The 256,058-nt window shown below is 39.4% G+C and overlaps 1 protein-coding gene and 1 long non-coding RNA gene across 9 annotated transcripts; both read right to left on the reverse strand.

Moving 5' to 3' along the window:
- Positions 1 to 39,917: 39,917 nt before the first annotated feature.
- On the reverse strand, positions 39,918 to 60,894 carry LOC135445724 (uncharacterized). The gene is made up of 6 exons (XR_010439585.1): positions 60,791 to 60,894; positions 54,278 to 54,336; positions 53,986 to 54,048; positions 52,254 to 52,446; positions 45,812 to 45,909; positions 39,918 to 45,037 (listed from the first exon to the last, which is right to left on the reverse strand). It is a non-coding gene; the product is annotated as an uncharacterized LOC135445724 (long non-coding RNA).
- Positions 60,895 to 89,314: 28,420 nt separating this feature from the next.
- On the reverse strand, positions 89,315 to 243,400 carry QKI (QKI, KH domain containing RNA binding). Of its 8 annotated transcripts, none has more exons than XM_064708663.1 (8): positions 242,630 to 243,399; positions 206,408 to 206,550; positions 180,635 to 180,751; positions 140,557 to 140,700; positions 108,565 to 108,652; positions 105,938 to 106,234; positions 103,175 to 103,249; positions 89,315 to 89,340 (listed from the first exon to the last, which is right to left on the reverse strand). In XM_064708663.1, exons 1-8 carry the CDS (start codon positions 242,769 to 242,771, stop codon positions 89,330 to 89,332), a joined length of 1,017 nt encoding a protein of 338 aa, XP_064564733.1. In that variant the 5' UTR covers positions 242,772 to 243,399; the 3' UTR covers positions 89,315 to 89,329. The 8 variants fall into 8 exon arrangements, 7 of the variants coding, with proteins under 7 accessions (XP_064564733.1, XP_064564732.1, XP_064564734.1 ...); XR_010439586.1 differs by lacking the exon at positions 89,315 to 89,340 and adding an exon at positions 92,312 to 98,452 and having other exon boundaries at positions 103,175 to 104,019; positions 242,630 to 243,397; XM_064708662.1 differs by lacking the exon at positions 89,315 to 89,340 and adding an exon at positions 92,312 to 98,452 and having other exon boundaries at positions 105,938 to 106,231; positions 242,630 to 243,400.
- Between the last annotated feature and the right edge of the window lie 12,658 nt (positions 243,401 to 256,058).

Here is a 256,058-nt window from a genome sequence, read left to right on the forward strand (position 1 = left end):
CACACAGAGAATTTCCTTGATGACTGAGGACTATTAAGCACACTGTAACATTCAAATACCATTTACATTTATTATCTTTCCTAATTTAAGGGCACATAACTATATTTAAATATTTTTACACATGACTGTATAATTAATTACAAAAAGCAGCAATGCTGATATCAAGGATACCTATGTACCTTCTCAGATGAGTTTGCACTGCCCACTCCCCTAACAGCCATTTGCAGTAGCTGGCTACTCTCTCTGGCTGCTAAGTATGCTCCTTGTCATTTCCCTGCACCAGTTTTGGAATAAACAGTGTCTCCAATCCTTACAAAAGAATTCTAGAGAAATTGCGTAGTTAATTTAACCAGCCAACTTGCATATACTAACAGAGGAAACATAAACACCTCTCCTCAAAATTCTGTGGTCTAGGTTTTCTTGAAAGAATGGCAGCATTTACTGAGCTGCCCCTAACTTTTCACAAGACAGATCTGTACCTTTGTTCTGAACATTAGACCTCTTCCATTTTTTTCATTTGACCACCAACATTTTCTAGTCACTTTTTACTACCTTGGCTCAAAAGCACCATAAAAGAAGCCACCTTGCTAGCTCAAATCAGGAAAGATTATTTTATTTAGTCCTGCTCCTGACACTGCAAATACAACTAAGTAGAAATCAGTACTCCATTTATAAAATGTCCTCTACAACCAAATTATACTTATTTTAATTTGCTTTTCACAGAACCTCTTAGCACCAGGGGACTGCTAGTAACATGACCCAAACCACGAAGCAGCGACGCTTTTTCACATCTCTGTGCACACCCTGTCTCATAGCATTTTAGCACTGAATAAAAACAGAGGTGGCAAAATGCTATGCCACAGGAGAAGAACAAACATGGATAACAGGGTTTGCCATGCACTACTAAACTTGCCCAGCTGCTAACACTTGCTGTTGTGGCTGCCAGCACGCTGACCTTGGCTTGGGCCAAGCTGAAGAGGTGGGTACATGGCAGCACGTTGATCCTTGGAGGCCAGTATGTCCACACAGAATCAATGTGACACAAGGAAAAGATCTAAATGAGAACATCCACAGCTACACTGAGAGCTGCACTGCAGAGTAGAGTGGTGTTTGTGACTCTTATCTGCCTTCTTTCTTCCTCACACATTCAGTACAGGTAGAAAAACACTGGAACTCTTCCAGGATTTTTGACCAAAACAACTATATACTTGGATCAGCAAAGGGAGGAGTTGAGCTGTGCAGCAGCAATATCTTCCTAAACATGACTTTTTTTCATTATTAACTCAACTGCTTTGAATTACCTTCAAAACAGGAATATATTAAAAATCCTCCCATGGAGAACATTTGCAAACTTCCTTGCAATTTTCAAAAGCCTTGGGAATTTTCTCCAAGTTTCCACCTATGTCAGCAGCTTTAAAAATTAGTCTCTCTCAGTTGGTAGGCAAATTTAACAATTGAAGCTTCCCTATTTATATTCGGAATTAAATAAGCAAAAGTTACAGTTGCTCAGACTTTTGGGTTGAAAGACTCAAACAATCTCAGATAATTCACTTTTATTTCAGATTTGGAGTCATCACAGTTTAGAGATGTGCATTCCACTTCATGTGTCAAGGTCAGGGGCTCACAAAGATGGTTTGCCCTTATCAGCAGGCTGAGCCAGTAGGAACAAGCCAACTAAGGTCTCTAATCATGGGAAAACCTAAAAATCGTAAGCCCTAGAGGTAACTCATTCACACAAGAAGCAATTTCTCTGAGAGAAAGAAATTTTACTTCTTTCTCACTTTCCTGGGACATAGTCTTGGAGCAATTTTTTATATTTACAGAATAAAGTATTAAGTATATCTTTCTCATGGGCTTGCAATGGGTCATTTAAAATAAATGTAACATTTACGGTACCTCAAATTTTGTCTATACTGCAATACTTCTTGTTCCCACTGTAGGAGATACTACAAATACCACAGTAAAGCTCAAATATCAGAGGGCACTAAAGTGCTGTCTTTTTAATGGCAGTCTCAAAATAAGAAGCTCATAGGTTCCAGCAGTAAATCCACTAAAGTCAGTGGGGTAAGAGCTAGGAATTATCTTGACCTTTGGAGAAAAAAATGTTAGCGTGAAGGTTGAAAGTGGACAGGAGTTCAGGACAGGGATTTTTGACTAAGCAAGAAAACCTGGAGAAATTGTGGGCTTCCTGAATGGATCCCTGAAAGTATCAGCTGGGATGCTCAAAAGCTGTTTTCAGCAAATGGTTCGTTTTGCATTGCCTACAGGGTCAGAGGAAGAAGGACAAGGAGTTCTGGGGGGATTGCTAAGAGAAGTGGAAATCATAGCTCAAGTGGCAGAAGTGAAAACTTCAAGAGTGCAATCTGAATGTCTTTTTCACCACCAGAAAAGACCTAAAAGCAGATGAGAAGTTTCTTCAAAAAGTTGTAAGATTTCAGAGAAAGAAGACCCAGGGAAATGACTGTAACACAGTAGAGTGTTGTAAGTGTAAACCCCAGTTTACCTGGTTTGTGCTTGCTTTTGCTATCACTTAAACCAAATTAAACTGCTCACAACTGAATGATCACTGCATTGCTGTTCTGGAGAGACCATGAAAAGAAAAGGAATGAAGTCTAGTCCCCGGACAATCTGACCAAAGAACTACATTAAAAATATGTATAAATCCACTGTGCCTGAGGGAGTTCAGCTCCTATCCTTATGATTTATAATTATGTCTTCCTAAACAACAATCTTCATCAAGCAATGGCAGCATCCTAGTCACCCTTCTATATTTATAAATTATATCAGTTTGGGAAAAGGCCTTCATCTTCATTTAACACTGCCCAAAATATCTTTTGTAACTAGATTGGACAAACCAGCAATTAAAAATCAGAAAAAATCAGCTTGCAAGGTGCCCCAGAAAGTCTCTGGTCCAACCATCTGCTCAAAGCAGGGCCAGACACAAGACTGAGACCAGCGTGTTCTCAATCTGCACGTCGAAAACCTTCAGGATGGAGAATGCACAGCCTCTTTGAACAACCTGCTCCATTGTTTGACTATGTGCCAACTTGAACATCTCATTTCAACTAATGTCTATTATTCCTTACTCACCCAGTATGAAATACTGTAAGGACTTGGCTTCATCTTGTTGCTAACCTCCCTGTGGTTACTAGAAAATGAAAGGTAAGGAGTATGCTTACGTATACAAAGCATTATATGTCCATGTTTAATATTATGATAGATCCAAATCAATGAATATCAAGTCTTAAAGATCATCACGTTTTAGAAATCATAATTCCAATATAAGTTTCACAAATGCATTGTGCTGCAGTATGCGATCAAGAACAAGGTAGAAAATGCACTTTCACTTCTCTTGTTGTGCGGAATTAAGAACTTGATATAGATCTATGGTTTCCACAATAAACATCTTTGATATCACAGACAAGGTCTATCATTCACATGGGAGTAAACCAGGAAGAGTCCTATTTAAAACTTGCCAAGTCACATGATTTCCGGCAAAAATGACACAGGAGTTGATAGCGAACTCTCAAATTAGAGCACCAAAAATCATTTCCAGGGGGAAGAAAAAATCAGCTCAAAAAGCTTGCTTCTTCATGAAGGTTTAATTTGTTTATTTTATCTGGAATAATCTACTCTTTCCCTTGTCCACGTTCCTCTAATCAGTCTATATGGTACCACTTTTCTGCTGGCAAAACAGGAAGGCAGCTATGATGCCAGTATGCCTGAAGCTTGCCTCAGGCATACCCCTGCTAGTTTAAAACTTTTGCCACCTTCCTGACTAGCTCAGCAGCGTACTGATTCAAAAATCACAACTTATGGACTTGTGCCCTTGACAAGAAAGAACTGCTTCAAAGCTTGAAATTCCCAAGTCTTGTCTTCAAGAAAAAAAAATTGTACATATACATATATATATAAAACACATTTTAAAAAATATATTTAAAAATCTAAATTAAATTTGCTATACACTTTAGTCAGGAATTTAAGGTCTTCCACACACTATTTTCAAACTAGCTTCCCAATAAATGTTTCAAACAATTTGTCCCCTAAAATCCACTTTTCTTCACTGAAGAAGTCATTCAATGTCATCAAGAGATTTGTATAACAAACACATAGCAATTCAAATGATGGAACAACATTTAATAATCAGATCATATTTGACATGTCCAGAATATATCTGAGTCCAAGAACTGTGAAATATTTCCAGCCATATAATTTATGCTGCAGCAGCAGAGAAGCAGAAGAGAATCAGGCAGATGCTGGCAGCACACTAATTTCTTGTCAAGTGTAACTTAGGCATGTTAGAGTGAATCCAATGGCATTGGCACCTTGGTTGATGGGTTTTCCATCAACAAAAAGACAAGGCCCACTATTAAATGCCACTCTCATGAGTGAAAGGCAAAGTCTGGTGCTCTTGACTGTGAGAAAGGAGTAACCAAGTAAATCCAGACCTGGGATGTCCAGAAAAAAATTATTCCAATCCTCATCTTGAAAGACAGTCATGAACATCTCCTTCCTCACTAGGTAGTGTCCCTCATGGCAATCAAAACCAAGTGGACCCCACCTACCCTCCCTAGATCTGAGTTAGCAGCCCAGAAGACACCACAGAGGATGTATTACACAGGATGAACTTCCCCTGTGTGCAGAGAAACTCCAGGCACATTCCCTGCACTGCTAGATGCATGTTCATCAAGCTTTGCAGAGGTAACATCACCCTGCGCCTGCCAAAGTGTGAATCCATCCCCTTTTTTTTACTATTTATTCCAGCAGCTGCCTCTCCATGGGCTTGGACCTGAGGCTGGAAGCAGCAGGAGGAAGACTTTCAGTCCCCATCCCAATGCCCTCTATTTTTCAAACTTTCCAACCTTGAATTGACAGATAACATGCTCATGTAGCCAAATGCAGTTGTCTCTAGCACTTGCTCAAAGAATAGACAAAGTAGGGGAACTAACTAACTGCCAGGTGGTACCTGATTTACAAGGTCCTGGCAAGGAAGTGCTGGCGCTGAGTGACTGCTGAAGAGTCTCCTAGAGCTTACAAAAATTTACAACACTTTTTATGCAAGACTTAATCACCCCCATGGACATTTTTGTAAAAGGAGCACATTTAGGCCAAATCAATATGGAAAACTCTAAAGGAATAAATAAGACATCTCACTAGCTCAAACCACTGATAACATGGAGCCTCTTAGGAGTTGGTAGGCAAGAACTCCCTCTATAAGTTTATTGTATACTCACTTCTACCACTCCATGTCCTACTCTCCTAAAATTTTTCATGCTGACATCAGAGGCAAGAGGAAAAAATGTGTTATCATACCTAAGCTATTTCAAGGCACTCTTCTTGCTTTAAGAAACTTAAGCCAATGGTTTAAATCAAAATTTTGTCTTGCTTCCAAGCATCTTAAGAGTCCGTGGAAGATGTAATAGGGTTTTCATTTCCACTGCAATGTGATAAATACTGCTACAATTACAGGCACCATTCTCGGCAGCCTCAGATGCACCGACCTTGCCTGTCAGGACTGCCTTTGAACTTGCCATTCTAAATTCTTTCCTCTATATGAAAACATGATCTAGGGGAAGGAAGTTTGTGCTGGCTTGCACCTGCCCTACATGCAGTCAGAGCACAAGAAGCTGCCTCATTTTAATTTGGCTAGTTTGAGCAAAAGCTAAAGGTTTTACCCTGCTTCTGTACTTTTGGCACCTGAGACACTCTGATGGAAGCCAGCTCATCTCTCACTGAAATCACTCCTCAACTCTACCATCCTCCAACCCCACCCAACATCTGCTGAGGTCTTGTGTAGCCATTAAAAATCCTTGAAACTCATTTTGACAGAAAAATACCTCCTTTCCAGAAGGTTCTGTCTAAGAAACACACATCCACCCTCCAAAAAAGTTGAGGCCTACCCAATACAGGGGAATTTCTGTCTTCCCCCTCTGCCCTGTGAGGGAGCTGCGTCTCCTCAGTTTCAGAGAGTCCTTATCAGGGTGGAAACAGAACTAAAATAACTAGAGAAATTTTCATACAATATATCAGATTGTATCCTTTGCACAAGACTTTTCCATGGATGGCCCTAAGCACCCCCTGTAAACACACGACACCTAAAGAATAATGTCTGGCTCAGCAGCAGCTTGCCTGTGCTCTGTCAGCCTTTTCTGAGCCTTTTTCTATCGCTGTGCGAGCCTCAATATTTATCCACTTCCTCTTTTCAGCCTTAATAAAATTGTTTTATTTGCACTTATCATCTACAAGCAGTTTAAGAACTATTCAGTGTTCCCAGCACCCAGAATACCAAAGGAGCCAGCAGCCTTGACATATAAGAACAGATATCTAGTGTCTGAAAGAAGTAAAGCACAGATCCACATACCAGCTCAGGAAATAAATTTGCTATCAGGGAGAATTTATTCCCACTTTTAGTTGGACTATACTAAATTGTACCAGCTCAGTGATAAAGTGATTAGTCCATCCTCTGCTACACCTCCCCATTTAGTCCACGTGGAACATAATTAATGTGCAGTTTATACTTCTCTTGGAAAAATTAATAAACACCATTAAAAAAAAATCTACATTACACTGTCCAGCACCACATCACTTGGGCACCTCCAGGATTCAGTATTTTGCTGCAAATCACCACCATTTATTTAGAATCTTTCCATGTGTGAGACAATGCTTATACCCAAATAGCTAGGAAAAAATTGTTCAGGTTGCAGATATTTTGTCAAATTCTCTAATAATATTGAGAAATACCTGAATTTCAGTCATGCCATGGTTACCATTGGCTATAAATTCAGTAATGTTAAACAATATCTATCAATTTACTATGTCAGAGATTATTTAATGTATGTATAAAGGTGTTATTGTTCATCAGCTCTCATTCCTTAATATTTGCTTCACTACTTTATTAATGAAAACGAACTCAGCACATGCAGTTCCCATTACAGCTCCCCATGCTCTCCCATTCATACGTTTCATAATTTTCAAAAATTACAAAAATATCACATCATCTTTTCAGTTTCCCATTTGGATTTCTACAGTCACAGCAGTCATTTTTATCTATTTGAAAGAAGATTACAAATTCATGGACTAATTTCAGGAACATTGCAGAAAATCTATTAGAGCAACTTATCACATACTGCAGTTTCAAACACTAATGACTCAGCACTGAACTCTTACAGTAAAAGCTTTAATAATCAAATCTAGGAAGTCCTATATATAATATATCATCTATTTAGTGTCAATGTGAAATCTAATTTGCATTAAAAGAACTATTGTTAAAAAAAATTAATAATGATGAAAATAAATGTGTCTTAAAGTACAGCCTTAAAAGGGTGAACTTAGTGTTTCAAGTTCAGCCTTACATTTCATTTTGATTTTTCAGACCTAGAATTGTATTAAAATTTAAAAGTCAAGCACACAGGCAGCTGTTTTGGGCTTATTGGGAATTAATTTCTTTTGAGAAATATGGTGTTGCGCCTACTACCCCCTTGTTGTAAGGAGCAATCAATAGTCTGCAGAAGTCTCAGCTGCTGAGGCTTCAGTACTCACCACTGGAAAATCTAGTTCATTAGCTCTTAGCTATATTTGCTGCTTAGCTATGTAGCCTCTGCAAGGCTAATGAGTAAAAAGCAGTCAAGACTTATTTTAGCCATAAAGATCTGACTGAATGCACACAGTGCCATGCTGAGGAAGAAGACACCATCATTACCCAGCCACTTTTCTGAGTAGAGCCCCACTGTAAAATACATCTATCCATCTATTAATTTGAAGTTTAAGAGTTTAGTTAAAAGTCTGAGCTTGTTTTTCTTTGCCTTCTGTTAAGGAAGAAAACAGTTCGTGTTTAAGGTTTAATATTTGTTTAAAAAAAGAAGAAAATCACAAAAAGCACCCTAAAAACTAGGACACTTATTCCAGTTTTCCCAAACATAGAACAACAAAATTTCTCAGTCAACTCAGCCAAAATATCAAGCAGCCTGAAACAAACCAACTCAAACCAATTCTTTTGCCATATTAGTAACTGTACTTGCAAGTACTTGTAGCACTTGACAAGGCCATGAAGAGGAACCAGACCAAAAAGCAGCAATGACACCTTTTCAATTGCAGCAGCCCTTGATTTGTCACCATCATGAAGATTATTTTGTGACCCATTGCTACCAGTGAGAAGAGGTGATTGTTTCCCTTGAGGAAGCCAACAGGCACAGAGCAGCTCTCTCTCACTGCCCTGCTGTAGGGTCTCTTCCAGCCTTCCCTTCCACAGAGGGAACACCAAGAGAAGACACCAGGACACAGAGTTCAATATGAACTGGTTGAAAGCTCCAGAAGTTCAGCATGGTAAATATTTTTTCTCCCACTTCCCTTAGTGGCAGAAATCAATACAGTTGACTAATAGTAAGTCTCTCCTTCTTCAAATGTTCTAATGCAGGACTTTCACAGAATTAACCTTCAAAATGTTTCTTCTTTGTGCTTTCTTTATCTTTACAAGAAATTAACACAGTTCATGTCACTGTTCTTGTTTTTGTAAGTGATTGACAAGTGCTCCTTTTCTGCCTGCAGGCCAGGAGAAAACGTAATCTGCAGCTATTTTAAGATCATTAGTAAATGTTTGCAATTTAGAAGAGCAACTCCCAAAATAAATGCAGATATGCACATTCAAAATTAAGAGGCTTGAAAGGCCAAAAGTTCCCACAAAGCTGATCAAAGTTACTGAAGGTGGGCAAGTCTCAAAACACGCAGATTTTGACATTTAAATGCTACTCCTCATAAAAGTTGCAGATCAAATACAAAGTTCTGATTTTCTTAGAAAAAGGGTGTTTTTTTCTAAACAGACACAGGCTTAGCTTTAGTTGCTTGCTTTCTGAAACTTCTGTTAGCGCAAAAAATTGAGAGTGCTCTACATATCTACATAATCCTTTTTGCTGAAATGAAAAGAAAAACTTTCCCGATTGGTGGTTGAAGTTAATGGGAATTCATAAATTACTTTACATCCCAATGGACATGAAATCTCCAAAGTTTTAGATTCCAGTTGAACAAGAAATTACTTATGCAACCCAGTCAGCAGGATCAAATATACCTGTGGGGTTTTTTTTAATCTTATCAGAATGTGACAAAAATCAGAAAATTCACAGCTTTGTGACTGCAAGTTGTGAATGCACAGGTCATAAGCATTCTGTTTAGAGAATCATAATTTATGAATGCTGCCTTTACTTGCACAATGCTAATTTTAAATTTAGGAATCCTTGGGATGCTGGTGAACAGCTCCCCAGTGCTGACAGCAGCAGCATCTGGAGGGCACAGAGGAACAGATAATGTCAAAAGACCTCCTTCAGCTAGACAAGCCCTATTTTCACACTTCCCCAAGGCACACCTTGCTCTCAAAGGTACTCCAAGCTCTCAGACAGTTAGTTAATATACCATGCTAAGCACAAATCCACTGGCTAAAGCTAAGACTTCTTTCCTTTTTATGCCTCTCTATTTGGCAACTTCATTAACAAACACCTCCAAACAGACATTGAGAGGAACTTGTAGCTGATGTGTTTCCTCTACCCCAGGAGGTGGGGTGGAGGACCACTGAGCCGATGTTTGTTCCAGCACTGCTGTGCTTTGGCCCAAGCCCCAGTTTTAGCAGACTGATAGAAATGAGTTTTCATTAGAAAATAAAACAGTTTCTGAGTAGCACCTGAAAGCTCTCACAGAGAAACCACCCTCTGTCCTGGAGGCATTTGCCCTTCAAACACCTAGAGGGAGGACAGGGGCTGTGAGTGCTATCACACTTTATCTCCCCCAGCTATAAACAGCAGCCACAGCTCATGAGATGTGCCCTCAGCCAGCCAAGAGATTGCACCCGTCCCTGCTGGCTGGGGCCAGCACTGCCATTCTCCAGGTTTTTAGGTTTTTCTCACCTCCCGTCTGCGCACTGCACCACACCTCTGGTGGGCGAGGTGACACAAGGCAATGCTGACAAAAAGGCTAGCATTGGTGGAAAAAAGATTGGCATTGGTTGAAAAAAGATTGAACTGCACACCTTCACCAGTGCTGTGCCTCTCTCCCCTCTTCCTACTTTCTGCCCCTCTCCTCTGAAAGGTCTTGGTGCTCCCCCCCAAATCCCATGTGGCCCCACAGATGGAACTGTACCCTGCGGGAGCCTCTCCCAGCACAGCCACAGCATGGCCTGGCTGGCTTTCTCCTGGATGAGGCTTGCATGGCGAATGATCTAATTTAGGAATGTGGCACAGAGTTTAGATAGTCATCCGGAAGCAAATGAACTTTTTATTCTGCCAAATTTGCGTAGATCTTGCAGTACTTAGGAAATTCACCTCCAGCATTTGGCTTTAAACAGAGTTTTGTCTTAGGAGGCAAAAAAAAAACCCAAACACCTTAACCCCAAGATGCAAAAACTATTTTTCCTTTGGAATTCTCGTGAGATCTCTGGTTGGTTTGGTCCAAACTACAAGAACTATTTCAATGTGGATTTACCCTTCCTCCAGTCACAACCTGGAGCCTCAAAAGTTGAGCTAAGTGTCAATGAAAAATATCTGAGAAAAACTGAAGAGATAGAGAAAACAGAAAAAGATCTCAATCACTGGGCAAACATGACAAAAACCTCATTTTATTCCTGGATTTTTTAAAGAACAAAACCATGCTCTCTCATCCTTCTGTAAGAAATGCATGTTTTAAATGTGTATGTTACGTAAGCAAGAAAAGCATGTGCAACACCACATGCACAAAAAGCTCTCTCTTTTGGCCATATTAAGAGCCTTTTTGGTTTGAAATGCCTACAACCAGCAAGTGCTGCTAGTGGTGAACATCTACCTGTGCACCACAGAGAGGGTGCTGCTGCAGTGCACGTGTTCTTTGTTACATGTGGAGGCTCTTAAGAGAAAGCCAGCAGCAACAACCTCAGCAGCCATCTAAATGTGTAAGTAAATGCCTGCTTCCCACCACAGCCAAGAGATACCAGTTTATTTCTGGCTCATCTAGCTCTTCAGTTTGTTGTGTCCCTGAGGATAATTAGTCCTGAACTCAGGAAAACTATTTATCTTACACTGGGGTACTCTATCAAATACTTCTTCACACAAAAACTCATTTAAAAGGATAAAAAACACTCCCTGAGGAGCTGAATATATTTTTCAGTCTCCTAGTCATTTCCAGCAGGTGACATATCTGAAATCACAGAGCCTCCCTTGGTAACTAGGTGAGAGCAAATTAGCATCATTTTGAACTGGGGAAGCTGCACCCCAGCAGCCTCCAAGGAGGAAGTTCTATTTGTTGCAAACCAATCTGATTTGCTCAGTTTTGCCTCCCCACAAATATGACTGCAGTGTATACACAGGAAGGTGTTTTACAGGGCAAGCCACCATCATCACTGGAAACAGGCATGGTATTTATCTCCCCAGGAGAGGAAAAATAAACATGACAGTTTGCAGGTACCACAGGTAGTAGCTGCAAGGTAAACATTCTCACAAGAAGTTCCCCTCAAGGCTCCGTGAAATATTCCAAAATTAGCTACATCCAAATGCTTCTCCCAAAGGATCAAAGTACAATTTTCTTTCACTTCATAGAAGGCACTGAGTGGTTGCTAAGAGGTTGCAGTTATAGTCCTTTTGCTCCCACTACTTGCAGAAAGAAATGCTCTTCAAGGTTTTTCCTGATGCAGTGATTGTCCATGCCACCAGAGCTTTATTTTGGCCAGAGAGGCCCACAGTGTTTTTCTGTGAAGACAAACATCTTGTTCAGACACCATTAGAAGAGGGAGCTCAGCTCTTGCAGCAATTTGGCAAATCTCTGACCATACAGCTAGAGGTGTGCTGGTCCAGCAAAAAGGACTAAGGCTAAAAAGAGGATGAATCCACCTAGAGGTAAGTTCTAGGTATAAACTACAGGCATGTCCTGATTTCCATACTTGGAAAAATAAAGTACCTCTGACATATTTTAAAATTAAAGGAGTTAAATGACTGGCACAGCTACATCTGCCTGCATGCAGACACAGTCCCTGCACACTAAATTCTTCTAAATGAGAAATTAGAGCAACACCCTTCACAGATATTGGTGGAAGACTGTGTCCTCTGGAGTGTGCAGAAGAAGCACTTGCTCCTTACAAATAACACAAGGTAAATCTGAAAGCCTTGCATGGTTTTCAGCACTTACTATGGAAAAATCCCTAATTAAGGACTGAATAATGGTGTGGAGCTAGGACTTCCTACAATGGTGTTCCTACCAATCCATCAGCCTAACTGGCCATGATATTCTGTCTGGATAATAAATGTCACTTAGTGCTCATTAACATGTCCTTTATTAAAACCTATGTAGAAAGGGCAGAAATAAAAATTATGCAAAACAGTGCATAAAGCTGACACCACCCTGGACTCTACGGTGCAGGCAGGTGACATGTTGGCTCCATGGGAGTTTGTCCTTGCCTTCCTGTGGACACAGGGATTTCCACTCTTAAACAGCAAATCATTTGAGCTCATTTCCAGCCTGGTAAATTGTGACCACTGGAGAACACAGAGGTTTTAGTATTCATGTTGACCTACTATAGACAGATATGCACACACAATACCTCTAGTTTTTCTGTATTAAACTCCCATTAATCTCCATGAAAATTATGCCAAAATATGAATTCTTTATTGGCAAAGCTCTTGCCCTCCCTCTGATTGTAGGAACTAATCCCTGCTCCTCCCTGTTGGCTGTTCGTGAATTCATGGATTAAGGAGGTCATTTAAAAAATGCAGACTGGAGGGAAAAAAAGGCAAACAAACAAACAAAACACAGAGAAATTAGAAAAGGGCTGATTACATGGTTTACATGACATTTCTTCACCTTAGGTAGCGTGAGAATTTGTCTTCCTCTTGTATGCACAGCAAGGAGAAAATGCTTCTTTTGAAAGGGACTGCCACCATGAGAAAAACCCGAATCCTAGTTTGGTTTTGTTTCCATCTTCATAATGAAAAATTTCCATTGGTATCCATCCTCATTAAGGGCTGGATAAGAAGATGGGGCCAGAATGTCCTCTTTGCATCATGATGACCAGCCTTTCAGAACTCTCACCAACACAGAACCACTTTGGCTGAGGGGAAAGACAAACTTCAGGTGGAACCATAGCGAAGAACAGAAAAATTTTCTAAATGGCTTTTCCACTGGAGAGACCCTAACGCAAAACCCGGACACCTCAGAAGATGTAAGTTTATAGTTTCTGTCCCTGAATTTCACTATTTTTCCTGTACTGCAAAAGGCCTTTCCCTCCCAAAGCCATAATGACAGGGCCTCATGAACTGAGGTCTGCTGAAGGGCTTTAATGAAGATAAACATGTTAAGTTGGCAATCATTATACTTACAAGCATATTAAGCGATTAACAACAAAGACAGGAGCTAGGAAGATCTGGTATAAGCATGTTGAACTTACCATGCTTTCCAGATCTCACAGTGAAGTCAACACACTCAGCAAGGCATGTCTCCATAGCAGCAAGAATAGGCTTGCATTAAATGTCACATTTATCTAGACTTCACCATGAACTTAATCATAATGAGGGAAAAACAGCCCCACAAGAAAACATCAAAGGCTTAAACAATTACAATATATAAGACTCCTTAACAATATTGAAACCTCTGATGCTAAAGTTTTTCTACATTTTATTTAATTCCCTTTAACCTCCTGGGAATTTGAGATCAGGAAAACAAAAGGATGAAGCATCTGCCTTCTGCAGTGTGCACATGAATACAAGGACAAATGTTGTCAGATGCACTTGATAGCTGTAAAAGAAACAGATTCTTTCCAGTCAGCTCCTAGATAAGGGAAAGAAAACAGCTGCCCTTGGGTCATAGGCAAGGAAGAAGTGATGCTCTCAGAAAGTCGTCTAGGCTGAATTCCAGCAAATATCTCTTTCACGTGTGAGGTGATATTTTCCATTTTCCAGCAGAAATTGAAAGTAAAGAAAACAGATAGGACCTCTTAAAGCAAAATGTGCAAGCACAGGCATTAGCACCCTGCTTTTGAAAGTGGACAGATGTAGAAGAGGGCTAGATGAAGTCTGGGACTCGGTTTTGCAAAACTAAGGTGAGTGTTTGGAGGCTGTCAAAGGTATGTAACATGGCCTCAGGAGGAAGTAAAGAGTGGTAAAGTTTGCATATTTTGGTTTAAAGTACTCCAGAGTGCTCCTCTGAGGCCCTGCATAATCTAAGACCATCCATTTCCTGGAGACAGGTCATGTACATTTACATTAAAAAAATTACATAGCACACTAAATACCTGAGAACTTCCTTTTCAACATACACATAATAGCCATCCCGCTGCTAAAATCCTTATACTGACCTATCCTGGCCCTTGTATGTTGTCATCTTATTGCAAAAGTTCCATACCTTCTTGGTGATTTCTCATGGTCAGCTCCTCACAGCACTGACTCCTTCACAGCACAGCAAACAAACTCCTGCTAACACACTCTTTTATAGCACTCATCCTCTTTGGACACAGCTGTGGCCTGTTAAGAGCAGGCCTCTCCTAATCTTTGGTAATTAGTGCAGCTGCAACTCCTCAGAGGTGAGATTACCTTTTTCACGATCTTTATTTTCTTACATTCTATCCCCCACACTTGTACATGCATTTCATGAAACATCTGTCACTTGCTTTAGATCACAGCAATTTTTAAAATTCTTACCACAATTCCTCCATGCTTACATGTCATTACCAGCAATAAAGATTTGCAAAGATGAACAAGGTGAAATCTCTGCACACAGAGATAAAGAATTTGTAATATATTTAATAATTGTTTTAAAAAGCAAACAAATGCATTACAGTATCTTTGAGTGCATGTGCCTAAAGCAAAGTGCATTCAAGGAAAAGCTGTTGAATAAGAAAATTATGCTCTTCAATTTTTTTTTCTAACTTAATTAAGGCTTACATTTTTTTCCGTTTTCTTTCAGTTTTCACAAGAAGAATATATTTTTAATTACTGTATATGACCTTTTTATATTTTAGCCTGAGAATGAAAGAGTCTGAGCTATCTGGATCAGTGGAAAGTAATTTAAAGCAACCTGAATAAATACATGCTCATCTGAAGGAGAAAGAACATGAAATTTGCAGTCAAACTTCAGGAGTTCTTGAAACTACCATCTCACATGGATGGTCCACAGCACTCAGGAGGCAGAGGAGAGGGAGCTGCACTTGCATGAAGAACAGAACTCTGCCCTCTAATTGGCAGCATGGAGGGTCACACACATACATTTTCCTGAAGGTAAATGTACCCCTTCCCATAAATTAAGTTAGAGTTTTTTCGTGGTTCTGGGGAGCCAAAGCCAGAGCATGTAGAAATTCAAAGATTTGTACACCACAAAACCTTCTCTACTACAGGAATTTCCACCAGTTTTTCCTCTGAGTTTTTAATCTCCCTGCCTAATCTGTACTTGCTGAAAAATAAATAAATAAGCAAATAAGCAAGACTGTTCAGCCCCTTAGTAAGGTTTGCTGTGGATTCTGAGAGCAGCTGCTGAGATAAGGTTGCATTTAACAAAAGCAAGAGCACAAAAATTTGAAAATCTCCAGGTATCTTGGTTCAACCAAACACACAAATGCCCTGTAGGTTATCAGAAGTGCACCTCACCATCCAGTCACAGCACACCCTTTCTCCTCCTTTCATTCTGCCATGAAGGGTAACTGCCTGGTCAGAATTACTTCAGGTACCGAAAGTTTAAGATAAAAGGGAAAAGCATGTCTTAGATAACTGTTGAAAATATATTCTTCTACTGAAGAACAGCACATTTTAATTGTAAAACAGAGCAGGGTGAACATTCCCCATCATGAGCAGAAAATAAAGAACTGCTGAATGACAACTGAATAAACAACGTATAAGGATCCAGGGTAAATTGCAGTCAAAAAAAATCTTCTACTTTAAAGAATTAGTCCTTAAAAATCATTTAGCATCTGTTACAAGAATAATGCAGTTTGCATGGCATGATGGAGCAGAGAGTGCAAAAGGACATGACCACTCTGCACCAGGCAATCTTGATTTTCTAGGTACTGCAGAATTTCTCAGAATTGACTCATTAGAAAAATTAACTCTTTGTAATCAATATTGCACTGTGAATTTAGGCCTTTTTTGCATATTTAAAATTTAGTTAGAATTTCATTTGAAAAAAGAAGAGTGCTTCTGCCACACTCAACTTGTTAGTCTTATCCAGGTCTTTAATTGTAATCTATAAATGATAAAGGCTGAGTCACATAATCCATATGGAAGCATAAATGTTACTTAAAAAACAAAGAAAAAAAGCTATTGCCCAGATCTTCCTAAAGAAATCTCATTAATAGGAGGTAAAAATACATAATCCTAGATCAGAAACTATTTAATTAGAGACAAACATGTCTATGTTTTCTGTTGGACTGTGAAGTGTTGTTGAAGACACACAGCTTCTTTAAGTGGCATCTGTATATACACACATGTACATACACACTTACATGCATGTTTCTATCAGGTAGTATTAAGGAATCCTTTAATAAGTACTTAAATTAAAGAATGCTGACCCATGCTGTGTTAGCTTACACAACAGAAGTGCCCCAGAGGCCCCTCAGGCTACATTGCCTGCCCATGACTGATGCCACCCAAGGTATCCAGTGCCTGCATCACTTGAATATTGAAACAAAATGAGATGCAACTGCTCTAGTGTTCGCAAAGTGACAGAATGGGGAATCTTTCACCATCCTTAAAAGTGTGGAAATCCCTTCCCTGTCTCCCTCTCCCACTCTCCTGCAGCGCCGACTCAGTGTTGCTTGCCCAGCTGATTTTGTGAGGACATGTGCCAATGCAGCACATATCATCATCACTGTGCTAGATAAACAGCATAACACAAGTAAACTGATTTTAGCCTTAGTAATCCCAAGGGTAGCACTGGATAGCACCCACACAAAGGTGTGGAGAAAGATACTTAACACAATACTCCCATTAAGATCGATGCCTGTAAAACAATGCTGTTACACACACAAGAATGGGACTTCAAAGGCTGTAGCAACCCACAGCTGCACGTAGATGAGAGCCAATTTTGTATCAAGGCAATTAGACATGTGAGGCCTCAGAGCTTATTGATAACTTTTCGCCATAATTAATTTAGAAAGTTAAAAATTAAATCCCTATGTTGCCATCAGAAATTGTCAAACCACTCACAGTACACAAACACCTTGATTGTCTGTAACAAGATCTGCTGGTCTGCCATGGGTTTAACACACAAAACTCATCTCCCAGAAAAACTGAACCCCATGGGAAATGATGCTCCCTAAAATAACCTTAAGCTTCAAAAAACCTGCTGGTGGGGAAAGGCTTCTACTGCATTCTGCACCAAGGACAGAAAGGATCATTACTCTCACTCTGAATAATTTTCTTCTTGACTCTGAAGAAGAGGTCCAGGTCTGGTAACATAATACACATCTTCTTCTTGCCATACTTACAAACAAGATGCAATTCTGCTGTATTAAAAGGTTTTGACAATTAACACATGGTCCATACATTCAGAAATGTGGTAATTGAGGTGTACTGGCAGAGGGAGGTATAAATAGAGTGGAATGTTTGGAATTATATGCCAATATTCCTAATAAGACTGAATCTGAAAATCCAATGTGATGGGTTTAGAGAAGCTGAGATTTTTTTTTTATTTTTAGTGAATAAATCTTGTTATTGGGATTCAGGTGATTGATCCTAATCCTAGCTCTAACACTTCTTCAAAATGGGAGTTTGGGCAAGTCACTTGACTAATTTTATTTTGCATCAGAAATGACAAGTACTTCTCCTTTCAGCAGAACACTTAATGATGTCCCCAAGGAAACACACCAATGTTTTCACTTACTTGATTTAATTCTGTGATGTAGACTGTGTCACAATGCAAGACCAAAGGGATTTGCCAAAGTTGCCTTTATGGATCAGAGGTAGCTCTGTGGGAAGGGGACAAGCAATTTCAGAAAAGGTCTGTTCTAGGTGGCCTCACAAGGGTATTAGTCACACTGATGACTCAGAAAAGGTAACTCTGATTAAAGCTATTGGCAGCCAAACAAAATATGAGTAAGGCCAGTTTCTGAGCACTTTACCATATAGCATTGCTAATGGCTTCTATTTTATATTAGAAGTTGCTACTCAGAGGGAAGTGATACACTGGAGGCGATGCCAGAAAGTTTTTTAGTGGCTGGCAACCCAACAGCGATGTTATGTTACTTACAAATAATTTGATGTAGTTTTAACCATCTTTTCTAATGGCTGAGATGGCTCTCTAGACATCAAGCTAATAAAAATGACATGGTGTAATTTGACAAGCCTGAGCAATTGACAGGCTTGCAGAATACGACTGTCGATGAGATGGTTTTAATTCAAGGTAATCCAGCTGCTGTCTCAGCCAGTTCAGTCTCAATCTCTGTACAAAATGATGAAACTTGTAACCTTTATGCTCCAGACAGCCCTATCTAATCCCAAATACCTCCTCCACCCTCCATTCTCCTCCCTGTTACCTGTGCACCAGATCTTCAATCTTCCTGGCAATCATCAAAATAAACAAACTGAACAAATAAACAATTAATCATAAAAAGCAGCACATAGATGGGTCTCATTAATGCTCCTTCCATGAGAGACAGGTTTATCTGCTTAACTGAATAAAGTTTATCAGGTGCCTTTCAAAGAGACATTTCAATCTCTTGGCCAGATCTTCCTCATCTCTGCCCTGCCCTCTTTGAAGGAGTGGGAGGAGGATGAAGAGAGAGGGCTGTAGGGAGTAACAAGAAGAAAATGGCAAGACTAGCACATGAATTTTCCAGGATTTCCTTTAATCCTTGGCATTATGTTACAGGCTCTGTACTTGGGTAGGAATAAGATCGTGTCAGTTTGATGATGTCCTGGCAATGGACAGTAATAACAGGTCCCCACTTAATTCCTTCAGATTTGTCAGAAACTCTGAATATCATTCTACTGGGAGGCTCTGCTGACATCTGGGAGCCGCAGGAGCAGGGAGAAGCAGTACCAAAGTGACTCATCAACTGCCCAGGGAGATCTGCATCGTACCGTAGTAGCAAGGAGTGCCAAGTACAGCGTGTGCTCCACAGTGTGAGGCAAGCACAGAGAGGTTACTGATGAAAGCTGGTCAGACAGAGGTGAAAACCACTGACTGCCAAAACCAGCTTACCTCATTTAAAGGAGAGGTGAGCAAATCTTTTTAGTGCCTTGCTTTTGTAAGCAGCAAAGTATGTCAGACGTTAGTGGACTGGGCAGATTTGACCAGTGCAGGAAAGAAGGAATGATAGGTTTATGATGTTGCCAACACCATCACCAAGATAATAAAAATGCTGCTTCAACACATTTTTAAGGCCACTGTGCATGAGGCAAAAAAATTACAAACATACTGAATTATTGTGAAGAGTGCAATATGTTGGAACTCATCAGCGAACTCCAGCTCTAATGGTATATTGAACCCATGTCCAGGACATGCAAGAACTGTGATTATAGTGCACTCCAGGCAGGCTGGACCACAAAAAATGCCAGGGCACATTGGAGGATTATCCCTAAAAGGTGGTAACACCAGTCCAAAGACATCAAATTCAGCGCTCTTAACTATCAGCTGAGTCCCTGTGGACTCAGCTGAGGTGGAGCAAACTTGGCTGAAATGTGAGCTGTATCCTCAAGACACAGCCAAAGAGACAGAGTCTCAGGTACAGGTAGTTTAAGAAAAACAAGTTACTGGACATTATTTGAAATCATGTCTCATGGGAGAGAAGCAATACATTTTATCCTGTAGCACTGACCAGGTGCAAGAAATATAAGGTACAGGGAGAAGTCAAGGCCTCCAGTATTTTTCAAGTGCTTTTAGTAATAAAGTGATTATGTCTAGACAGATCCCTGCAACACCTGTCTTCTGTATTGTGTCATCCCCAGGGGTCACGTTGAAGTCCAGAGGTGTGAGACAGCTCTGTGCCCAGATGTGGGGCCTTGGTCCACACAAAGGCATCAGCTGGAGTGAGGAGAAGTGCAAAATGCTGCCCTTAGGTGGGAGAATGTGGGAGGGACTGGCTGGGAGGACAGCAATGCACAAAGGGATGGGTAAACAGGATAAAGAGGCCTCGGGCACAGCTCAGACATGGGATGGGGTTCTGCAGTGGCTGTGTTAGTAGAATATGAGAAATGTTGCATCTCCTCCCTGCAGCACTGCCCCAGGCTTGATGTCCTCCCCAAAGAAACAGCTGGGTCCACTTTCATGCCTCAATGTGCCAAAACAAGGGAACTGAAATGTGATAAGGCGAACAGTCTAGAAACAGCAGCCTGTGAGAAGAAAGAGGTCAATGGAAGTTGTTTCACAAAGAGAACAGATGACCTAGGAAGGACATGATAATGCTTTTTTAAAGCCTGCTGCTAAGAACCAGCAAATAAATGTTTTTCATCTCTGTGGAGAGTGGAATAAGAAATAATGAGCTTAGGCTGCCGAAAGAGCGACTTAGTTTAGACATCAAGAAAACTTTCTGGCAATAGGATAGTTAAGCACTAGGATAGGTGCAAGCCTGCAATCTCTTTGTCCCAGAAGAAAATTCAAGTCTAGCTTGGACAAACAAAGGCACAGAAATCCTATCTTAGAAAGGGGGATGAGCCAAATGATATTAACAGGCCCTTTCCAGACCTACTTTTCCCTGATTCTCTTTCCTAAACACAGTATCCAGCTGTGACTCTCTGAAGCAGCCTAAATACACCATGGTTTAGATGTTTCCTGAATGAGTTTTCTGAAAAGAAAACACCTACAACACTGTAAATATCCTAATGCTGCAAGCTCTTATGGCTTTTTCTTCAGTTTTACTGTACTTGACCCATTTCTTAAAACTCTGCCTCCTGGAGTCAAGCAGACTCATAAAAGCTAAGCTTAAATAAGCAAAAAGCTGTCTAAATTTATGTTGCAGGGGAAAAAAAATACATTAAAAGCATGACAGAGAAGTATTTCCAGCAGCTATAAATCCACAAGAGAAGTGAAATACATTATTTAGCTTAAAAATCAAAAATCAGTTGATTAAAAAAATCTTATGATTGGGATTGACTCCATCATTAGTGCTCATTAATACTTAATGTTTTCCATGGCCATCCTCTAAGTCAAGTCTAGGCATGAAGCTAGCAAAAAAGGAAGTCCTGTTGTTTAAGGAAAGATTCAGAAACCAAATGGCCCTCCCAGAGAGTGACGCAGACCTAGGGATATGGAAACCCCCTTTTCAGTACAGAACTGGGAATTACTCAAAGAAAAAACAAACCAAATTAAAGCCAACAAAAAAACCCAACCAATGAACCAAAAAGACCCAAACAGACAACAACAACCAAAAAAAAAAAAAAAAGCCAAAAATATTTTGTTGTCACAAAAAATGCAACTAAGAATCTGGAACATCTTGCCACAGGATACTCTGTATTCTTCATGTGACCGTGTGAGACTCCAGCACGGGAAATCTCTGAGGCACAAATTCTTGGTGACTGTGAAAATTTTGGGGAGAAAATATTACCCTGCATTTCCCTTTCTTTCATGGTAGTCCCCAGGACTTATGGGTCACTGTAGAAGACAAGATATCAAGCTACACTTTTAATCTGACCACAGAAAGATGGCCTTGTGTTCTTTTACTTTTTTGTTGTGGTCCTGATGAGCTGCAGCACACAGGCAGAGCTGCATGAGGAAATTTTATATCTGTTCTCTGAATAGCACACTGCCTTTTCCAAGGCTGTCAATCACACCCAGGCAATAAATTCTCAAAATAAAAACTTTTAATAAAAATGAAATGCACAAATAAAACTGATAGTGGAGCATTAGTTGAGTGCAGGAATGTAATGATACTTATCATAAAAATCGGTGCAGTGTGAGTTTTCATCTGACCTGTCATCACTCCGCAATCTTTTTCATTATCATAAATCAAAAAGCATTGTTTGGTTTAAATCACTTGCTGCTTAAAGATGAATCACCTTCGATTTCCTGAGCTTTGCTTACGGCAAAAAGGGGAAAAAAAAGCTTTCAAAACTGCACAACAGTAAAAATTTCTGGTCTCACTTTGCATACAAAAAAAAAAACCTGAGAGAGCTCTAAAACTTAATCTAGCAAGCAACATAAAATGAAGCAGAACTGCGATTTAGGAAGAAAAAAATATTTCTCCATCTGCAGAGCTATTAATCTATAGTTTGGTCCAGAGAGTTCAAACACAGCAGTCTGTGAAGAGGGACCCCAGGCTCTAATGGCTTGAAGAAGGTAGGCCCTCAAATGTTTAATCTAGCTACAGGTGCATATCTAAGCTTCTCTGTAACATCTGTCCCTGTGGATAAGAAAGAGCATCCTACACTGGGTTGTGCAGACACCAGCTCCAGGGCTTAAAGTGAATCCTGTGTGCTGATGACTGGCTCACCCAAGCCACCTCAGTGGGTTTGGCCAGTGACCTTTTCTCCTTCTGAGTAGCAGAGTCCTCCTCTTCCTTCATCCCACCACCTTGGCATTACATCCCATGCCCAGAAGTGCAATTAGATTCCTGCCACTTTTTCCAAAGTCAGGAAGAATAGGGTCATTCAAAAAGTCAGTTGACTAAACTGATGAGCCCAATGGGCTGGAACAGCAAAACTGATCACAGCTTGGTGTAAGTCATGCCCAGGGGGACAACACAGGAGAAATATGCTGCACACAGTCATATCTAGGTTTGTTCTGTGAAGAAAACCCTCATAAGAAAAGAAACAAGCAAAAATAAAACAGGCTTCATTTTTTATGTCTCCCATTAGCTAGAACCCTCATGGCAATTCCCATCAATTTTGGATGTCTGGATACTAGCCAGGGAGCACTCAGCTTCCATATGCTTGGCAAAAAGAGCAACAGCAACAATGCAATGCTGTTGTCAGGCAAGGCAGGTAAATCACTGCATAATTCTTCACAAAACCAATTTTCTGAAAATTTCACCCTACTTTAGGAAACTGAAATTGGCCAAGTTTGGTAATAAGCCCCATAAGTCCAACAAGAAATTCTAAATCTCAAGACCTGCCTGATGGAGCTGGCTGTGTTCATCTACTCATAATTTTTGACCCTTCTTTATGTGCATGAAGTGGAAATTATTTCCTTTACAGAGAGTAGTTATTTGCTGTCCTTGGGAGGCAGTGTAAGCTTAAAAGGCAGAAGGGCAGAGGAAGAAGGGTGGGGGCTATGCTCAGATGCAGCTGTGTTTGCTCCTCAGTTGTGTTGCTATCTGTCTTTTGGGGAAGTCAGTTCACCTCAGCCTCACATTCCTCTCTCTGTGTAAAACAGAGACCCTATACACAATTGTGGGGAAAGTGGGCAATTTGTTAAACATATAAAGTAGTAAAAGAGCAATTCATCTTACTAATTTGATCTGTCTGTAAGTTACTATCTGGTCTAACTAGGTTCCTTCCACAGCTCAGGCACAGAGAGAGCTTGGATAAATCACCTCCATTTTCTCCACTGATGGTGGAAGGAGGCCAGACACCTGGCCACATTTAGGCAAAATTAATCCCATTTTCATGTCCAGAATTATAGTTAAGGCCAGAAAACTTCTGTGCTGGCACATCCCAGTCTCCTCCGTTAGAAAGCTGAAGGGTATGTTCATATTGAGCAGGCTTCTGGATTTTTCTTTCCAGAAACTAAATTCACAATTTCAGAAGCTCTCTTTTTCTTTACTTAGCACTTGGTAATTTATTTGAGACATTAGGATAACATCACTCACTGGCTTTGATCTATCACTGCTACTAGGTTGCCAGCTCCCTTCTGGCAGCACGTCAGCCCCTATGTAGTACACAGGTAGGATTTTTGATATGTGAGCATCCGTTGCCTCAAATTCAAATAAGATTATTGTGGTTACATGGTCACATGTTTTAATGCATATTCCTGACACTGAATAGACAAGCAGCACAGACCTCACCCTTCACAATCTTTAACCAAACTTTAGGTGTGTCTTTTGAAAAAGGAATGAAGGGAAAGAATACAACAGGCTGGACAAGCCCAGAGTCTCTCCTTGAGGTAACAGACCTCTAAAATCCTTTTCATCTACAGAAATATTGCAGAACATCCTCAGATTTAATATAAGCTGAACAGACATCAAAGAAGAATGGCTTGTGGTCATTACTGCCTGACATTGAATTCACATGTGAGTCACAAGGAACTTATACTGAGTTTTGAAGTCTGACCCATGCAGTCACAGGATTGTATTCTTTGCTTTACTCTTGGGTGGTATTTTTTTCCTCAAAGCTAAAAGTTCTCTTCATCATACACCATGATAGCTGGTACTTCAAAATCCAGCTACTGGTGAATCTATAGTGCCCTTTGCCCTCAAAGTCCCTTGACTGAGCTAAAATATTGCGATGTCTTATATTGCTTCCATTAACAGTAATAAACAAGAATTTCCATAATCAAACTTTTCCACTCCTCTGGAACTATCAGCTGACTTTGCAGGGAGGAAACCAAGGCAAAAGAATTATGCAAAATCCTCAAAATCACAAAGTGAGTCAGACTCCAAGGCAAAAAAAAAAAAAAACCAACCAAGGGGGATGAAGGAGGGGAAAACAAACCCTTTAGTTCTCCTATCTGTTCTTCTGCCCCAAGGCAATCCCTGTCTTTCACAGCTAGGGACCAATTCAGATACCATTTACACACAGATAATTCCACTGACACTTTCAGAGTTAGCCTTGATTTACGGCACCATCTGTGAGATCAGCATGCGGCACAAGACACTCTTATGACTGGAAAATACTTTACTGACAAGGAGAAAATATATATGTATTCCTCCCTGCTCTCTGTGGCTAATCTTTGATGGCTACCTTTCTTTGAATGCTTTCAGTCAAATCTTGACTGAACCAGGATTTTTTTCACATTTAAATCACCTTGTTAATTGGGTTAGGTGTGATACATCTTCCTGGTCATGCAGCTCCTTTGGCATGCACTGTGACCTCGTCAAGATTTCTCCTAGTGATTTGCTTTTCCATTTGATTGTTTTCTGTTTCTTGGTAATATAGCCATCATTTAGATTTTGTCATTTGCATTATATGTCCCATCATCTCAGCAATAATAACAGCCTGCCTGTAGAAAACAAACAAACAAACAAAACCCAACTGAAAACACAACCCTCTATCCTCTACCTACTCATCTGATTACAGGAAAGTCAACAATTATACCTGCAGAATTTTAACAAAGCACTGACATCTTGCCAAATCATCAAGCACTCCTCCTCTCCGGAAGATATGGATGAACATCACTGCCTGGCATCTGTGTTCATGTAGCTATAATGCATCAAGACTGAAATAAATTGTTTATGAACATACAAATAAAAAGAAGAGGGTTATATGTAGAGTATTTTAAACACTTCTTCACCTCTATCCTGCCTTTCTTAAGGTATACTTGCAAAGTCACTGAAAGAAAGACTAACTTATTAAAAAGTGTGAAATGAAACATTAAATCACTCCAGTGGCCCTGTGAAAGATTTGGTTACACAGGGTAGCCTACTCGCTAAGTCACGGTTTGAATGAATTCCCCTGTTGCCAAAACATTGGAGCTATTGCCATTTCCTCCCCACTTTGGCACAGGTGCCTGACTGGGATGTCCTCATCTCTGCCCCTTCCTATGTTGCACCTTCTGATGTGACTAGAGAAAAAACCCCACTTGCTTTGTTCTAAGCAACAACAAACTATGTCTTTCTTCCCTCTGCTCTTCAGAGAACAAAGGAAGTAAAACATTAACAGCTTCACTCATGCTTTCCCCTCAGCTTCTGAGGTAACTTTGCAATGAAGATAAACTTCTGCATCATGCTCAGGCTGCTGCCCAGGGCTCTGCCATGAGAGGACCAGGCTTGTTTGCTCCTCTGAGGACTGTGCAGCAGCAGCAGCAGTTGTGTTGGGGCCGCTTGTGCTGCCAACAGTGTCAGCACAGGTGTTGTCACAGCGACCAAAACATCTGGGTCTGAGACCCAAAGCATCTGTGTTGTCTCTCTGGTTACTGACATCAGTATCTGAGTTAAATTAAAAATACATGGCCATGGGTATTTGTAGGTACAACACGTGTAATTTGTCCTCAGGAGCATGTAGCATATGAAGCATTTGAAAAATACTAATTCTCATTTCAGATCTTACAGGGAAAGGACAGTGCTCAAAAATAATTAATTTGGATATAATTTTAGGGCAGTTGCTTAGATTTCTGTGCTGTTGAATTGGTAGGGAAAACAGTGGTCTTCTAAAAAACACAAGACATCATACTATACTAAGGTAGACATTTTTAGAGGAATATTCTGTTCCATTTCACATTGCACCTCCTCCAATCTTGAATGAGGCTTCTGTGGATTGGAAAACAAAATTTTTCTCTCTGTCTGTTCAGGCAATTTATTAGTTCTTGGTAGTACCCGAATTTTTTACTAACTGTGGAATTATCATCAGTGATATAGCTGGTGTATAAGAAAAGATTAAACAGCACAGGACTCCTTAGCTTGAAAAAGAAGATCTGTGATTGAGGAAAATCATGCAGAATGTCAAGAATGATTATCAGAAGTGCTTCTAAAAACTCAGCAGGGAATATTACTCACTAATCTTTGCAATGCAAAAGGTGGGAGTTGTCATAGAAATCATCAGGCTGCAAGATAAAAAGGAACCAAAGAAGTGCATTTTCTCACAGGACCAAGTTAAACTGTGGAATTCATTGCCAATGGATAGTGCAAAGACCAAAAGTACAAGCAGATTCGGGTGCTAATTGTAAAAATTCATAGGAAAGAGACAGAAATTGAGGCTAAATGCAAAGATGTGGACCTAACCTGAAGTTCAGGAAATTCATAAGCTTACCCAGGGATAAGCTTATGAAGAAAGGACAGATACAGCCATTGAGCAGATATTCACCTACATCTGCCACCAATGTATGCATCCATCTCACAGGACACAGATGGTGTGAAGTAGGTGGGTCAGAGAAGGATAGCAAAAGAAAAACAGGGCCCTGGCTGGGCCCTGATTTCAGCTCTGGGTGTGCTAATGCTTTTTCAGGTAAGGAACTGGTAGTCTGAGCAAATGATTAATTGGCATAAACATCCAAATCTAAAGCTAAATTCTGCTTTAGCTATCCTAGCTAATCTCCCTGCCAGGAAAACAGGAACTAGAAAAACTTTCCTCTCAGACCACACCAAGACCCTGAAGTGTTTCTAATTCTAGCCGGTATCAGCAAGTCACTTAACATGCCTGTGCCACCTTTGGCCTGTGCCTTTAGAACAGCAGCTATTAATAGTGACTTCATAGGTGCCACTCTTGGCCATGGGCCCAAAACACTTCCTCTTTATCAGCTCACAGATATAAGAGGTGGCAATTTCCATCAGTGATGTTCCATTTATCTGTGAATGGAGAAAGCCAGATTTTGCTGTGGAACTGGAGCACAGAGGGAGGTGGGGCACGCAGGGCAGAAAGACAAAAAAGAAAACATGAAGAAAAATTCAACAAATTCTCACCACACATATGACAGGCTGCTGTAGGTAAGAAAATAGATAAGCTCCCCAGGGTTAATTATAAAGGAAATAGGAAACTCTCAGCAAAGTATTATCTCCAATTACTGCCATTAGTTGAATCAAGCTGTGTCTTCATGGGATAGAATACAAGAAAGTCGCAGTGCTCCTCTTCCACTTCTGTCTCCTCTCTGTGCTGCCCACAACCCTGCTGTGGTCACACACACAGCAGAAAGCAGCTGAAATCATCTACCAGCATTCACAGCTCTGACAACTCTCCTGCATCACGGTCTGTGGGTATACTAGCTCTAACAAAAATATACATTTGCCCATATATATCCCTCTGAACACACATAGTCCTTAGGTGGGTGTCAGAGCTACTGGGGAAGTCTGCAGCAGACCTCCCTGTCACTGCTTGGGAAGAAGCCAGGAGCAGCAGGGCAGAGCCATTTTTCTCAGGAGCACTAACCCCAATGTGCCCTTATGCCCCAGACCCCATGTGAGCATGATCTACCTACCCCTGGGGCACAGGATGGGAAAATACCTCCAACCTGCCCCAGCCCCATCCCATTCAATTATATAAGTTACTCAGCACCTGCAAACACCCAACACCTGCTGTCCCCTGAGCCTTGCCCTGGGGGAAGAAAGGGAAAGCCAAAGATCTTCAAAATCTCCCGTGACTCCCAGGCACCATGCTGGTACAGATACAGGGAAGAATTGGGGTACCTCCATCCACTACCAATGCAACTGTGGCACATCTTTTCCATTGCTGTTTAGCTGCTAGTTTGGTTTTTGAGATCATACTCATTATTACTAGGATCTGAGTATTGATCCTGAAGGCTCCTCCATAAAAGAGCAGTGGCTGAAAACCAGGTCCTTTATTTTTTGCCTAACTCCACCAAACACAAGATGCAGGTGTCCAAGGCCATACAATTAGTAAAATTATATCCGGGAGCATTTTATGTAAAATGTCCTCTTTATGCTAGAATTTTCACAGAAGGTGGTTAATCTCTTCTGAATAAGGATGGTCTCATCAGTTAGAACAGGATTATTTTTTGTGGTGTAACTTTACCCCAACTCTATCAGACTTATTGCACTTCAGGACAATGTAGTTTCTCCACTTACAAGTGAGTTTCTTCCTCTGTGGACATGTAGTTAAAAGGCCAGATTAACCTTAAATAGAGTGGCTTATTCAAGAAGTATGTTATGGTTTTCTTTCTACCTGTGTCAAAATACTCTGGCATGCCACATACAAGCTGACATTTACTTTCAATGTTCAAGTGGCTGGGACTGTGTAATACTCCCAAATATTTTCTAATTGGACCAGCACCCTGCATCCTGCCCACCTACAGATCTGATCTCTTTGGAAATGAGATCTGAGCATTCTCTTTTTCTTTTTCACTCAGCACAAGACAGAGGTAAAGTGCTCAGTATAGTCTCATTGCCCAAAACTATAAAGGAAGCAAGTTGCCACATACATCTCACAACTCTATCTTCCAATCTCCATTCTTCCCCTTGTTCAGCCATCCCATTGGGTTTACAGCCAGAGCTGGCATGAAAACCAAACTCCCCACTGGCAAACACAGTAGTGTGTGTTATGTTGTGTTTCAACATCTGAAGTTGGGAGCGTTTTCCATTCTTTACTAAGAGGTGCAAGGGATGGGAAATCCAGCAGCAGAACATGCATGCTCCCCTTAGCCCAGAGATTCTCCAAGTGACATTTGCTGGGAGGGAAGGAGGGAAGGAGGGAGGGAAGGAGGGAAGGAGGGAAGGAGGGAAGGAGGGAGGAGGAGGGAGGGAAGGAGGGAGGAAGGAAGGAAGGAAGGAAGGAAGGAAGGAAGGAAGGAAGGAAGAAGGAGGAAGAAGGAAGAAGGAAGGAAGGAAGGAAGAAGGAAGGAAGGAAGGAAGGAAGGAAGGAAGGAAGGAAGGAAGGAAGGAAGGAAGGAAGGAAGAAGGAAGGAAGGAAGGAAGGAAGGAAGGAAGGAAGGAAGGAAGGAAGGAAGGAAGGAAGGAAGGAGGAAGGAAGGAAGGAAGGAAGGAAGGAGGAAGGAAGGAAGAAGGAAGGGAAAGGGAAGGAAGGAAGTGGCGGAAGGAAGGAAGTGGCGGAAGGAAGTGGCGGAAGGAAGGAAGTGGCGGAAGGAAGTGGCGAGAAGGAAGGAAGTGGCGGAAGAAGAAGGAAGAAGGAAGGAAGTGGCGGAAGGAAGGAAGGAAGTGGCGGAAGGAAGGAGAGGAAGTGGCGAAGGAAGGAAGAAGAAGTGGCGGAAGGAAGGAAGGAAGTGCGGAAGGAAGGAAGTGGAGTGAATGAAGTGGGCGCAAGAAGAGGTGCAAGGATGGGAAACAGCAGGACATGATGCCCTAGCCAGAGGATGTCGAGAGGAATTGCGGAGGGAACTCAAGTGGAATGCTGGAGGAAGGAAGGGAAGGAGAGGAGGAAGGAAGGAAGGAAGGAAGGAAGGAAGAAGGAAGGAAGGAAGGAAGGAAGGAAGGAAGGAAGGAAGGAAGGAAGGAAGGAAGGAAGGAAGGAAGGAAGGAAGGAAGAAGGAGGAAGGAAGGAAGGAAGGAAGGAAGGAAGGAAGGAAGAAGGAAGGAAGGAAGGAAGGAAGGAAGGGGAAGGAAGGAAGAAGGAGAAGGAAGGAAGGAAGGAAGGAAGGAAGGAAGGAAGGAAGGAAGGAAGGAAGGAAGGAAGGAAGGAAGGAAGGAAGGAAGGAAGGAAGGAAGGAAGGAAGGAACTTGCCTTTCCAATCCAATGACTGCAAATAAAGTTTTGATACTTTTAGAAGTCTCTCAAGCACACCATCCAGAGGGTTTTGAGAATCTGGGAGCTCCTGGGGAAGGTGGTTTTATATTATGCTTAGTGCCATAGCCAGCTAGGGATTGTGTTTTGATCCTCTGAGAACAGGAAGCTCGTCTCCATGTCTAATTGTGCTGCTCCTTGAGGCTCTCAGAGGCAACTTCACTGCACAGAATCACTGGGCATTTACAAAGAGGGAAGCAAGAGGACTGTTGGTGCCTAAAAAATGAGTTTCCATAATCTTCTGGATGATCCATCCATGCCTTATGTAAAGTCTTAAACAGCACACATCCTATCTTTTCAGTGAGAAATAAAGCTATTTAAACTGTGAACTGTTGAACTGTTATTTAACTGTAAAACCTTTTTTTTTTGTTTTTGTATAACACTGTGAAAAGAGGCATATAGCAGAAGCCTGCTGCTAGCATGACATACAGTAATGAATCAGTTAGCAAGGTGATTTAGGTGGAAGCATTGATTCATGACCCGAAAGCAGGAACTGAGCTTTTTACAGCACCTCCCTGATGTAGCACCACACCTGTCCCTTACCAGCTCCTTTCAAAGATGTTCCCACAGCACCACTCTTCCACCTCTTGCTTCTGCAGTTGGTTGAACACGGCATAATTTTGCAGAATTCAGGGGAATGGCACCATGCAGGTGGCTTTGGCTGCTGGAAACCCTCTGAAATTTAAGGACTTGGGCTCAGGAAGTTTGTTCCACATTTCTTCCTTTCCACTGAAGTTTCAATGTGCAAATCCATCACTTCTCCACTTGACTCTGCTCTGCTGGAGACACACACTGTGACACAGAGGGATTTTGGCAGTAGAAAAGAAAAGCTTCAAAAACACTGAGTTCTTAAGCACACCAATATATACCAGGCACTGAAGACAGAAACCTGTCAGGTAGAGGCATTTCTCTGTGAGAGGAAGGCTGATCTCCCCAAGAGGGAGAGGTGCTCTCCCCATCCTCCCTCCTACCCCTCTCCAAAGCATGTCACGAGCACTCAGCAGATGTCAGTCACAGCAGAGCTGCAGGATTCACAGTCCCTTGTCCCTTCCACATCACCCACTGTTTTCCTGAGTGGCAGCAGAGGACCTGATCTGGGGTGGCCTGCCATGGCTCAGAGCACGCAGAGCATTGCTGGAGCTCCAGCTCTGAACGGAGCTGAAGGGCATCCAGCAGTATGTATGGCAGAAAACAGTGCATATTTTCTGTGATAATCCACACTGGTGGCAGGCTTCCTACCACACTCCCCAATCTCTATAGCTGGTTTTCATTATTTCTCCATGTGGTGTCCCATGTGTGCCCTCATCTATTCAGCTAGGCACACAGGAAGCATGGAAGATTTTCCCTGTATGCCTGATTTTGTCTGTATGATGGTATGCCAGAGCTGGCAGCAGCAGATGTTGTAAATATGGTCCACTGAGGGTACGAAGCCACCAGGGAGGACTTCTGAGGAGGTGGCAGGCAGGACAACAGCAGCCACAGCTCCCCTGTTGAGAAGGGCAGGGGAGAAGGGAGGCCTCGACCCAGCTTGAGGGGTTTGTGAGCAGCACCCTGACGCACAAAGCCACCACCATTCTCCCAGCCACCCCAGAGCCTCAGGTACCACAGCGCCTAAAGCAACAGTTTTACTGGCAAAACTCCCAGTGCTGCACCTTAATCTGTGAGCTGTAAGTGTAATTTAGATTAAGCAGTCTTCATGGATTAATTAAATACCAAGGGTTAAACCATGCCTCACCAGATATGTTTTGATATGGGTGGTGTGGTCGACACATTGGAGGGAAGGGATGCCATCCAGAGGGCCCTTGGTAGGTCTGAGAGATGGACTTGTGCAAATCTTGTAAAGTGAAACAAACCCCTGCACCTGGGTCAGAGCAATCCCAAGAACAAGCAGATGCTGAGCAGGGAATTGGTTGAGAGCAGCCCTGAGGAGAAGGACTTGAGGCTGTCTGTTGACAAGAAGCTCAACAAGACTTGGCAGAGAGCACTTGTAGCCAAGAAAGCCAACTGTGTCTGCACGGTCAGCAGGGCAAGGGAGAGGATACCGACCCTCTGCTCTGCCCCTGTGACACCCCACCTGATGTTCTGCATCTAGCTCTGGGGCCCCAAAACAAGAAGGATGTAACCTGCTGGAGCAAGCCCAGGGAGACATGAAGATGATCAAAGGAGCTCTTCTCCTATGAAGACAGGCTCAGCAAGCTGGGATTGTTCAGCCTGGGGAAGACAAAGCTCCAAGGTGACCTTACAGCAGCCTTCCAGTACTTAAGGCGAGGCTACAAGAGAGCTGGAGAGTGATTTTTTACAAGGGTGTGTGGTGACAGGGCAAGGGGGAATGGCTTTAAACTAAAAGAGGGTAGAGTTAGATTAGATATCAGGAAGAAATTCTTCACTGTGAGGGTGGTGGGACACAGGAAGAGCTTGCCCATAGCTGTGGATGCCCCATCCGTGGAAATGTTCAAGGCCAGCTTGGATGGGGCTTTGAGCAACCTGGTCTGGTGGAAGGTGTCCCTGCCCATGGCACAGGGCTTGGAACTAGATGGTTTTTAAGATCCCTTTTGACCCAAACTGTTCTGTGATTCTATGATTCTCTGAGTGTATAATTCTATGATTGTATGATATGGGCTTACTGCAAAACTGTTAAACATGATGTTTAGCATATTACTTCCTTATTAGAGAGATTAAATATCTACTTGAGAGACTTCATTTTTTAAATGTCACCTTTTCAGCTTACTAGGTTTCTTGCTGTGCCTAACACAAACAGGTATTTAAAGTAATGACAAATGAGGTGCCAGCTGGGAGCGCTCAGCAGCAGGCAGGACCTGCCCCAGGACAGCCTTTGCCAGCACTGCCAGGGATGGGTCACAGGCTCCTGTCCTGAGTACCACTCCTCCCACCTTGCTCTGAATCTGCAGGCTGATGAGGAGAAACATCAACATCTCTTTTGAAAACCAAATTTCCCCATTCCAGCAGGATCAGCCTAATTCTCCCCAAAAATCCTTGGCTATACCTTCTTGCTGGCAGTGTTTTACTGAAGACATGGTGAAATGAGATCAACTGACAGGCATCAACATGTGATGCATGTGGGCTACATAGTCACCTCAGCTCTTGGGGGCCACTGGCACTGGCCTCCATGGGTCAAATACACACACAACGCTCTGTGCACAAAAACAATCTCTGACTGTTCTTGAATGAGACATCTGGAAAAATTAGCTGGAGGGAGGTGGGGATTGGCATTGCCACTGCCCAATATCTGCTTTCATAATTCTGGTGCTAGCATGTCAGAAAAAACAAAACAGCAACTTCTCCAAATAATGGTTTGGATGGAGGAGAAAACCATGCAAATAAGTCTGACTGGAATCAGAGGAGAGGATCTCAGTGGAAATGTGCAAGTGGATGCTCACCAGTGTAGCAAGCACTGGCTGTGCAGCTGACCTCCCTCTAACAGAGATGGTGAAGCAGTGACACATCAGAGGATGACTTCATATGAAAGCTGGGTTTGAGACACAAAACCCTGATCCAGGTATTGGCTCTGAGGCCAGCTTCTCTGGAAATTAACCTTTTCAGAGCTAGACGATATCACCTGCTGATCTGGAAGCTGACACCTACAGGAGGAGAAGCCCTGGTACCAGGGTGTTGCAACCATGCAGCCTTATGGCCAAGCTAAGTATCTCTTCATTGAATTTTTTGTAAAAGTGCCTTTATCACTCTCAGAAACAAGAATCTCCAGTTTATCCAGCAAGCCTCAAGGAGAAACCAGGAGACCTTGTGCTGGCCATCACCTTGGCAAAAATGGATTTGTGCCTTCAGCAAGAACTGGCAGTGAAGAGGTTAAGAATTTATGGGCCTAAAAGGCTGCTTTTTGAGGGGTGGGTTTGGGGCAACCTGAGTTAAGGAAGCAGCCTTAACAATATAAGAAAAGGAAGTGATGGTCGTTGGTTTGTTTGTTTATTGTTTCAGCAGTTTGTACTGTGTGTGTCTTATGTGCTATCTTCATTCCTCAGTCTCCCAGCCGGTTAATTATCCAGGGGAAGCAGCACTTCCTGCCAGCGACCTCCTGGGTTCCCTCCCATTGTTCCCCGGGCTGACACACAGCGCTGGAGACAGCAGAAAGGGCTGCTCATGTCTCAGCCAGTGAGAAACACTCCAGAGACTGCGGTTAGTTAATAAAACAGATGGGTTTATTGGCATCGGCAAATTTCAGTGCTAGTGATGCGTTTAATAGGGTTAATCCAAAGAAAATCCCAATAAAAATAAAACAAGGAGTTTGGAGAAAAGGAGATAAAGATAGGAGAGACAAGAGGATGATCTGTATCTCTGGCATCTCCGCCAACTCTGGTGTATCTCCACAGCCCTCAGGACTAAGCAACAGGGTTGCTCAACAATTCTTTGTCAGCTAGGACTTGCTAGAACAGGAAGGGATCCTCTAAAATCCAGGCTCAGGTGGTCTAAATCTCTTCCAATCCCTGCACCCAGTGAGTTCTTAAAGTTCGCTTACATAGGACATATAAATTCTCCTCAAAGGTTTCATGATCTTCCTTCACTTGGTACAGGGGCTTACATGGAAATGAGGATGACTCCTAGACCCTAACAGCTTGAAAACATTTATCCCCAAAGCCTCAGCACCCTGCATGCTCCCAGTATTTCTCTTCTGTACTTCTGCAATGATCAGATGGCAGCACCTTACAAAAGGAGTGTGTTTCTCTCAAATGCTGTACGGACACTCTAATATTTATTTTTTTTAAAAGAACATTTTGTACAATCCCTAAGTGGGCCCTGAAGTAATGCAAACAATAACAAACAGCAGCAGGCCTGAGCTGTAGAGCAGGGATACAGATGGAATCTCAACTAGAGGAAAGTTTGAGGGTGCTTAAGCCAAGCATGGGTTCACCTCCCTGGAAAAAATCTATGTTTGACAATTCCAGTTTTTTGAAAGATACCACCCCACTGCGATTTGCCAAGAATAAAAGGATTTTTGCTCACTGACATCATTAAAGGTAAAGCAAGCTCCTTCAAAAGCATATACTGCCAGTTTTATTTATGCATATCTTAGGGAAAAGTGGGCTTTGCTCTACGTCACATAGGTTTGTTCATTTTCTCCATGCATTTTTACTTTAGCAAGAGCACTGTCCTATATAATTCCAATGTCCAAACGCATCTTAAAAATTGCACCACCTTGACGTCATTCATGATCAAAATCCACTTGCCTAAAGCCTTAGAGGAAAAACAAAACCCAGATCCTGGGGATTCTTTTCAGAGGGAGACGCCATTTCTATGGATGAGTTGATTTCTCCCCTTTGGGAGAGGATACGCCACAACAGCGCTGTCATTGCTGGAAGTTTTCTTTCATGAGGAAATATTATTTGCACATGCCACATCCAAATGACAACAGCAGCAAAGAGGACTGGCAATTGATCCTTTATGCTTTAAATAGCTGCTTTCCTAATTCAGGGAGGAGCATTTTTGTGGCTATTTCCGTAACAAGATGTTCTACTCACTTCTGGCCTTGCGGCACAGCATCTTGATCTGGCTTTGCCTTGCCTTGCCTTCCCTGCCCATCTTCTGTCAACAAACAAGCAGGAAAAGAATTTCAACATGTCAGGAATTTTGGGCTTTTCAAACAGCTCGCACACTTGACCCTACCCAGATTCACGACAGAGTTGAGCTGTTGCCCAGATGTAAGGTCATTTGTGATTTTTTGAATCAAAGATTCACAGATGTTTTGAATCAAATCATAGTGCTTAAAAGGAAAAAAAAAATCTCCAAACAATTCAGAGCCATGTTAAATAATTTAGAGAGTGGTTAGACAAATCCTGCAAAAGAGCTCTAAGATTGGATCTTTTAGCACCCTGATGGGGATAGATATAAATTAAACAGCTGGTAAATAACAAACCAAAGACCATCATGCCACTAAATAACAAAAACAGTTAAAGAGCTGGATTGATGAGTGAATATTGAGTGCCTGCCATCATTTCCCTCTTCAGTTTTTTGGTGATGACAAAGAAAACTTATTTTGAGTAACGAATGAGCAGGGTCCTGGCATTGTCCATCTCCTCTTTCCTGATGAAGGTGAAGAAACAGGAGGAAGGCAGAAATTATTCATTTCCCCCTCCCCCAGGAGAAAAGGGAAGTAAAACAGTCACAAAGACAGGATAAAAGTTTCTACCTTAGGGAATGCAAAGCTGGCCTGTCAGAGTAAAACCTGCAACAGCAGAGAGAGAGCAGAGGAATTCCTTCCCTCCCCAATTATTTTCCTTTGTTTCTGTTTGTTTGCATTACTCAATATTTCAAATAATTACAAAAAGCTCTGACACTAGCTCTCTATTGTGGCCACAGAACAACCTAAAGAGCTGTTTCTCCTGCAAAGCTCCGCTGGGGCAGAAATTAATGTACTGCCACTTTTCAAATATTCCATAGTCCAGACTGGAGGGAGAAGCAGCTATTCATTTTCAAGATGATGAAGGAAAGGAGTGCACTAATTTATGCAGAGTGAATTAAAAGCTGAAAGCACCCTGGATTTAATGGATGGCAAAGCTAATCGACAAGCACTGTGGATTCAATAGTATCTAGCTTGACAAAATCCCTAATATTGTTGTTTAAATTTAGGGACTGCGTATCATAACCCTTACGCTTCTAATGACGCACGGGCAGACAGCTGGCAGAGCAATGCACTCCCCGCCCTCCTTCAGAGAGGACAGAAGACAGACCACTTCTCGAGGAACCCGTTTCAACTATGCACTGTAAAACAATTCTCCTGCTAAAATCAGCAGGAACTGTGCATGATTAGGAGCACTGTATCAGCCTCCACATATGAGAAGTTTCCTGCTGCTGCTGCAAAGGCAAAGAGTAGGTGATGCTCAATCACCAGGAAAAACTCCATCCTCATAACTGTATAAAAGCTACCCAACGAGGGCTGAGCGCAAGGTCTCATGCTTGGGACACCAGCTGCTTCCTGGTGACTGCAGCTAATTTTGGCAGTGGGGCAGAAGTGTGGTGCCGATACAATTTGAAGCAGGATACAGATTATAAACATTGCTTCCCTGAGATCTTGCTGTGCACTGCTCAAATTTGTTTTCAAAGGCAGCTCAAATTAACCCTCCCCCTCCCCCGAGGTTAGATCCAGCAATGTTTAAGACAACAAACAGCCTTTGGAGCGGAGACCAGACTCCTTCTCTCCCTTCCTCCAAGACTGTTTCCTTAACAATACAACTGCACCATGGCTTTTCCCAAGCCAAAGTGCAATAACTACGCGTTCACAGTGCCCATTGGCAGTGCCTATGTGTTGCCCAGAACAGAGCCCAAGTAATTAAGAAATTCTCTTGGAGTGCCTGTTGCACCAGGTAAGGAGGCAACAAATAAAGAAAAGCAATGACCATTCAACCCCTGTCAGCTTGTGTGCTCCCAACTTTGATTGCTCGTGATTGCTTTGGGGCGAGGAAGGTAACATGTCAGATCGCTGCTGATGGCAGGTCTCATGTACTTGCAGACAGAAAGCTGCGCTGTTTCTCCTCCAATAACCACTAGTGACACGAGCATCCATGGAAGCAGCCACACCTAGTCTCCTCAGTGGTGACCCCAGCTGAGCTCCTCTGTGGGGTCTCTAGCCAAGGGTGAACTTGCAGCCCAGCCTCCCCCACACTCGCTCATAAGAAGCCAGGGCTGCATTCAGACAATCTTCGTGACAAGATCAATCTCAAGACTGAAGGATTGAAGCCACGGACTTCAGCAAGAGGCAGAGAGGGCAGAAAACCTCAGCACCATTCAGTGTTTCATTAGCAGCTGTCCTCCTGCTGGCACTTTACTTTAGAGAATTGCACTCAGGTTACAGACAGCAAAACTGAGGCCTGCCTTTTAAAAAAGACTCGTCAAACATCAATCACAATCGAAAATAAAACCACTGCAAGCAGGCTGCTGCTCTGGGCGTGAGGCACAATTTACCAGCAGGGTGAAGCTCTCCCCAGCCAGCCGTCAGACCGTGGAATGTGATGACGATGGCACAGGGCACTGGTGCACAGGGACAGTCCGTGGGAAGCCTTCTGCCTGCACAACCTCCCTCCTCTGCCCAGAGGAGCCATGTGGCCTGTGTGAGCACTGAAACAATTGTTTTTACAGTGCCAGAGTTAGTTATGTCTGAAAGGCTGCCCACAAGCACGGTGAGCAGTGTCATTAGGCTGCTGGCTGGGCACTGGAAGATGGATGTGTTGTTCACTTTCGTGCAGGCAGTTAACAGCACAGCTATTTGGTTACATGAATTTACAAGCTCAGCTGCCGAATAGAGGAGACCACAGGTTAACAGCAAGGGGTGAAGGTGCTTGTAAAGGTGCAAGCTGAGCCCTGAACCAAGGTGATTACAGCTCACTGGGAGCTCTTGAAACCCATTAGTGCCAGAGCAAGGAGCTGTCAAGATCCACAGATGAGAAGCCAAGTTTGCAAGCTCAGGGGTGACCGGCCACGTACAGGGAAGGGAATTTGCTTTGCTCTCACATAGTATCTCCCTCTTCTCTCTGCCTCACCAAACAGCCACCTGCAAACCAACCCCAAGCCTCCCCTGGAAAGGAGAAGGGACTCCCAGACCATTCTGTCCTTGAAAGCCACACTCCTACACCCATCCCTGCCCATCCCCAGATCTGTGGGCAGCATCCCCACACTTGTCAGCTCCTCTCAAGAACCACCAGAAGGTACTCCTGATCCCTGACCTGGATCAAGCCCTTAGGTGTGCCAATCTGCTATACACTTTGGAAAGCCACAGAAAATAATTTTCCCTAATAGGCGTCTTATTTCCCCATGCTGTCCTCTCCCCCGAAATAAATAAAGGTACTTCAAGGTGTCCGACAAGTCATCACACTTTAATTTCTCCCTTTGGCAAGCCTAGCCACTAATTCAGTCTTGTTATAGTTTTCCCAGTAGGGACAAAATATATACTGAGCTTTGAAAACCCATTGTGTAGCAGCAATTGTTGCTGTAAGCCAGTGGCTCTTTTGCTTTGTTCAGCACCGTGTGCTTGTGTCTCCTGTGAGATATTGTTTTGTTAAGGCCTGCTATTGATTAAAAGGGAGAGGAATTGAATTCCAAATGGGAGCAGCTGAAACGTTCTAAAATACTGCATAAAAAATGAGAACATTCAAAATAATCTTAAAGACAGGTAGCTTTCCTAAACCAGATTCATTTTTCCCTCAATCCTTGCTCATCACTGCATCTCACCTCAGGGCTGACTTGCAGTCCAGGCCCAGGGTAAGGGCCACATCCTCATCCAGATCTTTGGGGCTGATGGATGCTGCAGAGCAATCTGGGAGCTGCTCCTGGGGTGACATCAAGCTCCAAGGCACAGTAGAGGGAAGCAGCCCTGGAAATTTGTCCTCTGTCCTAATGCAGCACCACAGTTCCCAGTGTGGATACAGTAATAAGCAAGTAGGCATAAAGGTACCCCAGGCTTCTTCAGCTGCATCTTCCACCCGATACAAAGGGATCGATGATTCCCTGGTTGAGCAGCAAATACTCTGTCTACAACACAGGATTTTTACCTCAGTAACTACACCAGAGTAGCAGGATAGGGGATGCTCTGAAACAGCAGAGCAGCACCCCCTCCTGTCCCATAGCAGGGGCTGAGCTCACCTGGCTACAGCTTCCCTGTGAGCAGTGGACAGGAGGGGCAGGAGTCCCACGGGTCCCCAAGTCAGACCTGCTTTTCTGCATCACCATCACACAACATGCCCACTACTCATGCCCAAGCCCTGGGCAATTGCCCCTACACATCCTGATCCCTCTTTGTGACTCCACATGGACTCTGAGCTGCACAACTGGCAGGCTCATGGCAGTTTCACAGTCTCATGCTCCATGCAATTGCCTGTGTATTGGTTTGGTCCTGTTGTGCTGAAATGTGGAGGAATGAGGAGACGCCACAACAAGGTTTCTCCTCTGTCTGAGCAAAACTGCATTTCATTGACCTTTGAAGTGATTTGGGGGGAGGGGAGAGCTGAAGAGAGACGAGCTAGATTTCCCAATATTCTTCAACCAGTTTCAGCATTTGCACTAGAAAAGTAATTGCAGGGTTGCAACATCCTTAGTGTGACCTTCTAGGAGCAGTGGATCTACCATCTGGGAAAAACTGGTGTCACATTACAAGAGGGCCATACATACTGCAGGAATTAGCCAGAGATCTTGCTAGGGAATGGTTCAATTCCTTTAGGGTCCTCTGGCCATCCCAAAATAAATAGGAAATAATGCAGAGGAGTGGAATCCATATCTGTTTTGTGGTAGGTTTTAATAGAAAACAGAGTTTATTTTAAAATCTGGCATGCCACATGTTGCTGGTGCTCTTCAAACACCTAAAGTCTACTTGTACCACTGTGCTGAAGGCAACTTACCCAAAGACACAGTGGCAGAGCCAGACAGGAGAAACCAGGTCCCTCTTTCCACTTTCTGATGGTGAATGGCCACAAACAAATACAACTGAAAAGCACAGGGGACCACAGCTTGCATCTCCATCACTGATTCCCATCCACTCTACCTTAGAGACAATTAGCCTTTTTCTTCAAGAGCTTCAGCTCATTTTGCAGGTTACTATGTCAACATTTAAGCATGAATGATAATGGTAGCACATCTGTAAGAACTTATCTTGGACTCAAGAGTTCTTAATTGCCACTGAGCGCAGTACTAAAATCCTTATTAGAGCAATATGGAGCTAAAATACTGCCCTAAAGCAGGTGGTCTGGAGAATGTACTTCCAGAGGAAAGATTCTGGCAGTGCTCTCTTCATGAGCAGCACCTTCCCAAGGTAGCCATGCTCGCCTGTGCAGCTCTCCCAGAGCAGCCACTTCTGAAAGACACGAACTCTGTGTGCTGAATAGCACTACTGTACTCACAGCGTTGTATTTCAGTCTCAAATACAAATGTGCTTGGCAAAAATAGAGTCATGGTTACAAAACACAAGCGCACTTTTCAAATTGTTGCTATCAGAGAGATTTCTGGAAAAGGGAGCTGTGCTTGGCAGGGGCAGTCCCGTGTTTTAGCTGAAGGAGCACAGGCAGTGATGCACCCCACTGTGATACGCGACAGTGTTTGTGGAAATAAGGGTACAGGGTGGATCAAGGGCATGTGAAGATTACAGCAGCCTCCACCCATGTATACATTGCTGGCCCCAGCCCAGGCTGCCACACAACCCCGTGCTGGACAGTGATCAAAGGGTTCGGCGTGAGCTGAGAAAGTCACACGGGGGAGGGGGAGCAGAGATCCCCAGCCTCCAGCCCACCCTTTGTTCAACTTGCTCACAAGTTTCCCAGCTATGTTTGAGCTCCCTTCTCACACTCACCGGCACTCAGTCACTGCTGGTGGTTTCAGGGGGATGAGCAATCAACCTTGACTTCACATTAACTTCATCCAAACCACATTTGAATCCTTTCTAAAAAAAGAGTTTTAAAGCTTTTTGTTCAAGAGAGGGTGTAGACAGAAGGGAAAAAAAAAGAAAAAAACCCCTGAAAACGTGGGGGAAGAACTAGGTTTAGAAGAGCCCTTTGGAGTTATTTCAGTTAGTCTGGGTGCCAGAGACCTCTGGAGAAAGGCTCCTCTTAGAGCTACTGAAGTAGAACAGAGCATTTCAGGGTTCCACTTTCCCATTGAAATAGCAGCAGCACAGCAGACGCCTCTTCCTCTGGATTCATTTATCTTCTCAAATGCACAGGGCTGCACTCAGTGCTGTGTAGCTCTCAGCAGCAGCTTACCTCTGACAGGTTTTGCAGAAGCATGTGCCCATGCCCTGGCAGGGGGCATGCAAGCAGGCACAGCAGTGTTTTGAACCCTCAGACACAGTGGTTTGAGAAGTGGAAACAAATGTTTAATCCTGGTACTAGAGAAATCTAGGGGCCTGCTGGCTGTTGATGTTAGGGTGGTCAATGCTTTGAGGCACAGAGTATGAAACAGCCCTTGAGCTGGAGGATTGATCTATTTGTACTAGGCAGAGCTTTGGTAAGGTGCTTTCTTGGCAAAGCAAGCCTTCTTAGAGTTTGCTTTCAGTATTTCCAAATATCAGGCAAACCCCACAACCAAAAAACTAAAAAGTTACACCAGGGAAAATCCCTCCTGAAAGGTCTCACACTGGCAGGACTAAGAGAATCTGACATAGGCTACCGGGCAACTGCAAATTCCTAGGCTTTCTTCAATCTCCACAATGTCATGAATATCCCTCCAAACCATCAGGCCAAGACAGAGAAGGTCACTGACTGGTTTTCTTGAGAAGGCTCCTGCTATTCCTGCCTCAGGTAGTTCAGCTGCTTTAGTGAGAAGCCAAGTGTCTGAGTCTATCGGCCTGAGCACATGCAGCACTGTTGATTCACAGGAGCAACATGAAGAGCAGCAGGAGGAGGAACAAGGCTGGCTGGGCTGCACAGTCTCACAGGGGAGCTTTGTGCAGGCAATGTGCCTGGTCCTATCTATTTTTACTGCAAGCTAACAGGCCAGATTCTCAAGCACAAGTCCCTCATTGACAAAAGTCCTGAAAGTTGGAAAGAGATTGGTGGCTGACACTGAATAAAAGTGTATTTACCTTTGGCTCCTGGGGGTTTGGCTCTGTTGCTGATACCAAAATGTCTGAGCCCAGTATCAGTGTGTACGTAGCAGAGTGAATATTTGTTGTAAAAACAGCCTGCATTATTCATTAATTCCTGAATCCTTTAATTCCTTGATGTCCATTGTACAAAAGAAAACACCTATCTTCCCTACTTACAGATTTTGTAAAGCAGAACTGGCTGGCAAAGCGTGACAGTTGAAAGAAAACAAAAAATATTAATTGTTAAGCATCAGCTACTGTACCTCCCCTGCTGAAATTAACAGAGCCACTGCTTGAAACAAAAGCTGACAGAGCTCTCTGGGAAGCAGTGGGCAGGTGTGTTTGCAGTTTAGTTGCAATCATCCATTGCAGCAGTATTTGCTTCTTCCTCCAAATACTCAGTGCAGTTACAGACAGGACTTAATGATTGCTGGGCTACAGGTTGGGGCCAGGTACCTAGCAATTCCCATCAATGCACATTTGTTTTCCACATGTTCCTTCCAGAGAAGGAAATCTGAGATAAATATTTGTTGTCACATAAAAAAGGAAAGGAGATCTGAATTCTGCAAACTGCTATTCAGACTCCAAGTTTAATATCAAAGCACTTTATAATTACTAGTCAATTCCAGGTCCTGCGGCCCATGACTTTTCAGCAGGAGCTCACAGATATCATTAAATTTTAGAAGAAGCTTTCTTGTAGACAGGAAAATTAATAGAGGGGTTGCTGGAGTCATCCTTCATCTTCTCAAAGGGTGCTGTAGGAGCTTTCAGCTGGGCAATATCTCTCTACACTAAGCAGAGAAATCTCACTTGGACAGAAAAGCCTTCCACCTGTAAATCTGTGTCTTATCTTCCTTCAGAAGGCAGCGGGCTACACGAGGAAAGTCCTTCCTCAAGGGCACTGTCCAAATCTTTCAACCAGGGCTGCATCATACCACCAATTTTCACACATTATTCTGTATGAAAATCCTCTCTTGCTCTCAAAGGACAGCTGGCTGCCTGCTACAGGAGGGCCACCAAAATGCACTACATGCAAAGCTGCCCAGTACACAGAAGAAACAAAGGGGAGAAGGAAAATTTTCTTCACTGACAAGCAATCTTACACGTTACTTGTAACAACAGGGAGTAAACACTATTCAGGCAGAAAGATATTTTTCAAGCTGACAGAATGGCCTCCAAGCAAGCATAGTACCTAGCAGAGCCTGGTCCAAGCACACAGCGAGCACTCGCGAGGCTCTTTTCACTTACAGTAGAATAGATGGGGCCAGACAGTCTGGCAGCCTCACAAAGGCACAATGAGCAGGAGCCTGCTTTCCCTGTATGCCTATAAACACAAGCACTCTACAATCTTTCACAGCAACATGCCAAAGCAAACACCAAATCGACTGTAGTGTTTCAGAGAGATGGCCAAAGCTCACAGATATTTTCCATGTGATCCCCTAGAACAATCCAGCACTTTCATTAGCACAAATGTGAAAATATGTGCAGTGGAGAAAAAAGAGATTAGTTTTAGAAAGTTTTAGAAAGGAACATAAACAGAAACGGGTCTTAGCTTGGCCAGGAATTATTCTGATCCTGGTGTAAGCAATGCCAAGGCTGAGTGTTGGGGTGCAAGATCAGCCCCACCCCACTCAAAGCATCACACTTGGTTTCCAGGTGATGTTAACTGACAGTTGCAGTGTCTAAAAATCCTGTCCTCCTTGGCACAAACTGATTTTCTCAAAGGCAAGCGATGCACTCACATCCTTCTGCTCAGACACAATCTCTGGTCATAAAATAGCAATGAGGCTGAGGCAGTCAGGTGGAGGATGGCAGCTGGGATACCCAGTCTCAGGGCACTTGATGTAAACAGCAGCAGGACCTGAAAAGCAGAGAGGCCCCGTCCTGAGCAGCTCAGGAGACACCAATCATCCTGTAGGCCTGCAATGAATCTCAGCACCCTGCAGCAATGTGCCATGGGGCCAATTAACAGATGGTGAGATTGCAGCCCAAAAAAATGGCAGAACAGCATTAGTGTAGTATTGTGCAGCAGTGCTGAGCTGTGATTCATTGTTTTTGCAGTCTATTTTTGCCACAGACTTGGCTTGAAGTCCAGTTTCACAAGCGGTCATCTTCAGCTGGCAATGTGTGGAGCCATGGGATTGGGAGATATTTCCAGGAGGCTCTTAAAAACTGACTGTAAAGCCACAGTCTGAAAAATGCCTCTTTGGAACTCAGTGCCAGGTGAAGCATTCCCTGAAGGCTGTTCCTACTGTTGCCCTGTGCCTCAGTGGCACAAAGATGAATTTTCATGGAGCTGTGGGAGGAATCAATTTTAAAACTGGTTAAAACAACTGAACAAAAAAGAAGGATTATCTTTAACTTGAACTGGTTCCCTGTTGATTTGCCATGTAGCTGTACCACGCTGGCACCACTAAATTAACACAGGAGAGCAAAGGAAATGCTCCTCAAATTTAATCCTGAGGAAAGGAGGGCTACTGCCAATAGATTGCTATGGCCCACTTTCCAGTGGGATACCTCTGACAGCTCAGTCTGTAGTTCCAGCTGTCCAACCCATTCATCACACTGGAACTGGTCCTAGCCAAGCTAAGCCAAGGACCTGAGCTGCTCTTAGGCTCACCTGCAGCTCTCTCTTCCCCCAGCTGAACAGGCCCAGCACCCAACACCTCCTCTCACAGGGCAAACAATCCATCCACAGAGGGCCTCAAGATCTCCCAATTAAAATTTTATTTACTGGTCTAAACTCTCACCTAAAAACCTACATTCACAAGACTCACAAGACTCTCATACCACTATAAAGTGAAACTCAGGAGAAGTTTCCCAGAAGACTTGTGACTCTCATGTGAAACCACCATAAAGAAGGTTTAACAGTTGTTGCAATAAAAATCTTATGCAACAAAGATAACTGCACCAGGCTCAGCCTCCAGCACACCAGGACCATGCATAAGGTTTCACATGAAGGTCATGAGTGGCTTCAAATGTTTCAAAGTTTCAAAAGAGATATCATAATAAAGAAACAGAAGAAGAGACATCTTGTGTCTGCCTGCTAAGCCAAGGGGGTCTGGCTTGCCTGTATGGGGTGCTTTCAGCAAAAGCAGAGGCTCCCAACAACAAATCTTCACAGGTCCCTTCAGACAGCATGGCCTTCCTGGTTTTGAGACAATTTGACTGGTTTTGGTGGAGAAAGATTAAAGAACGCAGTGAGAGGACTGACACAAGACACCCTCTGGAGAAGTTAGCCTTTGTAAATGCTATCCTTTCCAGGCTAAAGTACTATGATTTCTTTGTTGCAATTACAGCAAGGACAAAGTTTAATAAATTTACCTATTAATTTGTCTATTTATTTATTAATCTTAATAAACTTATCTATTTATTTGTTTTCATATTATATTTTCTATGGGGAAGAGTCCTATTCTGTTCATATACTATCCATTTTTACATTCTAAAGGCAACATAAGATGGATCTTAAACCTAAGATTATTTCACGTTGCACGTTAGTTTTCAGAAATCTTATATCCACGTCCTCAATATTGCATGACGCGTATGTTTTATGTAATAAGTACAGATCACAGAGCACCTGAAAAAGAAAGAAGTAATAACCTTAGAAAAACCCACAACTTAAAGTAACATATGAAATCCTGGTTACACCCTTTTGAAGAGCATGCAGCAAAATGAGAAGAGCAGCAGATACAGACGTGAGAGGAATAAGTCACCTTCCAATAAAAGGAGACTATGTCAGCCTTGGAAAAGAGGGAGACAACAGAACCGGATAAGACAGAGCTCTGTGTCTATGAAATAGAAAAGGTTAACAGATAACTACTATCCATTGCTTTTCTTAACACAAGAGTAAGAAGGCACTAACAGAAAACATCAGGCTGAAAGCTGAAAAAGAGAAAAAAGTACCATTTTACAAAACCACGTCAGAGCACTGTGTGATGCACCACCGTGGGATGGTGTGAAGCCTAAGGCTGTCCAAAGAAAGGCTCAAGAAGTGATTAAAAAAAGCAATAAAGGAAAGATGCCTTCAGGACTTTTAGACAGGCACAAACATATCCCACAGTCCAGAAGATCCCAAGCCAAGCAGGATGCAGGATCAGAGGCAGTTACAATGTGGCCAGCAGTACTGTACACTTGCCTTCTTTCTTGTTTTTCTTCCCCAAGCACTTGCTGTCCGCCACAGATAGACACAGGGAAGAGAAGGCTCTGGGGAGCTGAAAGGCCCTGCTCTTGTATTTTACCTTCAAGATTAGTCTGCTTGAGTGGCATGCTCTGTCACTTAGCCAAGCTTCAGAGGTGACAGCATGAGGCAGGCTGAGAAGAGGCACCACAACACCTCTAAATGCTTCCAAGAAAAATGATCCCTCTTTCTTTATTATGATATAGCTTGTCATATAATAGCAATAATCACAATTGCTTTGTAATATACTTGGAGCAGCTTTGGAGATTGATTAAATGCTTCAGCTTCCCTTCAGCTTTAATCAACCTGAGCAGCTGTTTATCACTCAGAATACTTTAGATCAATAGAGCTTATGCCTTTAAAATAGTATTGTCCACACCAGCTCCCTTAAGCTGCAAGCAGTAATTACAGAGAGATTGTACTCTGTAGAGTTGAAAGTAAAACTCTGTAGAGTTAAAAGTAGGTAAAATTGATAAAATCACCACAGCCACTAGCATAAGACACTTTTGAAAGATCTTTCAAATTTGTCCCAAATTCTTTGATAAAGGACAAGGGACAATATTGTGAGCAAAATTCTGCTCAGACCCTGCCACCAGCTTGAACAGAAGAGCCAGGAGACAGAGCAGGACATCCCATCAGCTGCAGATCTGTTCTCCAGCTGTCCAGCAGCAGAGGAAAGACCAAGGGTAAGCCCTAAGCACAAATGGGAATGCCTCAACTTAGATGGCAGTGCAGGAGCTAAAACCATCAGTTTTAATGATTCTGTGGAACACACCTGTGTCTTGTGACTGGGTCAGCAAGCAATTTCCAAGGCATTACAGCAATAAAGCTTTAAGCATATTTTGGTTGCATAGAAATTAGCAAAATCATACCAAAGACACTGTGAAAACAACTTCTGACTTCCACGGTTCAGGACCTCACTCTCTGTTTAATCCTGGTGCATTAAGTGAATGAAAGTTGAACTCCAGGCATAAAATCATCAAATCCAGACAAAACACACTGGAAAAGTTCATTTCATCATACTGCCAGACAAGACAAGACAAACTCTTGGCTGGTGCCTTGAAAAGACAAATATTTGGATAGGAAAAGAAAAAGCAGTTCAAGTCACTGCTTCTAAAATGATATGTTATGGAAAATCATTGCATCACTTTTACTAGCAGTTCACAGCTACTCATTAATTTTGCAAAATTGCAGTAGCTGCTGCTTTCTGAGGTCTGCTGGGGCAGCAAGGCATCTTACCTGCTCACAGGGGAACAAAAAGTGACACCCAAGAGAACAGCCACATGAAAAATAGTGTTTACATGGAAGGTGACAAGATTTGATTCATTCTATACACATCTAGGACCTGTGTTTAAAAGAGACAACACTGGGACTGTTTTTTCCACCTGCACACCCACAACCACACAGGTCCCTTTCCACAGCAGGGAAGACATCGTAAAGCTGTATTAATGTCACGTTGTGTCAACAAATGTGTAGCACATTAGGACTCGGGACCCTTTTAGGTGGTCTAGCCCTCTAACTCTCATCTGATCCCAGCACTAAACAGAGAAATGAGAAAATGGTCAGGGGGGCAAAATATGCCACATACTATGTTGGCTTTGTTAGACACTGAGGCATACTAAGTTAATGATCGTTAAAATCCAATTAAGAGCACAGTGAAAAACACTCTGGGTGTTTAGAAGGCCCCAGCCTTCCAGTCGATCAGGCAAGGGAAGAAGTGGATAAAACAAGATAAACACAGCCTCTCATTACTGTTGCCATTCAGAAGAGGAGGAATGCTGGATAATCTAGGGCTTTTCCACTTTATTATATTTTGCTGTTTTTCTCAGATGCATCTGGAATTTCAGCTGTTAAGAAAAGGAGGGAGATGAGGGAAGATGGGGTCTTCAAGTTATTTTATAGACCCAGCAAACATTTCACACGTTTCAATTTCTACCACTCCGTGTTCCTTTTCACACTGCTAAGCACTTAAAAGCCTCTTGCAGGGAAGAAGCTACCAGAGAAAATAGTTTTGGATGCTCCTTGTTTATTGTATGCAGATTAAGCAGTTCTTATTAACTCAGTCTTCATTCTTCCTTCATAGGTAGCAGTGCTGTGATATTATTTGCAAGCAGCCAAGGTAATTACCATCCAGCAGGGTCCAATTGTTTTCAATTAAAAGCTTGACTGAAGTCTTTAGTTTTTAATACCATTGTGACCATCTGCTTTCACTGAAGTTCATCAGCAAAGGCACAGGCCTCATTCTAATGCTGCTTAATTATATGGAGGACCTTTTTTTTTTTGGTCAGAGGTTCATTTTTTCCTGCTAAAGAAATGGGCAGCAACAGGGCTGCCTGGCTTCTCTAATAGCCTGCAGCAAGATGGAGTACGCAGGAAGATCATTACCTTCCTGGGAGATCCAGCTGTTATTGCAATGACAAAAAGATCCAGGGGACCAACAGGGGAAAGCAGTTAACCTCAGCTGCCCTCCTCCCCATTCACTCACTTGCCTCCTCCTTCAAGCAGCAAATCTGAAAAGGCCACAAGGAAGGGGGTTTAATCTAAAACAGGGAGTAGATCCTCCCCTGCTGATTAGATTTTCAGGCTTGGTTCCAGGCCAGGAGTGCAGGCAGGCTCTCCCGCCTGGGCACACATCCCCTCCTCCTTGCACATGCAGTGAATCTTTTGCAGTCCTGTATCATCTCAGATCTGAGGATCTTCGAATACCTCAGGGGCATTCATTAAGCCCCGTGCAATCCCCAGGAGAGGTAAGTAAATATAATTTTCCAGATGGGGAAATTAGGGCGGCAAGAGGTTAAGTGACTAGCCCGAGGCCGAACAACAAATAAGTGGCAGAATCAGCATGAGGATCTGCCAAGTCCCAGGTTTAATGAAAGTCTCTCGAGTGCTCAGCTCCAGAAAAGGAAAAGCAACACCCCAGTCCTCAAGTCCTCAGGACGCTTAACTCATTTACTGCAGCTCTGCCTTATATGTGCCAGTGCTAATAAGCGTGACTCTTAACATTTCCAGCTGCACTGTGCACAGAAAGGCATTCTGTAGATTTAATGCCGGAGCTGCTGTCTCAAGGCAGGGAAGCACGCTTGATGCTGTTCCATATCATCGGCCCAGGCAGGCACACAGCTTCTTCACGGGTGCCTGCTGCCATTCCTGTTCCACATGGCTATTTCCAAGGATTGGCCCCCTGAGAGGCAGGTACTTTGCCAAGCACCAGTTAAAGAGGAAAAATAAGTGGTACAGCACTGTCAAAGATGGGGAGATGCACTGTCTTGCTCTAGTGGCAGTTCAAAACCCTGAAATAAGCCAGAGGGTTCCCCATCCTCAAGGCTGGCCACAAAAGTAAATTCATCACTCCACTTAATCACAGAATTGTTCAACCAAGACTTAAATCTCTGCTTCTCACTGAACTTTGGGGAGACAGGAAGCTGGGGTTCACCCTTGCCCCAGGGGTGGCTCTCTGCTTGGCACATGTCTCCACTCTCAGCATGGAGTGTTCAAGCCCAGGTAGCGTTCCCTCCGGAGGGCCAGCAGTCCTGCTCTGCCATGGTACATCAGCAGAAGCACTAAATCTATATCAAGATTTAGTGTTAGACTAACTTGGCTGTTAGACAGCCAAGACCAGGTCTTTTATGCTATACTGAGACCTCTGCAGCTCCTCTGCAGCAAAGGCATTGAAGCAACAGGAATCTGATGCTAGGGAGATAATTACTTTAGAAAATGGTGTAAATTACTTCAGTATTTTGAAAGGCTTGAGGTGTTGCTGCTCAACTACCTTCAGCTATTTGCAAATGTAATGCAATTTGTTTCCATACAGATTTCTTTTAAAGTTGTGTGTAGTATGTGTCCTAAATACATAATTACACACCAGAGTATAATGGCTCATTCGGGTTTATTTTGTAACCAATATGCATTTCAAAAGCAAGTTCTGAAGGAATATGCAGCAACAAACATGCAGCAGGCATTCTGGTTTCTTACACTTGCACTCCTAAGATGCTCCCAAAGGCCTACTCCTGCCAGAGACACAGACATGAAAAAGTGAGGAGAAGTAAACCCTTTCTTTAAGAATTACCTTGAAGGAGACATAATGACCCTGTTAAGAAAATATTCCAGTAAAAACATTTTTAGTATAGATGCCTGTGAATTGGATGGCCTAGGAAATTAGTAATAAGATTTTGCGTTTATTCTTTCTATGTTTGAAACTAATCTGTGCTTGTAGCAATTTGGCATAGCTACTCCAAAGATTTTTTCAGTGACCTATGTAAAATCATTTGGCAGTGTCCAATTGGGCAGCTCTTACAGAGCTATGTGTCCACTGCACAAATTACAGAGAAATTTCAATTCTTTTCCAATATACTCCTTATAACCCTCCCAGAAGATGGCTTCTGGTGAAAAGTCCTTCCTGCCATGAGCAATAATGCATCAATCAATACATGCAAGGGAAAGGTTTAAACAGTAGTCAGACTGATGGGAGTATCCTGGGGTTCATCTTTAGGAGACTTCAGACAACCACTCTCACTTAAGTTATTAGTTAGAATAAGCTGTCTTATTCACTAGCTAAAGCCAAAAATATTTGGACTTCTTTCCTCTTTTGTAATTCCCTGAGTTGCCCTAAGACAAGGAACTGCCTTTGACAGGAGTGCATGGCCAGCAATGCTTTTCCTCACACGTCCCCAGCAAGTTTCCAGCAGCATGAAGAGCTCTAGATCCATCCTGCTTAATTAGAAGCACTTAAAATTGAGATGCTGAAATCACGTACCATCTGCATCAAGGACCAGGTGCTTCCAAAGGACAATTAAGATCTGAACCTCCCATCAGAAGCATCTTTTTCCATCAACTACAGAAGCAGCTCCCAGTTCTGGCAGCTGAGTTAATTGCTCCAAGAAAAAAAAAAAATTGCCAGTTTAAAACTACCTGTTAACTATATTTAAGCAGAGGAGCTACTGGGATTGAGAAGTTTCCTGCATTAAAGATGAAAAGGAGAGAAAGACCTTGCTTTCTACCTTATGGTCATTGTGCATGTAGATCAGTGAGGCAAAACAAGACTTGAGATATCATGAGTCTGAAGCCAATGAGCAGACAAGGCCTGCACATAAACATCCATGAAGTATAGCTATAGGCTTCTCAGTTTATTTCTGAAAGTGCAAAAAAGTCTGACATTGAAAGAGACAACAGCTTTTCAATGAAGAGTAATAATACCAAGTGAGATAATCCCATTTTTTCTACTAGTTTCAATCTGTTCTAAGTAAAAATCATTTTTTTCCTTTATCCTTGCTATTTTCATTAAATCAATTAAAATACCTGAGAATTTAAAAATGAAACTATGTGGAAGATTACTCACAGCACTGGGATTTTCCCAGGTGATCTGCAGAACCTCTCTGCTTGAGCTCCAGAGCAAGGAAGGCTTCATTCATTTGCCTTCTTTCAAGTCACACATTTCCTGGGTCCAGATGGGATCTGAATTTTCAGCTGTACACATGTGAGGTCAAAGGGCTGCAATATTGGCGTTCAGATTTTACCACGCTTTTTCAGACCTAAGGAAAAAATGAGATTTCCAAATGCATCTGTATTATAACAACTCCATTATATCTCATACTCTGTTCTTTTTAGATCTAAAAACATTGCAATTCAAGTCAGAGGCAGCTGAGCCTAATGAGATGAATCAGTGGAAAAAGACCCTTTGGCCTCAAGACATGAGAGGTGTGCCACTCCAGTCAGTCAGCTGAGGGGAAGGCTGACTGCTCATCTAGGTCTGTATGGGTGATCTTTCTATATTTGTTTCTCGAATTCTTCTAACTCTTCCCCCAAAGTCAGCTACCTACAAACCTTTTTAGAAACAATGTGGCAAAATGCTTCAGATTCAGCTGCTGACGAGGAGAAAGAAAGCCAGTATCTCACGCTTTGTATATTTTTCCCTCTGAACAAAAGGAAAAGCTCCCTGTATTTTTTTTTCTCCTGTACTTATCCCTTCTTAAAGCACCCAGACAGCTTAAAGACATAGATGTAGAGTCTGAGTATCCAGAATCTATGTGAAAAACAATATTATCAGAGGATCAATCTGAAAACCTGTATTTCAGTCAGCTTTGTGCCGTTTCCTGAATAACAACTTCAGATCTCATGTACTGTCTTATAATTACGAAAAATATAACTTGGTATAGAATGCACTGTGTCAGCTTTGATTATGCCAGCAGAGAAAGACATGGGATACAGAGAGAGAATAAAGGAAGAATGATGGCTGTCTACTGGCTTATCAATTTACATCTCTCTGCAGTAAATCTAAGTCCTTTGTGCTGTCAGTCATGCACTCCTACGGCAGCGATTGCCGGAATATGGAAATCACAGCTTTGAGATCCATTTGTACATTCACGTATTTGCACAGCCCTCGTGGGTTTATTGCTCCAGTGGCTGCAGCATTCCCCATCAGCATGGCTCCTGCCATTTGGGGCTTGGTGTTTGCCCCCACTCTGCAGCTTGTGTGCAACAATCTGTACCAACACTGTGAATCGCCCCCTTTTCCGTTCAAATTATGAAGGAAAATGGAAAAAACCCTCAGGAAACTGTAAAGGTAACAAACGATCATGTGTTAGATGCCCATTTTAGGCCGATAAATTTCAATAATATGTTGTGATTGTGGCTAAAAATAACACAGCTCCTCATCAAATATTTACTGTGACATAAATAACCACCTAGCCAACACCATGTTTTTTGTTGAACATTAAGAGCAACTGCATATTTTCAGCTGAAATGACACACTGGAAATTAATAAAGACAAGAAGACATGAACAAAAGCCACCTCACTGCTGCCATCAGCCCTATAGCAACTGTCAGCAGCAAAGAGCAGCTCCTGGAAATTTCAGAGCATGGAGTTCAGAAAACAAAAATTCATGCTTGCTGCAGACACAACCCATGGTTGGTTATGCACACACACACTCCAGTTTTCTGTGAGCTGAGCAGTAACTTAGGGCCTCACTTTCCCCAGCTCTCTCCCATCAGGACCCACAGCCAGGAGAAGGTCAGCAATGTTTCGTGCTGTTGAAAAATACACATGGTCATAGAAAAGTGTTTTTACAAACCTTTTATGTCCCCTGTGAGGGCAAACACTCCACCATGTAAATTTCCCACCGGGCCACAAGTAACTAGCAAAGAGGAAGAAAAGAATTAGAAACTATCCTTGCTCTAAGAACTGCTCTCAGCTATTTACCTTACCATGGAGTTAGCATTAAAATTTGTGGCAGAATATTAGTTCTCATCCAAATACTTGAACACTATTTGTCTCCAATGGGATAAGAATTGTGATGCAAGAAAAACAAAAGCCACTGGAAAATATGGAAGGACAACAAATTGTTGCTGATTTCCTGAACTTACGTAAGTTGATCAGAATCCCTTGGAAAACTCTTCAGGCAATGTTTCTGTCTTAAAACTCTCTGCATTAAAAAAGAGAAAACTGTCATATTCATGTGCTCGGCTTTTGAGCTGCATTCTGTAAGGCAAGAACAATTCTTCCAGATCAGCAAATCTGTACAATATGGCAGTGTTTGGTTCCCACACTGAATAAAACATGGTCTGTCCTATCTGATCATTTATTAGACTTGGCATTATTTTCCCACTATAAACATTTCTAATAGCATTGGACCATTTTCATCACAAAGAACCAGAACATGAAATCACTCCTTGTCTTTAAAGTAAACGCATACATTGTGTTTTGGGGTTTTCCCTTGGTGAGACTGAAGCATCTTAGTGTTTGGCACTCCTTGGGGCAACTAACACAGAAGGTTGTTTCCTTCTTGACATCTCATAAAATCCCAAAATTCCTGTGTCTGGGAAGAAGGGGTATTACAAACAAGTAAAAGACAATAGAGAGAGAGAAGTCTGATAACATTTTCACAGTTTACCCTTAATTTTAGCCAAAAAAAGGTACTTGAGTCCTGAAGCTTGATTTGAACTAGTAAGGGGAACAGCATTTGTTATTGGAAATAAATAACTCTAAACAGTGTTTGCTCTTTTTGCAGCTCCTTGGACATCTGCATTACCTCCACCCAAAGCCAGTCTCCCTTAAAGCAAGACAATCACCCCCTGCACCATCACAAAGAGCAATACTGGGGTTAAACCTAGGGCCGCTGGAGTCAGTAGCCTGTTAATGACAATGGCCAACTGAGGATCTTCAGGAAGCAATAAAAGAGAAAAGAAAGGGCACAGTGAGCTACAGTTATTTGCCTTGCATTTCTCTTTCATGGTTGTGTATCATTTGAATGAGACTGAATTTTTATTTTGAGCTGCTGCCTGCTAAAAGTGCCCTGGTGAGTCAAAGGTAGAACCCAGAATATAGTGCAGTGAATTTTGGTATTGAGTTTTGACTACCAGGTTTTGACAATGTTGCCAAAACCCTGAAGATCTATCTGTGCCCATAACACAATTAAGTCCATTAGAACACTCCTCTATCTCCTACTCCATGTTCTTTCACCTCTGAGACATGTTTTTGCATAAGAAGCACTTGAATGACAGCCCTAGCAGCAGCCTATCACACCACAGTAATAAAGGATTAATTACCTCCATCATCAGCACTCTATTATTATTTGTAGCACCAAGTGCCTGCTCTATTTTTGTGAGCTACAAATGCCTGGGAACACCAAAAAGAAGACACTGCATTAATTCAACAAGTCTGCTAGCCTGCACCTGTGTTTAATTAGTTACTCTCAAATCAGACCTGCAGAGCCAGGAGCTGCGAGCGAGAGCACTGCTGACTGCTGGCCTGGCTGGGCTGCCAGTGTAATTAATTGCATTCTTACTGTGGCTCTCTCCTCTGTGCAAACAAAAGTTAATCATTTACTGGGAAAGTCTGAGCTGATGCTTCTCCACCATTTGAGCCAGTGTGTAGAAGATTTCAACAAGAGCATCCCCCTCTTCACATTTACTGCTTGCCTCCCAAAATGACGTGCTGACAACTTTTATGCTGCTGGAGACCTACATGGAGGCAGGGGTTAAGAAGGTAAAAAAAGAAAAGGAAAAAAAAGGAAGTGAAAATCTGAGCTAGAGAAGTGCTCACCACAAAAAAAGCACCACTCAGCATCTGTTCCAAACCAAAGGCTTCTTTGAGCAGAGGTTTGGCAAAACATGATGGCTAATAACCTGGCTGTATTTTCTTTTTCTTCTTGCTTTCAACTTTAGTGTTCATGTAAGCTTCAAGCTATTTGTACACAACTCTGGTGGTATCCTCCAAGCACACTTTCAGAAAAAAATAAGCACAATTGTTGCTATTAAATGCATGACAAAGAGACTAGCAAAGGATCTTCTCCATAAAGAAACCAGCAGAAAAGCAAGGTGCACTGCACCTTTGCATGGCTGCTTTTTTCATCACAAGAACACTCCTCTTTGCCAGGATCTCAGGTGACCATGAGCACCAGAAGGCTGGCAAGAAGCCACAGCAGAAACAGAGGCTTAGGCATGGAAATGATACTTTCAAACCAAGCAGTAGCTGAGGATCATGCCTGGACAGAGAGAACGGGGTACAGGTCTGAACAGGAGCCTTGCACTTCTCTCATTGCAACAGAGCAGGTTGGTTGTTGCTCACAGCTCTGCCTTCTGCTCCTTCATCCAGAGACAGCCAGCACCATTTCCAAGTGGCATAATGGAGCTGGAGCAAGGACAAGAGGGAGAGGGATGGCAGAGCTAGTCTGGGAACAAGGAGAGAATTCTTTTCTCTGCTTGCTGGAATAACCTTCAGGGGCGACGTGAACTTTTTTCCATACAATTAGACTGCAAATGGACTGTTATGCAAAGCGGGGAGAAGGACTCAACCAACAACAACCTTTGAAATTTTCTAAACACGCTATTTAGAAATGATGGGCTTTCTTTTTAATTTTATATTTTTTAATTCTGCTTTTTGAGAGCAGCCTGGTACATCTCTTTTTTAAATTAATGGCATATACTTGATCAAAAATGCTAAAATGCTGGTTCCAGCAAATTACACAGATAATTAGGTCTAATTTCAATAATGCTCTGAAACACTACTAATAAATCTTTAGGCTCATACATTCCTTGAATATATACAAGCTACTTCACGAGCACCAAATTCCACCCTTGCAGCTCCTTTTCTGTCAAGTTTGGCAACCCCAAGCTAAATTCTGCTGTCAGTTATATCCTGTAAGTCTGGAGCAATTGCTTGTCCTCAGTGGCATAACTCAAGATTACAGCTGTGTAAATGAGCACAGAATGTAGCTTGAGATGTTGTAAATCTGACCTTCAGCTTGCTTCCATGAAAGGGGAAAACCCAGGAACTTGTTTTCACATTCACTAAGCTTCTTGAAAAACTACCCTGCATAAATATTATGATTTCAGTCATAGGCATAGCAGATTTAAAATGGAGTTAAACCTGCCTAGTATCTAGGTCTACCAGGAGGGGGAAAGACGACAAGTATAATATTTATGAGCTACCACAAACAATGCTTGCTTTTAAACAATGACACGTGCTTTGGCCTCCTACCATGGCACATCCCGACCTCCAGCTTATTCCAGCTTCATTCTAGGTCAGTGCTTGACCTCAGGATACTGCAGCATTTTTTCACCAGCAGTGCTTGCATGTTGGTCACCCAAAATCCATGGATGCTGATCACCAGCCTCCTAACCTACTTAGCTGGGTCTCTTGTTTAGGGGGTCAGGGTGGGGAGTGACAGAATTTGTGCCTACAGACCACACCTGGACAGTGTGACACTGCTATGGACCATTGCTCCTGCTGAGCTGTTAGCTCCCTGCCCCCCTGAAAAGCTGACCCAAGGCATTTGGGGCCATGTTTTACATGGGATGGATGGGTTCAGTCCTAGTGCCCCACAGGACTTTGCACTGCCTCAGTGGCACTTCTGCCTGTGCTTTCAGAATATCTATAAGCAGACAAGAACCAGGGAAGTAAATAGTGAAATCTCCCTTTTTGTCCTGGCACCTGACTAGCAGGCCCAGCAAATAAGAGAAACACACTCTTTCCCAGACTCCTTTATCCACCATTTCTCTGAATGGTGTATTATAGATGACTTGTCAGGTAGAGGATATGGTAATATACTTACAAATACAGTTAGAAGAATGAATATCACAACAAACAGGCCTGCAAACAAAACATCAGAGAAGACAAGGGAAAATAATAATTGAATTGCCCTTTGTTCATGGAAGCACAAGTTAATTAATTAATGATTTTTCTAAACAACTGGTTTTGGAGAAAACATCATTTGCAAGGTGCAGTACAGTCCTTGCAGGGTTTCCATTTGCAGTTATGTAAGCATATCTCTGTTATTACCAATATACATGTATGAAGGATTAGCTAGTTTCAGGCTAGGAAAATACTGCATGGTAAGTACTCCTATACATGTTGATTTTGATTATCACATTATCTCTTTGCTCTGGTATGTCCACATAACATTAAGAAATCTCTATCAGGCCACTAAGTATAACAAATTGCTGGCCAATACAATTCAGAATTTTGGCTGTCTAAAGAATAAAATGATGGCTCTGTACTACAGTACACAGCTGGACAAAGATGCATATATCAGTGGCAGCAAAGATATTTATCTACAGATGAAAAGCTTGCGGAGGATGTCAGCATTTTATTTTCTTCTAGACCGCATTATCAATCTTTGGCATTACCCAAACTTAAAAGTCATTGCATTATGCAAAATACTTTCAAACAAGCAGCATCTCTTGTCTTCATTTCTAACTTTCTTAAAGCATAATTTGATGCATTACCATAAATGAATGGAAGAACCACAAAATCTCATCAAAATGAGAAGGGAGAGTGGAACTGAGTCGGATGACCTGTAATTTGCCTGTTATTGGGGGGCTGCTTTTAAAAAATGGACCAAACTCACTTGTGCTGATTGCTAATTTAACCACTTTAAATATTTTAATATATAATCCCCATTTTCCTTTCTATATTAAGGAGTGAATGCACTTTCCATTTTAACTCCCAAACTGAAAAAGCAATGGAACAGTGTTTGAAGAAGCCATTTCAGAAACATGTCAGTTCAGGCACGTACCTGGAGACTGCAGAATACTCTTGACTAGCACCATCAACAGACTACTAGGAAAGCCAGCAGGTCAGCTAGGGACCCGTATTAATGATAAGAAATAAGGGAGAATTTCTCTTTATTCAACAGTGAGCACAGTTTCTGTGATAAAACCTTCCAAGTGCATGGTTTCTTCTGGAAACTGTGGGATCTGAAATTTCTTTTGCAAAGAGGGATTTTTTTCTGTGGAATTGGAACAAAATTATCCACAGGTATTTAGACTAAAAAAATCAATAATAAAATCACCTAGATTTAATTTTTTTTCTGCCTCTTCTGATTTCCATTATCTTATCACTTCTTCAGGCTTTGTCTTGAGCAAAACATCACTGTAAACGGATGTGTTTGGTGTAGGTTAATAAATTTCATCCAAGACCTTTTGAGTTACAAGTCATTTAATACAGTAACTGTGGGCAAGGCGAGCCCCCATTGTGCTCCCACTGATGTCAATGAGTATTTGCTGCCCATGAGATCAGACATGAGTACCAGCTCTGGCTGTGAAAGATCACTCCTAATCTAAATTTGTCATACACTGCCACTGCCTGTACCTCATTTTCTGGGTGCCCATCTTCAAGCTCCCAGAGATTAATTTGCAGGATAGACAGGTGCTATTAGGAACAGGGAAGATTATCTCTGTTTCATGTGCAGAGAGTCTTGCTGTTCAGATGCAGTTGCTGTCCTACCCTCACAGCCCTTGTGAAGGGCTCTTCACTGCTTCCATCCTAAATGCAGGCGAGTAAATGCAGGTGCAAAGGGGAAAGCTTATCTGGTTGTGGCCTTGTCTGCAGCAGAAGGGCAATACTCCAGGGAAGCAGAGAATGCAAAAAAAAGGAAACAAGAACTGGGAATTTATGCCCAGGACAGGAGAAAAAGGAAAACAAATGTCACCACTGTTATTTGGTTCTGGCTCTGGTCAGGATTTGTACTAAAAGAAACAAAACACAAACCAAAACAAGCCCCAAGAAAACTCTTCTATCATTTCAGTAAAAGCTAACCATGACCTCTTGTATCTGGCTAACTTACCAGGTGGAGCTCCAAACAATTTCAACAAAAGCAAGGTCCTTGAGCTCCCTACAGGGACCTGCCCAGTTAGTTGCCCTCTTTTTTGATTTTTCTCTCTACAACTAAGATTTTAGGAAACAAAAAGAATAAGAACACTTCAGTGCACCCAGTCAGCTGTGAATAGACAAAGGATGAAGATGCGCTGCTGAGAATGCCACTGGGAGAAAATGACTGATCCTCTGCAGAGTCCAAGGAACCCAAAACCCCCTACCGAATAGTGAGAGTGAAAAATAAAGAGATAAAATAAGCCAAAGCCAACCACAAAGGATGTTTATTTACTCAGGAAACAGCATCCATCCATAACCCAATGTTTCACTTCACAATTCTGATATGTTTCAATGGATTTTTGTCTCAGCTACATAATATGACATTCCTTAAATGCATACATATATAGTTAGTTCTAAAAGCCTGGACAGCTTCCCTTGCTAGCTTTATTGTGTCAGATTTTCCCATGTTTATAAGGTCTTTCTCTGTTGCTGTGAGATAGACCTGGGCAAATGAAAATCTATCCCTGCCTGACTGCACAGGAAAACACTGACCCTGAGTAACAGCCACACACAAACAGCATGGACAGCCCAGATTTCTCTCCTTTAACCAGTTTTGGTCTTGGAATATGAGAAGCAGGTCAGCATTTTTGCAAAAAAACTCTCAAGACTAAGGTCTTCACTGGAGTCACTTGTAATTGTTAAACACAAGAAGAGCCTGTGGCACATATATGGCCAATAAAATGAGGACTCTGCAATGTTGTCAACTTATTTCAAAAGTCCCATACCTTCTCAGTGATTTCTCATGTGCAGCTCCTCACAGCACTGACTCCACCATCTTCACAGCCCGACCAACAAACTCCATCACCTCCTCCCCCAGCTAACCCACTCTTTTGTAGCACTCATCTCCTTATTGGACACAGCTGTATCCTGTTAAGGGCAGGCCTGTTCCTAATCTTTGGTGAGTAGTACAGCTGCAGCTCCTCAGGGGTGAGACTACCTTCTCACTATATTTTCTTACATTCTATCCCTCCACACTGTGAACAGTTAGGTGGGTGTTTAAGAGTATCCCTGTCCCCAGGGATATCCATGGCATTTGTAATGTCAAAATTAATGGGGAAAAGATTTTATTTGATGGGTTTAATTTATAATTTAGTGTAAAGAGCCAGACCTCAAATTGTTCTTTACTCATCTGAAATGAGTAATACTGAGCTTGAAGTAGCACTAGATAATCAAATTACACATGCAAATATAAACATTATGATGGACTGCAGCAATGTAAGGGAAAAATATTATTCACCTTCCAAGGGAAAAGAAATAATTTTTAAATGAACCTTGAATTTAATCTATCCCTTTAGACTATTAGCTTAAGAGAAAAACTTATTGCCTCTATGAAGATACACCCATAACGGAGACTTCTCTGGTATCTCTCACAAAAACATTCGAAGTAGATGTGAACATACACATAGTTTTTCCATAAACATCAACATTTACTTCTGGTAAATATTGTCCCTTGCTTTATCTCTGCCACTTGGCATCACCTCAGACCAATAAATCTATGCAGGCATCCATAACTATTTACTACTCTCATTGGATTAGCAATGATTACAAGTGACTGCTCTATAGACAGACTGGATGGATTCCAAATTCTTCCCTCACGGCATATATGCCTCCCACCATTGCAGAACCCCCAAGAGATATTTTCCTGCTTGCAGGCAGTACGGGTGTTCCTGGTAAAGCAGGGAAGCACAAGGTTTATCCCAGCTCTCAAGTCAAAGTGACCACCAAGCACTTGTTAACAATTTGTCCCATTTTTAGATGGTCCATCTTATATCCTACATTGCCTGTCTACATGGCTACCTGGTTACCTGAATAATCACATATACTAATCATACAGACCAGAGGCTAGGGTAATTCAACACAGCTTCTTCAGAATGTCCCTAGGAGAGACAGAATTGCCATGCCCGTTTCCCAAATGGGAAGCAGTCAGAATGTACCAATACCAAGGAGGTCTTTGACTGTAAGTGTGATGAATGGCAACCACAGCCAAAGAAGCAGTGTCATATGAAGAAAACACTTTGCTAAAAGGGAAAACACTAATTTCACCCTGGGACTGCACTAAGCAGACAGGGTCCTGCAAAGAAGACAGTTCAAGCAGAGGGAAGCAGGGGGTAATACAAAGGAATTCACTTCCCAAAGGAGACAATATTGGCAGTGTTGGGCTGGAGGCCAAAACAAACATGTTGATTTTACATCTGCCCACAGGCTTATTTTGTTGTGGGATGAGAGAGCCTTAGAAACCTTGAGCTATTTTCCATTGCAGGAAGCCCCTGGTGATGATGAGAATGCACAAACTGCCCATTGTTTTCCTGGGAGTGAATTGTCCCTAGGTTGCACCAAGTGTGCATTAGCCTGCTGGCACAAGGACCCTTTGAACCAAGACAGAAGATCTGAGAGGAAGGAGCAGGCTACAAAGATGAAAGCAAGAACACTTTCATGTGAATGTGGAGAAGGACAAAAAAAAGGAACAAAACCCACTTGACATGAACTGCAGTGACCCTAAGTGAAAACCTACCCCTACCCCAGGAGGATAGAAAAGTAGCTATGACAACACACAACAATCAGATTCACAAACATCTCTTCAATTGATCATAAGCAAGGAACATTCAAGGGAATCCCAGGAAAATACTCCTTGTGCTACTGGTGAAAAACAAATATTTTTTCTGTTGCAAAGGAGTAACCTCGAAAGAAAAAAGAGAGTGGGAAGCCACAGTGGTAACTGAGCCCAAATAGCAATTGCATTGTAATGTCTGGGAATCCTGCCTCTCTGAAAGTAACAATGTGTTCGGTGATCCTGAAGCTGTCCTCTAAATATGCTCTAGCAGTGATGCATTTGCATTGTTAAATTTGTGCTGAAGGCAGTTAATTCATATAGATGGAAAAAGTCAGATGGATGGATTGACCTTGGAACTTGGCCTGGAAGTTATTCTTAGTCTCCAAGAAAAGCACAGTTTATTTTGCATAGCAAAGCCTGAGAAGTGAGCACCAGAAACCCAGGGATATGTTGGTGACTTGCTTGGGAGTTCTGTTCTCTTAAAGCCACATCAAGATTCAAATTGAGTAATTTTGCCCTTTGCTACAAACATTCCCCAAGCCCCACAGGGGCATGAAATCGGATCCAGTACTTTTCCCAACAAGTTGCTGAGTGGACTAAGAAGTCAGGAAAGTTTGGAGAACAAGCTCCACTTAAAATCTTCACAGATTCAAGGCCTGGTCTTGTCGTGCCTTCAACTTGGAAGTGGCTCTCCTGCCCTAAGACTTTCAGTGAAGGACAAATACAGCAAGGAGAACTTGCCCTTGCAGCCAGCAAAACCCATTCACTTCTCTCCACAGGATTAAGTGTTTCTGATGCAATCCTGTGTCCCCAAAACCAGTGGCCAGCTTGTCATCTGAAGGGTGGGAAGCAGCCATCACCTAGACTGCTGTTACTGCAATTATCCTGACACGGATGTTGCCATGAGTATGAAAGATACCAATGAGCAATGATCCCTCTCACCTTTCAATCCCTGTGGTGGCTTATTCGGTTGAATAAAATGCTTCACTCTATGGACTCAAGCCTGAACTGAGTCAATAAGTATCTTCACTACAGTTGGGTCCATGTAGATGCTGCCTTGAAACCCTTCTTAAGCCCATTTAAAGACCTCAGGCCTGAACTTCGTGGGCACCATGTTTATAATTGGTGTTTTAAGTGCTGTACTCTGTGCCCTGGGTGGGCAGCCCACCTGCTTTCCAGCAAGGATTCAGGGAAAATCCCTGGTATATCTGCACCTGGATTCCAGAGGGGCAGGTGGGCTCCAGAGGGCTCGCAGGGTGGGGATGCACCAGTGGCTGTGAAGTAACAGCTCTCACCAGCTAATCCATCCTTGCTCCCCATGGCCCTGCAACTAAGAGCCACCCTTTCCAAAAGGGATGCTGACTGCTGGATCTCCTTCCCAGGCTTCTTCTGCATCTGCTGTCCCCCGGGCAGCTGACCCAACACCTGGGTGACCCACCCGAGGACACACACCTGCACCACAGTGGGTGGTCAGGACAAAAACCCCTGCAGTGGGTGAGCAGCCAAGCTCATGTCCATCCCAAGAAAGAGTCCTGTTACCTGCTGACAAGTGACACACTAGAATATGCAGAAACCAATCCAGCATAAATTATAAATCAAAAGGCAGAAGAGGTGAAAGCCAGTTAGCTTTTCCTCTTTGCTCACTCACCTGTCCGCTGACCATGTTTCCCTTGCCAGAATGGAAAGCATGGGTTCCAAAGGCCCAGGGAGTTGTCTCTCATGTGGTCCAGCTCAGCTGGCAGCAGAAGGGCCTCATGCAGGTGGTGTGAAACCTAGTCTGGTGAGAGCCCGTCTGGAAACTGTGGAGTTCAAGACATCATTTGGATTTGGCAGCTCCTTTCTAAGCTGCCCACCATTTCCTTGGAGCAGGAGAGAATTTGGAACAAGCCCCAGATGGAATCTGGGATCCACTCTCCCCTGTGTGAGGTTCCAAAAAAAAAAAAAAAAAGGACAGAGCCTGTAAGCTGTAGAAGGCCTCCTCATAAAGTCACCAAGAGAAGAAAAAAAATAAAAATCAGTTCATTGAAATACAAGACAAAATATATTTCTTACCATTCCCATGCACAGTGCTGTGCAATATGCCTTCTGCAAGTACATTTTAACCATGCTTCTGTTGATGCTGCCCTGTGCCCCCTCTGGCTTGTATTTAACTTTCCACAACAGATCATACTCATCTTCGGACACAATAAAACAAATCAGTTTCTTCCTTTTTATTTGGGCATGTCATTAACATTAAACACACGCTGCAATGACAGTGGAATTGATGGCTGAATGGGATGTATTTTAATTTAAGTAATATTTCCATTAACCTAAAAGCTCTCCCTTAAAAGTCTGTACAATTTATTTATTGGAAAAAATCCAGAATAATTGTACTGAAAATTCTTCTCTGAATGATAATATGTCAGACTTTTAAAGCTCTCTTCTGGCAGCTTTTCTTTTCGCCTTTGAACATTACTGACATAAGAATACATTTCTCACAAGTCTGATGTGTATTGAAAAAAAAGAGAAAAGAAAGAGAGACTGCTGCAGAAATCACAGTAGGTGTAAAATGCCACAGCCCCAGATCTGTCCCCTTGGCTGGAGAAGTGCATCCCAGATTTGTTACTCGTTTTTGTTAGGTTATGGAAAATGCAGAGGATTAAAAAGGCAGAGAGAAGCAGATGCCATGCAGGCCGAGACAGTCACAAGCCAATCTCCATCCTAGAGCACAGAGGCACTGCACCCAGCAAAAGAATGTGTTTGGAGGCAGAGCTAAGCTGTGGCAGCTGGGGCTGGGACCCAGAGGTGCAGCTGCACTAGAGGGGGCGGAGGAGCAGGCGGCATTCCTGAGCTCAGAAAACACCAAAATCCACCGTGCAAAACAAATAAAAGCTGGACTGTCCTCCCACCCCCGTGTTTGTGCTCACTGGCTTTAGAGCACAGGGGAACAGGATGGGGTCAGAGCTGCCTCAGAGCTGGAGCTCAGCCTGCAGAGAGAGGCTGCTGCAGGTTTACCCCTTTTCCTGCTGCCCACAGAGGGCACAGACTGTGTCTCCTCTAAGGAGGTGCCACCAAGGGCACACAAACACACAGCTATGTGTGCTTTTCTGTGGGCCAGCAAACACATGTAGTCTTCTGTCCAGACTTCTTTCAGGGAGGAGAGGAAAAATCAGAGACACATGACAGCATTGTCATGTCACTTTGTGCTCCGCTGATCGACGTATGCAGTCCCTAGCAACTCCAATTAAGCAATATAAAGTGCCTAAATAGGACAGCATGGAGCTTCTTTCCAGGGAGCACAGCCCTCGAATTGAGATGCCACAGGTCAGTCCAGGCACATCTGTCCAGCCTTTGCTCTTCCCCAGCCTGGGGAAGAGATGGTTTGGCAAATATGGAGGAATTGTGGGTGTGTGAGGATGACAACTTCTCTCCTAAACAACAGCAAGCTTCTGACAGACATCAGCACAGAGCCCTGTGAGCCAGCACAGGTGAGAGAGACCCAGAGGCAGACACCCTGGTCTTCTCTCATCCCTGTGGTACCCACCTACCAGAGCCAGCCAAGGCTGTGTGAAAATCAGGCAACCCAGCACTCAGCACCACCCCAGGGCCAGACCAGTACAGCCAAACCGTCCACCGCGATGCAGCTCCTTGGAGGAGTTTAGATCCACTCTGAGCACCTTGAGAAGCCACCTTGCCTGCTCTGGCCAGCACGGGTGGATGTCCCACACCATGGCAGTCCTCTCCTCTGGCCAGCACGGGTGGATGTCCCACACCATGGCAAGTCCTCTCCTGGGCTGCGTAGGAGCTGGGTAGAGGGAAGGACTGCATTGAGACCCTGGAACCTGGGCCTGGTGGGCAGCGCTGCTCTCCTCTCTCCCTGCTACAGACCCAGGTTAAGCAGCAGCAGTGAGGTCTGGATCAGAATGCAGCAGCTCTCTCCCTTCCTCCCTCTGCCAAAACACCCTTGGCTGCACCTCACACCCCTGCACTGCAGCCAGCTGACTATTCATTTTGATTTAGGGTAATTGTCAACAAGAGATCAGAAATTAATTGCACAATGCAGCAAAACCCCAGGAAAGCAGAAGTCACTTAGGATTTGGATATACTTTCTCCTGTCTCCACCCACGGGTTGTACCTCCAAGGCAGGCTGGTTTCTCAGGCAGTGGAGGTGGAGCTACTCCAGCAGCAGGTGTCCAGCAGCTGGAAGACTTTCCACCCAACTGCCCAGCTCAGTTGTGAGAACAGCACTCCCATCAACTCTGTATGGGGCAAAACAAAACCCATTTCTCTTCCTTGCCAATAGGGGATTCCTTCTGGAAGATGACACTGACCCCACAGTTTTCCGGTGCTCGCACGCGGATGTGAGGGACAAGAGCTCTCCCTTCCAGCCACAGGCCTGCCTTTCTCCACGGTTAGGGAGGGTCAGGAAGGGCAGCCAGCCCTTCGTGTGTGGCCTGAGCCTGGTTAGCATCTTTCACTCTTCATCACTCAGCCCTGCCTCCCATCTGCACTGGCTCTGGATGTCTCTCCCTCCCCTCTCCTCCCTGGCTGCTCCCTGCATTGACTGATTTTGTGATGCATCCAAGGGAAGACAGTGAAAAATACATTAATATTAACTCCTGCCTGGACAATGAAAAATGCTCCCAGTTCTTTGCCACGCATAGAGCTAAGCAAATCCACCTGCTTTCTGGTACATGCAGCATACTGATGCTGACCATCTCCTCACAGTCTTGTGCGGGGGAACACACTGCTGAGACACAGCCGTGCTAAATACCTGATATAGAATGCATGGAAGGAAGTTGCTCTTATCACCAGCTATTCAGTCCATAAGGCCTCTGCAGACAGATGAGGATTTTGCCTTTATATGTCTCATTTTTCTCATTCATGTATCATCCTCTCTCTTTTTCCTTTGTCTCCCCCTCCACTCCCAGCACCTCCTCATGCCGACTCCGGGTTTCAGCCATGATACAGTGGATTAGGTACAAGGCTGACTGGCAGCTCTTACAGCTGGGGAGCTAATTCACATTTCTGCAGCTGGCTCAGCCCATATCTCTGAAGCCCTCTGTGGCTCTTTTTTCTCCACCTGGGAAGCAGTTGTGCTTATCCACTTTGGAAAAAGTGTTATTTCCACCTAATATACCAAAGAATAGCATGGGGTGTTGTTAAATAGGAAAGTTAATGTGAGAGAACATGTGTATGGACTGCTTCACTTGGCCACTCACAGCTCAAGGAGAGCCATAGCAGGTCTGCATCCCCTGGGACTGATCTAAAAGAAGCAGCAGCAGGACAGCATCTGGAGGAGCCCATCCATCTCCCTGCCAGCAGGGCGCTAAGCAGCTACACTAACAGCAGCTGACAGTGGGAAAGCTAATGGGTGTGTGCATTAGCCTACATAAGCATGTTTAAGCTAGGAGGGCTCTGCAGAAATCAAAGAAGTTAAGTTTCCAAGCCTCCTGTTCCAGAGATTGTGGAAATTGTGGCTCAGGCTCTTGGGGTGGTCACAAAGGGACTTCACATCATCACATTTTTTTTACCTCACTCATCAGTGCAAGCTCTAATGTGTATGTGCATATGTGGGTGTCTCTGTGTTACTCTGTGTTATGCTGCTCAAACACGTATTTTAAATTTCTCCCCACTTACCCCAGAAATACAGATCTATTACATGCACAGTAAAGGAGAGGGTTATTTCTTTAAACTCAGAAATTTTCAAGTTCAAACTCACCCTTAATCTGTCCACTGGTCCAGGACAGAGTCAGCAAGCAATTCACCATGAAACCAGAGGTCCAACACCAGCCACCACAGATAGATCTGGGACATAGCACTGAAAAGTTATGGTGATATTTTTTCCCTTGGCATAAGTAATAGACACTGCTACAACAGATGCAGAGCCTTGAAGCAAATATTTCATGATAAACAAGAAACCTGTGTAAACAGTGAGTATAGATATATAATTGATGATGGATGCACTTGGGACCAGAGCAAGATCTAAAGAACTTAGTTTTAGGCACAGTATCCAGAGGGCATACCTCTCCCCCCTGGTCTGACCTCTGACATGTCCTCCAGGCCAGGTTCATTCAGCTCAGCTGTATCTAGGAGCTTAAACTGCCCTAGAAAGCTTGAACCACGTGGGTTGGGAATAGGGAGAGGGAACGGGAGTGAAGCCAGACTGGGTGAGCGGAAAATCTCTCCTGTAAAAGCTTGCAAGACCTTTACAGATCATCATAATGGCTTTTTGTTGTTGTAGTTGCAGGGATCATTTTTTAAAACAAAGAGATAACGTTTGGTTCATTTCTTTCATTTTGGAAAAGGGCAGCTCCTAAGCCCTTATCGTTAAGAAATAAGAGCAGTGTTACATGTTCAAACAATTTATGTGAAGATCCTGCCATTTGTTATGGGAACAGCAAGTACAACTGCAAGTCCATTATCATCCCTCCCTGCCTCTGCATGCACAGCATGAGCAAGTGAGGAAGATTAGGGGTAAAAGCAATGGAGCCTGCAAAGTCAGTGACAAATATTCAGTACTTAAAACTCTCTTTGATGCTTCCCAGTCTGAAGTGAGGCTTTGATTTGGTCAGTGGTCAGACATGGACCCACTGATTTTTCTCCAATTTATTCTCAGTCTCAAAAAATAGCAACCTCTTTTTGTGATCTGATGGCTGAGAAGCAAGTGACCCAGCACCACCACAGTACTCTCCTGATGGCCCCATGAGTAGTGCTGACAGGAGGTGGGCTGCAGAACTGATACAGATAAGTTAATAGTGTTGGAAGGAGTTTCTGGACACTTGCCAGTGATTTCTGCCTTTTACTTAAAAAAAAATAAAAATCACAAGGCAATTGGCATTACATTCTGGTCTTGTTTCGAAACCCACACTTCCTGTGACCTCCACTCCCATATCTTCACCCTCCCACTCACAGCTAATCTCTCTCTGTCTCTCCCCACTCCTCTGTGTTTCTGCAGACAACACATTTATGGTGCTGTGAGCCTGCAGAGCCGACAGACCATTTCTCATAATAAACCACTCCTGGCTGCACAGCCAGCCTGGGCCCCTCCTTGTGCGCAGTCGGCAATTCGTGGGTTTCCTAAAGAAGCTTTGCACTCCAGAAAATAATCCCTAGGTCTCCTGCAAGAAGAGCCCATACCAGGGCAAGCACAGAGGGCTGGAAGAGGCGGACAGCAGGGACAGGGGGTCTGGTACAGCCCTCCATGAGGTCCTGCACAGTGAGTGTTCAGCAGCCAGCCCATCGTGAGCAGAGAGAAGAAAAGCCACTTGCTGATGGGCAGCAAGGAAGGGCAAGGCACCTGCTGCAATTACTTAATGGCCTTTAAACAAAGAGAAGGTTTCTGGGGAAAGACTGTGACCAAAACAGCAATTTAAGGAGCCTCCTGAGAGCATGCTCTAGCTGTGCCAGCACATCCCTCTGTTCACTGCAGGGGCATCTCATCCCTCATGAGGTGCAGGGGCAAGCAGGGCAGTGGGAAGGCAGGAAGAAAAGGGCTTGTCTGCTATGCCCTGGTGCCTTCCCACACAGAGCTGTGTTGTTCCCACCTCAATGGCCTGTCAGAGCAGCAGCAGGTTTCAGAGGCAGCTTCCATGGGCAGGTGTCCTAAAGCAGGTGATGTTTTCCTGCACAGAAGCCAGCAGCAGCAGGAGAGCCGATCCTGCTGCCCCACTGCTCCTGGCACCTCACAGATGTGGTGGGGCTCCCAGCACAGGGGCTGGGGTCCAGACAGTCTCCAGAGGGAGCACCAGCTGTCTGCAGCATGCAGGTGTGGCAGCAATGTCCCCTTCAACCATCGCAGCTGAAGCTGATGGTGGGGCGAGCAACACCATGGCATCACTCCTGCCAAGGAGGCTTTAGTATAGCAAAACTGGCAAAGGGGGAGAAGGAACCTCACCTGGGCAGACAATGAAATAAAGCAATGCAGCAATGAGACCCTGGACTGATGAGGTGCCAGGGGACTGATGGGGACCCTCAAGGTATGGGTCACCTCATTATGGGCTCAACTGCTTTTGGAAAGAGCAGAGTGTGGAAGGAAAGCTCATTTGGGAGTAGAAATCCTGTGAGGGCAGCAGAGCAGCGCCTTGCTGAGGGAGGAAAAGGAAATAGAGGGAAGTTGCTGTGCTTGTTCAGCCTCATTGCAACTCTGTCTTCCTCAGCCCCTCCTGTGGCATTCCTGTGCCTACTGTATCTTCCTCCCTCTTCAATGGGAAACATTTACAAGCTCAGTTGATGTTACTCATTTCACTGGAAATTTAAGAGGGAACCACTTGTAAAAGTGTTAAAACAACAAAAGAAAAATGGCAGAGGGACAGGGCTGCTAGATATTGACAGTTACAGATGTCTTTATCTGCTTGAAACAGAACTGCACAGCGTGCTCCAGCCACCTGCACCAGCAACAAGGAAAGAAAGAAAAGGAAAAAAAAAGGGCATAATTAAAGGATGAACAAACCTCTTGGCTTGGAGAAATCCATGTCTCTCCACACCTGAGCTCAACTGCTTGCTGCAGGTCCCTACAGCAGCCCTGTGCCAAAACAGACCTGTCCTGAGGGGCCAACGCAGCTACAATGCCAAACCTAAGTACAGTGTGGTGAATTTTAAAGACATTGAGATGTGGTAGAAACTAGCAAAGCTGTGGGAACAGAAACTTTTATCTCTTCTAGCTCTTCTGTTGGAGTCTCAGATGCTTTGGACAGTGATCAATGAGAGGAAAACAAGAGCATTTTCCATCTGTACTTGCTAAACAGGAACACTGGGACAAGCAGCTGCTGAACCAGGGCACCCCACTGGCATCATCTTCCCACGAACACATGGCTGGAGCAAGATGAGTCCTACTACAGAGGTTTCCCTGCTACAGGGAAAATGCACCACTTTATAGAATAAGAAATTTTGTACTAGTGAGAGAAGGACCAAAGTGGTGCTTTCAGGAAATACCACTTTTAGTATCAAAACTGTGGTGTCAAGGCACCAAGTGAAGGCTGCCAGAGGGCACAGCCAAAAGTGCTGGAGCAGTGAGACACTGGGGCATGGATGGCAGCAGCCTCCAGAGCAGCACTGGTACCCCCAACATGTGACAGGATTCAAGGCCAGATGCCTGGAGGGCCTGAAAGCCCTGTCTCTGCAGATGAAAAAGAGACATCTCAAATTGAAGCTACCAAAGTCCTTTGGAACAAAAAAGCCAGTGCAGAAGAAGGAAAAGCATCACCTTATAGGAGTGAGCAACAAATGAAGACAACATAAAGTCAAAATAGACATGAGCCCTTGGGAACAGAGGCATCATGAGGTATGGGAGCTCAAAAGAGGGCACACAATTAGACTTCCTTGCCTGAATGGGTCCAGCAGAACCAAAACTCAACAATGTGGCTATTGGCTACCCCACAGCTTAAAAAATGGCCTGATTTGAAGCAGTCCTGAGTATGCAGCTGGTTCTCACTGAAAATTTAATCCATATTTCAGACCTACGGAGTGCCTAATATCCTCACCTTAGGCTGCTCTCTGAAATCACTTCCTCTGGAGTCAGCTCAAGGTTCATGTGCACGCATGTACCTGAGCACATCCTCATGTTCAGGCTCTCCTTGTGCTAGAGAAGGACAATCCCTGCACTCAGCTGTCCCTGCTACATCCCTCTCAACCCCTCCTGCTTCAACACCACAGGAAGCACAGGGACACCACTGCAGATAGTGAGAGGCCATGCTCAGAGAATGGCTCCTGAGCCCCTCTAGACCTGCTGCCTTATCTCACCTCCCTGCTGCTGCTGGTGCCTCACTCACACCAGGGCTACCAGAGGCTGGATGAAAGCATGACTGTAAAATCAGACACACACCCCCTGCACGTTGCTGTGCAATCATTCCTCTCAAAAACACCAAGCCTGATCACCTGAGTGCTGGGACTGCTGCAGAAGACTTTAATGTGTAATGGTTAGTGCTGGTGCCTAAAGCCATTGTGCAAGCAGTGCTTGCAGCACTGAGATGTGCCTAAGCCCCTGCTCCACTGCTCAACAGCACAGTGCACCTGCTGGTGCCATTGCCCTGTGCTAAAATCTGGCCTTTTCACCAGAAAACCCACTAACCCACTCACTCACTCACTCTTTTTGTGGGTCTTTCTCATGCATTACCAAAACAATCCTGTAAATACTACCTCAGCCTTTCCATTGGAGTGGTCCATTCCTACAGAGTACACTCTTTCTTCCCAGATGCAAAAAAGAATGGGGAGCCCCTTCATGGCTCATTATCTTGTCTCTCCACCAACCCAGACCTCGTCTTCCTCTCTACCCCACAGTTCTGGGTAGGGGATCTCTGACAACAGGGACTTACACCTGTGAAGTGGTTCAGGATCCTGATAGCAGTGAGCAGGAAAATCAGAAGCTTTAGCACTATCCCTGTGGATGTGAGTCCAGTTCTCTGTATCTCCTAACACATTTTGCAGAATTTAATTCATACAGCACATGTTGGCAGAGATTTGCAACAGACAGTTCACCACAAAGGTGCCTCTCTTAGAGAGTTCACCATAATTCCCCAGTGTCTGTAACTTAGTCCTGTAATTGAATGAATCAGCAGAATTTTCTATCACTTATAGAGAACAAAAGACTTAAAATTTAACCTGAGTGACCTCTGAGGGCTCAAATCCATAGACTCCATAAAATTCATGGCAGAGAAGGGCATCAACACATTTATTTGGTGCTTTCATTAACATTTGTTTCATCTAGTCTTCTAATTTATGAGACAGGAAGGTCTGACTCATGCCTTTGGAACATTTGGGGTTGGCAGGAAAAGATGCCCCATACGTGTTTGTACCTTGCTGTCTCTGAAGAGGTCGATGCCACTCATTAAGTGAGTGTCAGTGCTCTCAGGGATAAAGCACCCACACAGCTGGCCCTGAGGGGCACAGTGTGTGCTGTGTCTTATGGAGTAGTGGGATGCTATTTCACTGAGGAGGGGCTGGCCTGAATATGTACCTTGGTCTCCTTCTGTCTTTGTTATTTTCTGGAATCCTGTGATGCAAGGCTTACACAAAGAAAATGTTCTAATAAAAAACGTAACAATAAAATATCCAGCATATACATGTATTCTCTGTACAGCAGAGGTAAGAATATGGATTTTTTTTCTGCAAAATTCACCTTTATCTCTCTATTCTAGTCAATAGCTCCCTTTTATACCACTCAGGCGAATTCCCATGCTAAGCTAAAGAATTCACATAATGAACAGATTACAATTTGCTTTCGAGATTAAAATCCCTACTCACTGCTCGTCTGTTTCCAAACAGTCATGGAACCTGTAAATGGGCAAACCTGAAAAAGAAAAACACAAAAACCCTCATCCATTTATATGTTAAAATATCAGAACTGTCTATAAAATGAAAGCTTTCTCCTTGCTCTTCTTAGAAAAACAAGCAAACAAACCAACCAACCAAATGCACTTGAAATCATGAGCGTATAAAGAAGGATTTTTTTCCTATTATCATAGCAAGCAGGATGCAATGCATGCTACCAAAAGGTTCTCAGCTAAGCAGCTCTAAAGGGGTTTCTGTCAGAAACACTGCAAAAACAAACACGGCATGGAGCTGTACAAATCCAGGGTAGTTTGCTGTGGCTCAGTCCTATTATCCAAGTTAATGATGCTGCGGTGTCACAGCTGCACACCCCCGCAGGGTGGGTTTCCAGCAGTGCTGTCCTGTATCCATGGAGCTGATCAGCCTCCAGAGGAGCTGCTCCTGGTCGTGGGACCACTGTCCTTCCGTGCCTGGGGAGGGGGGAGTGGGGCAAAACACAGGGAGTGCAGGGAAAAGGCAACTCTCGGTCACAGCTGTCGAGGTGGAACAGAAAGGAAGGCTTAAGTGTGAGGAGCACTGAGTAGAGAAACTCCTGCCTCTTCCCTTTCCCAGCAGGAGCCACTTCCCTGCATCCCCTCAGCCTCCCTCCACAGCTCTACACAGACGAGTTTCTCATGGCTGGAGGATGGGCAAAGCAAATGCTGACTGTGGCAGCCGGTTTTCTGCCAGAGATTTGCATTGCCTGTGTCGGTCATCAGCCCTGAGAGCTGCGCTTTGTGTCTGGTTAGAGTTTTGTGATTTTGTTTCAAGCAGATATCCCAGCAGTTGAAGTTCCCTGCATGGACCAGAGGTGGCTAAGAGAAAAAAGTGCTAATTTGGTAATTATGACCCTTATTATCCAGAAATCAATAAAAGTTGTGCCTATTAACATGCATTTGATGTTTACATGAATCATACATCCAAAACCTGTTTAAGCCAGAGACACCTCAGTCATTATTATGCTGGCTTTACCAAGTACAATTTTTGGAAATCCTTTCTTTTCTTTTTTTGGATCCACATCGTCCATGTTCCTGCTTCCTCCCTGGCAATCATGCCCAAGAGCAGAGGAGACAAGGAGCTGCAGTCGGAGCTCAAGATGCTGCTACAGTAGGCAAAACCTCAGGATTCACCCCACAGCACTGGGCTTCCCACTGCTTTCAGTCTGTGTCAGTGCATTGCACCAGCTACAAGCTCAACAAAATCAGGGCAGCCTGAGGCTGGTGTCACGCTGCAATGAACCAGACCACCGACACCCAGGTGAAAGATTTCAGAGAATCAAATACGTATTTCTTCTCCTCTAAGGGCTGCAGCTAAGAAAGATTCTTCTGCATTAGTTTTGGAGAGGCTCTCTCCTCTAATTCCCTGAAGAAAATCTGAAAGCAGAAAGCGAGACCAACATTGCACTGCTATATTGGCTGATGGGTACAAAACCTCCTGACAAGTCGTTTGCTTGGCCCTGATTGGAAAATATCTTTAATTAAAACACCACATCAGAATCCTGAACCAATTTCATCCCAGCTCTGCTAAGTGCTTTGTACAAAACATTAACTCTAAAATCTCATTACACATTAGCAATCCCTGTGACAAACATAAATGATAATTTAGCTCTAATGCATTCTGGAGCAAGCCACTTTTAAGACAGGCACATGATATCAGCTTGCTAGGAGAAAGGGAAGAGTTGAATTTATCTGTCTCTTTATTTTTTAAACAAATGTCTCTATCTGGCTCAGCAATGGGCTGCACAAATCATTGTCATGTGCAGACCTGACAGTACATAGCAGCTGTTTAGCCCAAATCTGGCTCTTGAGCCTGGGCTGGGTTTTGAAATCCCACCAGCAGTGCTGGTCTTTAAGCAAGTCTTTAAGCATTCAGAGTAAGGGGGCTGGGAGGGGGAAGGTGGGGATGTCTGGTGATATTACAGGACAGCAAGGAGGGAGATGTATCCAGAGACTGCAGGTAATGTAAGCTTGCTCAAAAACACAGGGAGGAGGAGGTGGATCCAGTGCCTGCAGTCACTCCAGCTGGCTCCCCAGGAAAGAAGCACAAGTGCAAAAAAGGCAGCCCTTGCAATGGAGATGTGATCCCTAGCACTAGTGGGAATGAATTTTGCACCACTAAACACTGCACAGTCCAGCCAGGACAACAGAGGACACTGTAGTGGATAATATTTATATTAAAGTAAAAGAACTGTCTTAACAGCACTTCTAGGCCAGAGGGACGGTAGTGGAACTAATGTTATTTGCATTTCTTGTCAAAAAGATATTAAATATCCCTTCTTTGATTAGCAGCAACATTTTCAATCTCTCTCTAGTCTTGAAAATGACCTTTCCAAACTCCTCAGGCTGCACCTTGATCAATTTCTCTGTGTGCAAGAAAGCACATGGACTGTTAACTTTGTGAAATGGGGAATTTACGGTTATTTACTATGGGATTATGAAGCATGTACATAATAAATATTATACAGGGATTTTAAAAACAGGCAAATCCCAACATTTCCTCCAAATACCACTTACCAGATTTGGTCATTTCCTGGAAATCTAGAACTGGAATCACTCTTTTTTTACTGGCTGAATAGAAGTGGGTGAAGTTTTCAGTGAAGGGAAAGCTCATCTGATCTTTTCTGGCTACACTAGAAATCAGACAGATAATTTCTGATTAGATTTTTGTTTGCAGGGGGAAGGGAGAAGATCACCTGCATCCACTCCTTTGTCAGAGATGAGAGATATCCATGGGGCCTCATGATTGGCTGATGTTTCCTCTGTTGCATCTGTAGAGAAAAAGTGCAAATCAAAATAAACTTGACTGACAATGCACAGATCTCTCCTGTAAAAATACTTGAAAACCTGTGTTTGGGCTACAAAGGAAAAAAATCTCCCTAAAACTTACTGCAGGATGAGTGCAATCTTCAACCAGCTCTTCTTTCAAGCAACAGTTGTGCTTTACTTTGCACTACAAAAGTAAAGAAATTATTAATACCAGTTTAATGGGTGCCCAGACATGTTAGTGCCATGTGCTTTTGAAATCTTTCTTGTGTGGCAGAAGAAGGAAACTAACCACATTAGATTTGAAAAAAAGGACTTCATTTTTACTTGCAACTGAAATGTCATTCTATGATTTTCCCTATTTCCAGTCCTGGAGGAGCTGCGTGCCCCTCTGTACTGGGGTTGCTCCTTCCCTTTCCCAGAGCTCTGCAAGAGGTGTCAAGTCCAGCTATCTCCATAGAGAGATCTGCTAAACACTTGGAATTTTATTTACCTCTGTTCCAGAACAGCTGAAACCCACCACACAGATCAGACAACCAAGCTTCACTTGAGAGCCAGGAAAAAATGAGAAGCCCCAGAGGAGGATTTTTGTGAAAAGGCATTGATCTTGCAGGGAGGGAAGCTGACAGCAGTTAGGTGGTAGGTGGTTGTCTGGGTATTGCAAGGCCAATAGTTCCCTGATTTCTGCTGCTTAAGAATCATGGCTTGGGGTTGCAGCTCTACCTGTGTGTTAGTCTGCTGTTAGACCAATGTCCCAAAATAATTCAGGTTCTTTGGAAGATTATTCCTTGAATCACAGAATGTCCTGAGTTTGAAGTTTCTCACAAGGATCATCAAATAAATTTGATGGCCCTGCACTAGACAACTCCAAGAATTGCACAACATATCTGAGTGTTGTCCAAGTACTTCTTGAACTCTGCCAGGCTGGTGCTGTGACCACTTCCATGGGGAACCTGTTCCAATGCCAAATCACCCTTCTGGGTGAAGAACCTTTGTCAATATCCAACCTAAACCTCCCTAACACAACTTCAGGCCATTCCCTTGGGTCCTGTCACTGGGCACCACAGAGCAGAGATCAGTGCCTGCCCCTCCTGTTCCCCTCACAAGGAAGCTGTAACTGCAGTGAGGGCTCCCCTCAGTCTCCCCCATGCTGAACAGACTAGAGGAGACTGTTCAAGTCTGGAGACTGTTCCCTCAGCTGCCTGTCAAGCCCTTCACCATCTTCCTGGCCCTTGTTTAGACACTCTTTAAGAGCTTTATGTCCTTCTTACATTGTGCCACCCAACACTGGAGGTGAGGCTGCCCCAGCTCAGAGCAGAGCAGCACAATCCCCTCCCTTGCCCTGCTGGTGATGCTGTGCCTGATGCCCCCAGGACAGGGCTGGCCCTCCTGGCTGCCAGGGCTCTGCTGGCTCAGGTTCAACTGGCCAGTGACCAGGACCTCGAAGTCTCTTTCCACAGCACTGCTCTCCAGACTCTCATTTCTCATTCTGTGCATACATCATCCAAGTTTGCCCCATCCCAGATGCAGAATCCATCACTTATCTTTGTTAAACTTCATACAGGTGATAACCCAGCCCTCTAATTTGTCTTGGACACTTTCTGGCTAGCCCACAGTTTTTCATTTCTTCATTTACAGTAACACTTTCTTGAATTGTTCATTCTTTAGAGGATTTGTCTTCAAAACCACCGTGCTGTGCTGGGTTTCCACGTAATTTTCCTTCCTCTTGCCTCAGATACTGGACACTTCCATCGTAGACTAAAATGTCATATTTAGTAGAACTTTCAGTAACAAGCAGCATGGTGTCAAGGCAGCTCTACTGCTGTAGCTGCACATGTAGCTGTACTCTTTCTCCTTTCTCTTCTCTGGGTTGAAGTCAGTACACTGGGTTTCAAACAGAGTTCAGTCAAAAATCATTGCATGTTGTCCCCAGAAGGGGTGGGGAGTAATTTGAGGTGATAGCTTCTTTTGTCCTCAGCATAGCCCTTGGCTAATCATTAAATCATGTCTGCAGGCTCTGCAGAAGTGCAGAGTGCATTTTGAAGGGGACCAGTGTGATAAACATGGCAGGGTGGAAACAGGAGCTGTGCTTAAATTTGTGTTTGGCAGTGACAATCAGCATTATGAAGTGATGCTTCATTAGTCATGTGAAGAACAGAACAACGCTGTTGCTTTATTTGCAGCCTTCTGCCTCAGTTACGTGCTGACCTTGGTCCATGTAACTCCAGTCATAACATTCTCCTTCTGTGGCATATCTTAACCAAAATTCATCAAGGCCTTTGACTCTTCATGACAGCTCTGCCTACATACCTGTGTCTCACACCTACCCAGCACCTAACCACCCTTGTTCAAAGGCAGAAACTCAGCCAAAGTAGCTTCAGAAAAAAAAGAAAAACAAACCAACTTTTTCTACTCCTTAGTTCAGTTAATCTTTGTAGGAAGTAACTGCCTGTGTACTTTGTGCCAATCCCACGTTCAAAAACCACATTTGGTTCACATCAAGAGGAATTTTCTTCTCAACACTGCTCCAGCAGAAAGCATAAGCTTCACTCGCTGTGGAACACATGACATTACTCCAAAAATAGTCCACTACTTCTTCAGCTTAAGAGTAATGAAGTTACCTGTTGGAGACAAAACCCACAGCTACGGGCAGGGAGCATTCTGGAGCAAGGCAGAGGACAAACAGGATCCTGAAAAGCAACATGGTGCAAAGCAGCAGCAAAAGGGGGCAGGGGAAGTAAATTGGGATGGGAAGTCTCAGGAATGCCAGAAAACAGATGCAGTGACAGATGAGAGAGAAGCATGGACAGCCCTTTTGTGAGGGCCCTCAAATCCACATGGACCAGATATACCTGGAGGTGAATTTGACCTGGGCAGGTCACAAATAAGCCCTCAATTGTGAGAGGTGAGGCAAATCTCACCTGGCAATGGCTCCACAGTGAGTAAGCAATGACTGCTGCAGAGCTGCACACCATCGCTCACCTGCAGCCTGCTTGTGGTGGCAGGAAGGCTCCTCAGTGCTCTCATTGCCTTCTCCCAACTCAGCTTCCCTGGACTTTTTCCCTGGGGGTGCCCATGCCATGTCCTGCCCCTTTAGGCTGCAGCTTCTCCACTTGGCTGGCACCTAGGGAAGGGAAGCATGAGGCAGGGGCACATCACAGCCAGCTGGAGCAGGGGCAGCCCCAGGGGACCAGCCTGGACCTGCCACTGCCCAGCAGCCCCTTCCCTCCCACTGAGTGAAGACAAGAATGCATCAGTCTTCACAGAATAACCATTACCCAGGTGGAAAAACAGGTAAGTCACTTTAACCTTGGGAATTCTGCTCGGTGGTCTTCTCTCTCCCCCTTTGCTTGCCCAGATGCTGTTCTCTGGCAGCCCCATTTCAGGAAGGAGTGCATGATAGAGCACCATGAGCACTGCTGGAAGCAGCTGGGAAGTGAGGTGTGGGAAAGCGGGAGGCCTGTACCTACTCACAGAGATCTGTGCTCCTCTTCAGGAGCAGCTTGTGGGGATCATATTCCAGCTCTGCAGCTCTTGTCATTTCCATGGCATTCCCTGCATAGCCCTCTGTGTTTGGATGTGCTACATGGAAGAAATTCCCCACCCAAGCCCACTGGCTGTGCCTGTTCCAAGGATAGGCTGCCCCAGCTCGGGTGGTTGTGCTGTCCTTTTCAGTGACCTGTGATTTGTGCCTGCCTATAAATCTGCCACCTGTGCCTGGTGCCATCAGAGCTCTTCCAGGAAATCCCTGTGCTGTGGCCTCGCTGCCTGATCCTGTAAAGGGAGGCTGGGCCAAACCAAAGTGAGTGTGCACTGTGCTGCAGGCAGGGCATCCCAGGGCTCAGAGGGCAGCCATCCCTGTGGATCATCCAGGCTGGCCCATGGGGAGCAGATGGGGTGCCCACTGGCCAATAAAGTCCTGAAATGGGTTTTGCTCTGGTGTCATCCAACAGGGCAGAGTAAGGGCACAGCCACGGCCACCCAGACAAACGCAAATTGACTGCATCAGCTGGGGGAAGGCAAACACGAGGAAGAGGAATGGGGTGTGCAGCAGCTCCTGGCGGGATCAGAAGCAGCACTGCTTTCACACACGTTTTGCTAAGCATAAAGGCTCCTCTGATGTTTCATGACTATCAAAGGCTTTGAAATTCACAGGAATTTCAAGGAAGGCAGAAGTTCATCTGAAATGAGTGAAAGATTATATTTTCCCTCCCACCATATTTCCAGCTTCCCAAGAATTTTCCTTTGAAGACTCCACTGCTCCCAGAAATGTCTTTATGATGTTTTTAAAGTCATTTCCCATACAGGATCATCACTGCACAGCACAAGCAAATGACAGAGGCTCAGAAAGCAACGTATGGGGGTGAGAACTGAGGAGGTGGGTGAGCTTCAGCTTCTCAACAAAACCAAATCATCCATCATTGGTTAGAGGCAATGTTTGTTCCACAACCAGATGTCCCTTACTGGTGGGAGAGCAGGGGCTTCCTGAGTGCCTGTGTGACCCAGCAGTGCCTTGCTGCTTCCATGCTGCCCAATCCAAGAATACAGATTCGAGCTGTGGGAGAAATTGCACTTTCCTAAACTTTTTCTCTCAAGTACAAGCTACTCCCATCTGGAAAAGAAAGCACCTGCCAACTGCCTGCAGCAAGGGAGAAGGTCTCACAGCAAGGCATTTTAATTTCCAGCCCCCAGAAGGGGACTCCTCTCACTGGTCCTCTCTGATATCTGGCCACCAGGGAATAGATAAGCATGGGCCAGACTGCAGAAACTGAGATGAAGCTGCTCCTTTCCCTCTGATAAGAGGGAGCTGATATTGAACCTATTAGTCAGATTATGGTGGATCTGAATTTGTTTCCCCTTGAGCAGTAGCTACAGAGACAGAGTAGCTGGATAAAGTTTCACTTTCCTATGTAAAATGACTTAACAGAGTAGATAAAACTCAGTATTTGTGAAGACTCATGTGTTTCCCCGAGACCTGATCTCAATAATGTCTTATGAATGCCTTACTGATTGATTAATGAATTATTTTTCTTCCTCTCAGACTGTTAATAATAAATTATAAGTAGAAGGCATGTACAGACTGCTTGAAATATTTCTGTGAATATGAGCTCAGCTGTGGAACTCACTCTGTTTTGCCTTCCCCTACCTCTGAGCAAGTGCTTTTTGATGAAGATTTTGGGGCAGAGGAGCTGCCCCTGTTCTTGCAAGAGAGGAAGGCCCCAGGGATCTGAGGGGCAATGAGTAGGCTACACTGGGGAAGCTCAGCCCATCTATGAAATACATGAGGTTTCAGTGCAAACCAGCTGTGTGTGTGCATTGTTGGACACCTCCAGATGGACTTTCCCGTGGCAAAGCAGAGGCAGGAGGGACAGAGAAGCTTCAGAGGCAGAGGAGGAGGGATGGTCCCATTTCAAGGCTATGGAAAAGGACTCAGGATCTCACCATCTCCTCACCTGCCATGGGCTTTAAGAGGTGTTCAGCGTGAGTCACATTCAGCTCACACAGGTTTTGCTGTCTGAAGGGTTCACATTCAACCAAGCCACCTACATGGAGAGCCCAGGCAGATAACAGAGGAGGAGAAAAGTTCTTGTTTGTATCAGACTTTTCTTATGATCTAGGCTGACTGCCCTTACTGCTGCCCACGTCCTGCAGCTGACGAGGAGCAGGAGCCTAGCTGAGAAGCCCAGATCAGAACTGAAGTCAGTCATCCCACTCTGGTGCCAACAGCCACCACCCACATAGGAATGTTATGTGGATGGGTCTCTACTAGAAGCTATTATAAGAGGGGTTTCCATATTAGTCATGACCTATAAATATGTACTCTATAATACATATATATTGTAGAGTATAATCCATGGATTATAAAAGTCTGCCCCTTAGCATGGTTCACCCTGGAGGTTTCATGGATCATTTCACACATTTCAGTGTTAAATAACAGCTCCCTCTATATCCATAGGCACATAAATGGATCAAACTGAGCTACCCCAGTTACTCTCAGCAGCACTTTGCTCACAGGGGGAAAAACAACAGAGCATTGAAAGGGGAGAGAGCACCAGGAGAGTAAATGAAGGACAGCATGAAAGGCACAGGCTGCTAAGGTGGCAGCTGCATTTATAAACTTCCATTATTAGCCTTCACCTTCATCCTTGCCTCTTCCAAATCAAAGTACTTTCACTTTAAATAGTGCCACGCACCCAGGGGAAGCTGCTGAAAACACCCAATAGTGCAGTTTTTGCATGCAGCCAAGTCAGCCCATGCCTTGCATTCAGACCAGAGGCAAACAGCTTTCATCATCCCAACATGCCAGTACCACATGTGGAGTTTAAAGCCAAGTGAGGACATCAAGGACTTTGCACTCAAAGGAGCAGCCTTTTGAAGAGGAACAATGGGCACCATCCCACCCTGCAATGTGGGCACAGTGCAGAGCAGGGAGGACAGGAGAGGCTGTTCATGCTGTCCCAGGAACACAGAGACATGGACTAAGCCAGCAATAATCCCACGTGCTCCTCTGCCCTGTCACTGCACACTGGTCCAGCCAGCTACAGCTGCTGCCCACATTGGTGTGCACAGGAGAGAGTGCGGGGCAGCTGAAACCTTCATGGCAACAGGTAAGAAAATGTTCTTTAAATCAAAACCAATTCTGCAGTTTTAGCAGGGATGCCACATACAGAAATCCCACTGAAGGCTTCCTAGTTACTTACACTGACTGTTTTGGCACACATACATCCTACAACAGCATTTATTCCACTGGTAAAGTTTTCAGTAAAACCGGTATCCCAGATTCCCATCTGCCCAAAAGGCAGCCCCAAGGAACACCAAGGCTGCAGGTTGGCTTGGAGTCTCAAATGAGGAAGCATGAGATGGGCAGGTCAGCACTTTTGGTGTTGCTCATTAGAATGACTCACAGCTTGGGTACAGAGCCAGGTAGATGAGGATTACTCACTGCTCCTTTCAGCTGATCAGAGCTCACCTCCTTCCAAAACCTGAGTTAGCAATTGTCACCTTTGCAGACTACAGACTAGCCAGACTTGCAGCAGGGCTCATTACCAACATTTAGGCTCCTATAAATCACCCTGTGGTGGGACACCACGGTGCTGCAGATGGGCCAGGATGGGTACTCTGCTTCTCCGCTCTGTCTGCTTTCTCTGTGACTGCCACAGCACCCACCAGCTGCTGGCACATCAGCTTTCCACCATCCTGTGCAGGAACTGCTGCTCCCTGCACAGGGAACAGTCCCTGTGTGGGTGGCTCCCAGACTGCCAGGCTTTAAGCCACCAAATAACTTTGCTGCACAGCAGCCACTTGTGGGAGCCAAGCTGTGGGTCTGCCCTTCTCACAGGGCCCAGACGTCACTGAGGTAATTTCAGGGAAAAAAAGCTCCAAGGAAAATGTGAAAGAAACACATCTACATCCTCAAAGACTCATAGGCACCTGCTGCTGCAGGAAATCAAGGGTGAAGCGGGTGTATTTGCACCTTTTAAAAGCCAGGGTGTGGATTCCTCCCAGGCTGGCCCGTGATCCTCAGAAACGGCACACACCGAGGCCTGAACAGCAGAGCCCCAGAAAGGTTCTTAAGTGTCATCCCAGGTTTTGCAAAGTGGCCCTTTACAAACACCTGAGGTATCCCAGCTCCTTTATCTCTGCTCTGGTAATGAATGTTTTGACCTTAGCTAGTCTCCCCCACCTCCTGATCTGTATGAACCCTCCATTTCAGAAGCGGTGTTTTTGGTGCTGCATTGCTGACTCCTGCAACTTGGGCACAATTGCTCCAGAAACTTGTAGGTCAACATTTACTAACCTTGTATTCAACTGTGTGGTCATTATTGCCCCTGTGTTACAGCATGCACCTGGCAGTCACTGTGAGCTCATTTGTACAAATGCCTGCTCATTTCTGTACTCTCATCACACTGGTTCACTAAAATAGCTCCCATATGGGAAATGCATTTTCATGGTTAGTTTTCTCGTTCCCCAGCCATATTGCTTGTACATCTCCTTCTCCTTTGGCTGTCAGACCTGCAGGCACCAAACCAACCTCTCCTATGTCTGGCAGGGAGATAAGGACCATTTCCATATCTCCCCACATTGGAAATGTCCTTATTCTTAGCATTTGAGATGTTAGAAAACAGGTGGGGAAAGAAAAGGAGATTTCTGCCAAAAATACATGCCGTTGTTCCTAAAAAAACCAAAAAATCATGTTTCAGGCATTAATGCAGCCTCCAATTATTAGGGAGATGGTGAAGATAACCCTATAAATAACAGGCACTACAGCAGCTCATTGAAAGATCATTCCTGTAACAAGCCACAAAAACACAGCGCATTTATAAGGATGCCTTCAGAAAAAATCAGTAGGGGAGAAAACATCTGACCAAAAATTGTAATTAATCTGTGGAGGAGCAGGTGACAACTTAGGAGATCCAAGAATGTTGCTTTTATAGTTATGAAAATAGGACTGCAGGTCTGCATTCAGGCCACCAAAAGAGAAATCTTGTGAAGCAAGCAGGTGGGGCTGATTTTAATGCAAGGAGGAAGTGCCTCTGAAGTTATCAATTTTCTTTTCAAAAAGATTCTTGCAGCAGGCAAGGATCAAGTAATTACTTTGCCCCTGTTCACAAGATATCTCAGAATAGTAACAGACCACACACCCAGGAGATGATTAAAGGAAGCCAGGGGTCAGGAACACAGAAAAGCTTGTGATACAGAAGAGATTTGCATGGCCATTAATATTTCATGACTTACAAGCCATGTGGTTCAGAACAAATATCTGCACAATAAAGCAGAACTCTGCCATCAGGTTGCATATTTCAAGACATACCTGAGTCATAAAGGTATTATTTACATGTCTTTACCCACAAAAAGAATGCAAAACTGTCTGAATCCTTACACCTACCGTAGGGGAACATGGAAAGCCTTTCTGAAGGCTCAGCAGGATTTAAGTGAGGCCTCTGCCCTCTGCTAGACCTCTGCACAGAGTGAGTTTCAGCCTAAAAGCAAAGCATAGGCAGCATGTTTCATACTGAAGGCCTATTAGATCCACTACAAAGGAAAAGAGCTGCTGCACTGTCAGTATGTCTCTTCAGCCTCTACTCCAGCCCATGAAACAAAAGTGCTATTTATATGCAAGTGTATAGGTAGCAGTGCAGACAGGAGATATTGTATTCTCTGCCATTATTCCCATTTTAGACACATCAAAGCTGGTAATTGAATTTAAAAAAAATCCCAACAAAACAAAACACCAAACCATGAGCGAGTACTTTTCTCCCAGCAAAAAGAACAAGACGTGTCAGGGGTTAAGCAGAAGTATTTCGTCCCAGGATTTTGGCAATTACGCCTGGCGAGATTTCATTCTGGGAAAACAGAGTTTATTGTGGTGGCATAAGCAGGCCCTTTCCTCACAATCAAGGCTAGGAATTTCCCCTGCCTGCACTTGCCCGTGTGTGGCTGGAATGAGCAAGTGGAGCGAGCTGCTGGGCTGACTCACCGGCACAACCAGACTCTCCTGTTGCTGCCAGCCACGGACACAACTATTTTCCTGCCTTTGCACCTGAGCTCTCCCTTTCCCAAGCTGCTCTAAGCACTGGGGCTCCCGACTTGAAAGAAATCCTGAGAGCCAGAGTGACATTGCTAAATCGCCCAAAGGAATTGCTCAGAGCAGGGAGGCAGGTTAGCACTGCTTGTCAAAGCTGCTGCTTCTCTGAGTCTCTTAGTGCTCTGTGTGTATGTGTGAAGGAAAAGGTGAGAAGAAATGAGAAGTTGTGGAGAGGAAAAAAAAAATAAAAAAAAAGCACTGCTCCAGAACTGCATCCACTGTTTTACAGACAAAAATAAAAGTCCTTGCTTGGGGAATTTATAGCCAAAATGACTCTAATACCACAGGGCTTGACTGCCCTGATTGAGTGCTTTGCAAATTACTCACATGAGCAGCCCCACTGACTCCGTCTGAAGGATTCTTCCACGTGCACAGTCTGGCTCACAGTGATTAGTGGCAGCAAACTGCAAGGGGAAAGGCGTGACAAGGGAGAAATTGCTCTAAGGCAACATTATTTACTGCTTCCCTCCCTCCTACCTAAAAGGAGTCAGGTGTTTTGACTATTTCATTCATTGGCTTCACCTTTGTTTGAAACCAGGTGGTTGCCAGAGTGGAAATAATTTATTTCAAGGTTCCTTCACACAGGGAAGTCTGAGGACAAATCCGCAGCAGGTGAAAGTCCTACTTCATAAATATTATTTATTATTATCATTGTGAGGCACATGACAACTAGTAAAATGCTGTTGTTTACTTCACCAAGGTAAAATTTTGGAAGAGTCTTGACTGAGGAGGAAAATTCTCCACCTGAGGTAAATTCTCCCACCTTCCATTGCACAGCTGTTGGCCCAAAGTGTTCGGCTGCTAGCTGTCTTGTGGTTGAGTGTGACCAGGGATAAACTGGTTAATGTTGGATTTTGCTGAGGTTAGTGATGTGGCTGAGGGGTGATTTTATTTTATATCTACCTGCTAACCCTGGTTCTTTCTTGAGAAACCCAAAATTGTCACTCACAAATGGTATTTGTCTCTCTCCTTCCAAAGCAAATTGAAAGCTCACTGAAAAATTTCCATCCTGAATGTAACCATTCACAACTACAGGCCTGAAGCAGCAAAAACTCTTGTTCTTGCTTCAAAGTTAATTATTTTAAGGCATTTCACTTTCAAAAGTTGTATGTTATGCTGGGGGTTGAACAATGTGAACCTCACATGATTGCAGAGCAGCTCTCACTCCTGCCAACCAGGTTTTCAATATAATCCCATTTTTCTTCTCAGTCCTCCCAGGTCTCAAGCGCTGTCAGTGCTGCCCAATTCCACCTTTCACTGGTGATGAGACAAGGCAGCGCTGTTTCCTGCAACTGCACCTCTCTCCCTTTGTCTTGGACTCTCCCTTGGACTTGCCAACTGGGAAAAACGGGAATGCAGCTCCATCCATCCCCAGTGAGCCTGTGGGACTCAGATTGTTATGAACACAATAATACGAGTACCAGGTTGAAAGGGATTGCAAAGACCATCTAGTCCAACCTTTCTTGGTAAAAACAAGGTCTAGCCATGGGCTAGTATGCTATCCAGCTGAACCTTAGTGTCCAAAACTGGAGAATCCCCCATTTCTCTGGGGAGGTTATTCCAATGGCTGCTGTCCTCTTTGTAAAAAATGTCCTCTTGTGCCCAACCGGAATCTTCCCAGAAGTAACTTATGCCCATTGTTTCTTGAGATGACCATCCCTCGAGACAGCACTACTGGTAGATACCCTCTGGGGTGGTCTGGTCTGAGACCAGGCTCAGCTGGCCTACGAGATTCTGGAAACGACATCATGGGTTTGACTAAGTAAGAAATCAAAGGTATTTTGTTTTGCTCTCATGCTTTATTCTCAAGTACATTCAAGATGGCGAGACACTTGGACATTGTGATGATACCGGAGTGCACTCAGCATTGTGTTGCTCGAGCACTCTACAAACTCAAATGTAGCCATCCACAGCTTGCACTCTACTGAGGCTCTCCTGTTAACCTCATTTCTCTGACAGGAAACTGAGGGACAAAGATTCAGAAGAAGAGCACCACAGGTACTTGAGTAAAAGAGTAGCTTCCATCATGGGTGGCTGGGGAATGCAAAAGGCAAAGTCACAGCCACATGTGTGCTATGCATGTGAAGCCAGGGAGAAACACGCCTGAGAGAGATGGAGCTGACCAGCTGGTTCCTGTGGCTGTGGTGGAAGGATGGGGATTTACTGACCAGTGCTTTCTCCTCTGCACTCAGGTAGCTATATTGTCTCTGGGTACCAGGGACTTTCTTTCTGGATGATGTTGTTGCTTGAAATGTGAAAAAAAAAAATGAAGATAAGGCAGTGATGTGTTCTTTTCTGGGAGACCATGAAAAAGATTCTTTTTAGGAAAACCTTGGTGACCACTCTCCATATCTTGAACATCACTTAAGGTGATGGTGGTATTTTGGATTTGGCTGCACGGGTCTTGCCCAAAACTGCACAAATCATCAGAAACGAAGGAAGCATCTGAAACCCAGGCGTTCCAAACATTACATTTGTGCCCTCAGTATCAAAATAGTTCTCTTTCATCTGCTTGGACTCATGTGTAGGTGAAACAGACTTTCTAAATAATGTCACATTTGATCACCCTGATCTAGACCTTAAGTCTTGCTTCTTGCCTTTCTATACCAAGAATGACCTGTGCAACCTCACCATCCTAATGAAGGGAGAAAAGGGAGAAGTTGTCTGTTAAATGAAAGACAGCAGAGAACGGGGCAGGGCAGAACCTTAGAATAAAAGAACAAGAAATTCAAATTAGGCTGAAGAAGGGAAAAATTTCCAACAAAGAAATTAACAAGCTTGCTTAAGATAACAGGGAGATATGGTAAACCAGTTCTTCAAGGACTGAAATAATTACAATTTTCTTCACTTAAAATTGCAGCCTACAGTCTCTGATGAACTTCTTGTCAACACAGTATGGGCTTGACAGTGCTGCTCTAGTTTAGGGTTGTCTCCTCTTCTTGGCTCATATAAATCCAGAGGAATTTGCAGTTCAGTACAGGGTTCAAAGCTCTGACATTATTGTTATTCTTTATCTTCTTTCAGTCCACACTGGTATACATTTCCTATTTTCTCTCAGAAACAAAGCTGAAGATCTGCTTCATTCATTGCCTTTCAGAGAAAGAATCAAAATTGTCTCATCACTAAGGTTATATGGAAAAAGTCACACAAGGGCATGCAAGTAATGGCCTTGTGGCCCCCTCAGTCAGCAGTGCTGGACCCACTCTTCATGAAAGATCATGAAAATGATCCAGAGATTAACTAGAGTATTACGCATGTGAAGGTCTCCAGACTGCACCCATGTTAAAAACAGGACACGGAATTTGCCACAGCAATTGACATGCAGTAACATTTCTGAATTGGTAGCAACGTTTGAACTTTCAATGGTTAGCAAATAGACTAACAAACTGTGCTCCCTGCTTCACAAATTTACAATGTTTTACCCAGTATCTGAGGTCAAGATCCTAAAAAGGCTGTGCTCTATGAAAAATCACATACCTAGGAGTCATCTGCAGTTATCATTTCACAACCTCTGAACTGCACAAAGTAGTCTCAGGCTCATGAAAATCTTGTCAGGAAATCTTAATTGGAAAGGTGTAGACAACTATCAAGATAAATATTACACTTACATTTTATTGTAGGTTTCTAATACACATAACACAGTGAGACTCTAAAACAGTGATCCCAGTATCTTTATCATATATTAACACATTTCCCATAGTACTCCTGCTCACTCAACCTGCCTCTCTACTGAAGTAACTTCAATTAAAAACAAATCCCTTTGAACCACTACTCTAGGAGGTACAGACTGATATATCTGTCATGATATTAAGAAGATCTGGATACAAAAGATAGGGCTTCATTTTCACATGAGTATGAAAGCAAACCAGAACCAACACTGAACACTTGTTTGCTCAATGACTGACCTATGGCAGAGGACCTGGGCACTTCCTACCTTCTGGAAGTTAATAAACCATCTCCTAAAGAAAGGCCACCCTCAGTGAATGGAAAATCTGCAGAATTCATTCTGAAAAGGTCCCACAAACAAAAATATTTTTTCTGCTAAGCCTCTTGTCTGTATAAGGTGCTTAAAAATACATGAACTTTAGAGAAAACACCTTCATTGACTGGTAAGTTGCTGAAATGATGCAGTCTTGAGGTGTGACATTATTCGATTTTTTTTCCTTGAACCTCCCCTCTGAGTTTATTCAGTTTACTCTTCAAAGTAGTAACCTTATTTATTGCTGAAAATGAAAACACAGATAATACTGTGACAGAAATTAAGGACAAATATATGCTATGCTACTTAGTGAAAAAAAACCCACAAACACACCTTCCTTGGGAGTTCCTAATTATTTGTGATTGTTAATTTTTAGAGTTCAACTTAACAGGAACTGGCTGTCAGTTGTCTACTTTTAATTATTTGAGAACTTCACAGGGTCATCAAGAAAACAGCGGAGTAAGTCTCTTTTTACTTTTGCTGGTAGACCTGAATGCTAACATGAAAGAGCAATTTCTGACACTTTTCAATCAATGTTTCTTATTATTTTGACACTGATAATGGTTAAGTTTGTACTGCCTCAAGGCAACTACAACAAGGAGCCATCCAGTAGTGTCAGGCCATCCTCGATAAACATACCAATACACACAGACAGTGCTGGTAGAATGGTGATAAAGTCTGTTGGAAAAAAAAAAAATCTAAACTCCACATGCAGCTTTAACTTGCAGACGTATAAATGCAATTCCTAACATGAACGTGACCATAAACAATTATTACTGACTTGGTGCAAGAGGTAAGAAAGGTCAAGACAGTTGTGCTCTCTATGGATCCAGATGGAGGAAGGAGGGGGTTGGCACAGCGCAGCCAGAGACAGCACAGAAGGTGAGGCTGTGTCCCCACTCCAGGCCAGGAGCTCAGGGCACAGGCACTCAGAGTAACAGCAAAGATGACAAAGGCTGCTTCACCTGCTCGAGTAGCACATGCCAAACAGCATCCCTTCATTCTGTGGACTTCTATGACTACTAGCTCAGATACAACTATACGCCACTGCTTTGGTGAAACTCATCATAGAAGGTGTCTTCAAAGACAAATTATGCCAAATTTTTCATCCTTGATAAGTGCAGAAGTGTACCTGAACACTGGCATTTAGCCTCCTCTCCCCTAATCTGCCAGACTTCTAAAGATGCCATGCTTAACCTCATCTACTTCACTTACTTCTGAAGCAAACATTTTTTTAAGCAGTGTAAAACAGAGGGAATTTTTAGCAAAGAATACCTTGGTAAAGGAATTGTCCTTAACTAACACTAAGCATCATCACATAAATATTAAGGAAAATATAGAACACCATAATCTAGTTATTCTACAAGGTGTGTTTCTCGCTAGGTTCACACTGGGTGGGGTGGCAGTCATCTTAATTTTCTACAGTAATCAGAAACTATGCCCCAAACCAGTGTGTTAAAGTTACGGTAAAGTAGTACTTCTCTTTCTTATTTGCTCTGAACATAACAATTGTAACAGCTATGCTACAAAAGTACAATATCCCCAAAATCATGTGGTTATCTTTGCAAAATTTATAGAACTGATACATCCACAAACCCATATGTAAAAAGTGTATTGCATGTTTATGATATATAATGCATACTTCCTTCATTTACAGTTACAAACAACAGCATATGCAACAAGAAACTGTTAAGCAAAATATACCCTGAAATCAGATGACCATGAAAGTTTAAGCCTCTTCAACAATTAACATCTTTCATAACACTGCTAGAAGCATTGATGAAAATTTAAGTGTGAAAAATGTACATTCTTTATTCTGCGGTTTAGATACAGAATAAAACTTAACTTTTCAGAAAATAAAACTATAGCTACAGCTTTGAGAGCTGTCAGTTTTCTTTTGAGGATAAAGTACATGCACTTTTTCCAGTTACTTTATTGCACATAATGTACAGTCATAAATGGTGGTTATTTACATGTGTTTTGGCAACACCCATGTTTGCCTTTCCCCTCAGAATACATTATTTTGCACAAACAAAACCTTAAATGTTTCACACAAACTGCCATAATACAAGTCAAAGCATATATGTATATATGTCGCTTTATTGTTGCTGTATTTTCAGTTAATTCTACTAAGAGTTTCAGATCTCGGTTAATCTTTGCCTTGGGAGGCAGACTCCTCCCAGTTAGTCTGCTGTCAAAGACGGACACCCCAAGTGCAGGCACCAAGAAATCAGGACTGCAGCCTGCTGTGCCTAAGCCCCAGCCCCTATGCAGCACCTGCAATTAGTGCGCAGGCACAGAGAAGGAAGAGCGCTGGCTGTACTTGCGTTAACCAGTTTGATTCAACATTGATTACCACGTGTTAATGCTATGGGCCATGTGTTACTTGGACAGTATTCCATTAACAGTGTTTTAGAAAAAAAATGGATCAAACATATTAAAACAAAACAGAAATTCCGGGAACAGTTATGTACTTCCAGCCCTAGGAATGTGTTACTCAGATTCCATTCTGTACAATGTGCCATTTCTGGTATTTTTATCCAGACACAAAGAACTCAGTTTCATACTCTTAAGTATGTTTCCCCCAAGTTAATTTCTTAATGGATGGTAACACACTTCAATGCTTCCCTGCATTTTCAGGGCAGAAAACCTTTTAGTGGTCCCCCTCATGGAGCACAATCTGGCAATAAACCTTTTGCTACATGTAGATTTTGGAAACACTATCAAAAGATACATTCAAATAAAAGATCAGAATCGTCAGAATACTGAACATATGCTCATTAAAAATATCTTAAAAGATGTTCTTGAAGGCACTTTATAATATTCACAAAAATATACTTGAAGAAACTAAGTTGGTTGTACTTTGGTACAACATTTAAGATATGAACACCATTGCTCAGATTTTACTTTGAAAGTCTAGATTACATTTTTGTTTATATTCTCACCAACAAAAAAAATATTTCCTCTAAGATAAATCCCACTTTATTGGATCAAAGACCAATGATCTAATTGTCTTGAATGTATGATCTTTCAAACGTTAACACAATTTAATCTCAGAATGGTAAGAAAGAAAAAGAAGCTAACTTCAGTGATTTAGCAATATTGAAGTCATCCTCAAATTTGGTGATGAAAACAGTTCGTACCTTTCCTATAAGCAGGTAAAGTATAAAATAGTTAAATTTTCAGACAGGCACTCAGGTAAACTGAGAAATACCTTTGGCAGGCAACAATAATGCATATATTATTTTGATTTTAGCGTTTTCCTATTTTTGTTTTCCTTCAGCTTTAAAGTACTACAAAATTTACAGCAACTTCGACTACTGTATATACTGAAGAATGAGATGAAAATGCACTGTGGACAAAGTATAACAGCAGTTAACATCTATTGATAAAAACCCAAAATAATAAAAATATTATAGAAAAGCAGTAGTTCTGGAAATAGAAGTATTCTTCAATATAGAAAATTAAAATTTTGTTCCATTTGAATAGTTTCACCTATATTGGACACAGTACTTCACCAAACTACATGTGCGCCTCTGATAAAATTCTTTAAGAATGTAAATTATTTGCTCTGTAATGACACTTGTTCCATTATCCAGTCAAAAGGTCCTGATATTATCTGTTATCAATATCTAATATTCCTATTATCTGCCTGTGGCTGAGTTTTAGGATAGCAACAACGTCTGTTAAATTAAAAAAAAAATTCTGCACAAGTGAAACTATTCAAAATGAATTAGTATTTCATCTCTACCTAAAACTTTTGTAAAACAAAGAACTACATGCCATTAGAAAACTAACAAATGTTATCAAAGCTAGACTATTTTTCTCCATAAAGATGCATAAAATTTTAATTACTAGCAATACTGTGAGAACTCTATTTATAGTTTTATATTGCATGTATTTCAAGATAAATAGCTTGAAAAGTCATAAATTAAAGGAGGAATTTGAACAGATTCAGATTCCTCATCTGAAATTTTACTATCTACAGGAAAAAATGGACTTTCAGGAAGAAAACTGTTGACATCTGAGAAGTTATCTGCATTGAGGATCTCTCTCAACATTAGTGATAATTACTGCCCACTCAAGGTTACAAATCTAGAACTACCTGGGAGATATAAAGGAGCCTCAGACAGTGTAGTTCTAAGAAAGGGGAAGCATATCTGTAAAAATATTTGCATAGCTGAACATTCAAAACAGCATTTTCACCATTTCAATTCCCTGCATTCATGTTGCTCCAGTCATCCACAAGGATAAAGATCACATAAAGGCAGCTCTGGAATTTGAAATGGATGCTGCTTGGTAATTTAGTGAAAGGTGTATTTTTGTACTTTCTGCAGTCACTAGGAAAAAATCCAGTCTGACCTTTGGCTTACAGAAGTTGTACTCCCCTGAGCTAGGCAATACTGATAGACTTCAGCAGAAGTACCAAAAATAAAGTTACTTGAAACAGCATGGTATAAATAAGGCACTTTTGCCAATGGAAACCCCCAGGTTTTGCGTTTCAATGTACAGCAATTCTACCCAGAAATGTTTTGTGCTTAGAAACATCACGTGATGCAACAGTGAATCAGGTGCCAAAACCAACAAATCACAAATTACTGTGCGATTAACTGCAACCTCTGAATGGTTCAACAAAGAATCAAACTGGTTTCTGTACACCATCAAAATTTACCAATACACTGGCATCTTTTGCTCTTTTGCTGTGAGCCAACAACAATTATTTTAGAGAAAGAAAAAGAAAGTGTGGAATTAGTAATGCAGATGCTGAAAGGCAAGTGGCAAGACTCTACAAGAAGAATGCCTCAAAAATGCTACTTTGTTCCCATTTCTACTGGCACCTATTCCCCAAGGTAAAAGGCCAGAATGACCAAAGCCAACTTAATAGTAGTGTGCAGAATGTCAGCTGACAAACAACATAAAAACAAGTCACGTTGTGTTATCTGTGGTCACGTTCTTCAGGGTTAGTCCAGTAACTCGACTTCACATTCTTCCGTCTTTATTTGTTTATTTTAATTAAACATGTAATGGTTAATAAACAGACATAATCCAGAGTTAGTAGGTTGGTATTATAACATTTATTAAAATAATGCTATGGGTTAATAGAAACAGCAAAGAACCAAAGAATTAAAATGCAAGCTATGTAAAAACCCAACTAAAACCCAAATATGTCTAATGTATTCATCCAGTAGCTAACTAAAAGCCCAAGAAAGACAACACTCCCAATATAATAAAGTACTGCAAAACAATTGGCAATTTTTCAGTTATCAAAATTGTGGGTTTTGCATTTTGTATCCTTTTTTCTCAATCAGGAAAAAAATTCTTTTGAATGTTATATAACATACATATAAAACAAGATAGAAAAATACATTATAAACTTGTAACAATGGCTGTAAATACATTATCTTACATGTTTCTCATAGGCAATAGGTTGGTTATGGTACATACATAGCATGAAACTACTAAGATAATAAAGAATAGACAAATACATGTCATCTGTACGGTTACATACAAGCGACACTCCCATCTACCCACTCTAAAAAAATTACATAATACTGTCAGAAAGAAGTCTTAAAACTACTTATTTTAATAAAGAAAAAGTCATTAAAGAATGATAATACTGAGAACCAAGGCATTCAGAGATTTCAAAAGTCATGCTTTTTTTTTAAGCTGATCCAAAATTTTGTCAACTAAGTTTTCAGAAGTTTGTTCAGAGCAAACATTACTTTCACATGTCACACATCTATTCCATACACTTCCCCTCCCCCCCAAAAAAAGACCTTTGATAAATGTCTAAAATGTCCAGGTTTTATCATAGTTGAGATGAAACTGGATCAAATACTGGTATTGTTTTAGCAAATCTCTCTTCAAATGTTCGAGTGTCGCAAGTTTATTCAACCAACCAACCAAAATAAAATCAAAATGGCACAGCATATACTGTAAATAAAATCAACACAACTGTATGTGTAACAGGAAGACAAAGCTGGTGGCACAATAAACAAAAATCTAGCTGAATACGAAAGGATGAATGTCTATTGCATAGTAAATAAACTGATAATTATTTCCAGGTGAGACAAGATGTTAGATGAGGTCACCATGCAGGTGCTTAAAAATGTAAGCCCTCTTAGCTTAATATTGACCTTTCATTTGGAAGCTGTGAAGATTTGCAGGAGGAGAATAAGTTGACAAGAGGGGAGTAAAATTATCACCTGATATTTGCCAAGTTTAGTACTGAGCCCCACAATGTAACACTTAATGTTTTCAGAATTAAACACTGTGCGTTCAACAGCTTCAGCTCTTGCAATTGCCCAGCTATTCGAACCTCATGTGGAAACAAGGGTTAAAAATAAGGTATAGCTGGACTTCAAATGGCTGAAGTCCCTCTCCTGCTTATCTTTTCAAGAAAAGCCAATGGGCCAGATTTAACAATAGTCAAAGATGAGCTGAAAAGTAAAGCAACTTCCATGCTGTTTGCCACTGTAGAAGCTGTTCCTGGAAACTGGGGATGTGCTCAGTCACTGACTGAAAACTCGCTAAGCACTTTCAGTTTCATTATCTGCAGAACATCAATTTTCTGGGTGATGCCGAAGCCTACTACAGTTGATGTAATATTTATTTCAACCAGAATCGAGAAAACTCCTCTCTATCCCTGAACAAAAATGACGTAACTTCTAGCTCTACAAACATTTGTCAGCTAATAATCTCCTTTAGCATGAGACAGTCTGTATCACAGAACCCTTTGGTTTAAGTTGCACAAGTACGGCATTTGCTATGATTTAAAAAGTAGAGTGGCTGAAATAATAATGGGCTGGTTTGATGAAAACTTAGCAAATACTTCACTTAATGAGATTTTGGCAAAGTCACATCACACTAGTATGGCAAAAATCAGGTAATTAATATGGTCAACTCATCATTTGTCTTCCCTCACAGCTTCTTTCACATACTGGGCGACTGAGTGGCATGCAGTAACTTGTCTGAGGGAGAAGCTGATTATACAAGACATTTGACTAAATGACCATGAAGAAAATAAGGCACTTCCTTTTCTTTAGACTTATTCCAATACTTAAAAAATAAAAAAGAAAGACTAAAAGGCTCTTTTGGTCTTTTGTTTCTTGACAACCACCAGAAAAAATCATTTAATGAAATAAAGGGTTTCTTTGTTCTTTTTTTCTTTTTTTATAACACTTGAAAGTATAAAATGCTACATTTCCAAAAATATATTTTTTTTCTGCACCAGCACCCTTGTATAGTAAAAGTATCTACTTTTTTGTTCATTTTGTTTCAATGCACTACACTTTATCTACATTTCATTACATGTATACAGCAAATAGGCAAGCATGGCTTTTACATCCTTAATGAAATTTTTTCTATACAGGGAGGTTTAAAAAAAATATTTGAACAGTTTGCCCAGTAATGTGACACATAATGCATGTACCTTGTTCTCATGTAATCTTCCAAGGAGATTGAAATATGGTTAAAACAATTTAAACTTGTATTTTGCTTTAATAGTGTTGCTGTTTTGTTCTCTGCATTAATGTACTTCTGAAAAGTCATTGTAATCTGTATTTCATGGCACACTTTCCTTTAAAACGTCCAATTTGGCAGGCAATAGAAAAAAGGCTGCAACATCTGCCCTTTGAGGGCACTGGTAGTGACTAAACAGCATATCAAATTTTGAATACTTTTTGGAATCCCTTCCCCAATGACATCCCTGACCAAAGGTTCATGCATGATGCATCATCACACAGTACATTCAGAGAGAGCTTTGACTTTTTTTTCTTTTTTTTCTTTTTTTTTTTTTTTTTCTGAGAAGAAAAATATTCCTAGAAGTCTCTCACAGTAACTGCCTCTGTCATCGGGTAGTTAAGGGACATCTGTCTCCATCTCGTGCGAGGCCTCCTTACCGTTCGCTTGGGGCGGGACACTAGAGGATGATCAGTGCGGAGGGATGAGTTGGACCTTATTGCTTTACTACTATTCAGTGCAGGTTCTAGAACCACTTTCACCCAAACAGGAGAACAACAAAAAGCGGAGTTGGAGGACAACAATTTCTTTGTCTGTTTTGTTAGATGGTAAGACGAACGGACAAGTGCCCCAGCTCGCTGCACTGAAGACAGGCAAGCAAAGGCGTTTACCAGTTAACTGATCAGCAGGCAGGCATGGTCAGGTCATCATTGGGTGAAGAGTTCAGAGGTCAGAAGGTCATAGGTTAGTTGCCGGTGGCGGCTGGGTGGTTAGAAACAAAAATAATAAAAAAAATAAAAAAATAAAAAAAAACAAAAAAAAAGAAAGAAAAGATAGAGAAGAGATTAGTTCCAGCTAGTGACGGCTTAATGACAACATGAAAACTAATCACAACTAATAAAAAAAACAAGCATGTTTAATTCTGACATACTGATCGACACCATCTACAGAATGCAATAAAATCATGACAGCCCTCCATCATGATTTGGACACGTGAAGGAGAAGCCCACTCCCACAAAACCGGTTAACAGGAGAAATAGAGATAAAATATGACTAACGACTAATGGTTAGTAGCAGTCGATGAAGGAAAATTGGAAAACAAAAAACGATGAACAGTTTCTGAATTGGGTAGAAGATTTCTGGAACAACAGTCAGTGCACAGCATCAGTATCTGACTGCTATTAAGCATTAGTACCTCCCCAGGTGCAAGCATTAAAGCAACTATTAATGATGGATGTGATTATTAATAACTGGTTGTTAAAAGAATGGAGTCATCTAAGGAATTCTGGACTTAGAGAAACAATTTGGTTCAACAAACTATGGGCCAAACAAAGGGTTTTTGTTCAATAAATTTTTTATTGCCTTTCATTTATTCTATTTACAAACAACATGGAATTTCTTGGCCTCATGGTACAAAGCAGTACTATAAACTGTAGTCTAGCAACGTAGGCATCATCGTGGAAACCAGGAAAACGCTCAGCCTGCTACTATAGCTAGCATTTTCCCGTTCGAAATACTATTTTACACATATAGGACACTTATAAAATGCACTTGCATGTAAACACTGTAGAAGTCCTGCCATTTTAAAGTCTATACTTAAAAAGCTCTAAGTACATGAAAAAATAGAGAAAATATCTAATTGATACTAATAAGGCATTTTAAAACTACAAACAGCTCTCTTTATTCATTTTCAAAGCTAATATTCTGCAAATACAATAAAATCTGACATTTCATATACATTCCTGCTTTATATTTTTATATTTTAAAAGAAGCCACCTGTAAATACTATTTTCTTTTGCAAAAAAAAAGGAAAAAAGAAAAAAAACCAACAAAACAAACAAAAAAATAAAACCCAAAACCACAAACAAATTACAGTAAAACATAAAAAAGTTCTCAAGTGGAAAGTTATCATTCCCAATGTTCTTGAGCTATTCCTTCTTTAATCATTCTCTCGCATTCTCCTTCACCAAACTTGGTCCACTTAACAGTAGTATAATTTTTTTTTTTATTTTTTTTTAAGACTCATTTAACAGCTTAATTAGAGCTAATAAATTCTGAGGTTGATAAAAGTTTCTGTACTGTTGCCATTTTGACTAAGGCAGAGGAGATGAAAGTGAGAAAGGTATTCAGTGCAAAGTCAGATTTGTGCCATTCCATAAATGAAGTCCAGTAGGTGTAATATTCACAGATACCATTGATTTAACAATCTTTCTTGTGGGTTCATTTACTTTCACATAATAAAAGTGGCCTATCATTTAGGATACAGTTCATAACACTACAAAAAATTACTACTGTAACATAAATGAGACCAAACGCTCCCTGAATTTTTTTTCAGAATCACGCTAAGTGGGATTTGTTTAAATTATAACAGCTGTTTCAAAAAGAAGAAAAAATAAAAATAAATATTTTATGTGGCACAATCTTACCACTTTATAGGTATACTAGAAACAGACTCTTAAAGCATTTTGATACTCATTACAAATTTGATTAAAAGGTATTAAAATTTATATATAAATTATGTGAAAATTGGTTTGGATAAAACATTTGAGAAAATTCTCAGCATTAATATTTCTTGTGGAGTATAAAATCAAAGCAAGCTACCTTCAAAAAAATACCAGGACACCTGTGATACATCCTCTGCCAAGTCTCTGGCCTTCTACAGTACACACAGGTTTGTCAACTGTGCAACACCATTTACAGTTTATTACAATTAAATCAGTCAGTCTCTCTGTTATATGAATCAAATTCAATTTTGTATTATTTATAAACTGGGGGTTTATTCTGAGTTAAAATGAGCTATATTTTCCAACCCTTCACCAATTCTACATGCTTAGTTGTAAAACATTTACACATTTGGGGATTCTTGCTTTAAATGCAGTGCTTATCTCTGGAAAAACAACCCAAAACCAACAAAAAAATCAAAATTATGCAAAGAATAAAAACTACTTAAAAAGTGAATGCAGTAGTACTACAAAATCATCTGAGAGTCAATTTAGAATTAAAAAAAAAAAAAAACAAACCAAAAATCACCAACTTCAGACCCGATGAATGCAAAGATAGATTTAGTGACACTTAACTATGTAAGAAAAACTTCCACATTGAAAAAAAAAGTATTTCGGTTTGCTGACATTGGTTTTTGTGGCCATGGCTACAGAAATATCCTGGTGACAGAACAGCCAAATAGGTGAATGTGGCAAATACTGACAGTATTTTAATTCTACAATATAATTTTAGTACATTAAAAAAAAAATTAATGCTGAACAAAGTTGTCAGCAAAACCTTTTGTGTGAGACTTTTAAATACATGCAGGGATAACCGAGGATTTAAAATTCAAAATACAGTGGAGTTCAGTTGTAAAATTAACTGGGATTATTTAGATAAGACTTTAAGATGATAATGTTTTCCTGAAATATCAGTATGGTTTTCCTAAGAGAGAGGTATGCATGATTTATTCCGCAGGAAAAAGACGTGTATTTATTTATCTGCTTAAGACGGTGGGTTTCCAAAATTGTTAGAAATGAATGCTGGTTTATCACAAAATGGCTGCATTTTAAAAGAGGGTGAAATTATGCCAATAATTAATTTAAATAACTTTAAAGTGACCCAGATGAAACATCTAGGCCCTTCCAAAAATATTTAAAATCCATGTTGAGCAAATATTATAATGATAAACTAAAAAATGGCATTTTCTCCATGAAAACACCCCTATCCCCTCTTTATCAGTGTATTTACTAGTTGTCTCAGGTAAATATCTAGTTGCTAAAAAGGTTGCCATATCTGTCACCTTAAACTATCATTGCAGATCATGAAGCATCATTAGCAAAAAACTGGTTTTTGCAACATCGGGTCAAATTTTCAAAGACAACCAAATCCTTATCACCAATTTCTCCTGAATGAGATAGAAAAATAAAAAAAAAGGAAATATTAAAACCTATTTTCCTTTTTACTCTTTTTTTTTTTTTGAAACATGGGCTGTGACATTTAACTGATTATATTCTGTTGCCCCATTGAAGAGTTCTCAAGAAATGAGAACAAGCCAATGGGTTGGAAGTAGTGGGCAGTGATATAAAACAATCTTACAGAAAACTAAAATAGAGTCCTCTATCAGCTTTATGCTTTCTGTAAAGCCTACAATTATATCAAAGATAAAAATGTTGCATAAATATACCAAATATCCAGGAAGGCCCCATTTACTGCCTTGGCCAGAATCTGTATTCTCTCTTGTAGTTAATTTATGGAAGGTTGTGAGAAGTGTGGTCAATGTTAAGAGATGTCAGATCTGTCACTGGAATTTGGCTTTTGAATATTACAATATAATGAAATCTGCACAAGACTGATTTGGGTGAGAGCAGAATAATAATACTTGGCACAAAATGCTTTGCATCCTCAAAGCCCTGTACAAAACAAGAACCCCCACAACACCCCTGTGAGGTAGGGAAGTATTATTATCCTTATTTGACCAATGGGAAACCATACACAGAGAGATTAAATGACTTGCTGAAAACCACAGTGAATCAGCAGCAGGGATGGGATAAGAATTCATCCCCCACACTGCTTCCTAGCCAATGTCAATAAACCGAAAATATCAGTTTTCTCAATTAGCTTAAACACTTCATTCAGGGGTCCAAAGGCATGACACTTGAGTAACAGGAGAAAAATGAAGATTTACTTTCCATTCAAGGGATAAAGAGAGATGCCCAAATAATGGATGTCATCTCACCAACAGGTCTTCAAAAGTTGTTTCTCCTTCAGGTTACACATTTTAGCAGCAAAAGGCAAATACCAAGAAATAGATTTTGGAAAAAAACCCCAAAACCAAACAAAAAACAAAACAATCAAAGCACCCTCCCTTCCCCTATCCATAATAATTCAAACTCAAACAACTTTTGAAGTTATCTTCACAGCCCTTACCTTTCTGAATTCAGTTAGGTATCTGAGAACATGCATCCTCCTCATAATATACAGTACAGTGGCTCAAAAGTTTATTGGAAAAAAAAGGAATCTAAATCTTCAGATTTCTCCAAACACAGACAGGAGGCATTTATTCCTTTACTTCTTTCTCATTAAGCAACCATCCATTCATTTTGTTTTGCAACACCAATCTGATATTTCCACGCCAATTAAAAGAATGAACCGGGGGCAGGGGGGGAAGAGGGGAACACAACCAAATTAATTATTGCAGCACTGATTTCATAGCGTTTCCTGATGCAGATAGATGTTTCATTTTTAAAACTCAATCAATTATAGAATTTCTGTTAAATGTATCAAATTACATATATTTAATTGAGCTGGGAAGGCCAAGTTTAGAAATTTTTTTTAAAAACCGCAAGCATTCCCAAAGCTTTAAAATATTAACTGTCCAGGTTTTTGAGAAAAATCATGAATGGGTCAAGACCGGGTATTTGGTTAACCAGCTGTGGTGTTGCAAATCTCATGTACACTCAAAGCACTTCTTACAAACAAGAACTGCAGAACTAAACTAACCTCGGTCTGCGGTCACAATCCTTTGGTAAGGATGGACACGCATATCGTGCCTTCGAACTTTAGTAGCCACCGCACCTAGTTAAATTGCAATTACCAAGACAAAGTTAGAAAACATTCACAGAAAACATTAACAGCAGGTTTATCAAAATGGATTTAAATGATCATTAACTACAAAAGTTCATTTTAAGAAAAGCAACAAGTTAAGGCACAGTAGTTTCAAATCTTAATCTTAAAAAGAAGTTTATCTGTGCAGATTAATATTGCATTTATTTTAAACATCCTGGCCTTAACCTGTTTAATCCATTCATTTACAATCCCAAAATTACAGTATTTCATGAAATCTATTAGACCCAAGCACATTTAAGCTTTACTAGTCACATATTCACTGAAGTGCCTTTCTTGCAGCAGGACTATTTTAAATAATGCCATCTTTAATACTGACAATTATTTGCTAACCTTAAGATCACTTCCAGTTCTACCACAAAAAAAAGTTTTAAAGCAATTCTTCAAGCCTACAGATTGTGATTTTAAACTTTAAGTCAATAAGTATGAACTGCAATGAATTAGGTGATTAGTAAAGCAAACACTATATAGAACACTTAGCAGTCAGTATACTACTATACACTCATAAATTACAGCTACTCTGTAACAATAGGACCTAATCCAAATTAATAGCACTATTTTATTTTAAATCTATGTGCAAAAAAGTGCAAGTAAGTCACTGACTGCTAGGCCAAGCTTTTTTCAAGGCTGCTGAAAACTAAGCATTTGTTAAAATTCAGATCTGATGAAGGATCAGTTAAGACCGTTCTTGAATTCTTAGCCTTTCGTTGGGAAAGCCATACCTGAAGATAAAAGGAAGGGAATTGAAAGTTAGTCACCAACTAAAATTTGATCTCAACACCAACATCCCCAAAAATACTGACAGGGATGCATTTCTCTGCCATTTTTAACAGAATTATTTTAAAACATCTTAAAGGTCCACCTCACAAATGGACAAAATACTATTAATGAGAGAATTGGCATATAACAAAATAAAACTCAACAAAATCCAAATTTAATGCAATTAACTCTATACAATTGCTCAGATAATAGAGCTGATGTATTAAGAGTTATAGATTCTAGGCAGCTGAAGGGGAGTGTGGGGTTTTTTCCCCTACTCCCTTTTCCTTCTTTAAATAACATTTTCTGATGAGGTCTGTTTTGGGCAGTACGCCTCACATAGTTGGGCCTGAGTGTAAACAGTAGTTTTGGATGCCAGTTCAGAAGTAATTTTAATTTTTCCCTCATATCTCTTTACAGAAAATCCTGCGAGAAATCCAAGTTCCCTGCATTGTAATAAACTTCACTCTGGAATGCTGTATTTCTTTACTTGCTATTAACTGAATTCAGGAGAGGGGCTTGCACTAACCACTAACAGCTACTTTGATAAACTCTTTGTGACTTGACCCCACATGTACCACAACTGGAATCTACTGGGGGTAGAGGAGCTAGGAAGAATATTTACATGTTTGTGGGAAATTAATAAACGATAATGCTATCCTATGCTTGCAGAATTTTGGCAATGGGTCAACTGACAAGCACCAGAAGCTGACAGACATACTGCATACTTTTGTCCTACTAGAATTTTTGTTATTGATTCACTAATCCTGTAAGACAGAAGTCTGAAATACATTTTCTTTTTTACTGCAGATAATGTGGAAACATGCACACATACAGATAACTCACCAAGTATTTGTCATGTGAAACACTGATTTTTTGCAATACTTTCAACAAAATATTGACTTTGAACCTTATTGTCCAGTGCTCATTAGAGATGTTTAGAATTTGTGTAAATCAATAACTGCCACTGAACAAACTAAGATCAAAGTCCTATAAAATCAACATTATGCAGGACCAAGGTCATATGCAATTCAGAACAAACTGAAGAGAAAGATAATTTAGATTCTGGAGAGGGTAGGGAAGGAAAAAACTATTGGAACTGCTTGTTCCATATTGGCCAGTTAACTGAATTGTCACGGCTGCTTTATCATTCTTGCCTTCACACACCAAGTCAGCGGTCTGAAATATTAGGAATGATGGACACTTCAATGCAACGTATATAAAAGAAGCCATCAGTAAAGTTGCTAATTTTACTTTATTTTGGTGAGAACTTGGTTTGCTTTATATTCATTCACTGAAATAATTTTCTGCTCACAATATAATTTAGCGTTTTCTGACACTGAGGAGAGATTTATCAGCTGCATACTAAATAAACAAAAACTCCAACCGAACAAAGACTTCTCCACTCCCTCCAGTTTTGCTAACTAATACGATATAGCAAAATGAGAAGCCCTCTCTTCCAAAAATTGCTGGATGTTAATTTATGTTAAAGAGAATACAAACTGATCTGTTATTCACGGGAGCCCAGATGACATATAATAGACCTCAACTTGTATTTAGCTTCTTTCCCCGTTGCCTATGTATGGGCAACTTGTATTTAGGTTTTTTCCCCCTTGCCATCTAATATCATACAAACACGAAGACATTTATTTTTGGTAAATTTATGAATATAAACTAAGCACACACATTCAGGAATTCTAAACACATTTAAAATGTTTAAGAGCTGCACCATTTGAGCAGCTCACCTGGGCGGCTTGGATATACCTGAAATAAGTTCGTCACTTCAGATTTTTTTCTTTGAGCTCCATGAACCTCAACCTTGCAAACACAAGAGAAGCACAAGCAACACATTCTGCAGCCATCCACGCAGAAAGGTCTTACCTAATACACCACTAGGTTCAATAGGGTACTCAAGGATTGATGTAGCTGGTGCCAGCGTGTAGGGGTACTCGTATGGTGTGTAAATTAAACCGGCCTCGGGTCCGGGAGGAACTATTGCAGCGGTGGGATGAGGAGTTCCGTTTGGCATGACAGCGGTTTGTATTTGTCTGATCAAAGGCATTATGGTAGGGCCAGCTGGCGTAGGAGTACGCAGGGCAGCTGGTGGGAGAACAGGCGCAGGCCCAGTAATAATCCTTGGAGCCTGGGCTGTTGCTGCAAGAGAAAAGGCAAGGGCTGCTACAGTAAGCAAAGAAATTCAGAGGAAAGTATGGAGATAGCAGTACAAAACGTGGAAAGAATGGGAAAAAAGGGAAAAAGTAGGAAAGAAGAAAAATAAAAGGAAATCATTAGTACATGCGCTGATCACACAGTGCCAAAGCACACCATTCAATGCAAACAGCTTTCCATTTTCCAGTGTGATTAAGTATGAACATGCAAAATAAAAAAGCCATTGTAAAACAGTGAGGTAGATTTCTCAAACAGGTTACACAGCACAAAAGCTCCATTTAGACCACATTTCTTCATTTATGCTATCAAGACTGCATGAGACTGAGATGCATGCAGGAAATACAAGGAAAATACTATCACAATCAAATACAGAGTACAAAATTTAGTGCATCTATAGAGTCCACAGACACTCAGTTATGCAGAGTTGCTGTATGAGTCTAGAGATTTTACGTGTCTTAAAATTGTATTTAAACATATACACAATTCCCATTTCCAGGATCAGTGAAGCTGAAGGTGACCTAGAAACATGAATTGGTCCTGTCCTACCATAACATGATTAAAATAGGCTCAAATTTTATTTTCATATAAAATTTCACCAAATAACATACTTCCTTTGTATTAGAAGTTCACCATTGCCTTGCTTAAGTTAAAGAAAATAGGTGGTTTTTATGTATTGGTTTGGTTTTTTGTTTGTTTGTGGTGGTCTTGTTTGTTTTCTGAAGTGGTGCTAGCACATTCAATTAAGTGTTATTTGAAGCCTGTTGGCACACCAGATGAACAACTTAAGCACTACATATCTGCTGGTAACAGTCAGTCTTAAAGGGTTATAATTTATGCATTTCTATGCACTACTGTCGATCTACATAGATTTAATTGACTTAGAGGGGGCCTGAAAAGAGAAATGTGGCAAAGTTTCTCAGATTTGACACTGGTGAATATCTAAAATGATTTTTATTTTTTAAACAAAAATGCTCAGATAATATAAAACTAGTACTCAAATATTTATACTTCCGTTCTTAAACAGAAATAAACCAGTACAGCTTCTACATCTCCAACTTTTCAGTAAAATGCAAACACAAAGACTGAAACTGTCTTATCAAATAATGAGTATTAGTGTGGCAATCTCCAGTCAAAAAATAAATAAAAAATTCCATCTTCCCACTTACACTGATACAATAGACCAATGGGAACAGACCAGAAAAAGAAATTGCTCAAATTATTAAAAACATTTCTGTGCAAAAGTTTGCATAAATTTAAGCTATTCTGAAAGCCATTTTAATCATAAAGTTGCAATAATTAAGAGACTACCATATATTTAGAACTGATCTAGCTTTAAATATCATAGTGTTCATTAGGGCTGAAAGACTTACCATTACCATTGTAGTTGTAAAAGCCTTTGCTTATGTCCCTTTTCAAATCAGAATAATTACACTGGTGTAAGCACTCTCAAATTGACCTAACTGCATTCCAAACTTTAAACATAATCAACACTGAAATGGGGACTGTGTGGAGAAATAAATTTGCAAATATCAGTAGGTCCTTAGTGAAAAGACTGATTTAACTGTGCTTACATTTGACATCTGTATCACAGCTACAGCAAAAATGTACTTTTGAACAGAGTCAGCAACTATATTTTCAGGAGGAGAAATTAGATTTTCAACTGAAGAAAATAAATTGTATCACACATAATAGGTGTATGCTTTCATTAGTAGGTGCGTGTAATTAATTTTCAAGTGTAAACTTGTGCACACATGCGTTGGCAAAAGCATTTTCACACAAATGTAATGGAAGTAATCGTAAAAACGGCTCATTACATCACTGATCCGTGTGAACTCAGCTGTGAAATCAGTTGATGAATTGTTGGTAAAACATAACATTGGGGGTACACATGCAAGCAAGATGAAAGGAAGGAATATAATACAGAAAAATGTATTTAGAGCATCCTGAACATCTGTAACATTTTCAAATTAAATCCCTAAATATAAAAATGCAATGGAGTCTACTGTCCTTTATATGCTTTAAGGAAAAAATTACTGTAAAACAGAAAAATCCATCTTAAGGGTTGAGGTTTTTTACACTGTATATATTAGTAAATATTTCAACCCATACATACTGTTAAAAAAATAATGGGGACAAGAAACAAGATAAAAAACCCCGCGAATGGACATAACTTATCCCCCAAAAATCTCTTGCAACAGCTACCTACAGCTTTGTTGGGTTCTTACTGCCTTCCGTTCTCCAACATAAGTTGCCACCGAACATTTTCCAAAGGTAGCTTTAACATTCAAAGCCTGCAAACAGTTCTATGGCATTGACCCTTGAGCTCGTGACATGCTTACGTGATTTGATGTTGGCATCTCTGTAGGTGCCATTCAGAATTGCAAGCTCCATCAGCTGCATCTTTTTAAGGCTGTCTTCTCCTTCTGCCTGTGTATGAAAAAACAGGAAGGAAGTCAGGATTATGAACTCGCTAGTGCACAAGATCTAAGTGACCTAGAATAAAATTGCTCAAGTTCTAACCAAGCAAAATACCTGTTTACCATTAGTCACAAAAGCAGCAAGCTTTGTCAACTTTTCCATATAATTAAGTGGAAGTTGCCAGTTGACTATCTTCAAGCCTTGTTAAGAAATATCTTCAAAGAGTTTTGGAAAAGGTTCATAACATAAATTCTAAAAATTAAGGATTAAAGTTAAATTGCATTTGGTAGAAATCATTTAAGGAATATTTTTCTCAAATACATTTTCATGTACTCCTAAAAGTATCTTTAAAAAAATTGTACTATTGGGCCATAGATGAATAGCCATCACAAATTTTAAGCACTGCAGTTTATTGTAATTTGCTCCATTACAGTCAATACTGACTACTGGAGGATGTGGGGCAAACAAAAAAATAAACAACAATCTTTGAGTAGCTTTCCAGACAGGACATTGACAACTGCCCTGAGGCTGAATTCCTAATTCTGGCACACGTAGATGTATTCTGATGAGAATATTACTATTATTTATACAGCACACATTACTCTTGGTTTTGCTTCAATTAAAACTACTTCCCTGAAGTTACCTACTCCATTGATATCGTGCAGGTTGCATAAATATTACGTAGCGTTCAGTAGAACAATGCTCACTTTTTCAGTTAGTAATAAAAACACTTCTAACATATATTACAATGTATAATAGTATAATTTCATTTTCAAGACCAGAGATTTTCTGATCTGTCTTTCCAAAAACACTACTATTTGTTTAGTCTACACTCTATCGAGCAGAAAATGTGATTATGATAGAGAAAACCCATGAGGGATGGTCAACGTCTACTTTAATGTCAGGTTACCACCTTGCCTCCTGGATGGAATGCCACTGCTGAAATTCTTATGTCAGATGCATAGAAGGGCAGCTTTCCTGTGAACTGCAATGCATTCTTCCTTTGCTAAACTGGATTTCTTACATTTTTACTTCCTGAATCACACAATATTTTCCAGGTATTTGGAACAGTATTTTCCAAGTTAATGAGCTTGTTATACATACTTTACTCCCAAACTGTGGATTAGTAATTTAAGTCCAAGACAAAAACAGTTTTCAAATTTTATCTAAGCAAATCTAGTACTTATTGTGAGGTACACTCAAGGGTCATGACCCCTTGCGAAGGGAACTTTTAGCAGCTGATTTTTATCAACAACTCAAAATCAACATGGTAAGATGAGTCAACACTGAATTCCTTTCAAATGTCAGAAATTGAAAGTCCCAACTGTAATACTGGGGACTTGCATAAACACCATGATTATCACACAGTAAACATTCAGAATATACTGGAAGTTAGACATTTTCTTTGTATGTTAAATATTGTATGACAGGGCAAGCTGACACTAATACTAAAAAAGGAAATACACATTGAATTACCATCTTAACTAGAAATTAATTGTACATTTAAGTACCATACCATGAAGAAATGTCAGACCCTATAGTCCCATAACCCCTTTGGAATACAAAATGTGCTAAGATTCTAGCAATCTTAATATGACACAGAACAGATTTATAATTTACATGCAAAATAATATTATCTTCTTTTTAAAATAAACTATTTTTCCACTGCATCTTTGCTGGTAAATTACCTAGGCAATCATGACACAATAAAACCAATTCCAAATCCATTTCCCTATCCAGAGCTCACAAATTCTCATCATTCTGGATATACCTTATCGAGGTTCTTCTAGCAATAAAGATTTTTTTAACATATTGATTAATCTTTTCCCCTCCCCTGTAAATTGTACTTTCTTACTTGCTTTTTGTTACATTCATGTATTTATTTATTTGAAAGTGTGTAACAAGAAAACCTCTTCACAATGTCAGCTGCATCTCTCATATAGTTCCAGTACTGTTACTAAAATTGCACACTTCCTCCGAATAAGACCTTCAGGAGATTGATCTACGCCATTAATGACTTTCAGTAAATGCTGAATATTACACTCCACTTGCTAGGATAATTTTAGTAACCCTAATCCCAGATTTTGCACCACAGTGAATATTTCCCAATATAACTATTTATAGGAAAATAATTTTAAGACAGAAAATATTTTTATCCTTTTGATATGGTCAGAAGAAGGAGATATAAGTCCAAGTAATCATTCTGACTAACATTTTCCTATAGGTCACTAATGTTCTCTATTAGAAGAGATGTTGCAATTACTAGGCTTTATGAAGTTTGTTTATGGAACTTACAGTGGACTTAAACAAAGCAGACCAAGTCCTTAATTTTATCCTTGAGATTTACTTTTCTAGACTATGCTCAGCAGTTGATAAACTTTTCTTCTTTTAAACAAAACCCAAAATACAGCTTAAAATGTTCCTTTAACAACTGTATCAGTACAAAAAGTCAGAGATGGAAGAAGTGGACTTGCATTACCAGACGCTAACACTGACTTCCGCTGCTTTAATTTTTGAAGCATTTATTAGATACAAAAAAAACCCCAACTCCGACAAAAAACCCATTCCACCCCTTGGAAAAACACGTGTAACGCTGACCACAAGGTCACGGTTCCGGCTCCTCCCAGAAGATGGCACTGTTTGTTGCACAATGCCACCTCTGCAGGACACGGGTGCGCAGCACTGCTGGCACCACCCACCCACCCTACCCTACCAGTGCTGCCCAAAATCCTGCCAGCCCCTGGCACCCTGCCCTTGGAACAGTCACTTGTCACCTCTCCTCATGGCGAAGCCACAGAAGCGCCCATGACCCTTTGGACACACTTCTGTGTCCCTCACTCTCTGGTACCAAGCCCTCCACTTGCACATCCTTCACCAACAGCCAGCCCCTCAAACTTCCAAGAGCTGCGTCAGAGCAAGGGGCACATGTTTTTCCCTGCTCTATCCTCTCGCTTCTTTGCTGACAGATGATCAAATGAGGCACACGAGATCTATCTTAGCTCCAGGCATTCCTGCAGGCACTCTCTGTTCAAGCAAAGAGAGGTTGCATCAGGGATACAAAGGCAATCTCTAAAGGGACACTACATTACCTGTACAATAGCTGCAACAAAGCTCAGTCATTTGTACCAAAAGGAAGCTACTTTGAGCAAACATCAATAAGGTCACTTAAAACCAGATTTGCATTACTAAGTTGAAGCTCAAGTGATTGACTCAAACCTCTCATCCTCTTAAACCTCCAGTGCTTTTCTTGTATTTATCATCTACAATATAACATGCAGATTAAAAAAAAAGCCTTAAATGGTATCTTGAAGCATAATTCTTTAAATGTAAGCAACTACTTGCAAAAGCTCACTGAATACAAATATGGAAGAGATGGGAGCAGTAAATCCTAACAAAGCCAACTGTGCACAGACACCACTGGCTGCTGTTCTGTGAACACAAAGCCTTCAACTCCTCACAGTAGCTCAACTCTACCTGGGCTAGCAATAAACAGACCTAAAGGAGACCAAGTGCCAGTGAGGACTATCATTTTAAGTAACTTGCTTTCTAATCTTTCTCAGAGTAGGATTAGAGTTGCAGGGCTCAAAACACAAAAAGTGCCACCTAGGAAGTCTCTGGGAAACACTTCCTAAAAACGCAATTTCAAACTAAAGACAGCGCTGACCATACAAACGCCCAGTTAAAACTGCAATTGTCTTCCCTATTTTGGGCAATACTGACAGTTTCACAAAAAAAGAATGCAGTTTATTATACAACTGCTATTAGTAAGAGCATGTTTCATGTCATGAAATGGGGAGCTTAGATAAAACACTCCAATGAATTCTTTTCATTATCTTTGTCCAAGCTATACTTCAACCTCAGGTATCCCAAGACCTCCAGAAAATCCTTTCTTTTTAGGTACTGAAATGCCTCTGATTCTCATGTGCATGCAGCACCCTGAGGAGTATCATACACTTTATCTTCTTATTTATACACAAAACATACATACACTAGATACATTTGTTATCCAGGTGGAAGACACAGACAGGCATGCAGACTCCAAAGGTAAATGCCTTCATTGTGCAATGTCAATGAAGGACTTCAGCAGATGACAACAGTTTTCAGAGGTGAAAGGTGGACTGTTAGATTCTGTCAACTCTGAGACGCCTGTAACAAATTATAGCAGAGAAGGAAACAAAGATAGTATTTAAAAGAAGGATCAAGTAGCAGTGTTTAGGACAGAGCAGAGATCCATAAATTAGACCTACAGGGACAGCCAGCGGCCACACTGCCCTGCCATACTGCTGCCAGGTCAAAAGGAGTATCACTGCAGCTCAGGTAATTCAGAAACCAAACAATCCACTCACTTGTGTCATGGCTGGGATACCTCATTCTGACAGAGCTTCTTGAGCCTCACAGTCTCACACACAAGTCTCAAAATGCTCTCTGATTTTCATTATTACCAGGGCTGGAAGGGAAGGCTTTCAACACATCTCAACAAACATAGGTGCTTTCCCCATATAATGCTCCATTTTCTTTTAAAATAACTGCTTTGGAAAATGTAACAGATACACTTTTCTCCCTACATTCACAACAATGAGATCTTCATATTTAAGTGATGCCAGTGACTTTCACTGACAGCCTAGCTTCCAGATGTCACGCATTTTGGATCACACTTTTGCAATCCTGTCACATCCCGGTACTTCAGCTGAATTCTCATGAACTGAAGTGAGTCCAGCCCTAGGAAAGGCAGCAGACAGGTTTATTATTTGGATGAAATGCAGCGAAGTCTGGCTTTGGGGACCAGTTCTATATAAGCTTTTCCAGAGCTGTCCTTTCAGGCTCAGAGCAGGAGCAGCAAGTGGGAAGAGAAAATGGTGGCGAAGCAAAAGGACGGCCAGATCAGCCAGGAACACAAGGGCCAAAAACCAGTGTCCATCTTCCCCTGCCAACTGCAGCAGGCCTGTCCCACCAGGCTCATGGAAAGAAGGACCAGGGGCCTCAGCAGCATGACAGCACCAAAGAGCCTCTGCCTGCCAAGCACCTCAGCAGCCCCTCCTGCAGAGCTGCCTCCCTGCCTGCTCCCCATCGCTGCTGGGTATATATACAGCAGCTCCCACCGGCAGCTTTCCTGACACCTTGGAGAGAACTCTTCCAGCTACCAAACATTTCATCCAAGTCCATGCACTGTTCCACACATTTGCCTCAAGCTTCTAAGAACACAGTGTATTTTTCAGAATGCAGGTAAAGGCAATAAATAATTTTTCATGCACTCCAAGCAGAAGGGCAGAGGACTTAGCAGTTATGGAAGAACACTATACTAATGAACAAGAATAAATACTTAAAACTCTTCCTCAAATAGAAAAGTAATTTAAAATTGCCACATAAAATAAACATAACTTTTGTACCACCTGGAAATACACACATTAAATATGAAGACTTTAATTATTCTTTGGACCGCATAGTGTATCTGCATAGTATAAGCCACCTCCTATTTACTAATTATATAGGAAATTTGGTAAAATGCACCATGGAAATATTTTAGTACCATTGATCTTATCCTACTTATCCAGGAGGCAGTGCTGCTCCTCAGGGGTTTGTCACCCTGCCTTCCCAGCTGCTCCACAGCCCAACAGCTGCAGCTTGGAGGCTTGCACTGTGACACAGGCTGGATTCTCAGGCTCTAGAATGCTTTTATCTCCCTGACAAAGAAAAATCTTCCACTGCAATTCACTTGTAGATCAGTAAGTATTCCTAACATACCATGCTCCAGTCAAACAGTCTTTACACATGAATGTCTCCATTCAGGGACAAAAACCTTCCATTCATAATTTATAAACAAAAAACCTTACAAACATTATACTAAAAATTCGTAGACATACATGTATTAAATAAAAAAACAGATCTCAGACATCAGAATATATTGTAAAATATACTACAAAGGCTAAAACACATTGGAATTTTTGAAGTGTATACGCTTAAAATCCATGTTTGGAAGATCTTTTATTTCATATCTAAGTTGTTGAAAGTGATGTATCTATAGCAACAATATCCTAGACAAGATTACAGGTAACTGGATGTAAAAGACAAAGAAAAGAGCTTTTTTGTAAGACTCTGAAGGGGAGTACCTGAACTATTAATCAATTACCTAGTGCAAGAGATTAGATTTTACTTTTGTAAAGGCTTTTGGTTCTGGTAAATTACTCTATTACTCAGTATTAAAGAAAACATCTCATCCTCCCTTTCCCTCAAAAAAATCTGGCAGAGACCTTCAAGTTTCCCATGCCCACAATGTAAATATTGATAGTTAGAAGTTGCTAGTAAACATATGCAACAGACTTTCTCATCCTTCATTATACACTTCTGACGGCGACGGAGCAGAAATCCTAAACCACAGCTTTGTTTGTTTTGAGGGGAATTGGTCAAAGAGGTCTGTTCTGTCACAGTTTGGCACCCATTCTTATATTGGAGGAAGCTTTCCCAAATGCTTTAATGACAAAGACTTCCAGACCAGCCATATTTCTCAGAGTCCTGTACATCAACAGTCCTATGGCACTGAACAGGTGGTGACACTATAGCTCAGTTATTTCTCTATTTCCTTTTCAACACTGACACACACTGCTGTGGCTAGGAGGACAGGCAAAGATAAATTAGCATCATTATTTCTTCTGGGCAACACAGTCTGCTTATCTTCTTCAAAGCAAGCTCTCAGTTCAAATGATATGCAAAGAAGACTTGTGCTGTTTCACTTGACAAATTCATTGGTCATAATGTTAAAGATACACCAGGGGAAAGAGACAGCCTATCTTTTTACACTCCCCATCACCTTATCTGACATATCCCTGTTTAATCATGATACCTGGCTTACCAGTAATACTTTTGAGAGTCCTATGCCCTCCCTCCCCCACTTTCCATTTCTGCACAAAGAAAATACAGATAAGGTACAGAAAATTGGCAGATAGTGTGTTTTACAAGCCAGACTGAAATACAGCATCAGTGGAACTTACAAGTTTGCTTCACCATATATTCCCCTAGATACTGGCTGGTAGCATAATGGGGTGGGGGGAGTTTTGCTTGACCTTAACAGGTCAACATTTCTTTAGGACAGATGTGACAGGCTCACGTTTAAATCACAGGGTTTTGAGCTTTGAAGGAAAAAAACCAAACAGGTCACCTGGATAGGTTAAATCAAACCCTCAACAATACTTAATTTCAGAACTTGCTTTTTGCTTTGCATTTTTCCTTTTTTTTAATATTTTCATTCCTATTTTCCTTGCACGTCTGTTTTACTGTTTTTAATAAAATCTGTGATAAGAATCTCTATACAACACACTGGAGAGCTTCAGCAATTCATAAAGCTCCATTACAGGAATGCATCTTTCATGACACACATATACACGCTAAACCCCAAAAAATTCGAAATGAAAAAAAAAAAATTTACAGTACATTCTAAAATATTTTTAAAAGGTAGAATAATACTGAGATGTCTTCAGATTTATTTGCTAGCACAGACATCTGCTGATATTTGTATTAAGGTTCAAATGAAATACCTATCAATCTAAAGGCATCTATGCAATCTAAAGTATTAGACCTATTTTTAGCAACGTGCAAGCCCAGCTTAAAAATGTTCAGAGCTGAACACTTCACTGTTGGTATATCTAGTTCTGGAATGCTAGACATTCAAAATTGCTCCTCACTGGTTAGTTCAGTTCTGAAAACAGCAGTTAACTATAAGCACAGCAAATGAGATAGTAGCAGGCAAGCCTCTCACACAAATTTCCCACATATGGCTCTACCAGCAACATCCTGAGCTCCATCAGCATCCTAGGAATCTGAAGAGAGCAGAATGCAAACACGACCTATATTATGCAGGCCTTTATTCCAGCTGTAGCCTTTGGAACAGACTGAATAGTGCCAGAACACTCAGACAGTGTTGACACATTCCACTTTTATCAGGACAAATTCATTAACCCATCTTGAGTTTTCAGTAAATTGTAAAAACAATTTAACTAATATATGCTACAAAACGACCTATGATCAAGGTGGTTGTTCTAACAGGTACAAATTAGAGGCGGTTGTTAGAAGTATATAAATGGAATGATTAATTTAAAAATATTTACAGTTAAGTGTGGCCTGACCTGTAACATTTATTTTCCCTCTGTCATCCTAGGAGGTCTCTATTCAAAGTCTGAGTTTATACACTCAAAATAGCCGTGAATTCCCCTGAACTGCAAAGACACCTAACTCAAATATTGATGTGGGTGGGTACACAGGGGGCAAGATGGGACTGGAGACCGCCATTTAAGGGTTTCAAAACTAGTTTTTTGTTGCAAGCTCCAGAGATCCCAATGCTACATAGTTTTCTTTCCAGCTATGCTAATGGTTTACTACCTAAACAAAGCCTCTCATTTTCAAAACGGCATTGAGATATAACGGCATGTTTTCATATGGAAACATGTCCAGTATGTTTCAAATCTCTTCCCACCCAGAAATAATAAAAAAAAAAAAAGAAAAAATGAAAAATGACATTTCATATCAAATTTAGTAACCAAGAAAGAATGTGAGGAGTCTCTCTCTTTAGAGGAACAGAAGAAAACTAACTGCTGGTGACAGGGAGCACAAAGACTGCTGCTGCAAATTAGCACATGTCGAAATTTCAAGGGTATCTTCTCTCACGTGTTTCATTAAACACAGGATTCAGGGCTGCACACTACCACATGGGAATTCAAGCTGCAGTAGTAACTTCTAAGACATTTTTATCTTCAGCAGGAGATGTCCTGAAAATGTAATACTGACTAATTAAAATAAACTACTTTATTACAATATGGACTAAACCCATGAATGTTTAGGCTTTTCCAGTTGTGAAATGTTAGTATTCAGGGAGCAGAGGTCTTCAAGAGCTTCTTCAACTGCTCTTATTTTCAACAGAAATCATGACAGCTAAATGTGATATAAAAAATTGTTTCTGCATTTCACCAACACTACCCTTTTGTAAAATACTTGCATTAATGGTTTTATTTTCAAAATGACTATTTTCTGCACATGCACAACCTCTCAGGTTGAGGCATGTAATGACTGTCTCATTCAGAAATTTACATAAAGCTACCATCTAGAGAAACAGTATTGTTTTAAACCTAAGATGCCCAAAAATCCAAACAAGTTTAATCTAACAAACAAAACAGAATATTGGAAGTTTAAAAGGAGATATGCTCTGAGCGTGTACTTGCAGTAATTTTCAACAGCTGCTAAGAAGTGAATGAGTACTAAAAGGTCACAATTATTTCCAACTGCTTACATGCCTACAAGCAGCCCATAGCTGTTTTGAATCTAACACCACATGTGTGTCTCATGTGCACTTTACTGGTACTCCAATACCAATGTTTAAATACTGTTTAAAAATCGAAGTTAGCTCTCCATCAACACCACAGATGCCTCTCCAGTTCTTGAGCTCTGAGAGCTCATGAAGTCCAGAAGAAGGGAGTGGTGGTATTCCAATTGGCCAGCCTCCTCTTCTATGGCTGGTAAAACTCTCACACAGCTTAAAAACACAGAGAAGAGAAAAAACTAATTGTGTGCATTCTCTTTAGGGGACAAATATGTCAATCACAGGACCGAAGGCTCGGGCTGCTCGAGGCCGTGTGTTGCTAGGGAAAGGCTTTCCCTGCTATTTACTGAGCTCCTTTTCAGCTCCCAGAGCCCGGCCAACCCTTGTTTTCCACAGACAGCAGCGAGAACCGGCAGGGAGCGGCACAAAGGGCCTTTGAATAGCTCCTGTTCCCCAGCACCGCTCTCCTCCTCCTTCAGACACCGCCCTGACCTGTGCCTACCGCGGGGCAGGGACGGGCAGCACCTTCCCTGCCTGAGGAGGAAAGGCAGAGCCATTCTGGCTGCCGGAGAGCCTGAGCTGCACACAGCAGCCACAGGTGTGTGTGTGTGTGTGTGTGCTGGGAGGCGTCCATCACTTCACAGCAGCAGGCAGCAAGGCACGGGTTTGATCCCAAACTGACAAAAGGCAGCTTTTTGACTCCTGACACACCTGAAAATTTATTCGTGCTGTCACTTAGGAGCTGAGCACAGAAGTTCCCCGCCTATCAGTTTGCATCATTTTGTTTCTACGTAACGAATTTAGCATTAAAAACATTTTTAAAAGCCTTTTAAGACAGTCTCAATTTGCAAAAATACTTCTGACATCTGCAAATATTGCGTAAAAATATACATCCAACAGATTTTAATTTTTTAATCAATTCCTTTAGCCATAGCAACTTCAGTTACAAAAGATTAGTGGATTCTCAGTAAATTATGAAAATCATGCAACACACTGCAGTTTCTTTTACCTACTCTAGAATAACAGAAGTGATGATAATTTGACTTTTTTTTTTAAATGTGGTCACATAATTTTCCAGTGCAATCACCCAGAACAATTCAAACATACAAAAGTCTTGTTTTAATTATTCATCATAGTTGGGGGGAAAAAAATGGAACCTGAAGCTGAAGTGCCAAAGAAAATTAAACCAACTTCATTTTTGAAGATATTCACCTTTTGGGCTTTGGGAATTAATCACATACCTACGTTAAGATCAGTATTTCTCATCCAGATTTTGACAAATAAGAACCACCTATTTTTTGTAACATATTAATATGAACTCTGTTTCTTATGATATTCCACTGTATATGAGATTTTACTCTGCTAGGTTTTAAGACCAGATTACAAATACTTATTATTGAAAATTGAGTACATCAGTAGTAAAAAAAAAATAGCAAAAAGAAAATTTAGTATTGAAAGTATTCCTAGTGCTTGAAAAAAAAAATCCTTTACATTTTGATAAAAGATGCCAAATTGCAAGAAAAATGCCATCCTGTTATCCACCAATTTGCAAATTATGTTTATAACATAGAGAACTTTCCTAAAACTTGTTAAATTAAAAAAACCCAACCAAACAAAAAACCCCAAAGAACAACTAAAAAATCACCCCAAACTGATTGCTTCGCCCCCCGCTTTAATAAAACCATGGCTTTTATAAGAAGTGTTTTCTGGAATGTGCAGTAAAGCCGGCACATTTACCCCCGCACCGAAGACTATTCAGATGCCATGCACATATAACAAACTCTAGAAATTTTGTATATATGTGGGCCATGTTTCAGAACTCTCTCACAAGCAAGTACAGTTTATGACAGCTCACATACAGAAATGAGACCGTGGTACAGCAAACATCATTCTCTGCTCAGAAGGTACTGGGATCATGAGGTATCTGACTAGAGACTTGCCAAAATAAAGGATTGGTTAACCTGTCTGGAAAATCCCCAAATAAAATACTGACCAGAATTTTTTCATCTTTTTTTTCCTAAAATCCTACATTACTAAAACAAACTATTATAATTTTTTTCTATATAATATTTGAGCCTCTATGACAAGACAATTAAGTTCTTTAAGTGTAATCTTCTGTCCTAGAATGAGAGAAGTATGTATCAGGCCTATCTTAAATAATTGATTTGACCATTCTTCCCTGCTGTTCTACACACTAATTTAAAAATCTGCCTCCTCAGCAGACACAGACACTAAAGTAACCATTTAGCAGGACTCACAGTATAAATTTGATCAAGTTTCACTGCAAGTTAAAGCCTATACTGGGACAGAAATATTCAAGACCTCTGTGCTTCTCTTTGTTGCTGATCATTGCATGTTTTATAGTGTTGCCCCTGAACAGCTTGCTACAGACTCTGGATATTAGACCAAAACTTCATTTAATGGTTTTCCTTTTTCATTTTTTAAGCAGCTGGGTACCTGAACTGTGCTGAAACAAGCTGCAGCCACTGAGCCATCCTAGATCAATGCTGTCATGTCATGCTCAGGAAACCATTCTTGACAGGATACTCCTGCAATATTTCTATGAAGCATCTCCCTGTAGCTTCTAACTAACCTTAAATGCCAGATGCATATTGTAGGACCTTTGCAGAGAACAAGTAATGTTGGTATTAAAAATATCAATCCACCCTAAAAACACCAACATGTTCCTGGGGTAACTTCACTTCTTCCTATATATTCCCTACCAGTTCCTTGCCCTTCATTTTCACTCCATTGCATTGATACAAGATTCCCACCTGCTTTCTGAATGATCCTTGAGTCCCATTAAACAAGTAACACTGTCCCATTTTCAGATTTCTGACTCAATTCTGCACATCATGCTGTTTGAATATTGTTCAGACACTCTGGTCCTCTGAACATTTATTAGTCTAATCCAATTTTTAGGAGAAACAAATTTAGACTTAGATGTTAGAAATATGTAGAATTAAGTTGTCTTTCAGAGACTGCAGAATTATACTTTTGTATTGTAGTAGACAAGGTGCACAACCACAAGCAAAAGCAGCTTAAAATACATTTTTTACTACAAGACAAATCACCTTAGTGCCTCTTAATCTCCTGAGCCTCAGAATCTCATGAATATTTCAAAATAATACCTAATTCACACAGTCTCTAATTTTATGGACTATATTCTTATACACAGCACTTTGCAATAAAAACCTCCCTTAATGTGTGTAAAAACTTATACGTAGGGAAAAAAAATCTAAAACCAGAAAAAGTTACATGATGTGGCTGAAAAATTAACAAGCAAACCTAAAAATGATGAAAATTTTTGAACACTCGTAGTAACTGAAGAATTTTCATTCACTCAGCATTAATGGGAAGAGACAAATGAAGTTGTTTTCCTTAAGCCAAGGGGAATAAGGACAACAAAGGTACAAAAGGTATGAAAAGCAAGGCATATAATTCTGAAGCAATTCAAATGAATGGACAAATTAATGGAATTTTGTTTCCAGAATGTGCAAAAGGAAGTTGCTGTGCATCTGTGCATGACTGAGTTCAGAAAGCCAAGACTTTGAAAAACAGAGGATGGAATGGGAATCAATCAGACAGACAACTTAGGGAAAATAATTTCAGAGGAAACAAGTTCAGACAAGTTTACCTAGCAAATAAACCAGTCGATTCCAGAATGCAAAAAATTAAAATGCCATCCTTAAGACTTTTTCCCAGGCTACAAATTAGTTCAGGTTGATTAGGCTGAGGTTTTACATTGCTGTCAAAGGAGTCAAAAGTTATTTTTCAAGATGTAAAAAGCCTCTCAACTGGCATTCCTGTGGTACTTTAAGCCAATTTAGACAGTGGTGGTCACAGTCCTACTCTTTCCTTACTGCTGCTCTCCTGTACCCATCACTGGATCCAGGACTGAACCATGCCAACCTGCTCATCTGGCAACACTTCGTTTTTTCTCAACCCATATATTTTTCTGCCAGGTTACAAAACTGAAAGAGCTCACTGCAGAGTCACCAGTAAGGGAGGAGAGACTGATGGGAGCTGACACCTCAGTGTGCCAACTGACTCAATTCCATATGGAATGGGGAGTCTCAGTCTTGCTAATTCTGAAGCCCAGCCGTTTAATCTTCTTTTCTAATTGGAAACCCCCACCTGACAACTAAAAGATATTTTTTTCATATTAAAATATTCCATTAATATTTTTCTTATTCCTCATTCTCCTATACATTTTTTATAGTTTTTGCCCATTTTTTCACGTATAATCATTCTCCTTTCTGTCTTTCTTCTCTCTTGATGCCAGCCTTCAGTGAGAAATACTATTACAGCTTCTCTTGGGCAACTGTGCTGATCAGTCTCCTCTAGGTTAGCCTGAAACTATGAGAAGTGTGTTCCTCCATTTGTAGATTTGTTAACTCAGAGAAATGGCCACAATCTCAACCATCTACCTACTATTTTAAGTACACACATTCGTATTTTGCAGAGATCTTTGAACCTTGGTATTTGCAATCCATCTTCTAAAAGCACTGAAAAAACGCATTTCAAGCCTCTAAAAATGTCATCATCCTAAATGGGCAATTCTAACACCTTACACCAGCATCTTTAAATCCGTAGCTGTTAAATAGTGCATCCAGTACTTACAAAGCTCCATGCTAAGAAACTTAAAGTAATGCTTGGTTTGATAGTGTGAGGACTCCACAAAAATCAATTTCCTCATTGATATTTTTCCCTTTTTGTGTATTACAACCTTCTATAGAACCACCCCAAGTGAGAGTTGCTGATTTTCTTTAGCCAAGAATTGTATTACTTAGATTATGCATTTTGTTTTCATGTCTCTGCATGCAATGTTAATTTTAGCATAACAGTATATAAACACTTCTGACCTGGAGTTCAGTTACCTACAATACACATGCAAAGAACCTGCTGTCAGAAGTTTACAAGTTAGTAAGTGAAAAAATTGCAGAAGGAAACAAACTGCTGGAATCTGAAGATCAAAGGCAAAAGTAACAATGCCCCAGCAGAAGCAGAATTAAATGGAGACTGGATAAAAATACTTGCAAGAGAGGTTATTAGAAAAGAGGGAGTGCCCAGAGAAGAAACAGCTGCTATCCCTACTGGTCTAGCAGCATGCACATTTCTTTGATTCTCTGGATTCCTGGACCAGCAGGAGCCAAGAACCCTCAAAATATAACAAATTAAACACAGAGATCAAGTACTTTGCATAGCTTCCCCCTTCTTCCCCACTACGGTATTCCCACCTTTCCTGTGTGCATATCCCTGACACTTCCTCTGTGGTCTCTGGTGCTGGGTGAGACATTCAACAAGGTGATACACCTCTCCAAAAGCCCCAGAAAATTTTTGAGTTCCTTTTCTAGCGCTTAGAAAAATAAAGTCATTGCACAGAATAGTCTGGTAAGTGCTTTTTTATGATATCCATCCACAAATTAATTAGCCTGCAGCTTCATCATTCAGGATTGAAGCAGAAGGGGACTTCTGCTTCCATTATGACACAACAGGCTCATCACAAGTCATGAGAACACACTTTAAAATTAAAATTAGATTCAGATCTAAGCAGGCTCATCTCAGTTTTACCAGACTTTTTTTCTGTATGCCATACTTTTAGATGATAAAATGATAAGGTTTTTCCTACACTGCTCACAAGGTAAAGGACAGACTATCTCTCAAATGAAATATCCATGTTCCATCAGGTAACTTGCCTGATGTATATTTTCCTGAACTCTGGAGAGGGATGTTTGTCATGTGACCAATCAATAAGTTTTACGTTGTGAAAATCCTTCATTTAAAAAAAAAAAAAGAGTGAAATACTAGGCAGACATTCCCGCCTTCCTCTTTCACAGGCACTGCAAAACTAAATTCCAACTGTGTAGCCCAGATTCAGTTATCAGTAATCTTTAAATATCCCTATCTCAACATCTGACCCAGCCAAAAAATCCCACCAGTTTAAGCTTCTCCTGCACTCCCACTGCCACTTATTTTCACCTCAGTTTTGCAAGTCAAGCAGAGAGAAGAGGGAGAACACGCAAAATGTGATAAAATATAGGTTCCAATCAAGCACCATAACCCATGGAACTACAATTTTAAAATGCAGAAAAAAATCCCAGAGTGTGAGATCTGAAAACTCTAATACCAATATATAGCTTTTTATTTTTTCAGAATTTTTTACTACCTGATTTCTGTAAATAGCATCAATTTGCAGAGGTGTTGTAAGGTACTGGAACTAAGGACCTAAGTGATGTACTCAGTTCAACCCAGTATTCCAAAGGGTCCCCTCTGTAACATTGCCTTTCTACATATTTTTTAATGCTGATAATGTCCTTTAATCATTTAGCAAACCTCTTATGTACCCTCAGAGTGTAGAAGTTTTTGTAGTTTCAGTTTCTCAAGCCGCTTCACAAACACTTCGATAATATTTTGATTGTAAATATTTATAAATATTATATTATAAAATTTTGCATTCCAGTAACTCATCTAAGAAGTAAGAACGTATGGGGGTGGGGATCAGGTCTGATGGAATCAATTCCCTGACAGTATTTCTCAAAGTAACTTTAAATGAACAGTTAAAATTTTGATATTAGTAAGAGTAAATGCTGCTCTTGTTCTCTTCTAATTTCTTGGGAGATATTTCTAAAGTTTCACAGAAACAGTGCCCCGAGGCTACCAAACAGCTTCAGCTGGATCATTAGTAACAGTTCAGGAATTTGTTAGAACTTAGCAGCTGTTCAACCACTGAATCACCAGCACGAATTTACTATTTTCCTTTGCTAATTTACAGGATTCCTGCTAGTGATGTAAGATTATATCAAGGAGCTCTAACCGTATTTTTATGGCTTTAAACGAAAGTTAAAATTACTGCCATTACGGCAGTACTGCTCTCTTTTTAATTAGTTCCACCTCCACATCCTAATACTTATGATGGGTAAAGATTTGAGATATGTACTAGAAAGGATCACAAGGCGACACTTAAGCCTTAAGCTATATAACCAATATCAATTATTTTGGAGAAAAATACTGCATACTGTTTCAAGTATGACATGTCCTTGAATATACACTTTTAAAGCTAGCATCAAAGTATCCAGGCACGTCTCATCTTCCGTGTTTCTTTAAGATACCCGATCTAGGCGGCCGGGAGAACACGAACACATGCTTGCAAAACACGGCCATCAGTTCTTCCCAGCCTACTACAGCTGACTTCTGGAGCACAGCTGAAGGTTAAACAAGCATAAGTGATGTTCATCACTTGAGGCACTTGTGAAAGCACCAAGTCCATCTTCTCACATTTCAATAGCATCGGTGCTGACAAAGGAGTCAGCGGGTCAAAGCCCAGCTCCCTTTAGAGACAAGGCAGGCAGGCCTGAGCTGGGAAAACATTTACATGTGACCCGAGAAAAAAAACAGTTTGAAGGGCCACAGGACCTTATTTGTTTTCCGAAGAAACCTCAATGCCCTCCCTCCCCTTTCAGAAGCAGATCTGACAAGTGTTGTAATAAATATTACATTCACAGAGGAAAGTTGAAATCAATAGCAGGTTAATGTTTATTGAAACAATACAGAGAACCATTTTTAATAGCATTACTTGAAAATAGATCTAATCTAGCAAAGGAAATTCAATTTATGTTTAGAGCAATCAGATGTTGCTTTTTACTTCGGGGATTTGTTGCAAACTATGTCTCTCAAAATGTGCTTACTGTACTGTATTTAGCAGAAACAGTTTAGCCTTAATAAGCTGATAGTCTGCAAGGGAGCATGGATCAACTTATTCTCATTAAGAACGTAAGCAGCTTTCTAACAGCCTTCTTTGCTGTTCAGCCCAAGCCAGAGAAAGCAGGGATCTCTCCTCTAAACCCCGTAATTTATGAGTTTATTCAAACTCGCCAAATTGCTTTAAGTAAACGCCTCTTATATTTGAAAATTCCCATGGCAACTCATTTAGTTTGGCAGGAAGGCAGACCCAAATTCAATCCTTTTATCCTCCTGCTAAACCATTACAATGGTAATTCTGCTCTGACACTCTGAAGAGACTGCTAATTACTGCACTGGGTCCCCAGACAGATTCGCCATTCAGATTAAAATGGTGAGCGCGGCAGAGAGCGGCAGCAACACCTTTGTGCGCAGGAAGGGATGTGCTCTCACATTTCGGCTCGGTACCAGAGAGGCTCCAAGACTGCGAAGACAAAGCATCTCCTATCCACTAAGTCATGCAGAACAAACACCGAGGAAGGCAGAAAGCCAGCGGAATGACAGCGAAGGAGACAGCCGAACCACGAACTTCAGCGTGTTGACTACTGAACATATTTAGTCACCTCTCAAATGAAATTAATAAATCTTGTTATTGCTATTATATACCGCATGTAGTAGCCTAAACTACAGCTCAAGGACCTATATAAAATGCTACTGAGTATTGTGTCATTATATTCCATGTGCAAGACTCCAATGCCTGCCTGCTATGACAATGTCCCAATTTTTAAAAAGCCACCCAGGCCCTTTTACAGCGTTTTTTTTTTGAGAAGGGGACGTGCCGATTTTGTAGCAAAGCTTTTTTCGCCCTCGTCATTTTTAATCGAGAAAAGTGAAGGAAACTTATGACTGCACCCTTGCTCTTTTGCCCTAGCTGCTCCCTCTGTCACTGAAATGAAAACAGCAGCTCAGTGCTGAAGAGAATAAACATTTGCTGTCTCTGGACTAACAGTGTATTGGAAAAGCCTAAACACTGGTTTAACTCATCCTACAGCAAATGAAAATGGTGGTCTGTCCTCCAAAAAATTAATTTTAGCCTGTTTTGGTCATACCACCATTTCTTTTAGAGCAAGAACACTCATAGAAGACATTACAACAACTTTTCTTCCTTTTTCCAAATGAAAAATTAACAAAACTAGTTAAAAAACTGAATGTGCAAAAGTAAGACACATTCTTAGAAAGTCACTCAAAAGGGAAGGAAGTCAACTTTTAAAATGTCAGAGATCAAACAATGCACTTAATTTCAACATGTATCACCTGATTTCTCTTTTAACCTGAAGCAAACAGCTAACATCTCATACTTGTTTTTTCAAAGAATGACTTTAAATTGTGCAGTAGCTTGATTCATTAACATTTGAGAAGTTAAGCTTTCACTTAAAAAATTACTGAGATATTCTAAACCAACTGCATATTTGTTTTAAGAACAGATTTAGTTCTAAAATCCTATATGCAATGGCAAACTAGAAGCCCAAAGACAATTTCATCATAGAACATTTCTAATGAAATGCAGCCGTACTGTTAAAAACATCATTAAAAAGTAGGCTGACTCATCTAACAAAGCAGTTAGATCCATCTGGCCCAATTAGTGAAGCAGACTACAACTTCTACCAACACAAAAAACAACCCAAACCAAAAACCAAACCTAAAAAACCGAAACAAAAAAAAACCCACAACAGAACAACAACAACAACAACCAACACCATCACAAAAAAAAAAACAAACCCCAAACCAAAACACAACAAAAAAAGCCCAAATAAAACAATCCAAAAAACTCCCTCATATATTGCTTCATCTGGCCTCTACATGCAATTCATTCAGTGGTTTATAAGGATGCTGGTTTGCACCAAACAACAGGTACAAACAATCTAACGATGTACTTTCATCTGAGATGTAAGGAGCATTTGAGACAAAACCATACTGATGCATTAATTATGCCTGCCCATATATTATACTTGCCAGGTCTATTAATTTTTTCATTAAGTGCCTATTGGTGTCCTAGGTAAGGTTTTCACATACCTGTTGAACATTCAATGCATCTCATACTGCACATACAGTGTGAATCTATTTGTATATTACATGTGAGACACTACCTATGCATATTAAATGCAGTATGGCCCCAATGCTTGATACAAATTCTACAGAGAAATGAGTGCTACTCCTATCCTACCCAAGAACAGTTCAATATCAAATTTCAACTACAGAAATATCGCTCATCTCCACTTAAATAAGAGTTATTGCCTGGTGTTATTACTTATACTTTAATAAGGATAAAATAGTAACTTTCATTTTGGGGTTTCTGGTAATTTTTTTCAGGTTTAAGCCTGTACCATCCACTTGTATTTGGCAGTTTACAAATAGAAAGAAGCTCCTTTGCCCTACTGTGATGGTAAAAACACAGGCTACCATCCAGGCTGCTTTATCTTGCTTTGCCATTTGAAAACATTTCATCAGCCCATCTGGACAGCACAAGAAATCTCTGTATGGCTTCATAGTTTGGATTGTAATAAGTTTGTTCCTTTGCTTTTTTGGCTACCCCATGAGCCACCAGAAAACAACAAAAAATTTGGTTTTGCTTTGGTTTTGATAATGAAATTATTCAGTAAAAAGGTTCAAGTCACCCTTACTATCAACTGTACCCCCAGTTTTACGCCTTCTGGAAGCTCCTATTTCAATTCCTAAGACACAGCATACTGTCAGTCTTACTGGGGAGAGGAAGGGGTGTCTCAAGAATAAGGAAATCCAACTGGTTTATCTGAAGATAACCAGCAACTAACACAGCAGAAGGTTTTGTGCAAGTCAATACATAAAACTGTTGAGTGTGAGGTCTGGATGTTAACTACAGAGTGACAGACTAGCTCATACAGGATTTTACAAATTCTTCTCCTAAAACATCTTCCAGAAAAGGCTTCAGGACTCAGCAAGGATTCAGAAGTACCAGCTGCTATGCTTTGCTGCAAGCAGTGTATTTTAAACAAGGCAAAACAGAACAAATATTGTGGAAAGGTGATGGGGAGTTTACAGAAGCAATTTTGGAAGTAGCTTCCTATACTTCCAAAAAGCAAGTGTGGATAGATTAATGAAACAACAGTTCTGGAGTAAGGTCATCACTACTGAGATGAGAAGCAATTTCACTTGCATCAGATCCTTCAGGATTTGAAGAGTCTCTCAAAGCAGAATGATACTCGGGGTTTAATACATTTTTCTCCCTTTTGCAGAACTTGCATCTACAAAAAAAAAAGACAGGAGAACCATGCTCTGACTAGCACTCCTAAGATGCTGAACCTTGGGTATCAAGAGAAAAGAAGAGCTCTGCACTGCACTAAGTACTTCACATAGGAAGCAGAACTGAGACTTAAATCATCATCAGATCTATTTATACTTCTGAATCAACGAACACTGACACAAGTGAAGGCACTGGCACAGGTACCAATCTCCCTTTTCCAAGAAACTATGTGGAAAAACTCTTAAACCCTGCAGGCTTTCTAGATGGTGCCTTTTTTGGTCTCTCTTAAATCTGGGTTATGCAGCACTCAGGACAGACACTGTTCTCTGCCATAAATGTAACACATCCACGTGCTTTTGAGAAAAAGAAACTTTAAGCACCAGAAACACAAAAAGACTCTTGATAAAGTTAAGGGAGTATAGATATAAGCCTAGGGTCAAAGAAAGAAAAAGAATTGGTCTAATTAGTCAGACATCTAAAGGATGCCACAACAGTAAAGTGCAAAGGTAACTGTACAGAAAATCACTTAAAAGACAACTTGGGAAAAAAAATTCTCCCAGAATCCACACTAAACCCTTATTTCTATGCTTTTAACTGTAATATTTACTTGTTTGGATATGTAACATATGCTATTAATACTAATCTTTTAGAGCAATATGGACATGTTTAATTTCTATAAACACAACTCTCAAACTAATTCTTTTTCTGAAATTACTTTTTTTTTTTAATCATAAGTAACAGGATGACATTATGAAGAAAAAACTGATTTTTTCTACTCTCTACATAAGCTTGCCTAGAAATACAAGCTGTTTGGAGAAGCCAAAACGTCACAAGTTTACTGTTCTTATGCCAGTTAAGGTTCCCTGCTAATAAACTGTTTTAATTAAACAGGATTCTACTTGGACATTTCAGTGGAAAAAATTAAAGTAAAAGCAAAGCTTGTTAAAAAAACCACCAAACCCGAAGTGATTGATACGGAAACACTAAAAGAAGTAATTTTATTTTTCCCCTCATGATTCTACTGCACACACTTCCATCAGAAAGAGTCTGCTGAAGCTAGCAAGAGAAGCCATGCCTTAAATTTCAGGTGCTTTACACTAAGTGACATGGAATCATATAGTCTCCTAAGTTCCCCTGAACCTTAACATTCTACTGAAAGCCTATGTGTGATTCACATTTGAAGAAAATTGACTAAATGGAAATAAATAAAACGAGCACTGAAGTATGTTGGGGATTATGTCTCAACTACATCATCACAGATGTTGCCTTAGCAAAGATTTCTGAAGTTTCCAAGCCAATTTGAGACTTTTAGTAAAAGTCACTTCCCAGATTTCAAACATAAACCACAGATGCAAAAAAATTCTGCATCTTTCAAGTTCTTAGAGGTAACCTGGAGTAAGATTTTTAGAAGAGTCTGTACACTTCAGATGTACAAAGCACTACTAATCTTAATGGGATCTTGTTACTGAAGCCACATAGGATCTTTTAAAAAAAATCCTACAGATAGTAGTGAAAAAAAGTATTATTTAAAAATTACTAACATCTGTATGTTGAAATGCTACAAACAGATTACTTTTTAACACTGTAAATATACTGAATATAAAGCATGACATAATAAGAATATATTGTGCTATTTGTCAGCTTTAGTGTCTTACATGCTTCATTTTCCAAGCACTGCAGAATGATTTACATGGAAACAAGGGATGACATTTTCTCTTATGACACTGGCAGAGTTCCTTTAAGGCTGTCCAGTTGAGCAGAACTTCTATTTCATTTTGCACAACTGCTAATCTTCCCAATTAATTTGTAAGGAAGGCAAGACATATAATTTAATGTCTAGTTTACCTGCAGCACAAAGGCAACATAGCTGAAGATACATATATAATGTTAACAAGTTCCTTCACAAAAAATATTTTGGCAATACAGAGAATTTAGGTTTATGCAACACACACAAGAAAATTATTTTGAACGGATTCTAAATTGAAATCAATGAAGCCACTTATTAGCACAACTTTTAATGAACACCAAGAACCTTCAGAGTCTCCCCTGCAATCTCCAATACTACAGGAAAATAAACACTTTGCTCATTCTTCTGTCTCCAAGAACCACCTCTAAAACTGCAGATAGCTACAAAAGAAAGCGCATTCCAGTAATGACCTCTCACATATTGACTGTTAAGCAAACATTTACCTCTCAGAGCATTTAAAAAACCAGTATGGTGCTCTCACCACATTTTACAGATGAAAAAGTTAAAGTTTATTTAATGTACCCTTGCAATCGTAGGAGAAAACAAGTGTTTCTATGACCTGATGTATTTTAAAAGCCTGATTTTTTAATTTTTATCTTTCTTGAATCTGATTGACCTTTGGATCATTAAAAGTAAGAGATTTCCCTAAAGCTGTCCTTGCTGCTGAGTAATAAAGTATCTCTTTGAAGAGTTCTCCACCATCCTCTAGGAGAGAAGGTGAAATATCAAGTATGACTAAGGGAGCCCCATCCACAGCCCAACCACCTTCTTTGGAAATTAACCAGTAACTTCAGAAATTACTACTGAAAGGCAAATATAAGCTTTGCTCTTGCAGGCAGTGAGAAAAAAACAGTGTTCTTCTCAACACTGTATCAATAGTCCATCTGTTCCAAATGCCAGGATACCATTAACTGACAAATCAGATTAGCACAGGATCACCATATATACTATAGTGGGTTCAAACCAGGAGAAATCCAGACTCACCTCTTAGCTCCCATGGTCTTTCAGAACTTATCTTCCAAGGTAGAACAAGTTATTCTATTCCTGCAAACTACTTTTCTGCACAATATATGAAGATTTTATTATTTATTTATATTCTTCATATTATTTATATGAAGATTATTCAAAACATCTGATGTCTGTTGGTAGTAATGATTTTGACTGTTAATTCTAACAAACTAAATAAGCAAGCCTTATTTTAAAACTTCCCTTTTAAGACCCCAGAAGCTACAGATCTGCTTATTAAAAACTGAAACCTCAGCATAGCAGACAAAAAAATAAGGCCACCTGCTACCTAATATCGCCAAAAGGCTGAACAAGAAGTGGAATTGCCCACTTCCATCATCACAGCACCCAAGTACCCATGTGAATATTTGACAAATCCCCACTCCACCTTCCAGTTCCATTTCACCTGATGTGTCATTTGCTTGCTTTACTACAACTGTATCAGTATAGTTACTAGAGCTGCCAAGACAGTCAGGGTAGTCTAAGTTAAAATTCCGTTTTCAAACTAGGACACAAGCCAGAGAATGAAAGAATCCTAAAGATTCTAAGATGAGGGCACAACAATGCATGCAATTACATGACTGAAAATTACTACTCATGAAAACTGCTTCAAATGATCATAAGACAGCCAGCTCCCAATAGTGGTTTTGGGGCTTTGATTTTTTCAGTCTCATGAAAAAGGATTTGTAATGCAATGTACCATTTTGGAGGCTGTAGCAAAGTACCTATCAAAGGCTAGAATTATTTATTTATAAATAAGGCAGCTGAAATTCTTCGTATCTACAACTGTGTTTGGTCACATAGAAAACCTCACATATTCCAATCCATTTATACAAAGCTGCAATATCAAAGGACTGGACATAATACTAGAGACCTCTGATTTCGTTAGATTTGCTGGTGTTGATCCAGTACTTCCAAATGACTTGGAATAGAAAACACATTTCACTTTACAATAAAAGTTCAAACTGATGAACATAATTTACTACATAAACAGATGTTGTGAAAACATTAAAAATTAGCTAATAATAGTAATGCAGAAAATATAGAAGGCAGTGCTGTTTTCATTAAGCTATCTCTATTAAAAAGTAAGCTTGATAGAAAGGTAGGGCTTTTAAAATACTTATTTAAATATAGAAGATATAAGATGAAAAAATTATAAACCCTATACCATTTCCAACAACACACAAGAAATATAATATACCACTTGATGGAATCTTAAATGCTTTTCCTTATTAACTATTTTCCAAGCAAAGCAACTTTCCAGTAAGATGTCATCTAATCACTTTCCAGGATGGTTTACCCCTCTCCAATTTAATGTAAAGTGTGTTACAAATGGCCAAAATCATATAAGCTATTTAACATAATCGGCTTCAATCTCTTATATCATGCCCACCTATGTTTATCCTGCTAACAATATCTATAACATCCCTGTATTAAAGTCTTAGCCTATAAACTATTTATGAAAGAAAAAAGAAACCATATTACTCCTCCCACTGAAAGCTCAGGTATTTCTGTACTGTTTAAAAATAGAAACACTTAAGTTTTCTATTGAATAGTAGGCGAAAAACTCTTGGCACTCTTCCAGAGGTTAGAATTTTCTGTCTGATGTCAAGATAGAACAATGTAGAGCAACTGTATGACTGTAAATCAGCAGTCAGCATTAAACCACAGATGTCTATATGACAAGCTGAACTTTTGCATAATTAGAAATCTAGATTTCAGAACTAACACTAGCAACAAAGAATGCTTTAAATGGCTGGAAAAGGGAAATGTTTACTGGTACTTTACTATTGTTTCACACACAAAAATCTTTGCAATCTCTAAGATTGTTCCAGAATCCACTCCAAGGTGACTCATGCATGAAGTGATCTGATCTCCTTAATATGGTCTGGTTAGTGATAAGCGTTAAAATGTGTTAAAATTGTGGGATAACAAATTCCTACTCTTTATGCTACATCTCCTCAGGAATCACAATTCTACAATTACAATTTCTTTCACTTAGGTATAAAGTTGAGACTTCAAAAAGAAAAATCAATCAGCCAAAACCCAACTGTAACTAGAAATGAAGGATTTGTCATCATCTTCATTAACATGGCCAAACAAGGAGAACTGTAGCTTGATCATCTGTTTTTTGAGTAAGTGGAGAAATGCTTTAACAAGACTTTATATAAATATCTCAACTTACATGTTCTGTTCCAGGACCATCCACAGAAAAACAACAAAAAATATGGAAGAAGATACAAAAAGAAAAAACTACTAGAGGAAGCCCTGGGAAAATAGCCAAGACTAAAGGGCAAATTATAAAAATGGGATGAAAAATTTAAAAAGTTACAGGTACAACAAAAATTACCAGAATAGATCAATACCCTTTTTTCTTCTACAACTATGTCTACCAAAAAACCTAATAGATTAGGCACATTTCTGAAAGACACACAAAACCCATGCAGAACCCAATCAGAGCTCCTAATCAATCCATGCATAATCCCACTTTGGAAGAGAATGTCCCTACTGAGTTTCAGGCAACAGTGTGTCTTTGTTACTATTTGAGAAGAGACTACTTTCTACGTTTCCCAAGGTCTTTTCCAAAAACTTGATCTACCATTTCTCAAGTTAGACATTTGTAACACCTTAAATAAAAAAAGGCAGACTGGTGGAGAAGAAAAAAAAAGAGATGGCATTCAACAGTAACTGTACATAGGCACAGCTAACTAATTTCCTTGGGTTCTAGAAGTCATTAAAGATGTCCTGAAGAAGATTTAGAGAAAACACCTGGATTAAGATGTTTAGAAGTAACTGCTGGAGAAGCTTCTTTCTCCCATTAGTATAAGAAAAGTTAGATGGAGAAGAATCCCTATGAACTGCAACCTAAGTTATAAGCTATAAAACTAGACATATTTACATAGTTATATTTGATCATGACTTTGTGCCCAAATTTGTTAAACAATCAACTGAAACGTGAGGGCACAGATCATCATAACTTTGTAGTTACCATTTAATTATTTGTCAACTTTCTGAAAATGGAAAGCTGAAAACAAATTTATAATCATTATATAAACAGCACATTTTACATGTCTTTTCAAAATTATTCTCATCATAGAATAACAGAATGATTGACCTCGGAAGGAACCTCATGGGACAATCTAATCCTCATCCCAGAGCAGGTTCCAGGTGGGTTCTGAATGCCTCCAGAGAAGGAGACCACACAACCGCTCTGGGCAGCCTGTTCCAGTGCTCTGTCACCCTGAACAATATTCTGATGAACAATTCTAATTTTCTCCTTTGTACTAAGACAATAATTTCGGAAGAGTGGACAAATGTAGCAAAATTTAAACTAGATTTACCTCAATTCAGTTGAAAATCATCAAGACATGTTGTAGTAAATATGGTCTCAACAAAACATTTCCATTCAACAGATATTATTTTGGTGGCAACAAATCACTAGTCTACAGAGTTTACATCACAGTAGACAATGATGGACAGAGCTACTTTTCACTTGCAGCTGGCCCAAAATAATTTTGTTAATATCAATGCAAACACTAAAGTTGAACACTGCAGTGACATATCAATTACAATATGTGAACATTTCCCATGTGAATTGGTGTAAGAAGTTCTTGTTCTCATTTTTAAAACTCAGACTTGCATGACAGACTAGACATCCTGGACAGTGGAAGACACAAAAAGGAACCTTAACAGTCCTCTATTGTTTTGCACTGCCATAATCAGAAATTCACTGTAGCACGATATTTTACTCTCACACTATTTGCTGGTGAACACATCCACTTGCAGTTCTACATAAATTTATTTAAGGGTGATCTGCTGCACTACCATTTGTCCCTATCTGCCTGTTCTCATGCCATCCATTCTGTCAGTGCTAAACCAGGCCTGACTCTGTAGCAAATCCTTCAGGGAGGTTCAGCTCTCCACCAAATGGACTCCCCGCACCCTCAGAGGAAGGCCAGGGCTTTCTGATGCAAAACAGGAGCAGGAACAGCAAATCATGAAGGAATGGCAGGAGTGCAGCAGCCCTCAGCTCATAGAGCCACGGAAACATTAAGCCTGCTTCATGCTACTAAAAATAAGGTGCTATCACCTCTCCCCCACATCAAAAAGTTTACCGTGTTATCCAGTAATCGCTGCCAAGCCATTTGGCTGCTGCGCTGCCCTTCGCGCACAGCTTCCTGTCTGATCATTCACCCTGAGAGACTTGTATGGGAACTGACAAAACAGGCATCACGTAGGAATTTCCTAAAATGCTCCTAAGGACAGCAGCATCCTTCTTCTGCTACTGTATCACTTATTAATTTCATTACTTGAACTGAATAAGCAGCAAACAATGGATTGCACAGCATGACCAACGTTTCAACAGGGAAACTGTGCAAGGCAGCACAATATTCTCATTTGTAAAAGCAAAAATGTAAAACCAACACGCCATGCAGGAATGAATTAGAAAGAGCTATTCAAGACAGTCAAACTTGCATGCAGAATTTATTGTGGCTTATTAGATGGCTAATAAAAAAATGAAATCTTCTCCTAATATCTTTCCAATCTCAAGCTTTTGCTAGTCTTAATTACACAGCAACAAATTATGTACAGTATTACATTATTATTATGTTCTTTTTTTAAACTAAGTCTAAAGCATGGTTAAACATTCTTAAATTTTTTTTTCTCTCTATTTTGCAATGGAATTCACAGCACACAAAGTTCCCAGGGTAAAACTTAAGACAACCTTCAGTTTACCCTAAGTAGCTGAAAATAAACCACAAGGAAAATTTACAACCACACCTATAAGGAAAATACTAGAAATTCACTTAATTAATAAACAAGCTCCACTTCATCACACGTGCTGAAAGCAGTCTTTTAGAAGGAAATGCTTTTAGCTTATTTAACTGAAAAACAAACCACTCTACCAATACTATTGCCCCTTCACAATATTCTCTCCTGTTATATAAAGAAAATGTGTCGTATATAGGAGAGACTAAAACCAGAAATACCATCAAGATAACATCTCTGGTAACAGGGACTAAACATGAGGACAGTTAGTGAATGAGTACATACCAAGCACCACTAGAAAAAATGTTCCAATTTGTAAAAATCATGTCATATACATCACATTTACTTTCCCATACAACCAAACTTGAAGACATTCAAGACTGAAAAGTCTAAAATCACTATTACAGGCAAGATCCAAATGTAGGAGCAAAATGAAACAAGCTTCTACTGAAACATTATCTCCTACCCATCACAACCGTAAAATTCTACATTGTAGTCACAAATGATATACAGAATTTGACTGGGAGCATCACTTAATAATTCTGTGTTGTAGTTGTCTTCCAAGAAGATGGAGGCAACAACCAAGTAAAACTACAGCTGCCCCAGCATAAGAAAAGCAATAGAAAAATCTGAACAACACAGATTCCAGACCAACTTAGAATAGCTAAGTAGGAACCAGAAATACAATCTTTTCCTCAGAAAGGAAATGTGTGGAATCAAAAGAAAATGGGGTATAAAGGATCTGTCTGTAATTTGAATTCTGTCATATGTGCCTCATCCCTTACAAAAGCAGCTAGTATAAAGGTGAATTAGCAATTAAACTAGACCTGTCATCTGTAAAATGCAAGAAATATCTAGATAAACTCATTCAGCTAGAAACATTTATTCATCACTTCCTACAAAATGCAGAAGGCCTAACATTTCTGGCAGAGGAGTTTGGCCCTCCAGCTCAGGAGCTCCAAGAACAACTTCAAACCCTTAATGATTTTCTGGTTTAGTATATTATACTTCTTTATTATGTATGCCTAACCAGGTTCTGAGTTTTTTCTTCTGTTCTGCAGTGAACAATCAATCCAGAGCATCTTTTGCCTTTTCTTTTACAAGAGAGCCACCCATCTGCACTTAACTCATGCAAATAACAAACAACTCTCAAAGCTCCCACAATAAAGAGAGATCAATGATCTGGAGGATTCACTTCAGAAGGAGGCATAAGGACAGTACAACTTGATGTGATCCCAAGAATCTGCAGACTGCTTTATTAATTCTTCTTTTTTTGAAGAAAAACATGAAAGAAGTAATACTGTATGATCTTGCAGGTGTAGATAAAGACCAGTATCTCACTGAGCTATGGGAACAGGAAGAGAATTAATCTGAGGGAACTTGAAGTACAGCCAAAAATATTTTAAAAATTGCTTCATACTAAAGAAATGTAAATTAAATACAAATGAGTAATAATGAAAAAAAAAAAGTTGGCCTTTCTCCTCAAGGAGGAAAAAAAATGGCTTGCTCAGCCAATCTTCCTCAAGTTGTGCTTTTCATTTCTAAAGATAAACTACTTGACTATATCACTATCTTGGTAAAATGTAGGAGAAAGTGAAAAGAGAAAATATTAATTCACATCCACAAGGAAAAAAAATCACTAATGATTCAGATTCATAAATGTAAGAAATACACTTTAGTACTGAAATAGTATCTGTTCACCCAAGTACATTCAAATAGAAATCCACTTTAAGAAATGTGCCTATTTCTGCACTGTTTTAGAAAATGTAATTAGGCTTTTTAACATCTTGAGTACAAAAAATAAATGATCATTCAAAAAAATTAGCAACTAATTTCCATCTCTGAACACTCAGAATACGAGCATTTTTCTGAAATTGATCTCAAACCCAATGCATTGTCACATTGTATGGCAAGATGAAAATGAGTCTTCTCTCCTACATAGTTCCAAATTTTAATCAAGCTGGACAGAATAGAAATACATAACTTATTTTTTTCCAAGTTAATCCTTTATCTGAAAAACACTAATAGTTTCAGGTATTCTATCACATGAAAGGGAATCTTACTTTTTCCATTCTTACATTTTAGAGTATCTTTGGAATCTTCCAATATGCACAGTTTCCCTTCTATTGTTGTAATTCACTAGGATTTCCCTTTTTTCCTTATGCTTAACCTGATTATTTGAAGGTTTATGACTACTCTCACAGAAGTTTTCAGTTCCTATCTTTTAACACTAAACTGAATTTTTCAACTCTCAAACTGCTTGAAGCCCAATTCCACTTTTCATGCTAATTGAACAGATGCAATAGGTAGTAGAAACCCAAGTTCACCTATACACTAATTCATTAGTATGTACTACACATACCTGTTCCAGCAAGGCATGATTTTTAGAAATTAGAGCCAACAGACCTTTAACTCTTGTGCAAGTAATATGTACAATCCAAATCTCTATGCATATGCATAATATATAAAGATGGTAATGAAGTGAACTGACAAAGAGTATTTCAAGTTATGTTCTATTTGGACAGTAGTTAGCCCTGTGTTGTTATTTTTCATTAAAGGGGAAAAACAATTATTTCTGAAATCAGGATTACAGTGCTTCCCCAATTAGGCTACTGCATGAGGCAGAGTGCTTTCATGACAAAGAGCTGGCTGTCACTTTCACAATGAAAGAACTACTAATGCATTACATTTTTTTGAGGCTCAGAACACACCCATCCCACAGTTCCACAAAACAAGTGTAACACAAACATACACAGAGTATACACACCAGTACTTCAGACATACTGGGGGTTTGTAACCTATCATCCTGAGGTTGACCCTCCAGTCATATTAGTCAACAGTAAGGGGGAGGTAGAAGAATGAACCTGACAAACTTAATTCACACAGAAGTTTGGTTTCTAAACTGTTTGCTCCGTAGTAGCTAAAGAATGAACATAAGGGTTTCAAAGTTTTGCCCACATGAAAATCCTGGCTATAAACTCAATCTTAAACTCAAGGTCTCTTTAGTATGTGAGTAAATTCTGAAGATCTACTTTCTCTAGTTGTCTGTTCCTTTCAGAAATTGAAAACTGCAATGTCAAGAGATTTAAATCAGTATTTTTGTACCTCCTGCTTAATATTCTACCATTTTTTGGTAATTCAGAAATTAAGTCTCTCTCCCTATCTTTAGTAATTTCTAAAAATGTCTTCTGAATAAATCTGCTTATAGAGACAGCATGTGTCACCGCAAGTTTCCTCACAGCCAGCATCTATTAGCATTCACTAAGTACCCAAAATCAGTAGGCCATTTTAATACCACCTACCACTTTCTTTTGCAAGATAGTCTCAATTTTCCTTGTAATGTGGAAAATTTTTCCACCACAGAAAAAGATCTGATTTATTCTCATCATTTTACAGGGGCACACAAGTGGTGGTAAAGATACAAGTTAATGGCATGGGATGCACAATACAGCCACACTTGAGTCACCTTGCTTTGAGTGAGAAGGCAGAGAAGATCTAAGAGAAGGGCTCTCACAGGGTAATTCTGGTCTCTGAAAAAGTATTCAAGTCATCTAGATGTGCAGAACTCAGTCTGTACTATCAGGAAATGTGAAAGACAACCATTTTTCAGTTTCACTACTTTCATTTTTCCTTCAGTATACTGACAGCAAACTTTTTTGATACTAAAGGGATTTGTTCTCTTTGCAAAATGTTTAATGTGATGATCTAAAAAAACATGTCTTTATTTCTTAAAGTATCAGAATCATCTAGAAGTGAAACATAAAAGCATGTCATACTTCCCCAGCCTTGAAGTGAAGAATACTAATACTGAAAGGAAAGAGAAAAGTAGTGTTTGTAACAGTTCAGCATTGCCTTTTAAAGGTGGTAACTATTTCCTGTACCTCTATCTCAGACAAAAAAAAAAAAAAAAAAAGTCTCCTTAAAAAAATCTCTCTCTATTTTCTTCTAAGGAATAATTCAATCTGGGATGAGGCAGTTTAAATATCACTAGAGTATTACAAAATCATATCTCCACTTCCTTTTAGGATGCTACTCTGCAAGCTTACTCTTACTCCTGAAGCAAATTAGTTGTATTTCAAAAGAACCTTCTGAAAATGGAAATCAAAGGCTTGCATACAAATACTTACTGCAGGTATCAGTAACTTTTTTACTTCTTCAACAGCCCTCTTCAGCTTTATTTCTGCTCTGTTTTGAGCATCCTCCACAGTGATAAGTACATGTAAATCTTCATTCAGGTGTTCCCAGTTGGGCTTGCCTCGATTCTGTTCTTCCTAAAAAAAATTAAAACATGGAAGCTATGAAGCACTTACATTCTGTATAAAACAATCACAAAGAGTAGACAAATTCAAATTTATAAATTCTGTAAATAGTATGAACTTTATTCTCAGCAATGTTTCTTCATACTTTGGAGACTTCCGTATCATATGAACTTAGCTTTCAAAACATCATTTTTGGGGTTTTGGAACCTCCTACTCTATATTATACTTTTTAAAGACTGCAATACACATGCTATTTCTTAAGAATACCTCCTCCAGCTGAATAAAGGAACAAGAACAGGAATACAAACACAGTATTACTTTCAATATTATTTAGAGCCTTTCAAGAGTAAAACAGGTAAGACATACTAGTGGCTAAGCAACCTATCTTTTGAAGAAAAGTGAAACAGACACCAGACATAGAAACTCCATCTGAATCACTACAAAGAACAGGAAAGCAATTCTCCAGTGTTAAGAATCACTTGCAAATACTCATGAAGACAAGATTCAAAGAATCAAACACTCCAAAAGGAACAGAAGTTGCCATTTTCAAAGGAGAGCTCCATGTACTGGATGAAGGAAAGACAGAAGGAGATGACAAGGCTTTAATACTGAAGTTATGTAAGGGCAAGTGACAACATGGTCACCATTACACAGGTACTCATCACATCCATAGCATTAGTAATCCCAAAGATAAATATGAGAAATGTTTTCAGAAAGATGTAGCATGCTAAAGAAGCATTTCAATTTTAAACAACAGAAACCAATAAATTTAACTAACACATTCAAGTATCCAGTCTTCCAAAAAATAGGATAAAGAAACACAACACACAAGAAATTTTCCAACTCCTTTTTTAAACAGTTAATAAAGCTAGCTAAATTTTCATGAAACTTCATTGAATTTTGACAATATTTAAAATATAATACAATTTTAAAAAAAGGAGGCCTCAAAAAAAAGCTTATTACAACTTTGAATCTATAAAAAGGCCTACATAAACAAACACCACTTATTTAAAATTTAAAAAGCTGAGTATAATAGAAGAGTCTCCTATTTGTAAGATAAACCCTTGTGGCTTAACCACAATTCACACTTTAACTTCATCCTTTTTTTTTTTTTTAAATTGCAAATGTGTCTTTTTCCCCAAATTTCATGAAAAATTCCTCCAGGAAATCAAATACATTGAGGAAATGTTCTAAGATTTATTACCAACAAATATTTGCAGTGCCTCGTATTCATATATACCTGAGGGAGCACTGCTCCTCAGAGTGTTTCATTTTTAATTCAGCTAAGTCTGAAATGTTTTATGGAGTACGCAAGGATAAAAATCGGGGGTGGGGGGGAACTGAGCCATGAGAGGTGTATGAAAAATGGATGTAAAGGAATCAGTACTTTGAAACTACTTTTCACTATGTATGTAACGTGCACAGGTCCATTACTCCACACTATCAGATACACTGGCGTGTTCTGTTATTTTTAATGTTATTTTTGCCAATTTTTTTAACAAAGGTGGCTGTGAAATTAGGTCTGCCCATTTCAGAAGCTGGAAACAAAGAGAAAAATAACTCTCACTTATGATATAATACAGAAAGTGATGCAAAATGCTGCTGAGTTAAAACATCCTCTCTGTTGAAATACAATCTTTGAAAGAACTGTCTGTGACAAGGAATTTGCAATTTATTTTTTCAGTCGTGATCAAAACTCCACTGTTACTTAAACAATTCCATTTTTTTTAATCCAAAGCAGGAATGAGCTGTTTTCTTTTAAGACGATGACAAGCAACACCAATATGAGGTAGTATATAAAATAATATGTAACTGGTATGAAGAATGAGAGAAGGTTCCCAAACCAGCAGAGGGCAGAGGAAGAAATGTGCAACTACCTATTCTGGCACTGAGCCAGTGCTGGAATGGGAAAGGTCCTGGTTACTAACACCAGATGCAAGAAAGCTGCACAACCCCAGTAACATGGGAGGCAAAACAAATAAAACAAGTTTTAAAAGGCCAAGAGGAACAAATGTTAAGGAAAGGTGTCCCTAGGCAAAGCAGCAAGTTCTGCTCCTGAAAGACAAGGAATGCCCTCAATGCAGTTTTAGCTACCACACCATTAAACACCATGTTTATAAATAGTGTTAGCAAACATAAAGGGGCTTCATGGTGGTGTAGCCTTTTCTCTCATAATGAAAATAATATGGTGCAAAGTCTCCAAAACTTGTGTCAGATTAATGTTACATCAAGTATTGGCACTGTACTCCAAATTAGTCTGTTGCAGCATGAGAATTTTTTCCTCAATTTAAAAAAGAGAACAAAAAGCAGCATATAGGACAAATTAATGACACTGAAGATTTTTTATCTCCCTAATTAACTTTTAGGTGGAACATGTTGTGTGTAAGGTTTATAATCATAGGTATTATTAGGGTGAGACCTCACAGCACAAGTAAACATATAAACTACTTATCAGTAAGATAACTGATTAATGTATGACTACGATAAGCTCTTCCACGGCCATAAAGTACAGTAATAAAAGTGCTGTTGTTGAGGGTGCTATTCATTACACCACATAGTAGGACTGAAAGAAAAGTTAAGAGTAAAATTTTGCACACTGTTTAAAAATTAAAAGAAAAAACAGAGTTTGGAATGGGCTTCCAATTTATGTTTATGAACCTCAATACACTGGGGTTATGATTTCATCCAGTGCTCCCAATCTGTCTCATGAGATGGTTTTCTTAGTGGGTTAATGGTTTCCTAAGATATATCTTTTGTTTGATTGGGAATGCTAGTTGAATGTTATACCAGTATGTATATTTCATTATTTATGGGTTTGGTTTTATCCAATTTGGGAAATTTAGGTCTTTACTAGCTCATTCATTCCAACAGAAAGTCAGGTGCAAAACACAGAGTTACAATCATGGGAGAGGTAACCTGCAAACCTCTTGCACTTAAGAGCTACCATTTCTTATGCTACCTCATTCTCCTTTTAAATCTTTTTTAACAGGATGGTTTGGAAAAACATATTTTCTCCCAAGTAAAATCTTTATTTAACTAATCCTCTGTGCAACAAGTCTTGAACACATCTTTTCTCAACCATGCTTTGTTACAGTAAAGCCTGAACAGCAAAATTGAATATATCTGGAACACAAGTAGAAAGGTATCCTTCTGAAGACTCATGCAATATGGTCCAAGATTTTAAAGGCTGATTAGGGTTTCTTTTGAATTTTTGGGGGAGAAAATGGTGAAAAGATAGGGAGGAAAGAATTACTAGGACTTGCCTCGTTGCATAACTTGGTACAAAGAAACGACAAGACGTGGCGGTCTTGAAGTGAATTGCAGATAAGACAAACCAGTTCACTTCAGAGATTCAGAAAATGTCTGGGGTGGGAAGGAACCCTGAATATCATCCAGTCCAAGCCCTCTGCTCAGGGCAGGGTCAGCTCAAGCATGTGGCTACGGGTCAGGTTCTAAATATCTCCAAGGACAGACACTCCATCCTCTCCCCTGGGAGACGTGTTCAGTGTTCAACCAGTGCTCAGTCACAACAACATAAAAAACCCTTTTTCTTAGGTTTAAACATAATTTCTTTTCTTTCAGTGTGCACATTGCCCCTTGTCCTTCAGCAGCAACTGTTGATCCATTCAGCCAAGTTGCCAGGTCTACCTACTGAAAAAGCAGTCTAGAGTAATAGAAATGGCCATGAGAATTATTTTGGGAAAGAAACATTTGCTACCGCAGCAGGAAGGGCATGCACACTGAAGGAAGAAACAGCACAGGGAAATCAGAAAACCTGACTAAGACTTGGGGAAAAACAAATTTCAACTGCATGTATTCAAAATTATATTGCATGCACGAGAAGCAACTGGCAGTGTGAAGTCTGCCTGCATCCCAGAGATTGTCTATGGAAGAATTATACAGGAAAAATGGAGACTGAAGATATACTACAGATGAACTACAAAGTAAAGTGATTTACACCACAACCTTGGGGAACAACAATATTAGGAAAGCTTAATTATAACCAAACTATCTTGTCTGCTGAATTAAAGAACATTAAGGACAACATAAATGGCAGATGAAATTTCACTGTGTTCCTTGTTTGGCAGAAATTTCAGTATCCTTAAATATAGCCTAATTCTGTAAACAGATTTGCTTTCATTCTCTTGCCTGTGCATATACACTCATTAATCCTAGGACCACCTATGCACAATAATGGACTGCTCAATATTTATCTCGCTATTAGGGCCAATGTATTAGGTAGTTAAAAAAAAATATTGCTACAAGTCCTAAAATTTAGCTGCAGAAAAAAAAAAAAGTAGTGTAGCTACAGGAATTTTCTAGGAGAGGGATTTAGGGAGAAGCAGAAAAGCAGGTAAAGGATGCAACTGACTTGAATCTATGAAATCAAACTTAAATATTAGAAAGATTGTTCCTTCTGGGGAACCACTGCAATCCAGCTCACTGTAAAATTGTATCCCATATTTTCCACACACCTCACCATACCACAGTAACTTCAAGTTGCGGTCTTGCACCTCTGCATCTTGGGCCTAAATGGCTATTCCTATTTACAGCTCCATATCCCATCCCAATGCTTTCTTCTAATTCCTCAGCTTCTGACTGAACAAGACTGAGACAGGAGCTTCCTAGCTTTCTGTAAGCTATGCAAAGTAGATGACTGAAAACCCCTCTAGAGTAGAGTTCAAAGTCAGGTCTCTTTCTAGCCAGAACGTTTCAAACAGCTTCAAACCCAAATGAAAGAAGTGTCAAGGTAGACTGAAATTGTAAAAATTATTCAAATGTTCGAGAAGGAAAATATTAACACAAGCAAAGTCACAAAAAATATTTCATCATCAACTTAAAAAAAATTCCTTAGATCTGATTTCTAACCCCAAAAACTTTCACAGTATGGCAAACTGACAAAAAATAAGTTGACAAATTAAGAACTGATGAAGTAGGATCCAGTCACTTCTAACTGTCAGAATACCATTAAAGAAAAATGAAATTAAAACTAATGAAAAAATACTATGCTAGTATCTGTTTATATGCAGCCAGAGAAACATCAGTTAGACAATAAAGAAAGAATGAAAGAATGCATACAGTGTGGGAAGAGTGGAAGCAACTTTCCCACATGGCACCTTTCTCAGAAAGCTATGGGCTATTCTATAGCAATTTAAAAAGTGCAGCTTCCATTCTGTGCACTTTTTTGCACTCCATCTCATACAATTTCCTGTAATGTAAGCCACTGAAAAGATACAAAACCAGCTCAGTACCAACAGCAGGGAACTTTTAAAGAAGTCAAGCCACCAGTTCAAGCAAGCGTTGAAAATTATCCTTAGTATTCTCACTCATCTTGAAGTGATAGGCTATTAAATTCTGTTTTCATCAACCTATTAGGCAAGCTGGTCTCCCTACTGAATCACAAAAACCACAGAAAAGATAGTGTAAAAGGGAAGAATGTTTTCATATAATGTCAAATTGAACACTAGAATTAAAAGGGATTAGAATAGCTTTAGTCCTTCAAATGATACAAAGGTTTAATTCAAGTACACTAAGAACTTTAATTAAAAATATCTTAAGATAGAAAAACCAATATAATCACTCACAGCTACTTTTCAGAGTCAAATGGAGGAGGTAAGATGTGGAGAGAAGAAATTCAGCTATTTAGTAAAAATCTCACAATATATTTTGTCTAATAAATTGTGCTGTAGGTACATTAACTGACAGTAGGTCTAGGTGAATATTTCTTTTCCACAATGAAAACATTCACACATATATATCAAAACTTCAAAAATAATTCAAAGAACAGTTTAAAAGAAACTGTGTGGATTTAAAAAAAATAACTAACCTGTTGATTTTAAAGAATTCTGAAACAGAAGTTAAATTTAGCTACAAAGTCACAAATAAGGTCATAAATAAAATCCAGTCTAATTTTAGTATTTTTAAGTAAGACATGATATGTATTGCAGCCATGAAACAATATCTGAATTAGTAAGTCGAAAAGAAACATTATTCAACCAGTCAATAGAGTCTACATCTTACTTTACAACCTTTTGTTGACACAGCTGAACTGGTAAAAGCAAGTCAGAGGAATCTTAGAGGAATGCACTTTGCCCTAAAGTCACATACTCCCAACCTTTGAAGAGTTGTCTGTCTTGTGTCATTTAATGAAACTTCTGTTCTTGCAACTGCTCTGCCAACCTGAGCTACAGAATTTTATTTTTAAGTTTTTGGCTTCTCTGCTGCAGACACAGTTCAAGACAAACATCCAGAAGACAGAAGACTTCTGTAACATTGTGCAAGGAATAAACCACTCAGTCTACAAATAATTCCACATCAGCTGATCCGTTTTCATGGGAAGTCCAGACGTAATGAAGCAAAAATCCCCTGGATAATCTCTTACTGGTGTGTTACTGCATCCCTTCCTGGGCAGTGCAACAACTTCCTAAGGTTTGCTGCCTCACTGCTCCCTCTGGGACGGGCCCAGCAGCACAGCAGCCTTTCACACCACATGCTGATGCAGCAGATGCCTCCCCACTTCCCCCTCATCTTCTGCTGGGCAAGGGAGTTTGCAACCATGAAGGGCTACAGTCAACCAAGGACAGTGCTGGGAAAAGGAGAAGAAGGTGAAGCACCATATTTTAACAATCCCCTTAAAAGGCTGTCTCACCACGTCTCATGAAGCTATCATAAGTGAAACCCAATTATGCGTGTGCCAAGGACAGAACACAGGCATCTTTGTTATCTGGTGTGAAGCAACCTGCTCATCTGTGCATTAAATGATAGCATTACAGTAATGACAGTAAGTGGGGCTTCCTCCTTCCATTTTTGTGACTGAATCTTAGGTCTCGACAGGATTGGCTGCTAAAACACAAAGAAAAAATCCTAAAAAACAACCCCTCCATCTCCAAAACTGTATTTGAATGATACAGTCCTGATATTAACATTTCAACAGAAGTTCTTAATTTAGATGAGGCCTGCAAACAAAATAAGGGCTTAGGTAAGTACCAAAAATAGAGGTTTTTATCAGATGGAACTCCAAGCCAGCCCCGCAGAAAACCAGTTTAAAATGATGCACTAATTACAGTATCTGTTTGAACAACAGAAGTAATTTTATAACATGAAGCATCAGAACACACTGATTGTCCTAACCCCTGCTGATAAACTGCTTTAATTGTGCAGTTACAGTCAGGCAAATTAACACAGACTTTTGCTCCTACTGAGTTTCTAATGGCAGCAGTTCACAAGCAGAAAGCTGGGAAAAAAAGTACGGCTACAAAAGTATGCTGAGGGAACAGCACCTGGTCAGGGAGAACAGCAGCTTACTCCGCATTTAGAATTCCTGACCTAAGTTTCCACCTATAGAAACAGGGGATCAATGGCTTAAATTAACAGTCACACACTTGTTGTTTTGGTTGTCAAACAAGTTAGTGCTATTCATCGAGTCTTTGATTATAAATTATTATCGTATAGCAAGATTATTGTATTATATTATTGTACAGCAAGACAATTTTCGATTGAAAAAGTAGGTGTCTTCCAGCATGCATTAAACTAGCCAGCAGCTGTCAAACATTGTCAAAGGGCATTATCTAAAGCATCTTTTAAGAATTGTTCTAAAAATTAAAAAAAAAAATTAATTTGGCGGCATGAAGCAACCTAATGTTTAAATGACACAAGAGGATTCTGCTCTCTGTCCCAAAGCCTCACCACGGACACCGCGCTCAGGACGCTTCAGGCACCGCCCCAAGTTCAGATCTGCCCTGCACACAAAATGGTTCCTAAAGGCTCCCTACACCGCCCTGGACGCTTCAGCTTCCCAGCACGAGTGACCGGGGCCGCCACAGCCCTGGGGGGTGCAGACAGGATAGGAAGCCCTGTCACCATCGGTGTCACCGCCGCTGTCACCATCGGTGTCACGGCCCGCCCCGCAGGGCCGCGCCGCACGGGGAGCGCTGCGCCGCGCCGAGCCCGGCCCGCAGGAACTCGGGCACAGCCGGGAACTTTGTGCCAAACTGCTTCCAGCCCTGCATCTCCCCAGGAACCTCTGCTTGCGGGCTTCTCTCGAGTTGTGCCCGGGTGAAAAATAAGGTCTGTGGAACAAGCTGTATTGTCGAGTGCTATCAAAGCCCAGAGCCTGTTAAGACTGAGTATTTCACGGCTGTGGGATAAAAGTAAAAAAGTTTTGCACGCATCAATATCCACGGGGAAATACATGAGAATTTAGTACATGAAATGCACAGTGTAAACTCAATATCTGGACGCATTCATCAGAAATGAATGCAACTTTTACTATTGATACTTAAAATTACTATGAAGAATCTTTACCCAGGCAGAGGAGTGAGAGTGTTCATTTCTCTGACTTTGGACTACAGGTAAGAGTTTTGACACTTTATCAGTATTCCTGGCACAGTAAACTTTATATGGATACAGTTACACTGATATCTAAGTTTATTCCTCTACAGAAAAGGGAATAAGCACTATGAAAAATTTCACAATATTGTGTTTCTTTTTACACACTGTCCACTCACTAAACAAACATCAAATTCCCTTGAAAGAAAATGAAATACACATAAATCCTGAATGCAAGTCTTCAGAGTTAGATTTAGCTGGATTTTGGAAGGGAAGTACCTCTGTATTCTGAATTGCAAGGTACAAAAGACATTTTTCAGTGCAGGCTTCAATCAACAAAATGTAACCTGTGAAAGTGGACACATTGCTCAGAGCATTCTCTATAGGCAGTAAGTGTGTTTTAACTCATGACTCAAGTCCATTCATCATCAGTCACTAATGAAATTAACTTCAAAATAACCTGCAACTGTTCTAAAATCACTTCTGCGTATTTCCCTCTGAGTTTATGAGCATTATTAATAAGTATAAAGCTGATTCCACTATTCAGAATTAGATAAAGGATGACAAAAGTAAGTGTTCTTTTATATGCCTTATTATCAAGCAGCACCTATGTACCATGCATACATAGTAAATTACTCAATTTACTTCAAACACTTAATGGGATGTTAGAATTATATATAAATATATATGTAATAGAAAGCAAATCCCTAATGGAACAGTTTTTATGAACATGAAAAGGTATCTCTTAAGATTCTTTTCTATATCTGAGTTTTTATTTCAGCAGTATTCCAGTATTATGTTTTAATTTACCATTTTATTTCTTTCTACTCAGGAAGAAGACTAGGACACTAAGGTACTAGCCTTGCTAACACGTCTCTATTCCACCCAAAAATTTATCAAGGTAACTAAAACTCTGCTGAAGTTCAGGCTGACAGGCAAAATAGTCCTAATTAAACTGAAATCTGATGACCATATTCCATCTGGGTTTCTCATACTAGGAGATCTGGAAGTGCTGAGACATGCAAGGACCTAATCTAATATATGCTCCAAAACTAACTCAAGGCATGGCAAATGGCAACTTCAAGAAATTTGCTTGAAGAAAGAAGCTGCAACTCTAAGAAAATGCAATGTAAATATCCAGTGGTTTGTACATGTCCAGGAACTGAGCATCTAGTACTGCCTCAGGTACAAAGTCACCAACATCACCCAGTGGTGTTCCAGGAGTGCCCAGGTACTGTGCCATGGAAACACAGAAGGAGAACACTTCCCACTTTGCCCTCCTGCAAATCACTGCCCAGAAGGTGATTAAAAAAAAAAAAAAAAAAAAAGGAGGCAACCCTAGCCCAACCAAAAAGGACTTCATTAGCAGCTAGGTTCCTGTGTTTTTTACAGTTGTGAATGATTAAATAAAATATAAATAGCATACTGAGGTGTCCCCTTATTTATAGCCTCAACACAATGTCATGGTTTGAGCCTGGCACAGAGCCAGTGCCCCCCATGAAAATTCCTCACCCTGGTGTCTGCTGTGAGATGTGACCAGGAATAAGCAAAACAGGCTCTAACTTAAACATAAAGAACACTTTATTACTTAAACTACAGGAAAAGAAAAAAAAGAAATTGAAAACCTTACAAAAAAACTTTCCTCCTCCCCACTCCCTGACTTTCCCAATCCGATACATTCTCCCAAAACACCAACTGCCCAGCCCGGCACGACACTTTAGTATACTCAAACTGCAGTTCATGAAGAGGAAAGGAGTCCTTCTTGTTCCATAGGCTTCTCCTGGAAACACACTGAAACCTCGTGTGCTTCTTTGTCACTTCGGCACCGCCCGGAAAAAAGTCCTTTTGCCGCTTGTGACATCTTCCTTCCATGCCCAGTGCTCTCACCACTGAGACATGGCCAGAGCTGCTTTTAGGGTTGTCTTTCAAGGATGCCTTGTCTCACTCCAAAAAGGCACAGTCTCTGCTTTGGGACATCTGTCCCCCCCATATTTTTCCAACCCCCTGGGGCCGGGGGGTCCTCACGAATGAACCCTCCTGGTTTTGAGGCACTGCCTCCCCCTAAATGCAGTCTGTGTCACAGGAACAACTGAGTCCATGGCCACAAGAAAAGTCCAGCCAAAAGGCCACTCCAAATCATCTCTCCCCATCCAATCATCTCCACGTTCTTCGGGCCAGGTCCTTGTCTCATCTCATCTCTTATCTCCCTTCTTATTCAGCTTCGAGGAGGATTAGCATTTTTGCAAGGCCCCAATCATGAAAGAAAGGGTTAAAAGTTTTCAGTCTCTGTCTATCTCAGAATGCTGGTAGAATGCTGGTACTCCCACAGGTGCTGCTGCTCCACCGGCCAGGCTGCACTCTTCCCTCCCCTTTCTCCTCCTGGGCGGCTGCTATCACATTCAGACGCCGGCTCTCCTCTCTCTCGATGTCTCTTGGGGCTCCCCCACCCTTCCATCCTTGAGAGCTTTCTCACCCCCATCTCTGTCCAGGCCCCGGGCCTACCGCATGGCTGCCCCTCCCCCGCCCAGCAGCAGCGGCTGGGCTGGACGGGGGAGAGATCTGACCTCTTCGCCGCGATGTCCCAAGAGAGAGTTCCAAGGGCAGTGCCCTGCTTTTTAACCCCTGTGTATTCTCGGAGGTGTGTCCAAACCCCACTGGCTACACCGGGTGCCAGTCTCAAACCCAAAACCTTCATTGGTTTGACCACAGCTTCCCAGAATTCCCACTCCTTCCTGGTCAAACCACCACACACAACCATCCTAGTTTTTCATTTTTGCATTAATATGAAACTTTTATTTTCATCTGTGCAACAAACACAAATTGTAGAAAAAAGCATCACAGGCACTTTTGATTTAATGATTTGGGAGCTTAGGGAAACATCTGAGCAGTGATTTCACATTTTGGAATACTTATTGTATTTTTTACACCAAAGTGCTATCACTATTCCTCAACTGTATTTACAGGGAAAAAAATCTGCTTGCTCATTGGTTTCTCAGTCTTTGAGTGTACATAGTAAACCACTCCCAAGTATTTCTCTGAGAATCTTTTTTTTAATGGTTAAGAGAAAACCAAGCAAACAAACAAAAACCCCAACCCCAAACCACTGTTCTTGACTCCAATCTGGAATGCCATTTACAGCATGCTGTATTTGGAAAACTGCACTCTGTGTTGTATTAGACACTAGAACTTGGCCAAGTAAAAAAACATTAAACAAATTATACTTTTGTGTTCAATGGAATGCATGATCAGCTCCTAGGCTAGTAGCATAATTGTACGTGTTTCAGAACATTTTTCTTTCCTCTTCTGAAGCACTATCATGTAACTTTCAACAACAGTAACTGCTGCACATAACTGTGACATCTCAGCCATTTTTATTTCTCCATTCCATGTTTTATTTCCTCTATCTTGTTTTGACTTGATTGCTGCTTCACACAGCAAACCTGGCCAATGCATTAACATTCCCCTCACCAATAATGTGAATTCAGTGTTAAATTGATCTATTTTGCAGCTAAACTCATCCTCGAACCCCTGGGCTCCTGCTTTTTTATGACAGCTCCACATATACGAGATGCTAAACAAACTAAAAGGGCCAAGAATTATCAAAGTATACCCACACTTCTCTTCAGGTGCTATTCCTGCTCAATCTAAACACAAATTCCAGAAACTTTCACTCATTTACACTAAAAACCTATGAAGTGGACAGAACTACAATAATTCATACATAAATTTGTGAAGCTTCAAATTTTTTTTTTATAATTAGGAGTAAGTGATGGGATTTTCTTTCCAAACTGAATTTACAGACCTCTTAAGGAAAAGAAGGGGAAAGAAATATCAAGAGGAGAAAAAATATAACAGCTAAGTGACCTTTTGGAAGTACCAGAATAAGCAGCTGCTGCTACCTTGCATTTCAATACCAACACATCCACACTTCACTTCCTTCCTCTCCATTTGCCTATTGCTTCCAGAGTCCCATGGCTCAGCCCTTGCCTGAAAATCTGACCATTCTGCTGTCAGCATTTCCCCAAGAGTGAGAGGGGTTGCACATGTCTCTCATGAAGATAAAAAATACAAGATATATCAATAGGGGTTCCTCTGCGTAAATCTTAGTGAAGGTCTTAAGGGAGTACACTGAAGACAACTTTGTAAAACTGCAATATATTCCTGCCAACCCTTTGCTTTTTTTGTTACAAAATAACTGTAAACTTTTTAAAGAGAGAATTTTTCTTCCCCATTTTCCCATGCTACTAACATTTACAATAATATTAACATCTTTTCTGAGACTTCTCAGCACTTAGTAAAGGAAGTGAAATTTCACTAACTCCAAAGCTTTGCACGAAATGTACAAAGATGTTACTACAGAACAGTTTTAGCATAAACTTACATTGAACACATCAACATAACCTCAGTGTGCCCAGAAAATTAAAAAGCACCACCTCTTAGCCCACAATATAATGGAAAAGTTTCAGATGCAGCATATAACTGTGCATAGAAGCCAAATTTGAGAAAATAAAACTAAAAAATCTTCCCTATTTCCTCCCCCCCCCAAATGAAGTAAAATAGTAACAAGTTTATATTTTTTACTTTTTGTACGTACAAAAATGTGACCTCAGTTTAAGAACATGAAGTAACTACTGTTTCTATCAACTCAAATGAGACTTGCAGTGTAAAACAGAATTACTGTTATAATGATACGTTGTTAGCTTTATTTTAGGACATTGTGATCTTTAGGTTTTTGCTGTTTGTCAAAGCAATTAAAAAAAAGACTCATGACTCAAACCAAACATGCCTAGGTAATAGTTTAGTAACTTCAAGTAAAGTTCCTTTAAACAGCCATAAAGGAACTGTTTAACTGCTCAGAGAAATGAGAGGGAAAAAAAAGAAAAAATTAAAAGAGCTGACACAAACTCAACATCACTGATTTTTTCAGAATGGTTCAGGGATAGGTTGGGGAAGGGAAGGATAGAGTATATAACTTTAACCTGTGACACACTGCCAACAGAACTTCACCTGTGGGCTACAAGTAGCCAAATGCAGGAAAGAGACCTTGTGCAAGAAAGCAAAGCTGTTTTTATTGCTAGGACCAGGCTGACATGGTTCAATGCCAGAGTTTTAAGTCAAAGTCTATATTTTGCAATTCTTGAGAATGGTTCTTTGTGATTTGGATGTGTAACTAAATAATAACAACCAAGTTTTGACAAGAGCAGGCAGAGTCAGACTGGAAAAAACAGGGTGAGAGGGAGGGATGTAATCAATGTTACAACAGCCCTCATACATAAACTGAAGTGCTTTGTGCAATCCTGACCTTAGCGAAAAATAGTGCATCAAGTACTTATATGATAATGCCTAGTATTTTTCTTATTTTCCCTTTCTTTTTTCAATTCTTGGGATGAATCTTCATTGGAGATTTCCTCAAAGATGTACTCCTGCTTCCTCCAGGTGTGCCAAGATAGCAAGAACACTCAAGTGCCTAGGCAGCTAAATGCTACCCTGTACATTGCGATTAAAATGACATAAAAGTGCCTCTTATGCCAACAAGAAAGTAGAATCCTAAACATAAACTAAACCTTTTCCATAAGTGGTTGCTTCAATAAATATTGACAACTTTGGTCACAATGTCCATGCATATAATTAGAACACTGCACTGTCACTTCAGAGAAAGAAGCTGTCCCGAATCCCAAGGCAGAACTATTCTGAGTTTTGTTGTATAGCAGGGTTTCCTCCACATACTTCAGTTTAACACAGCTGCAGGGGCAACTGCTCACTCCCACAAGAGAAGTGGCTCCATTCCTTTCTCCTTCCCTGTTCTTTGTACCAGCACAGCAGCTCTGGCTGGGGCCTTCCAGAGGCAGCTCACGGAGCACCAGGCACTGCTGTCAGAGGAGGCTCTGCCTGCTCAGCAGGCCGGACTGGCTCGGTGACACATCCCACAAGCAGCAGCAGGCTGAGCACACAGGAGGGCACGGGCAGATCTCCCTCTGCAGGGAGCTGCCAGCTGTCAGTCACACCTCTGGCAGGACACACAGCAGCCCAGGCACTCCCAAAAGGCGCTGAGGGTGGGGAGCCCCTCGCTCTCACTGCCCAGGGGACATGCTGGCGTTTGCAAGCGCCACAGACACCACATGTCATCTTACCGCAATACATACATTACTAGCAGAAGTTAAATATTCTGAGAACTCAGTTTCCACTCCAAGTTAGGCCTGCATAGCAATCAGCTTCCTTCCACTACAAATGCTATCTCAGTTGCTTACCTGAGAAACTAGCACACTATGTCCCATGCATTTAAGCAAGGGTGTGTCAAAGAAAAAATACCCCGTCATTCACAGCATAGTGATTAACTCTAAAATAAAGTTCACCTAGACATAGAGGTTTGGAATCTTCTTAAGAATGTGTAGTTTCACAGGGGATATTAATGCAAATTAAGTAAACTAACATACTAAAAAAAAACAACAACTCTCTTATGAAGAATACAGAAAAATCAAATTTTCCACTGAGTACAGAACTAACAATAAACACTGGCTAACAAACTAAAGCTGAGTCCTTGAAAGAATTCAGAACTCCTGACTCAAATAATCTCAGCACACAAGTTATCCCTGTATTTAAGACTGAAACCTTGCACACACAGTCTGTAATTATAGATCTATTGCAGCAGTTGCCTCAAATCCTTGCTAGAATTACATGAGATTTGACACAACCAGGCTAGCACCTAGATAACTCAAAAGTGTGACCACTGTTCCAAACTTTCTTTACAAGCAATTTAATGCAACTACTCTATTGATTAGGATGACTACAGAATGAGGAGTATTCCAGCACATGCCACATGTTCCCCAGGCTGGATTAAAACATAGGAATAGTCATGGCAAACACTCTATAGCTGAGTGCCATCTTGGCACTGACATTAAATGACTTTTGAGAATACTGCTGGTAGTATATTAGGGGAACCTTTCCTACAGCACAGGAATTATGGATGTTCAGGATCCCCCTTCACTGCTCAGATAGCATCAATCCAGTGACTATAAAAAAAACAACCAAACAAAAAAGCCCAACACAACCACTGAAAAAAAACCAACCCAAAGCAAACAAAAATTAAGTGAATCCCTCCAACAAACACACACCACCAAAAAGAAGGAAAAAAAGTAAAAAAAAAAAAGCCAGCGCATAGCAATACAACTTTAACATTTCAACTCTTCATACACTCTCTGATGGTTTTCACAGAGTTCCCTGGTGCTTCAATGAATCTGTCTTTAAGGTCTGGGTTTGGAAGTTTTCATTCACTGTCTACACTTAATGAGCTGAAAACCACAATTTTTTACTTCATTTTAAATACTGTACACTAGCATCAGCTCTAGATATAGCATCTGTGCAACACATTAAAAAAAAAAAACAAAACTTGTCAAATTAATGAAATAAATAACTTCTGTAAAGGAGTAATTATGACAATTATGTCCACTTTTTAAATTAGAAAACAACATTTAATAAACTTCCTGCTCATAACATGAGCACAAAAGGAAGTGAAAGCTAGTCATAATTTTGATTCAAAGTCAAATATCACAATAGTTATATGTATGCTGCCTTCAGGAAAGAATGCCTAGATGTGCATCCTTCAAGATCCCATTCAAGTAGCAGTCCTACAACTGCTGTGTAGAAGATGTCATCATCCTCCCAAAAAGATAACTGGTCTCACAAGAACATTAAGAATCCCACAAATTCTGGTAAAATGTACAGAAACATTCACCAAAGAAATGTAATTTTCTAAAAAAACTCATTACATAATGAATTTGCTGACATCTTCACTCATTTTGAGTAAAATTGCGTGTGCCTACTAAGATCTGTAACTAACCAAATTATCACAGCTCCACTGCAAGTCGCCATAATATGCAAAATTAGGGCTTATTAAGAAAAAATTCAACTTCTGTTTTTTTCAACACATTCCCTCAACTAGCTGTTTCCCTGAGCTACCAAAGATGATAATGCAGAGAGAAATATCATTAATACAGGACAGATTAAAAGAGGCAAACAGAATGTCATTACTGTATGAAACTACAGAAACAGAGTAAATCCTTGATGTGCTACCCAAGTCACTTTTCTAAAAAGAGCAAGTTTTAAACAAATTCCAGTACACTATCAAAAATATGCAAAAAATTATTAAAAAACTAAACTGTTTCTGCTCTTCAAAAGACAAGTTACAAGACTCTTTCATTAAAATATCCATTATATACGTTTTCAGATTGCATGCTCATCTGCCCCCACAACAACTCAAATGGAAGTTTTACAGTTTAACCTAATATACTTCTGTATTACAAAAGTTGAAGGAGATAAGACTGGGTAGAAAAGGTCATTATGTGGAAGCTTTGCTTACATTTTACAGTGGTTTCATCCACCTTAGAAAATAAGACAGCTTTGTACATGAATTGAAGACAAAAATAATTACACACTTTGCTCACATCCTTGAGAGACAGGTAGAAGAAAGGTCAATTTCTTCACTATAAACGTTTCCTCTTCTTCAGAAAAGCACAGGCATTACAGCTTTTCTCAAAATGCATTTCCAAGAGACGACAAGGATTTACTGCCAACTGACAGGTCCTGACCTCCCACCTCCTTCTTCCCATCCTCTCCCTTCTCAAACTGGCACAGGTACTAATTTAGATCAATACAGCTTATTAACTAGCAATTTATTTTTTTATGCCCACTGAACTATTCTGTCACATTGTCTGACCAAAATCTAGCTTCTCTGCTCTTTCCACTCTAACCTTCTAATATGAACTAGAACATTCCTTCCCACCTCCCAAAACAGAAATTTAACAAAGCTTTCCCAAATGTGTAATCCTGTATTTTTATGCAACGATGCAAACTCTCTGCCTTTTATTCACAATAAGGAATAGGAAGGTCCAAAAAAAAAAATTAAAAAAAAAATCAGTGAAACAGATGGATAACTCTTTCCTGTAACTCTAATAAAGGCTTCAAGATGATGTGATGACATCAGGAGAAACTCAATGTGAGCTTTCAGAAAGGTCCCTAGCACAGAAATAGTCACAGGTTTTGTACCAGTGCATAAGAGGCTGCTCAGATGTCCAAAGTGAGAACGCCAAAGAGCTGAACACCAGCAGCTGGAGGCAAGAAACAATCGACACTTCTTTTATTTCTCTAAGAAGAAAATCACTTATGACCTACCCAACAAATTTCCATTTAGTAGGTCAGTTCAAAAGAAAAAACTTCAACAATTTTTATCACCTTTCTAATATCAGACCTTAATATTAGAACCTTTCTAATATTAGACCTACATAGTTTTACACCAGTTGGGTTTTGCAGCAGTGTGCAACTGATGTGAAGCCTGTCTATAATCAATACAAGCTTAAATGTATTCTTCCTCACACAGAATCATACAAAGCAAATTTAGGAATGGGGGAGAGGCTGAGTTCTTTTTCAACCTGAATCTCCTCAAATATACAGGTGATTTGCAAAAACTCACTGGAATGTTTACAAGAAGTAAAACATTTACTTGCCTCTACCTCCAAAATTGCTGCATCATGGCTGTCTCTGCTCTTAAAGGAGACCTGAAAAGCAAAAAAACATTGGGCTTGTGCCCTATTTTGCTTCTTTAAGATGTTTGAGAGGCATGAAGAGTTGGAATGAGGGCTTTTTTTTACCCTGTGATGGACATTAATTATTCCTGCTTGTTTACACTTGAGACTAAAATTTCAAGAAGCCATAATATAAGACAACCTAGTAAAGGAAAAACAGTGCAAGAATCAACAGAACCTAAGTCACAGAAGAAAGAACAAACTTTTTTTCCTCCTCACAACTACTTCTTCAAGTTCTTCTCCATTTGGCTGATGAATAACACAAAATCCTTTTCCAGAGTTAAACATTCTTGCACTACCACTATTTGTGATTTGCACACAAATGAATGTTTTAACACTATGCTTGCTAAAGAAAAAAAAGACAGGGGAAAAAACCCCAGAACTTTGACTGAGGTGTATTTTAAAAATTTTAAGATGAAAGACAATTGGGGAAAACTCAAGTCCTTTTCAGGGACTCTTTATGGTTCAAAATAAGAAAGTAAGTAAAAAAAAATAAATTGGTACAAGTTCTCTGCAAATGGAAAACTGAAAAATCCATGAACTGGCTAGCTATAAAAGGGAGACAAACATGCCTTTCTTTTCCTCTACTAATATAGCCTGTAAGACATTTCCTGTGTATGCTGTAGTGATGCACTTATCAGAACAGAAAAGCTGCTGCAATGTATTTCCTAAAAGTTAGCATATTTCACCTCACAGCACTAGTAAAAATAAAATTAAAATTTATGCTAGATGCAAAGGAGCAAAGAGTATGGTTTGTTTTAACTAATGCCCATTACTGCTGGGGCAAGTAGAATAGCTCATTAGTATTAAGTGAGATGGGATGGCACCATGTATTTCCATTCAAAAAAAAATGTTCAATCCTATTCCTTCCACCCACACTTCAACTAGGTAATTACCATATATGAAAAAGGAAAATCTAATTTTTTTTTGTAAAAAGGGAAATTTAAAACGCTGTTTATGAAAAACATGTAGTCATCAAAACATAAAAGCACAATTCCTAAAAATAAGGACAATATAACCAAAGTACATCCTTAAGACTCTATTTCAGACAACAAATTCTCATAGATTATATATCAATGATAAACTACACTCAACCAGTACAGGTTGTAGTCAATCTTTTAAGTCAAATCAGTGAACTGGCTGAAGGTCCTCATCATTACACACGTGGAACATGATCTTCCTGAAATTCTAAACCAACATTAGACAGGCCAAATACCTGAGCATCTTTACCACAGGTCTGTTACTCCAACCAGCTCTCCATTATCAACAATTATAATGTTACTTCTCCAGCTGCAATGAGCAAAAGGCACCAATTCAAACAATACTGGACCTTAATTAAATACTCCAGCAGCATAATTGAAAAGGGGTTATTTTGGTTTGTGGGTTTTGGGACAGTTGGTTTGTGTTTGGGTTTTTTTGGTATATTTTGCTTTTGTGGTTTTTTGGTTGGTGAAGCGGCATGTTTGGTAGGGGTTTCTTTTTTCCCCATATACAAATTATAAATAGAGAATGGAAGTAAATGAAACCATGAAAAAAGCAATAAAGTTCATGTTTCTTTAAAATATTGGGGGAAAGTCTTGATTTAAAAATGAACTACCATTAAGAAAATGATGTTTCATTCAGAAATTACTTACAGAGGTCTAAAAAGAATCAGATTTCAAGATCACACAAAAATCTGTTTCAAAGCTATGAAGAAAAAAATCACAAAATTACTGATTTTTTTTTTCTCTTTTCTGTTGAACAACAATTATTTTCATCAAAAAGTGCTTACTCCTCTGGGTGAAATAAATGGTGACATAGCAAGCTACAAGTTAAAGTGACAATATTTTAATACAGACACTCATGTGTCTCATATTACGGAATGTGAAGGTGAAGTTTAAGTTTGCAGGTTGAGTCTATTTAACAACCAGCTGTCACTGAAAATAGCAGCCCTGACTCTGCTGCTTCCACTGAGCTGCCCCCGCTGCTCAGACAATTGTGCAGGGGCCAATTTAGGGAACTCACAAACTCAACTGACTCCTGAGGATGCGCAGGGAGCAGTGGGAACAGATGTCCTAAGGCCTTTAATGGGAACTGACCATCAGGTCAATCCAAACACAGTGCCACACCACTCACAGAAAACCTTCAAGAATTTGCAAGAGAGAGAATATTTTGTCCTCTGAGGACTACTAATATGATTAGAGCTCAGGCATTACTCTGCTTAAGAGTGTGTGAGCCTCTTCAATCCTGCATAATTTGACACAAATTTAAGCAAAGACACTTTGAATTAAATTCTAATTTAAGGATACCTGTGGTTACTTAAATATCCACTCTATCACCTTCTTAAGGAAAAGTGTATTTATATACTGTGGAATCACTTTAAGATTACCAAACATATGAATGATACAAACATATTACTTTTTTGTTTAAATTATGGTTTTAGTACTCTTTTTACTATGCAACATATAGTACATATACAACTATTTATCTTGATACCTCTTCTGCCTGTGCAATTACTTCATACCAAGTACTAAACCCTATTTAAATGTTATGGGGCAGAAGTGCCTGACTGACTTTGGGGAAAAAAAATAAATCTAAGTAATTAAGTAAAAATCAAAGTACCTCAACTATCAGTTTCAATGCTACTCTCCACAGGAATTTGAAATAAATTAATCTTCTGCTGTATTTTAAAAACGATGCTTAAACTGTATACTCAAACTTCTTGCTGCAAAACCATATGGTCTCACAGGGAAAGACACCTTCACAAAAAAGTGCTTGCCTAAGTCAGAAAGCTGTTGATAGGATTTTTTCCCTCTGCTAGTGGAACACATTTTAATTATTCAACAAGCTACTCTAATACTCAACAAAAGTAAAACTCAAGTTTTCAATGCTCAGTTAAGCACAGTATAACCTCCATATCCTCCTCCCTGCTCTGTGCCCAACCCTTACCCTGCAGGCAGAGCTCATATGATTTATTCCACTTTTGTAGGATGTCACATCCTTGTGATGGGGACAAAAAGGTGGAAACCATCTGCACTAAAACTTTATTGACTGACTTAGTACGTAACATACAACTATTTAGCACACCAACACTCAAGCTTCATGAGGCAAAGAAGTTGTGCATTGCAGATGCAGAGTATGCAAAATAAAACGTAGGCACAACCTCATAATCTATAAAAAACTTAAAGGAGACCAACAGCATGAAATACACAGACAAATCAATGGATGAAGAAAGAACATCAGAAAAAGATGAGGTATCTCAAAGCAAGACGGGATCTTTTCATTTGGGCACTTAAATACATTTAATCTCTTTTAATAGCTTGTTCTAACATGATACAACATGCAGGATAACATACTTAATGGAGTTTTAAAACATTGCCCCATTTTAGGCAGGAGATGCTAGTTCATTATTCAGAAGACACCAATAAATAACCCCTTAAATCTGACGATGCAACAGTACACAAAAATGCCACGAATATTCAAAAACACAGGCATGCAACAGTTTTTCTAAAATACCTATATAAGTAAAGGCACTAAGATAATAAAGAATCACACCAAAGGAGAAAGTTTGCACTGCTTATGTTCACCAAGAGTCCAAAGAGCAACTAAATTAGCTCTGAATAAGCACATAACATCTGAAACTCCAGGTACAGAAATCATAGTACAAAGCTCCACGCTGAGCTTTTCACTTTGTATATTTCAAATGTTGCCTTTATACATGGGAGTAAGCTTGGGGTTTTTTTGGCGGTATGTCACCAACCACACACAGTTCCAGGACACAGAATTCCACGCAGTCTGCAAGTTCTGTATGTCCTAATGTTCAACCCCATCCTAATAAAATGGCTCTTAACACTATTAAACACTGTAAATGCTAGCATGAAGAACATAGCGAACAGAATTCAAACATCCATATTAATATGAAAAAACTCAGTTACAGAAAGCAAGAAAATTTATCATCTTAGAAAATGTACTTGGAAAAATCACAGATAAATTAACATTAAAAAAAAAAACCTTTTACAACTATTGTCACAATTTTGTGGAGACTTAACACCTTGTTCTCAGTTTCCTCCTGATCCCTCAGGCCTAATTTTGTTCATCTTATATTTGCTGCATTTCCTGTTGGCTGTGTTGCCTCACTTCCTTTTTAATAACTGCTTTGCAGAGTCTCAAATTGGTTGCACAGGTGAGCATCCTTAACTTCTTTGTCTGAAACAAGCAAAAAAATCCCCCAAACCCCTGCCTGTTTAAAGGAAGTTTAGTTTTTAGTTTTTCTAATTTCAGGCAAATAACAAGACACTCAACAAAAGACTGCTACTCTAATCACTAAACCTGTGTCTGAATTACAGGATTAATGACGACTGGATATTACAGACATGTCACACACTATGACCAAAGTAACAGCGTTTAATGTACCAAGAAAAAAAAATTCTTCATGATTAAGATTTTAGTTCTCCAAGACTAGATGTAAACAAATCATACTGGAGTACCAAAATTTTAGCTTGATCTTTACCATCAAGCTATTTTCATTTTAGCATACAGGAATGTACAAAGTCCATGAAGCACAAAACCAGATATAGGGGGGAAAAACCCCAAACACATAAAATGCAGCTTGATTACAGAATTGTTATCTACTTCAGCAGCACAGACACACACACACACACACACACACAGTGTATATACATATGTATAGGTATAACAAAAGATTTTGTGATTTCTGTAAGATTTTGATAAATTAGACAGTACATTATACTATTCTGAAATTTTATTCTATACATCTTACCCATTATGCCTCTTTTTATACTTAAGCTTATCTCCTAGTAATTTTTTCCCAGTTTTAGAGACTTTGACCAGAAGGAATAGTCAGGATGATTTAATCTGGCCTTCAATATATCATAGGCCATTACTTTTCAATAGAAAAAGCACTGCTCTGACAGTAATCATTAAAAATTGGTTTAGAGTGTATCCAAGGTCATCATAACTTGACTCCGCTAATACAGGGAATTAAAGTTTGTTTCTAGATGGATTCTTCACATTTTCTCTAAGAGAAATCTCTATTACTCAAAATCTGATTTAAAGAAAATTCTTAGCTTTGAGGCACAGATACACCAAGGGCTAACTGGTAATTTCTCCTTACTTTCTTTCACAGTAAATTTTAAAATTTTACACCTTAACCTCATTCTCAACTGCCCAAATGGCTAAAAAAATGGACAGAAGGGATAAAGAACATCAATATCATTGCTGAGTACTTTAAAAAATCTTAGGTAGCTGTGCTCAGAGTGACCTCACGAGAGAGAATACTTCAAACACCAGATGCACCAAGTACATTGATATGCAGCCAAAACCTGCAAGTACAAATGTGAGACATACTCTATAGGTCCCAACCATAAATAAAATATCGTTCACATTTTCAGTTTTTTGTTGTTGATCCTACATAGGCAGGATCTGAGCCTGCAGGAAATTATGATTCATTGTGTACCTCTGCAATAAAATCCAAGTTTTACGACATGCTTTCAGCAGGACTGTTTTCATCAGAAAGAAAAAAGCATGTTTAGCAGGTGTATATATATTTCAAATGACAAGTACCATCAACTCAGATTATAGGGGGAGATAGAGGGTCTGAATTTTCCTCTGTGGTACATAAACCCTGTCAACAGAATGCTTAACAGTGTTCTTCTGGATGATTATTTGGAGAGCTGCAAGCTCTCAGCTTCTAGATTTTTCATGTCCCAAAGCTTAGTGGTAGGAAAGCTAAACTTGTTTTTCAGAGTTACCAAGAAAGTGAACTTTTCCTATTTGACCAAGTGTATGACTTAAAACAATTATTTTTGTCCAGAATTTTAATAAAATTTGGGAAAAACTGTCCATGGGGTGAGTGCAGAAAATTACTGTATTTGTACATTGCAGCTGGCATTTCTCAAATGGGAAAAAACCCCCAAAAATCTTAAGACTGGAAAAGGGAATTCCCACTCAGTCTTAGACTTAGGAACTTCATTCTGGAGCACAATCAGACACAGCAATTCCTGCCAAAAGGAACTGCAAGTCCTACAAGAACAGTAAAGAACATAAAGGGAAGGCATGCTAGTCAAAAATGGTCCAGGAAAGGCAATTGTAAAGTTCCATTCTTTTCCACATCTTAACGCAGCATATAATTTCAACACAGAAATTTTCCTCTCTTCAAGAAGATCTGCATGAAGAGATTATGTGAAAATACAGCAAAATAATATCTATTCAAAATTGGATATTACAACATTATTTAAAAATACTGTACATGGAAATGAATTTCTCTAAAAGCAAATACAAGAATTCCTCAAAATTGTAATGAACTACATAACAAAGAAAATACTCAAAAAATGCTAATGATTTTTTTTTCAAGTGAGCAAAGTCAATGAAATGTAATCAAAACAATTTAAACAGAAAAATGTGACAGCCTTGTTGCATTTTCTTTGCAGGGAACAAAAAGTACAGTATGCCCATTCAAGACTATTCATTCTGGAAGAACAAGAGTCTTAGACTTTATCTGAGGCTGGGAATTTATACTGAATTCATGATAGTCTGAGGAAACCTCAATGGAGTGGCTTTGGGATTACAAAAACTGTCTGTGGCTAGACAGTGTGGGCTGCAGCGCCCACCTGCAAAGTGAAATGACCATTCAGTGTTTGAGAGGAGGAACCCCTCTAATCACTGCACAGCCTAATCCTACATGGACGAGCTAACACAGTTACACCAACACTGCTGCAGAACTGCTGTGCCACGAAGGACAACTGCTAATCTGAATGCAGGTCAAACTCACATTCCATGGGGTTTTCTTACAGTGCACAAAAAAAAGAAAACCAGAAAAAACTGTTACAGAATCAGACAGAGATAACTGCACTTCAAAATGCCAGATCATAAAACACCTTATCAAGTTCTTATTTAATGCTTATCACTGTTTACTTGGCATGAAAGGGCAATTGTAGGTAGGAACTAATCTACATTTATTGACTTCATGAATTACCTACAGAAAATGTAACCAATAATCATGTAGCAAACTTATTATTAAACACAATAATTTAATGAAATTTATCAGTTAGTATGCCCAGAAGAACATTTACTTTAAAAGAAAAGCAGACTACTTTAAAAGCATGCCAGTTATGATCTAAGTGGGTTTTCTAGTGCTCTTTCTGTAAACCATGTTCAATTCACATAATTACAACATTTTTTTTCTAAGCCTGATTTTTCACAGCACTTTGTTTGCATCCTGTGATATTACTATGTTCCACTGCAAAATAAAATATAGCTTTCTGCTCTTAAACAATGACATTCTGTTTAGGTTTTCAACTAAACAAGAAAATCTTTCAAATCCGCACCTTATACATTCTTTTAAGAAACTGTTTTATCTGTAATGATTTTTTTGTTTGTTTGTGTATGGTTATCTCTAAGACCAGTCATTACTGCAAACCATTCAGTGTGTGCAATATGCCTTCTGGGCAAACTTTATTAATTGTGCCTAATTACTGCAGGCAACCACTCTTACTCTGCATGTGACCTCTATTCACCTAAGAGCTGAAGCTCTGAAGTTCTACTTGAATTACCAGGCACTGCCATATCCACTGAGCTCCTCAAAAGAATTCCATGTACATGCTTTAAAGCTGCTACAGTAATTACTTCTTTTCACTTACTGTTTCACATTTTTGGCCAAATTAGTCTAGCATCAAACATTCAGCTTTCACTCCACAATAAAGCTGTTCAAGCTTGCTGAACACAGACCTTCCAAATTTCAGAAGGAAATCAACCAACCCATTCCTTAATTTCTTTGGATAAATGAAATAAAAAGCACTTAAGTTACTATAACAATTTTATACCCTTTCTTACTGCCTACTGATATAATTTGTATATTTTCACTGTTAGATTATTCTTCAGCATTGGTATCTGAAATAAACTAAGACTACCAAATCTTCTATGCCAGCTTCTTTGCTTTACTCCTCCTTGTTATTTCTGTTCAGATATGCAAAAAATAGCTGCTACTTAGAGAAGTCCATCTCAGACTGCGCTAGGAAACATGCTTCATATACTTGGAATAGAAAAGCTCAGTCAAAAACTTGAATTAAAAAAAAAAATATATGCTGTGTAAGATATGTAACATGCCACGTCATGATACAATAGATTTTCAAAACCACTGAAATAATGACCAATGGGAACAGATGCTTCACACAGAGGAATGAGAAAGAATAAGACAGAGCAAGCATCTTTCAAATTTGCAACCCTAAAACTGCAGGTGATGTTTCTTTTTTTTCCACTTCTACTACAGCCACTGTTATTAAACAGCAGGATTCAAGAGTCACAAAGATTTAAATAATAAATAAAATAACTAAAGCTCACCATACACTACTATACCAAAAAGGACAAAACTCCTTTTTCTTTACTGTCACTAGGTTCATGGAAAACCAAAACCGTCTCCAAACAGATGAAAATATCCTGTTAATTTTCTTCACCTCACGTCTTCTCCACCAGATAAACGAGGGCATTATCACTGTTTAATACAAGTTTTAATTGAGTACTGTCACTGGTGGGAAGAAAAGTGTGGAACCACTACTTTCCATATCAAACAAAGCAGGTAATTAACAGCTACTCTGGCACAATCCCTTATCACCAAAATACACAACACTGTTAAGTTCTCTCAATGCGAAAGCTTTGCTTCAACAAAAGAAAGCTGATGTTTCAGGGTCACATTCACTCCTTTAATACACAGGCATAAATTTACTGCTCAGTCAGACACCTATAATTAAACACAAGAAGAAAATAATTCTAATATTCAGACAGGCTTGCGTATGAGTGGGATATCTCCCCCTTTAAAGATGATTGCCTTTCATTTTTTAGTTTCAAGCAGCTACAGTTCACTTAGTTTTGATTACATAGCAATTAGATATGCAAATACAAGAGATCCAAAAAAATGCTTTTTCAAATGTCAGATTGTAAGCAATCAAGCTTATTCTTTTCTCCTGTACACACAAGCTATTCATTAAATAGCTATTGTCTTAAAAACATTCCAACAGATTGCATTTATCAGTGTTTTAGAAGCAAGGGGAGTGCACATTACTCAGAACACCGCTCATCAGGGAGCGAAATCGATCTTACAATTACTTTAATATATTCATGATAGTGGATAACGAAGTTGAAACTACGTATCATCTTCTTTGGGCATTTTCCCCACCACTGTTGTCATCAATATCGAAATTTACTGCATCATCAAACTAACCAAAACTCATTTGTTTATATATTTAATGACAAACATGTTAGTAGTAAATGTCACAGCTAAAATCACTGAATTGTGAATATCAGTATTTTTTCATCCCATATAGAAAATCGATTCTGAATTATTATCAAGTTTTTCACTGTATCTTACAAATATGCTCGCAGAAAGGAAGTCACTATTTGAAGTGATGTGTATAGTTTTGGTATAGTTTTAGTACAGTTTTGGCAGGAACAGCCATTCTGACACCTGTCCTTTATCTTTTTCTCCCCTGAAGGCCCACAGATACTTTCTATTACAGACTTAGAATTTCCCATGCATCTAAACCACATATAGGTCCTTGGTTATTTGTGACATATTTCACTTGGATGAAGTCCACAGCTTGAGATCCACTGATCACTGGTTAAAATGGTGGGAAAAGATGTTTGGCAACAGCTCTGAAGAGACCAGGAAAAAGCAACTACTGCAAAACCATATGGACTGATCTATAAAATAGTCTTACCCACAGCTATGGACAACCACTGACAACATGAAAACTTGTTCTTGCAAAACTCTAAAACAGAAGAATAAAATGGGATAGGGGCAGGGGTTGGTAGATTGTTTCTCTAAAAGATCACAAATCACCTCCAAGCTAACAGGAGGGGGAAAAAAAGATCCCTAAAAGCAAGCCCATTTGTTCAGTGACTGAGCTGTGCAGAAATGCACACCAACAGGGGAAGCTGAAGCAGTTCGTTCCTCAGGGTGAGCTTTCAAGCTAGGTAACTGAAGTAAATAAAATGCTTTCCTAGCTGATTCCAAGATCACCAACCACCCTTAAGATGTCTCTCACAGGAGCAGAGATCCTTTTTCAAGGCCAGGAAAGCAGCAAAAATTACAAGAGATGCCTGATTCAGAGGTCTGTTCAAAAACACGAAAAAATTCAGTTTAGCTCTGCAGCCCAGCTGTAGGCCCCAAAACATTCTGCAAAGTCATTTCCAAGAAAAAGCTGGAAAGGCTTTTTACAAGAACTGCCATTTATGAGCTAACAGATGAATATGTATGTAACAAATTATTAGACATTTTGAGGGTCTTCATATTTCCTTTTTTTTTTTTCCCTCCTCTTAAATACTCAATGTGATTTTCTCTTTCCCTCCCCTTGCAATACAGGGGCCTTATTTAGCCAGCCAGTAAGGTAAAACTCATTGCCTTCAGTAAGGTAAAACTCAGCTTGCTGTTGTTGCCCATGCAACGTTTATATTCCTTCTGTTGCTTCTTCCCTAAGGGTCACTATAAACAACTGATTGAGCAGCAAACATAACCTGTGTATTTGAACTCCTACCCACTACAGCCTAACATAAAAAATGATACAGCTGACAAGGGAACCCGAATCATTCCCTCCCAGTCTCCTGCAAACACTCCCTCATCTCTCACATGGTCCTCCAAGAAGACACTGGGAAAATGCTGTATCTCCTGCTGTGAAATACCAGGATCCAAAAAGCATGCTCAAAATGCCACATTCCTGCCAATTTCTGCTTCTGGCAAGATTGGTGATACAGCATTGGCCAATGAAATTTATGATGCTTAATACTCCAACTTGCAGAATCAGCCAGTTGTAAGAGAGTTTCACAGGAACACAAGTAATATGCCAGGTATGACTTAATTAAAATCATTACACCTTATTCTACCTGGTGGATTCTTTTACTATAAGTCATGAACCATATATTTGACTGCAAGTAGGAGGTCTGGAGCCTGCAATAACCAAATCAGACTTCCTTAAAAGAGCAGAAACACATAATCAATAGTAAATGTGTTTTCCTCTTCAAAATGGTTCTGCAGGAGTATATCTGATTTTTCTTAGAAATGGAAAACTGTGGTGTTTTTTTTTTTTTTTAAGGAGGGTTAATTTTACTACCAAATGAACTATTCCAAAAAGGTACATTTCAAGCTAAATTGAACTTATCATTTAAAAGGCTGGATACTGAAAAATTCCACTAGTCAGGCTGCAAAAACCAATTTTAGTATTTGCAGTAGCCTTGTGTCCTCACTGCATACTAATTTCCAGAGTAGCTTCAGTATTTCAAACCATGTAACTTTAAAATTTATCACTTATTTTGGTTTGTAATACAGCTTATCTTAAGACCTTTTCTGATTCATGCTGTTGTGAGTCAACATGAGCTAACAGATTTAAGTTCTAGGTCTTTTTGTCAGTCAAAATTTAAGTGAACATTCAATTCCAGCACTGTCAACTTGAAACACAGGAGTATCTCCCAGCCACCTCAAAGACTGCTTGGTCATTTATGGATCACTTACTAGATGGAAAATGACTACAACATACTTTATCATCACAGAAAATTCTAATTTCTCTCTATAAAATTTAATATTAACTACTAGCTTTTAGTTCCTGAAACTATGTATCAGCAATAGTATGTTTCACAAGCTCAGCAAGCCAATAAAAATATCTGCCAAGACCCCCAAAAGCCTAAAAATTAATTTCCCTTCAATACATATGGTTATAAATATGGCAGCATTTGAAATCAGTAGCTCAGAATCTTCAGCAGCTCTGAAATAATTCCTTCATGTGGATCAATTAAAACAGTCAGGTATTTCAGGTGCATTCAGTCAGCTAAACGTGGTTTTCAATTCTTTATCACTCTGACTGCCACACAAGTATTAACTGTTTCTGTGTGGCTCAGGACTGAACAGTCCAGACATACATTTATAAAAATCCTCCAGAGCCCACAAGCAGTGGCAGACATGCTATTAATTATGAGTCCCATCATTCAGAAAACTATTTTTTCTTATTCAAGAGAAATGTGCAATTGCTGAAGTTCACAGCAACTTTACCATAGAATGGACCCAGTGCTGTCACTGCTTCACTATCACAGTGTAAAAAAAAAAATCTAACAAAGAAATCACTACAATACCAACCAATCAATATAGAAGAAAATAATTTCAAAAAAACTGTCCAGATAGTTAAATAACCCCATACCAGAACATCCAACTCCATGAAATGCTGCCCTCACTGGAAACAGTGGTATCAACCTTGTGCCACAGCACCTGATCGCAGAACAGTACAGGAAGATTAGGAACAAAGTCACACCTACATCAGATTTACCAGACAGAAAAAATTAGTATAATAATTTACATCAGTATTTACACCCAAACATTCAAGTTATATGCACTCACTGCCCACATGCCAGATAAAGTCACTCAATTAACAGGCTGTTCTTTGCTCCTGAAGTAAAATCCCTTCCATTTGTGCATTCAAAAATACCACTAGCACACTTCTAAAATTATATCTAAAAGAAAGAGCAGTTTGGCTCATAATTACATTGCCTATTTTTAGTTGTGTCAGGAATCAAAAAGGTTTCAGGAATTCTGAGATACTAATTAACTTTAACCTTTTATTTCTACTCAATCCTCATGTCATGCCTACAACTTACCTACAGAAACTTCTAGCCAAGTGTGAGAGCAACTCTGCTCTCCACACCTCTTCAAAAGCTATTGCATTCAGAGTTCACATTCCAGTAACTTCAAGGCAAGCACACTGGTGAATTTGCACTATCACCCTGACTCTCAGGAAATAATTTCCTTTGTATATTTTTGCTGTTGGATTTTTTCTTCCCATTCAATCTTATGCATGTTAAATAATTGTAACTGTTAGTTACTAGCATGAGAAGTGTGTCATTATTTCCTTTTGCCTTGTGTAATCTTCCTTGCCTGCATTACTCAGATTCCCCAGATACAACTCTGTTTCTAAACACCAGTGTTTACATCGTTTGCCACCATAATGCAAGTATATCAAGTATTGCTAGAAACCAAAACTCATTCTAGTGCACTTTCATGTCATCCAATTGTATTCTCAGAGAATAAATGACACACCACAGAAATTAACCTTCCTTTTATTACAATAATTTATAAAGCACATGACCAGTGAGGAGGAGATACTCAAGGACCAAGATGGAAAAAGATATCCAGAGGAGAAGATTTCTAGAGAGAACGAAGAGGAAACTTATGTCAAATCAAGGAAAATTCATATAATTTATGAAACAAGGGAGAAATAATAAAAGAGGGATGGGAAAAAGCCCAGAAAAGTTGATCTAGGTTCAAAGTAGCAGGAACATTATGAAGAGGAAGGAGGAGAAGAAGAGAGGAAAAAGAGAGAGATTCAGGCTCCCCAGGGAAGCATCAAACCTGAGAGAACTCAACAAGAGTTTGGACAATGTTCCTGGGCACATGGTGTGATTCTTGGGGTGTCCTGTGCAGGGCCAGGAGTTGGACTCAATGATCCTGAAAGGTCCCTTCCAACTCAGAATATTCTATGAAAGACTCAGTAAGAAAACAAAACACACATTTCACATTTTGGCTGTGAAAATGTAACTGCTCCTCTGTAAATTATTTTGGGCTACTTTCCACAGTACTATGTTCACTTCCCACAAACTTTAGTTCTTCACACATCAAAACATCCTGGTGTTTCCCAGCAACTGTGTCAAATTCTTGACATTTTTATACTGACTTGACATCTCCTCCCTGTACTGATTCCATCCATTCTTATCAAATTTTGTACAGAATTCTGTAACACCTACTTAGGAAGCCAACCAATAATTTGATATTCCCATTTTTTTTCCTAAAGCAGATTTTCCTGTTGCTTCAGCTGCCAGTTAAACCACTCTATCAGGCCCACAAAAGCTACTGCCTGAATTCAGTCAGTGTTTTGCAGATCTTTCAACACCCAAAACCAGCCTAATGTTTTCTTCATTTCAAGCTATTAAGATTAGGACAAGATTTTGTCTGTCAAGGAGGAATGTAGTGCTGAACTGACTTATGAGTCAAATTACATTCAAGAATCTATAACATGAACAAATGCGCCAAGAAAGCATAAATACTGTGTGTTGTGTTTGTTCCATGGCAAGATTGTGGCACTTAAATCAGAAAATTTACATAGAATATCAGATTCTACTAAGTTAAATAGTCTCAGAGCATTGCCTGGAGTGCTCTACTACTATAAGAGTAACAAGTTCTCTACAACAGAAAAACAGATTTGTGTACTTGGCCTTACCAAACATTTAAATAAGCTTTCATTTTTTCATGAATATGCTTAACACACACTTTAAACAGAACTGGCTTGAGTTGTAAGCAAATTTTTAAAGATATATTCAGTGTGCATGCACTTCAGTGAGTCCTGTATTTATCAAAACATTCCCCATTTACTGCCTAAAAAGATGTGAGAAAACGTAGAAATTACATGACAAAAGCTGCTAATCTCTCTCATGAAAGGTTAACAAAAAATGTCCAATCATCTATCAATAAATGCCTTCCTCTACCATAAAAGTGTAAAGTCTAACAATAAAATTTTGTTTACTATAGCTGGATAAGTGAGGGTACTGCCACATCCTTATTAAGAGCTACATAGCTACCTGAATTTCATTCATATGCCTATGTGTGGTACTGTAGGCCATACAGAGCAGAGGTGTAGCCTGTGATTAACAATATCCATTTCAGTCCAAGTCTAGGCATGACAAAGGCTAATACTAAGCCAGAAAACCTAAGGAAAGTCACCATCTATAAAAAATTGAAATGGCAAACTGATCACTCATTTCAGGAATTACATTTGGTGATTGTTACCATCCAGTTGGCAAGGAATCCAGTACCTTGATTACTTGTCTCTATTTGGAAAACAATAAAATAGCATGAAGTCAAATACCTCTATCTTCTAAATATTCAATTAGTAATTTAAGTATTTGGTTTCAACAGCAGTGGTTCTTATTTTGTGCTTTCTCTTTTACTCCATGCTAAAGAGCCTTCCTATCAGTCTCAATCAAATTGCTAAATAAGACCCTGAGGAGCCATATCCACTATGGCAAACAACCACCTGCCTCTATTCTGCCTGCCAGAAGCCACCTAAAAAATGAGGAGAACCAATAAGTGCCAGGAAGTGACAGCTACTCGGGAATCACACAGGCAGGCTGCCTTCCTCCTGAAACAGCAAGCTGCAACTCCATTCCCACACTGAAGGAGACTCAATCTTCATGCAGGCACAAGAAAATTCCCACAAGCCTCAAACAAAGTACGGCCTTTCCCACAGAGAATTGCAGGCACAGTTGCATAATACTGAACAAACATACTGAAATGCAATCCTGAAAACAAATTATTTCTGGTAAGCAAGATTATCACAGCATTAATTCTTTAAAAAGTTAGAAATGTTACCATGAAAAAAATTTCAGGTAACAGTAGATTTTCATTATTTAAACCTTGCTTCACTACTTTGCTAGACAAAGTAAAATGCAGATAAATGTTTGCAGACAATTTGGTCAGCATCTCAAAACAATTCTGTGTGCAGTCTCTCCCAAGCCTTTCAAAACTTCTATTCAAATGCCAGATACAAACCGCTGTGAGCTGAAACCTGCTCAACCTTTCCGAACACAATTAACACTCACTGTGCTTCCCACCTCACAAAAGCTTGGGAGTAATTCTGCAGAAAGAGAACTTCTGCCATGCTACAGGATGAGTCAATTCCTGTTCAATAGACATAGCATTTTAATTTATAAACCAGACTTGTTTATACACAGATGTTCAGGCAGTGATTCAGGATTCCCTTGATATACTTTTTTCCACTACACTTCGTGCTACTTTTCTCTAATTTCAAAATATATCTAGATTCTCTCACTGCTTGCTCATAAGGATTTTTTCTCACAGGGAGCAGACAGAAAAACAAATATAATGAAAGCATAATATAAGCAGACTTCAACTAGCAGGGCTTTGATTACACTTTTACAGTTCTCAGTTTCCACTGTACTTAATGGCATTAAAAAGAAGTATTTTGTTAAAGTCAGTTATTTCTATATTTAATTAGCTCAATAGCCAATTTAACTGCTTTCAGAACAAAATGACATATAATGAATTTTTGATAGCAAAGTTAATCATAGCCAAAGGCTTCAGCCACTTTTCACATTACACAGGAAAACTCATGTCTTAGCAGTGTTAAAATCTGCTCAAACCTCAACTTTGTATTGAGCCCACGTAGAAATATATCCAATATACATTGGGTATAGTCAGTATGTAGCCAATAAAGGGTAGAAGTATGTATGAAATAAACCATTTAAGAGATGCATTGCATCAGATATGTATCAGTAATTTTTTCTGAAAGACTAATATTGCCTTGTAATAATTTTTAAGGTCCTCAGGCACCTAATTCTTTTCCCCTTCAAAATAAAACCATTCTGCTCTTGAAAGTAAGAGCATTCCCCTGGCTGCTATGAAAATACTCTCAAAATAAATTACTTCAAATAAGAAGCGTTTGTCAAATCTTATATAAAACTTCAGGAAAATGTTCTCTTGTAAAATTTGCATTCCCGTACATAACTATGCTAGTTGTGCCTGCATTCGTCACTACTGTCATTGTGAACTGAACATTTTTTACTTAAAGAAAAGATGTATGAGGGTAAGATTCCAAAGATAATACTCTAGAATCTATGAAGTACAAAACCCCCAGGAACAGGCTTAAAAGGAGTCTGCTGTCAGTGAGAAATAACATCTATTGCCTTCACCACTGTCTAGCAGAAACTCTATTTAAAAGAATTATAAATTCAATAATCTTTAGCATTTAATTATATAATTAAATCAATAATTTGGTAAAATGACTTTTTTTTTGTGATTTTTTGGTCTATGCTAATAGCTAATAGTGTAAATTCTTGAAAGGGTCACTGGCTCAAATATTACCAGGGATATAACTCGAGAGGCCTCTGCTTTGTCTGGGGAGAAAGGCCACGCTTCAACCATTCTTTAATAAAAATAATAATAATAAAATACAGCTTTACAATTCCCCTTGTATTCAAAATAGCTAGTTACAAATGAAATTAAGGTTTTGAAACTGGAACAGAAAAGCCCATTTCCTCAGATACCCACTACTTAAAAAAAAATAAATTAGCTTACAAAAAAAATATTTTCAGCACATCTTATGTTTTACAATGAACCTCTAAGGAAGACAAAGCAGTATCGACCACTAAGTATAATCTTAAACACCAGTGCTGAAACAGCAGTTGTGATACAACAAATATGTGAGTTTACATTAACACTTGTTTGTTTAGAGTTGGTTTAAATATAAAAGGCCAGTTATTGTAGTAGCCAAAAATTAAGCATGAAAAAAGCCTCCCAAGCCTGATCAGTTTGAGAAATCCAACTTAATCAAGACATACATGCCTATGAAAAAATGTGTTCAGAGGAAATGTCACTGTAGAAGACCTTGAAGTATATGAAGTTGTGAAGTTCTCAGGGTAGCATGCTAAACACTTTATTCTGAATGCCTTCAGTAATTTTCTATTCCAAATTTATAACCTGAATGCAGCAGATTCAGCACACATGCTGTACAAGCCATGTCCCAGACTCAGCTCAGGAGCGTGCTCATACAATGGCTTTTAATGGATAGTCATGGAAGCTGATGGCCATTCAAATGAATGTAACAGTCAAACACTTGCAGCTTTGATTTGCCACAGAAATTAACCAAGCAGAGCCCAGCATCTCAAACATGCTCAGCTGCTGCTCCACACTGTCTCAGTCAGTTTCCAGTAACTAGAAGTCAGTTTAATAAACAGCATCCTTAAGGATGGACATTGACAAGGGATTCTAATAGTTATAGTTATAAATGTAAAAGTAAGCATCTGACCTACCTCCAGAAGCTTCACCAGTATTGTCAAAAAGCGATATTTTTTAAATAAAAGGACAATCACTCTAGTCATGTATTATGAAAACGAAATTGCTCTCACTTTCACATGTCTCTTTCCCCAGTCATTTAAAGTATTTTTTCCCCTAATATTCCTAAAGGTACTGACAGAGTCAAAAACCCCACCTTTGCAACTAGGTGCAAGATTTTTTCAAACTGCCATTCCAAAGCACCATTTGCCAACACAGACATGTGTGATCATCAAACAGCACCGGCATGCTTTTGTGCAGAGCCATGTGTTAGAGGCGGCAGGCCTCAGCCAAGGAATTGACTCCTGGAATTCAAGAACAATGATGGCTGGTCAGCCTTCCATTTTGAAACACAGAACAACTTCATTTCCTTGCACATGCTCAATATCTGCATTTCAACATGTGTGCCAGCACCAGAACTTTCAGATTTGCTCACACATAGTACTTGACACAGAATATAAAAGCTAAGCATCTTATAATTAAGGTGGCAATAACAGGGCTTACTCAACAACACAAAACAATGTATTATCTGATGTCACTAACACCACTTTATTAGCTAAACAGAATGTTTAAGCCTTTCCATTGAAAACAAAGTTTATCAGATGATATTTCAAAGCCTAAAAGGCAAAAAAATATTACAAATATGTAATACTACACAGAATGTAAATTTAATAAAATATCCTGATCACAAGACAGATAAATTTTTCCCCTCTGATATTTCCTCAAACTACATGCAGGTACCAAGGACAGGGTTTTTCTAATTCCTTTTTAGGCTATACTATAAAAACAGCAAAATTGAGAATTTAAAGAAATGGCATTATCTATTTACTATAAGAACTCTGCACAAGTCAAAGGTCAAGACTGCTACTAAGTGAGAGCATGTCTTTCATGAAACCTTATGTTTCTGCTTGCAAGGTAAGCAGGATTGTAGGAACAAGTAAGCTGGAACAAGTAGGTCAGAAATCATAAATCAGATCAAATCATATAATACAGAGTGAGGTGTAACAGACTTAAAGCTGCTACAGAAGATGAAGGCACAGAGTTCTTCAAATTTAGACCTGCATAGCTGCTTGTCCTCCTATTGAAAGTAGCAATTGTAAGAAAAACTATTCTGTATATCATAATGAGATGGCTTCCTTGTGAAGTAAAAATGAATTATGCTCTCTCATCACACACTGTTCCAGGGGAGATTCCTGTCTAACAGTAGAAAGAAATGGAAAAAACCCAACAGAGTTGACCAAGGCTGCCACAAGCCAGCATGCTGATGCTGTTGGGCTTCATACCCCTCTCTAAAGTGAGATACTGGCAGTGTGTTAAAGAGCACAGGGCTGAGGCACATCAATGCCTGTTTTACAGAATTGATGTAAGACAGGGGAGATGCAAAAAAAATGTTTTGCTTATTCATCATTGGACAGTCGTCACTACACACATCCTTTAACTGGTGTGCAACTTATTAGTTTTCTTGTTCACCTAATAAAAGATACATTCAGACTGAGCAAAAAATGCCTTGGTCTTAATAAAGTTACACATTCATTAGCATTTGATAAATGCCTGCAACCCCTTTCCCCTTCCCAATAATCTCCTTCAAGTACCCCTAGGCTCTAATCACAGTATTCTCAGTAATTAAGGTTTTGATTTTAAATTTGTTGAAAGCTGCCTAGAGAGAGATATTCTGATTACCAGCTGAGCCTCAACTACAAACAATTTGAGGCTTTCCCCTGCTTTCTGGAGAGAATCTGTCAGCAAGTTTAAAGATGTGATGCCAGTTCAAGTATTTTGGCCACATGACAAGGATTCCTAATTCATTACTTCTTTCATAGGATCACAGAGCAAAGCAAAATTCTCTGCAGAGCATATTTGGATGGTTTGTTTTCCAGAATGTCAGTCTTAGTATTTTCTCTTGGATTCTGCAACCACTAGCAAGGCAGCAAAAGCACGTGGACAGTTTATTCAAGTATTGAGTACCATGTAGCTGTCACTAAGATTGACACTGCTTTAGTAATTACTCCTTCCTACAACTAATAAACTTTCTTTTATAATTAGCGCTGGGAAATCAGGTTTGCAAGTATAAATTATACTCACAAAATGCACCTAAAATATTAACCTGCATCTCTTATCTCTTCCAAATTTCAAAACTATTCAGTGAAAAAAAAAATCTAAAATACTGACATTTCCAAACAACAGCGACTCTAAAAAAACCTGTAAGTATAATTCATCAGGAAAAGAGGCAACAGTCAACAGCAAGAAGTATACTCGTGCATCAGACTGACAGATGTCACTCATTCTTTCTTCTGTCTGCGATTGCCATGTCTTAAATCATGGCAATGATTAATGATAAGCTTCCAAATCATTATTTTTACAAGAAATATCTTATTGGTGTGCACCATAATCAAGTACTATGAAATTCTTCCTACTTCATCAACAGTGGTATAGCACCAAAAAGTCTTCTCTGAAAAATGTAAACTAATGACCAATACAAATCACCTCAGGAAAGGAAATGAGTCGAAAATATTAAGACTGAATGGTATGAAAATCAGTTTTCTTAAGAAAATTATTTGGCACCAAACACTGGTTTACAATCTATATCATACTGCTTGATATACAAATACCAAATTATGTTATAATATGATGTCATTCAAATATATTTCACACTAACTGCAGTATTATCTCATTAAGTTATCAATGGTCAAGAACTCTATGTTTAAAAATTATGAGAGAACCCAGCTTTGAAGCTGTAATGGGCATTCAAGTGCTGACTGGATCAATTTCTAGTTTTTAATTTGTATGAGGTTTTATCTCATCTGCCATACTTGTCCCTGTTGAAGGTAGTTTTCCTTTCTTACTAAACTTAAACAGGTGACTCAGGTGGTATCAGTTCTTCTAGTCTTTTTCTTAAAGACTCCAGTAACTCCCACGGCCTAATCTTCTGTGAATTGTAAAAAAGCACAACTAAAATGAAGAATAGGGGAAATCAGTCAAAAAATACTTCCCCAGAAATTAAACCTGCCCAAGCTGTCTAGAGAGACGACTTCCCACAGGACAGGACAGGATTTGAAGCACAGTGCTAGGAGGACCCTACACCTAGCAGCACCCACCTGGGCATGGTCCTAGGGAACCTGGACATGGTGCCTCTGCCTGAGGAGTGAGCCCCCACCACTCGGTGATTCCCTAACTGGCAATTCACACACTCCAAAAACTACAACAATGGTAGAGTAAGACAAAGGACGGCAACCATATTCCACCAGATTATGAAAACAAGAGACATTAAATGAAATTTGAAGGTAACACATTTATAAGCTCTGGGAAGAAAAAGATGTTTCCCTGGGTAGGTATTAACTTTCTGTTGTAATTGTTACGTACTATATACCTATCAATAGAATGTATTATGTGGCTGATCATGCAAGGAAAAGGGGGGGGGTTTCTCCTAAAAAAGAATAAAAAGAAACAATATTTTTGGGAACAAAGAGGAAACATTCAAAACTACAGTGCAGATGGTGGTGATGGTGGTGCAACTTCAGCAGCAGTAGCCAGAGGTAGAGGGAAACAGCTAGAAAATAAACCTAGAAAAACAGAGTTACCACGAGAGCAGCTTGACATTCAGGAAGGCTCTATCATGCAGTTTGCCCATTCATATGGGCAGAGAATGCATATTTCAGGACAAGGCAAGAACAGTCTAATTACTTTGCAACTCCACCTGAACACAAAACAAAACCAACACAGTGCTTTTGCTTCACTCAGACAGAAGTGACTGCCAGAAATACATTTAACTTTTTTTTGCCAATCCACACTCCATGCACAAATCAATACTTTGGTAATTCAGTACAATAAAGTTATTAATAAGACCTTTGAGGTGAACAGCTCTTTCCTAGAAAAATACATTTAATTTCTATTGGTACCTTTACCTTATGAAATGTGACACAATTCAAAGTTAATTATTACTTTAGAATACTTTGTAATTGCTAGTTAAGACTTCCAATTGCAGGATTATGGAGTGTGCACATTTTACTTCTTCAGGACAGCCACATTATTTACTAAGCCTGTGTAAGACATCAGATAACAAAAAAGCATAATAGTAAGAACACAACAAGAATGAGAGACATGAGCTTATCCTCCAGTAGAAAACAAAATTATGCATCTGAAACTACACTGCCCTTCAAGACCTTACCTTCTTTTTGTCCCTCATTGAGCCCTTCCCTCGGACCATTATCTTGCATCCTGTTTCTGCCTCAAGCTGTTTAGCTGTTAGTCCTCTGGGCCCAAGGATTCTTCCAACAAAGTTAAACTGAAAGAAAAAAATAAATAATTTCTAAAAAATCAAGTAAATAAATTAGTTTGAAATTTAACAAGATGTATTTATGTGTCTAAAAATATCAAGTGTTGAATGGCTTAGGACAGCACACTAAATGCCTGAGGCTGAAAAATGAGTTAGGTACTGTTTTGTTTTCATACATCAAGTACCCACGTGACTCCAGCTTTGGGGATACAAGTCTCAGGTGGAACTAGGTCTTTTAGATGTAACATCAGGTAGTCTACATAAGCAGCAGCAGCTCCTAATTTCCTCCTCATTACATTGTACAAGCTCTTACAGAAACTCCGAGCTGCTCCCTCACCACTAACGTGCTCATGCATAGGCCAACGAGGTGCACCATGGCAAGGAAACACACAGGGAGGGCTGGGCACTCAGTCTGGAAGGACATCAAAAATAACCCTTCTTTATCTACCCAAGCCTTGGCATTTCCTTCAGAAAAAACAAGTGAGGCCTCTTTTATGTTTATTTTAGGCTTCATGGGCAACATTTCTTAAAAATATGGTGTTGTCATACATACACACACACACACATATATATATAAAATATTTGTATATATAAAAATTTATTTGTCTATACAGACACAACAAAAGCACATCACTTTTTGTAAACGGTTTCATTTATTTAGTTGTACATACAAATAAAGCAAGCATTTCATGTTTAATTGGCTGACTTCAGCAGACAGCCCCCTGCTACACTCAACACAGTAATACCACCATTTAGCCATACATAACATTATTTCCTAGTTATTTTCAAGAGCTTTTCCCCTTTCATTATTTCAACCACACATTCTGAAATAATTTATTTATGACATAAATAAAAAAAGCACTAAGTGATGGTAGCATTGAGAACACAGAGCAGCATTCTGTGACAACTGCAGTGCCAAGATGAAGCACCAGTTCAAATGATAGATAAACTAAGAAGTTTCAGACTGAACATTAAATTCAAAGAAGAAATTAAAAGAACAGAAACTCTGCTGTAACGTTCTGCTCTGGATATTTTAGATCCTGGTAAACAAAGTTATTCAATGGAATTGTGAAGAAGTTGTTGGCTTTCATTTCCTCAGCTAATTAAAACTGGGCTTGAGTACTAAAAACTCAACGTATTTGAAATCCTTATAAAACTGCAAAGACCAGAAATGATTTAGGAGTAAGCAGAAATTATGAATGCAAGGAAATTAAAGTTCTTTAAGAAAATTAACAGTGTTTCACAGCAGCTAAACTATTCTGGGAATATATACTCCCAAAGTTATTTAGTATTGCAAGCTCAGAAAACAAAGACATATTATGAAGTCAGAATCAACCACAGGGAGGTGAGGGGGTGTGTAGTGAAGACGAAAGGAACTTGTGAACACACACAGAAACTGTGAATCATAAGAAATTAAAGAAACATTCACTAAGCTCTGATAAAGCAATGAACTAGCTACAAGTAATAAAGTTCAGCTGTGAAATATTATTAAAATCTTACACGTTACACATTTTGTTTTTAATACGAAAACTGTACCATTGTTTTACATGAACAGTATCTTGCTTTTCTCCACATCCACACTTCTGCACACTAAAACTTTAGATATCTGTGCCACTCCACTCATAATGCTAAAATAATATTGTGCAAAGCTGATTTGAAATCAATACTTTAACCAACACAAAAGCTGACTATTGCTATATTCTCCATCTCCCAAGAAAAACAGTAATCTTTAATGTTTCATTAATTTGGACTATGAGTAAAAGAAAAATCAAATAATAACATACTTTGGATAAAAAAAAATAAACAGAACAATACAGGATACAAAGAAAAAAAAAAAAAGGAGAAATCTGTATTACCCTGAAGTTTGCAAGTTTATTGAAGTATGCAACCTTTTCCTTCCAAACTGTACATATGAATACTTGGAGTCTTTTTGTATAGCTGCTCCTTCCAAACAGCTGCCTGTTCCCACTGCCTCTCCTGGGCCCTAGAATTTGATGATATCTAAAAGCAGGATGCCTAGACAAGGCAGTACTTCTACTGAAATCTCAATAATGTTAAGTTACTCAGAACAATTAGATCTTATTACCTGCATTCTTATTAACATATCCCAGGTTGTTTCTTTCCCTCCCTCAAAAATTCAGTTCCTATGTTTAACATTCACTGTCCCCAAATACTCTTCTCCATTATCTCAGCCTTGGTTTTGTCCCCTAGTTTTATATTAATATGAAACTTTTATGCCCCCTACAACTGCTCTACATTTGTGTAACGAATTTCATGTTGTTGACTTCAGGCACAGTAATTTCAAGACAGAATTAAAATTCAAAACTGACTTTAACAGCATTTGGTAATGACCTAATTTCTTTCTAAGCATACTTTCTATCCTGCCAACCAAATTTTCTTCAGTGTGTTAGAGATACAAGATGAAGGAGCACGCTGCAGGACCCCACCTGAGGTGCAGTCTTAATCAGTCATCAGTAATCAAGTATCATAGGTTAGGCCAAGTATTGCTTTAACAAATGATCCCCTACCTTTTGTACCAATGTACCACTGTCAGTATTCAGTTTCTCAGATAACCATCTTAAAAGTCCAAGCTCAGAGCTCATAGAAAAACATAATTCAGACTCTTTTGTTGCAAAGACAGAGTAGTGACCAGAAAGATCACAACTCAGGAACACAGAGTGAGCCTTCATGTTAGACAGTTTTGTCAGAGTCCAGTTGTATCTGCAGCTACTGCTTCTCTTGCCTGTCAGGCCAGCTAGACTATCAAACAGAATTATCAGAACAGGACATCTGACAAATTCGGAAGACCATTCTTAACATTTAACTCTATTTCTCGTGCTCTTTGTCTCATATTGTCACCCAGACACGCTCATCACTGCATTGTGTTCATCTATAAATAACACACCTGTGCTCAGGAATATTGTTTGTTCTAACATTTGTACAGAGACAAAGCTAAGAATATTTCCCCTTGATTTCCTGACATGTTTCTCACTTTGCATTTGACTACTGTAGGATTCACCTCATCACCAGAGAATTCAGAAATCAATCTGACCAATTTAATGCTGCACTGCTTGGAATGTATCTAACTTCACACATGTTGAAAAGTGAGATTGTGCTAAAAATTAAGCAGAAGTGGCTTAAGCTAAGATTAACTGCTTCCACATCAACAACAGAGAAAAAGCAATCAAATGGAGTCAGTCTCTCCTTCCACAATGATTAAAATCTATCTACACCCAATATATTTTTCTATGAAAAGTTTTTCACTAGTGGTTTTTCCACAATCGTTTTCCTCAGTTTTATTCTCACGTGCTCAAATCTTCCTCAAGTCAAAATCAGAACTAATCAGAACAACTTCCAGAAGATAGTGTGACACACAAACACAAGAGCATCCTAAAAGCCAAGAATTACAAGTGTTTAGTGGAGCTCAGGTGCTGAAGTTCCAACCAGTTACTACATCCTTGTTGCTCTCCCTCTGCCTGCTTCTCTGCATCATCACCCTCACATTCCCTTACTTTGCCAACTTTTCACATTTATAGTTTTCAGCATGTACAAAACACTACTGGATCTTGCTGGTCTGTAAGACAGTTGTTGTCTTTGCTTGAGATGATGTCCCAAACACACATCCTTAAAGAGAAAAGAGCATATCTTGGGAGACTGCACATGAGGATCTTTGTTAGTCCAAGTGTTTAAGCAGATACAAATGTACTGGGGGAAAAAAGATCTCCAAATCCTAATGTTTCTACTTACTCTGGAATATTAATGATCATTCTGCAGCAACCAGCGCTCACAAGAATCAACAAAATTTCCACGTGGTGACCTACCTAACAAGTCCACTGTATAAGAAACCCCCTGATAAAAACATCTTCCACTGCCTACACATAGAGCAGCTACTTCCTAAGCAGACCAGGTACTTTTTTAGTCCTCACCAGTCCCCATGCCCAGAACAAAAGTAGTGAAGAAAAGTAAGAATGAACCATGCTAAAGACTCAGAGCTGCTTAATAAGAGACTACAAAGAAGTGTGTCTGGTTTTTACAGTATAGGAAATGCAGTGTTTAAGGATCTTTCCACGCATGTTAAAATCTGTGGAACTTGAGGCAGACAAGTACTAAATTTCATATTTCTATTATGACTTTTGTATTTTGTGTTTTCCTTTGAAATATGAATATAAGATGTGGTAAGAACTAATTTAACTTACGAAAAAAATTCTTTACTTCATTAAGGGAAATGAATTTGAAAAAATCCAATTTGACTGAAATATCCAAATCTAGCAAGAAAGAACATAAACATATGCATTTGATCAAACAATTATTTAACTCAATTAAAAACTCATTTATTCTACAATCTTATTAGCAAATGTTCCAGTGACTTACTAAACATTGATTTTGCAGAGTCAGTTACTTATCACTGGAAAAAAGCCAAAAACAAGCTATTCTTCAAGTCTATTTTAACTTAAGGAAATTAAGAAAAGTTTTCAAAAGCTTTTATGTTCTTAGGTACAATTTGTGTATTTGAGTACTTTTCGTACCCGGACTAAACATTATTTTAAGCAAAGTCTCAAGAAAAGCTCAGTAGTTCCTCTTTACAACAAAACCAAAAGATGCTCTCCCCTTCACGCTGACTTTAAGCACACTTTAAGATAAAATAAACTGCGAAATTCAGAGAAATATTATAAACACACAAAAAAGGAGCCCTTTCTTTACTCGTGATCCATGACAAAAGCTGAGCAGTGTATCTATCTTTCTGGTAATCCAGCATTTGGTTTCACTTTCTGATCTCCAGCTTACAAAAAACACATACATTTTATTATTTCCCTTAAAAAACCCCACTGGAATTACTACAACTGAGTAATGGTAACCATAGTTAACACATTACAGTGTCCACTCTTGATGATACAATTTAATTCTTAACCTCCTGCAGAAAGCAGCTGCAGTACAGTCATGTCATATATGGAAACAAGTCTCCATTTTGAGACTACCTTTACATATAATTTCCTTTTTTTTTTTAATCCTAACAGGATAAAACTTCAGGCTTCTCAATCCATTCACGAGCAGCCTTGCTTACCCTTACCCACATTCTTCCTAGTTTTATTTTACAATCTAGTTAAATGTTAGACATAACTGCCAGCTGAAAGTGGATTTTCATCAAGAGAGAAAACTATACCTTATATTCAGGCTTCTCCATGGTCAAATCAGTTTTCAGATTGCATATACTGGTACATTAAGCAAACTAAAGAATCCCAGAAATTTGCTTTAAAGCGTCCTGGTGGTTAGTTTGCTTTTTGAAGACATGGAGAGCAGCATTTCCTGCTCATTTCACTGTCATATGATTTTCCACACCAAATAAAAAGCATCTGAAGACCAGGACTCTGTGTGGTTCAGTGGTTAGAATATGTCATGGCTGCAAAGCAACTGAAAACGGGATGTTATAATGGGGAACATCTGGCAATTTTATCTTAAGCAGCAATGCTGGCAGTCAGTTTAGCCACTTCAGAAGAAACTTTCTATGTCCCCAGATTGCAGTAGTCATACTCCAAGACCATTTAGGAGATAACTTTATCTGACAGAGTCACAGGCTACAATGCCAACCATGGAAATGGAGTAATGAAGAGACACAAAGGAACTGCAAGACAATGAAGGCATTCAAAACAAAGCATGATGAATGTGTATGGCACTCACAATGGTGTTTGTTTAATGTGAGTACTCTTTCTGAGCAAGATTAACATTACTCCAAGGATTAATAAATTTCTTAACGATACAATTAAATTCAAGTATGCATTTTCATGTGTGTTTTTTATGAAGAAAATCAGCTAATGCATTTAATTGTAACATTTATATGCAAACAGACTGGAAACACTACAGCAGAAGATAAAAACCAGCATTATGCTGAAAAAACAAATACAAGAATGGACACTGAATCCAATAAAGCTTTTACTGACCACTAAAATTAGCAAATTTAGGTGGTTTTTTTTTTCATTGATGTCTTTTTAAAGGAATATTGTTTCATGAAACTGGCAATACAGTTATTTTTCCGCATTTCTTAGAAAATCTTGCATTGGTCTCAGCTGAGTCTTAGGTAATCATAAAAATATAAATCAAATACATATGGCTGATTTGATTTTTTTATAGGTTTCTAACTTGAAACAACTATAAAACCACTTGAGGTATTAGAAAACAAAATACAGCATTTAACTGTTAGATTGTATGCTTTCAGTTAGGCAGTTTAGTGTTTAATAAAGAAAACAAAATGTGTAGAATAAAATTATAGATAGATACCTTTGAGAATGAATTTCTGAGAAAGTAATCTGAAACATTTCATAAGAAAAAAATAAATGACAAATGGGTAATTTACCCTACCTTACACTGCATATGCTTTCTAGCAATAACATTTTCCAGTGTTTATTCCATTAGTATTTTGTGACCATATAACCATTTCCACAATGAAAACTTTATAAAAAAATTGGCTTTTGGTTGTTGCTTTTTGGTGTTTTTTGTTTTTGTTTTTTTTTTTTTTTTTTTGGGTTTGTTTTTTTTTTGGGGGGGGGGGGGGGATGTATGGTTAGGATATTTTTACAAGCACAGTTTTAGTGATGTGTATTTCTGTACATGTACAAACATACATACTGTTAAGAGAACCAGCATTTACACCTGCACACATGCAATGTGCCAGTAAAAGAGCAGTTATGAATTACATGCATAACCTTTCAGGTAACATTTACAGCCCCCACCTCCTACTTTCAGTCAAAATTCTTTAAATTCTTGAAACTGTTGCCACTATCTCCCCTCATTCAAAAGATGATGATACCACTACATTTTTTTGGTAGGTTGGGATTAACAGAACAGAAAGTTTCCTTTTCCATGATGACAAAAAAAGGCATTAAATATATCTGAGGTTAAGTATTTTCAGTGATTCAACATCACACTTAACAGAAAACAGCTACACAGTTTTTGTTGAAGCAGTAAGAACTACTATCAAATAAAAACAAGTGCATCCCATACTCAGTGACCAAATTATACATTAACCAAAACCAAAGAAGGCTAAGGTCACATAAACAGTCACTTGTAAACATTTCAGAAATCAAGAGGAAAAATTATAATGTTTCAAGAATAATGCTGAAATTGTGAAATCTTTCATTAACTGCATTAACGTGTAGTTTGAGGATTTAATGTCCTCCAGCCGAATTCGGCAAGTTTGTAACATAGTTAAGAAAAACATTATCTGCTGAGATTTTAAAGGAATAAGAAGCTGACACTGCAGATGGTACTATCATTGTCAACACAGCGAACACAGACAATAGTAACCACATTTAGAAGTCAATTTTTACATACAAACTAACTTTAGGTAGCTGTTAAGACTGCTAGTGACAACATGTGAAGTTGTTTCCTCAAGTCTCTACCAAACCCACCTACTACTGGTAATGGAAGAGTTGCTGCAGAAAACAATGCATGAGAAACATTCTCTCCTAAATATGGCATGTTTTCTAAGCAAAATAACCAAGTAAAGGTCAAAGTACACATGTAGTGAATATCAGCATGACACATATAATCTGCTTATGTCAAATATATCCACTTACATTTGCTGTGTGTATCTGATATATACCATTCTAATACTATAATCAAAGCTAAATGAGAACTATGGAAGCATTTAAGTGATGAAGCTAAGTAGTAAATTAGAAATGCTGTGCTGTAAATAACTTATACATACAAATTACCATTAAATAATCTCTTCATCACTTAAACACAGAAATAAAACCATTAAGGTACTGGAAGACAAAATACAGAGTATCAACTGACAGAAAACGAGGATCTGTCACATTTTCAATTAGGTACTTTTGTGCTAGATAAACAAAATCAAAACTTCCAGCACATCTGCTGAACTACCTCTGACTTGACTTCAAGTGTGAGCAATTTAATCCCCAACATTAAATAAAAGGGTCACTACAGCTAAAATATTTAATGCAGTTCTAATTCCCTAAAATTTGAGTGGTCACAAAGAGGAGAACAACATCTTAGAAAGGAGATAATGAAAATATTTTTTTTCTTTTCCTTATTGTACTGAAATGGCTAAGAATAATTTTCAGTACATATTTAATGCACTCAGACTGGTTCCATATTTATTTAGTACACTGCATACATTTTTAACAAAGATTATAGGGTTGGGGGAATTTTGAGGTTTTTTTTTTTTGTTTTTTTTTTTTTTGTTCTAGTTCAGTTACCATAATCGCTTTTTAACATCAAAGCCAGATAGTAACTTGTCTTGTTATGGGAAAGAACTGATAATTATTGTGGGAGTGAGAACAGCTTGGTCTAGTTCAAAAACATCTGTAAAATGTATTAATGCAAAAACAAAGGATATGAACATAATTTTAATACATTACTAAAACACAGTATTTGTGCAGCAGGAGAACAAAGTCAACATTCAGTGTTTTGAAGTTGGATATACTGTACAAAAAGTATCAGCATCTGGAGGAAAATGAAAACAACACATTAGTGCAAAAGTTTTGCCTATTACTCACTGCAGAGGTTCCAGTGAAAAATCCAGCTAGTAACAGAGGAAATGAGTTCTCTGCATACAAATACCTGTATCTATTACTCTTTCCCAGAACTACATTGAAGTATTACACAACAGAGTTAGTGTAGGAGTAATTTTGGTAACAGGTTAAATTCCTTTAAATTACATTATATTTAACTGGTTTTTTAAGCAGAGCTTCTTAAAACAATTAGAACAGTACAGATTCTATGAGATGTCCAGAAAGGAAAAAGAACTCCAGAAACTTTATCAAACTTAGTAGACACTATGTGGAGCAGGAGAGAACAACTTCAATCTCTCTTGTAAGTACTGGGGTATTTCTGTTTCATGGCATGCATGAGTCAGTCTGCCTCAATGCTGTTTAACCTCTAACTCACCTCATCTAGAAAGCTGTGCCATCAGCACAATTCAACCACTGAATTGTTCACATTGTGTTCAGAACCGAATAAAATCTCTTGAATGAACACACACATGCTGCAAGCCCGCTCACAAAACTGAGCTCGGTGTTTAGCATTTGTTGGGCAGTCATAAACAGACCTTGCCCACACACGATCTTTAGTAAGAAATGCTGATAGAAATTTATCTATGTTTTCCAGTAAAACTTTATGAAGAAGACAGTAAACAACCAGTGATAAACAGCAGCACCTTGTGCTCTCTACAGGATTAAGAATTGCTGCCTTCCCTTCTTTGACATCAGTAATGCAGGTTTAACGGTTTAAAGAATGGATTATCATAAAAACTTTGGTCTACTTAAAAATTACTCCTCTATTATTTCTTACTGGTGATATTCTCTCAGTAACATTAAAAACAAGAGGTACAAAAATTAGAAAATTAGAACTTTTAGGATTTATAATATGACAGATCAGGATTTGTTTCCATTTAAGATTTTGCCATTTCAAGTAGTTCTTTTATTTACTAAAATCACAAGTATGACATTTTCAAAGGGTGACCCTGGGCCCTATTCAACTATTAAGTTCTCTTTGTTAGTACCTGTACTCTGGCACTGTAACATTATTTAATAAATGAAATACTACTTCCAGTTGTGTTCTGGCATGTGCCAAAAATAAACACAACACCATACAATTTCAAATAAAAAACTGAGGTGATATTAAATGGGTGATTAATTTGAATAGAAATATTGCTTGCTACAATGAAAACTAAATTGTTTTTATGAAGCACCACCATACAATTAAATCCCCAGCACCACAGCAACATAATCATCTTAAAGTAAAAATATCAACTTATTGCATTTTATAAAATCATAAAAGAGTTAGGGTTTGAAGGGAACTTGAAGATCCTATAATTCCAAACCCCTGCCAAGGGCAGGAACACCTTCCCCCAGACCAGACTGCTCAGAGCTCCATCCAACATGGCCTTGAACACTCCCAAGGATGGAGCACCCACAGCTTCCCTGGGCAACCTGTTCCACTGCCTCACCACCCTGAGGGTGGGGAATTTCTTCCTAACATCTAATTTAATTCTAACCTCTTTCACTTTAAATCTATTCCCCCTTGACTCATCCTAAAAGACCCTCTTACAGCTCTCTTTGTAGGGTCCCTTCAGGTCCTGTAAGGGTGCCACAATTTACATACTGTAATTCTGCAATGTTAGCTTTGTTGGTAGAGCTGGTAGAGTTGCCCACTACAGATTATTACAGATTATTTGCATTTGTTCTTGACTGAGCAGAATATCAGCCACTGATACAGCGATCATTCAAAAGCTCAGAATCTTTCTGATCACTGCAGCTGTAACCTACACAAACCAGATTATCCATGTGATGTCAATAAAATATCATTTTTTACCCAACAGACCACATCCTAATGCTTAAATGCTCCTTCCAAAAAAAAAAAAAAACAACAACAAAAAAGCATTAAAAAATATAGCTGGGATTTAGAATGAATTACTAAATCCCTTAAATCCACATCATTCACCTCTAATAACCTCTGCTGAAGGCTTTGAGAGCATGTTTAACTGACAAACAGCTTTACAAACCTCATGTAAATACATTAGACCAGATCTATAAAAAAATGAAATAAATAAAATAAAAATCAGGCTAGCTTTCCAGGTCATTTTAATAATGGTAATACAGCTTTCTTGATTAAAGAACAAAGAAATATCAAAGCACAGATTAAAAGATAAACACAAACCAAAAATAATACACTGAAGGATAAAACTTTTTTCTCCTAATTCTAAACTTGCACTTTAAAGGGATACCTGAGTAAATTAAAATTAAATACTTGGTGTTGTTTCTGTTAGGTATTGAAAAATTTTAATGAAATATAATGATAGCTGGATATTTTGAAATATAATGATAGCTGGATATTTATGTAAATAAACTTCATTTTTACCACTGAAATTCTCATTAACGTGAGAGAACCATCTGAGTAGCTACACCTAGTTAGCTGAATGCATTACAGCTAATCAGAGAAGCCAAGATACAGTTTTCTTTTGTCAACTGTTTGAAATAGGTATCTGTCAGAACTCATCATCAAAATACGGTCAAAAGATTTCAGGACGTAGCAATTCCTGTATATACAAAACTCAGTATCTCCAAAATGTTATCTAGGATGCCAACTTAATTTTCATCCATTGAAACAACACTGAACCACTAACACAGTCTTCCTGGAAAATGCATTTTCAGCTCCTCTGGGCAGAAGATTCCACTTCAATTTTAAACATAATGTATACATGTGTTATCACAGGTGCAAAAAGAAAAAAATAATTTCTGTGTTGGCACAATCATCGTACCTCTAATCTCAAAGGCACCGTTTTCCAAGATTATCTGCTAAAGAGCTAACATAATTTCTTCAGCAATTCTTTGACCTATCTAACAGCATAACAAAAAAAAAAGCTATCCTACTCTTCTATACTTGGCAAATTACCACAACCACTCAATCTTTTTTTCAATTCCATTTTCTAAAAACTAACCTAAGATGCAAACATTTGTGCAAGAAATTTACCATTTAGTTCAAAATTAAGTGAATACTAAGAAGCTTTACTGCCCAAGGATTGAGTAACAAATCTTGTTTCATTTTCCTGCAGAAAAATGACACCTTCACCACAGAGTTTAGGATTAAGATCATGGAACCTTCGGAAGGAAGGCAGAAAGCAATCCAAATCTAAAGGGAGAGCTATATTTTTTTGTGGAAATGAATAAGACCTTACATTACATCATCAAAGAATCCAGAAATTTCAAAACACTGAAGATGCTGCACTCCATAAATTCCTTTCAAAAGCAGCAGTGGAAGTCAAGTAACAGGCTAGAAAGGCAGAGACTATTTAAGAATAACTCCTAAATTACTGACCTCTAACCTGAAGTTATAAAAGCTGTTTGCTTCTGTTCTTTACTGTGCAGAATGAAACAATCACTTGGAAAAAAGCTAATACTATCAATAAACTGCATTGGGTATACAGAAGAAATAAAGGCAAGTTTATTAGATTAGCTAAATTCTACTGATATTTATTCTGATATTTCTTGTATAATGTAACACATAGGCAATACTGGCATTGGCCTAAATAAGTTACAGAATTTAAAATTAAGATCCACAAAGAGATGCTGTGCTAATTACAAAAGGGAATCAGCAGTTCAGAAATGGCATAATGTACTAAGTTTTTTAAACTTCTATACAGCTTCACAGCCATAAATCTCTCTATACAGAGGTACATAAAAAAAGTTAATCAGCCTAAACACAATACATCCAACTCCCCAAGCAAAGCAGCTCAAATCTCTCTAATCTCTTTAATTCAAGGCCTGAAAACCTTATCTGGTGCATCATCCTATGTACAGTCCACCTGAACTGAAGAGAAGAAAAACTAACACAAACACATAAATTAATGCAAGACTATCTCAAAATGACAGAAAATCACACTGCTAGTACTACTGTAACAAGCAGAAGCTGCTCCTGTAATAACACCAGCTTTTAAGAGAAATGAGGCCCAAGGATCACTGCTGCACTCTTGCAAACGCTGACCCTCAGCTGCTCACTCGCACCTCCTTCCACACACCCTCCAACAAACTTCACGGAAGGGGACAGACCAATTCCCACGAAGAGCAGGGGATCTGGAATTTCCTGATCTCTTCCCATCCTGTCAGAGTGTGCCACAGCACAAGGAACACGAAAAGCAAAAAGGGGAAGGCTTTCAGCTGTGTTACAGCTTCACATCTTTAGCCCGCAGCGGGTTTCAGGGCCCTGCTGAGGGCAGCGTCAGTGGCACCCACAGACACTCCCCGAGAGCACAGAGACGGACAGAGACGCTTCCTCACTGACACTTCGCATCCTGAGCAGTCACAGAGGAGGTTTTGCTCTTCACTTCTGTCTGAGTCAGCTGTAAGACAGTGGTAACAATCAAGTCTGGGTTCAACAACTAAACAGGTTCTTGAGAAGAAACTGTACAAGTCTCAGACATGAAGAAGCAGCAGAGAGTATCAAGCAGGACTAAGCTTTAGACTAAGGTGCTGTACTTTCTTCAAGCTTACATTCAAACAGCCTTCACTGAAAGAACTAGATGGAGTAGTAAGTTACATGTCAAATATTAATCATTTAAGCAATTAGACACAGATTTTTTCAAACATTAACTTTTATTTTGAAAGCGTTTCTAACATAAAATCATATTTAAATCACATGGCACTTTTCTATCTAGCAAAGATGGGGATTAAGATCTATACAGTTTATACAATTTGAGGACATTCATACTTTCATCTATTAGAAAAACATGCCTTTTTTCTTTTAAATTAAGCATTAAACTCCGAGATACTTAATCGAGTGTCGAACTGTTTCCAAGAGTTCCATTATGGAGCAAGAAAACAACAAAAGTAAGTTACGTAAAAGTCACCTAACAAGCTGCTTGGATCAAAAGTAAATAAGTAAATCTTTAAAGTAATTTTATTTGGACAACAAATGAAGCATTCCTGACTTTTTTACACTAAACAAGCCAAGTTTTAGAGTAGTTTTATAAAACTACTCATACCAAATGAAAAACTTAATGTTACTAATAAAAGCACTCTTCCAAGATTTGTCCTTCCAAATTCTTTAACCTTCTCTGTCATTAGGGCTGACTGATAAGCCACCAGCTGTTTTTTTTCTTCTCGGTGCTACAATGCATTCTCTTCCTTTTTAAGGCTAGCATACCCAAGCAACAAACAGCACGACTTTAGCCAGCTGCTAGAATGTCACAAACCTATATATTTAGCTCCCATCTCATTTACTGCCATCCCTCAGTGTCAACCATTTAATGTCCCTTTTGCTCCAGCCTCCTGACATTCCTCACTGAGCTGACAACACTGCGGGCTGGATCAGCAGACACAAGATACAAGAACACACAACAACAAAGCACAGACCTTATCAGTTACCAAAGACAGAAGCCATGCCTCGTCAAACACACTCAAGGAAAAGGGGTTTTGCTTCCCTCCCACCACTTCTGGACTAATTTTTAGTGTTTATAAATTGTGTAGTTGTTTGCATAAATATTACCTTTAAATCTTTAGTGAAATAGCAATTTGTTCTTTTAGTATGTTTTTGCTTTGCCTCTGCTTTGTCAATACTTTCTGTACATTATAATGTAAACTAAAGTCATATTTCCTTTCCATTTAATACTGGTTTTAACATTAAACCTTCTCCTCATGCCACAAGTTAAAAGAGAATTTTAATTGGGTAGTTTCAATTCCACTTCAAATAACTAAAATAATATCCCTCAAAATGATTTTTTTATGCTACATGTTCTGTTCATGTAAAAACACTAATCTAATTACTGTCGTATTTTGGAAATAATTGGATTTTAAATTGCTTAGAATTATCAACATAAGTGAGAAAGCTGTAAAGATAGACAAATTAACAATTTCATGGTTTTAAAATGGGAATCTCCGTTATCATTAGATTCCCATTTGCAATTATTTAAAGGCCCACAGAACAGTTTGGTAGTTCCCTCCTTTAAGTGGTCATAAAACCCTTTAAACAGTAATTGAAAGATTGTTAACAGAAACTCTCTCAGGAAATCAGATCCTGTGAACAATCTAACAGTAGGCATGCTTAAGCGAGATAGTGAATAATCTGTTTCATCCTATTCACTAAGATGAGGTTTTCAGAACAGTGACAAGACATCAGTTTCAATAACACCAAGAGATGAGTAAAAATTGTTCAATTCCATGCTCTACTTGGGAATCGTGACACATTTATCTAGAGAATTAACAAGTTGAGCTGTGTGTAAATCGGTCTCCAAGCCTAACCAAGGATCCAGCAGTGCCCTCTAAGCCTCAGTTTACATCATTAAACTCATATTCCAGTAACAAAGGATCCTCAGGATATACAGTCCAACAACTAATTTCCATAATAATACCTTTTAATTAGATGTGACTACATATGACTTTACCCAAGGCACTTAAAGCTGGCAATTCAGCTGTAGACTACTTCCATTTCTCAGTAATTAGAAGTGAGAAAGACACATTTAAGTTGGAGCACCATTGTAGATAGTGATACTATAGTTAAAAATGCTAAGAAGAAATTGAAATCTTATTTCTAAGAAGAAATGGAATTCTTGTACATAAGGGACATTATTCTCTCTTTCATTTTACCGGATAAATGCAGCTGCTTTTTCTCCTCTCAAAAGGAAAAACTGACTTTGCAGAAACTGGCTTTGAGGTTATACATACTAAGGTTTATGCAAAGAAGAGGTGCTCAGTAACCACTTTATTTTATTAGTTACTGGAGCTTTAGACAAAGTTCTTCATCCCTTTAAGGCAATAGATTTTACGCTGAATTATTCAGTCTTTTATAACTCTATGTTACAAAAATGTATATTTATTTGCCACCTTAGAAGATGGGAAGAGAGGAAACAGAAACTGCACACTTCCAAATCAGAAGACCTCAATGCAGTACTATATAAATAGCAATTACTATTTTTTCCTCCATAATAGCACTCTTTCATAAGCAAAGTTAAAAATAAAGCAGTAAAGCATCTCACCAAGCAACTAAATCCCATGATAAAGATGCATAGTATTGTTTTGTGGTTAAAGATAGGCCTTACCAATTAGAGCTGTGATGAAAGTTCCCATATTCGAGCAATGTACTTTGGGAAAAAAATGCATTTTATCAAGCTTCTGGAGTGAGTGAGAAAGTAAGGTATTTAACATTCTTAAACATAAACAAGCTTTTCATTCATGCGACTGATTTTAATTGCTTAATTTAGCTGACTAAATTGTAATTTATAATCAGAGCCAATATTAGATAATTTTTGCTTTGCTCCTTTAACTTTTACACCCATTTGAGAAATGGTAACAACTGCAGTCTCATTCATAGACTAGGAGCTCTCTATTGAAACAAGCTGAATTTTCCCCTTCATAGGGGAAAAGTGAATCAGAATTCTTACCTCATTTAAGACAAATCAAATTCTGAAACACCTATTTCTATCGTTAAATATATTGAAAATACTTCCAGTATTTCACAAGCAGAACTACAAAACCTCACTTTCTAAATAAACATCATGCTTAGTCATAGCTTTATACACAGTTTATACTACTTCACATTCATTGGGGGATTATTTACCAAACTAGGTCTAGAATTTCATTCCATGAAAATACTGAAACACATCAGAGAAAGTAATTTGAAACTGCGCCATCAAAACAAAAGCAATCCCCCTTCCAAAATTTAGAACAAAACCCAATATGATTATCCAACTGGTAGCATTTCTCATTCTACTACAGACCTTACATGATATTCTTCAATCAAGTGTAAAAAACAGTAAGATCAGGAACTGTCACTGCCTATTTGCTTTTGCACAAGTATTTCTTCTAAAAAAAAAAAAAAGGCTAGATTTCTCAGTGTTAACCATATTTGAAGTGAAAAATTAAACTAGTAATTCCATACACCTTCTGGAAACGTTACAAAAAGTCTTCTCCATATATTTACAGCTGCCATAATCAGTAAACTTGCAAATTTCACACCTAAATCTGCAGAACAGGTCAGAAACACAGAAGACAGCTCAATATTTCCTTTAGTGTTTAAAGGTCTAATCTGCCTTGTTTGCTCTAAATGACTTCTGCTAAAAGCTCTTAGCAAACCTTAAGTCTGTGTTCTAACTGTAAGAAGAAAATACATAAAAAGACAAATGAGTGGAAACTGAAAAGCACTGGTAACATCTTAAAAAGCTCTCAACCTTGTTGGGAGCATTTAAGGGCACAAGCCCCACAACATAAGCACTGTGGAGTTCTGTGATTCAGCCAGCATCCAGCACTAAGAGCAGCAGTATCACAGCCCAGTAATACAGTGATAGCAGTGATAGCAGCACCTTTGGATATCAAGTCATATCGAATCTATTATCCTAGATATTTACATTACAACACCACTAAAAGAGGAGCTTTTCAGCAATTGCTACCTTCAGGCTTTATTCCTAACTAACTTCTGCCTTTTCCTCTGTGATTTTTAAGTAAGGAGATGGGTACTACCACTTCTTACAGTTCTGTGATGACCAACATCACTGCAGACACTGCAACAGAAGGGGAGCAACCTCGTATTTTATCACAGGAGAAACAGCAGAAGAAAGAGTTATATCATAAGGCTCTGAGATGTACTTCAGTCTTACATGTCAGCCTGTCTGTAGTGACTTAGGATTTACAGATTTGCATGTCCCAGCCCCATCTATATTACAAAGCCAGAGTTTCACGTCTCTCTTGCTTTTAGCTTGCCCTTCAGCTGACTCACAGAAAGAAGCAGCAGTCCTTCACAAAGACTCAAAGGCCATGTTTACATGTTTACAAGTTTTCCAGTCTTAAGGGCAATATTCGCACTTTTGGAAGAAAAAAAGTTGTGCAAAATATTAATTTGGCCAGAATAATTTGAAAAAAATCAAATGACATTGAAGCCCAAGATGTACTATTTGAGTGCTTGTGTTGAATGAAATCAAGTTTGCTTTACTTTGAATGCAAGTGGCATTTAATTTTTAAAAAAAGGTAATCAAATTTTCAAGTAAGTTCAAATTATAAAATTAACCAAGCAATTAGGTTAAATATTATGACCCAGACATTTAAGATGTTGATTTGAATAATATATTCATTATCATCTGTACTTATATACATTAGCAATATAACAATGGGTCATTTCCAGATGGAACAGCAATGCAGAGATACCTATTCAATGCACCATTCACATTTTTAGACCACCTGTACTACACAGGAAAAAAAACATAATCTGTTAAACTGCTGCATATTTAAGACAACTTCAAACCACAATTTAATTGATAATCTTCCCAAAACAAGCAGTAACACTGAGCACAGGGCAGAGCCCTCAGTGTCCTCTCATGCCACAGATCACAACGTTAGCAACTAGAAGGAACTCGAATTTTTGGGTCAGTATGTTCTGAGTGTTTATACACCACACAGCTGAGAGATATTGATCAAGTTTATTACATCAGTACTCTAAAGAGACAGAAACCTTCTGAAAAAGCAGTAATCAACCCAAGCAACTGAAGTGTTGGGTGGATGAATGTACACCATTAGGATAGGTGCGTGAGCTTTGCTGAAGAGAGGAAATGCTATACTACATAATAAGAGAGAACTGAGTGCAAATAAGGTGTAAAAAGTAACTGGCTGTTCATCAAGCAAAATTACATCTCTTAGAGTACTAAGTGTATTGGAAAGAAACGTAATTCACTCAGCTTCAAAGTAGTGCAGCAAATTTCAAAAGGAATCAGTGCCTTCACAAAACTCATTATTATAAACTGCTCTTAAAGAAAAAATAAATATATAAAAGCTTAGAACTGTGAATTAATATTATGCCAAGTGACCGAAATTAAACAACAGTGTTCAACTAGTGTTCTTACCAACATTAAAAAATAGCAGAGACTAATTTCATAGATTGAGCAGATCCATGCTACAGCTACAGAAACCCAGAATCTCCTATGTAGAGATAGCTACTAACACAGCACTTGTGTTTTATTTTAAATCCAACATTCCAAACCAAGGCGTTCTCAAGTAATGAAACAAAACAGAAATGGAAAAAGGAAGTAAATGAAAGAAAAGTTTATTCCCCAAGCTGGATTTGTGTACTATCTTCCCCTCAAGAAAACTTTTATATAAGACAACCAAGTGACCAACATTAATGAGACATGTATGAGGAACAAAAAAAAACTCTGTTCTTTTGAAATATGGAACAAATTCAGATCAGAAATGAATGCTATAGATGCAGCATCTGAAAACTGTTCCTTGACAAGTGATGTACGCTTTTAAACACATTAGTAACTTCAGAAATAGCATAATACCAAAACAGCACACCTCTTAAAAAAACTCGACCATGTTGCTCAATAGGCAACTTATTCATTTTTCTTTCAAATTAACAGGCACCTCCAAGGTTTGTGGGCTGACTTAATCTAGTAAGAAACATGAGACCTTTTCCCACTGAGGGCATGTAAATTGATTTTTACCTAACCAAATGATTTATGAGAGATACAAAGAAAAGCTAGCATTCTGACTGGAACTCAAAACTATTTTAAATAGCAATTCTAGATAGGTGCCATCTTATCCCAGCAAAACACAGAGCAAACACAAGTAGCTGAGACTTGCACTTCACTGACCTACCCATATGAAGTTACCAAACTCCTGCTGTCCTCTGCCTGGAAAGCATCAAATTACTTTTGCAAGGGCAACTCCATAAAATTCTGACTATACAAACAGTAATACCTAAACTACAGAGCTGCTAAAAAGGAAGAAATATTTAACATATGTGTCAAAAGCTGACTGACCATTGCAGGGGGAGGAGGTGAAGACAGCATGCTATTATAATCACCAGGTTAAGTTTCTGAGGGAAATATTACAGCTTAGTGCTATAGTTATCCTTTTGTCAGCTAATCAGAAGGGGAAAAAACATAATCCTCAATAAAGGTTTTTTCTCTCTGTATTTCCTCCTTCCTTAAAACACTGTGCCTCTCAAATCCCCTATCTTTCAGGAGTCTGTTTCCACTCTCTAAAGCAGAAAGAAGCTCCTGACTTCGAGTAACAAAGTACAACGATTAAGGACTCTGATGTCTAAACAGTAATTTGTAAATTCACCTGTGTGTTTTAAACACAAGCACTACTTTGCTCTGTTAAGTATTGTTTCAGCACTTACGCGTATTTCCATGTTTACTGCAGTCTCCAATCCTAGTTAAAGTACACAGGACATTAATTCACAAAAAACTACCAACAAGTTCAGCAGGTGTACCCAAGAGTACCTCACCTCGCAACAGCAAGCAAAAATACCATGCTGAAGCACATCATCATCTCTGTATAACACCCTTCTTTCCTAAAATAAACATTTCAAACAACATACTGAAAAAAAAACAATGTAAAACAAAACAAAATCAGTATGTCACAAATACCTGCCTCACAGCTGACCTCTTATTACTTATATTTGAACCCAGCTCTCCTAGACTTAAGTCTTGCAAGAGCAGAGATTGCCCACTGAAGGCCTGACTGCAGAGAAAACGAGATGAGCTATAATGAAAGGCACTACAGAGCAAAACCAATCATGATGGATGTTGACTGCTAGACCTATGTCAGGAAGTTCCACTGGACATTTCCTTTGCAACCTCAAATTTTGTAATTCCCATAGGTAAACATTTTCAATAAAATTAATTAGAATCGTTTTAGTCATTTCACCCACAGAAAAGTAACCGGTATCTTCACACTATTTAGACTGTTCTTCTAGACTACCATTGTCCTTTAGTACTTAGCTTTCCCATATACACACAGCCCTCTTAATCCATGGTGAAGAAGAGAGACACCCAAATGTCTAGCAGTGGCTGTTAATGTCCTTACAAGGACCTGTATACTGATTAAAAAATGAAAAAAACTTCCACTGCTTGCTGCAGGGAGTGTCACACACATGCTGCACATAAAACTAGGAGTTTAATGTTATGACACTAATTTGAAAACATTACTAATACAAGCATCAACATAAAAACATGGTGTCCTAACAAATATGTTCAGCTCTCCTAGCACTACCAAGTACAACTCATTTCTTCTCCCAGATTTCTAAATTTACCTTGAAATATATTAAGGGCAACATCGCCAAAGCAAATACTACTTACTAAGCTCTTACTTTACCTGTCTTACTTCCACCCTACCTTCCATTTCTTTTTATTTACACACACAGAAAGACCACAGGATCTGCAAACAGCAAAAACAGCGAGAATAAAATGGGATGAAGAACATTAACAGATAAATGACAAGGCAATCACCTGACTTAATTCCACTAAATTCTTCAAGAGTTAAAGAGGGAAAAAATAATGGAGATATGGACCAAGTTAATTGGTACTGGTGAGCTGCTGCTCAGCTTGCAAGATTAGTGTAAGGGACTAAAGGACAGGATTTTTAATTCCAATGTATTTTAGACTGACTTCCATCCTTTTGCCTCCATGTACAAATATGCTCTGGAGATTTGACCAGCTAATCTGTAAATAAAATTATGACAACATCTGTCATCCTTCACCAAAAAAACCCAAAACTAAAACACCCCCCCAAAAAAACAACAAACCCCAAATCCCCCAAACCAGCTATTGAGTGTTTAGCACGGTTCAAAAAAATAAAAAAAAAAAACTGTCAAGAGGTGATTCAGATGGTGAGTAATGGAAAGATATCTAATAAAACATTAGATAAAAGGGGTCAAAAAATCTTCATACAGATATTAAGGCATGACTCCAATTTAACAGCATCTAAACAAAGGGGCCCTTTCTCAATCCATATATCCTTACCATGTGCAACCAGAGCACATAAAGCCTCTCATTAATACATGAAGTTCAAAATCAAAATTAAATTCTTTGTTCCCATTACTTGTATTAAAATGTTTTTCCAATGACCCTACTAAGACTGAAAATTAGTAATCAAACTACTTTAGTTATTTCACATACATTTGTACTTTCAGCAGTAGCTGACCATTTTCCAAATCTTCCTGCAGCCCTGCCATTATTCTGTATTCCAAGTTTATGTACAGAGAGCAGTTATAGTCTCTCCTTCCTTCAAATTGCAAGGGTAAACAAGGCCTAGTCTTTTAGCTTCCTTCCCTGTTTACCACTAGGGAGTGAAAAGCTTAAGTAAAATAATCAGAACAATAAATAAATAAGATGTTATCATTTTCCTAATCCATATTAGGCATGCTATTAAACTCTGATATTACAAATTGAAGAAGGATTTAAACACTTTGTCAGTAAGTTCCCCATAGTAAAACGAGTCCCAGCGTTGATCGTTGTGTTGTACTAATTAAACAGCTTTAACTAAAATGGTCAGAAGTACGCACAAGCTGTTTATCACTGCTGCCCTTTGAGCTGCACTATCCTCTAAGGACACGCTACTTGAGATGCGATAATTACTGACTTCTTACATTTTTACTGAAGAGGCACAGAAGAGTTCCAACAGAGAATTTCACATTAATCAGAAAGAACAGGGTACTTATTAATAATAAAGCCATGATTATAATAGAAAAAAAAACATTTATTCAGTTCAACATTTGTAGGTACTAATTCCAAGAACTGTTTAAATTGATATCAGGCAGAAAGTTTAGTCTCATCTCTCTAGGGAAATTTGAGAAAATTAATCATTTATCTGAAGCATAAGAAATGCTAAAGACTTTTAACTATTCACTCACAAACAATAGCTTATCCTCCATTCTTCTGCTTCTTAAGAGCTCAACAATTTCTCTGATATCTTTTCTTCTTACTTTTTTAAATTCTGATGGAAGTTATTCTTCCATGAACTGGAAATGTCTTCAAACTGTAACACCAAAGACTTACACAAGAGTACAACCATTACTCTTTAGGGAACTCACTTTTAACTTAAGGGCAAAATATGGACAATTAATGAAATTTCACTTCTTGGGTGCCTTCTTCAAAAGTACTCTCTCAAGTTACAGGAGCATAAATGCATGGTTCAGAAAAGCTAAAAATCTCAGTTTTAATACTAAAATTTCTATGAAATTTAAACACCCTTCAAGGGTACTAGAAGAAAACAATACAAATAGACCCAATTGCATAACAGTGGCTTCCTATGAAAAAAAATGTGCCACAAAGGGTACCATCCCAGCAGTTACACAATTTATCAGACTGTGACTACATAATGGAAAAAATCTCATTAATACAACACACCAAAGAAAATTAATTCTTGCCTAGCAAGATTTTTGTGTATCTTCCACTTACTAGTACAGAAGCAGAAATTCAGACTCTGCACAGTCAGCATTTAAAAACTACAAGCTGTTTCAGTCAATTAATTTTTTGGCAAGTTGAATCTTGCACTAACTGTGGCCTTCAAATAAATATTACATTAAAAATACTCAGTATGCACTGGTACAAAAAAATTAGGATCCTTCAGGGGATTTTATAGATTTATTTTAGCTTTTAAGTTTATAGATTCTTTATTTTGTGAGGACAACCAAAGCAGAGTAAAACAGTAATATCAAAGTGATGCAGGCTAAGAAAATTTACTGTTTCATCTTTTGTGTATGTTTATATATACACATATATAAAGCATGTTTGTTAAAACTTATGGTTTAACTAGACCACTACTTTTATGCATCACAAGAAACTTAGGATTCTGTGCACAAAACGGCACTATAGTACTATGCAGTATTCACCACAGTCAACTAACCAATATCCTCAAAATTCTAAGTCAAAAATATTTACCATAACAAATGCCTATTAGAATGTCCTAACATTTTGCTGATTTTTTTAATCTCTCTTAGTAAAAATATTATTAAATATACATCAGAAAACCAGTTTCTGATCACTTTTCTCTGAGCAACTTTAGATTTATCCAACTTTATATCTTTGTAACACATACAAGACAGTCAGTCGGAAGAAAATTATGGCAATAGAAAGAATCAACTAGATTTATCTGAGAAACTCACTCTCATAGTTTATACAGCATGTCTTTCCTATATCTGGTAGCAACTAAATTAACTGCTGAATATGAGTAAAAAGTTTCATATACTGCTGTGAAAATTCTCACAGGTAACAATTTCTCTCTTTACACACAAATTTATCTTCACTGGTGAAATTAATACTTATCTGTGAATTTTACACTTTTTTTTTTTTTTTAGTAAGCTGGAATCACTGTACTCCAGGCCTTCTGAATGCTGTGCTGGCCTAAATTCAAAGCAGATTACTTAATACCTAACCTGCAGAAAGATTATGGAAATGGCCTACATACCTAATCACAGCTTTTTATTTGTATGCAGTGGTATATTCTGGTTATTAACCAATTATTAAGGCTGGGCAGATCCCATTCCAAGTAGCAATGAACAAATACAGGAGCACACAGAACCCCAGCCTTGGCTCCCCAGTGAAGCCTGAACTGCCAGGTCCCACCGCAGCAGCAGCAACTTCCCCTTTTCTAGCACACACTTCACATCATCTCACAAGAGCCAAAAGCCTTTTTATTCCAGGTCACATGCACACAAATCACAAGCTTCTCCAACTTCCGAATGCCTAAGGGTTTATTAAAATAAATTAGTGACCACTTCAAGGCCGTTCTTCTGAAAGCAAACAAAGAGCTAGCAGTAGCTAGTGAAATCATTTCTTTGTTAGAAAGTAGAGACAAACTCTTTCCTGCTCATTTACACTATATATGATAATTAACTGGCAGTGAAGAGCTAAGCTGCTAAACCCTGATTTCTAGAACAGCAGCTTAATAGTTAAGGGAAATCCAACACCTTTTTTCTTACTCTCAATCCTCCTACAGCAGGCATCAAGCTCTGTAAAAACTACAACAAATAACTTTGGCAACTCTTCACAAAGGATACATTGTCAAGTTATGAAACCAAGGTTTCAATAAATAAGAAATGTTTTAAAAAGCCACTAAGCAATATAATTCTAAGATATCTGGAGGTATTAAATCCAGAGCTACTTACATGGCTCTGTGGAACAACTGCATAGGACAATTGCTCTCAAAAATCTGAATCTGGTTTTGGTGTAGGGACACAGGACACATACATACACAGATGTATATAGACACACATATGTTTAATTTGGAAGAAAAACGCAATACAAGGGGAGAGAGATGTCTTTAGTGCCAGTCAAATTGCTTTAAGACTTTTCCCAGTACAGGTGTTTCAAACTCAAAGCAAAAGAACTACATGAAAACTTGAAAACTGAGAAAAGACATTTGTCTAAGTATTCAGTTCTGAATAAGGACTTGCACTTAATTTTCTTAATGGAGCATGGCACAGTGAGGTTTATTTAGAGGCCTGTATGTTCTAAGCAGCACAGAAATAATAAAACTCCATTTGGAGAGCTTAATCTAATTAAGCATACAAAGAAAAGCCACAGAAATACACAAGTGTTACCTCCATTTTTGCTGTTCTGTACTTTCTTCCACTTTATATCACTTTAATGTGCAAATCCCTTACTCGGACCCTGCACTCCTCTACTGCAACAGAACCTGTAAATTCTATCCGGAAAGAAGAACATGGTTTCTTATTTTGTCACTGATCAATGAAAACAGCTGGAGGTAGTTGGGGTAGATTAGTAGATTTTGAAAGGACTGTTCTTCCCAAGTAGTTTTTAGAAACACTTCTGATCAGATGAATTCAAAACAGTTCTAGTTAAATGAAACCATTCTCCTTCAGAAGGTGAGTGCACAATGGAACAGAACACCCCACGGAGTGCACAATATTGACAGGCAAGCAAAGAGTTTTGCTTAAGCAGGGTTGGGAAAGAGGAGAGGACAGGACAACCAACCCTGAGATAAAGACACTTCTATAAGCAACAGAACTGGTTACACAGGTATGGGACAAATAGTAATTGAGACTAAGTACAGTCTCCAAAAGGTGTTTAAAGGGCTCCAAAGCATTCTGCAGCTGATGTAGAGACATAGCAAGAAGAAAAAAGCACCATCCCAAGAACTACTTTCCTGCTAAAATTCACAAGTGTCTCAGGATGGAAAACACTTTGAACAAGATAATTAGGATCTTACATCTCAGGTTTAACAATCCATACTAGTTTGGTATTTAACACAACCTTCCTCCACTCACACTCACTGCAAATCAAGCAAAGTGGAACACACACTGATTCCCTAGTATCCAAAGCAACTCAGCGTGATCCAAGGGTAGCATCACATGAAATTTACATTTAAAGACGACCACAAGGATCAAAAAATTATTTAGGGACTAAAAAGATATACTTACATCTGGATATTCTTTTACAGGCACATATAGTTTCTCTTGTAACTGTACAATAGGTCCCACAGCATCTGGTAATTCTGCACTTCTCTTCTCCGTACTACCATTTAATGTGTCGTTATACATGTCTTTCCGTACTCTGCTAATTTCTGTGGGGGGAAAAACGTATATTAGCCATTAAATACAGTAACAGATTATAATCTAACATGACAATCTCCTCTTTTTATTATTTCCCAAATCTCAATGCCATTTGCTTCCTCTTCTCATGAACATCACAGTAGCTGAAAAACTGCTCTGGTTTTGTCTATTTTCTTCTGCTTTGTTTGGGGGTTTTCAACTGGTTTTGGTTTTTGTTTTTTTTTAAATTGCAGCACCCATCTTTATATGTCTTTCATGTCTGTAAATTTGCTGCCTACTCATCCTGTTTATGGAATTCAGCTATTGAAGTAAAAATTACATGCACCTCCTCAGAACACTTACAAGATTGCTCACATCATTTATAAGGTGCATAAAACCAGTTCTTTTATGTTTTTTTAATAATAAAGCAGCTAGAAAGCCCCCAAAAAAATAGAAATCTGTGCCCAACATAAAAAAAAAAGAAAAATGCATCTAGGTAGTATTTTTGCTAGTTATGGGATTAACTATAGCTTGGAAAGTAAATGGAGCATCTTTTATCTATGGGAAATAGGACAACTTAATGGTGCAGCTCATGTACACATGGTGTGACAACAAACTGGTAGATATTGTTCGACTGACTACCCCCAAAGAGACAACAAAAATAACAAAGTCGAGCGTGTTATCAGAAACCTGGGCAAGCTCTCTGTGCACCCAGAAGCCCTATTACTTCATGTCAAAGTAATGAAAAACTCCTCAAGAGCACCAAGGAATGCTGAGGGTGAACTTTTAGGTAACTGTTTCTACCATTTGCACCTGTGTTACTCACACCTTGAAGTATTTATTTGGAAGAAGCAGTTTAGTAGTTACAAACAAGGTAGTTAAAAATGGGTAATTTAATTAAAATCTACATTAGTGTCACTAAGCTATAACAGTCTGAAAATGAGCACAAAATTTCCTTTTGTTTAACCAAAAAAGACATTTCAAAGAAGTTACATTTTACTTCTCTATCTATTGAACATGGTATTTAAATTGCTGCTATAAGAATCAGAAGTTTCACATTTCATAACTTATGGAGTCCCAAATAGTGTAAAAATCTTCTCAATGAGTTTATTTCAGTATCACTGAATAACTACTTAAAATTAATGTACTGACCAAGTTTGAAACCCAAAAACTAACATTTCAACAGGTTTGTTCCCAAAGCATAAGACTGACAACAGCACAGGCTGTAAACAAAGCAATCAGTAAATCCAGTCCTTTACTTAGAATTGCAACAACTACTTTCAAAACATACAGAATAAAACATGACACTGTAAACAGAAATCTTATGTTTTCATCTAAATACAGGAAGCCACAGAAAGAAGAAGTCACTTGAAACTCCAGCAGCAGACAAGAGATTAATATAACCTCTGTTTCATAATCAGTTTCTTCTCTGGCAAATGATTAATAGCTGAGATTTCACCACCTGAAAAGCTGTGGGGTGGGGGAGAGCATGAGAAAGGAGACATCTCTGAAATGCATATTCAAGAACAAGTTGTTTCTCTGCTGGAAACTGACACAGTCATGTGTACTGTATCATGATGAGGTAGTTAACACCTGTTTACAATGGGGAACAGAAATTTTGTCACCATATAATCATAATGGAAGGGAAAAAAATCCTCATCTCCTTTTACACAGACAATCTTGGCAATGAGCACAAATTCCTCAGAACTACAAGCAGCATTTATACTGGCTTCAGTATATACAGAAATTCTTTAGCAGAGCTCTTTGAACAAACGCTACTATCTTTTGGCATACTTTGTTCCCATTTCATTCTCTTCTGATTTCCCATTAATTTACACTACACTGAAACAAGCTAGGCACTCTGTAGAAGTACTGAAGCCTAAGTAGTGACATGGCCATTTTTATTTATATTTGGCAGCTACTGAGTAGCCGCACCAAAATTTTCCTTTTAAAATCTCTCTTTGATGCAGCATACAATCACTAACATTGGACACCATAGTCTTCCACAGGACAAAATGAACTTTTACTTTAATCTTTCCTTTGCAAATAATCCTATGACACATTCATGACACACACAGGTAGTATGAGAGCTGACCTGAGGACTACCCCTCAATTTCATATGTGAAACCTATGCCATCTCTCACATCTCAAACTTTATAGAGAATGAAGACATCTACCAACTCAGTGGAGTAGAAAACTCCACTACAGGACCAGACACCAGAACTTTAGTTTTCCTGGCATGTGTAAATTGGTATTTTCTCTCTCTACATCCAAGCCAGCAGTAATGATAACAAACATCAGGCCAGGGACAGTCACCTACAGCAGTTAGCAACATCATCTGCTCCTCAAGTGCTACGATTTCTTCTGCTTCTTGGAATTTTACCTTCTCTCTTGTCTTAGATACTTCCTCCAAGACCTCAGAAGAAATATTCAGTAGCAACAGATGAAATAACAGGCACGTATTCCCAGTTTTCTTTAACTGCTGATCCAGTCTCCAAATGCCACTTCTGCACAACACATTATCTATGAAACTCTCCACTTCTCTTCAATTTTACTGAACTGAAGGACTACTGCTTAAATGATAAAATAGTTAGATCAAATCTCTAGGTCAACCATTGTCTCTTAATCCTAACTATAGATGGAATACAACCTATTTTCTTTCCTAAGGTACTAGTGCAGCTGACCACAAGCATTCTCTCAAATTCACAATTCATTAAGTTATCTGTTTGATATGCCTCCTGGTTTTTTGGTTTTTTTTTCATGACTAACAGTTTTCTCATACCTGCCTCTTGTTTAATCACACCTAGACTCCATACAAAGTATTGAATTTTGATGACATAACCTCTCCTTTTACGGTCTCCATCACACCCAATTCAAGATTCCAGTCTCTTGAGTATCTTGCAACTTTGCCACTCACTTTAGGCAGTTATGTATATTGACAGAATTATGTGGTACTGTATTTTCAGCACTTCCCTCAAGTTTACCAGGAGTTAGTAAGATTTCAGAAAGTATCACCAGCAGCACATTAGAGGAGATAAAAGCTCTGCTTTCTCAAGCTGCAGCAAGTACCATTTTATTTTGTTCTGAAATACATTAAAATACCTAAAAATCTGAGGAGCAGTGCTGAAGTAGGAAGGTCAAATCCTCCAAGCACACCTTTTTATTTTTAGCATTGAAATCACATATAAAAAAAAAAAAAAAAAAAAAAAAAAAACAAAAAACAAGGAAACAGTCTTTTATTTAGACTTATTTCACATTTCTGACACGTTACCAAGTAGGTCTTCTCTTGCCCAAAAGCTTCTTTGGTACGTCTCTCACGATATCACACTTTTCAAGTTCATTTATAAAGTTTTAGCTCCTTCACATTTACAATTCTTTAGATTCTTCCCGCTCACAGAAAGCCAACTGATTCAAAAATAAGGAAAGCTTTACTTTCCAAGCGAAGATCTAAGTACAATTCTAGGTACTTCACCTCTGTCTTAATGCTGCAGTGGTAATTGCATTGTGTAACACTCTAGAGATTTAACAGAGTGTTAGTAAGGAGAGATACTTATAACAGTAGATATGACTGAAAAAAAAACCCCAAAGGCATACAGCAGCTTCCCCATATCTCTAAAACCTGTGAGTTCTGCCAATGCATTAATAGGTCTAAAGGATATACATTCCCATCTCTACTGTAGGCAAAAGCAGAAACTCAAAGAACTTCAAAACCCACAATATTCACCTGTAACAATACCCTGGTCTATACATTCAAAGTAATAAGTTTAGCAGTAAATGACAAATTTGTCTTGCTCACAACAGGGTAGTGGAGAAATAAATTTAAAACAAGAAACAAACTGGTTTCAGTATCTTTACCCTGTTCCACCTTAATTCAGCATGACCTAGTTAGCCATGGTAGCACTGACATGCATTCTGGTCCAGAGGACATGTTTCTTCCTCTGTCCCTGAAACTATACAAGTAACATAATCTTTTGTTTCCTTTGTCTACAGAGCACATTTTTCAATCTCTCTAATACCTTTCTAAGATATGTTTTGAAGCAGGATATACTGTTTATACTGCGTACTGTTTATACTGTCATCAGGTATGTACTGTTTTGATTTCTTCATTAAACTTAGAGTACTGTTCCCCCTAGAATGCACAAAGACCAGTGTTCATGTGGGTGTTTGTCATCACATTAGACACCATCAAGAAGTTACTTATTTTCAGCTGTCAATTATTCCTTCAGAGGAAGTGAGACTCTGCACATGTGTTTAAGACTGATGGGTTGCAACATAAAATGGGTTTACATAAACCATTCTGCAAGAATATTCAAAGTAGGAAATCACTGAAAAGATTCAAATCCTTCCTGTCCCACCACTTTGCAAACCCCTTTCATCACCAGCAGCCACAGCTTTACTATTTCTCGCCATGAAAGCTTCTTCTACATTAAAAAGTTTTATCTTTTGGAAGAGCAGCAGACTTACTGTTTTTAAATTGATGCACTCCTCACTGTAGTTTAAGCTAGAACTAAGAATTTGAAGAACTAAAATAAGACTAAGACCATGTTAAGTCATGAACACACACAGAATTTTATTTTTGAAACTAACAGAAGAGCACCTTAACTATCATTCCTTGTTTTTACAATACACAGCAAGTGGGGCTGGAACAATCCAATAGTCAAAATCAGCAAGAGATGCAGAATTAATCAAAATACTAATCACCTTCTAACACCAGCAGGCATGCTTCCCTAACCAAGTGAACCACCAGGCTTTCAAAGATTCTCACGCACAAGCTAGTCTCCATATGAAAAAATACTAAAGTTAGGAGCAAATGTTTAAAGTTAAAAGTTTTAGAGTTATGGTAAGAATAACAGCTATGTTCATATAGCTAAAAATCTACATGGTACTTGGATCTCACTGATGCATAAATCATCAGTTTCAGTTTTCTACTTTCTCAGAGAAATCAAGTTATGCCCAAAATATCAACGACATCAAAATTTTTACATGCAGCTTAATTTTATGTATTTTGACAGGCAAAAATAATTCTTTTTTTTTTCTTACAGAATATGACACTAAACTGAAGCACAAATAATGTCTTCATATTTCCAAAATAGCTTTTTGCAAAAAGTGAAGAACTCAAATAACTATCTATCAGAGACCACTTTTAGTGAGTCCACTCAAATGTACATGATTAGCAGGCATTGCACTGAGGGGGAAAGTGAGGAACTGAGTCAAGCACCTTCTCATTCCTTACTAATACGCAGTGTAGTTTTTTTTTTAACGCAGCAAAATGTGTGCCAGAAGTGAATGTTTTTACAAAGCGTTTTTATTGCACACAACTGCTGCTAGGTCATCACTTAAGGCATTTTAGAGTAACTTCTAAGCAACAAAGTATTTTTTCCATTTTTTTTGCTATCAGGTAAGTCCCTAAACTAGAAAAAAAAAAGTTACAGACACTAAAATAACAGACATAAAATTACCACTTCATAAGATCCAAATGCACTCAATGCAGATCCACAACTTATACATGCAGGCAATCAATTCCATGTGCCATTAAAGCATTACCCATTAATCAGACAACTGCAACTAGATACCAGTTAGTTTTATCTAATACACAGTGTGTCAAACAGCATCCAATAATATTGAAAAAAACATGGAAAATATAACTAATAATGGAGAGGAAGAAGCAGAGAAAGTAGAAAACTGTTATATTCTGCTCTTACTTAAAATCTCTGAAGACCAGTGAATCATCTCTCTTGAAAGTGTTCTAAAGACTAACACAGTGCATGTACTCAAACTACAACGAGTAGCATGCTGAGTTCATCCCCTGCACAAAAAGAATCTTGCTGACACAGCATGTACCAAATGTAAATACAACTTTTCTTGTAAAAAAATTAAAAGAAAAACCAAGTGACATCACACTATTAATCCACTAGATCAACAGACACCTAAGTCTCTCAGAAGAAATGCAAAAGCATGTTGAAGTATTCGACACCACCACTGAGATTATGGCATACAAGTCATTCAAGACTATCACCAAAAAAAGAGTGTTTGCATTTCAAATTTCAATGAAATTTAAATCTTTTAATGCTTTGGAAAAACTATAGGTACTTCTCTTTTGCTCCTCAATCTAGCAGTACACTTTCAATGATTAAACTGTCAGTCCAATGATAAGTGGGCAGCACTTCCAGCAATTTGTCAGCAGTCTTGGTGTCAAAATTCAATCATTTCTTTTTGCAAGAAGAGCCTGCAAAACTCCTTTTGTGGGCTGTTGTAAGGTTTCTATCAAAGTGACTTCAAAAACAAATAGAGCATACTCATCTGTTCTCTTTGTGTAAATGTCAACAGAAAGCTTTAAAGTGCTTTATTATCGGTAGAACATTGCAACTCACATGTTTTCTAATCTAGCAGCTTTAGTATGCTTACTTGGCAAAGAAATAGCTGGTTTTATTCATTGCAATTTTAACAGTCTTCACTGTTAACACCAGTGCTGTTTGCTACTACTGCTGATGCAGCAGAAATAGCAATGCTAGGAAAAAAACAAGTCATTTTTAATATTGTGCCACATGGACTTGTACCTCGCATGCATCATCAGTACACGATCTAAAATGCTGGCAAGCATTTACACTCCCCACTCCTGATGTTAAAGCAGTGAAATGCCTGAGCATCAGGCAAACACAGTTCATAGCATCTGTCCCTCTGAGACCAACACAGAGTTAAAAAAAAAAAAAAAAAAAAAAAAAACTTAGGATCAAGCAAAGCTGATAAAACAGACTACTAACAAATTTTCAATTTTGGTCCAAAGTATGACACTGAACATAATAAACTGGTGTTTTTAAAACAGTCATGCATTTGTTTCCACTCACTAAAACTTGCATTTAAGTTATTTAACATTATGGGATGTCAGAAAGGCCAGAGCAGGTCAGGAAAAGTCCATCAATCCAGCATTACAGTTGCCAGCGGCAATCTGCATTTGCTTAAAAGAATAATACAAAGAAGATTAAATATACTCTCCTCATTTTCTTCGTAAGCTCCAAAAGCTGTATATTTGAGATGGAGTTCTTGTATTTGTCTCATCATACCCCAGCACAATGCTCCAAAAATCTAAATATCTTTAACATAAAAATCAGTTTATAAGTTCCCAAGAGGATACTTTAAAGAACTTTTCAGCAGTCTACTTGGCATATTCAACTAACATAATACAGCAACTGTCATACACTATCCATCCACACCCAAATGAGCAGCACTGGAAAATGGAAAGTTGTTTGAGATGAGTAATTAGCTGATGGAGAGAAAACGGTAAAGCCAAAGTCCTTCAGCAGAGCATGACTGCTGAAGCAGATCTGGAGGCTCATATTTGCATCAGGTTTAAATATAACCCTCTCAAAAATCTACTCTACCTCCATTTAGCAGCAAGTTACTCCTAAATACTTACAAAATAACAGAATCAATTAGGTTGGAAAAGCTCTCTGAGATCCAGTCTAATCTGTGACCAAACACACCAACATATCCACTAGATCACAGCATTAAATGCCATGTCCAGTCTTTCCTTAAACTATGTCCTCCCGTCCTGCCTCTGGCTGCCTGGGAGAAGAGGCCAAGCCCACCTGGCCACATCCTCCTTTCAGGGAGCTGTAGACAGTGACAAGGTCTCCCTGAGCCTCCTTTTCTCCAGGCCGAACACCCCCAGCTCCCCTCAGCTGACCCCCCTCTGGAGAACTGCTCCAGACCCCTCACACCAGCTCTGCTGCCCTCTGGACTCCCTCCAGCTCCTCCTGTTCTTCCTTAGCTACAGGCAGCACAGCTAAAGGTACACGAACCTTCTGGAGCTGTTTATTCTAAGTTCTTGTCTGTTTTCCTTTCCATACCCAGCAGCATCAACCAAATGTTTGCCAGGTAACCGTAATTATAAACAACTTGAATGTCTTAAATGTGGGAGAATCTGCAGTAATACTACTCTGTGAGAACTACTAATCACCAGAAAGATTAAAGAAAGGAGCCATTTATAAGATTTAAACAACAGTCTTAACTTGGTGCACTTTAAAAACATCAGCTTGACAGTATCAGCTCGGACAGAACTTCCACGGTTTTAGTTCCTCAGGTGGGTATTTTCTACAAAAAACATGTTACCTCAGTTTACTGCCTTCTTTTTGAAATTGATCTTTGTGAGCAATGTAGATTGACTGGTCTGCAATGGACCTTCTCTACCCACACACAATCCCATGCTCCCTTCACACCAGAATCACTGCTGTCCACTTTTCACATGTATCTTCTCATTTGAAATAGTGGATTTACATTCAACAACTATGAAGTTGTGCAACAGGAAGCTCTCCAGTAAAGACAGATCATTCTCTAGAAACGTATGCTGAGCACTACAGAACAGAACAGCCTAACTAATACCAGAATCACAGAGATACCAGCACCAAAATCCCACCCTATGCTATTCTGTCAGTAAGTGCAAGAAGTGCATAAAAGTAAAGGGCAAGACCCTATTTTACAACTTTTAAAACAAATTTGTGGTATAGACCCTTCTAAATAATGAGTTTTGAAGTTTACTGTAAAATTAAAATTACAACTGAGTTACCCAAACTTTAGAATTGCTTATTCTTGGAACTCAGAAGTAAAAACAACTAATAGAACTCCACTTGAAAACTAAACAGCAGCACCATTTTCTTTCCTGTATTCCAGGGTGTACCTTAAGATTCACCAATTTCAAAGAGCACCCTAGAGCACATGCAGAGTTATTTTCTCAGCCTTTGGGAACCATCCACAATGATCCTCCACAGTCAGCAATTACAAGAAAGCATTCTATTGGTTTATGTACTCTTTGTCTTTGTATGAAAGGAGAGAGGAATTTTTTAACTTCCATGACCACCCAAAAATAATTATCTATTCACTAACACAGTGATGTTATGTGAGCCTTCTCTCCCTTTCACTAATTGTTTTAAGGCCAAAGTAAATATCATACATTTTAACATACAAAGGCAATCTGAAGAAACACAAAACTTGGTTGCTTATATAAAGTATTTCAGGAAATGCTGGGAAGTGAAGATGCACATCCTTCTGTGTTCCATCCATTTTTCCCAATTTTGTGTGTATTTCTGCCTCACAAAACTGAATCTTCTACAGTTTATGCACACAGGGATCACTGGATACACTGAAAACCACCAGATGCCCATATGCTTCATGGGATAAAGGGGAGAAAAAAATTAGTCATTATTAGCTGATTAGTTGTGAAGTACTGACATAATGCATTCTTTAGTAAAAAAATGTATAAAAACTATACTGCTATTGAGATGCCGATGAAAGCCCTTCATAATCATAAAAACTTGTATTTAGGCACTACAGGTTTTTTATCAGTGACATCTAAAAAAACTGATTGTTGGTTATCAACTAAAGAATTAACCTAATCTGTAAGAAACATCAAAATGTGAGAAAGCAAGCACAGCTAGAGATAATTAGCTTAGTTAATAAGTGAATATTTCCAATTCTAACCTGCTAGCATGTCAAAACAAAGCTATTCCAGTGCCTGTAAGAAATGTCATTCTCCATGTATTTCTGAAGAGAATTTCATAAGAGGCTGACCTGACAGCTTTCATCACTTCAGCTGGAACCTAATCCATCTGAATAGGACTGACTAGTGCCTCTCATTCCCAATTTACTTTTTCTTAGCTGATCACGTACAACAGTAACACAATCCCACTTTTATACACACTGCTCCCCATCACACAGCATTGCTGTAAATGCTGCCCTACCTATCTCTGTCAGCATTTTATTCACAAGACTAAGAAAGTAACCATTTTTGGTTGTCAAGTACCAGCACTGACAAGTCAGTCATCCACAACATTAAATACATTAATTATTGCACTGCTCTGATATAAATTACATTGCAAAGATGCATTGTGCAACTTCAAATTAACTTTTAAGTATTGGAAGAATTCCCAGAGCTAGTCAGTACATAAACAAGATCTCTACTTAATCCTAATCTCTATTTAAAACAAAATACATAACCAACATCGTAGCTTCAGAAATTTGACAACACAGCTGACCAAACTACAACTCTAAATTAAGCATTACCCACCTGTGTTAAAAGATTTTATATATATCCAACACACCTGAAAACTCTTGAGCTGGATATAGAATAACCAATCATGTACTCATGCAGGAAAACACTTCAAAATTTACTTCTGCAGTAAATATCCCATCCAAATACACAAGTCCAATTTTTATTACTTATGCTATGTTTCAAACACTTTGAAGAACTTTTTAAAAACTTTTAAAAAACTTTTTAAAAAATCAAAGTCTTTAATACATATGACAAGTTCATCACAGACAGACAGCACTAGACTAATACTGTAATTATGAGTGCTCAAGAAACAGAGCAATGCTAAATTGGGTTTCCCATGGACTACTCTGCATAAAATTTAACTATAGAAATTTGGTTAAAACATGGCAGGGAAGTTGGAACTAGATGATCTTTAGGTCCCTCCAACCAAAACCATTCTATAACTATGAAATAGGTACTCCTACAAAAGCTCTTCAAGGTATAAGCTAAAACTAAGTGACAACAGCTGTGCCAAAAGTAGAACTGATTAAAAGAAGGTTGTCAAAACATGATTAAAAAAACTACTAAGAACAATACATATGCTAAGAAGAACAGGTTTTACAAGGTTTTACCTTACTGCAAATTGTAATTTATTACATAAACACAATCAGTGACAAAAATGTATAAATGAGAAATGTAACCAGTGGAAAAATTTAATAATGTCATTAATTACTTTAACCAAGGTGTTGAAAGGAATTTAAAAATGCTTGTATTTATGCTAGGTAATACATAAAGAAAACACTACTTAAATATTGTCACTGAGTTCCTCTGTTACAACTGTTAAACAACTTCAATATCACATTGAAGTGATTAAGATAACCAGTCAGCTTTGAAAAGCTGATCATTTTTCATCAATGCTGAGGGAGAAAAAAAAAACTGTGCTTGAGTTCACTGCAAATACATACACCTCAATAATCCTCTAAAAGATAAATATACCTATGTAAACATGGTTCTCCAGGGAAGTAAAACCTGGCAACAATCAAACTAAATCTCACATGACTGAGACCCAAATTCAAGGTTAAAAAAGTAGGCTACTGGCAATTGTAATTTTTCCTAAAGCTGAGTACTTTTTTCAGACTTGAACATAAGTCAAAATGAAGTGACATATTAGTATACTAATCTAATTGTTATCCATCCTTTTGTACCACACATTAGTTCAGCCATCTGACTCAACACATTACCACCCAGCAGGAAATCAGCAAGGCAACTAACTCTTTCTAAACATGCAGAGCCAGCAAAACCTTAGAGAATTGACTACAGCTACCATCATCACCCTCTGACAAAGTCAGAAATAAGAACATTGCTACTTACATTTCTTTTACTGCAGTGAAAGGTATTAACTGTTATTTGTCCTGTTCTATTTTTTATTTATTTTATTTTTTATTCCACATAGTGAATTGAATGTTCAACTTAACTGCAACTGAATATGTAAAAACCTACTTAGATCATCTTAAAGTTTCATTTCTGTCAAGAAAAAAGCCTCCATTAAGAGTATTTTTATACAACAACAAAATCCCATTGACTCTCAGAGGTCCAAACAGAGTCACATTCTTTTTGCTCCTTTACATGACAGATACCTGCTTTTCAAAAACTACAGTGCTACCTGCTCTATTAGGGGGATTCTCATTCCAACCAACACACCACTAGTTCCTCCCCTTCAATCATAACAGAGCTTTCACTCACAATAATGAGAATATAGCCGACCTGCCTGCTATGTAAGCATAAGATAGTATTTGGTTAGCAGTACTACTCTAGAAGTAATAAGAATAATATAGACTAGGTTGAGCCTTCTAATCATCCTCCTTTTTCATTTTACACACAGTATTTGATTTGCATGTAACATCAGTTCTCCATTAGGCAGCTCTGCCTTGACAGGTGAGGGAGCCAGAATCAAAATGGCCCTCAGAGTGTTTGGGTCAGTACCAGTCTGATCTACCCTGGAGATGTCCTTGTAAAGGTACATGGGTAACTCAGGCCCTTGGACAGGAGATTCCAAGTGGCATGGTTACGTGCACTCTCACAACAGCAATCCACTCAAACATAATAAAACAAAACCACAGCCTTTCCTCAAAAACCAACAATTGCACACTCTTCAAGAATGTGAAGAGGTGACTATTCCTTGATAAACTGCTACTAATATTGCACAATGTAACGATCCTGGGAACTATGACAATATTATCATATACTCTTGGTTCCAAAACAGCAAAAAATGCCATTATTAACTGAAATAGTTTTTCAGATTTCTAATCCTCAATCACTATTACTAATCAGTAACAATCGTTGCTGTTACTGCATATTCAACCCCTGCCTTGTGACACCACATCAATAAAATATCACCCTCAACAATAAGCCCCATGTTTCTTTCCATGTAAATAAATATGCACTGTCTTGGTCTGTAACTTACTGCCTAAGTTAACATTTGTTTGCTCAACACCAAGAGGCATTTTCTCAAAAGTCTGAATTGCACTCTGCTGGGAAGCAGACCTTTATGAACAATCTTGTGAGACACTATAAAGTAATGAAAGATGTGATCTTTCCCCTATGATATTCAAGATCTGACCAAACAAAAAAAACCTAGTAATGCTTCAGAGAACTGCTGCCTGAGACTCCCCCACTACCAGAAAAATCATTCTTCCAAAACAAGCATGCCTCAAAGTTCTCATCTGTGTGCATCTTATGGATCACTTTTACTGCCACAAAACAACTGCACTCCTATCTGGCAGCTTGCTAAATTCAACCAGTCAGCTAGGCTGGCATTTTTCCATCCAAAGACCTCTGCCACATGAAATAAGGTATTAACTGACAGCAGCAGAAGATACTGTCCTGCAGCATAGGAAGAATGAGACAATTTGCCTCTGGGTTTCACAGATATTTCCTGACAGCAAAGACATAGCAAGACTCCAAAACTTCAAGTTTACTCCAGGCTCTGGAAAACAGTTTCCTTTAGCAGACACATACATTCTGTTTTCCTCATCCCAAACCTTCTCCTACTCTCCAAATGTCTTTTGTCCACACTCAAGTCCCAACTTCCACCTATGGAAGATACAATTCTTCATTTCTTCAGTTTGTTCTAGTGCTCACCCAACCTCACTCTCACTGCATTCTTCCAAGAGTCCACAAACCACAAAAGATGGCTACACCTCCAGACTATTGTGCTCCAACACAGCATCTTCCTATCTAAGAAACAACAGCTTCATAAAAGTTGAGATTGCAGAAGAAAGCCATGTCTTTGCTTACAACACAAGAAACTCAGCCTGTTCTCCCAAGTCTGTTCCCCAAATCATAGAAACTCACAACTGCAATTACATGGCTTTCTCGGGTTGGAGTAAAGCATCCCTGTCCTATAGGATACCTCAGTAAGGGAGATTGCATGGAGGTACAGCAGGATAACCTTTTTGTGCTCAAGCCGAAGTGCTCAAATCTAAATATGATCAATCTCATTTAAATCTAGGCAGACTTCCAGATAAAACGATAAAAGTACTCACTTTAGCAAATTCTCACAGAAAAACGTTTAAGTGCATTTTGTTTTAAAATACTAGGACTTTTTTGTCATGTTCATTCTTGAAAAGTTTTTCACTGCTTTAATTGAATCCTAAACCACACGCTTGGCATGAAAAACTTCAGGTACTTCTGCAAAGTTAAAACAGCAGAAGAGGCCATTTAGTGGAATGTATAGTGCAAACTTAATCAAAAGTTGTATCAGAGCTATTTAGAATATAAATGATAGTACAGCACATTCCAGAGATCATATCTGCAACTTTACATTACATGATTCATCCATTTCTTCAGAAACACACCCATATTCTGAATGACTGAAAAAGGATTTCAATTTATTCACTAGAAATGCAAGGATTACTGGTACCATGTTAACAGTGTATTTCTTTTCAGTGTCATAGTGTTTGGTACAGATACTACAGTGAAAAGATAAAAGTCACTATTTTAATTTTGTTTCATGGTTTATCTCACACATCTTAAGAGCCACCTCCTAGTAAAACTCAAAAAACACCAAGGATCCCACAGAAACATCCCTCCCTACCCTTCCCCCTCTCCTCCACCCCTGCTACCTGCCCCCATGCCCCCACTATGCTAAGATGTATTTCAGCTTTAAATACAGGGCATCAAAATGGAACTGAGATGAGGCCTCAACTACACACCAGCTTACACTACTGCTTCCAGCATTAATTGCCAGAACTGTATTCCACCCAAGCAGATAAGGCATCACTCATTAAATCCCAGCCATGCACAACTAGTAATGGTATATAGCTGAGGCTACATTACCAGAAGGGAAATAAAATTTTAACACATACTGTATTGAGCAGGAGTAGAAAGGTTTCAGTTTTTTCCTCCAATTAACATTCCAGACTTGTTTTTATAAGCTTTGACTAAAAAAGCAGCTAAAATCTAAAACAGCCTTTAAGGCTTCCATTTTCTTTTAGTTTCTTTAGAGTCACTTTAACTCTTCTTTTTCACCTGTCCTTACATACTGGCTGCAAGGGGAAGCTTCTTTTTTTTTTAATCATCTTTGAAGGATAACAAAAAAAGCAAATGGTAAATAGACAATCCCCTCCTGCCACTAGACCTGCAGAACATCTGGTAAGGAGGCTTGACTGCTTTCAATTATATTGCACAGTGGAAAAACTAAAAAAAAAAAAAAAAAAAAAAAAAAAAAAAAAAAAAACCTTAAAAAACTAAAAAAAAAAAAAAAAGAAAGCAAAAGAAAATTAAACTCGAACACACACACACACCCCACAGAAAAACAGAGGTTTTGGGGGTCCTCTGACACTTTCAGAATTCATTTCAATGTAATTTTCCTACAGAGCATGGAACCATACTATCACACCATAAAGTGTTCCTGGAAGTATCAAAAAGCACTCTGGGTAAAGTCTATAAAGCTCCACACAATGTAGTAAAGAACCAGAAATACAACCAGTAACACCAGTTATAATTACTATTCAAAACAGCCTGGATGCATGGCAGATACATTTCAGCTTGACAGGGAAAGTTTACATGAGTAATATTCTGCTAGTTTACCTCATTACTGTGGCCAATATAAAATTAAAACATCTTAGCTGGTATATTTTCTTAGCTTTAAGAAGAGCAGAACCCTTGGAATCAACTCTCATGATTACTCTAAAAACAAAGTTTGTCTAAAAACTTTGACAAAAGTACTTTAACACTGAACTGCAAATTGCAGCTGTACAATTCAAAAGGACACTGAACACTGAGAGCTTTGCACTCCATTTAGGTGTCTCCCATGATCCCCCAACTCCTCTTCAAGGATCAAATTAAAAAAAAAATAAAAAAAATAAACAACCACAACGTTTCTGGGAATAATCTGTCACCTGCAACACCTCTCCTGTAGGTCAGTACTGAAATTAAAGTGAAACATGAAGATATTGCTGACTGCATAATGAAGCACCTCGTCACATCCTCACAACTTCCTGTACTGGGAGGAGATCCTAAATTCAAGTTTTTAGCCGATATTAATATAGAAGAACATTCTGCAATGAAATTAAGACACCAATGTACTTAAGGAACCCATTTCTCTTACTTACCACAACCTCACCAAATTATTTCAAAATTGTGAATCAGACAGTTTGCACTGGAGAAACCTCCTAAAAGTTACGTTGTTTCTGCCAAAAGTCAGTGAATTGACTTTTGATCTCTCAGAGAAGTACCAGTAGTTAGTAAAACCAGGAAGTAAATTCAGTTTCCTACCTCCTTCTATTCCTTTTTCATTCTTGAAAAAAAAGTAATCAAAAGACAAGAATTTTACAGAATCACACTCTGACCTTAACAAACAAACAGCTCTAAGCAAACAATCTTTTCTTTAGTAAATAATCTGTTTCTAACACTATTCTGTCTGGTTAAGAACATGAAAGACAAAAAGTTGCATGGGAGAAGATGTTTTTTGTTTTGTTTTTAAAAACATCACAATGAAATACCAAGAACAACAAGAACAAAACTGGACTTCAAGATGTTAATGAAGTTTTCTCAAAAAACATTACCAATCAGTTGAACTGACTTTAGCACAGTCAAATGCACAGATCAATTCTTCAACTTGGGAATGATTAGGTGCCCTACCTAAAATTCTTTGTGAATGACAAATGTTAAGGTATGTTATTTACTAGAGAGAAACGGAAAACAGCTTTACAAACTCAGTCAACGAAGCAAAACAGAAACTGAACTATGAAGAGTAATGCTGCAGTAAACAAAACTTATGAAAACTATGAAATGTTAGTACAGGTTGAGACTCTACAGGATGACTGCAATAAAAAATGCAGCAGATTAAATCCCAAGCTACATAAAAGCAAACTGAGTGGGGAAAAAAATGTGCTCTCTTACACCTAATGGTGTAAAGAGAGCTAAGGTTCAACACTAACAACTCAAAATAAAGCGCATGTCATTCTGAGAGGGATAATAAAGACATTTAAAAAACAATTAGTATTAGGACCCCTAAAGAAAGAGAACTGAAAACAAGAAACAGTATGCTTAAAATAAAACAATGGTTATCACTACTAAGTGAGCAGTACAGAACACACAAGTTTCAATAAATAAGAAGGCCAAAAGACAGTCTTCATTGCAGTTTATGATAATATCAAGACTTTTTGTACTGTTCACTGCAGAGAATATCTTGCTTCACCTCAAGAAAAAGCTCTCTGAAAGCTTAAAATGTAGGTATCAGTAAGGGGAAGTAGAAAAATGAGGTGGAAGTAGACAGCATAATATATCTGGTTACAAGCACAGACCTAAGAAAACCAGTTTAGTGAAAAGATAAAGAAGACAAGAGCAGATGAATGGCATAAAGAAAGCCACTGAAGCCAATTTCCCTTGTTAAAACTCAAGGTGAAAACCACAGTGGATCAAACGAAGGCTGCAAAAGGAAACCCATTTTGATATACTACAGGCAATACTGGCAAACTGCAAACACAGCTATAGAGGGCAAACACCAGTGTAATCAGTTTCTGGAAATAGGCCAACAGGTGCATAAGTGCACCACACACACACAGAAATAGTGAAAAAAGTTGGAATGGGTGCTTTCTCTGTGCTGATACATGCATAAAACTAAACTAAAAAAAAAAAAACAGTAGGAAAAAATTAACTTGAAAATCAATCTACACCAGTTTGAAGATAACAGAGTATTAACCATACACTGCACCGAAAGTAAAAGGCTACTACTGGTAGTTTTGTTACACCTTACCATTAGTTGTAACACACGTTACAACTCATTTTTAGGAGGATATTGAATTATTTTGGTTTTTGGGTTTTATGTTTGTTTGATTTTTAAATCTGAAACTGAGCAAAGGTGAATGGCAATACAGAAGCCTAAGTCTACAATTTAATCAACAGGAATAAAGAAAGGTGGAAAAAAAAATAGTTAATGATAACCAAATGGAAGATGCAAAGAACAGTAACAGCGAGCTGTATGAAATTATTCCTGTTCCCTTTATAGAAGAAAAAAAATGCATAGTTAAGAAGGCAACATATCACTCATCCCAGAAAAGAACTGCATATCTTGAGAAAGTTGTAAAAAATAGATTTAAAAATGACAATAAAGAAAGTTCACTACTCTAGAAGAAGGAGACCTCATTTCCCAAACTATGCACAGAAGTCCAGAAGAAACTGGATATTTGGAGTATTAACCCAAAAGTCAGGTTTGCTATACCAATTCTCCTTCCTTTGGAGTTACTAATCATAACAACATGCTGTTACTGAAAAATGAAGCTTCTTAACACCTCTCACACCAGCTCTATCTTACTAGGCCAATTCAACTCACTAATCAAGCAAAAGACTATTCTTAGTCATTTTCTGGTTTGCTTGATTAGCCTTCTTCCAGGTTACTGAGCTGAAACAGATCACGGAAGAATTCACTGAATACCAGAATTAGCAAAAAGAAACAGGGACACCTTCTCCAACAAGAATCTACTTTTTGCATCATCAAGCTGCTGAATTACTTCAAAACCACCCTCCATAACTTTTCTCCAAGGTGATTTCAGTAATTAAGGCAAAAACAAGTCCTAAAGCTATTTTGCAGTAAACAAGTAGGACATTCTCTTTTTCTATATTAAGTAAACACATTTCAGTTTAATCTCTACTCTACACCTGTACTTAGTCTTTCCTAGTTCAAGAAGTGCCTCTGATGCTTCCAGACAGAAGTCAATAAAAAGCAAAGGAACAGGGGTAAAAGTTGTACCAGCTAACTCTGGATGCCTGTATCTGAACTCATTAATGTGTTCATTTGAATCTACTACACTCTTAGAACATGAACATAACAAGATAATAAATGCTACCGCACATTTCTCAAGCAAGTTAGGCCACAACTTTCCATGATCAGAAAACATAGAAATTTATATTGAAAATATATTCTATACAAACTTTATTCTGTTTTTTCTATAGAAAAACAAAAGTAATCCAATCTGCTAACAGTCAAGAATGTGCCAACCATTTATTTTATTTTGCTACAAATCTACACTTTCAGCAAAAAAAATATGGATGAGATACTCATGAAATACAGATACCATGTGGAACAGACTTCCAACAACTGCCAAAATCAGGCTCAACGGTTTTCATCACACAGTGACTTAATAACCCTTATGTCTTTGTTAATAACAGAATTACCTCTCAGGAAGCTTTACCAAAAAAAAAAAAAAAAAAAAAAAGTAACACTTAAAAAAATAAAGAAACAATAAAATCTATCAGAAACTGGTAGCAGGTTTGTAGCAGGTTTGATTTTCTAAAGGGCATAACAAAATTAAATCACGAATAAGAAATGACCAGCTCCTATTTCATATATTTGCTATAAAAACTCTTCATGATGGCCAAGAAATTAGGCCTTATTTTACGTTAGGGATCATATAACCAAGAGAAACATTCCAACACAGACCTTACTTCTGATGTCACTTAAGAGGGGAAACTGGATCAATGAAACATTTTAAAGAATAACCTTAAGAGATGCCACACTTGATGTCTGAAGCGTTCCTATTCTGTTCATCTTGAAGTCTGTGTCAAAATCCAATGCTGCTCATTCTTACTCCCACCTGAAGGATCTCCTCTCAAAGCACTCAAAAGGGCAGTCTCAAAGTGTTGTGGTGAGGACATTCAGTTCTGTGTCCAATTCAAGGACCTATTTCTGAATTAATTATCTGCAATTCTTTCTATGAACAGATGATAACCATGCCATCTTTTACTAAGCTACTTAACATTTTGTCTTCTCTTTCTAATATAGTGCTCACCATACATGGAGATCACATTTGTACATTCAGAACCTAGTTATCCTATAGGAAGAGCATCAGCATTTGGCACTACTAAATATAATGGGTTAAGATTTGCTGAAATGTATCAGTACCAACAGGTTTGAAAAATCCTGTGCTGCTATCAGAAATTATGTTAACATACTGCTACAGGCTTCCAGTGGGACTTCAAGACCAGTTCAATTATTTATGGAACTGCTTCAATGCAAATAGTCTTCAAATACAAGGCTATGTGGTTTTTAAATCTCCTATCACATTAGGGTTAAATCTGGCATAAGGGGAAATCTGTGAGGCAGTTGCTAAGTTTCAATTAATTACACATATTAGGTCCTACTTTCTAACAGGAGCAAGCATCAAACAAAAAAAGGAACAGATTTTTCCAAAATACTTGCTGTGTAAAGTTTAAGCAGAAAGGTCAAATTTTCTTTTTGTTTAAAAAAAATGCAACACTGTAACTAGTTCTTAAATAAAGGCAGACTAAAGTGTCATCCATCTGAACTAAACAGCCCAAGCAAAATACCCTGCAATTCCTGTGTTCTCCTCAATGTCGAAATGGGTGGATAAATTTAAAGCCTGCTCTCTCAGGAGTTGCTTTATAGGCAATTTTCTCCCAGTATCAAGGTCTGCAATTTCCATTTGGCTGCCAGTTTGCGATTAAATTCATCACCTTTATTATAAAAATGTGCTGCACTCCACGGCCTGCTGCACAAGAATGGTAAGGAAGACATTTTTCACAGCTAACAGCAGCATCATTCCAAGGCAGCCATCACATCCATTCAGACATTAGCGCCTCCAATGTAATGCAAGGACCTATCGCTCACCTGGAAAAGCCTAACAGGAGGTATACCTCAGAGGAACTTCTTCACACTGGTACCTTCCGTGCAACTTCTGCAGTAAAAGCCAACATTACACCTCCCTTGTTAAGTGCTTCTAAAAGTGAGCGGTTTAAAAACAAGTGTCGACATTAAACTTGCCTACCTGGATTAATCAAAACATTTCCAAGAATAAAATCTGTCCTCATACTGACTACACCTTCACTTACACCCCTTCCACTCCTTACTAAAATACACTTTTGAGCAAGAACCCTATATGAATTTTTGTTACATACATTTTCTTTTTATTTTGTAAATGTCCCTTTCTTTCCCACAAACTTTTTTTCAGAATTTTCCACTGCTTTTTTCCCACATCCATATGATATATTTTTTCTTAAAAATTTTTGGACAAGCCTGAAGAATACTCAGAAATGCCTGCTACGCTACATGTTTTAAGGTCGTCCTCTGATAACCAAAAGGAAAGGCCCAATCTTCACTTTGCTTCTGTTTTATAAATGTTTCCTCAGCTAAGCAAGATGCAATACAAAATTTGTACCTTAAAAAAGAAAATATATGTACTACTTGGAAGAGCAGAGCAGCAAAGTGATAGCTACCAATAGGAGTAAGAGCTAAGTAAAAGCCACATGCCAAATCTTTATGAAGCATGGGAGTTAAATCCATATTGGTTTGGGCTTCATTGAATAAAAGACTTTAAATTGCAGTAAAACAATGAAAGATAATGTGCAATAAGCAATTAAAAATATTACCCTTTTGTATTCAACAAAACAAGAAGCACAAAAATGTCATTTTAGCATGTGAAACACCTGTATTGGTCACACTGAAAGATAATCAAATTGTATTAGACGTATCCAATCTATATGCATAGCATGACAATTTCACATGTTAGCTTATTTTTTACTCTGTTATCTTAACTAATGGTGTACTTGAAAAGGTGCATTTTTCATCATGTGTACCAGTTTTCAAAAATATTTTGTAATCAGGTGAGCAAACATTATCTCGTACAAAGCTGCTGTCTTCTTAAGTCATTTCACTTTATGTGGCCATGTTACGTGAAGACAACATCCAAAAGAACATTGTTCCTGTCAACTCTTACATGCCTTTGGAAAATGCAAGAAAAATATGTTAAACCATAAATCTCTGATACCTATCGGTCTGAAGTTTAAAATTCAAGTAAATTATGGGCACATACAAAAAATTACTAAACCTGGCACAACTAAGATATTTTGCACTGTACCAGATGGGTCCCATGAAATGATATGAAATGAAAGTGCCATCTAGACTTCAGGGACGAATAAAAATTACACATTGCATGGCATTAGCATCACTGTAAATTAGACAAATCACCTGAGAAGCCATTTGGTGAATATGAACTCTAAAATTCAAAATTAAACATCCAAAGACTCTTTAGTCCTATTTGTCTACAAAATTAACTTAAATTGCAACAAAAACTGGCAAACATTTGTTCACATTTCAGAATAATACCAGAAACTCTATTCTGGCAATAAAAAAAACGGTATCTTGTCACACTGTAACTAATTGGTTTCCACTGCAATGCAGCATAGAAAGCAGATTTCAACTCAACTTTTCTGAAAACAATAGCTTGGTATTTGCAAGCTGAAGTTCCGATTATTTCACAGCCCAGTGCATTCAACAGTTGGCACAACAAGTTCCGGGACTGTTAAATGAAATTATCAACTAGATAAGATAATGCAGCATCAGTGTTTACCTCTTGCCACTACAGCAAAAATTGAAACTGGAGCTTTTCTAACTGAAAACTACTATGAAAACTGAAACTACTACGAAAGGAGGATAACTGTTTTGTCATAATCTGAAGAATTAACTAAAACATGTTTTATTATAAAGGAAGGTGCCTCTGTAAGACACCAATAGATATCAGACAATAGGCAACAACCAGCACAAAAAAATCTACATGCAACATTCACCATGTTCTATAAGTAAATTTCAATGCTGCATTTTGAGAAATGCAAATATGAATTTCGAAAATAAAAATCTATTTCCTGTTGAAAATAATCTATTTACATTACGTATTAAAACCAGATAGTTTAATTAAAAAAAAAAAAAAGCACTTAAAAGTGAAGACTCATAAAGCTGGAGTTTCTAATGTACATGTTCTTCATTCACAAAGAGAACAGTTTAGTTCTTTGAAGTACAGCAGATTCTCCCCTCCACCCCTCTGGATTTACACTTCAGCAACCTGGTGTATCACTTTTAATTCCATTAGAAAAAATAAGTAATTCTAATAATATTAAATCTTGCCCATAGAGACAGCATTTATAACTTGCTAAGTACTTCCTACTACTATACAGGAGAGGTATTAACAAATGCCACTGCCACAAAAGGGAGGGGGGAAGGGAGAGAGCACAGGAGATAGAGTGTACTCATGTCTGTATACACACATGGCAGAAATAGACAGAGAATATTAAAACAAAACTAATATTTATTTTAACAGTCTGGTAGCCAAGATATCTGCTACTTGCATAATTACAATATTGAAGATAATGTAAGTTTTTTATGGAGTAGCTACAGAATCATCAATTTTCTCTTCAGCTGACAAACAAACTCACTGAAGAAGAGCACTTCTAGGAACAAAGTCGAAAAAAGTCAAAAAACAAGTCGGAAAAAGTGCAACCCACCATAGAAACTAAATATCCAATATTTAAAATGAACACTAAGTTTAATTCACATCATTTTTTAGCAGAATTTTACAGGTTTCTAGCACAGCATAGATTTCATTTACACTATTTCCACCTATCTTTTACATCTACCAGAAAAGATCTTACAAATTAAGAGTTTATATTCTTCAGGATTGATGTAAGAACAGACATGACATCCGCAGGATCTGTACCTTGACTACTATGTATTAAACATGTTATAAGTTCTTTTTTTCCCAAGCCAATTTATCATTAAGACTGAACATCAAGTTCTATCACCTCATAAAGCTGTCCATTGTGGGGAAAAAGTTTAGGGGGGTGGGGATAACAACCTGAAACATTTCATGAAATATTTACCTAAAGCTAAAGGTACTTGAGCATCTGGAACTGGCTTTAATATCCTTGTTCATGAATGACAACTGTGTGGCTATTTTAATGGAATTTAAATTGAAAGGTTCAGATGCCCTAAAGACAGTTTACTGCAGAAATGATTCTATAATAACAGCATACCAATTTGAATTTAGTAGGTTACATCTCTTACGTGTACTTTCGGTAATTAACATCTTAACATTTTGGAGCTCCAGTGTTACAAACTGGACTCTACAGATTAATATAATTAGATTCTCTACATCTCAGCTGGGGAAAACATCATCATACTGACTAGCTCAGTAAACCTATAACATCAAGAAGTCCTAAAAAATTAATAAAAGCAGACAGGTGAAAGAAGCTTAAATTCACATCATGGTGAACACATTTCTATTTTGTGATCTCAGAGTTTCTTGTTTCAAATTTTTACTTCAGCCCATGGCCAAGGACAATTACTACAATACAAATGCCCTTAAATCAGTCGTCTTCAACTTTTTTCACTCACATTAAAACAAAAGTTTCCCAAAAAAGTGAAGGCTCAGTGTGGCCTATTTAAAATCTCCCACTAACAGATTTCCTTTTTCTTTGTTATCTGCAGCAACTCTTCATATGCAGCGAGTCTGCAAACAGTAGATTGAAAAACACCATTCTGGTAACTCATATTGCTTTTCACTTAGCTCCATTAACTTTGCTAACAAAAAAGATGCTGTCTACTTCAGAGAGAGAGCGCTCTCAAAGGTCTCATGTCAAAGACTATTTTGTTTTCATGCATTTTTCAAAAACAACCCCTTTAGTTCAGGAAAAAAATCTCTTTGATGTTACTTTTTGTGCCAGTGACTGCACAGTTCTGCTGATGGTGCTGCAAAACAAAATATGATTGCATTGTAATTCTTTGCTATGTCAGAAAAGGTATGGGCAGGGAATGGCTAGAATGGCTCAATGTGACAAGCATGAGAAAAAAATAGCATATATTGCGTTGGAAAAAGAGTATGTGCAAAGGAAATCTTGATTAGATTGTACAAAGATTAACTTCAATATAAGTATCTCCATCTCTCTTAGGTGTAGTGTATAATCTCATAACATTTGAAGGCTCAGTAAATCGTGGTGTTTTTTTAAATTAGTAACATTTTCTGAGCAAAAAGACACTTCAGAGCTCAAGGAAATATATTACGATTTTTCTGATCCTTTCACTTAATGATCTGTTTAACTTAGCAGTTTCAAAATCAGCATATAATAAATTTTTTGCAGTTACTCATACAGTAATGTGTTCTTAAAACATACTCTGTCCCTTCTATTAACTTTTTCATTATACCAATATTAATAGGTGCATACTATTGCACCCACATTTGTGGCATTAAGTTTCATTAATGCTCAACAGCCCAGAAATTATCCAGATTTTATTCCTAGCAATATTTATTCCTTCACTTTCCATGGAAGGAATAAAAAGCCCCAACTTTTCATGGCAGGGGAGGGTGTGGGAAAAGATAAAAGTTTACAGCAGCTTAAGTTGTGTTTCAACTATATTACATCCTATGAGAAACTACTCACCCATGACTAGACTAAGAAAAAAGCTCCTTAAATGTCAGTGCTTTATTAGTACCCTGTATTTTATCAGAAATTTAAGACTAAGAGCATACAACAAAAGTTTTAAGGCTAAGCGCATACAATGAAAGTTGGAAGAAGACATCACAATATACTTCAGGTTATTTACGAACATATTTTAGTTATTAACAGCCGCCGAAAACTTTCAGCAGCCCAGATGCTCAATCCAGAAAAATGTACTAGAAATGTAGTTTAATCTGTGCAGTAATTTATGCTATAATATACCACTCCACTACACTAGTTATGACTGCTATACAACATACTGAAATGTTTGATACAGATTTCAGTACTGAATTGTGCTCAGGGCTCAGAAAGCCGGTACATACAGGTTTAGTAACCTACAGTCAGCAGGCAGGAAAAATACATGTGAAGAGCCCCAACAAAGTAAATGACGTGATTATTACTTTGAACTGCTCTCCATGTATCAAGTGTTCAACAGTTTGATATAACAAAAAGCAGCCAAGAACAATTCCAGTACAAACCATACTAAATGGGATTAGAAAGACCTGTGCATGTGACAAAAACCACTTAGTTATGCTATTAGGCTGATAGAAGAAAATCCCCCCTCCAATTCCCAACTATTTTCTTTATCCTGTAGGGGGAAAAAAATTAAAAATTAGAAGTGAAAGTAATCAGTAATTGAAGCAACAAAGCAACTGAAAGCTGTGAGATCTAAGAAAGGTTAACACAGAACTTAAAGAAAAATTAAGTTCAGAATAAACTAAATCCTGACTCAAAGTTAATTCATCCAAATATTTGAGGCCAAAGAAGGTTGCTGAGACTGCAAAGATCAAGAGAAATCCACAAGTCTGTCTTCAAAACATAACTCACATTTATCAATACTAAAGACTGACGCAAATCTTTTTCAATGAATGAATAACCAGTTGTCCACGTGTCATTTTAAGCTGTTGAATTCAGTAACCCTTTTGGACTGGAGAAGGGACGTGTCCCTTGTCCGTTGAGCCGCGCGCAGGCGTGCGGTCCCTCCTCACTCAATTACTGAGCGCACACCTAAACACCACCTGCCATCCCTCCCCACCCCAGCGCAGGCTGGGGCAGCCATCTACTGCAGCATCCATCTCTCTCCAATTCATCACCGTCAGCTTTCCTGCTGACACTCTTCAGGGCTGCCTGGCTGATGAATGGCTCTGTTATTCATCCTATGTTAATCCCAGGCTGACGCAAGAATACCTTGCTGAAGACACTTAACAGTATTAAAGCTCAGCACTACCAAGTGCCCCCAGTGTGCATTAAACCTCCCATTTGGAACCAACATGATTCCTCATGAATAGTTATGAATAACATACAGTTACTAAATCAATAGGCACTAAGTTTATGTACCCCATCACCCAGAGACAAAGCTTCCACATAGTCCTTTTCTTCCCTGGAAGCTACACCTCAATTATTGGAAGTCGGGAACACTTTGATCCATACAGAATTTAACCTCAATTAACCCTATAATTAAGATGATATAGAGAAGTTTTCCCCCTCCTCCCCCTCAAAATGTCAGTATACATCTTAAATGCCACAGGTCTCAAAAAAATTTTTGACGTTTGTAACTTGAATAAGCTTTACTCAAGAAAGCAAGTTTTATACTTTTTCTCCCTTCTAAGAGGGATCTGATCTTTAGGTTATGTTTTTTTCTGGTAGTTGGGAGTTTTTTCATAAAGGATTATGCTTGTCAGAAAAATAAAACTTATGCACAGAATGAACACAAAACCACTGCAAGAAATTTCAAAATATGACTCTAATGTCTGTAAACATGTTATTACAACAGCCAAAGACAAATCCCTTCTAAACACAATTACAGTCACTGATTTTATACCTGAGATACTAAAGTATCATTCTTCCTCTGAAGATGTTTTAATACACAGATAATCAATCTTCCTGATAGAATCTTCATTAGAATTCATTTCTGATCCCCTACCACATCATCCGTGCTCAGATTTTGCTCAAGTCTATTTGAGCACAAAGTTAACATAACTACATGAAAAGTGGGAACAAAAGAACGTGCGTAACAAGTTTTGCTTCAGGTTGATTCAGAGGCAGTATCAGATTTCCATAAAAGCCTCAAGTGATTTAAAGCAGCAGTAATTCCCCCGTAAACTGACTGCATATGAGCCTCTCTGACTACACTTATCTTTATAGATGATAAGATACTTAAGCAATTAAAGAACTATCAACAACTTGTCTCTAGCAATGTCTAACACACACCACGTTCTCACTGCACAGCCAATCTTCACAGCAAAAACATCACACTTTAAACAAGACAGCTGGGCCTATTACAGCATTTTAACCTTCAACTTTAACACACAAACCAACTGTTACGGGAACACGCCTGACAACAGATTGTACATGTAGTATTTAGGCAAAGTTATTTTGTAAGTTTGGGCGGGGGCTGACGACTGCGACAACTTTCTGAGAAATCGTCCATGTTGCTTTATGCTGAAGGGGTGCTCCTTCAAAATTAGACAAACTGAAACTAACTAAAAGCAGTATGATCAGCAACACTGCTCAAAAGCAAACAGCAGCGGGTCAGAGAATTTTTGTCTTGTGTTCTCCTCCCTGTTCCTGCAGAGAAACCTAAGATATTCACAGCAAAGAGAAGGGGATTTGGCCTGCTCTGCATCTAAAATTTGAAAATTTTCATATAATTATTTTATATATTTATTATCACCTTTTAATATATTTATTTGCAGGTTATTAGATTAAGCTGCATTGAGAAGAATATTAACTGATTGGCTAACTGCTTCAAGATCTGATAAATAAATGGAAGCCTTATGCAATGTGAGCTGAATGTTTTAGTTTAGCTGCCATTTAAGCTTATGAACCAGAACATTAGGGTTGTATTAATACTTGTGCTAGCAGATCTGTTACTTATTTTTTTAAATTTCAGGCACCTGCAATCTCCTACATATTAATGAAAAAAATATACTGAATCTAGGAAAGGACATTTTGATCAACTAAAGGCTACAGAGATTTCTAAATCAGTTCTTTAATCGGAATTAGGAAAAACCCACAAAGGTTCATTATTTCAACAGCTAAAGGGTTTAAAGAATTCAGCAAAGTCTGACTTCCATCTAGTGTCAGCTAGCCTGCAAATAAGTACATCCTTAAAATTCTGAATGGACTAGATGCACAATCAGTTGACATCAATTAGGAGCTTCAGACTTTTAAGTAAATGTTTAAGCAAATGCATTTCTCTCCCCAAGGCGCTGCTCTACATCTTCAGTATCGAGCCACCTCAGCCACCGTGCCAGCACAGCTGCTCTGAGATCACACAGGCAGCCAGATCACAGCTCTGATCCATCTGAAAAGCAAGCCAGCACCACACAAAAACAAACTCAAAAAAACCCTGACCGGTACAGAATATCAGCTGACCTTTTAAGTCAGAAAGTGATCCACCAGATAAGAGTATAAAGTACTGCATTATCTCCCCCTGCCTCTGCTCTGACATCAGCAGCCACTCTGATGCATTGCTCCCTCGATTACCTAGAAGTAATTTCCCAGCAAAGTAACAAGATTTTAATTGTTTGTCATGCCGGGATGCTTTTACTTTTGAAATCAAGTCTTAAAGAAACAGCAACATTTGTAAGGTTATACAACTGAAGTGTTCACTGTTCCAACTGCGAACACCCTCAGATTTCAGTGAGTTATCACACAAATTGTTTCATGGCTTATCCCTTCTAAAAAAGGGTATCCTGAGGACTTTCCCGCATGGGCACTTCCTGGAGCTCGCTGCAATTACAGTACACAGTATCAAAACCTGGCTCTAATACGGCCTGTGCTGAAAACACAGAAAATCCCTCCAACTACAGAAAGGAGTAAAGTAAAAGTATTCAAGTGCAGCAGCAAAACAGTTAAAAACATTTTTAAAAGCAATTTAAAAAATTTACTTCCAGGGTGCTACTCAACTATGCACCACCAAAATCATTAAAACATCAATAGCTACCTACTGCCATCCATTACCCTTCAAGACAATGATTTTTTGCACTGAACTGAAAAGTAAAATTTACTATTTGACACCAAGTACAAAAAAAAAAAATCAATTTTCAAATTAAAAGTAACTGAAAATGTATTTTCAATTTCTACCCGCTCTTTCAAACCACAAGAATAAAACAAATAAAAAACCCTTTTCGCATTACCACACTCATTCCAACCACTAACACTGCTAAAACAACTGCAAAGATCAAAAAAGCTGCAACTTCTAGTGCCGAACTCGGACAACAGAGATTTAAGTAACACAACTCCACTCTAACTTGCATTGTCTTGCTGTTCTCAGACATGCAGCTAGTCTGCAAAAGACACTTTCTAATGGAAGCAAGAATAACAAAGTGGAAAGGCAGTTCTGCTAACAAAGCCAGATATTATTTCTCTTTGGTGCTGTCACAGCTGTTTTGTTCATTCATGCATAAATCGTCTCAAAAATTTAAGCTTTGCTATTAAAAAGCTAACTCCACTTCTATTAAACCTTTCCAAGAAAAACAACCAAAAGAAACAAAAACCTGGATGTTACTTTAATTGCATTGTACAGGGTTATACAGGATATTTTCTTAAGTCAGAAGTAAAAATGTAATATTGCCTACCTTTCAGCAACCCCACTCTTTTTCTTAGCAAAGCAAAGGTATATAATTCAGACTATACACATTACACCCATTACCTATTTCAGGATTCAAACAGTAATTTCAATGTCCCTCACAGACACAGATCCTCCTGCAAGCAAGACACACATGTAGCTTGTGTGGTACTTCTATTGACCTAACCAACTGTATATTGAGATTAAAAACACAAGCAGTTTTACTGTTCCTAGCAGTTTTCCTAGCACTGGGTTATTAAACTTCAATGAAATGTTAAAATCAACAGGAGATTTTTGGAGTATGCATTCTGACTAAAATCAATACAGGAAAATTCACACGGCCGGAATGAGAAGTTGTGAGTTATGTTTCAATAAAGACAAGGGTCAGTGAATGAGGGCATTTCATTAGTTAACAGCTTTCCTGGCAAGGCATTTCCCCCATCTCCCCCCTCTCCCACCTCCCAACATTCCATATAAGCAGTCAAATACAAACCATCAGTTTCCATGGCAGACTCCTGCTGTACTTCAATCAGCCTGAGCTGTCAGGACGGTCTAGTAATTAACATTAACACAGGTCTATCCTGTCAGCCACAGAAATACACCAGCATCTAATAATACATCTAACTAATAGGATACCTGCATCAGGGTGCATTCCCAAAAAGGGACAACACTTTATGGTTACAGACAGCAATTGAAGACAATTCAAATGTACTTGCTCTTCTAATGAAGTCTACACAATTCAAATCATTGTAAGCATCCCATTCCTGACCTGGCATTGCAGAGTGTACTCAGAGGAAAAAGGTTTTAATCTGAGAATGACTGAAACAGACAACCTGGTCAAAAACATCACTAACCCACAGAAGTGACCACCCATTTCATGTCTAGCCTTCTCTTCACACCCACAGCACTCATCGAACATCAGCAACTTCTTTCTATCTGTTGATGCATGTAAATTTCACTTTCATAATCAGGACATTCTAAGTGCTCTCTTAAAATCTATAGCGTTTTTCTCAGTTGGTGTTGGTTGTTTCAGGGTTTTTTTTCCAATTTTACTATAATATTAACCAACACATCTCCAGTTCTTCCCCTTGTGCGCCACAAAAGCACTGCATGCCACTCCCTAATCTAATCCGCACTTGGTCAGTTGTTTCTAACCATAGCAAGGGATTTTTATATGACACCACTTATTTTAGAAATGACTGCATTCAGTTTCAGAGGAGGAAAATGCAACTCAATTGCAATCTTAATGAACAAGTTTCACTAAACAAAAACATTAAATTCAAACAGGCCTCTCCCAGTTCAACAAGTCAGCCACTCCTGTACAGAACTAAGTCTAATGCGATGACTCTTATGTAAAAAAAAAATTAAAAATCTGAAGACAAATATTTTAACTATTAATTAATTATTGGTAAGCAACAGGGAACAGACCACTTTCAAAGTATGAGCTTAAAATAACTGTTTTACTAACTTAAAACTTGAATCAGTTAAAAAATACCCTTTTATTTAGTTACTTGCCAGGTGACTGCAATCCTATAAATGTTGCAGATAAAGCTCCAAAAATAATGTAATTTAAAAAGAACGGAACTGTCACCATTTTAAATATTTTTCCACAAGGCAAAAAAACTGCCACACTGTTTCTTAAGTGCAATGCAGCTTTTTGGTTTGGCATTGCAAGAGGCTGTGCCAAGGTATTAAAGCCACTCCCTCCCTCCCGCCAAAAAATAACCAAACACCCACACCTCAAAATAGCTCTTACAAGGTTTCTGAATACAAGTTCTAGAAGCATTACAACATTCATAAATCAGAAAAACACCTCAGACCATTAAGTTTTAAGAGATAATTAAAGAACCAAACTCAAAAGAGTACTAACAATAAACAGCACACAAACAATACTCCATGCTCTTGTGGCACGCTGCTTTGCCAATTTTAACATTAATACGCTAAGTTTAAAAACCAGTCTGAGACTATCTGGGCAAACATCTTTTGTAAGGCCTTTATCCCAAAGAATATTTATCCCTGAATATTGCACTAAGAAGCACATTTTCAATGAATTAATGGGGGTCCATTGCAAGATCTGATACAACTGAAAAAACCGACGCGCTTATGTGGCCAGTGCCCCTCCGTCAAATCTGACAAGTCAGCAAAACCCTAGCTAAGCACAGGCTACATTTACATAATCACAAACAATAAGGTCATGTACAAAAGTAACTAGATAACTTTCCAGGGAGAACTCATTTACAACACCAGAACACAGTTCTTCAGCTCTGCTTCACACAGACGTGGTGCTTAACACAACCAGACCGACACAAAAACTGCACTTCGGGCACTAAGCTCCCCGAGTTCACATGCACTTTTTTTCTCAGTGAGGAAACTAAACAGAGAGAGCAACATTCACCCAAAATTTACCCTCATATTGCCTACTTGGATGTTTTACACTAGCTTTGTTAAACTTGGTAGACAGAAAGAGGCAGCCTATTTGATACAAAATTAGATTTATCTCAAATAGCCAGATGCATGGTTAAATTTACATTTAAAGGTAGACAGGCTTGTAAGTCACCTTCAACATAGCTTTGAAGGAAAGACATAAGTTTTTCAGGGATAGGTTACTGAGGAAAAATGAATTCTTGATAAGGTTCTCTTCAATCTCTTTTTGACAACAGTTCAGACCACAGGTCTCATCTGTGTACATTTCGATCAGGTGCAAGAGTCTGTGCACTTACAGGTTCAAGAAAACAAAATGTAAATTTACAAACTAGACTCCTCAGATTTCAGTTAATAGTTCAGGCACATTTATTCATAGTCTGATGAAAGAATACAACTGAAGTACCTCATTAATTTCAATCTGTCAACATGCTACTGAGGAGTTTGAAATGTCCAATTCAGTTTTTAAAAACAGTGCAAGAAAACAGCTACAGCTCTCTTCACTGTCCACAAAGGGGAGCATTAAAATATATAAGTTGTCAGGAAAAAAAAAATCCAGGTTAACATCATAAAAGTTAGTATCTCAAAAGCTTAAGAAAAAAAAAAAAAAAAAAAAATCAAAAAAAATCAGGTCACATTTGATGGTGCAAACAATTACAGGAAATACAGCCTATTCCACATTCAGGAAAAGCCCTCTCTTCCCACAGGTTTGCACCAGTCTGATAAAAACAATTCAGCTTCCTAGTTATTATGATGTGCTCTTTAAACATCCTTGTTAATCCACAGAAGACTTATTTACACATAACAAGTTAAAAGCACACATATGGAAAAATAACTATAACCTAAACAGAACTGTAACTTTCACATTTTAAGAAACCAGTTCTTAAAAAAAGGTTTCCTCAATACACTTCTTACATTTAAGCTAATCTTCAAAAACAAAATGCTGCAAGACAGAGATCGTCTATCAAATTAAGCACTAAGATTTTCTGAGATCAAAAAGTAGGGTAGAGTTCAGAAAGGAAAACATGCTTTGGATAATACACACAGCATAGAAATGGACTCCAAAAAAGCAGATGTACATTCTGTAACTGAACCAGATTAGATGTACTGCTCACCTAAACCCACAGGTCTCTTTCTATCTATTGCTGCCTACAACTACAAGAAGTAACCACAGCAGAAGCCCATTTGAGTTCTGTTTTTAAATACTGGCATGTAACAAAAAATAAGTAATAATAAAAAAAAACTAACCTAGCATTCCAGTAGGGAAGGCAATCCCACCTTTTATTTGTTTGAATTCTTAGGGTTGTGACTTCATTTCTTCATTTTGATCAGCACACAAAATAAAAGACAATGGCTGATCATAATATTATTCTTTTCAAGAATAAACAAAACCTTCAGGAAAATGGTTGTATTATAACAAAAAAAAAAAATAAAAGAAAACGAAAACCTACCTAGAGCACACAACAACAAACTAGAGGAAGCAAATCAAATGACAGGGTGGAGGGGGCAAAGAGGGAATGTGAACCCTGTAGCTTTATTTTTAGATTCTATATACCTATATATACACACACTTGCCCCAAATACTTGGTATTCTCAAGGGTGCCAGGAAACAACTGATGAAACCTTGAAATAATACACTTTTCAGTAAGCACATTAAATCCTGCAGACTTTCCCAGCAAACCTGTAGTTTGCTATTACTGAACCCTTCTGCTGGAGGATGTCAGCGGAGCACACAGTTCAGGATATTTAACACAGCCCCCAACTGGTAAGCAGGATAGGTGTTTTACAGGGAAACAGTTGTTCCAACTCCTCAGCTGTTCACTGCTACTGCCTATTCCACCGATGTAATACCGCCTGTAAGCACACAATACGTGGAGGTCCATGCAAACACAGATACCTGCACAAATCCACCATTATTTTGTCATTCTTTGGCGTCTTCTACCAGACTTGATCATTTTACTGCCCGAGTCAATAGCGGTGCTCGCGGACTCACGCCTCAGAAAAAAAAATAACTGGCGCCCCTTAGTGTTCAAATTCTGAAGTCTTGAAGCAATTTACTAGATTTGCATGAAACTTTTTTTTCAACATTCCAAAAAGTTTTCTGCCTCCACAATACTTCCACCCATTTGCCAACGTAAACAGGAAAAGCAGAAAAGCTTAAAGGGATAGCAGGCTTCTTCCAGAGACCATTTAGGAACACAGATTATATTTTATTTGCTTTTCTTTTGAAGACGAGAGCGAAGAATAGTTCCAACACAGTCCTTAAACTTTTGTCAGCAAGAGTCACGAGAGCCCTCGTTTTGGAACTCCAATACTTTGCAAACAGACTTCCAGTGTTTTCAGTATTTCAAAATATATAAAAAGACATAAGTATTTTGGGAATTTCTTTTTCACTGTCCTTTTTGCGTCGGGAAATGTTTTTCTTCCTTTTGTTCTCTGAAAAAAAAAAAACAGCTTCAGGCCTCCTCTGGCCAAATACATACAGTTGAAGAGATTGAAGAATTTAAAAATCCGTGACCAAACCTCTGGAAGGTTCATTTGTCCTATAAAGAAGGAGTCTTCCCCGTCAAATTTCTTCTTGATGTTTATTGTAAATCTAACTATTCCAAAGAGTCTGCTCACTGTGGTGACCAAGAACGTAAGTTCTAAAATAGTTTTGCTCTTCACGTCCATACTTGCTCCCATATAAATTCAAACTCCTCCAAGTATCTTGCAAATAAAAATAGACTCTCCCATTATAATGCTTCCCACAATCCGTATTCTTCACCGTTTGTTTGGGTTTCTTTAAATTCCTCTATCACTTATTTCAGAAGGTAGCATTTTCTCGACATGCTATTTTTACGTCGTACTACAGTCGCTATCTCATTTTTACAGTCTTGGCAGAGGGCGGGGAGCTGTTCTACCAAATATAACCAGTTCTTTCATCTTCCGAGGTCAACAACTTCCCAAACTTCTTTTAGCGAAGAGGAATACATCCGCAAACAAGAACCCTAACTCAAAATCTCGAAAATCAGTACTTCGTACTAACAAACCCAACAAGTTCAAACTGTATAAATTATTTATGGTCATATCATATTCTACAAAGCTATCAAATACGATTAAACAAACAGGTCTAAGTCTCCAGAAAGCCTAGGTTTAAAGACATAAAAAAAGAAATGCCTTCGACAAGAAAAACAAACCTGTGAACCCGAATACAAGGCGAATTTAACATACTAAGAACAAGTGTTTCACCTAATTTTTGATACACAGTGGGTCTGTTACTGCAGTGGGAAAAAGTATGGGACACAGGAAGTTCCCAGCTCGTACTTTTCTTGGTAATTTCTAAACCGTGATTGTTTATTTGTGAAATCTTAACCCTAAACAAAGTTACTAGGGAAAAAACTGGGGGCATAGGGGGGGCCTCGCCCCGTGCCAGGAGAGGGTGCGAGGCTGGGGTGGACGTTTGGCAGGAGCAGACCAGGCAATTTCGTAACCCTTTTTGTTTCTCCCCCTTCACTAAAAGTCACACGTAGGAGTCTTTCAAGTTCAGTTTCTTTAAAAGGTAAGGATAGCTGAGACAAGAATTTGCTCCCTTCCCTTGCGATATAGGAAAATCATAATTAGTTTGCGGCCAGTTCGGGGTGGGGTAGATCTGGAGCAGAAGAAAGAGCTCAGCCCCCCTCCGCCTTAGTCATTCAAGTCCAAGCAGCTTCCAGAAGAGCCAAATCTCGAAACCAAACACCCGCCGCCCCCCCGGCGGGGGCCCTGGGGCCGGGCGGCGGAGCGCTCCGAGGGCGCCGGCAGGACCCCAGTGTCCCCCGCCGCCGCGGGAGGGAGCGATGGAGGGAGGGGAGCGCCAGCCGCCAGCCAGCCTTTCCCCTCCTCCCTGCCTTCCCCCAGAGCGCATTCCTGAGCTCCTCTCCTCGCTCCCTCCCCTCCGTGCTGTAGTTACCCTTCCCCCGGTTTAAGGAGATAGTGCGGAAAAGGGTAAAAAGAAAAAGAAGGAAAAATAAAGGGGAAAACCCCCCGGGGGGATCGGGGACCCGCGCGGCCGGGGCTGCCTCTCCCCTCCCACTCGCTCCCCGAGTTCCCCGGCACCGCGCGGCGGCGGCGGCCAGGGCGGGGAGAGCCCGCACTTCCCCTTTGTTTTCGGCTCCCCAGCCGGGGCCGGGAGCGTGCGGGGAGCAGCGGGGAGAGCGGAACAGGCCCCGGGCCGCCCCCGCCACCCGGCCGGGCCGGGGCGGGGGACCGAGCGGGATCCCCGGGCCCGGGGAGGCAGGGCAGGGCGGCGGGGCGGGGGAGGGGGCGGCCGGGCGAGCGCTTTTACCTTCGTCCAGCAGCCTCTCGAGGTGGTTGAAGATCCCGCAGAAGTTGGGGAGGCTGCTCATCAGCTTCTTGTCGTTCATCAGCTGCATCAGGTAATCGGGGCTCGGCTTCGGCTTCTCCTTGGTTTCCATTTCCCCAACCATATTCCAAGCCCGCGCAGAGACGGCGAGCGCCCGCAGCAGCTCTGCCGAGCAACGCGACCGCGGCACGGGGCGCCCGGCTGGATCCGGGCGGGCAGGGAGGCGGTGGGGGAGGGGAGGGGGCGGGGAGGGGAGCTTCCCCGAGGAAGGAGGAGAAGGAGGAGGATTCAAATCCGGAGACAAACGCAGACCCGCCGCTGAGTCCCAGGGACCAAGGAAAAAAAAAAAAAAAAGAAAAAAAAAAAAGAGGAAACTCAGTAGAAACCCCCGTGCGGGCTGCGCCCTCCTCTCCGGGCACAAGGACCCGCCGCCGCCTCTCGGTGCCGCCGCCGCCGCTTCCCTGCTCCGTGCGCCCTCGGCCGGCGCAGTCCTCGGTGTGTCCCCCCCTCCTTCTCGTCCTCCTCCTCCCGCGCACACACACGCTGAGCCCGGTTCTCCTCTCGGCGCTGCCCCCTGTCTCCGCGGCGGGGGAGGGAGGGAGGGGACGCGCGGGGCGCTGCTGGCGCGGCTGCCGCTTCCGAGGAGCCGCCGCCGGTGTCTCCCCGCTGTTGCCGCCGCTGCCGCTGTTGTTGCCGCCGCGCTGCGCCTGGCGTGTGTCCTCCTCCTCCTCCTCCTCTCCGCCTCCCGCCCGCCCGCCCTCCCGCCGCCGCTGCTGCTGCCGCCGCCGCCGCCGCCTGTGGCTGCTGAGTCTCAGCCCCGCCGCCGCCTCCTCACTTCTCCTCAGTTCGCTCCGGAGTTCGCTTCAGTTCAGGCTGCGCTGGCAGCAGCGGCGGCGGCGGCAGGAGGGGAGGGGGCAGGGCCCGCGGGGGTGGGACACGCCGGGGGCGGGACCAGGGGCGGGGCGGCCGCTGCCCGGCGGCGGCGGCGGCAGCGCCGCTTGGCGGAGCCACAGCTGTCCCTCCCTCCCGCCTTCCCTCCCTTCCGCTCCGGAGCCCCGGGGCGGCGGCGGGGGGATAGCCGGCTTCCCGTGCTGCTCCCGCCCGGCCCGCCGCGCGGAAACACGCGCGCGCGCACGGAACTCTCCCAAACAAAGTCGCGTCGCGGCACCTCCGGGGCGGGGACGCGTCACGTGCGCTCTCCCCCCGGGGGCGGGGAGAGCCGCGCCGGGGCGCGCGCGCTCCCGCCGCTCCGCGCGGCCCCGGTGTCGCGTGGCGGCGGGCAGCGGGCGGGGGGGGGGCAGGTGTGCGCGGGGGCTGCGGCCGCGCTTGCGCGCACGGGCGGTGGGCGGCGCGGACGGCGCGAGCAGCGATTCCCGGTCGGTCCCGGGGCCCGGCGAGGAGCGCGGGGAAGCCGCCGGAGTGCCCCGACTGCCAGACGCCAGCCGCCGACCGGCTCCGCGGGGTGGGGGGACGAGGAGGGACAAGCGGGGCTGCCGGCGGGGGCACGGGAGCGTCGGGTGGCCGCGGGCGGGGCGCGGAGCGGGCCGGGGTCCGTCGGCGCTGCCCCGGGTGGGCACGGCCGGCCCGTTCCCCCGAGCGCGCAGCGCCTGCCCCGGCCGGCAGCCCGGGCCGCATCCCGGCCCGCCGAGCGAGCTCCTTCCCGCCCGAGCCTTCCCGGCAGGGCTGCGCGCCGCCCTCGTTGCTTGTAGGGCAGCGCCGCGTTTTGGCACCGGCCGTGGCTTGTTTGACGGGTTTGGATGGGAGACGTGACGGAGCAGCGGTGTCCGGCAGCCAGAACCAAACTAACGTGCTCCATCCCCTGCAGCCGCAGAGGCAAAGCATTGCTTGTACGTATTCCTCCTTCCCCACGCTGCTACTCGGTGCTCTTAGTTGGTGCTTAGCACTTCGGAGGCTGGCAGGAAGCTTTGAGGCAGTTCGCGGTAGCTTGCCAAAGCTTTTGTAACAAAGCTGGATAAAAATCGCTGCATTCTTCACGTAGCTCGCCGAAAACAGTCGTATTTCATAGGTCTAGGTGTAAAGTCTAGCTATTGCTTGAAATCTGTAAAAAATTCAAATGCATTTCAATACATACTCCACAGTATTTGAAGATACTTCCAGTGTTAGGATAATGGCAACGAACAATGCTTCCTAAACTGAAAAGAAACAGACACACGTCATCTTGACAGGTGTACAGTGTCACTGGGTATTGTCAAGCAGTGTTAACTCTGCTTTTCCTGAAAGATGTGCATCGACAAAAATACAGAGAATGCGTAGTTCTCATAACAGTAACAATGCCTTGGGTTATTGCATTATGTCCAGTGTTCATTGTCTATTCCCCTTTAAACAGGCAGACAGAACTCATTGTTTGGACATTGGAGTTTTTATGTCATTTCAGGGTTTTGTTTACATTAGTGGAAATTAACGGCTTATTAAGGTAAGTCAGTCTTACTGCTTCCATCCTTAAAAAATTGTATATTCGGTAAGAAAATACTATCCTTGTTATCAAAGAATAGCAGTGTTGCAAACCATTATTTTAAATATAGATTCTTAATTCATCAATAGCTTGCCCACAGCACACCGCAGTATGCTTATGGATGACAAAACAATGCGGTTTCTATTTAGTAACATGATTGTTTGCTCTCTTCAAACCTTGTCTTAAGATTGTGACAAGCTAAAATACAACTTTACATGCTTAACAAAATTGCCATCGTTTGGTTTCTTGTAGACCAGTCTGGACAATGGTGCATTTTTGTAGCCCTTTGCTTGCTAATTTTTAGCTGGTGAGTGAAGGCTCTTGTTAACCCTGAGAAACCATGCTGTCAAATCCTCCCATTTGATTAAAGGCATCTGCTGAACAGCAAGCTTTCCTCTTAAAATTAGGTGAATGTAGATGATGTTGGAATAATTGTTCTGGACTGATGATTCTCACACTAAAAATAGCATATGGAGACTTTTCAGCAGATTTGGTGCAGCTGTTCCTATACCACTTGATTATTGCTTCCTGCACATAAAGAGTTTGCAGTGCTCAAATGTAAGCAGACAATATAAGGTAAGAAATACCAGCACAATTTGTTGTGTACTAACACCAGTAATCTACTAATGGGAACAATATAGTTTGTCCTAAGGTATTTTGTGCTTATTTAATGAAAACTGAGATGGTGCACACCAACACTTGTGGAATCATTCATGCCAGTGCAATGCAAAATTCAAGCTCTAGTTTGCTCGGTTGTTAAGCTGAATTATTTTCTCAGTCAGAAACAGAACAGAAATTGATGCAAAGCTATGTGATGAAGCTGCCCATTTAATTAGGCATAAATGACAGGAAAAGTTCTCATTCTTGATTTTTTCCATAAATACTTCAAAACTCTGAATTTAAGTCTTTATAAAAAAGCCCTTGGAAAAGTGGAATGTTTTAGTAAAATGCAAAAAAGCTCATCATTGGTTTCAGATAGATACCAGGTTGATTTGCCTTTCTTAGCAAGTATACGGCAAAAACCAAAAACATTACCTGAAAGCCCCTCTCAGCATACCTTATGTTCTGCTCTTTCCCTTCACATTCCCACACTCCCACATTGTATAAAAGGGTGTTTTAAGAATTCCTGGGAGAATAAAGTTTAATTAATTCAGGTTAAAGAGCTGTGAGAAGGAATAGCTCCCATCAAGACTCGCATGACTACAGCCTGATCTATTAAAACAATAGAAATCCTTTTGCACTCTTAATTTTACAGCTTTCCCATGGGGAAGGAAGGCTGGGGGGAGGACAAGGTACAGGCCTGGGTCAACAGGTTCTTGGATATGGGGGAGAGGTTGTGTGGTGTTGATATTGGGGAGGGGGCAGGGAGGCAGAGGTTGCTTAGTCTGTTCAAGATAACCAGGTCTTGTGGTCTTGTAAGGTTCTTTTGGTAACTACCCACTGTCTCAACTTCTATCTAGACGCAAGCAGAAATGCCTATCTTCAGCTGTGTTTTCATCTAGGTGGCCCTTCTTGTATCATGTAACCTGTACTACTCTCCAAGTTTCTCTTTTAAGGTGAAGTTTTATTGCATTAATCTAATCTCAAAGTTAGAAGAATTATGATAATGCCAGCAGCAGCCTCTGTGTATTACAGTAAAGGCCTGCAATGATCATAAAAAGCAAATTCAATTACTGCTATAATGTTCATAGCTGATAACACCTTTGGAAATAGAGGCAAAGGCTAATGACTACTGGGAAGCATGCTCTTTCAGAAGTGTTGGCTGTTACTTCCAGTGTCTCTGTTGGCCAAATCATAAGCATAGGCTGCTAGATGTCATCTGCCTTCTGTGATGCTGTCTGTAACAGGAAGGTATTAATATGCTGTACTGCTCTTCTTTAGGGAAAGAAGCAATTCTTCACTCACCCATTACAGTCGCTTGAAAAAAATGTATTGTGTGTGTGATTCAGTATAGAATCATTCATGGTGTACAAAGAGTATAGTACTGTAATCAAACATGCCCAAAAACAGATGTACATCTGAAATACATTTATCTCTGCAAAGTGATAAATGCCTTAACAGAGTATGGTCTAGAGCCAAACTAAAAATCTCAAGGACCAATTACATGAAGATTCTTTGTTTTGTTTGACAACAAAAACATATTTTCCTTGACATTTTAGCAAACTGACAGGTAACTTTTCAAAAAGAAACTATAGTAGTGTGTCATTCAAAGAAGTAAGCAGATGATGTAGTGTTCAAAAGGGACATGTCCAAGCATTCTGTGTAATCCTGGAAGAGATAATGCCTGTAATTGTTCAGTAGGGTTGTTATGTGATTGCTGAAGAGCTGAAAGATGAAGGTTTTAAGCACACCTCTAGTCTGGAAGGATTCAGATTTGTATCTCTTATACTTCAAAAGCTACTTTGAGCTGTACAACAACTGTGAAGAAGGGTGTAAGCCATAATATCAACCCCTGGTAGAACTGGCTCTTCCTCAGTCTGGAATAAAGGAGCCAGAAGAGATACCTTTGTGATTCATCCTCTTAAACAAGAGTAGGAAGAGCTACATTCTCGTTGTTCCTGTGGTTGTGTATTAATTATGCAGTCATTTATCTGGGGAGAAAAAACAACGCTAAGTGAAACAAAAGTTTTTTTCCTCTTTTGACCTAAATCTTGTACCTGTCAGCTTTCTTGATAAGATGTGTGTTTCATATACCTAAAGTCACTGTTACAGGACACTGTTATGTGGATAGGACGGAGGGGACTAAATTCTGCTTGATAAAATACTAAGCATTTTGTGTAACTCTCAGTAGTTAGGGAGGGCAGGGGTACCTCTGTATTGAGTTTTACCTTGTCTACCTGCCAGAGAGTTAAGCACGAGAAAGATATAAATCAATGTATACTAGAGTGTATTACAGCTGTGTTCAAGATTATCATAGAATTACTGCCTATGCGATTGCACTTTTGAATAGATAAATTCCATGGGTTTCCATGGCTGTACATGCAGTTTCTTTAAGTGCTAGGCAGACATTTTTCTAGAAAAGAGAGCCTTCTAACAAGAAGAAAGGTGTGTCTGTCTAGAGAGGGTGGTGCTTCTGCTGTGCTCTTGAGAAATTTCTGTGCATTAAAAACAAAGTTTAGATGGGTTTCATTACTCACTGTCCCGTAGGAGATGAAAATGAGGTCTCAGGTATGTCCGTTTTGTTACAGCATTGTTGAGAAAGGCTGAAAATGGTTAGAAGGAGGAAAGGAAAAGCAATCTGACAAGGCATAGAAAAGAAAAAAATGCTACCAGTTCCAGAGAGAAAACTAAATTGAGGTACTGCATCCTAACTATAAAATTTACCCACTTTATCGTCTTCATAGCAGCACTTAAAAGACGGGGAGGGCAGCAACACTATTTGCAGAACGTATTTGAATCTTGTATTTTGAAGGTATGTTTTGCCTCTAAACTCATAACATTCCTACACCTTATCACTTATAAACACTTGCATTATTTTAGTGCATTTTACATGTGGATTATCAATAATTGATGCACCTCCTAGGTCAATAAAAGAAGCCAACTAATTTCTTGAAACACACCACGCAGTGTTTTCCCAGTCTTTCTAGCCCTATGGCTTCAGTTAGGGTGCTAGGATATGACACCTTTCCATTTCTGTCACAAAATTATTACCTTAGCTGTGTAGCTCTGTGCTGACATAGGGGGGAATTTCAAGTGGCTTCTGGCCTGTCCCTTTTGGTAGCCAGCCCATGCCCCACATTGCCAAGTGGGAGTAGCAGTGAGTGTGCATTACTGTAAATGCTGCCCAGATTTATGGGGCACTGAACTAACTGACCGTTGCTAAATATAATACCTGCCATGGAATTCCAGCTAATGCACATTCAAGTTTAAAAAATCACAGTATTATATCTGGAAATCTGGAATATTGAGACCATTATTTCAGACATATTTGGGGTTTTTTACCTTCTTGGTTTGGAACTACGTGCCTAAGTTTAAAACTGTCCAAGATAACATTCGGCATTTTAATTGATGCAGTCATCTTAATTACAGTAGGGCCCTCAGCAGCTTTTTAAAATTTGCTACCTACAGCTAAAAATACAGTGTTGGAAGGACATACTTGTCTGTAAGATACATAACCAGTATTTTTACTTTTCACCGTAGTGAGAAGTGTTTCCAACTAAACAGTAGGATTAAAATAATAAAAATAAATAGTTCATATCTGGGAAATTTGCAGATTATGTTGGCCACCACAGTGGCAAAGAGCTGACAGCTAAAGAAGCAGGTAAGTTTTGTTTTTCAGGTACACCGTGTTTTGGTAAAGTACCAGAGTGTATTGGTTACTGTGAAATATGAATGTTTTCAGTCTTAACTTTGTAAATAGATTTAAATAAGCCATTCTTCTCAATTACGACTAAAACAGAATTTAAAATGCAGCTGAAGCATTAATTTAACTTTTCTTTTTAATGTGTGAAATGTGAATGCATATGTATATTGACTTAACACTGTGGGATTGCTAGTGATGTGTTGCATATGGTTCTTAATGTTCAGTACTTACAGAGCAGCACTTCTTACAAAAGGAGCATATATTTAACTGGACAGAAGACATCTGAACAAATTATAAGAAAACTTCAGCCTTTTTTAAAACTGTGTTAATGAGCAAGCAACATTTGTATTGCTTGGCCTTCTAAGAAAATGCAATTAATCAGTCTGAAAAGGCCAGAGTTTGTTTTTTCTTTTTTACTAGAAGTCTTCTTTTTCTACCTGCTGGAAACACTATATTTTCCAAGTCTTTATTAAATGTAAATCCTTGTTTTAATGGTGACAAGAAATATGTGGCGCTCCAAAGCTGTGAGAAGAGACCGGGACTAGGTGGTACGAGTGTTGAAGGCTTCTGGAGATGAGACAGAGTTGCTCAACAGTGTTCATCCCTAGCAGAGGACAGAGCAGTGCTACAGTGGTTGTTGATTACCCACACAAAGACCATTGTGCTTCCATACTGTGGTATTCTCAGAGGCTCCTTTTTCATCTGTCCATTGCTATTTGTGCCTTTTCTCCAAAAGGAAACTACAGTGTTCAATTTTTTGATATTTTCTAATGGTCCTTTTTCACTTTAGGAAACCTAAACTCTGTTTTGATTGTGGATGAGTCATTGTCTCTCATTTGTTCCTCCTACCCACAGTCTTTCTGTTGAGTGTGGGAGATTTTTCCTGGAATATAGTAGCCACATATATTTGAATTGTCATGTGCCCTGGAACCCATTTCACTGTTTCCTACTCTTCAGAAGCTATGAAACACTTTGTAGGCAAATACTTCAAGTTGCTTGGATGAAAGACATTATAAAATTGCAGGTAATTATTGCTTAAGCACTCAGATAAATTCAGAATTTCCGTATAGAATCAGGAAGCATCCCAGATCTCATGCTGTCTTTGTTGGAATTTGAAGGCTGGTGCATTGTAAGTCCCTGTTTGACTGTCACCAGAGCTCAAAGGCCAAATCATAACAATCAGTAAAACATGACTCTTGGGCTCAGAGCCAAAAGGTGGACATTGCTGGGTTGTTTGCTTATCTAGGAGGTCTGGCTTGATTTGAGCTGCAGTCACTTTATACAAGATGGTATCATCCTATATAGCCAATGCTAAATCTAATTATTGTTTAGAGCAAATTCATTGCTTGATCCTAGTAAGTCACTGTTACAAGTTCATAAGCACAAGAAAGGATAGGATTCACTTGCCTTTTGGTATCGCACTTGAATCTCCAGGAGTTCACTTTAGTCTCGTAGTTTTTGCAAGGCATTTCCCTGCTCTGTGCAGATGTGTTCTGCTCCTTTTGGATGTATGGAGTGGCCATTGCAAACTGTTGAGCCATCGGCTGCATCTCACTGTAAACACACAGAAACATTTTCTGTTAACCACTTCTGTTCTTGGCATAGTTTGAACAACAACTTGGGTTCAGAATTTTGACAAGAACAAAATTACTCCGTTGAACATAATGCAGTCATTCCCTAGCTTTGACTTTCAGAAGTGTGTTAATATTTTACATTCACCTAGCCATTGTGTTGGCCAGACCACAGGGTAGAGGCACAGGGGAATAAGCTGAAAAGTTCTCTGTGGTGTAGAGGCAAATACATGCAAAAATCACTGCAGCTAAATTTGCAGTGTCAGGAAATCCCACTTTACACTGCTGCCCATTCTCAAATTCTTAATTTCTTTTTTTTTTTTTTTACTGTTCTTAGTGTAAAACGTTTTGTGCTTGGTCTCAGATTATGACTGAAATAGAGGGAAGGGAAATAAAATGCCTTTCTTGTAGATTAAAACTACTTCTGTAAAGATCCATTCATGTGAGTCTAGATATTCCTATTTATTTAAAACATGAGAAGTTTCCAATATTTAAATTTTTTTGTTATAATTTGTAGAAACTTTTAAGGACTCTTCTCTAATAGGCACCTTTTTATTATGGAAGCTACTGTACAATTCATAAATAAGGGTGATCCCTGAAACGTTAACATTATCTCTTCTGATATTGTATTTGTTTAAAAATGAGTATATGAAAGTTTATGGACAGTTCTTCACCTTTTAGGTATGTAAGAATTTGTCACATTGTTAAAGAAAGGTGGTTGCGCTTGGATTGCGGGGATTTTTTTTTTTTTTTGACAGGACAGGTATGACAACTCTCTCTGGTTTTAGCATGTGCGTACCCTACACATCTCAAATCCTGATAGGACTAAAAACAGTTACCCTGTCAGTAGAGCAGAGAAATACAAAAATCAGTTTCCCAGAGTATACTATGCTGTTTATTTTCATAACAACACTGTTTGTATATGTATTAACAAATAAAAACTTGGTCTGACAGCATGCTTAGAAAACAGGTTGTGGCAGGAACTATACAGGGAAAAAAGGTAACATTAATTTTTGGTGTAATGTTCTGATTAAAGAAGGTCAACATGAAAACAGGCATTAACAGGCATCCAACTTATCCAGCCTTCCTTCTTCCTATTAGAGAAAGATCTGTAAAGTTCCTGTTATTTGGGAGGCATGTCAGTTCTTTGGTGGAGGTGGAAGGAAGGCACTGTTTGACCTAAAGCATTTCCACATCTGTAGAATTTTTCTACTTGGTTTTAAGAAGTCATGACCTAGCCAATTAAATGGCCAATTTTCAGGCCAGAAGGTTGTCTTCCCTTTAGCGAGTCAATTAAAATATACATCCCTACCTTGGTTTTCCTTCCAGGTAGTCTATTTATAGTTATCCATCTGATTTTCATTACTAGAGGCATAATTGATCTTTTGTCCCATTTTGAAGCTTGTATGCACCTGTCTTACAGGTTCATAGCAAAATCAATTATCCCTCTGGCTGCAGATACATCCTGGTGCTTCATTGGGGATTTGTCTGTGTGGATGGAGTCCTGCATGTCAGAGTGGCACCAGGTGATGAGCTGGGCAGCAGAGCAGCTTGCGTGCTCCTGCTGTACCTGATGTCACATTGGTGTGGTCACTGGCAGCGTCTTGAGGACGTCTGGTAACAAAAACCAAAAACCAACCAACCAAAAAACCCTGCTTCCGTTGAGTTCTTTTAAAGAGGAGACTGAAATAGAGATTAATTTGAAAACAGTGTGCTTGGACTTTTCTGTTCTCACAAGTCCATAATAGAAGATTAGCAGTGTAGTAAGATACTGAATTATGTGATTATGTGACTGAAATGACCACTTTGCATGTAGTATTTATATAACTTTGCAGTAATTCAATTCATCTGACTGAAGCAAAGTTTGATTAGTTCAGTAAGTTACATCTATTTCATTATAAGCTTGTCCTCACCAAAAAAAAAAAAAAAAAGGCAAAAAAAATTGGTTTGGCTATTTGTGATCAAGAATTTTTTTTTATGAAATCATTAATTCTGTCTGATAACAGACTTTAGTGGTCTTTATGCCCTTTTGGCTGAAAAGAACACTTAAAATCAGCAGTTGTAGATCAGAAGTCCTTGTACTGAGGTGGTATGATGTAATCACTCAAAAAATTATATCAGATGATAAAAAAAATGTATTATACATTCCCTCATTTTTAAAAATTAAAATATATAAAAACAATTTACAGAATCCCAAACTATTCTGTGACTGTTCAATTGTGAGTGCTCACTAAGTCCTGAATTTTATTATTGGTGGTCTGGTGTTTCATCTGTAATTTTTGACAGTGGTATTTGTTAAAAATAGTGGAGGTTTATATGTAAATATATTGCTCCAAGTTGTATGGGTTTCTAGCATGCTTTAAGCAACATCATGATGTCATTACCTCTCATTAATTGTCAAATTACCTAAAATTGCTTTTCATATGACCTACTTGTCATTTTATGTAAATGATCTAAGCTTGTATGTCAGTGTGTGGGCCACAAGCAGGTAGAGAAATTTCTCCAGCTTCCTAAATGTGAAGTATTTTTCTTCTCCTCTGGCAAAATGACCCGCTGGAAGCAAAGGAGGCTAAAGCTGGCACATCCTTTGCAAAGGCAGTCTGGGTCATGCGCAGAGCACAGCCAAGCACTGAGTTTGAGATTGTATTGACAAGAACAAGATGAATGGCCCCCTGGAGACTATGGGGTTTGTATGCTCGTTTCCACCACCTTTTCATCCTTTTGTACCCCCTTTCAGTTCATATGCAGATTAACTCAAAGCAAGTCCACACTAAATACTCTTTTTCTCTTTAGTTTTGGAAGGTAGGTGGAGGATCTAAATATTTATGAGGCTTTTTTCCTCTGGTTTATGATGCACTCTTGTTGAATGTTGAGGAATTACGTTAATGAATGCATGCCTGCACACACAGACACAGAATCCAGGCAAAAGGAAAGAAAACCACACAAAGCATTGTCAGCTCTAATGTCAGTGCTTACTAAAACAGTTCCCATTAAAAAAAAAAAAAAAAAGGAAAGAGATTTAAAATCCATTGCCAGGAGAAAAATAAATTGTATGGCTGAGCACAAAAGAAAGAACAAAGTTTCATCTTTGCTTTCCTCAGCTGTAAATGAAGCTCTTGTTTCAGCTCTGAATAAAATTGAAATAAAACATGTTAATGAGAGCTTGTCTGAAGTCTTAACTGGATTTGTGTTTTCAGTAATAAAAGACCAAGCTTCAGTTCTGTACAAGTTTCCTTTAACACCAGTCGTAATAAACACGATATTTTTTAGTGTGATACAAGATGCAGTTAAATATACTTTAATTAGACTTCCAAGTCACTTAATTAAATGACACTGGTTTTGCCATGATCTTGTTGAGTTCACTACACTTATTCAGGAGACTTAGTTTTTAGGAGATGGGATTTTTATGAAAATTGAACATTTTTTTATTAAACAGAACATACGGAGATTATAGCCAGATATACTAGATTATTAATTTATTTTCAGAATGGTTAGTTCAAAACTGTAACTTAAGGAACATTTTTTCTATAGATGAAAAAGTAAATGGCATTAAAATATTACTAGTGAAATAGTGGGCATATTAATTATTTTACATTTACATTGTCAAAATTATTATTCTGCCTTCCTTCCACCCCTTTTTATTCTCCAGTACACACATAGCTGTGCCAGACAGGGCTGCAGCTCGCACAAGTGGGACAGTAAATTCTTCTGCATTCAGGGAGCAGAACAAGGGATTTTAAAATATGCTTTTGTGCTATCATTAAAAAATGTACTGAAGCAATTGCAAAATAGTAGCTCTTCAAGTGGAATAGTATTTCTATGTCTAGACTCTGTTTTTCATATTAACAATTTGCATATCTGAAGTTCATAAAACATTGTCATAATAAATATGTTTATCTTTTTATCGTACTTCTTGTTCTAGGTATTCAGTTTTCTATGTAATTAAATCCAATAAAGCCATCTATATTTCATTTGTTCTGAACTACTTGGTGTTGATCTTAAAACACTGCTTTTGCTATTTTCTGTTACTTTGCCTGTGTTACACAAGGGTTAAGTGAAAGAAATTTGTTTAGCAGATCCCAAAACAGTAAAGCTGTATATGACTCAATAAAAAATTAGTATTTAACAATCGGAATTGCATCATTTTTGTTTAAGCTGTTACCCTTTAGCATAAATCTTCCCCTCTTACTTTTTTTTTTCTATAAGTCTACATAGCCAATTGCAACCACAGATACCATATTAGATATTGCTGAAGTACTTCATCTCCTTGAATGTGAATTTAAAAAAATATATTAAAAAAAATTCTCAGTTTTGTCTGTCAACTGGTGAGATTACAGATTTGCCCACCTGTGTAATGATGTGCCTCTTTTCCTCTGGGGGTGGACTCGCAGGAAAGGGAAGCAGGACTTCCTTCTATGTACACATGTACAGCACGCAGTAGACTAATGGGCAAGCGGAAAAAAATTCATCAGGCTGGTAAATGTTGGAAGAAAAGAGCATCAGGGAGATGACATACTTGAATAAACTTTGAAGAAGGGGTAGAGGCAGGCATAAGCAAAAAGTTATATGGAGGACTGTAAGAAAAATATTTCAGAGAGTTCTTGGCTTGAGCAAGGAGTTTTGGGGGTTCCCTTTAAGCTCCTAACATTCCCAAAGAGAGGAGATATAAAATACAGCACACCAGCTAAGGTCCCATTTTTGGGATGAGAAATGTGGATGAACTATGGACCTAAGTCAGGGAGCAGGCATATCAGAGTCCTGTAACAGGCTTTCATTTGTAATACCAAGTAATACCACACGTACGCAAAAAAAATAAAAATCCCCAAAGCCAAAGAGGCTGTAGTGCCCAGGAGTGCCATGTTAACGATGAGGAAAGCAATTATCTCTACTTTTCCCAAAAGGAAGTGGCACAGGAAAATTTAGGAACAGACAAAGATCATAAGCCTGAGCTGGGCATCATGTGCCTGTCAGCTGCACCTCCAGCCAGTGTGCTGGTGGTGAGGACAAGCTGCCTTGTCCAGGCCCAGAGGTTCATGTGGAAAGGAAAGGGCACCATGAGAGGAG

Source organism: Zonotrichia leucophrys, chromosome 3 (genome assembly GCF_028769735.1).
Source record: "Zonotrichia leucophrys gambelii isolate GWCS_2022_RI chromosome 3, RI_Zleu_2.0, whole genome shotgun sequence".
Lineage (NCBI taxonomy): Eukaryota > Metazoa > Chordata > Aves > Passeriformes > Passerellidae > Zonotrichia > Zonotrichia leucophrys.

Coding starts and splice junctions, on each gene's coding strand:
- QKI (XM_064708668.1), bottom strand. CDS start 242,771: ATGGTTGGGGAAATGGAAACCAAGGAGAAGCCGAAGCCGAGCCCCGAT. Junction 206,551..242,629: donor CGAGAGGCTGCTGGACGAAG/GTAAAAGCGCTC, acceptor TTCCCCCCACAG/AAATTAGCAGAGTACGGAAA. Junction 108,653..140,556: donor AAAAGTTACTGATACCTGCA/GTAAGTATTTGT, acceptor TTTCATACACAG/GCAGAAGGAGAAGACAGCCT.